The 252,567-nt window shown below is 39.9% G+C and overlaps 1 protein-coding gene across 2 annotated transcripts; it reads right to left on the bottom strand.

Moving 5' to 3' along the window:
* Nucleotides 1-114,470: 114,470 nt before the first annotated feature.
* Nucleotides 114,471-243,419, bottom strand: LOC133551663 (gamma-aminobutyric acid receptor subunit beta-2-like). Of its 2 annotated transcripts, XR_009806543.1 has the most exons (11): nt 243,104-243,419; nt 242,827-242,924; nt 242,499-242,566; nt 181,300-181,520; nt 149,699-149,781; nt 137,289-137,426; nt 133,321-133,473; nt 128,583-128,827; nt 126,094-126,234; nt 120,423-120,955; nt 114,471-116,126 (listed from the first exon to the last, which is right to left on the bottom strand). XR_009806543.1 is itself a non-coding variant. In XM_061898612.1 (10 exons), the coding sequence occupies exons 1-10, from the start codon at nt 243,175-243,177 to the stop codon at nt 120,608-120,610; spliced, it is 1,569 nt and encodes a 522-aa protein (XP_061754596.1). In that variant the 5' UTR covers nt 243,178-243,419; the 3' UTR covers nt 114,471-120,607. The 2 variants fall into 2 exon arrangements, 1 of the variants encoding a protein (XP_061754596.1); XM_061898612.1 differs by having other exon boundaries at nt 114,471-120,955.
* Nucleotides 243,420-252,567: the final 9,148 nt, after the last annotated feature.

The raw sequence follows: 252,567 nt of genomic DNA on the forward strand, positions 1-252,567 counted from the left end.
GAAAAAGCCTCTGTCATCGCAGACCATTTTGAGGGCCTCCACCAGGTGGGTGCCACACAGGCGTTGCGAAGAAAAAGCAATGGAGCACGGCCATGACATAACTAATAAGACCAGGATTGGGGCAGAATGAAGCCACAGTGCTGTCATGATGGAGCTACCAACGAAAGGTACGACAAGCAGTTAAGCAATCTTTGAAACAAAACAAAAGTAGGCATTACAAACTCCAGAAATCCATAACTCAGTTGTCTTACCGAAAGGGTTTGAGAAGATAGACGAGGAGGTCTGGTCTTGAAGACTGCTGAGAATTGGTCGCTGTCAAGTAAGAGGTCTGCCTTCCATTAATACCTCAACGTCACCTGAAAACGTACGTAGCATCTGCGCAGATAAGTACGTCGGTGCCCAACATTTTCCAGTCAGCAATTGTTAAGTGACCCTTCAGGTCCGACTGGAGGCACTTTGGCACCATCAATTAGTAAAACAAACCATGCTTAATGACCCAGATCGACGTGATCACCTCTTGTTCAAACACGCATCAGCTGTCCAGTCGTCTTTCCTCCCCTTTTGGTCAGCACAATACCACCAAATACGCCACTTAAGAGTACCAAAAGTGGTACACTTCTAAAAGTCATTCCCCGACAGGATGAACAACCATTTTTTTCCAACTGGACACTGCTTGCATGTCGTATGAAAACTTATTTTTGTAAAATAATCCGTACCAACCAGTGGCTGGCCTCTGTTAGACTAGCAACAAATGTAACAATTCTTCTGGTGTTAATATAGACTGTACTTGTGACTCTACTTGATGTTCCAGACGATAAATGAACTGCAGCGAGCATGATGTCACACTTGCTTCGCGCTGCTGCCACTGCCCTCTTAATATTTGCACAGGTTGATGATCGCTGGTGTATCCCAGATATTTTAAAGTATTGTACACATTGCAAACTTGCGGACAACTTTCGTGTTGTTTACATCACAACATCCAGTTTTGGCGGCGATGTTTTTGGTGATACATTTTTTTTTCGACGGTCCAATTTTCGGTGCATCATTAAGTCAATAGTGCACAAGTACTGTAATAGGCTATGTATTCATTCATACTGTAACGACCTGCCGGAATTATGTTTTATATTTGTGTGATTTTGATTTGATGTTTATTTTATCCATGTGCCTGAAAGCAGATTGGTGGAGAGTGAGGAATTGTTGTTGTATGTCAGGGGGAGCACAAAGACAACAGATGGTAAAATCTGTTGGAATTGGGCCGGTTTTAGCATAAAATTGGTAATAAAAGTTAAAATAGCGACTTTTGACTTCTTCTGGGGGATACAACACTTTACATTAGTTTTATTAGTTTTTACTTAAAAAATAAAACTTTTTAAAGGTTTGGCGGCCATAATTTTGACGTGGCAGTGCACTAGGTTCAGTTGCATTAAGGGGAAACCCTGTGAATATTTCGATAACTAAAATTAATTTTACTCGAGTCATATTAGGCGGAGGGACAGGTGTTAAACTCAAGGTCCAGGGGCAAGATCTGGCCAGCCACATCATTTTATTTGACTTGCGAAAGTCTGCAAATAATAGGCGTCAATAAAGTACTTTATCTTTGAATAATAAAGGCAATTGCTCTTTCCATTTTGACATAATAAAATACATCTTTTAAATTTAAAAACAATTTCATAATGTAACAATTATTGTATACCCCTATATTCTGAACATTGTTTTGTTAAATTAAAAAAAAAGACTTAATTATATACTTCACTTAAAATAAAAATAAAAATTGTATCCATTAAATTGTCCACTGTAAAAATGACAATGGATTTTACAGTAAAAACTGTTTGCTCAGTTGCTATGGTTTTCCAATAAAATACACCATAAGAACAACAACAGTAGATTTCACAGTCAAAAAAACAAACAGTATAACTGCTTTTCAATTTACAGTAAACATTTTTAAAAAGATGGTAAATAACTGGTAAAGTTTTGACAACTGAGCACACAGTTTTTACTAGAAAAAGTACAAATATTTTTTACATTATACACAACATTTTTTTTATTAAATTCAAATGCACTGGCAATTTTATAACTAGTTCATGAGGCAAATCCATATATACATTCATAAATTATTCACTGCAACTGCAATTTGGCCCCTTAATTAAAACAAGTTTGACACTTCTGCTCCAAAGTATCAGCCCTCTTACTTGTGTACATTTTTTGTCTTTCAAGATGATACAAATGATTGCATCAGTTCTACGTAAAGGAACTGTTTGCAAAATCTAGAGAGATGCATAGAGGGCGCTAACTTTCCAGTGTATTTTAACCAGAATAATCCACCCTCCTACCTCTTATAGCACGTATTGACACAACTACGTACAAACCCCGTTTCCATATGAGTTGGGGAATTGTGTTGGACGTAAATATAAACGGAATACAATGATTTGCAAATCCTTTTCAACCCATATTCAATTGAATATGCTAAAAAGACAAGATATTTGATGTTCAAACTCATAAACTTTTTTTTTTGCAAATAATAATTAACTTAGAATTTCATGGCTGCAACATGTGCAAAAGTAGTTGGGAAAGGTAATGTTCACCACTGTGTTACATCACCTTTTCTTTTAACAACACTCAATAAACCTTTAGGAACTAAGGAGACACATTTTTGAAGTTTTTCATGCGCAATTCTTTCCTATTCTAGTTTTATGTACACCTTAAGTTGTTAAACAGTCCGGGGTCTCCTTGTGGTATTTTAGGCTTCATAATGCGCCACACATTTTCAAAGGGAGACAGGTCTGGACTACAGGCAAGCCAGTCTAGTACCCTCACTCTTTTACTATGAAGCCACGCTGTTGTAACACGTGGCTTGGCATTGTCATGCTGAAATAAGTAAGGGCGTCCATGATAACGTTGCTTGGATGACAACATATGTTGTTCCAAAACCTGTATGTACTTTTCAGCAAAAATGGTGCCTTCATAGATGTGTAAGTTACCCATGCCTTGGGCACTAATACACCCCCATACCATCACATATGCTGTTTTTTCAACTTTTCACCTAGAACAGTCCTGATGGTTCTTTTCCTCTTTGGTCCAGAGGACACGACGTTCACTGTTTCCAAAAAACAATTTGAAATGTGGAGTCGTCAGACCACAGAACACATTTACACTTTGTATCAGTCCATCTTAGATGATCTCGGGCCCAGCAAAACCGGCGCCGTTTCTGGGTGTCGTTGATAATTGGCTTTCGCTTTGCATAGTAGAGTTTTAACTTGCACTTACAGATGTAGCGAAAAACTGTAGTTACTGACAGTGGTTTTCTGAAGTGTTCCTGAGCCCATGTGGTGATATCCTTTAGACACTGATGTCGCTTCTTGATGCAGGACCGCCTGAGGGAACGAAGGTCCGTTATATCATCGCTTACGTGCAGTGATTTCTCCAGATTCTCTGAAACTTTTGATGATATTACGGACCATACATGGTGAATTCATAAATTACTTGCAATAGCCCGTTGAGAAATGTTGTTCTTAAACTGTTTGACAATTTGCTCACGCATTTGTTCACAACGTGGTGACCGTTTCCCAATCCTTGTTTGTGAATGACTGAGCATTTCACAGAAGCTGCTTTTATACCCAATCATGGCACCCACCTGTTCCCAATTAGCCTGCACAACTGTGGGATGTTCCAAATAAGTGCTCAATGAGAATTCCTCAACTTTATCAGTATTTATTGCCACCTTTCTCAACTTCTTTGTCACGTGTTGCTGGCATCAAATTCTAAAGTTAATGATTATTTGCAAAAAAAAAGTGTTTCTCAGTTTGAACATCAAATATGTTGTCTTGGTAGCAGATTCAACTGAATATGGTTTGAAAATGATTTGCAAATCATTGTATTCCGTTTATATTTACATATAATACAATTTCCCAACTCATATGGAAACGGGGTTTGTACATACGTATCACGTGCATTAGCTTTGGGTGTTGGCAGCAGCCACCCCCACGACCTCGAGAAGGACAGGCGGTAGGAAATGGATGAATTGTTTTAGTCAATGATAGCAATTTTTAAAGTACCAATGATTGTCACACACACACTACGTGTGGTGAAATTAACCTCTGCATTTGACCCATCCCCTTGTTCACCACCTGGGAGGTGAGGGAAGCAGTGAGCAGCAGCGCCGGCCGCGCTCAGAAATCATTTTTGGGTGATTTAACCCCCTATTCCAACCCTTAATGCTGAGTGCCAAGCAGGGAGGTAATAGGTCCCATTTTAATAGTCTTTGGTATGACTCGGTCGGGGTTTGAACTCCCAACCTACCGATATCAGGGCGGACACTCTAACCACTAGGCCACTGAGCAGGCTGTCATTGAATGTATATTCCAGGGGTAGGGAACCTATGACTGCACCTGGCTCTCAGATAAATCTTAGCTGACATTGCTTAACACGATAAGTAATGAATAATTCCGCTGGTAATCACAGTGTCAAAAATAAAGTTCGAAATACAAAACATTTTCATGCATTTTAATCCATCCATCCGGTTTCTACCGCACCAGTTCAAGAAGTCGCATTAATGGTAAGAAGTATTTTATTTATTGTTGTTAAGCTTCAGAATAACAATGTTATTAAAAAGAACGTATTATCCTCTAAAAATGTTAGTCTTACTTAAAAATGCACGCAATTAGTTGTATTCAGTCTTAAAAAAATATATATGGCTCTCATGGAAATACCTTTTAAAATATTTGGCTTGTATGGCTCTCTCAGCCAAAAAGGTTCCCGACCCCTGGTATATTCGATCATAACAACAGCCTCAGTGCAATTTGTTTGTTGATCCTCTTGGACAGTTTTTGTACATACAGCAGGTAAGGGATTTACAGTATATGTGGCCCCATTTTTGGGTGGATTTAACTTCAGAGGAAGGTGGGGGGTTAATCATTTTTGCAATGCAGTCTGCTGAAAATGATGTAAAGCGCCACTCTACATAGCAACTGACGCTGTGGTCAAAGTTGGAATTGCCACAAAACAAACGGAAAGACATTCAGAACGCTGATGCCGTCTGGCAGCTAAAGTGGAGACTATTCTTCCAAAAAAAAACATCACACAATCACAAAACTAAAGATTATAATGCAGTACAGCATGATCAAATAATAAAATGTTGTAATACAAAAATAGCAACAACAAAGAACCAAGAAAAAAAAAAATCGAGTTTACATAATAATGTTCATATCAAAGATAAAAAGAGCAAAAATAAAACAAAGAACCAATGACCTAAAATATACACATATGGCCTATAATATACACATAAAAGATCTCCGTAAACACCAATACATGTTTCCACACCAGTAATGTTTTTTTCTTAAAAAACTTTAGTTATTCTGAAAAATATAAATAGTTTTAAAACAAATGTGCTCTGTTCTTCAGAGTTTGCACTCGCTCCCTGTTCATTTTAGAATTGATTTTAAAACATTGCTGTTTGTTTTTAAATCTTTACATGGACTGGCACCTCAATATATCTCGGACCTCATCCAAATTTACATTCCTGCGCGCGCTCGGAGGTCCGAGAGCCAGCTCCAGCTCGTGGTGCCCAAGACCAGACTTAAGACCAGGGGAGACAGGACCTTCTCTGTGGTCGGCCCTAAGCTCTGGAACACTCTGCCGCTCCATGTTCAAACTGCTTCCACAGTGGAGTGTTTTAAGTCTCGTCTTAAGACCCACTTTTATTCTTTGGCTTTTAACACTACGTGAGTTGTGTGGTCCTCTGTCCTCTGAGTTCTCTGTGTTTTTTATACACTTTGATTTCTATTTTACTGTTTTAATTGATTTTACCCTACCCACCGGCATAGCTCGGTTAGTAGACTGGCCGTGGCAGCAACTTGAGGGTTGCAGGTTCGATTCCCGCTTGTGCCATCCTAGTTACTGCCGTTGTGTCCTTGGGCAAGACACTTTACCCACCTGCTCCCAGTGCCACCCACACTGGTTTAAATGTAACTTAGATATTGGGTGTCACTATGTAAAGCGCTTTGAGTCACTTGAGAAAAGCGCTATATAAATATAATTCACTAATTCACAAAATAGTTTTTAATCATATTTGTTTTTATATTTTTTTTATTGGTTTTATATATTTTTTTGTTTTTATTCAGTCATCGGTGGAGCATAATATTTTTTTATTTTTTTATTATTTTTTTTTTAATATTGTTTTTAACATGGCTGTGCAGCACTTTGGAAACGTTATTGTTGTTTAAATGTGCTATATAAATAAAGTGGATTGGATTGGATTGTTGAACCACTAATGGTGGTGTTATTATTTTTTTGCTTTGAAAAGTGTCAATCAATCATCAATCAATGTTTACCTATATAGCCCTAAATCACTAGTGTCTCAAAGGGCTGCACAAACCACCACGACATCCTCGGTAGGCCCACATAAGGGCAAGGAAAACTCACACCCAGTGGGACATCGGTGACAATAATGACCCAGTGGGACGTCGGTGACAATAATGACTATGAGAACCTTAGAGAGGAGGAAAGCAATGGATGTCGAGCGGGTCTAACATGATACTGTGAAAGTTCAATCCACAATGGATCCAACACAGTCGCGAGAGTCCAGTCCAAAGCGGATCCAACACAGCAGCGAGAGTCCCGTTCACAGCGGAGCCAGCAGGAAACCATCCCAAGCGGAGGCGGATCAGCAGCGCAGAGATGTCCCCAGCCGATACACAGGCAAGCAGTACATGGCCACCGGATCGGACCGGACCCCCTCCACAAGGGAGAGTGGGACATAGAAGAAAATAAAAGAAACGGCAGATCAACTGGTCTAAAAAGGGAGTCTATTTAAAGGCTAGAGTATACAAATGAGTTTTAAGGTGAGACTTAAATGCTTCTACTGAGGTGGCATCTCGAACTGTTACCGGGAGGGCATTCCAGAGTACTGGAGCCCGAACGGAAAACGCTCTATAGCCCGCAGACTTTTTTTGGGCTTTGGGAATCACTAACAAGCCGGAGTCCTTTGAACGCAGATTTCTTGCCGGGACATATGGTACAATACAATCGGCAAGATATGATGGAGCTAGACCGTGTAGTATTTTATACGTAAGTAGTAAAACCTTAAAGTCACATCTTAAGTGCACAGGAAGCCAGTGCAGGTGAGCCAGTACAGGCGTAATGTGATCAAACTTTCTTGTTCTTGTCAAAAGTCTAGCAGCCGCATTTTGTACCAACTGTAATCTTTTAATGCTAGACATGGGGAGACTCGAAAATAATACGTTACAGTAGTCGAGGCGAGACGTAACAAACGCATGGATAATGATCTCAGCGTCTTTAGTGGACAGAATGGAGCGAATTTTAGCGATATTACGGAGATGAAAGAAGGCCGTTTTAGTAATGCTTTTAATGTGTGCCTCAAAGGAGAGAGTTGGGTCGAAGATAATACCCAGATTCTTTACCGTGTCGCCTTGTTTAATTGTTTGGTTGTCAAATGTTAGAGTTGAATTATTAAATAGAGTTTGGTGTCTAGCAGGACCGATAATCAGCATTTCCGTTTTTTTGGCGTTGAGTTGCAAAAAGTTAGCGGACATCCATTGTTTGATTTCATTAAGACACGCCTCCAGCTGACTACAATCCGGCGTGTTGGTCAGCTTTAGGGGCATGTAGAGTTGGGTGTCATCAGCATAACAGTGAAAGCTAACACCGTATTAGCGTATGATGTCACCTAGCGGCAACATGTAGATGCTGAAGAGTGCAGGGCCAAGGACCGAACCCTGGGGAACTCCACACGTTACCTTAACGTAGTCCGAGGTCACATTGTTATGGGAGACACACTGCATCCTATCAGTAAGATAAGAGTTAAACCAAGACAGGGCTAAGTCTGACATACCAATTCGTGTTTTGATACGTTCTAATAAAATATTATGATCGACGGTATCGAAAGCAGCGCTAAGATCGAGGAGCAGCAACATAGATGGCGCATCAGAATCCATCGTTAGCAATAGATCATTAGTCATTTTTGCGAGGGCTGTCTCCGTGGAGTGATTTGCCCTGAAACCGGATTGAAAGGTTTCACATAGATTGTTAGACGCTAAGTGTTCATTTAACTGCTCCGCAACAATTTTTTCAAGGATTTTTGAAATAAAGGGAAGGTGAGACACCGGTCGGTAGTTTACCATGAGGTCAGGATCGAGGTTAGGTCTCTTAAGAAGAGGATGAATAACCGCTTTTTTGAATGCTAGGGGAACAGTGCCCGAGGAGAGTGATAAGTTTATAATATTTAGCACTGATGGACCTAATAATACAAAGAGCTCCTTGATCAGTTTCCCAGGAAGTGGGTCAAGTAAACATGTTGTTTGTTTTATTCCATTTACACTTGTAACAATTCCTCTAATGTTATTTCCTCAAAACGAGAGAAACTATTTTGGAGGGCAGTATCCGCCGTATATACCATCGTATCAGTGTTAATAGAACCCCGTTGTAGCTGGGACGCATTGTCTTTAATCTCCTTTCTAATTACTTCAATTTTCTTACTAAAGAATTGCATAAAGTCATCAGCTGAGTGGGTTGAGCTACTGGAAGGGGTCCCTTGTTGGGTTAGCGATGCTACCGTACTAAACAAAAATTTAGGATCGTTTTTATTACGGTGGATGAGATTTGAGTAATATTTAGCTTTAGCTAAGGTAAGCATGCGTTTATAAGTTATTAAACCATCACTCCATGCTTGATGGTGCACCTCAAGTTTAGTCGTGCGCCATTTGCGTTCCAGCTTTCTACATAATAATTTCTGAGCTCTAGTTTCTTCTGTAAACCACGGGGTGCGCTTTTTTGGAGCCTTTTTTAACTTTAGCGGTGCTATGTTATCAATGGTTTCGCGCAGGGTGTCGTTAAAGTTGTTAGTGAGGTTATCAATAGAGCCCACATACTTTGGGAATGGTGCCATTACAGAGGGCAGTAGGTCAGCAAGAGTTGTCGTTGTGGCTGTATTAATGTTGCGGCTGCTATAGAAGTTATTATTATTATTAGTTTGATGAACATGCGTCTGAACCTCGAATTTTATAAGGTAATGATCGGACAATACTTTAGTATACGGGAGTATCGTAACTTTGGAGACGGTGATACCCCTGACAAGCACTAGGTCTATCTTATTACCGCTGCGATGCGTGGGTTCATTTATTATTTGTGTGAGACCACAGCTATCAATTACAGTCTGGAGCGCTACGCACGGTGGGTCCGATGGGGTATTCATATGGATATTAAAGTCCCCCATTATGATTATATTATCGGCGTGTGTCACTAGATCAGCAACGAACTCTGAGAATTCATTGATAAAGTCCGAATAGGGCCCTGGGGGGCGGTAGATAACAGCCAGGTGTAGAGGCAGCGGTGTGGCAGACTTCATAGTAAGCACCTCAAACGATTTATATTTATTATTTATGTTAGGACTAAGGTTAAAGTTTTCGTTGTATATTAATGCGACCCCCCCACCCCTTTTAAGCGGACGGGCAATATGCGCATGTGTAAAGTTAGGAGGACATGCCTCATTTAGCGCAAAAAAGTCGTTTGGTTTAAGCCAGGTTTCGCTGAGACCGATGACGTTAAGATTGTTGTCTCTGATAATATCATTAACTAATAACGTTTTGGGAGACAATGATCTTATGTTTAAAAAACCTATATTATAGGTAGTGGGCTGTTTTAGGGAGTTTGTGAGGTAGTTTCAAACAGTTCCTTTAAGAAGTGAACAAAAAATATATCATTTATCTATTTATTGATGACAATAAATAAAGGTCCAAGCTCAGGTATAAAAATCTAAATAACAACAAATTTATTTTGTGTAATCGTGTAACCCCAATTTTGTCATTAAAGTGGTACTTGTAACGTTTTGTTTTTGTTTAAAACAATATTACTACTGTACTACCACTCCCCCTAAACACACATAGTAGGTATTGTTACAACCTTGTTGTCTCAAGTCCATCAATTTTCAGAAAACATATTTCCGAACATACCATTAGGCTTTGTTCAATGGCATCATTGTGTTGCACACCCACCCCCTTGCTCTTTGAAATCCAAGCAAAAAGACAAAGATTTTCTGTTTCCAATGCTGCTCAATTAAACTCAGCACACAAACATAGCCTATGCTGGAAAAAATTTACAGTAGGCAGCTGGCATTGTATACTCAATATTAATAATATACCGGGCTGCAAATATAGGTGAGGATTGAATTAAAATGCATTACTTGTTGCTAAACGATTTGATATGGTCACACATTCTCACACTGTTGAATAATTAATTATGAGACTATATGAAGCTAGAAACTGCACCCAGCCTTTTATATTGAAGCTGCGGTTCTATGTGTATTGTGATTCTATTCATTGCCATTTGCCATTTGGATGTCACAATATTAGGACTTTTGGATGTAAATGGCATACCAATACAGATTAATGTGCCCCACAATTATGGCACACTTTACTATCCGAACAATCCAGCTCATTTGTTTTACATATATATTGTTTTCCCTATACGCACTTTACGCACTGTGCGTAATAAATTAATGACAGGATGCGTCATATGGATATTTACTGCAAATATATTCTCAGCACGGTCTTGCTCTGTCACTGATAATAATAAAAAATTCTCAAATAATACTGACCTCCATGGCGCATAACTTTAGTACTTTCCTTGTAAGTCTGCCGTACTGGGTTTGAATTCCGGTCTGAGTGGTGTCAGGAAGTTGCGCAAATTTTTGTTTTAATTTTGTAAAAATGGTTAAAATTCCTCTACTTTAACTGTTACATTCTGTGGATTTAGCAGGTCTTGCTTTCACACACTCCCTTGTCTACTTATATGTCTATATATGTAGAGGTATATGAATATATATATATATATATATATATATATATATATATATATATATATATATATATATATATATATATATATATATATATATATTAAGGCTGGGCATTGTATACGCAATGCCCAATAATGAATTCAAAAGTAGAGTGTAGTGCACCTTTATTGGAATATTCTCCCACATGAACAAAAGCGCCAAAACATTTGTTGTGCAAACACAATTTAAATCAGTCCTTGTTAAACAGTAGCAGTTAAATAGCATATTTTATGAAAGTCAACTCAAAAAATGTAAATACAAACATTTAAGCTTATTGCCACTGCCAGGGTATTTAAGTTATCCTGTTTGTTATGGAAAATGAATATAATCTACATACAAATCTCTGAGCCACAATCATAACATCTGAACAGGTATTTTCTGAGGTAACAGCAGAAACATTTTTTTTTTATCAGGGATCTTATGTTTAAAAAACCTATATTATAGGTAGTGGGCTGTTTTAGGGAATTTTTGATCAAATTATCCGTAGTAGCAATATTAATAATGTTGTGTTTATTCTGCGTAGTGCACTTAAAATAATTATGACCATATCTAGGAATAGATATGATGGGAATTTTCCGATTGTTTGCTTGGAGCTTTGATAAACTGAACGCATATACATGGTACTATATTGTGATGTTATGAGCCAGGGGGAAAAAAGAACTACCCTACCCAGCATGCAACAGGAGTGACGAGCATGCGCGGTAGCCCGGTATAGGTTGTGTCGCCATGACGGCATCTTGTATGTTGTGATATGCACGCTCTGAAAGCAAACGTTAAGAACTCAGCCAACAGTCCTCGTCTGCATTATTCATAAATAGACAGACAACACATATACTCCGCTGCTTCACAGGCCGCTGGATGTAGCCGGCAAAGTATTCCCATGCTAGCTAGCCCTTCTAGCAAGCACGCGTCATTCAGTCCAAAACGGCCCGATCTATCCACATCCACAATTGTCTGGCGGTCGTAAGTGATCCCGGAGTGACCACGCTGTAAGCCAGCCATGAAATTTGCAGAATTGTCCAGTATTTTTGCCAAATGTTCCATCTTACCATGAGCCCCTCGGCGCTAAAGCCCATCTGGGCGACGCTATCTTTTTAAGAAAAGGCGTGAACAAAATAAAAGCATGTAAACAACATACGCAAATGTGCGATAAAATAATTGTCGTCGTTAATAGATTGATGAGTTAACTCGTGATTAACGCATTAATTTGCCCACCCCTAATATACATATATACTGTATTTATACATACTGACCAAAAATATAATCACAGCACTTTTGTCTGTACTGCATTTTTCATAAGTTAAATTCAAATTTACTATATACACATAAGACCTATTCTAATGGTTTGTACAGTCCTTTGAGACATTTGTGATTTAGGGCTATATAAGTAAACATTGATTCATTGATTCCTCTCAAATACTGCTCACAAATCTGTCTAAATCTGTCTTAGTGAGCATTTATTCTTTGCCAAGGTAATGCATCTTACGTCACAGCTGTGGCTTATCAAGATGCCGATTATACGGCATGATTATTGCACAGTCGTGCTTTAAGTTGCCCACAATAAAAGGTGACTCTGAAATGTGTAGTTTTGCCTAGTTGCGGGTCTGGAGGGGTCAGAAAAGCAGTCAGTATGTGGTGCAACCACTATTTGCCTCACGCAGTGCAACACACCTCCTTTGCACAGAGTTGATCAGGTTGTTGATTTTGGCCTGTAGAATGTTGGTACACTCTTCTTCAATGGCAGTGTGAATTGATTGATTGATTGATTGATACTTGTATTAATAGATTGCACAGATCAGTACATATTCCGTACAATTGACCAGTAAATGGTAACACCCGAATAAGTTTTTCAACTTGTTTAAGTCGGGGTCCACGTTAATGAATTCATGGTGAAGTTGCTGGATATTGCCACGAACTGAACCACACTGTCGTATACGCCGATCCGCACTATCCCAAACATGCTCAATGGTAGACAATAAATATCAAATATCAGCAAAACTAAATGCATGCTTTTTTGTAGTAAAATGAAATACATCGATGCCTCATTAGTTATTTCTGGATTAGAAATTGAAAGGACACATGAGATAACGTTTTCTAGGTATTGACGAACATTTGACAGAGTGGCCTTTTATCGTGGGCAGCCTAAGGCACACCTGTGCGATAATCATAGTGTTTAATCAGTCTCTTGGTATGCCACACCTGTGAGGTGGGATGGATTATCTTGGCAAAGAAGAAATGCTCACAAACACAGATTTACACACATTTGGGAACAATATTTGAGAGGAATAGGTATTTTGTGTAAATAGTAAAAGTTTTACATCTTTGAATTCAACTCATGAAAAATGGGAACAAAAACAAAAGTGTTGCGCCTGTATTTTTGTTCTGTGTACATACATATATGCATGGATATATAGAAACATATATATGAATATGCATACATATATATGTACATACATACACACACACATATATATATATATATATATATATATACATATATATATATATATACATATATATATATATATATATATATATATATATATTAGGGCTATCAAAGCGATAACAACACATTAAATTTAAGTTTTTTAACGACGATAATTTTTTTTTATGTGCAATTTTGACCCTCGCCACACAAATTCGTCTTCTTCTGCGCGACCACTGATACTAGGACTAATACTACAGGCATGGCTGCTACCGCCCTCTCCAGCCCACATTGGGTGATTACAGTTCATTACATAATATTACCATCACTATGGTATATTATTTTATAATCTGTTATGATTGATATTCCGCAATTACAGAATGTTTAAAAGGCTGAATATCAAATTGTATTAATAAGTAGGTCGAGAAGGTAAAAATATTGTTATGCAGGGATATGAATGCCATAAACTTGTACAACATGTGAAGTACAGATTATCAGAAACATTAATTGAGGTAGAAAAATATCACCTAATATCTTTGACTATCAAAGCATGATCGTATAACGATCCACATTTTGTGTTATTAATGCGTGAAACTGTTATCCAAACATGGACGTGTAGCTCCTCTCCTCGAAATGCAAGTGCTTCTTAAGAAGGAATACATATTTAGAATTCCTAAAAAATCTGGCATTTAAAAAAATATTTAATTCCTTTTTGTGTTGAGCTGTTTCAAAAGGCATAATGTTTAAAAACACTTTATTAAAGCAAATTAATTGTCCAGCCATGGTGTTAAAAACCTAATGTGTAGAGTACATCTTCTTTAGTTGCCATGTTATGACAGACTTTCAAAGTTTCAGGCTTCAGACCAAAGCAATCATTCTTGCTAAAATTAAAAACAAGTGGACACAATTACAACAAGCAACCAAAGTCATTCTGCCGTCTTCAAAGCTTTTCCTTCTACAGTTGGAATATATTGTCCGTAAGTAAACATGGCTGCATGAAACTGGCTTATAAATCACATTTTATCCCAGCCAGTTTGTATAATGTGTCGCCTTGCTGCCAAACAAATGGGCTGGTACGCTGCCAAGCATTGTTAACCCGAGCTGGACCTTTTGGGGAAAACTGCATGCAATTACTGCACCTTCCCAGGTGAGCTGCAGCTTAACGTGATAATCATGTCGCTGTAAAATTTCTTTAAAAGGTATACATTGAAAACACGTCATCCAAACATATTTCTACAGGTGACAGGTCACTGTCAATAATATGACACTCCAGTGTCGACAAACCATCTGGTTGTTTTAGCAGTGGAATGGTGCTTTTGTACAGCTGCCAATGTAATAATTTACACAAAGTTGGTTGACGAAAATACCAACATCGTTTCAAGAGATGACAGAGGAAGACAAATGTCTGGTATACTTAATATGCAATCTTCTGCCTGGTAGAGACAGACATCATTATAGGAACCCATTACGTCAGGGCTAATTAACTGGCGGCTGGGGGTCAAATCTTGCAAGGGAATTGACACCAGACTTGTTCAGTTGTAAACTTTGCGGACAAACAGTTTGCATCAAATTTCTAAAAGCACTCAAGTTCTCTGGTTGAATAGAGCAACTTGGACCACTGTTAACATATTGGTAGATCCTTGCATTGACATGTTACACTTTGCAAAGAAACATAGAGCACTGGGGTCCAAACATGAGATTTACATACCTATAGTGTTTCACTATAGCTGGATCTGCTTATCACTCACCTTCTAAAACTTGTTGCTCATCCTCTGTATGTTCAGGCTCAAAAATATAAGGTTCTGTATAGGTCTGGGCGATGTATCGATATACGCGATATATCGCGGGTTTGTCTCTGTGTGATATAGAAAATGACTATATCGTGATTTGCGAGTATACGTTCTCACACAGTTGCTTTTAGCTGCGGGCATTAGAATACAGGCTCTCCCCACTCCTTCTTGTGTCTCCTTCTCACAGACAGTAAGCGCACCTTCTTACATTTGTACAAAGTTTGTACATACGTCACATAGTGTCACGTCATACGTCACATACGTATACGCCCCCGCGGAGCAGAGAGGTAGCAGCATGGGTAATGTTAGCTGTGATGCTAGCGGAGCCGTGCGAGTTGTAATACGAAAGAAGGAGCGAATCTGGTAACAAATGAAGGACGAATTAATCCCCAAGAAAAACAGCAGGGGGTCCATTGTCTGGAAGATGTCGAATAGAAAACTTTAATTTTTTTCAAGTGTGGGGCACAAGCGTTGCTACCAGAAGTAGCATTACTGCTAATATGTAGCATCATTTGAAAAGTCACCTGCTAATAACTGTTTAATAAATACAGTTTTGGTCAATTGACTTGGTTGTGATTTCCTTCTCTGCATGAAATTTTAAAATGAGCATATATTAATGCAGTATAAACAAGAATGTTTTAATGTAGACACATAGAATCATCATACTGCTGTGATTATATGTATCAAGTGTTCATTCGAGGCTAAGTCAAAATACTGAGATATATATCGTGTATTGCGATATGGCCTTAAAATATAGAGATATTAAAAAAAGGCCATATCACCCAGCCATGGTTCTGTATACCAAAGTAATCTTTGTTGTTGCTCATAAAATCTGCCAGACTACATAGCAGTTGTTGTTGAAGGCTCATGCAAATGTTGTGTTGCTTCTGTGAAATCCATGTGCTTAAAATGAGCAAAATGCGGAAATGTGTAATGTTATTATTAGGGCTATTAACATTAACGCAGTAACGCATGCGATGGATAAAAATAAATATTTGTGTTATGGAATATAAATGAAGATGAATAACTTCCAGTTTAAGGCTTAACCCGAAAGACGTGCACATTTGTTACACGGGCAGTGATTACGCGGACGGGCAGCGTATTCCGCTTCAAAACAGAACTTTAGATGAAACTAAAATAACTTGTTGGTATTGGAGCGACGGACGTTTTTATTTCTGGCGCAAATCAAGTTCTGTCTTGCCTGTAAATCAGTTTATGTTTGATCATGTTTATGTTTTGTTTTTGGACTCTTGTTTCCCGTTTTCCACTTCCTGATTTTGTTTGTCTCCATAGTTACGCATTAGTTTCCACCTGGTCTCCAAGTCACGCCCCTGCCCTCAGTCCCGCACCCGTTTCTCATCATCATAGTCACTATTTAAATCATTTGTTTTCTGTTCATCGGCCTGGGAACTTTGCTATTGCTTGTTGCATGCTTGCTTTTTCTTATGCTTGCTGCTCCAACCTTCATGCTATGCTTTTTGGTTTTGTCCACGCCAAGTAAGTTTTCGTTTGTATTTATGCCTCTGAGCAAGTTTTTGGTTTGTTGTGTATCTTTGATAGTATCTTTTGTTTATTTGTAGATAGTCATGCTATTGTGATGTTTTGTTTGAAGTTTTAGTATAGATTATTATCCGCCACCGATCACGCCCTTTGTTTTGCCTTTTTTTTGTATTTAGTGTATTAATACATTCATCATGTACCTGAATTCACACCTGGCTCGTTCCAAATTCCCTCTGCATCGAAGAACCAAAACCAATCCAAGTCAAAGTCCTGACAAGTTCAAACTACTATTTTAAGGCAAAACACGTACTCGAGGTTGTCCCGGGAACTCTGACTTTTGTGGTTTTGGACTAAATTGCAAGCTTGACAACATCTTGGAGGTGCTGCCTACTCTGCATAGTGAAGTATGATGAATTTGAGAAACCAGAAATGGACAAATAGAGTGAAAAGTTTAAATTTGTTGTCGCTCGCTCAAATACAAACAAACATTCTAATGTGGATTGTTTCTTTGGTTGCCAGCAACCAAGCAAGGTTGGTGCTTCTATATTTTCCTTGACAGTGCAGCGAATATGCAACAACTCCTAATGGACATACACATGTTGTTTGACTTTTTGTGGCCTGACTAGCTGTGTTTTTAGCATTTGCGGGAGCACAAAAGTACAGTCACATACAATACATGTCAGACCCACGTACTCGACCCCCATCCCACGCTTTCACCGCTGCACCCAATCATGGTGGATGCTCGCCCTCTCCCTTCCTGTTGCGAGTCTAGTGGTTTCTGTGTCAGCAAGTGTATATGCAGTGTTGGGCAGTAGCTCGTTACAAGTAGAGAAGCTTCGTAGCTTAAATACATTTCCCAGTACCTTGGCAGTCGCTTCGCCACTTTTAAATGAGTAGCAATTTCCGTAGCTCAGCTATTTTAAGACCAATGTAGCGGGTAACTTAGCTACAAAGCTATAAGCTACAAAAGAAGAGAGATGGAGAAGAGAAAGAGAAAAAGAAAGCAAGAAATGGACAAGTGCCACTCCAAAGGCAGGGGAAAAATATACGGGAAAAATACATGATGATTTGTGGGTTTACGTAGAAGAAAATCCATGTTTGATTGGTTGATTTACTACAATGAGTCACGATTGGTTAAGATTAGGGGAACACATTATGGACAGACCAATCAGAGGCAAGATAGTGCGGGTCATCGAACCAGGATGGGAAATCACAACAAACATGCACATCCCAAATGATGCTGACGGAGTCGAAGAAGAAAATCATGAATTTTCAAGAGGGCATTTAAAAACATTTTAAAAAACTAGTAGATGTCAGAGGGCTTATCTTCCTTCGAATGTTCTTTTAGCAATGTATTCGACGTTCAGCAAACTTGCAAATTGTCTACTTTGCTACTTTTTGACAAATGTATGCGTTTGAATAAAACAATGCCAAAAACATTAATTTTAGTTGTGTCATGATCCGCGGTCTGGATCATGTTTTTAGTTATGTTCTGTTAGTTTTGGACTCCTTTAGTTCCTGTTTGTGCACCTCCTGAGTTTAGTCACCACGATTTTCACCTGCCTCTGTTGTTTGGGACACACCTGTTGGTAAACAAGAGACACTATTTAAGCCTGCCTATGTTGTTCACTCATTCTGGGTTCTTTGTTTGCTCAATGCAACTGTTACGTTTTGATGTTCCTGGTTCTTGCTTCTGTGTTTCCTGTGCTAGGTTTTGCCTTAGCCTCCGGGTGCAATCGGCACTCATCTCCTACCTCATGCTGTTGTCCGGAGCTGTCCGTTCTGCATTCCTGGGAGAACAATCCTCGCATAAAGATGCGACCATGTTGTGACAAGTTGTTTATCTTATAAGCCCAAATCTAAACTGCTGTCGACCTGGAAGAGGTGGAACACATATTTAAGTTCATAGTTCATAGTTTTACTGCACATAACTATTATCAACTGTTGACAAACAACACACAATTCATTGTTTTTTATGTCAAGCTCTAGATAAATGTTGTTTTAATTACTGTAGGCAGATAAAATGAATAATATTATAGGGAGGGAGTTGTAGGGTGTCCCCTGCTAAATGACAGTGAATAGCAATAGACCCTTATTGGGGCCATTTGGTTCTATATGTACACTCTCAGTTACATTATCATTATTACCTATAAAATAATTTAAAATGTAGGAGTTGGGGAAGAATTTAATTTTGTTTGACTCTGTTACACAGTCAGGAAAATATGTTTCCTTTGAAAATGTTCAGTTTTATTGATTTGGTTCCTGCGTAGATGGATACATTGATTTTCAAATATCTACGTAGGTTGTCGGTTGAAATTCTCATCTGATGTGTTTTTATTCCAAATTATGATCACATTGACGACGACATTTGCGATTCATTAAAACGCTTTAAATCTGCAAGTTTAGTGGTACATGCCTCTGATTTTGTGCAAATTGGTGTGGGTTTGATTTCCTACCAGTGTTACAACACCCGGGCATTGTGGGGTTCTTCTCACAATTGAGCTATTTCACAGGTGCAGCAACGCCGATCATCAAAATCGTTTGGAATCTCTGTGTTGTTCACTTAGCCACTTGTCTCTAGACAGTGTTCAGAGGGATCAATCATAGCCAGTTCATAGGCCAATACAATAAAATTAAAAAAATAATAATATATGGGGATGGCGTGGCGCGGTTGGGAGAGTGGCTGTGCCAGCAACCTGAGGGATCCTGGTTCACCTTCTACCAACTTCGTCACGTCCGTTGTGTCCTTGACCAAAACACTTCACCCTTGCTCCTGATGGGTCGTAGTTAGGGCCTTGCATGGCAGCTCCTGCCATCAGTGTGTGAATGGGTGAATGTGGAAATTGTGCTTTGAGTACCTTGAAGGTAGAAAAGCGCTATACAAGTACAACCAATTAACCATTTATATGCCTGATGCTTCACTCTTACTACTATAGGTTCTTTTAAAAGCAGAAATTATCTGTTCCTCATTCAGAGTCTTGTACAGGGTAAATGACTCTGAATGTTTCTCTGTCAAGTAACAACTTTTGGTTGTTACGAGACATGAAACCCTCAAAAACTTGTGTTTTTGCTGTTGAGTCTTAAATTTTACAGCTTGGGAACATATCAGTACATGGTCAAACCCATAAAAATATAAAAGAAAAACAGTCCCTTACATTATATTTATTATACCTGTGGGGGGCATTAGTGTGGATTGTATCTTGAGGGCCATAAACAGACTATAAAACAAAGCTTTTTTTTTAGTGTTTCACCAACGATGGCGTCACACACACCTGATCAATACACAAAGACTGTGTTTTGTCAGGGTAAATACACACAAAAAAAGCAATTGGATTTGCGTTCTTTCATTTGTTCCCAGGTTCTGTACCAGTCAACCCTACTTAGAGGCCAGGACAGTTGATTGGTGCGCCACCTACGCAATTTTTGGGCGGCTTGCTTACCGACGTCAGGTTCAATTTTCCGCCTGGCTTTTGAGCATGGCTGACCTCAAAAGTCATGGAGGGGGGCATGCGGCGTGAGTAGTGGTGGCTTGTTGACTGGTAGTGCAGATTGCTACTAGTGGGTGAGCACACACACATATGGTTTGATAAGCACACAAAGCTCGCAAACAAGGCTGGCTTGCAAATATTTGCAATGCAACAAGGACACTGATTGTGGAATACCTAAAAAAAACACAACTGTTATTTGTTCGTCAGACCCACGAACGCTATTGAATCTTTTGTGTGTCTTCCCCCATGCAGTGCTGAATTAAACTTAAAAAAACGTGAAACTTTCCCACATTTCCGTTTTGCTCTTGCATATTTAAAGAATTGCAGGGACTGACTCTAGAAAGTAAGTATATTCCAAACAATTTTTTATGGAGTAAATCTTTTCTGTTTTAGCCTTGAATCTGGCTGCTGCTAATGAGGGGACACATCAGACCGGAGAGTGTTTGTAGGATAAAGTCTCCCTCCACGACTCTGTGGACATCATTAGACGGACTGACAGATGTGTGTGCGTGTGTGCGCGTGTTTGCGTGTGTGTATTAATCTCAGCGAGTCAGAACAAGCTGATTTTTAAAATTCTTGTTGCAGCATTTAAGGAAACCATACACTGAAATATTGAGTGACTTTGCTATCATGTACGTTGAAGATGTTGATGATGATGAGATCACATGGACAAAGATAAGACGTTCCGGAGAAAAGTTCTATGGTCACATGAAAAAAAAATTGAGCTGTTTGGCCACAATACCCACCGATATGTTTGGAGGAGAAAAGGTGAGGCCTTAAATCCCAGGAAACACCATACCTACCGTCAAGCATGGTGGTGGTAGTATTGTGCTCTCTGCCTGTTTTGCTGCCAATGGAACTGGTGCTTTACAGAGAGTAAATGGGACAGTAAAAAAGGAAGATTACTTCCAAATTCTTTAGGACAGTCACACCGCGGTGAGGGATGTCTTGTCTTGGTTTTTCTGTCTTGTGATTTACATGTTTTACTTTGAAAAGCAATCCCTCTTGTTTCAGATCACGGGCCCTTCCTCTTGTGTCACCAGTCTGACATCATCCCTGACCCTTGATTGTTTCCACCTGTTTCCCATTATCCCTATGTTCTATTTAAGCTCATGCCTCCCCTTGTTCTGTGTCAGATCGTCTCGTACTTACGTGTCTTTCTAGCGTCCATGGCCATGTCCATGTCGATACCCTTGTCTTGCTTAATTCCTGGTTTTCTTCTTTGGTTCGAGAAATCAATTGCTGTAATTTTGAGTTTACTTTTTCCTCGTTCGAGCGCCCTTTGTTATCCTAGACTTCGTCCAACCTAATTGGTGAGTTTTTGTGTTATTTTCTAAATTCCTTTTCTTCCTCTAAGATTAAGTGATTTTTTGTTTATCTGTATTTAGTTTATATATGTAGCCTTTTTTTTTTCTTTTCTTCCTGTTGGAGCGCTTTATGTTATTATTATAGTAGATACGACTTTATTGTAAGTTTGTTCTTTTGTTAGTTGTTTCCTCCTATTTTTTGGAGTGATTTTTGAATGACCTTTTTCCGGAATTATTTCCACAGATGTTTGGTAATTATTTTATGCAAAATACTTTTTGCTCTGGAGGTTAAAAGTCATTTCAAAATAAAAGCCTTGTTTGGAACGTCCTCTCCGCATCTGGGTCTAATCCTTATTCCAAGTCCTGACAAGGACAAGGTTGGGTCTTGGGCACAGTAGTGTATTCCAACAGGACAATGACCCCAAACACATGTCAAAAGTGGTAAAGGAATATCTAAATCAGGTTAGAATCAAGGTTTTAGAATGGCCTTCCCAAAGACCTTACTGAAACGTGTGGACAATGCTGAAGAAACAAGTCCATGCCAAAAAACCAAGAGTTTTAGCTGCCACAGGAGTGAAGAGCGTGCGCAGTAGCCCCGTTTAGGTTGTTGACTGTAGACATGCCGGAAGCTGGATGTTTTTAATGAGCACACTATGGAATAAACTTTAAGAACTCAGCCGACACGCCTCCTCTGCATCTTTTATGATTAGACAAGACAGCACATATATTTGCAAGGGTATTTTCAAGAAGGATATTTAGAGAGAAACTACATCTTGTGAGACGATGTCGGCCAACCTCGGAAGCTCAAATAGGTTCTACAAATTCATATATATATATATATATATATATATATATATATATATATATATATATATATACACCATATTTCCTTGAATAGCCGCCGGGGCGCTAATTAATTTAAAACCTCTTCTCACTCCTGCGCTTATTCAAAGCATGCGGTAAAAGTAAGCAGGCGTTAATCATTTTAAAACCTGCTTACTTTTACCGCATGCTTTGAATAAGCGCAGGGGTGAGAAGAGGTTTTAAATTAATTAGCGCACTGGCGGCTATTCAAGGAAAGACGGTATATAGATGTATATATATATATATATATATATATATATATATATATATATATATATATATATATATATATATATATATATGTATATATGTATATATATATATATACATACATATATATATATATATATATATATATATATATATATATATATATATATATACATATATATGTATATTTTTATTTATTTTTTTATTTTTTTTCATGTTTACTATGTTTTTTTTCCATTATAATTTTGACAGTACCACAAAATATATGTTTTAAATGCTTATGCGGGTTTATTGATTCTTAAATGTGCCAGAAAATAACCACTTTTGTACACTGTTGCAGTAAATCAATACTCAGTTGGGCGTAAATGTGTTCCTGTGTTGCATTTCTCCAGCAATGGTCATGTGGGGACATAAATTATGGTATTTTGAGAGGTATTCATTGAAAACAGACATCACTGAAGGCCTCGGTGGGAAACGAACAGCCTGCCAATGGTTAAACAGATATGCAGTCACAGGTGTCAGCTGTCGGGCGCAAGTCGTCGTACAGAAGTTTGTTTACATGGATGTGTTCTTGCAAGATGCAAAGTTAAATCATCAAATACAACCTTCCTAGTCACTGCCGTTGTGTCCTTGGGCAAGGCACTTTACCCACCTGCTCCCAGTACCACCCACATTGGTTCAAATTTAACTTAGATATTGGGTTTCACCATGTAAAAGCACTTTGAGTTACTAGAGAAAAGCACTATATAAATATAATTACGTCATTTCACTTCATTAGATACCAATTTTCTTGACCCAGCCACACACAAAGAAGTAAACCTCCATGCTTTTCCAAGTTTCATCCCTTTTGTTGTTTGGAATGACATCTGAAGCACCAGATGGTTCGCAATGTCTGGGGACTACACAGACGGATAATACTTGATATCACTTGACAAATCTATTTTGATAAGTATAGAATCTATTCCATTGCATAGTCAGAACTATTTTGCTCGTACATTCTTTTGCAGGTAGATCTAAGCCCCTTGCATACACAGAGAGTTTGCGTGCAGCTTGCCGCACGACAACCATCTGGCTTGGTAGACAACCACTGCTTTTCACTTCTGGGAAAAAGTCACGTTAACTAAATACAAGCAATACACTTAAAACAAATTTCAAACCAAATAATATTACAAAAATGTTCTCTTGAAAACCATGTTACACCATAAATGACAGCAGTGAAGTACTTTAAATAACTCATAATTGATTAAATAAATGTGGACTTTTGGTAAAATGTTTTAATTTAGGAATACTTAGAAAAAAGATATGTGCAGTTTAAAAAAGGATTTACACTTAATCCTGCATTATGAACATGTCGTTTATTTGTAATGGTATCATTTAATTCTTACCAAGCTACATCCATCCATCCATCTTCTTCCGCTTATCCGTGGTCGGGTCGCGGGGGTAACAGCCTAAGGAGGGAAACCCAGACTTCCCTCTCCCCAGCCACTTCGTCGAGCTATTCCCGAGGGATCCCGAGGCGTTCCCAGGCCAGCCGGGAGAAATAGTCCCCAACGTGTCCTGGGTCTTCCCCGTGGCTTCCTACCGGTTGGACGTGCCCTAAACACCTCCCTAGGGAGGCGTTCGGGTGGCATCCTGACCAGATGCCCGAACCACCTCATCTGGCTCCTCTCGATGTGAAGGAACAGCGGCTTTACTTTGAGTTCCTCCCGGATGGCAGAGCTTCTCACCCTATCTCTAAGGGAGAGCCCCGCCACACGGCGGAGGAAACTCATTTCGGCCGCTTGTACCCGTGATCTTATCCTTTCGGTCATGACCCAAAGCTCATGACCATAGGTGAGGATGGGAACGTAGATCGACCGGTAAATTGAGAGCTTTGCCTTCCGGCTCAGCTCCTTCTTCACCACAACGGATCGGTACAACGTCCGCATTACTGAAGACACAGCACCGATCCGCCTGTCGATCTCACGATCCACTCTTCCCCCACTCGTGAACATGACTCCTAGGTACTTGAAATCCTCCACTTGGAGCAGGGTCTCCTTCCCAACCCGGAGATGGCATTCCACCCTTTTCCGGGCGAGAACCATGGACTCGGACTTGGAGGTGCTGATTCTCATTCCGGTCGCTTCACACTCGGCTGTGAACCGATCCAGTGAGAGCTGAAGATCCCGGTCAGATGAAGCCATCAGGACCACATCATCTGCAAAAAGCAGAGACCTAATCCTGCGGTCACCAAATCGGAACCCCTCAACGCCTTGACTGCGCGTAGAAATTCTGTCCATAAAAGTTATGAACAGAATCGGTGACAAAGGACAGCCTTGGCAGAGTCCAGCCCTCACTGGAAAGGGGTCCGACTTATTGCCGCCAATGCGGACCAAGCTCTGGCACTGATCGTACAGGGAGCGGACCGCCACAATAAGACAGTCCGATACCCCATACTCTCTGAGCATTCCCCACAGGACTTCCCGAGGGACACGGTCGAATGCCTTCTCCAAGTCCACAAAGCACATGTAGACTGGTTGGGCAAACTCCCATGCACCCTCAAGAACCCTGCGGAGAGTATAGAGCTGGTCCACAGTTCCACGACCAGGACGAAAACAAAATTGTTCCTCCTGAATCCGAGGTTTGACTATCCGGCGTAGCCTCCTCTCCAGTACACCTGAATAAACCTTACCGGGAAGGCTGAGGAGTGTGATCCCACGATAGTTGGAACACACCCTCCGGTCCCCCTTCTTAAAGAGAGGAACCACCACCCCGGTCTGCCAATCCAGAGGTACCGCCCCCGATGTCCACACGATGCTGCAGAGTCTTGTCAACCAAGACAGCCCCACAGCATCCAGAGCCTTAAGGAACTCCGGGCGGACCTCATCTACCCATGGGGCCTTGCCACCGAGGAGCTTTTTAACTACCTCAGCGACCTCAGCCCCAGAAATAGGAGAGTCCACCACAGATTCCCCAGGCACTGCTTCCTTATAGGAAGACGTGTTGGTGGGATTGAGGAGGTCTTCGAAGTACTCCTTCCACCTATCCACAACATCTGCAGTCGAGGTCAGCAGAACACCATCAGCACCAGGCTACATAATAGTAACAATAATGAAAATGATATTAATCCTAAAAATTATAATTGTTACCTCTAAAAACAATACGAGAATATTAAGTATTAACATTTTATCATAGGCACCTTTCAAGTCAAAGAGAGCATGCAAGGTACACTAAAACACACACACCTATCTATCTATCTATCTATCTATCTATCTATCTGTCTGTCTGTCTGTCTGTCTGTCTGTCTGTCTGTCTGTCTGTCTGTCTGTCTGTCTGTCTGTCTGTCCGTCCGTCCGTCCGTCCGTCCGTCCGTCCGTCCGTCCGTCCGTCCGTCCATCCATCTATCTATCTATCTATCTATCTATCAGTGTACATATATACTGTATATATATATATATATATATATATATATATATATATATATATATTTATATATACATATATATGTACAAATGGACATACATACATTTATGAAACAGATTGATTGACATCGCTAAATTGACCCTAGTGTGTGAATATAAATGTCTTTCGTAAAAAATGGATGGATGGATATATAATATATATATATATATATATATATATATATATACACATATATATGGTGTATATATAAATATATATACTACATATGTTTTAATACATGGTATACAAAGATTTATATAAATTACACACTAGTAGGATTATTAAACCATGTAAACCATGTACTATTTTTTTTAATTATTATTTACATATATCACTTTTGAATCAATAATACAACATCCATATGCATGCTAAAATAACTCCAAAAGAAATAATCGCAGGACATACTGTGTATTGAAATTAAACTCAATTTCACATAAGAACAATTTCAAATAAATATTAAGTATATATTGACCGCCTGTCCAAAACCAGAATGTATGGTAAAGGAATATTAACACAAATAGAAACAAAAACAGAAATGGTTTTAACAATTAAGAGACTAGCAAATAATTTTACTTCTGGATATTAATTTATGCATTCCATTGACAATATTTAACACAAAAATACCATAATAAAAGGAATCAACATAAAAAAGGTCTCAAAACAATGTCAAACTGCAGCAAATACTGAAGGATATAACATAAGTTTGCTCAAGTTTTTCTATTGCTTGTGTTATTAATGTTTTCCCATAGGAGTAAAGTGTATTTGCCAGGTGAAATATAAAACTACAACAATAATCCTCGAGATTGTCTCCATCCATCATCTGTATTTAGTGCTTCTCTTCTGACAAGTTGGCCTCAGGGGAGTTTATGTCCCTCTATCTGTCGACCCCTTAATCCTCCCTTTTCCTTTGCTGTACACGGCAGCTCCAGGTTGGACTGTTTTGCAGTTATTGCAAATTGTTGTGTGGTGCACTTTCCTACAACTCGCCATTTTAACATTTTTCTCAACCTGTTTTCCTCAAATACAGCCCATGAATTAGACTTGGCCCGGAGGTCGGTTCAAAACTTGGGGACGGCTAACCTCCTAAAAATACACTGGAAGCACCAGAACACCTTTTTGCAATGCATCCTAAAAACACATTGCAGAATACTCCCATTATAAAGAGATGCGATTAATTAATTAGAGTTAAATTTAGTACATTATGGACCTAATCTAGTAAAGGTTTGTTTTTATTAAAACACATGCCAACTTGATAGTGCACATGATTGCATCTCTTAAAGGGTTTGTTTGCAACTTGCCTAGAGTAAATTGTTTCCAAGCAAAACATATAACAATAACACCATTGTGTTACAATTAGTGGTTCAACAGAACAGGTTTGTCTGTTTTACAATTAATACATTTGTGTAGTAAAAAAGGTTTACTGGTCCCCAAAAAAAAGATAGTTTTTTATTTCAATTTTCTATCAAGTTGTTGTAATGATAAAACATACCTTTGATGACAGCTAATGCCAACTATCCAAATCGCTATCATTAACTGACTACACTCAAAGCTAATATGCGTGCATGTGTAACAGTAAGTTGTGCATTGCGTTCTGGAAGCCGTAAGGCAGAGGTGACCAAAGTGCGGCCCGGGGGCCATTTGCGGCCCGCAGCTAATCGTTTATTGGCCTACCACACATTCTGCAAAAATTGCAAAATTGATAGTATTGCAAAAATTTAAAAAAACATTTAAAAAAAGTGGAATGAGGTGAAATCTAATGAGAAAAAGTGTCAATGTTGACACAAAGCTGCCATGCAGGCAGTTTTTTTTTTTCCTTTTGTCTTTATTTTCTTTTTTTTCCATCCATCCATCCATCCATTTTCTACCGCTTATTCCCTTTTGGGGTTGTGGGGGGCGCTGGCGCCTATCTTGGCTACAATCGCATTGCTCAAAAACAAAAAAGGACAAACAAATCTATGTTATAATGAATAATTACTTTAAAAATATCACTTTAAAATGTTTTATGTGGAAAAAATATTGCACATATAAAAACATCAAAGTTTTGACAAAAGAGCGTAAAACAAACAAAATAATAGTTCAACTTGAAAATCAACAGATATATTTTGGAAATTGATCTTGAAATTTAAGTGTTAAAAGTAAAAACAAACCTAATAAAAATGTATCACTTTATGAGTGGGGAACCTTTAAGATCTCAAATATATTTTGTAGGATTTTATTTAACTTTTCACTGTGATTACTCAAAAATATTAAATAATTAAAACCAATGGTGTCCTGCATATTGATCTTTGAGGACTTTAATTAACGGAACTCTCCTGAAGGAATCAATAAAGTACTATCTTTCTATCTATCCATCTATCTATCTATCTATCTATCTATCTATCTATCTATCTATCTATCTATCTATCTATCTATCTATCTATCTATCTATCTATCTATCTATCTATCCATATATCCATCTATCTATCTATCTATCTATCTATCTATCTATCTATCTATCTATCTATCTATCTATCTATCTATCTATCTAAATACTGCATATTTCAGTTTTACTATAAAAAAACAAAGTTTGTTTCACTTTATATCAACCTCAAGTTGATAGAGAGATTTACTGTAAGCATTAAATAAAAAATAATAATAACAATTTTACTTTTTTTTTTAACATTTTATTGACTGAGACCCTCAATGCTCCCCTAGGAGCCCTAAGGATAAAAAAATATATATATATCCATATATTTTGTTATGGTTTGAAAATGAAAAATATCAAAATGGGGCGGTATAGCTCGGTTGGTAGAGCGGCCGTGCCAGCAACTTGAGGGTTGCAGGTTCGATCCCTGCTTCAGCCATCCTAGTCACTGCCGTTGTGTCCTTGGGCAAGACACTTTACCCAACTACTCCCAGTGCCACCCACACTGGTTTTAATGTAAAAATTAGATATTGGGTTTCACTATGTAAAGCGCTTTGAGTCACTAGAGAAAAAGTGCTATATAAATATAATTCACTTCACTTCACAAAATGGCCCGTAAATGCTTAAATTTTTCCGTGTGCGGCCCTCTGTGGAAAAAGTTTGGACATCCCTGCTGTAAGGGATCGGGATATAACGTGGAAATTGCATTGGAAAGTTGGCGCTTTCTAGTCATCTATGTAAATGTTGCAAATAGCCCTTTTAAATGAGGAAAATAGACAGCGCAATCAATTCAGCGTGTCTGTTTACAGAATATATGCTGATTATTAGAATGCCCACAATGCTGTAAGGAGGAGATGCAAGTATAATCATTGAACCCTCACAGTATTATTTATCAAGACTTCAAATGTTCCGCTGCTTTGCATTTATATTTAGCACGTTTGAAATGTTCCTGCAAACTCGCACCGTTACGCAAAAATGGATGCAACAACAATGTAATGAGTTCAAATAAATATACCTCAAGTGGAGTGCTTTTCTCAACATTTCATAGGATTAATTAATTACAAGGAATGTAACGGTATCGTAGACATGCGAAAGTTAAAGTCTGGAACATTCCAAGCCAACAAGGGGATAGGTCAAATTCAGAGGACAGATTTCACCACACCTAGTGTGTGAGTGACAATCATTGGTACTTTAAATTTAAATTAAAAAAAGACTTGGTCAAGGCACACGGCGCCGAGGGAAAATATATTGGAAGCCAGTCAGGTTAAACATCAATTTGTGAGGTATTCACATTATTAAAAGTTAGATTGCGAGTTAACCTTTCTGAGAAGCTAAAATTTTCCAAACTGATATAAAAGCATGTCCACAGTTCTCGGAGTGTAAACGTTGAAAGACACTAATGCTTGTTTTACACTTGTTTCACATTGTCACTTTAAAGACATCAACTGTAAGTAGTTTTTTTAATATTTGCTTGGAACAGTGAATGTTCATGCACTACTTTTTGCATTTCAAAAATAATGTGTTTAGTAATATATTGTGGAGGTCTTCTTCTGTTGCCCCTCAGGGTTTGTCGGACCAGCGAGACCACAACACCTCAGGAAGTGGATTTTACAAGAGAGTTTTCTTTTTTTTTTTTGCCGTGGTCAAAGTCCTCCTTGCTTTACAGCAGAGTCTGGCTCCTTCTGTTCCGTTCTTTGTTGCTTTTCAGCTGAGTCTTGTCCCTTTCAATTCCACTGGCTCCTCTGTCCCTATCTCCCCTCCTCATGGTCTCCGGCGCTGCTAATAAAGGAACAGGTGATTAGATAACTCGTTCCAGCTGAGATATCCACTCACCTGTCAGCTGCTTCATGGCCCCTGCACACACCCCGCCCGCAGGGAACGCGTGGGGGGGGGTGACCTCAGGAAACATGCTTATTTTGCCGTACCAGAATATGATGAATCGTATGTTATATTTCACTGTAACCGCGGTGGGAGACGGTGTATTGTTTTCCTTTGTTAATAAGCTTTCAGTGTTATGCAGAGGTATAGTTCTTAGACAATTTATACAATATTTAAATTCACAGTGAAGAGTGGCGCGTAGCATAGCTGTCGTCGGTACAGTGTGCAGAACAAACGAGGGACTTTCGCATTTTTTGACCACTGGTGCCACTTGAATCCGTCTCTGTTCGTGTTGTTACACCCTCTGACAACACTCCGACGAGGCACGATATCTCCAAGGTATAGAAAACAGTCGAAAAAATGGAAAATAACAGAGCTTAATTGACTTGGTGTGTGTAATGTGTTTGAGAAAATGGCGGGTAGCTTCCCATTGTGACGTCACGGGTGAAAGGTCATCGCTCCGACAGGCGAACAATTGAAAGGCGTTTAAATGGCCAAATTCACCCTTTTAGAGTTCGGAAATCGGTTAAAAAACATATGGTCTTTTTTCTGCAACTTCAAGGTATATATTGACGCTTACATAGGTCTGGTGATAATATTCCCCTTTAAAACTGTGATACTATTGTACTGTGACATTGTGATATCGTTACATTCCCATTGATTAAACATCATAATTTGTTAATCACTCTTTTTATAATAGCTTGACAGCACTACTACGATGGAAAAAATGATTCGGTCCTAGATGATATTTGCAGTAATTCCTTCAAAATAGCAAAATGCTCATATAATGTATGGTACAATCAGGAAGTATTCACGCTTCACTTTTTGCACATTTTGGTATGTAGCAGTCTATTTCAAAAATGAAGTTAATCTATTTTTGTCCTCAAAATTCTACAGACAATACCTCATAAGAACAATGTGATTTTTTTTTCAAATAATTTTGCTGATTTATAAAACATAAACAATGACATTTGATTTGTATTGTAGGTTTATGTACCTTCTATTACCAATTCTGAAACCCAAATCAAAAAACAATATTAGGGCCGTTTTTTGATGTTTATTATAAATGGCAGATTTTAAAACAAACAAAAAAAAGGTTGATTTTCATTCAAATATTGCCATAAAATTGGATGTTGTGCTGTTTTCCTTTTATGTATTTTTATTGTTCCATATAAACACAAAAATCTAATATATGTTCATCCAAAATGCAAAAATGTGTGGTTATCTGTCTGATGACAAATTGAACCGGATGTAATATTTTAGCTTTTCCTTTGTGTTTAGCATGTTTTTAGTAGAACGGTAACACCTTTGTTCAGCAGGAGTCCGATCGTCGTTTTAAACAAGTCTCACTAAATAGTTGTCCCACTTTTGTTTCAGAAATGAAAATAGAATAAATGGCCCCAAATTAGATTTTTTGATTCGCATTTAAGAATTTGAAATATAATGAACGGAAGATACACAGATCATTGTACTTTATTTCTGTTAACTTTTTTGTCAAAAGAAAAAAACAATTAACAAATATTTAAAAAAAACACAAACAACTAAGTAAAACAAAATCCCATTTAATAATTATTTACAGCCTTTGCTCAATACATTGTTGATACACCTTTAGCAGCAATTACAGTCTCAAGTATTTTTATATACGATGCCACAAGCTTGGCACACCTACACTATATTGCCAAAAGTATTTGGTCACCCATCCAAATGATCAGAATCAGGTGTCCTAATTGCTTGGCGTGGCCACATGGATGACAGAGTCTGGTGTGCATGAATTTGACTGGCCTGCACAGAGTCCTGACCTGAATGGGATGAATTAGAACGGAGACTGAGAGGCAGGCCTTCTCGACCAACATCAGTGTGTGACCTTGCCAATGCGCTTTTGAAAGGTAGGTCAAACATTTCTATAAGCACACTCCGCAACCTTGTGGACAGCCTTCCCAGAAAAGTTGAAACTGTTATAGTTGCAAAAAGTGGACCGACATCATATTGAACCGAATGGGTTAGGAATGGGATGGCACTTCAAGTTCATATGTGAGTCAAGGCAGGTGGACGAATACTTTTGGCAATATAGTGTATCTTTGGGCAGTTTCTCCCATTCCTCTTTGCAGCACCTCTCAACCTCCATCAGGTTGGATGGGATGTCTGTAGAATTCTGAGGACAAATATTAATCATATCCATTTTGGAATAAGGCTGTAACATAAAAAAATGTGGAGAAAGTGAACCACTGTGAATACTTTCCCAATGCACTGACGGCAATTTTTTGCCTCGTATCTTCGCAGCAGGTCCTTAAACACAGCAGAACGCTCATGTCATTTAGAAGATAGTTACAAAGTCGTGAAATATACTGCACTGTGGTAAAAGGGTTGAGACTGATAGTGACTATTCTTCTTATTCAATGCCTCCAACGATGGTCTACACATCCAGATCAGTGGTCCGAATATATTTTATGTGGAGCCGGCTGACCTTTCTGGGATCCAATTCTTATGCAGAGGAGACACGCGGCTTGACCATCATGGCTAAAAAATGTGGGGGGTAACACATACATGTAGATATGCTTCTGCACACACTAAGAAAGCGAGGAAACAAACGGACCGCACGGTCAGACGTGATAGTGTGCGCATCTAGGGAAAATCTCCATAGACGATAATTTAGATAATACATTGGCTCTCTTGCGGGTGAAAAAGGGAAGAAACCCACTGAAATGGGCAATTTAATATCCCGCTCTATAACTCTGAACAGCAGTTTGCCTTATCTGCCTGGTCATGCAGGTAGCTGTGTTAGTGTGTGGACCGCATGTGTTCCCAGGGTGGTCGGTGATAAGGAAGAGAAGCTATAAAGTACGGAAACGTGACAGCGATACTAAAAGCGACGAGGCCGGTCCACTCGGCAAGACAAGGCGCCAGAAAAGATGAGAAATGCGTTTCATTTCTCTCAAACAGAAAGAGATAAAAACGAGTCCAGAGGGCTTACTTGTCAAAGGATATGCAAATATATTAACAAAAGGAAACACTTAAATATATTTTAATATCCCTGCCTTCACTGGTGGCTTGTATGACTTCATTTATTATTGGCCTGCTTAATGGGAATACATTATAATATGTTATCTTTTTGCCATACTTTGTATACTTGTCCAAAATCCGTGATGTTGGCTATCGAGAACATCCAAACCCTTTATTTGTTTACTCAAAAATATTGAAATTCAATGATTAGATGCATTTGCAAACTGCTAAGATAATTTACAGAGCAAACCGTAACCGAAACCAAAAAATAATTCCCAACAAGAGGAGAAGTATAACCTCAGAGGAAAATATAATTTCATTTGTATGCACGTTCAACACTTTAGCATAACTGTGTGCGGAATTAAATTATGGAATGGATTAAGCAAAGAAGAATATGACCCAGTTTTACTGTTTACACTGTACAAGTAAGAATTCTGAAAAACATCTTGAATCCTATTAAACAAAATATAATTTTATTCATCTCAGGATGTGAACCACCAATTATTTAACTATTGATATACTCTGGAATGCCCTCCCGGTAACAGTTCGAGATGCCACCTCAGTAGAAGCATTTAAGTCTGACCTTAAAACTCATTTGTATACTCTAGCCTTTAAATAGACTCCCTTTTTAGACCAGTTGATCTGCCGTTTATTTTCTTTTTCTATGTCCCACTCTCCCTTGTGGAGGGGGTCCGGTCCCATCCGGTGGCCATGGATGACGTACTGGCTGTCCAGAGTCGGGACCCAGGATGGACCGCTCGTCCAGAGTAGGGACCCAGGATGGACCGCTTGCCTGTGTATCGGCTTGGGGACATCCCTGAGCTGCTGATCCGCCTCCGCTTGGAATGGTTCCCTGCTGGCTCCGCTGTGAACGGGACTCTCGCTGCTGTGTTGGATCCGCTTTGGACTGGACTCTTGCGGATGTGTTGGATCCACTATGGATTGAACTTTCACAGTATCATGTTAGACCCGCTCGACATCCATTGCTTTCGTCCTCTCCAAGGTTCTCATAGTCATCATTGTCACCGATGTCCCACTGGGTCATCATTGTCACCAACGTCCCACTGAGTGTTAGTTTTCCTTGCCCTTATGTGGGCCTAGGATGTCGTAGTGGTTTGTGTTGTGGTTTGTGCAGCCCTTTGAGACACTAGTGATTTAGGGCTATATAAGTAAACATTGATTGATTGATATAGAACAGTGGTTCTTAACCTGGGTTCGATCGAACCCTAGGGGTTCGGTGAGTCGGCCTCAGGGGTTCGATGGAGGTCAAGATACACCTGACTCATCGTGTAAACAAAAACTTCTCCCTATCAGCGTATTACGGATATGGCAACAGCAGAAGTCACACAGATTTTCAGGTGTGTAATTTGTTGTGAGTTCATGCAATGTGTTGGTGTTGTTCGTTGAACAAGGTGATGTTCATGCATGGTTCATATTGTGCACCAGTAAAAAAAATATATAACTTTGTCTTGTATTTGAAAATGTATAATTTTTTTTTTCACTAAAGAAGGGTTCGGTACCTCCAACAAGGTTAAGAACCACTGATATATGAGAACTTTATTTATCTATGTATGTGATAATTATTTACTTACTCATGTGTTTATTTGTCTATTTACTTATTTATTTGTTCACTGTTGTGTTACAGATGGAAAACACACATATGTGGTAGAAATTGCTATGAAACAAAAAGGGGTAGGAAGCTTGCTTCCTCCTACTTCTTTTCGGTCACACTGTAATGAGAAACTGGATATATGTGGTGTATCATATTGTCATTGTATGCATGTTGGAAAAAAACTAAACACAATACCATTAACCATGAGGGGTGTCCGAATAAAAAAACATTTTTTTTTAATGAATCGTGATTCTTATTTGTAACGATTCTTAATCAATTAAAACGAATGAAAAAATGATTAAAAAAAAAAAAAAATTGATGTAAGTTTTTTTTTTTATCTGTCCTGTGTAGCCATTCAGGCAAATCATACTTTTGATGTAGCTGCCCATATCTGCTGTAAATATTTACTTTAGAAAAGAGAAGTGTGGGATACTTCTCTTGTTATCTTATTTGTATTTGACTTCATAAAATGTTTAGGTAGAAACAAAACCAGTTTCTTTCAAACAACATAGAATGTTATCCATCCATCCATCTTCTTCTGCTTATCCAAAGTCAGGTCGCGGGGGCAACAGCCTCAGCAGAGAGGCCCAGACTGCCCTCTCCCTAGCTTCTTTGTCCAGCTCTTCCCAAGACGAGCTGGGAGACGAAGTCTCTCCACCGTGTCCTAGGTCTTCCCCGTGGTCTCCTAAAGGTCGGACACTCCCAAAACACCTCTCGAGGGAGGCGTTCGAGGGGCATTCTGACTAGATGCCTGAACCACCTTACATGGCTCCTCTCGATGTGGCTCCTCTGAATGACAGAGCTTCTCACCCTATCTCTAAGGGAGAGCCCTGCCACCCAACGGAGGAAACTCATTTCGGCCACTTGTACCCGTGATCTTGTCATAACCCAAAGCTCATGACCATAGGTGAGGCTGGTGATGTAGATCGACCGGTAAATTGAAAACTTTGCCTTTCGGCTTAGCTCCTTCTTCACAACGACAGACCGATACAGGGTCTGCAACACTGCAAATGTTGCACCAATCTGCCTGTTGATCTCACTATCCGCTTTTACCTTACTCGTGAACAAGACCCCAAGGTAATTGAACCCCTCCACTTGGGGAAGGATCTCCAACCCCAACCCAGGGATGAAACTCCTCCCTTTTCTGGGCTAGAACCATGGACTTAAACTTGGAAGTGCTGATTTTCATCCCAGTCAATTAACATTCAGCTGCGAACCGATCCAGTGAGAGCTGAAGATCCTGGCCAGAATCCTTCAATTCTGCAGCCACCAAACCGGATCCTCTCAATGCCCTGACTGCGTCTAGAAATTCTGTCCATAAAAGTTGCAAACAGAATTGATAACAAATGGCGGCCTTGGCGGAGTCCAACCCTCACTAGAAACAGGTCCAACTTACTGCCGGCCAATACGGACCAAACTCTGACCCTGATCATACAAAGATCGGACTGCCACAATCATGTGGTCCAATACCCCATACTTTCTGAGCACTCTCCACAGGACTTAAGCGATTCAACAGATTACGCATGTATTGAAATGGATGGTTGGAGTATGGAGGCAGATAGCGAAACAAAATTGAAGAAGAAACTGAAGCTATTGAGCGAATAGCTATTGACGCTATTCGGCCATGTTTGCCTTAGCATCGCCGGTAAAATGTGCACACCAACGATCGGAAGTTTCGCATCTTGTGACACTGGATCAATTTAAATCCATCGATTGGTAAGTGTTTGTTTGAAATTAAATGTGGATGGAGGGAAACGCTGGATGTAAATATAGTTTCAAATGTACATACAGCTAGCCTAAATAGCATGTTAGCATCGATTAGCTGGCAGTCCTGCCGCGACCAAATATGTCTGATTAGCACATAAGTCAACAACATCAACAAAACCCATCTTTGTGATTTAGTTGACTTTATCGTTGGAAATGCATCTGCAGGTTATCCATACATCTCTGTACCATGTCTGCCTTAGCACCGCCGGTAAATGTGCAGACACTCCGGCACATTCAATGGGGGTCTGGCGGCAGATTTATTTAACTTTATCGTTGGAAATGCATCTGCTTTGAGTGTTGCAGGATATCCACACAATCTTGCCATCTCTGTAGTAGCATAGCTTTCGTCGGTAAAGTGTGCGGAACAAACGACTGACCATTTCATCGGCTTTCCCCACACCCTCGTATTTTGAACAACTTTCGTCCAATTTCTTGCCACTTTCGCATCCTTGGGACAGTGGTGCAACTTGAATCTCTCCCTGTTAGTGTTGTTACACCCTCCGACAACACACTGACGAGGCATGATGTCTCCAATGTTCCAGAAAATAGTCAAAAAAATGGAAAGTAACAGAGCTGAGAGCCGGTGTTTGTATTGTGTTTGAGAAAATGGCGGCTTTATTACCTAGGTGACGTCACGTTCTGACGTCATCACTCCGAGAGCGATAAATAGAAAGGCGTTTAATTCCCCAAAATTCACCCATTTAGAGTTCGGAAATCGGTTGAAAAAATATATGGTCTTTTTTCTGCGACATCAAGGTATATATTGACGCTTACATAGGTCTGGTGATAATGTTCCCCTTTAAGGAGCCCAAAGCACTTTGACAGTATTTCCACATTCACCCACTCACACACTGATGGCGGGAGCTGCCAAGGCGCTAGCCAGGACACATCAGGAGCAAGGGTGAAGTGTCTTGCCCAAGGACACAACGGACGTGACTAGGATGGTAGAAGGTGGGGATTGAACCAGTAACTCTCAGATTGCTGGGATGGCCACTCTCCCAACTTCACCATATTTTGAGGCGCTTTCCACTCCATCACTGGTCAGAATATTATAGCAGACTTCTCATCATTCTCGTCGCACAGTACAATAGTGCTTGTCAAAGCAAAAGATATTGTGTTCAAATCCTCGTCAAAGTTGATATGGCAAGGTATATACATTTATGTTTTAACTAATGTTAAAAAATTGTTTGCACACAACAATTATTAAATTATATAACAATTTATTTTCCATGAACTGATTTTTAGTACTAAACATGCATTACATAAATTCAAGTTTGATTTTAAATATATATGTATATATAAAAATGTTACCAAAAAAATGTTGGGCCTCCAAATTAAATTCTTATTAGGGCCCCTATTTAACCTGAAATTTCCCTGACTACAGAGGACAAGCAGGCAGGACTTTTCAGCCTTTGGTCAAAAGTCCCGCCCACTTGTCCTCTGCAGTGAGCATTTTGACGTTTCACAAGCGGGGTCATAAATTTATAACAGATGGTCATAAATCAAATTTTGACCAGAAGGGTATTGTAGCTGAGACAGGCGCCAGCGCCCCCCGCGACCCCGAAAGGGAATAAGCGGTAGAAAATGGATGGATGGATGGTATTATATTTTCATTTCCTCAACTCAGCAGTCAAAATACATTAAAACATTGAGAACTTGTTTAATTAGGTCCTGACATTGAAACAACATGCTTTTTGACGACGTTTAATCAATGTTGCATTCAGAGGTTGATTTGACCATTGAAGTTTGGTTATTTTACAAAACAATATTCTACAACGCAAATACAGCATTTGAACCACATGCTTTTTAAAAACATTTAATGTCCGGTTGTGACGTGGATTTGTCCATTGAAATTTGGTCATTTCCCAACCAACAACATGGATCCAACGTTGGACATTGACGTCTCAATTTACAAATACAACTATTTTGCAACTACTTTCAAAGTCTGTTTTTTAAGGACAAACATGTATAATCAACGTTGTAGCAATGCCATGTTCCTGCTGGGATAAATGCCAACAATATTGAAACAACATACTCTGGTTTTTGATTGATTGATTGAAACTTTTATTATTAGATTGCACAGTACAGTACATATTCCGTACAATTGACCATTAAATGGTAACAACCGAAGAAGTTTTTCAACTTGTTTAAGTCGGGGTCCACGTTAATCAATTCATGGTAAGATGTAACGTTTCTGGAAGATGTAGCGTTCTAATGCAAAGTGACTCGCTGTTCACATGTTTTCAAAGCTAATGTTCTGTGTTATTGTATTCATATACAGTATATATTTTTACTAATAACAGTAGTTAACTCATATTTACACTTTCGAGATCATTTTGAAAAAGTCAAAGACCTCCTTCTCCATCTTTCGAAATGTTGTCGCTGTCCGAGGGGCTATGGTACAATATAAAATAAAAGTAACACTGAAACTGGCTGCTCAGTACACTAAAGTTAAGGCAACATTATTTTATGTTTTTTTTAAGAATAATTGTTATTTTCTTTACCACACTTTTGTCATACTTTAAAATGCCTAAAATGTTTAAGTAACATCCATCCCGCCCTAACTTCGCTTTTTGTCATCCTTAAGTACAGTTTTATAGTTGTTCTTATCAATATGTGGTGAACTGAATTTTCGTTGTTTTTTCTGTGTTGGTTTGCACGTCATGTTGACTCTCGCTCTCGCCCACATTTTGGAGTGCAGCTGACGCTGGGCAATCTTGCACACCTGAAGTTGATTAAGGTGGCCTATTTAGTCTGGGTGCTGACGGCCTGTCAGTGCCGGAACTTTGTGTCCACTGCAAGTTTCAACTCGCATGTGTCTTTTCCTCCTTCACACTAGCAGTCTTTCTAGTCTGTCTTGTGCGCCTCTCAGGTTTGCCTATTATATCCTAGCCTTGTCTAGCGCCTCTAGTTAGCATTTTGTTTCCTTGTTTTACTTCGTTTTTGAAGTAAATTAACCTAGCTTCGTCTAGCGTCCTTATTTTTGTACTTTGTACCCCTGTTTGGTATTTTTCCCAGCCTGTATTGTTACTAGCTTTGTCTAGCGCTTTCTGTTCTATTTTTTGGTTGTTTGATATAGTTGTTCTTCATGGTGTGTTTATGTATTTCCACCATCGCCTTTTGTTTTGGCTATGTCCCACTTCCACCAAAATAAAGGAAGAACTTTACTATAACCAAAATACGTCTCTGCATCCTTGGGATCCACTCTCATATTTCGTAACACAATATTTAGTATATCATAAAACAATAACAGTATAACAGTATAGAGCATATTACAATTTTAAAAAAGAAATGCATAAGTATATAAAGTATGTATGTTATGTGAAAAGAAACAGCTGCGAAAGCACCACCAAAGTGTAAAAATTAGGTTGAAAAATGTCAAATGAAGTTTGATTGACTCACCATGATTATGTGAAGAGGAGTGATTAACTTATCGACACTTTAATGATAAAATTGGGTTTTAATGGTGTCTTTCAAGCAGTAATACTCACACCCAACTTTCTGTCTGCTTGTCAGACTTTGACTTGGCTTAAAGTTGTTTCTTCGACGCAGAGGGAATTTGGCACGAGCGAGATGTCAATGTGAGTACATCTTTTTATTTTAACACTATAACTAACAAAAGACAAACAAAAATTGCTCACAATGGAGGTACAAAACTTGGCTATGGAAACAAACACTTGCACTATGGCTTAAACTATGGATATAAACAAAATACTTAGCACAAAGGCAATTAACTATGAACTATAAACAAAAACTTACATGAATGGCTTAAATAGCAGCTATGATCATTAGTGACAATCAGGTGAGAGGCTGAGGACAGGGACGTGACTAGGAGACCAGGTGAAACTAATGGGTTGGCATGGAGACGAAAACAAACCAGGAAGTGCAAAGACAAAACTAAATGTCCAAAAAACTAAACATAACATGACCAAACATGACAAAAAACTAAACATAATCTACAGGCATGACACTGCAACTCACGAGTACATGTTTTGTTGATTTTGCATTTACCTATTAACAATTGTTAATTTCTCTTTATGACAATGGCTTGGATTTATATGGGGCATGTATAGACACTCAAAGCGCTTTACTGTGAGAACTGACAACCACATTCACACGTTGATGGTGGTGAGCTACATTTGTAGCCACAGCTGCCCTGCATGTTTGCCAATTTGCTTCTATGGTTTCTCCGATCACCACCAAACATTCATACACCAGTGTGTGCGGCACTGGGTAGTAAGGTGGGTAAAGTGTCTTGCTCAAGACACCTAGTAGCTGGATTCGTACCAGGCACCCTCAAGTTTCTGGATGGCCGCTCTACCATGAGAAACCACGCCACGCCATCCACAGGTAACAGTACTAACACGACATGTTTTATTGTTTTACGATCAACAACGCGTTTTTGTATACTTTTATAGCAAGAGTAAATATCTCACTGCTTTCACAGTTGCGTTTCAGTGTGGATGTTGTTGGCCATGACCCCAAAAGGCAGAGATGGCAGGCGAAATGCAGGTAAAAATGAGGATGGCGTGGCGTGTTTGGGAGAGTGGCCTGAAGGTTCCTGGTTCGATCCTCACTGTCTACCAACTTTGTCACATCCGTTTTGTCCTTGAGCAAGAAACTTCACCCTTGCTCCCGATGGGTGCTGGTTAGCACCTTGCATGGCAGCTTCTGCCATCATCAGTGTGTGAATGTGTGAGTGAATGGGTGAATGTGGAAATAGTGTCAAAGCGCTCTGAGTACCTTCAAGGTAGAAAAGTGCCATACAAGTCCAACCCCTAACCCATAACCCATAAAAATGTATTTGACAAAACAAAACATAGTGCAGCAGGGACGTGCACGGGAAGGTATTGGGAAAGCTATTCAGCAGGGAGGTACAAAGCAGAAATAAACATGATCCAGTCCAGAGGACAGGGCTGGCATAAGAAGCAGCCTTATTGGTAACCAGGGACAGGTGAGGGAGCCAGCACTCAGAGTAAAGAGATGATGACCAACAGGAAGTGGAAATAGAGTGCTGATTAGAAAATAAAATACAAGAAACTAATAACTAATGTGAGGTCATAACAATCATGATACTGGTCAACTTTTTTTTACATGTTTATAATTATTTTTACACTTTAATAATTATTAGACATTTAAAAAAAATAGATCACCCCTTGGAAATAATCACCTGTACTGTATTTTCAATGGTAAAGAATATGTCTAACAGGGCAGAAAAAGTTATAAAATAGATACAATTATGTATGCAGTATGTTCCTAGCATGTGGAAGAACAGGAGGAAGCAGCGTGCCGGCAAGAGAGTATTTAAGGTCCAAATCAATCAAAATCCAAAATAGAGTCCCTCAGGGAAGTGCGATTACATGCACTAGCAAAAAAACAGAAACCTGTAGACGTTAAGCAGAATGTAATGCTTGAAGCAAACCCTCGTCGGCAGCGAGGCAACCCTAAATAGGGGCATGATTACAATTGGGCACAGGTGCGAGTCCTAATAAACAAACTAAGGCTGTAATGTTCAATCAGCGCCCCTAGCAACAAAAGGTTTATTTCAGCCGAAACCGAAATAAACCTTAAACACAGAAAAAACACACACTAAGGCTTGAAATATTACGCAAGCTTGTCTTTGTTGGCCTGTGAGGAATGTGAACTAATGTGACGCCTCCCTCAGGCTCTGCCTCAGAGGGTAGATGACAAATATAGCTTCATAGTCCATTTTTGGGGAAACTAACTCAGTGCAGCTGATTAAAAAAAATCTAAACACGCATTAGGTCAGACCTTCAGTTTGCGACTAAGCACAGATCCTTTATTAAACATCTCCAAATTAGCGTACTATTCTGAAAAAAATCTCCAGCTAGTGATCACTGCTTTAAATTAAAAGTGTCCCTAATCTTTTTTTTTGGCGAAACTTTAATGCAGGGGACATATTCATCTTTAATTAGTTGCTTATTAAAGTAACAAAGACTTAATTTAGAGGGTTTGGGTTAAGGCACGGGTCCGCAACCTTCACCAACCAAAGAGCCATTTTGACCCGTTTCACAAAATAAAGAAAACAATGGGAGCCACAAAACTGTTTTGAAATTTAAAATAAAATAACACTGCATACAGACTTGTTTTTTTTGCTTTGTGCTATGTATAAACCAGGGGTCTCAGACACACGGCCCGCACCTTAATATGAAAATTGAATGTTACTGCGGCGCGCGAGTTTTATATGAATGCCGCTCTACAACATCACACTTGGCAACACTCCCAAATTTTTGCAGGAGTATTTTCGCGAATGTCTGCTGATTTTCACCCTGACAAAATTATTCCGGGCGTGCTATGAAGGCGGTGCCTTTAACGCCCTCTATAACATACTCTGGTATCGTGCCAAGTCCAGTTACATGTTGTATGTGGCTTACGTAGTCACATTTGAAGGTCTGCAACGCATACTTGTTCAACAGCCATGCAGGTCACACTGAGGGTGCCGGTTTAAACAACTTTAACAGTCTTACTAATATGCGCCACACTGTGAACACACACCAAACAAGAATGACAAACACATTTCTGGAGAACATCCGCACTGTAACAAAAAATAAACACAACAAAACAAATAACCAGAATACCATGCATCCCTAACTCTTCCGGGCTACATTAAACACCCGCTAGCACCAAATTCCCAACCCCTCCTTGCGTCGGTTGAGGTGGGTTAGGTTGGGAGGGGCGGGATTTGGTGCTAGCCGGGGTGTATAATGTAGCCCGGAAGAGTCAGGGATTCATGGGATTCTGGGTATTTGTTCTCTTGTGTGTATGTTGTGTTACAATGCGGATGATCTCCCAAAATGTGTTTGTCATTCTTGTTTGGTGTGGGTTCACAGTGTGGCGCATCTTAGTAAGAGTGTTAAAGTTGTTTATATCACAACTCTCAGTGTAACCTGTATGGCTGTTGACCAAGTATGCATTGCAGTCACTTTTGATACTCAATGGAGGCGGCCTATTATATGTGACCGGTTGGCACGCAGACAGCATGGCGTAAAAGTGGGTGTGACTACATGTTTTAGAGGACGTTAAAGGCATTGCCATCGCGGCACGCCCTCAATATTGTAGACCGGGTGAAAATCTGAGATTGTCGCCCCCGGGTGATTTCTGGGAGAGGCAATAAACTCCGGGAATCTTTCAGGGGAATCAGGTCGGTAATTTTGCAGTTGAGCCACTTTAGAGTGATCAAAGAGCCGCATGCGGCTCCGGAGCCGCGGGTTGCCGACCCCTGGGTTAGGGTTACTAATAAGCAATAATTCTGAGGTTATTGAGGGAAGACTCTTAGTCAATGGCTTACTGTTTGTATCATAAGGCCATGCAGAATAAGGCATTAATAAGTACTTAATAATGACTAATTAAGAGCCAATATGTTACTAATTTGCATGTTAATAAGTAACTAATTAATGGTCAAGTGTTACCTTTTTTTTTTTTTTTTTTTTACTAGGCCAGCACCTAAAGTGTATTAAATAAATAAAGTATATTCAAGGTAAGCCAGTAGGTGACACTGTTCTCTATAAAGATCTTTAACTTTCCCCTGTGACTTTCTCCTCTAAAATATTCCAAGCAGAAGGGACAGTGATGGGCAGTACCTCATCATTTTTTATTTTTTTCCCCCCAAGACACTAATTGTCTCTTAACATGATTGAGGTCTGATTAGAGAATTCAACTTCCAGACAAGGCCATTGAGATGACACCAAAATACCACCACTTGTGTGTGTGTGTGTGTGTGTGTGTGTGGTACCTTGATTTAATTTGGTCCTGATTTACTCAGGTGGTGCACTGTGTTGCCATGTTATTTGGACTCATGCATCAAGGATAATGAGAGTTGCACGCCGCTGCTATCTGCAGGGTAGGCGGACATGGTGGTGACTTTGAAAAGCCCTTCAGCATGTAGACCGACCCCCTAAACCAGTGTTTTTCAACCACTGTGCCGCGGCACACTAGTGTGCCCTGAGATACAGTGTGGTGTGCCGTGGGAGATTATCTAATTTCACCTAATTTGGTTAAAACATTTTTTGCAAACCAGCGATTATAATCCGCAAATAATGTGCCGTCTAGAGCTCGGCAGAGTAACCATGTAATACTCTTCCATATCAGTAGGTGGCAGCAGGTATCCATATGCTTTGTAGATGTCGGGAACATGGTTTGTCGTGATCACAATATGCAGACGACTGCGGGAGGCAGTGTGCAGGTAAAAAGGTATCTAAAGTGTAAACCAAAAATAAACAAAAGGCGAGTGCCGCTAAGAAAAGGCATTGAAGCTTAGGGATGTCTATGCAAAATCAAACTAAAACTGAATTTGTTGCAAAGTAAACAAAGCAGAATGCTGGACGACAGCAAAGACTTACAGCACGTGGAGCAGACGGCGTCCACAAAGTACATCCGTACATCACAATCAACAATGTCCCCACAGAAAGATAGCGTCCGCACAATTTAAATAGATTTGATTGCCAAAACAAAGCAAGTGCGGGGAATAGCATTCAAGGAAAACATGAATTTGCTACAGAAAAATACCACCAAAACAGAAAAAGCCACCGAAATGGGAGCGCGAGTCAAGAACTAAAACACGACACACAGAAAAATGGTCAAAAACCTCAAAATAGGTCACAGCGTGATGTGACAGGTCGTGACAGTACACTTACTTTGAGACAAGAGTCATAGCGAAGCATTGTTGGTTATGGTTTAAATTCATATCCACACTTTGCGAAAACAACTTTTTACTGTCGATATCGCCTGCTGAGTTTTATTTTTCAATTATTTCGGCTGGTTGTGTGCCTAAGGATTTTTTCAATGAACAAAATGTGCCTTGGCTCAGAAAAGGTTGAAAAACACTGCCCGACACAGCTGCTTGAACCATCAGGTGAGTAAAACACATTCACTGGGGGACACCTCCTTGATAGGGTTTATTGATACCTGCAATGCCAGCCACTGCCAATAGGAGGCGCCCTGTACATTTTACCCGTGTCAGCAGAAGAAGAAATATGTCCACTTCTGTCACTCAATGGCCAATTGTAGATCTACCTTTCGTCATTACAGGTAAATGTTACAAATACAACCGTATTTATTTTAAATGGTATTTAAACTAATCAAATGACATGTTAAGGAGTGTTGAATGGGACATTTTGGCTGCTTATTGGTGACAAACATGCTATATTTAGCTTGTTAGCTAAGTGTTTACATTCTCTAAGGTAGGCCTGGGCAATTATTTTACTCGGGGGGCCAGATTTAGATAAAAAACTGTGTCTGTCGGGCCGGTGTATCTATTTTTAAGAACACTAATACAAAACCCTCACAATAATGATTGAAAGCTAAAAAAATGATGACCTTAAAAAACGGAATGGAATTTGACATTGTTTTTTACTGAATGAGACACCCAGAATGTACTTGAAAATAAAGAATGTGGGATTTACAATATTATCTATAAATAATAAAACACTGAATATTGACAATATGTTTTACAATCAGCCGAAACACAACCAAAATGCAACAAACACAATAAAATATGAACGTGAAGGGTAAAAAAAACAACAACAAAAAACCTACAATCTCAGATATATCATAGTGACCAAAGTAACTAATTAGATGACCATATTAACTAATTAGATGACCATACTAACTAGTATATGATGCAGATTCCAAACTATGAGGGGCCATTAGGGACATTATTCAGAAATACCTCTTACATATACTACTGAAATGCTCTCACATAAACTGAAATGTTTTCTTGCACACACACTACTGAAACACTCTTATACACACTACTGAAAATCTCTTATACACACTACTGAAATGCTTTCAGATAAACAACTGAAATATTTTTCTCTCACACACACTACTGAAACACTCTTATACACACCACTGAAACACTCTTATACACACTACTGAAATGCTCTCACATACACTACTGAAATGCTCTTACATACACTACTGAAATGCTCTTACACAGACTACTGAAATGCTCTTACATACACTACTGCATTGTAGTCCATTGCTCTCACATAAACAACTAAAATGTTTTACTCTCACACACACACACACACACACACCACTTGCGTGTGAAAGACAACAATTTTTGTAGTATGTGTGCAAGTATTTCAGTTATATGTATGAGAGCATCTTACCAGTGTGTGTGAGAGCATCTTACTAGTGTGTATGAGCGACATTGCATTCCGGTTCCGGTCACCAATACTTTTCAGTTATTTTTTTTTTTAAAGCCAAGTTGTTTGTGAAAAAAATGTCTGCCTCACTGCCGACAAGTAGCTTAACCGAGGCAGGAGCTCTACTTCATAATTTTAGGGCTTCAGCGAAGAATATAAGAACACTTTAAATGCAACAAGGGTCGGGCTGCCGGTGTGGGTTGCACCTGCAGGACACAACACCTAAGCTGCCACACAGCGGTGCTTCCACCTCCCGACAGCCAAGCGGCCTGGAGCACTTGTTCCGTTGCGATAGTTCACGGTAGCATTATCAAGCGCAACCTTCTACCTCATGGACATCGAGGCAAGAGGAGGAAAAGGTGACTAGACATTATTTATTTCTAAATGATTGTTGAATCCCATGGAATGTAAGGCAACATGGCATTGTAGCCATTAAGCAGTTAGCCGTTAGCAGTTAGTGTTGAATAAATAATATTGGTGATTAACACGTGGTTTAATGTCATTTGACAAAGATGTAAACTGCAAGTAGGGTAGATATAATTATTTAATATGATTAAAATATACAGTAAAAATACTAATCCAGTGTTAATATATGAGTGGGCCCCGAGCCCCTCTGCAGTGGAAAAGTTGGGCCCTGATGTCACAAAGGTTAAGAACCCCTGCTCTATCGTAACCTGTAATATGACTTTTAAAAAGAAAGACTTTCAGATAATAAACATTGCATAAATACAACACATAATAATTTACTACAAATTACTAAAGTGTTTTTTTAAGTAATATAATCGATACTTTTTGGGACATTTTCTACTGGCGTTGGACTCTGTGACAGACTTCCCGCCATCACCGTGTGGGTTGCGGGGTCACTTGACACACGACGCATCATAGCAGGTTTGATTCAGCTTTATTGCTTCGTTAGGTCTGTCTTCGGGCCAGTCGGGCGCGACCATTTCTAGTGCGTCAACCCTGCCTTTGGTCACGCCACTTCTCAGTGCGTGCGTTGTGCCTGCTTGTCGCCGTTGCACGCCTTTCGGCGTCCGGTGCTTGCGTCCGCTGCGGGGGTGCGTCATCTCGCTCTCGGTGTCGTTTGTCGCGCTCTTGGTCTGCTGGTCGTGGTTTCCTCCTCCGTGCTGCCTCCTGCTCGTGCCCCCCTTCGCCTCTCTTACAGTCTAGCAGCAGATGGAAATATTGTGAGCAGGTGTGTGGTGTACGCACCTGACTTAAATTGCCGCTCTCGTGCCGCTCTGCGTGCGTCACGCCTCTCCTCGCCGCCGCATGCCCCGCCTCCTGGCCTCCATCCTGGCCAGGGCTGTCTCTCTCAGCCCGCTGTCGGCCCGTCGGCTGCGTCGCTTCACAGACTCATTCTGCTTCAGAATGATGCGGACTACCTGGAATTGTTTTGTCAAATTGGCAACATGTTCGGTCTTGTTTTTGATGATGGATTTTTTTACATCCATTTCTTCTTCTCCACACTGTCCTTCACACTCACTTTATTTCTTCCCCAAAAAAGGTATGTCCATCTAGCTATAATCTAATATTAGTGAGTAAGACCAGATGCTTCACGGTGGCAGAGGGGTTAGTGCGTCTGCCTCACAATACGAAGTTCCTGCAGTCCTGGGTTCAAATCCAGGCTCGGGATCTTTCTGTGTGGAGTTTGCATGTTCTCCCCGTGAATGCGTGGGTTCCCTCCGGGTACTCCGGCTTCCTCCCACTTTCAAAGACATGCACCTGGGGATAGGTTGATTGGCAACACTAAATTGCCCCTAGTGTGTGAATGTGAGTGTGAATGTTGTCTGTCTATCTGTGTTGGCCCTGCGATGAGGTGGCGACTTGTCCAGGGTGTACCCTGCCTTCCGCCCGATTGTAGCTGAGATAGGCGCCAGCGCCCCCCGCGACCCCGAAAGGGAATAAGCGGTAGAAATGGATGGATGGAAGACCAGATGCTTTGGGTGGATCTTATGGGGTTCACTGTGACATTTGCTATGCCAGCTAATGGCGGGGATGTTTGTTACTCAAATTTTTGCTTCCAACTGTAAGCGTAAAATATAGCCATAACATTTGTATGTTGGGGTACTCGTCAGTTAAGGTGCCAATGTACTTCCTTTTTAATTATGTACTTAACTTGTCATTGTTGCTAATCAATGTCATAATCAAACTCTACATGCGAGCTATAATCCATTGATTAGGATTTTCATTTTTTTGTTGCAATATAATCATAAATGTTTTCATTGAGTAATATTTTACCGCCTTTTTGCAGCATGATTCGATAATGTGAAAGAGGAAGACGAGGGAGTCACTGTCCTGAAGGTCTTTGTTGGAGCACTGATAAGAGAGTACTGTCACAATATTACATCCTAATGTTATCTTGAATTATTTTTTGAAAACATATAATACCTTCGATATATTTTACACATAGTAGACTATTGGTTATTGATCCTAAATGTTGTGAGGCGACCGTAAAAAATATTGATTATACATATTGCATACATTACAATAACCCTTGGTGAAACTGATGTGTGAATGTTCAGCACAATAGAAATAAACTGATGCATTAATTTTGTCAGCTGATACCACCAATCAGAACAAAAAAAATTAAAAGGGTTAGAATTATTGCCGGTGTTAAGTTCTCAGTTCTGCATATTATAGCAGAGGGAATGGTTAGAGAAGAAAGGACATCCGTACCTTTATTTTTTATTTTTTTATTATTAAGTATTTGGACCAGCACAATGATTGAATTGGATCTGTCTGTAAAGCCCTTGCTAATAAATACAATATAACAGGACTGTGTTTGAATGTAGCTTGTTTTTTCAATCGTAGTACGGTAGTTGGCTTTTTAACTAATGCTTTAACACACATCATACACTCAGGCCTGGCAGAGAATGTGTTCGATGGATAAATAGTACTTTATTGATTCCTTCAGGAGAGTTCCCTCAGGAAAAAATAAAATAAAATAAAATGTTGATACGTGTCGCAAACAAATCTACTTTGTAGCTATATTCAGCAAGTATTCAGACCCATGTAGATTGACTTTTTTTTTTTCTAAAAAGGACTAGTGACTCATTTAGTGACTTTCATGGATTATTGGACACTTTTGTTAATCATGCGCAGCCTCACAACTTTGTCCAATGCCCGCAACGTCCCCGCACATTATGGTCATCTGTGTAATTTTTGGTAATCAAATTTGTCTCTGAGCGGCGCTCAAACCTGCAAGTCAATTGTCTAATCAGAATTTATATTTGCTTCTTGTGCAGAAAACGCAGGAACAGCAACATGTGACAACATATCAAGTTTCAATTGCCTAAAAGGCACAATTGTCGTCCTCCTGCTCAGACTTATTTTCAGTTCCTTTCTATAGCGTTGAGTCTTCTGGGTAATGTGGTATATAAACATTTAACAACACACCACCGTCCTCACTTCCTTGTTTACATTTATTCAACCTTTATTTATCCATCCAAAAACGGAAATGCTTATTATCGGTCCTGCTAGACACCGAACTCTATTTAATAATACAACTCTAACATTTGACAACCAAACAATTAAACAAGGCGACACGGTAAAGAATCTGGGTATTATCTTCAACCCAACTCTCTCCTTTGAGGCACACATTAAAAGCGTTACTAAAACGGCCTTCTTTCATCTCCGTAACATCGCTAAAATTCGCTCCATTCTGTCCACTAAAGACGCTGAGATCATTATCCATGCGTTTGTTACGTCTCGCCTCGACTACTGTAACGTATTATTTTCGGGTCTCCCCATGTCTAGCATTAAAAGATTACAGTTGGTACAAAATGCGGCTGCTAGACTTTTGACAAGAACAAGAAAGTTTGATCACATTACGCTTGTACTGGCTCACCTGCACTGGCTACATGTGCACTTAAGATGTGACTTTAAGGTTTTACTACTTACGTATAAAATACTACACGGTCTAGCTCCATCCTATCTTGCCGATTGTATTGTACCATATGTCCCGGCAAGAAATCTGCGTTCAAAGGATTCCGGCTTATTAGTGATTCCCAAAGCCCAAAAAAAGTCTGCGGGCTATAGAGCATTTTCCGTTCGGGCTCCAGTACTCTGGAATACCCTCCCGGTAACAGTTCGCGATGCCACCTCAGTAGAAGCATTTAAGTCTCACCTTAAAACTCATTTGTGTACTCTAGCCTTTAAATAGACTCCATTTTTAGACCAGTTGATCTGCCGTTTCTTTTCTTTTTCTTCTATGTCCCACTCTCCCGTGTGGAGGGGGTCCGGTCCGATCCGGTGGCCATGTACTGCTTGCCTGTGTATCGGCTGGGGACATCTCTGCGCTGCTGGTCCGCCTACGCTTGGGATGGTTTCCTGCTGGCTCCGATGTGAACGGGACTCTCGCTGCTGTGTCTTGGATCCTCTTTGGACTGGACTCTCGCGACTGTGTTGTATCCATTGTGGATTGAACTTTCACAGTATCATGTTAGATCCGCTCGACATCCATTGCTTTCCTCCTCTCTAAGGTTCTCATAGTCATCATTGTCACCGACGTCCCACTGGGTCATTATTGTCACCAATGTCCCACTGGGTGTGAGTTTTCCTTGCCCTTATGTGGGCCTACCGAGGATGTCGTGGTGGTTTGTGCAGCCCTTTGAGACACTAGTGATTTAGGGCATTATAAGTAAACATTGATTGATTGATTGAAGGTAAGACAAGTAAGACCATATATTTATTTGTAATGCCGAATTAGCAAAGAGGTGGCATTTACATGTTAGAGATGTTGAAATGTGATGATAATCTCTCATCATCTCTCTTTGATTAACACTGTATTAGATCTCTCTCAACAGTTCACAGATACTCTTTATGTGCAGGGGTAAATGAGTTGGCACATAATTGAATTATTAAGAAGGATCAGTTTCAAGCATAAAATAAACTGCGAAAGAGTCTGCAACTTTTGGACACCTATCGTGGTAATTTCTGTAATTAGTACTATTATTAATTATAAATAATTAAACTAGTGCACTAATTTGACAATGAGGTCTGAGTGTGTGCTTGTACTGCCTTCTAACTGTAGTGTCTATGTTTTAGGTATAAAATCAATATTTTTTGTTGTCTAATTTTTGTTTAAATCCTGTGCTTTTTGAGATTAAGGTTACAATGAACACTTCAAATTCTTAAAATCACAAGTTATTAAAAAAAATAAGCTTAAAAACATCACAACTTTTTTGCAATTTTTTGCAAAAGTTTCCACAATCACATAATTAGCCTGTAAAACCCCAGATGGACGGTTTATTGCTCACTTTTTGTCTCCTACAGCAGTGGTTCTCAAATGGGGGTACGCGTACCCCTGGGGGTACTTGGAGGTATGCCAGGGGGGTACGTGAGATTTTTTTTTTTAATATTGTAAAAATAGCAACAATTCAAAAATCCTTTATAAATATATTTATTGAATAATACTTCAACAAAATATGAATGTAAGTCCATAAACTGTGACAAGAAATGCAACAATGCAATATTCAGTGTTGACAGCTAAATTTTTTTGTGGACATGTTCCATAAATAGAATAATAATAATAATAATATATTTTATTTGTAAAAAATCACTTTACATTGAGCAAACAACCTCAAAGTGCCACAGTGTAAAAAATTGTTATAATAATAATAAAAAGATACAAAATAAATAAAATATTAAACTAGAAACAGCCCAATAGCTAGAACCAGCATGTATGTCTATAAAAAGGCTTTTTTTTTTCAAAGGGTTTTTAAGCCTTTTTTAAAAGCATCCATGTCAAATATTGACGTTAAAGATTTCTTTTTTTGTGAAGAAATGTTTAGAATGAAGTTCATGAATCCAGATGGATCTCTATTACAATCCCCAAAGAGGGCACTTTAAGTTGATGATTTCTTCTATGTGTAGAAATATTTATCTATAATTGTTTATTTTTCAACAAGTTTTTAGTTATTCTTATATCTTTTTTTCCAACTAGTTCAAGAACGACCACTACAAATGAGCAAAATGTTGCACTGTTATACAATTTAATAAATAAGAAACTGATGACATAGTGCTGTATTTAACTTCTTTATCTTTTTTTCAACCAAAAATGCTTTGCTCTGATTAGGGGGTACTTGAATTAAAAAAATGTTCACAGGGGTACATCACTGAAAAAAGTTGAGAACCACTGTCCTACAGCATCCATTAAACTTACATACACATGTGCCATGGCCAGTTATGCAACTAGATGTCAACATGTCTTTCTGTCATTCCATTGTGTTAGCTAAAGTACAACTGTGGACAACGATTGGTGAAGGTTTAACAACGTAGGATAAAGCACAAAACTCTAGAAGTGTTCTCTTAGAAAGATACAAAACACACATTTAAATGCATCGATGGTTCCACTAATGGATCTCTGCAAGCTTACTATCCATCAGCATTGATTTAGAATACATGAACCTCAGATGAACCACTTTGTTGTGACTAAGAAAAGTTTGATGTTTTTTTTTTTTAGACATTTAAAGACCAATTGACAACAAAATGTAGAGACATTGTCAGAGAAGCTACTTAATAGCGCTATAAAAAGTTTATCTGGCAGAAGATAAGTGTGAAGAAAACATCTCACAGCCCAAAGCAGTGAATCCCTAACTGCGGTTCTTTCTGGACCTCAAATAGGTCAAGGGTATTTTTTTTTATTGAGTCATCACACATTTTTTCAGCAATAGGGTCTTATGTTTCATTTCTTTATGTACAATATATCGCCATATGTGTTGCATTTTAGTCAATACATTCAGGGATGAACTCTAAAGACATAAACCACTAAGTAAATAACCATGTACAGTAGGTACCACTGTAATGTTGCCCCATTCTTCTGAGATTCTTGCATGTGACTGAGGCATTAAGGAGTAAGACGACCCAGAACTAGCTGCAGTGTGTTCAAACAACCACCAGGTATCATCTCTTTCGGACTTTTTAGGTCTTATCGGGTCTGTAGTGCATTCTTTACCTGCGCTTAAGGTGAAAATTGAGGCAAAATTAAACTGGTAACATCTGTATATTTTCTTCAAAATACACTCAAAACAACATTTGACACAATCCACAAAGCAAAAAAAGATGTCAATGTGCTACATTACATTTATTTTTGATTACACAATGCAAACCAAAAGGTGGAAAATGTGATTCAAGATACCTCCAAACGCATTACAGTGGTACCTCAATTTTCGTACATCCCACTCTTAGCAGGATTATTTTTCAGACGAAAATGTCTGCTACACTTTGCCCCAGTATTTGAATACAATCTCAGTTATCGTATGGCCAAATACTGCATTTAGCTAGCTAGTATGTTTGCCTGTTTATCATGATGGTCACTTATCTATTTAATTTATCATTTATATCTGGAGGGTTTCAATGTGGCAGAGGGGTTAGTGTGTCTGCCTCACAATACGAAGTTCCTGCAGTCCTGGGTTCAAATCCAGGCTCAGGATCTTTCTGTGTGGAGTTTGCATGTTCTCCCCGTGAATGCGTGGGTTCCCTCCGGGTACTCCGGCTTCCTCCCACTTCCAAAGACATGCACCTGGGGATAGGTTGATTGGCAACACTAAATTGGCCCTAGTGTGTGAATGTGATTGTGAATGTTGTCTGTCTATCTGTGTTGGCCCTGCGATGAGGTGGCGACTTGTCCAGGGTGTACCCTGCCTTCCGCCCGATTGTAGCTGAGATAGGCGCCAGCGCCCTCCGCGACCCCGAAAGGGAATAAGCGGTAGAAAATGGAAGGATGGATTCACATCTGGATGTAAAACTATTCACTCTACAAATGTGGTTTGGATTTATATTTTTAGAAATCTGGAACAGACTATCTGGGTTTGTGTTATTTTTTTTGTAGGACAAATTGCTGTGACCGGACGTTTTGGAACGGATTACAAATGAAAACCAATGTTCCACCATATGTACATATCAATTCTTACGAGTAATAGAATAAGAGATGGGTATGGATTTCACTACTTTTATAGGTTCAGTCGGTGCTACCATGTACCGATTAATGCAAAACGGATGGTGTTTGGATACATTTGTTGCACGTGATGCCTCGTCTGGTTGCAGACTCAGCACTAGCTCAAGCATTTGGCAGGCAAACGTGGTACTCGAGGCCTCTGGGTAATTTTGCATTTTTTTCATGCATATAAAGCAAGTATGCCTGAAAGAAAGTGCCTAAAAGTCGAGATCCGCTTTCCCCAAAATGTTCTAGCCCCAATGCTAATTTTCATTGGTTATGCCATATTTATGCTAACAATTAGCATTAATTATCCAAATTTGGCAATCAACACTATTACTAATATGCAGGTTGGATTCAAGCAGTTGGTGTGTGTGCAGAGGCGGAGCCGACGAGCCGACAGCGTGCTCGGACAAGCGGTGGTCCGGCCCAAGATGGCGGCCAGGAGGTGGAGCAGAGAGGCGGGGCACGCCTGGAGCGACACTGCATCCATCAGAGTCAGGTGCGTTGTTCACACACCTGCTCTCAATCCCTACATCTTATTCTGCAGCATAAAATCAATCAATTAATCAATGTTTACTTATATAGCCCTAAATCACTAGTGTCTCAAAGGGCTGCACAAACCACAACACGAACCACTACAACATCCTCGGTAGGGCCACATAAGGGCAAGGAAAACTCACACCCAGTGGGACGTCGGTGACAATGATGACCATGAGAACCTTGGAGAGGAGGAAAGCAATGGATGTCGAGCGGGTCTAACATGATACTGTGAAAGTTCAATCCATAATGGATCCAACACAGTCGCAAGAGTCCAGTCCAAAGCGGATCCAACACAGCAGCGAGAGTCCCGTTCAAAGCGGAGCCAGCAGGAAAACATCCCAAGCAGAGGCGGATCAGCAGCGCAGAGATGTCCCCAGCCGATACACAGTCGAGCAGTACATGGCCACCGGATCGGACCGGACCCCCTCCACAAGGGAGAGTGGGACATAGGAGAAAAAGAAAAGAAACGGCAGATCAACTGATCTAAAAAGGGAGTCTATTTAAAGGCTAGAGTATACAAATGAGTTTTAAGGTGAGACGTAAATGCTTCTACTGAGGTGGCATCTCAAACTTTTACCGGGAGGGCATTCCAGAGTACTGAAACCCGAAATGAAAACTCTCTATAGCCCGCAGACTTTTTTTGGGCTTTGGGAATCACTAATAAGCCGGAGTCCTTTGAACTCAGATTTCTTGCCGGGACATATGGTACAATACAATCGGCAAGATAGGATGGAGCTAGACCGTGTAGTATTTTATACGTAAGTAGTAAAACCTTAAAGTCACATCTTAAGTGCACAGGAAGCCAGTGCAGGTGAGCCAGTACAGGCGTAATGTGATCAAACTTTCTTGTTCTTGTCAAAAGTCTAGCTGCCGCATTTTGTACCAACTGTAATCTTTTAATGCTAGACATGGGGAGACCCGAAAATAATACGTTACAGTAATCGAGGCGAGACGTAACAAACGCATGGATAATGATCTCAGCGTCTTTAGTGGACAGAATGGAGCGAATTTTAGCGATATTACGGAGATGAAAGAAGGCCGTTTTAGTAACGCTTTTATTGTGTGACTCAAAGGAGAGAGTTGGGTCAAAGATAACACCCATATTCTTTACCTGTCGCCTTGTTTAATTGTTTGGTTGTCAAATGTTAGAGTTGTATTATTAAATAGAGGTCGGTGTCTAGCAGGACCGATAATCAGCATTTCCGTTTTTTTGGCGTTGAGTTGCAAAAAGTTAGCGGACATCCATTGTTTAATTTCATTAAGACACGCCTCCAGCTGACTACAGTCCGGCGTGTTGGTCAGCTTTAGGGGCATGTAGAGTTGGGTGTCATCAGCATAACAGTCAAAGCTAACACTGTATTTACGTATGATGTCACCTAGCGGCAGCATTTAGATGCTGAAGAGTGCAGGGCCAAGGACCGAACCCTGGGGAACTCCACACGTTACCTTAACGTAGTCCGAGGTCACATTGTTATGGGAGACGCACTGCATCCTATCATTAAGATAAGAGTTAAACCAAGACAGGGCTAAGTCTGACATACCAATTCGTGTTTTGATACGTTCTAATAAAATATTATGATCGACGGTATCGAAAGCAGCGCTAAGATCGAGGAGCAGCAACATAGATGACGAATCAGAATCCATCGTTAGCAATAGATCATTAGTCATTTTTGCCAGGGCTGTCTCCGTGGAGTGATTTGCCCTGAAACCGGATTGAAAGGTTTCACATAGATTGTTAGACGCTAAGTGTTCATTTAACTGTTCTGCAACAATTTTTTCTAGGATTTTTGAAATAAAGGGAAGGTGAGACACCGGTCGGTAGTTTACCATGAGGTCAGGATCGAGGTTAGGTCTTTTAAGGTGATAAGTTTATAATATTTAGCATTGATGGACCTAATAATACAAAGAGCTCCTTGATCAGTTTCCCAGGAAGTGGGTCAAGTAAACATGTTGTTTGTTTTATTCCATTTACACGTTGTAACAATTCCTCTAATGTTATTTCCTCAAAACGAGAGAAACTATTTTGGAGGGCAGTATCCGCCGTATATACAATCGTGTCAGTGTTAATAGAACCCAGTTGTAGCTGGGACGCATTGTCTTTAATCTCCTTTCTAATGACTTCAATTTTCTCACTAAAGAATTGCATAAAGTCATCAGCTGAGTGGGTGGAGCTACTGGAAGGAGACTCTTGTTGGGTTAGCGATGCTACCGTACTAAACAAAAATTTAGGATCGTTTTTATTACGGTGTATGAGATTTGAGTAATATTTAGCTTTAGCTAAGGTAAGCATGTGTTTATAAGTTATTAAACTATCACTCCATGCTTGATGGTGCACCTCAAGTTTAGTCGTGCGCCATTTGCGTTCCAGCTTTCTACATAATCATTTCTGAGCTCTAGTTTCTTCTGTAAACCACAGGGTACGCTTTTTTGGAGCCTTTTTTAACTTTAGCGGTGCTATGTTATCAATGGTTTCGCGCAGGGCGTCGTTAAAGTTGTTAGTGAGGTTATCAATAGAGCCCACATACTTTGGGAATGGTGCAATTACAGAGGGCAGTAGGTCAGCAAGAGTTGTTGTTGTGGCCGTATTAATGTTGCGGCTGCTATAGCAGTTATTATTATTATTAGTTTGACGAACATGCGTCTGAACCTCGAATTTTATAAGGTAATGATCGGACAATACTTTAGTATACGGGAGTATCGTAACTTTGGAAACGGTGATACCCCTGACAAGCACTAGGTCTATCGTATTACCGCTGCGATGCGTGGGTTCATTTATTATTTGTGTGAGACCACAGCTATCAATTATAGTCTGGAGCGCTATGCACGGTGGGTCCGATGGGGTATTCGTATGGATATTAAAGTCCCCCATTATGATTATATTATCGGCGTGTGTCACTAGATCAGCAACGAACTCTGAGAATTCATTGATAAAGTCCAAATAGGGCCCTGGGGGGTGGTAGATAACAGCCGGGTGTAGAGGCAGCAGTGTGACAGACCTCATAGTAAGCACCTCAAACGATTTATATTTATTATCTATGTTGGGACTAAGGTTAAAGTTTTCGTTGTATATTAGTGCGACCCCCCACCCCTTTTAAGAGGACGGGCAATATGCGCATGTGTAAAGTTAGGAGGACATGCCTCATTTAGCGCAAAAAAGTCGTTTGGTTTAAGCCAGGTTTCGCTGAGACCGATGACGTTAAGATTGTTGTCTCTGATGATATCATTAACCAACAACGTTTTGGGAGACAATGATCTTATGTTTAAAAAACCTATATTATAGGTAGTGGGCTGTTTTAGGGAATTTTTGATCAAATTATCCGTAGTAGCAATATTAATAATGTTGTGTTTATTATTCCCAGTGCAGTGTTTGTTGCTTTGATAAACTGAACGCATCATAGTTTGCCACCTCAGTAGAACACATGTCAAACTCTGAAACAATCAAAGCAGAAAAAACTTGTTCTAATTTAACTGACTCCTTCCCCAGACCAGTAGTCTCGCATCTTCCATTTAAATCCGGCTTCAGGATGGAGGGAAGTGGTGTTCTGTGGGGATTAGCATTCTGCTTTGTTTTTAGCCCCGCTCGGCATCCGCGTTTCCGATCACACCGCTGGCCTCTGCTCCGTAGACGGCCCCCGCTGCTACTATACTCCCCTGCTTCACAGGCTGCTGGATGTAGCCGCCGAAGTATTCCCGTGCTAGTTAGCAGGTCTAGCAAGCACGCGTCTATTAGTCCAAAACGGCCCGATATGTCCACATCCAGAAGTGTCTGGCGGTCGTACGTGATCACGGAGTGACCACGATGTGAGCCAGCCATAAAGTTTGTCGAATTGTCCGGTATTTCTGCCAAATGTTCCATATTTAGCAATAGCTCCTCGATGTCGCAGCCCTTCCGGGCGCCGCCATCTGCCATCAATGGGAGAAGGAGTAACAATCGGGGCAGAAGTAGGAGAGGAACCACCCGAGAAGGAAGACCACGAACGCGACGAGAGAGACCCAGAGCGAGATGAGCCCCCGCGGAAGACGCAGCCACCGGCCACCGAAAGGTGCGCCGCGACAAGCAGGAAAAGAGGGCGCACTAGAAATTGGCGCGACCTACTGGCAAGAAAATGTGTTTATTGAAATAATAAACCAGAGTCAAACCCGCTACGATACATCCTGTATCGATTGTCACTGCAACCCACACAATGACAGCTGAAGACTTGTCACAGTGTGTAATAAGTATCATAATTACAGTATAAACACTTTGTAGGGCTCTGCAAAATACACGACTGGCTTATTCAGCTTAAAGGCAAAAGACTACTTCCTGACTATGGCAACACACATAAAGACACAGTGAACTGAATGCATACTTACAAATGAGACACAGAAGTGTAAAATAACATGATACCTCTATCTGGACAGGACAGTTATTATTATTAGTTCACTGTTAAATGTTACATAAAAAATAGAATAAAAATAGAAATTCTGAGCTACCGAAAATTGGTTCTTTATCGGTTCAAAAGAGAAAGGTCCCATCCTTAAATGGATTTGACAATGGAAAGATCCGCCCTTCATTATCTGTAACATCCTATGTGTTTCAACAAGTATCTTTTACGTCGTCAAGCTGAAAGGAAATAAATACATGGCAGTAAAAAAGTGAAGGTGCATTGTTGTATGTAAGTTTAAGGTAAGTGAAGCGTGCCCTAACTTGGCCTCTCCCTGAACTCCTTATTTCAACATCAATATTACCAGGCAGACGATTTCTCCGGGAATCCTCCACTGACTTGAGACAAAATAGCTTTGCAAGTGTCGTGTAACCTCCTGGGCTTGAGGCTGCTGGAAGAGTAATTACTGCAAAGAACCCTTCACGGCCCCCCATGCTGAACTTTATTCCTGAGGCTTTAAAAGGGGTCAAGTTGGATTTTTTTTTTCTGCTACTCAAGGGTCCCACCTGAAAATGACATCGATGCAGTCTAGTTTGGACAGAGGTTGTGCATTCCCATACACAACACAAATATACAATAATGAGAGCCATCGAACTTTGTGTGACAGTATCACTTTTGATTATGGTTTTACAAGTTTGCGATTGCAAGTGCTTTGCATAAAAACTATGGAAGTGTTGACTCGGGTTGAGTACCATAGTCAATTTTTGTAATTGTTTCGATTTCTCTTTGTAAGGTTCTAAAGAGATGAATCACAATTCGATTTGATTCGATCTGCAAGTATTGAAAATGTCTAAAATTTGTTCCAGAATACAATTGTTTTTGCGTTTGTATTTATTTTATTTCTTTTCACCGTAAACTTTAGTTTATTACTCCCGTACTCTTGTTTTGTTCTGTATATTGTGCAGTTTTGTGTATATTGTACAGGACAGCATATTGTTTTTATTGGATAGTAGTCTCTTTATTTTAATTGTCATTGTTTATCTTTGTTACTTATGTGATTTATTTTTATTCCATATCTGGGGCTTCGCGGTGGCAGAGGGGTTAATGCGTCTGCCTCACAATACGAAGGTCCTGCAATCCTGGGTTCAATCCCAGGCTCGGGATCTTTCTGTGTGGAGTTTGCATGTTCTCCCCGTGAATGCGTGGGTTCCCTCCAGGTACTCCGGCTTCCTCCCACTTCCAAAGATATGCACCTGGGGATAGGTTGATTGGCAACACTAAATTGGCCCCAGTGTGTGAATGTGAGTGTGAATGTTGTCTGTCTATCTATCATGGCCCTGCGATGAGGTGGCGACTTGTCCAGGGTGTACACCGCCTTCCGCCCGATTGTAGCTGAGATAGGCGCCAGCGCCCCCCGCGACCCCAAAAGGGAATAAGCGGTAGAAAATGGATGGATGGATGTTTTCACTACCCCACCTTAAATTGGAGTGATTAACCTCGTTATATGCAAATATAATGACAATAAAGTCCATTCTATTCTATTCTATTCTATTCTATTCTATTCTATTCTATTCTATAAACAACTTTGAACAGTTTAAACTTCCTCAAAAGAACATTATTGAAATAAGGAATTGCAAGTAAAAATGTACTTGTACTTTTTTGTTCATGTGCTAGATATTACCTGGAAATATGCAAGGTATTCTTCTGGGACTCTTATTTTGCTAGCACATTCAACCAATATGGTGCGAAACCGACCACTTTGCGATCAGAGCTCCGATCGGCTGCCTCGACAATAGAGGCATGGAACATGGTTCACTCGGACTCAATATCTAGCACCTCTCTATTAACATGTTCCAAGTTATCCCGGAGGTGGGAATTGAAACACTCTCTGATGGTAGACGCTGCCAGACGTTCCCAGCAGACCCCCACTATATGTTTGGGCCTGCCGGGTCTGTCCATCATCTTCCCCCATTAACGGACCCGACTCACCACCACATGAGTGTCCAAAACATGAGACTGCAAATCCGATGATACAACCACAAAGACAATCATCAAACTGCGGCCCAGGGTGTCCTGATGCCAAGAACACATATGGACAACCTTATGTTTGAACATGGTTTTTGTCATGGAAAATCTGTGACGAGGACAAAAGTCCAATACCAAAACACTAGATCAGAGTTTAGGACAGGGAGGCCTTTTTCTCCCAATCCCGCCTCTCCAGGTCTCACAGTTGTTGCCAACGTGAGTGTTAAAGTCTACCAGTAGAACAAGGAAACCACCAGAGGGAGAACTCTGTAGTACTAATGCCGGATCCCGGGAAGAAGAGGGTGGCAGAGCAGAAAAAAGAGATGGCAGATCAACTGGTTCAAAATCTAAAGGATTTTAAAACAGATGCTATTGTTGCTATATTGCTGTTGAAGGTGTTAATGAAAACCTATGCTTTCCCCAAACTGCTTTTGTAACTTTAATGTTATCCTTTTGTGCCGTCTAGGCAGCCAACTTTCCGTTGCAAACAGCACCTTTTAAAAACAAACAACTGCATATGGTTCGTGTTAGGGACTGCGGTTAAAACAGGACATCTCAAATGTTGCCTTGTTTTTTTTGTTAGAACTGCAATCAAGGAAAGTTTTGATTGTGTCTCTAAAAAATATACAAATACTATATAAGTAGCCAAGTATATAAAATGGGACTACTACATTGTGATTTATGCACATAAAAAGGACTGCATTTGACGCAGAGGAGCCAAGGACTGTGTATATTGTGCTTAAGGACAGCTGTACATACATTTTTAGCATACCAATAAGCTGTGCAGGTGCAGGTTCTAATATTGTAGCAAGCTATTGTTGCTGGTTATAAATCACATTAGCATACACATCTATTTGTTGTCAAAACGATTTGCGCTTTGCACTCATACTTGCAAGTATTTACTGACATCTCCCGCACACTGAAACATGTCAAAGTGAATGTTGAGGAAATTTCACCCTACTGCCTTGAGATAGAGTATGGCATATTTTGTGTTAAAATTGTGCTTCGAAAAGGAATTCAAAATAAGACACACAGGAATCCTTTTGTAATTTTGATATTTGCCGAAATACTTGAGCATGCTCTGCGATGCTGAAGGCTCGGAAAAAAAAACAACACCACTGCAGCACAGTATTTTGTTAGCATGTGTATCTCTCTGTGGTAAAGCCTTCTCCCTTTGGCATAGATCCATCTGATTACAACAAAAGGTAGATGCGTCTTAATTAATCACAGTTTTATGTTTTTAAGGGATTGATGCATTTCCCACGACATGTGCCTTAATTGCAACCTGAAAGACGTGTCTTATTGAAGTTTGTGTTGTTACTTCCAACTACACCCTCTCCCCTCCTCTATCTACCAACATATAGAAAGGGGTTACATGTTTTATTTAGATTTTACAGTTAGTTAATTAATCACACAAGTTTCGTCAACCGTATTGAATATTGACATGGTTTATATTCTGACAACCAATTCATTACATTTTGTAAAAGGCAAAAACAAAGATGTTTTTGACTACAAGAATTAAGTCAAAAAATCGGTCTAAGCCTGGGCCCCTGGAGAGGGGGTCCAGGCTGAGGCCAAGGGAAAAAAAAACATCTCAAAGCCATAGTACACACCCCTCTTACATGTGTGTAAGAGAGGAAACACAAAGGACATGAAAAACATTGAAGTACCGGAGCTGATGCAACCAGCCACTTTTACATACAGCTATGAACAAAAAGTAAAATAAAAATATACACTGTAAGCAGCAATGGAGGGGACCGACTTTTGGTGGTGTTTCCTGCCTTTACGCATTCAACATATCTTTACCTTCACGTTACCTACCTTCCCTGCATCCTGAGGTCACACTGGTGCTTCTTTCTGTCACTCATACATGATGGTGCTTCCTGCCATCACACAGACAACATATCTTTACCTGCACATGACCTACCTTCTCTGTATCCTGGAGTCAAACTGGTTTCTCCTTCTTTGACACAGTCAACATATCTTTACCCGCACAGTACCTACCTTCTCTGCATTGTGTGGTCACGCTGGTGCTTCCTGCTTTTAAGCGGCCATTTTGAGACAGCAGCAGCGCAGCTGCATCAGCGCAAGGGTTCTATAGTTACTAACACATATGTTAACTTCCTGGTTTCAATTTGTAACACAATTTACCTCAATTATTTCTAAATGGTGAGATTTAACTTATAACTAATACTGTGATCGATCCTTTACATAACTTATAAGTGAGACATTTTTCAAGAGGGCTGAACATTTCTTCCTCAATGTTACAGAAATGAGCTTCTATTGACAAATAGAAGTTTTCTATTTGTCAATGTACACATAGAGTGGAATTTTGGCAGAGATATATTTTCTGTCATTTTCATGTCTGTCCATTTGCGTCGTGTTGAAATTTGATTGAATCGCCGGACATAAAAAAAACTTGCCGCGTTCCTTTTAATGAGCCCATTCATAGCTGCCAGTGTTAGGAATGGAAGGAATGCAGGAATACCAGGAAAGAAGAACAAAAACTAGAATTCCCGGCAATAAATAAAAATTCTGACAAAAAGAGACACGCTGTTGGCGACAATGTGTGGATATTGTATCAGCTAGTATAATAATTTATTATTATTATTCTAATTGACCGATACCGATAAAAGAAGGCCGATGTTGATATACATCGAAATGCGAAATATTGGCACCAATAAGCCGTCGATAATTGGTCGATCCCTATTTCCTAATCCAGTGTAGCTGCCTCTGTCTGATAAGTGTTTTTCTTCCTATAGGAAATATGCAAATGCAGGTGAAGCAGCACTCTGCAGAGTAATTCCTATTAAGCAACGTTTAAATGCAGGGGCACACCAGCAGTGACTTTAAAATCCTTCAAACAGAATAAATAGTGTTGAAGTTTGACCAAAGACAAAACATAGGAAGATGTATAGTTTCACTGAACGGACTACAAATCTTGACGTTTTGTTCAAATCACTGCGGAACGTCTGGGCACTTAGGGTATTCGGTTTTAGTACCCATTAAATCTAGTCATCGAGAAATTAGGACTACAATGGCACCCTGAAGGTCGTCTTTTGTTTCATCCATCCTTGTGACAATACTGAATAACATGCTATCTTTTCTGCTCTAATGCAATCTTCATTATGACTGGTCAAAAAGGCATATGGAAATTATCAAACCATATAATTAAATGCCAGAAAATGTTAGCAAACTAATTGGATTTTATCATTTGTTCATGCTGTGATTTACTTGCATGTTTTATCTTGTCATGGCCTTATTAAAGCCAATAGGTATATTGTTCCTCTTCTTAATTTAACCCTGCAAATCTAATGGTGTGGAAAATGGATGAAAATAAAATATTTTGAAAAATATTTAGTCTAGGTTTGTGTCATTTTATGTGTGCACTTGATTGATTGTACAAGTTAAGTAAAAGCCATTTGAGCAGCATTTTACCATACAAAAGACAATAAAAGCTATACAGTGTTCTTAATGATTGTACACTTTTTTTAATACCAAAATTTTGGGGAAAAAAGGAGTCTCTCCGTGGACTTCAGCCAGCGTAAAAGTTCTGATTCTGCAAGCGTTTTGTTTCTCCTTGAACTAAAATCAAAAAACATTCACATTAGATTTTGGTCACCTCAATTTTTGTATGATTCAGTTTCAGAGAAAAATATTTGCTATAATAATGGTCCATTTTTTTGTATTATCAAATTGCTAAACTTTGCATTTAACAGAAAATACATAATTTTTCAATCAGAACCCAGTGTTTCCCATACAATAATGGGTTGTACTTGTATAGCGCTTTTCTACCTTCAAGGTACTCAAAGCGCTTTGACACTACTTCCACATTTACCCATTCACACACACATTCACACACTGATGGAGGGAGCTGCCATGCAAGGCGCCAACCAGCACCCATCAGGAGCAAGGGCGAAGTGTCTTGCTCAGGACACAACAGACGTGACGAAATTGGTACTAGGTGGGATTTGAACCAGGGACCCTCGGGTTGCGCATGGCCACTCTTCCACTGCGCCATGCCGTCCTTTCGATTGACATTCACAATGTCAAAAAAAGAATATTATTTTTTCTACCTGTAGCGACCCTATATATATATATATATATATATATATATATATATATATATATATTGTGGAGAGGCGGAGCCGACAGGCTGACAGAGCTGCAGGGCACGCTGGAGCCCGGCCCAAGATGGCGGCAAGGAGGCGGATAAGTCGAGTGGGCTGCGAGGCGGGGCGTGCCGGGAGCGACGCCGCAGGCGAGATCAGGTGTTTGGATCGTGCACCTGGACACTATCAATATATTTCCTCTCAATGCATAAAAAGATAGATAGATAGATAGTACTTTATTGATTCCTTCAGGTGAGTTCCTTCAGGAAAATTAAAATTAAAATTAAAATTAAAATTAAAAAGGGAGAAGGAGTAGAGATGGGGGCAGAAGGAGTTGGAGAGCACACAGCACTTGCAGCAGTGAATGAAGAGCGGAAGCAACGGAGAGCAAGACACAGACGGCGACGACGATGACCCGGCCGACTGAAGAGTGACACGGAGGAGTGAGCAGTGGGAGCGACTACAGCTCAAAAGACTTTCTTTATTTGAAAAAATAAACAAGAGTCAAGCATGCTCAAACATCTCCTTTCTTGATGGTCTTGGGAACCCGCACGACGGCGAGAGTCCATCACATTTGGCGCCCAACCCGGAAAGGCCATCGGAGGAGAGGGAGGACGATTTCCTCTGGGCTTTAGTCGGCGCGTTCACCGAGCTGGCGGCAGGCAGCCGGCAGCGGCTCGAGTTGCGGCTCCTGCAGGTGCTGGCGGACCAGGTCGGGGGAGGCGGCTAGTGCCCCCCCCAAAGAAGTAGCGGAGGAGATGAAGACGGCGGCGTACAAGGGGGACGCACCTGCTAATGGCACAAACGATGCTGACCACAGTGATGACAAAGATGATGCTGCAAAGGAAGAGGAGCACAAGAAGGGAGACGGCAGTGCAGATGAGCACCCCCCTGCTGAGAAGACAGATGCACAGCCGGTGAAGCGTGCAGCTGAAGAAGAACAAGAAGAAGTGGTGGAGGAAGAAGAAGTGGTGGAGGAAGAGGAAGAAGAAATAGTGGAGGAAGAAGAAGTTATGGAGGAAGAAGACAGAGACAAAGAAGAAGAACATAAAGACAAAGAAGATAAAGACAAAGAAGAAGAAGATAAAGACAAAGAAGAGAAGATTGGGGGCACAGGTGGCCGTGGCAGTCTTCATTTCCCGCCCATTCAAAAAGGGGATGGGGGGGTTGGCTTAGCCGGTCGGAGTTCCGGCTTGCGTCAGCCGATTGAGGTGTGTGGAGAGGCGGAGCCGACGGGTCGACAGAGCATGCTGGAGCCCGGCCCAAGATGGCGCAGAGGAGGCGGAGAAGTCGCTTGGGCGGCGAGGCGGGGCGTGCCGGGAGCGACGCCGCAGGCGAGATCAGGTGTGTGGAGCGCGCACCTAGACACAATCAATGTATCTCGTCTCAATGCATAAAAAGGGAGAAGGAGAAGAGATGGGGGCAGAAGTAGTTAGAGAGCATGCAGCGCTTGCAGCAGTGAATGAAGAGCGGAAGCAACGGAGAGCAAGACTCAGACGGCGACGACGATGACCCGGCTGACTGAAGAGCGACATGATGGAGTGAGCAGTGGGAGCGACTACAGCGCAAAATACTTTCTTTATTTGAAAAAATAAACAAGAGTCAAGCATGCTCAAACATCTCCTTTCTTGATGGTCTTGGGAACCCGCACGACGGCGAGAGTCCATCACATTTGGCGCCCAACCCGGAAAGGCCATCGGAGGAGAGGGAGGACGATTTCCTCTGGGCTTTAGTCGGCGCGTTCACTGAGCTGGCGGCAGGCAGCCGGCAGCGGCTCAAGGAGTCCCGCCAACAGTTGCGGGTCCTGCAGGTGCTGGCGGACCAGGTGGGGGGAAGCGGCTAGTGCACCCTCAAAGAAGTAGCGGAGGAGACGAAGACGTCGGCGTACAAGGGGGACGCACCTGCTAATGGCACAAACCGTGCTGACAACAGTGATGACAAAGATGATGCTGCGAAGGAAGAGGAGCAAAAGAAGGGAGACGGCAGTGCAGATGAGCCCCCCCTGCTGAGGAGACAGATGCACAGCCGGTGAAGCGTGCAGCTGAAGAACAAGAAGAATAAGTGGTGGAGGAAGAAGAAGTGGTGGAGGAAGAAGAAGAAGAAATGGTGGAGGAAGAAGAAGTTATGGAATAAGAAGACAAAGACAAAAAAGAAGAACATAAAGACAAAGAAGATAAAGACAAAGAAGAAGAAGATAAAGAAAAATAAGAGAAGATCGGGGACACAGGTGGCCGTGGCAGTCTTCATTTCCCGCCTCTTCAAAAAGGGGATGGGAGAGTTCGCTTAGCTGGTCGGAGTTCCGGCTTGCGTCTGGCGATGGAGGTGTGTGGAGAGGCGGAGCCGACGGGTCGACAGAGCGGCAGGGCACGCTGGAGCCCGGCCTAAGATGGCGCTGAGGAGGCGGAGAAGTCGTTTGGGCGGCGAGGCGGGGCGTGCCGGGAGCGACGCCGCAGGCAAGATCAGGTGTGTGAATCGCGCACCTGGACACAATCAATGTATCTCCGTCTCAATGCATAAAATGGGAGAAGGAGAAGAGATGGGGCTGCAAGTAGTTAGAGAGCATGCAGCACTTGCAGCAGTGAATGAAGAGCGGAAGCAGCGGAGAGCAAGACTCAGACGACGAAGACGCGGCCGACTGAAGAGCACACGGAGGAACGAGCAGTGGGAGCGATGACGGCGCAAAATACTTTCTTTATTTGAGAAAATAAACAAGAGTCAAGCCTGCTCAAGCATGTCCTTCCTAGATGGTCTTGGGAACCCGGACGACGGCGAGAGTCTGTCACATATATATATGAAAAAAAATACAAAATTGTTTTTGTTTTTTTGTTCTTTTATAAAGCTTTCGAGAAACAGCAAGATAACACTACACCTTCCAGGTGTTATGTGCTGCCATCTCCTTTCTATTAAGTTATTTGTTTTAAGATTTATAGAATTTGTTTAAAAATGTTAAACAATAGCGATGTTAATTTTCTTTAGCCTGTCAATGGGGCTGATTTTTTAATTAAGCCAGAGGCATAAGGGCCAAACCTTTATTCTGTACAGTTACATTCCTTTTTTTTCCTCCAGTTTATCACAACTACATTGTTGATTAAATATGATTCTTACATGTCTGTGCACTTCATGTGTAAGCTAATTTACTTGTTTTTTTGTGATTAGTCTTAGAGTATCTTCATTGCGTACTTTAGGCTATCAATAAACATACTGCTGAAAGATTAATAATCTCTAATATAAAGAACTGTTTACCTATCTGCCAGATTAAATTTCAACAATCAAGGCGTGCGGAAAAATATATGTAAATAAACCAGTAATGTACAAGGTGCCGCCTATGTTAAATTGTAGTAATAAAGTAAGCAGCAACTATAAAAAAAACACAGCAAAATGATATGACAACAACATAGTAACAGTACAAATATATGCTGATACTTATAACATAAATTAATCTTTGGATATATGCACGGTATTACATTTGTTTGTCAGGATTACCCCTGACAGCTTGGACTCGATCACTAATCAGAGGGCTTTATAAGCCAGCCTTACTGTTTAGTTGGAGCTGGGCTTTGCTCAAACAATTTAATACCTTGCTAATGACATTATGCTATGCTATGCTGCATGTGCACATCCTCACTGCACCTTCCTTTTGTTTTTTTGTGATTTTAAAATGTAATTCTTATGTGGGCGTCGTCTCCTGTTTCCGCGTTTTGTGGTCACGCCAACTCCGCCATTAGGAAAAATAATAGTTATAGCCATTTTGACAGCACCAATTGCCAGTCTGTAGGAAACACTGACCCACGTGTGTAGACCAACAGTTTTTTTTTTTTCGCTATATGAGCTGAGATTAAGGCTAAAAAAGTATTGGAATTAAACCATAATGTCATATATCATGTTTTTTCATTGTATGCCAACAAGTCAACAAGTAATTCATCTTTTTATCTGCACAAAAAAATAATAGAATTTGTGTTCAAGCACCAACATCTAAAATTACATTCTCGCAAGAAGTAGTTTTTAGCGTACATAAACAACAATGGATGGATATGACATATCCCATTAAAAAACATGGATCCCTTAACTAGCTCTCCACCTTACTCCTCAGACAGCTGCAACGACAGCTCCCTTTTTGCATTTTAAATGCCGGTGGAAACGTGTCACGCTTTAGGGATCTTCCGATGTCAAATGGCAGCTGTTGGCTGTGATTCAATTTTTTGACAATTGATGCAGGGGTTTAACTGTAAAGCTTCTGGTCTTGTTGAAAGCTTTCCTCCATTTCTGACTCCCATGGCATCCTAACGAACAAACACAACATAGTTTTCCAATTCGGGCTGAATAATGAGTCAAGGCGGGCTTCTTTTGTCTTGCTTATATTGTACATGAAAGTGTTTGACACAATTCTTTCTATATCTGTATTTTCCCATCCAGTTTTCATGAAGTCGAGGTTTCAGGGAACGAAAGAAAAACCTAGTACTGTTATAAATAATACTTTAACACTATGGGTTTCAGAAGTAAAGTGAGTGTTAGTGTGTCTTCAAGGTTTGCACTTTGGGGGGCTTTCTTTTGAGGTGGTGGGAGCTTGCAATTAGCCCGAGCGGGTCAGTAGGGGATATCAGGAGCCAAGTCATAGGAAAAAAATGGGCGTACAAAAACTGTAGTTAAGACTGTATATGATAACAGCCATAGGGCTACAGTACATAAAAACAACTTTAACTTCACTGTGTAGGAAGCGTGCTGGTAGTTGGGAGGCAGGGCCCCTCCCATATATAATGGTAGGGGAAACACCAGCTAAACCCAAATGTGATCCAGATAGTACTAATTAGTGTGTGCAAACTATACAATTGTGTGTACTATTAGTGGGCGTGTTGCGGGTGATCTATACAAAGTCTGCAGGTACAGTTGATAGCAAGTGCCAATGTGGTGCAGATGGCCCTGTTTAAATGAGGTTTTTGGGTGTATACCGGCAGTTATCATGGATACACTTATTCCCCCCTACATTTATGGCACTACAATGTCCAACCTGTGTTGTTTTCTCATTTTGTTGACATGCAGCACACAAATATAATACATCTAAGATGGACTTTTGCAAAGTGGAAAAGTGTTATTTGGTCTGACGAGTCCACATTTCAAATTGTTTTTGGAAATATTGGACATTGTGTCATCCGAAACAAAGGGGAAGTGAACCATCCAAATTGTTATTGACGCAATGTTCAAAAGCCAGCATCTGTGATGGTATGGGGGTGTATTAGTGCCCAAGGCATGGGTAACTTACACATCTGTGAAGGCACCATTAATGCTGAAAGGTCCATACAGGTTTTGGAGCAACATATGTTGTCATCCAAGCAACGTTATCATGGACGCCCCTGCTTATTTCAGCAAGACAAGTATTACAACAGCGTGGCTTTGTAAAAAAAGAGTGCAGGTACTTTCCTGGCCCGCCTGCAGTCCAGACCTGTCTCCCATCAAAAATGTGTGGCACATTATGAAGCAAAAAATACAACAGCAGAGACCCCGGACTGTTGAACGACTGTAGCTCTACATAAAACAAGAATGGGAAATAATTCCACTTTCAAAGCTTGAACAATTAGTTTCCTCAGTTCCCAAAAGTTTATTGAGTGTTTTTAAAAGAAAAGGTGATGTAACACAGTGGTGAACATGTCCTTTCCCAACTACTTTGGCACATGTTGCAGCCATGAAATTCTAAGTTAATTATTATTTTCAAAAAAAATAAGTTTATGAGTTTGAACATCAAATGTCTTGTATTTGTAGTGCATTCAATTGAATATGGGTTGAAAAGGATTTGCAAATCATTGTATTCCGTTTATATTTACATCTAACACAATTTCCCAACTCATATGGAAACGGGGTTTGTATATTAAGGAAAAGGATCCTTAATATGTGCAGCAATATACCTCATTTTTTACCACTCACATCAACTCTTTTTATATTTTTTTCTACAATTAACTATGCCAAAAAACTCATAACATATATACCCTTTTTTTTTTAATGGAAACAAACAACACGTCACACACAGTCCACAGTCAACAGGATTTTTCTCCACTACCGAATAAAGAAAGAAATAATACACACTCATATTAATACCACAGCGGCACACAAGATGTGCACACAGACACGCAGCAGAGTTTTTGGCCCATGCGCAAACTCACGAGACCAGGAAACACCGTAATAACTATCATTTCATTTTTATTTATCTCCTTCATTGATGTGCATCTTTGATGGATAGACAATTATACCTCAATTAAATTCACACAACAATGCCTGAGAAAGAGCAGCATGAAGAAAAATCTTATAGTTTCCTGCCCCCTTTGACATAATACATAGTCTTAAGTCATGGATATCATTTAAACCAACACATACAAATACAAATGTAATGAAACAATCAAAAAACACAACAGAAACACAACAAGTGCAAAACTTCATAAAGGATAAACCAAACAGAGGAAATAATAATAATAATATACATGTCAGGCTTTCCCCTGACAGTTTGTCTATGTGTTAGTTTTTTCCTCTGCATTTGTCTGTTTCCTATGTGTTTAGTATTTCCTGTCCTTAGTTCCTGTCTAGTGCTCTTATTTTGTCAGTTTCCTGTCTTGTTCCCTGAGTGTTGTGTTCCTCCTCAGCTGCGGCTGATTGGCACCTGGCCACACCTGTTGCCAATCAGTCCGCTCCTATGTGTACCTGCTTTGTCTTGTGTCAGTGGCTGGTTCATTGTATTGTCATTTGTATTGTCGTTACCACATGTCGCTCTTGTCGTGTCGTTTTGTTACAGCTACTACCTGTTTTGCTACATTTTGTCCTGGTCATCGTAGCGGTAAGCTGTTTCTGTTAGCATAAGCCATTTCCAGTTTTTCCTGTTTGCTACCCGCTAGCTTCCACGCTAGGTCCTTTTTTGTTCTTTGCTAGCTTCTATGCTAAAGACCCTTAGTTTGTTATTCTGCCCATGTGCGCGCTTTTTGTTTGTACCCTTTTGTTTTTGTTTTTGTCTTAGTATTTAATTAAATCATGTTTACTTACCAAATGCCTGCCTCCATTTCTGCATCTTGGGGTTCGACACCAAATAACTGTGACAATACACCTCACGGAATGATACAGAGCAAATACAAAACCAGACAAAAAAATAAGTGAAATAATAAATAAAAAGCAAAATGTAAACACTTATGGCTGTCCATATGATCTTATTGCTCTATGTTTATATTTTTTCAGTTGGAATATAATTCTACTATCATTTATCTCATTGTAAAGAGAATTCCACAATTTTACCCCCACCACTGATGTACACTTTTGTTTTAAAGTTGTCCTTGAATATTGCTGTTTGAAATGATCAATCAATCAATGTTTATTTATATCACCCTAAATCACCAGTGTCTCAAAGGGCTGCACAAACCACAACGACATCCTCTGTAGAGCCCACATAAGGGCAAGGAAAATTCACACCCAGTGAGACATCGGTGACAGTGCCAATGATGACTATGAGAAACCTTGGAGAGGACCGCATATGAGGGCAATTCCCCACCCCAACCTCACCAACCACGGGACCGAAAGCAATGGACGTCGAGCAGGTCTAACATGATACTGTGAAAGTTCAATCCATAGTGGATCCAACACAACCGTGAGAGTCCAGTCCAAAGTGGATCCAACACAGTAGCGAGAGTCCCGTCCATAGTGGAGCCAACTATAGAAAAACACAACAAAATGATATGATAACAACAAAGTAACAGTAAAAAGATATGCTGATACTTATAAATTAATCTTTGAATATATGCACGGTATTACATTTGTTTGTCAGGATTACCCCTGACAGCTTGGACTCGATCACTAATCAGAGGGCTTTATAAGCCAGCCTTACTGTTTAGTTGGAGCAGGGCTTTGCTCAAACAATTGAATTCCTTGCTAATGACATTATGCTATATGCTTTATGCATGTGCTCATCCTCACTGCACCTTCCTTGTGTTTTTTTGTGATTTTAAAATGTAATTCTTATGTGGCCGTCGTCTCCTGTTTCCGCATTCTGTGGTCACGCCAACTCCGCCATGAGGAAAAGTAACAGTTATAGCCATTTTGACCGCACCAATTGCCAGTCTGTAGGAAACACTGACCCACGTGTGTGGACCAACTGTTTCTTTTTGTTATATGAGCTGTAGTGAACCCCAATATCTAAGTTACATTTAAACTAGAGTGGGTGGCACTGGGAGCAGGTGGGTAAGTGTCTTGCCCAAGGACACAATGGCAGTGACTAGGATGGTATAAGCGGGGATCGAACCTGGAACCCTCAAGTTGCTGACACGGCCACTCGACCAACCGAGCTATACCACCCCTCAAGAATGTCTAATAAAATCTTACTTTGTTAATCTAAAACCTCCCCATGACTGTTTCCGTTGGTTCTTGCCCTAACTAACACATTTATTGGCTGCCAAGCTACTGGGAGTTGCACACAGTGACTTTAGAAAACACTTTTATCCTGATCTCCAAGATAGCCACACATGTTGAGTGGCACTGTTTTAAACATTGCTGCCTCCAACCAGCCTGTGCAGCATTAAAAAATACTGCATTGCTTCTGTTATGCATATACAGCAAATTTTCACATTTGTATTTGCCACATGGACTTATTTAGTCAATTTAATGTTATCTGACATAGCCTACAGCAAGTCTTGAAATTGAAGAAAAAAATAAATATACTGAATCCATATAAAAGAGACTTCTTACTGCATATTGTTATTAAAAGATGAATTGCTCTTCTGCTATCTTTATCATGTGCCCTGCAGCCTTAATCATTTCCTCTATAATCCATTTTATTGGCCTGCGGAGTCACACAAGGCTTTATCTAATCAAAACTGTAGCTTTTCTTTTTTCCAAAATACTGATCTATACAAAGGGTCGACGTTTAGACCACCAGCCATTAACTACTGTCCTCTATTGATACCGATAGGACAGTCTGATAATTGGCAAATGCAACATTGGGAAAGGAAAAAGTCATATACATAAATGTCCTACAGTGGTTGTCAAATGTGACAACAAAGCTAGTTGCAGTGCTAAAATGGACTACAACCCACAAGGTTGAATGTAATATATAATGTTGGTGTTGGACCAATAAGCAATATGGTTGGCAAATGAGCAACCAACGGTGGTTTTTGTACGTCACCCATATAAAATCAGATTGGAATCTTCGCTGAAATAATCCCGTTTAATACTCCATTTTTCCAATGGATAAGCATGTACGTTAGAGATGCGCGGTTTGCGGTCTCATCCGCGGAGTCCGTGGGTAAACTGCGGGTCGGGCGGCTGACATGACGAAAAAATAGATTTTAATTAGATTCGGGCGGGTGGCGGTTGAACCATCCGGAGACATTTGATATAGATGGTTCTGGGATCGGTATCCTTTGCCATTCAAAGAGCCATTTAAGACCCGTGTCATAAAGCGAAGAAGTCAATAAGAGACGCTATTATTCTCTTGAACGACTGCCGGCAGTCACCCAGATATTAAATATTAGTGCGTGCTATGTAGCCATTGGCTTTGTCGCCTTCTACAACATACACGATCTGCTTGACAGCCCAGCATCATGTTATGTGTGGCTTTCACGGCAACACGCACACGACTGCAAGGCATACTGGGTGACGCAGAGTACACTAATGGTTGTGATATAAACAATTTTAACACTCTTAGTAATATGCGCCACGCTTTGAGGCCACACCAATTAAGAACGACAAACACATTTTGGGAGAACATCCTCACAGTAACACAACATAAACGCAACACAACAAATACCCATTATCCTTTGTATTCATGACACAACCTGACTATTTTATACACCCCAAACCCCGCCACCTCCCCCGTGCGTCGGTAAGGGGGGCGGGGTTGGGGGCGCGGGGGTGTAAAATATATTCAGGATCGTCATGAATATACAAAGGATTATGGGTATTGGTTGTGTTGCGTTTATGTTGTGTTACTGTGAGGATGTTCTCCCGAAATGTGTTTGTCAATCTTGTATTGTGTGGCTTCATAGCGTGGCGCATATTAGTAAGTGTTAAAGTTGTTTATATCACAACCATCAGTATGCCTTTCTATCTCATACGTGTGATCGCGGAAGCTGCACACAACATGTTGCTGGACCAACAATCGGTTCGTACATGTTGTTGAAGGTGTCTAATGCAATGGCTTCACAGCATGCCCACATTCTTGTCATCAGGATGAATGCTATTGAATAGTCGCGAGAACGTTAGCGGTTCTAATTGACTACATTACTCTGTGAAAGAGTTTTAAATAGCTCTGTGAGTGGTAAAGGTGGCCAACCTCTGATGTAATTCAGCGGGCGGGTGGATGACGATTTTGATGACGCGGATGCGGATGATATAATTGCCTATCCGCGCATCTTTAATGTACGTAGATCAGTGTTCAGGTGCTTTTTGTATTGTGCAGTAAAAAAGGGCTATATGGTTGGCAATTATTAGTCGGTACTCTGGTCCAACTGTTTAGCACTCCATTTGTCCAATGAAAATGCATACATATACACTTTTGTATTGTGCACTAGAAAAGGGCCATATTCTTAGCATTTATTTGATACTTTGCTCTGGGACATTACTGGGCCGAGATATGATATTAGTTTTTAAAAGCTTTAGTTTCAATGTTTTTGCCTACACACCACCAATCTTTGAAACGAGGAGCATGGAATAATACAGCCAAATGTGTGTTTACGCCCCAAACAGCAATCAGGAGATTATTCTTGCGTTCTCGCTAAGTGATCATTACCATACTCTCCAGACGGACTTCAGCTCATTGTTATGTCGGGCGTGTCCTTTCTGAGGCCTGCTATCACCATATAAATAGGCAGTAAGCAATAATGGGGAGCCATCATAATGCAATGAGTGCCTGCGAGTGTGATGGCAGCCAGTACGGTGGGTACGGCTGTCACGGATCTGCCGCCTATGATGATGGAAGGGTACTCGCCATGTACTGTCATTGCATGTCGACCACTTAAATGGCCGATCATTATGTATGCTGATGGCCTACAGCAGTTGCCATAAAGGGACACTGAATGACTCACACTCAGCCACCTGGCTTATGGTCAGAACCAAAAATTGCATTAGTTTATTCGTGAGCTCTTGCTTTTAAAGCCACATTTCTATATTATTGTGGGACAGACCATTGGCCAGAACTTCCTGTAAATGATGTCTTGTTTTTTAAAGGGGAACTGCACTTTTTTAGGGGAATTTGCCCATTGTCCACAATCCCTATATGAGACAAGAGCACATGTCTTTACTTTCTTTGAGTGTTCTAAAAAGTAAACTTTCTCCTCATATAAAGCAGCTAACAATGCAGGTAATATAAATACAATATGTTCAGTTTACAAAGCCCCCTAAAACACATCCAAAAAAGTCCAGCACTGTTTTATATACATGCTGTAGATTTATATGTAATGTAGTAACAGGTACATACATGATAACATATTTACAGTATTTTATTATACAAGCATTACCAAAACGTCTTTCCTGGGTGCATATATCTCTAAATGTTACAAAAAAGAACATTAAACAGTGACTTACACTGTCTGCTCTCACTGGGATGCGACTGGTCGGATGGTTGTATCTTTTAGAACTCGTGCTCTTCTTGAGCTTTTAATTGTCACCCCTCAGATAAAAAAAAATGCTTTCTCACAATGATGCGGTCATCCTATGCTGCAGGCGTGTCAAACTCAAATACAGAGTGGGCCAAAATTCTAAACCGAACAAAGCCGCGGGCCAAAGTTGAACAACTTAACCTTTTAATAGGGACCCAAACAAGTTTTGCATTGAATATTGAACAAGCAAGGCTTATATAACTTTATAGTGACATGCAAAATTGAGGTTTGTTGGTAGCGGGGGTGTATATTGTAGCGTCCCGGAATAGTTAGTGCTGCAAGGGGTTCTGGGTATTTGTTCTGTTGTGTTACAGTGCGGATGTTCTTCCGAAATGTGTTTGTCATTCTTGTTTGGTGTGGGTTCACAGTGTGGTGCATATTTGTAACAGTGTTAAAGTTGTTTATAAGGCCACCCTCAGTGTGACCTGTATGGGTGTTGACCAAGTATGCATTGCATTCACTTGTGTGTGTGTGTGTGTAGAATCCGCATATATTACGTGACTGGGCCGGCACGCTAATTGTATGGCGGAAAAGCGGACATGACAACAGGTTGTAGAGGACGCTAAAAGCAGTACCTTTAAGGCACGCCGTCGATATTGTTGTCCGAGTGGAAATCGGGAGAAATTCAGAAGAATGGTTGCCCCTGTAGATTTTCGGGAGGGGGCACTGAAATTCGGGAGTCTCCTGGGAAAATCGTGAGGGTTGGCAAGTATTAGAATTAGCGGTGAATGCACCGCCGCTGTATAATACCGGCGGGCCAGCTCTAATATTAATTTAATATTGTCTCAAGGGCCAAAATAAATTACATGGCGGGCAAAATTTGGCCCGTGGGCCAGAGTTTGACACCCAAGCTATGCTGTTTCAATTTTTTGAGAGCCATAATTTATCAAGTTTGTAGTGTTTTTATTTACAAAGTTGACCACATTTGATGCTACAACCTCCTGATATACATGTGAGATGCATAATTTATGCTGCTCCTTCTCGTCAGGTTCAGGTGTGATGATTTGTAATTTTCTTCAGCTTTGTCGCTGCGTGGGCATGCTGCGCCCAGCACGAGCAGAGGCGTGTCCGGGCACGCAGCCAGAGGACAAACTGGGAAACTCAGCTGCTGGAGAAAAGCGGGTTTGAGTCCGCGCAGTGACACGAATAGATTAATTCAATTTAGGTCTATTGTTAGCTGCCTCGTACTCGCAGTTTTTTAATATTTTGAACGCACAGAGATGCAAAAATCCTGTGTCGTCTCACATAAGAATTGTAATCGATGGGAAAAATAAAATCACAAACGTGCAGTTCTTCTTTAAAATACAAACAAATTAACTGAATCAGCAGTGCCTTTGCTGGTTGCGGCCAAGTAGCACTCTTAAGTTTCTCAATTGCTTCAAAATCAATCAACAACCAATTTCTCACAATAAAGAGAATTCTTAATCCATATTCAATGGTGTCTATAATCTCCATAAAACACAAAGAGGTAATGTTTTTATTCGCATAGTATTTGTTAGCAGAGATATCATTTTTTTTTACGAATACATCACAAAGATGCACTGATATGAAACCCTAAAGTTTGACACCATAAGGGCTATTAACTTAAAATGTCTCACATGCAGTATCTCAATACACTCGACAAAACTCTTAGGGCCTGATCTTCTAAAGGTTTGCGTGTGTTAAAACACGTGCAAAATTGATAGCACATGCAAAGCTGATCTATTAATGTTGTGTGCATAGAATTATGTTTCTTAAGACGATTACACTGGATCTCTTAATACATATGCTTGTCAACATACGCATTGTCTTTAATCTCCTTTCAAAATAAATATATTAGACATATTGTAAATTCAGCAATATCATTTTGTAATTTTATAACTGCTGGAAGACTTAAGGGACTAATCAAAACGAATTACGCAGATGTATTTTTTTTATGTCTGCTGGCATTTTTTTAATAATGTTTGTTTTGTTGAATGTATAAAAACAACTTTAATAAGCAAAATACATTTTTATTCGTCTGGAACATGCCAATGGACACTTACAGTAAGTGCCAGCATTTTCCATGAACACACCTTCAACATGCTAAAAAAGTGGGTTCCGATGTGGATGTACAGCAGGACTGCTGTAGGGTTTCCATGGGGCAGTAAAAAAGCAATAAAAGTAATCTAATGGTTTTTTTTGAAAATGAACGCCTGAAATGGCATTAAAATGCATTAAATGTGATGCCCAGAGGCATTGAATACGAAATATAATCGTAGGAATTGGCTTATATTTACTACATCAATCCATCAAACGATTAATGAATATTAATTTAAATACGCGGCGGTCATTGACAAAATTTAAATTGTATATCTGTGAGTATATTTTTTCGTCTCTGGCTTTAAAATTCAATCAATCATCAATCAATGTTTGCTTATATAGCCCTAAATCACTAGTGTCTCAAAGGGCTGCACAAACCACAACACAAACCACTACGATATCTTCGGTAGGCCCACATAAGGGCAAGGAAAACTCACACCCAGTGGGACGTCGGTGACAATGATGACTATGAGAACCTTGGAGAGGAGGAAAGCAATGGGTCTAACATGATACTGTGAAAGTTCAATCCATAATGGATCCAACACAGTCGCGAGAGTCCAGTTCAAAGCGGATCCAACACAGCAGCAAGAGTCCCGTTCACAGCGGAGCCAGCAGGAAAACATCCCAAGCGGAGGCGGATCAGCAGCGCAGAGATGTCCCCAGCCGATACACAGGCGAGCAGTACATGGCCACCGGATCGGACCGGACCCCCTCCACAAGGGAGAGTGGGACATAGGAGAAAAAGAAAAGAAACGGCAGATCAACTGGTCTATTTAAAGGCTAGAGTATACAAATGAGTTTTAAGGTGAGACTTAAATGCTTCTACTGAGGTGGCGTCTCGAACTGTTGCCGGGAGGGCATTCCAGAGTACTGGAGCCCGAACAGAAAACGCTCTATAGCCCGCAGACTTTTTTTGGGCTTTGGGAATCACTAATAAGCCGGAGTCCTTTGAACGCAGATTTCTTGCCGGGACATATGGTACAATACAATCGGCAAGATAGGATGGAGCTAGACCGTGTAGTATTTCATACGTAAGTAGTAAAACCTTCAAGTCACATCTTAAGTGCACAGGAAGCCAGTGCAGGTGAGCCAGTACAGGCGTAATATGATCAAACTTTCTTGTTCTTGTCAAAAGTCTAGCAGCCGCATTTTGTACCAACTGTAATCTTTTAATGCTAGACATGGGGAGACCCGAAAATAATACGTTACAGTAATCGAGACGAGATGTAACAAACGCATGGATAATGATCTCGGCGTCTTTAGTGGACAAAATGGAGCGAATTTTAGCGATATTACGGAGATGAAAGAAGGCCGTTTTAGTAACGCTTTTAATGTGTGACTCAAAGGAGAGGGTTGGGTGGAAGATAATACCCAGATTCTTTACCGAGTCGCCTTGTTTAATTGTTTGGTTGGCAAATGTCAGAGTTGTATTATTAAATAAAGGCCGGTGTCTAGCAGGACTGATAATCAGCATTTCCGTTTTTTTGGCGTTGAGTTGCAAAAAGTTAGCGGACATCCAGTGTTTAATTTCATTAAGACGCGCCTCCAGCTGAATACAATCCGGCGTGTTGGTCAGCTTTAGGGGCATGTAGAGTTGGGTGTCATCAGCATAACAGTCAAAGCTAACACCGTATTTACGTATGATGTCACCTAGCGGCAGCATGTAGATGCTGAAGAGTGCAGGGCCAAGGACCGAACCCTGGGGAACTCCACACGTTACCTTAACGTAGTCCGAGGTCACATTGTTATGGGAGACGCACTGCACCCTGTCAGTAAGATAAGAGTTAAACCAAGACAGGGCTAAGTCTGACATACCAATTCGTGTTTTGATACGTTCTAATAAAATATTATGATCGACGGTATCGATAGCAGCGCTAAGATCGAGGAGCAGCAACATAGATGACGGATCAGAATCCATCGTTAGCAATAGATAATTAGTCATTTTTGCGAGGCCTGTCTCCGTGGAGTGATTTGCCCTGAAACCGGATTGAAAGGTTTCACATAGATTGTTAGACGCTAAGTGTTCATTTAACTGCTCCGCAACAATTTTTTCGAGGATTTTTGAAATAAAGGGAAGGTGAGACACCGGTCGGTAGTTTACAATGAAGTCAGGATCGAGGTTAGGTCTTTTAAGAAGAGGATGAATAACCGCTTTTTTGAATACTAGGGGAACAGTGTCCGAGGAAAGTGATAAGTTTATAATATTTAGCACTGATGGAGCTAATAATACAAAGAGCTCCTTGATAAGTTTCCCAGGAAGAGGGTCAAGTAAACATATTGTTTGTTTTATTCCATTTACACGTTGTAACAATTCCTCTAATGTTATTTCCTCAAAATGAGAGGAACTATTTTGGAGGGCAGTATCCGCCGTAAATACAGTCGTATCTGTGTTAATAAAACCCAGTTGTAGCTGGGACGCATTGTCTTTAATCTCCTTTCTAATGACTTCAATTTTCTTATTAAAGAATTGCATAAAGTCATCAGCTGAGTGGGTGGAGCTACTGGGAGGGGTCCCTTGTTGGGTTAGCGATGCTACCGTACTAAACAAAAATTTAGGATCGTTTTTATTACGGTGGATGAGATTTGAGTAATATTTAGCTTTAGCTAAGGTAAGCATGTGTTTATAAGTTATTATCAATCAATCAATCAATGTTTACTTATATAGCCCTAAATCACTAGTGTCTCAAAGGGCTGCATAGCCCTAAATCACTAGTGTCTCAAAGGGCTGCACAAACCACAACACAAACCACTACGACATCCTCGGTAGGCCCACATAAGGGCAAGGAAAACTCACACCCAGTGGGACGTCGGTGACAATGATGACTATGAGAACCTTGGAGAGGAGGAAAGCAATGGATGTCGAGCGGGTCTAACATGATACTGTGAAAGTTCAATCCATAATGGATCCAACACAGTCGCGAGAGTCCAGTCCAAAGCGGATCCAACACAGAAACGAGAGTCCCGTTCACAGCGGAGCCAGCAGGAAAACATCCCAAGTGGAGGCGGATCAGCAGCGCAGAGATGTCCCCAGCCGATACACAGGCAAGCAGTACATGGCCACCGGATCGGACCGGACTCCCTCCACAAAGGAGAGTGGGACATAGGAGAAAAAGAAAAGAAACGGCAGATCAACTGGTCTAAAAAGGGAGTCTATTTAAAGGCTAGAGTATACAAATAAGTTTTGAGGTGAGACTTAAATGCTTCTACTGAGGTGGCATCTCGAACTGTTACCGGGAGGGCATTCCAGAGTACTGGAGCCCGAAATGAAAACGCTCTATAGCCCGCAGACTTTTTTTGGGCTTTGGGAATCACTAATAAGCCGGAGTCCTTTGAACGCAGATTTCTTGCCGGGACATATGGTACAATACAATCGGCAAGATAGGATGGAGCTAGACCGTGTAGTATTGTATATGTAAGTAGTAAAACCTTAAAGTCACATCTTAAGTGCACAGGAAGCCAGTGCAGGTGAGCCAGTACAGGCGTAATGTGATCAAACTTTCTTGTTCTTGTCAAAAGTCTAGCAGCCGCATTTTGTACCAACTGTAATATTTTAATGCTAGACATGGGAAGACCCGAAAATAATATGTTACAGTAATCGAGACGAGACGTAACAAACGCATGGATAATGATCTCGGCGTCTTTAGTGGACAGAATGGAGCGAATTTTAGCGATATTACGGACATGAAATAAGGCCGTTTTAGTAACGCTTTTAATGTATGACTCAGAGGAGAGCGTCGGGTCGAAGATAACACCCAGATTCTTTACCGTGTCGCCTTGTTTAATTGTTTGGTTGTCAAATGTTAGAGTTGTATTATTAAACAGAGGTCGGTGTCTAGCAGGACCGATAATCAGCATTTCCATTTTTTGGGCGTTGAGTTGCAAAAAGTTGGCGGACATCCATTGTTTAATTTCATTAAGACGCGCCTCCAGCTGACTACAATCCGGCGTGTTGGTCAGCTTTAGGGGCATGTAGAGTTGGGTGTCATCAGCATAACAGTCAAAGCTAACACCGTATTTACGTATGATGTCACCTAGCGGCAGCATTTAGATGCTGAAGAGTGCAGGGCCAAGGACCGAACCCTGGGGAACTCCACACGTTACCTTGACGTAGTCCGAGGTCACATTGTTATGGGAGACGCACTGCATCCTATCAGTAAGATAAGAGTTAAACCAAGACAGGGCTAAGTCTGACATACCAATTCGTGTTTTGATACGTTCTAATAAAATATTATGATCGACGGTATCGAAAGCAGCGCTAAGATCGAGGAGCAGCAACATAGATGACGTATCAGAATCCATCGTTAGCAATAGATCATTAGTCATTTTTTCGAGGGCTGTCTCCGTAGAGTGATTTGCCCTGAAACCGGATTGAAAGGTTTCACATAGATTGTTAGACGCTAAATGTTCATTTAACTGCTCCGCAACAATTTTTTCGAGGATTTTTTAAATAAAGGGAAAGTGAGACACCGGTCGGTAGTTTACCATGAGGTCAGGATCGAGGTTAGGTCTTTTAAGAAGAGGATGAATAACCGCTTTTTTGAATGCTAGGGGAACAGTGCCCGAGGAAAGTGATATGTTTATAATATTTAGCACTGATGGACCTAATAATACAAAGAGCTCCTTGATAAATTTCCCAGGAAGAGGGTCAAGTAAACATGTTGTTTGTTTTATTCCATTTACACGTTGTAACAATTCCTCTAATGCTATTTCCTCAAAATGAGAGAAACTATTTTGGAGGGCAGTATCCGCCGTATATACAGTCGTATCTGTGTTAATAGAACCCAGTTGTAGCTGGGACGCATTGTCTTTAATCTCCTTTCTAATGAATTCAATTTTCTTATTAAAGAATTGCATAAAGTCATCAGCTGAGTGGGTGGAGCTACTGGAAGGGGTCCCTTGTTGGGTTAGCGATGCTACCGTACTAAACAGAAATTTAGGATCGTTTTTATTACGGTGGATGAGATTTGAGTAATATTTAGCTTTAGCTAAGGTAAGCATGCGTTAGCTTTCACTCAATGCTTGATGGTGCACCTCAAGTTTAGTCGTGCGCCATTTGCGTTCCAGCTTTCTACATAATAATTTCTGAGCTCTAGTTTCTTCTGTAAACCACGGGGTACGCTTTTTTGGAGCCTTTTTTAACTTTAGCGGTGCTATGTTATCAATGGTTTCGCGCAGGGCGTCTTTAAAGTTGTTAGTGTTAGGACTTCGCATGGCTGCAGTTGTGTGACCTCAAGTATGCAAGAATCCAGGAGAGCAGAAAGCAGGTAAGATGATTTTAATTTCATCAAAGTAAAAGATATAAACAGAAAGCAGTCTTGCATGGAGATGTTCCCAACATGGTTTTAACTTCGAGCACTGAAGAGTGCTCGAGTGAAACATAAATAGACCTATGTTGATTGACAGCAGCTGAGGACCGCTGCCAATCAACAGCAAGTGATAGAAAAATAGTGCTCAGCTGAGTGAACAGGAATTACAACAAAATAAGAGCACTGAACAGGAAATAAAGTACAAAACACGAAAAACCAACAGAAATTAAGTGACAGATTGTCACAGGACCTCCCCCTCAAGGAACAGATTCCAGATGTTCCAAGAAGAAATGGAAAAAAAAATCTAACATTTAAGGGAGGGTGGAGGGAGGACTTGGCGGAGGGTCGCCAAACCCAATGTCCCCGCAGCCAGCGAGGAAAGTCAAATGGCGGCGGCGCATTGAGCGCTGCTGGAACTGGAGCGGCGGGCGGCCACGGAACAGCCACATCTTTGGCCGAAAAAGAGATGAATGCATCCCGCGAGGAGGACGCCCAGGGCACGGCCACATCCGCGGCTGACGTGGAGGCGGGCGCGCTGAAGCAGGCCCGGAGACAGCAGACAAAGCGGCGGGGACTGCAGCCGAAACAGATACCTCTGCAGGAGGCGGCTGAGGAGCCGATGTTGGTGCCGGCGTTGAAGCGGCAGACGTCATCAACGGCGTGGAAGCGACAGACGTCATCGGCGGCGTGATTGTTGCAGATGTCATCGGCGGCGTGAAAGTGGCAGATGTCATCGGCGGCGTGAAAACGGCAGATGAAGACGAAGGGGGAGGAGTCCGGCGTGGTGCTGCCACTGGCGGCGTTGGATCTGTGCGCAATGCCGGCATTGGAACTCGGCGTGGAGCCGGCATTGGAGCGGTGGGTAATGCCGGCGTTGGAACTCTGCGTGGAGCCGGCGTTGGAGCTGTGCGAAAGCCCGCCAGGGACGTAGATGTCTCCGTGGAAGGAGACGCTGGCGGGGATGACAGCGGTGTGTTCCTGGCTGCACCGCAGTGTATAGTGGGCCCCCCTCCACTAGGTGGCTGCCGGACACCCTTCACACTTGCGGGAAGACGTGCCTGCTCGTCGGAGTCCCCCGGTGCGAAAACCAGGGACGGGCGGGAGGGGGCCAGGAGGAGGGACGAAGACACGTCCCGTGCCGAGTCCCAGCAGGAGGACAAAAGCGACCTCACTGTGGGCTCCACTGGAGCTCTCGGCGAACCAAAAAAGAGAGCGGGAGCTGGCAAAAAGAGCAGCCGGGGAGCAGCCGCTGGAAGCTGCGTAGGAGCAGGGAGAAGCAGCTCAGCAGACGACGGGAAGGATGGCGGCGGCGGACGTGCCGGTCGGAGAGCCGCAGTCGCCGCAGGAGCCGCGAGACGTGAAGGAGGAGGCGGGCGCGCCGGTTGGTGAGCCGTAGCCGGCAGCGTTGCTGAGAGGAAGGATGGCGGCGGAGGACGCGCCGGTCGGAGAGCCGTAGCCGGTAGCGTTGCCGCGGGGAGAGGGTCCGCGTCTGTAGGCTGGGACCGCACAAACCTGGCCTTCAAGTCCACCAGGAATTGTGCGGTCCAGAACGTCGGCTGAGGATTGCCGACAGGGACTCTCGCGAGGTCACAATTTTCTGGCTCAAAGTTACTGTTAGGACTTCGCATGGCTGCTGTTGTGTGACCTCAAGTATGCAAGAATCCAGGAGAGCAGAAAGCAGGTAAGATGATTTTAATTTCATCAAAGTAAAAGATATAAACAGAAAGCAGTCTTGCATGGAGATGTTCCCAACATGGTTTTAACTTCGAGCACTGAGGAGTGCTCGAGTGAAACATAAATAGACCTATGTTGATTGACAGCAGCTGAGGACCGCTGCCAATCAACAGCAAGTGAGAGAAAAACAGTGCTCAGCTGAGTGAACAGGAAGTACAACAAAATAAGAGCACTGAACAGGAAATAAAGTACAAAACACGAAAAACCAACAGAAATTAAGTGACAGATTGTCACAGTTAGTGAGGTTATCAATAGAGCCCACATACTTTGGGAATGGTGCCATTACCGAGGGCAGGAGGTCAGCAAGAGTTGTCGTTGTGGCCGTATTAATGTTGCGGCTGCTATAGCAGTTATTATTATTATTAGTTTGACGAACATGCGTCTGAACCTCGAATTTTATAAGGTAATGATCGGAAAATACTTTAGTATACGGGAGTATCGTAACTTTGGAAACGGTGATACCCCTGACAAGCACTAGGTCTATCGTATTACCGTTGCGATGCGTGTTTTCATTTATTATTTGTGTAAGACCACAGCTATCAATTATAGTCTGGAGCGCTACGCACGGTGGGTCCGATGGGGTATTCATATGGATATTAAAGTCCCCCATTATGATTATATTATCGGCGTGCGTCACCAGATCAGCAACGAACTCTGAGAATTCATTGATAAAGTCCGAATAGGGCCCTGGGGGGCGGTAGATAACAGCCAGGTGTAGAGGCAGCGGTGTGAGAGCCCTCATAGTAAGCACCTCAAACGATTTATATTTATTATTTATGTTGGGACTAAGGTTAAAGTTTTCGTTGTATATTAGTGCGACCCCCCCACTCCTTTTAAAGGGACGGGCAATATGCGCATGTGTAAAGTTAGGAGGACATACCTCATTTAACGCAAAAAAGTCGTTTGGTTTAAGCCAGGTTTCGCTGAGACCGATGACGTTAAGATTGTTGTCTCTGATGATATCATTAACTAACAACGTTTTGGGAGACAATGATCTTATGTTTAAAAACCCTATATTATAGGTAGTGGGCTGTTTTAGGGAATTTTTGATCAAATTATCCGTAGTAGCAATATTAATAACGTTGTGTTTATTATGCCCAGTGCATTTAGTATAATTACGACCATATCTAGGAATTGATACGACGGGAATTTTCCGATTGTTTGTTTGTTGCTTTGATAAACTGAACGCATCATAGTTTGCCACCTCAGTAGAACACATGTCCAACTCTGAAACAATCAAAGCAGAAAAAACTTGTTCTAATTTAACTGACTCCTTACCCAGACCAGTAGTCTCGCATCTTCCATTTAAATCCGGCTTCAGGCTGGAGGGAAGTGGTGTTCTGTGGGGATTAGCCTTGTGCTTTGTTGAATACAATTGAATTGAATACAAGAGGTCCGAAAGCAAGTAAAGGGCTGCGTCATCATAGCGGCCACTCCGCTGGATGGCAAAATAGACACACCTGAGCCAACCTGGCTTACATTCGTAACTGTCGTGTTAACAGATACACAAATACGAATGAATTCCCAGATGCAACAGTCTTGCAAGCCAATTCTAATTCACAAGATTGGTTCATGTAAATTTTTCAACTATTTAAGATTATAATTTGTAAGCTTTTAATAACCATATGCGGTTGAACAGGGGCATTTTTTTTAAGTGGCATTAAAAATGGCATGTAAAAACATTGAATTACACTAAACAAAAATATAAACACAACACTTGTATTTTTGCTCCCATTTTTCATGAGCTGAACTCAAAGATCTAAAACTCACACTATATACACAACATACGTATTCCTCTCAAATATTGTTTACAAATCTTTCTATATCTGTGTTAGTGAATATTATTTCTTTGCCAAGATAATACATCCCACCTCACAAGTGTGGTGTATCAAGATGCTGATTAAAGAGCATGATTATTGCACAGATGTGCCTTAGGCTGCCCGCGATAAAAGGCCACTTTAAAATGTGCAGTTTTATCACACAGCACAATGCCACAGATGTCGCAATTTTTGAAGGAGCTCGTGTTAATTTCTCTACCGGAAGCTGACTCCAAATGTGTTTCAGGGAATTTGCCAGTACACACAACCGGCCTCTTAACCGCAGACCATGTGTAACTACACCAGCTCAGGAACTCCACATCCAGCAGGTACACCTTCATGATCGTCTGAGAACAGCCACCCAGACAGCTGTTGCAATAATTGGTTTGCATAACCAAAGAATGTCTGCACAAACTTTGAGAAACCGTCTCAGGAAAGCTCATCTGCATGCTCGTGGTCCTCATCGGGGTTTCGACCTGACTGCAGTTTGTCATCATAACCGACATGAGTGGGCGAATGCTCACATTCGATGGCCTCTGACACATTGGAGAGGTGTTATTTTCATGGATGAATCCTGGTTTTCACTGTTCAGGGCAGATGGCAGTCAGAGTGTGTTGCGTCATGTGGGAGAGCGGTTTGCTGATGTCAATTTGTGAAGCATATGGTGGGGGTGGGGTTATGATATGGGCAGGTGTATGTTACAGACAAAGGAACCTGTAGAAAGCTAAAATGCCCTGAAAAAGTGGTACATGTCTGCTGCATGTTTCAGAAAATAGCAAAACTTCACAGGTAAGGAGCATGAAGATATAAATGTGCAGTAAATAAATGTCTCCATGGTAAAAGCTGCATAGTACACACAAATACCACATTTAAATAAGGCGATCCGCACCATTTTTATATTTGTTAGCAATTGTACACATAGTCTTGGTTGGTCACACTCAACATGCCCAGTAGAGATGCGTGGTTTTCGGTCTCATCCGCGGAGTCCGCGGATAAACCCCGGGTCGGGCGGTTGACATGACGAAAAAATACATTTTAAATAGATTCGGACGGGTGGCGGTTGAACCATTCGGAAATATTTAATATACATAGTTCAGGGATCGGCAACCTTCACCACTCAAAGAGCCATTTTGACCCGTGTCACAAAGTAAAGCAGACAATAGGAGCCGCAAACATTCTCGCAAATGTCTGCTGGCGATCACCTAGACAGCAATAATAAGGGCGTGCTATGAAGCCATTGCCTTTGACGCCTTCTACAACATGTAAAAACTGCTTACCAGTCCAGCAACATATTGTATGTGGCTTCCGCAGACACATGCACACGACTGCAAGGCATACTGGGTGATACAGAGTACACTGATGGTTGTGATATAAACAACTTTAACACTCTTACTAACATGCGCCACACTGTGAAGCCACACCAAACAAGAATGACACAGACATTTCGGGAGAACATCCTCACAGTAACAACATAAACGCAACACAACAAATAACCAGAATCCTTTGCATCCATGGCTCTTCCTGACTATATTATAAACCCCGCTAGCACCAACCCCCCCCTCCCCCCCTCCCCCCGTGCGTCGGTAAGTTGGGCGGAGTTGGGGGCGCGGGTGTGTAAAATATGAACCCTGCTAGCACCAAACCCCCCACCCCCCGTGCGTCGGTAAGTTGGGCGGGGTTGGGGGCGCGGGGGTGTAAAATATAGTCAGGATTAGTCATGTATGCTAAGGATTCTGGGTATTTGTTGTGTTGCGTTTATGTTGTGTTACTGTGAGGATGTTCTCCCGAAAGTGTTTGTCATTCTTGTTTGGTGTGGCTTCACAGTGTGGTGCATATTAGTAAAAGAGTTAAAGTTGTTTATATCACAACCATCAGTGTACTCTGTATCACCCAGTATCAATCAATCAATGAATGTTTACTTACATAGCCCTAAATCACTAGTGTCTCAAAGGGCTGCACAAACCACAACACAAACCACTACGACATCCTCGGTAGGCCCACATAAGGGCAAGGAAAACTCACACCCAGTGGGACGTCGGTGACAATGATGACCCAGTGGGCCGTCGGTGACAATGATGACTATGAGAACCTTGGAGAGGAGGAAAGCAATGGATGTCGAGCGGGTCTAACATGATACTGTGAAAGTTCAATCCATAATGGATCCAACACAGTCGCAAGAGTCCAGTCCCAAGCGGATCCAACACAGCAGCGAGAGTCCCGTTCACAGCGGAGCCAGCAGGAAAACATCCCAAGCGGAGGCGGATCAGCAGCGCAGAGAGGTCCCCAGCCGATACACAGGCAAGCAGTACATGGCCACCAGATCGGACCGGACCCCCTCCGCAAAGGAGAGTGGGACATAGGAGAAAAAGAAAAGAAACGGCAGATCAACTGGTCTAAAAAGGGAGTCTATTTAAAGGCTAGAGTATACAAATGAGTTTTAAGGTGAGACTTAAATGCTTCTACTGAGGTGGCATCTCGAACTTTTACCGGGAGGGCATTCCAGAGTACTGGAGCCCGAAATGAAAACGCTCTATAGCCCGCAGACTTTTTTTGGGCTTTGGGAATCACTAATAAGCCGGAGTCCTTTGAACGCAGATTTCTTGCCGGGACATATGGTACAATACAATCGGCAAGATAGGATGGAGCTAGACCGTGTAGTATTTTATACGTAAGTAGTAACACCTTAAAGTCAGTATAGGCGTAATGTGTTCAAACTTACTTGTTCTTGACAAAAGTCGAGCAGCCGCATTTTGTACCAACGGTAATCTTTTAATGCTAGACATGGGGAGACCCGAAAATAATACATTACAGTAGTCGAGGCGAGACGTAACAAACGCATGGATAATGATATCAGCGTCTTTAGTGGACAGAATGGAGCGAATTTTAGCGATATTACGGAGATGAAAGAAGGCCGTTTTAGTAACGCTTTTAATGTGTGACTCAAAGGAGAGAGTTGGGTCGAAGATAATACCCAGATTCTTTACCGAGTCGCCTTGTTTAATTGTTTGGTTATCAACTGTTAGAGTTGTATTATTAAATAGAGGTCGGTGTCTAGCAGGACCGATAATCAGCATTTCCGTTTTTTTGGCGTTGAGTTGCAAAAAGTTAGCGGACATCCATTGTTTAATTTCATTAAGACACGCCTCCAGCTGACTACAATCCGGCGTGTTGGTCAGCTTTAGGGGCATGTAGAGTTGGGTGTCATTTGCATAACAGTGAAAGCTAACACCGTATTTGCGTATGATGTCACCTAGCGGCAGCATGTAGATGCTGAAGAGTGCAGGGCCAAGGACCGAGGGGAACTCCACATGTTACCTTAACGTAGTCCGAGGTCACATTGTTATGGGAGACGCACTGCATCCTATCAGTAAGATAAGAGTTAAACCAAGACAGGGCTAAGTCTGACATACCAATTCGTGTTTTGATATGTTCTAATAAAATATTATGATCGACGGTATCGAAAGCAGCACTAAGATCGAGGAGCAGCAACATAGATGACAAATCAGAATCCATCGTTAGCAATAGATCATTAGTCATTTTTGCGAGGGCTGTCTCCGTGGAGTGATTTGCCCTTAAACCGGATTGAAAGGTTTCACACAGATTGTTAGACGCTAAGTGTTCATTTAACCTCTCCGCAAAATTTTTTTCGAGGATTTTTGAAATAAAGGGAAGATGAGACACCGGTCGGTAGTTTACCATGAGGTCAGGATCGAGGTTAGGTCTTTTAAGAAGAGGATGAATAACCGCTTTTTTGAATGCTAGGGGAACAGTGCCCGAGGAAAGTGATAAGTTTATAATATTTAGCACTGATGGACCTAATAATACAAAGAGCTCCTTGATCAGTTTCCCAGGAAGAGGGTCAAGTAAACATGTTGTTTGTTTTATTCCATTTACACGTTGTAACAATTCCTCTAATGCTATTTCCTCAAAACGAGAGAAACTATTTTGGAGGGCAGTATCCGCCGTATATACAATCGTGTCAGTGTTAATAGAACCCAGTTGTAGCTGGGACGCATTGTCTTTAATCTCCTTTCTAATGACTTCAATTTTCTTACTAAAGAATTGCATAAAGTCATCAGCTGTGTGGGTGGAGCTACTGGAAGGAGTCCCTTGTTGGGTTAGCGATGCTACCGTACTAAACAAAAATTTAGGATCGTTTTTATTACGGTGGATGAGATTTGAGTAATATTTAGCTTTAGCTAAGGTAAGATTGCGTTTATAAGTTATTAAACTATCACTCCATGCTTGATGGTGCACCTCAAGTTTAGTCGTGCGCCATTTGCGTTCCAGCTTTCTACATAATCATTTCTGAGCTCTAGTTTCAACGCCAAAAAAACGGAAATGCTTTATTATCGGTCCTGCTAGACACTGACCTGTATTTAATAATACAACTCTAACATTTGACCACCAAACAATTAAACAAGGCGACTCGGTAAAGAATCTGGGTATTATCTTCGACCCAACTATTGTACGTGTATCTGCAGAAGCTGCATACAACAAGGTTGCTGGACTGGCAAGCAGTTTGTACATGTTGTAGAAGGCGTCAAAGGCAATGGCTTCATGGCCCGCCCTTATTCTTGTTATCTAGATGAGCACCAGCAAATATTCACGAAAATGAAACGGGTCAAAATAGCTCTTTGAGTGGTAAATGTTGCCAAGCCTGATATATAACAACGGGCGGGTGGCGGGCGGTTGCAGTTTTGATAAAATGTTGTTTTGGGTGGATGGCGGGTGGATGACGAATTTAGTGATGCGGTTGCGGATGATATAACTGCCTATCCGCGTATCTCTAATGCCCAGTCATAGTACACTCAAACTTATATTTTGCTCAAGCTGTTTAGCCCTTGGTAATTGGATATTAGTTGATCAGGTCCATGTTGTAATTTAAGCGTAATCACAATGTAAATTTGTACACAATACTTGGGGATATATATGCAACATTTGAGCAAGACTGATTGAAAAATATGGCCCCTATGAAGACACACGGATTTGCAGAGGCATGGGTGTGAATTGGCATTCACTATACATGGTAAATCCTGACCAATAAAAAAACACTCCCTGTTTGTTGCAAATCCAGGAATATATTTTTTAGTAGCTGCGAGATTGTAAATGGGCAATGGTTTTGTCATGAGTTGAGCTCTTCAGAAAGTTTTGTGAAAATTTGTGTTTGTATAATCATACTAATTTAGAAGCTCCCTGATTGCTCTTGTTTGTATGCAGCATTATGTGCAATAAAAATAGCATAGTTTAGTCTTTTAGCACCCATCTACACGGCCCTGAAGTTTGAGGATTCAACTTTCCTGAAAAATGATGCTCAATGTGATTTTTTAATTTTTTAAACAAACCCCCCAAAATTATATATCACATCGAGCAACTATAAGAACATCACGGTCATAAATCAAATAGTTCTGCCGTGCATATCAAATAAGAGCAAACCTGAAGTGAATATTAAATAAATCTCGGATCACAGAAAAGGCCATAACTCTTAATCACTATCATTGTCTCGTGTGTAATGAAAGGATGTTAGTAGATGATGGATGGCATCTCATACTGCAGCGCAGACAATAGATTTTCTCGGGGAAAAAAAAGATAGTTATTAGAAAGTCTACATTGGATCCACCAATGTGTTTGATCAGCCAATTTTCACAACCAATGTGATAATATTATTATGTCCCGCAGCTTGAAAAAATGTGTAGTTGAGGCATGTCTGTCAGGTAACATATAATGTGTAATGTAACATATCACGTCGGTCTGGACCCATCAGGAGCTTGCGTAAAAGCAGGGAAACACAACTGTTTCATCACTCATGTCAAAACGCACAAAATATAATCCATCCATCCATCCATTTCCTACCGCTTATTCCCTTTCGGGGTCGCGGGGGGCGCCGGCGCCTATCTCAGCTACAATCGGGCGGAAGGCAGGGTACACCCTGGACAAGTCGCCACCTCATGTGAAAATTAATTAAACAAATTTGAATAAAGAAAAATGTACTTTGTTGTGATTGTTATTGCTTTCTTTTTATGGCAAGGCATTTTTGTAATTATATATTTTTCTAACCATAGGGCTGGTCTAAGTTTAAATATATTTTCATACAAAAGGAGGACCAGACTAGGCGCATTTAAAGGGTCGGTAACACTTTAGTATGAGGAACATATTCACCATTAATTAGTTGCTTATTAACATGCAAATTAGTAACATATTGGCTCCTAATTAGTTATTATTAAGTACTTATTAATGTCTTTTTCTGACTAGCCTTGTTATACAAAAACCCTCACCCTCTATCGTTTACTAGTGGCCTAGTGGTTAGAGTGTCCGCCCTGAGATCGGTAGGTTGGGAGTTCAAACCTCTCCCGGGTCATACCAAACACTATAAAACAATGGGACCCATTGCCTCCCTGTTTGGCCCTCAGCATCAAGGGTTGGAATTGGGGGTTAAATCACCATAAATAATTCCTGGGCGCGGCACCGCTGCTGCCCACTGCTCCCCTCACTTCCCAGGGAGTGATCAAGGGGATGGGTCAAATGCAGAGGACAAATTTCACCACACCTAGTGTGTGTGTGACAATCATTGGTACTTTAACTTTAACTTAACTTAACCTTAACCCTTTAATCCTAACTCTAAACCCAACCCTCACCAAATAACTCTAAATTAAGTCTTTGTTACTTACAATATATTTCCTGAGTGTCCAAATAGCTCTTATTCAAGGCCTACTGAAATTAGATTTTCTTATTTAAACGGGGATAGCAGGTCCATTCTATGTGTCATACTTGATCATTTCCCGATATTGCCATATTTTTGCTGAAAGGATTTAGTAGAGAACATCCACGATAAAGTTCGCAACTTTCGGTGTTAAGAGAAAAGCTCTGCCTCTACCGGAAGTCGCAGACGATGACGTCACAAGTGTGGGGGCTCCTCACATATTCACATTGTTTTTAATGGGAGCCTCCAACAAAAAGTGCTATTCTGACTGAGAAAACGACAATTTCCCCATTAATTTGAGCAAGGATGAAAGATTCGTGTTTGAGGATGTTGATCGTGACGGACTAGAAAAAAAACAAAACAAAAAAACATGATTGCAACGGGACGGATTCCGATGTTTTTAGACACATTTACTAGGATAATTCTGGGAAATCCCTTATCTTTCTATTGTGCTGCTAGTGTTTTAGTGAGTTAAATAGTATCTGGTAGTCGGAGGACTGTGTCCACGGGTGTCTTGACGACAATGTCTCAGGTGGAGTCGATGGCAGCTATGGGCGGCACAAGCTCAGCATTTCTCCGGTAAGAACTGACTTTTTAACCACAATTTTCTCACCGAAACCTGCTGGTTGACATGTTCGCTTGACCGCGCTCTGATCCATAGAAAAGTTTCACCTCCGGGAATTTTAAACAAGGAATCACCGTTTGTTTGTGTGGCTAAAGGCTAAAGCTTCCCAACTCTATCTTTCTACTTTGACTTCTCCAATATTGAACAAATTGCAAAAGATTCAGCAACACAGATCTCCAAAATACTGTGTAATTATGCGGTTAAAGCAGACGACTTTTAACTGTGTGTGTGCGCAGCGCTCATACTTCCTAAAAAACGTGTGATGTCTTGCGTACACGTCATTACACGACGTTTTCAAGACGAAACTCCTGGGAAATATAAAATTGCAATTTAGTAAACTAAACCGGCTGTATTAGCATGTGTTGCAATGTTAATATTTCATCTTTGATATATAAACTATCAGACTGCGTGGTGGGTAGTAGTGGGTTTCAGTAGGCCTTTAAAGTGTTACGAAAGGATCATATTAAGATTAGGGCTGGGAATCAAATACTAAAGACCTCAGGGTCTTTTGGTTCCTTTTCATAACCATTCCCATTATATCAATTCCTTGGAATTGCTTGTGATTTTATAAAACAATTCCCTTAAACATTTTTGCAGGTGACATGCAAAATGCCGGAGAAGCGCTACAAAGTCTGCCGACATATTACAAGAAATACAATATGCCGTTTGTGATAAAAGCAAGGTTGCTATTTCATCAAAAAGAGGACATACGAGCAATATGATGAAATGTTTCAAGAGACAGAATACAATAACTTTAAATAAATGTCGCGTTTTTTAACCACGCCTGGCGTATACAAAAGGTATTAATACCGCCTCTAATGATAACACTATTAGCTGTTGAATTAAAATTAATATCTCTTTTATTTAGATAAGCAAGAGAAGACATATTCTGACTGGTTTCAAAGCGGGCAGTAGCTTCAGTTCACGTCCACCGTTAGCTTTCACCGCGACAGGGAAAAGTACCACTCGGCCAGGAAAGACAGATGTCACAGAGCAATGACTAAGTTTGTGGTCAAAAGCTGGCACACGATTGCCACAGCGGTGCTCCTTTGGTATGTGTATGTTCAATTGCAGTCAGAGAAAAATTGCATGTTTTCCTCCAACCACATTTTCACTCACTCATTATATTATACAGGTAGAACTCATAAAATTAGAAAATTGTGTAAAAGTCCATTCATGTCAGCAATTTAACTTCAAATATGAAACTATCTGTGTTGGCCCTGCGATGAGGTGGCGACTTGTCCAGGGTGTACCCCGCCTTCCGCCCGATTGTAGCTGAGATAGGCGCCAGCGCCCCCCGCGACCCCAAAAGGGAATAAGCGGTAGAAAATGGATGGATGGATGGATGAAACTAATACATTATATTAACTCATTACAGTCAAAGTGAGATATGTCAAGCCTTTATTTGTTAAAATCTTCATGATCATGGCTTACAATTTTTGAAAACCCACATTTTCTGAGATTTACAATTGATTATTTCATAAGCAGTAAGAAATAAGCATCAACATTGCATCAAAAGAAGGTTTGAAATATGTTGTGTTGCGCATTATGATCCTTTGGCATACATTAGTTTCACTTTGTGAATCTAAACAAACCTTTGCACAATATTCAATTTTATTTAGATTCACCAGTATATTTTCTGGAGAGATGACAGATTCTTAATAGTTTCGAAAATGTTACTAAATGTCACATTTTTATGTAATTTCCATGTATGTTCAATTTTGTTGAATTCTAAAGAATAATATTTATCTGGTATACTTATTTAAATTTTTTTTGCTATGCTATGTGCCTCTTAAGACCTCACTATTGGCTTTCTAGGCTCATGTTACCTTTAACTGAACAAAATTGATGCTAATCCAGCTTTTGTTCTTTTTCTTTTCCGAAAAAGAACCGATAAAGAACCAAATCATTGAGCAGAATCAAAAGGGAACTCGAAACCGAAAAAATCTGCATCAATCCCGTCCCTAATTTTCATTTTTTCTTATACATTTAAAGGGGAACATTATGACCAGAACTATGTAAGCGTCAATATATACCTTGATGGTGCAGAAAAAAGACCATATATTTTTTTTACCGATTTCCGAACTCTAAATGGGTGAATTTTGGCGAATTAAACGCTTTTCTGTTTATCGCTGGTTTTGCGATGACATCAGAACGTGACGTCACCGAGGAAATACAGCCGCCATTTTCATTTTCAACACATTACAAACACCGGGTCTCAGCTCTGTTATTTTCCGTTTTTTCGACTATTTTTTGGAACTTTGGAGACATCATGCCTCGTTGGTGTGTTGTCGGAGGGTGTAACAACACTAACAGGGAGGGATTCAAGTTGCACCACCGGCCCGAAGATGCGAAAGTGTCTGCCGCCAGAGCCCCATTGAATGTGCCGGAGTGTCTGCATATTTTACTGGCGGTGCTAAGGCAGACATGGTACAGAGATGTATGGATAACCTGCAGATGCATTTGCAACACTAAATTCAACGAAATCACAAAGGTGAGTTTTGTTGATGTTGACTTATGTGCTAATCAGACATATTTGGTTGCGGCGTGACTGCCAGCTAATCGATGCTAACATGCTATGCTAATCGACGCTAACATGTTATTTACCAACGGTGCTAAAGCAGACATGGCACAGAGATGTATGGATAACCTGCAGATGCAATTGCAACTATAAAGTCAACAAATTCATAAAGGTGAGTTTTGTTGATGTTGACTGCCAGCTAATCGATGCTAACATGCTATGCTTATCGATGCTAAAATGCTATTTACCGGCGGTGCTAAAGCAGACACGGCACAGAGATGTATGGATAACCTGCAGATGCATTTGCAACTATATCACTTTTCCTTCCACCCACATTTAATGCGAAAAAAACACTTACCAATCAAAGGATTTAAGTTGCTCCAGTGTCACGAGATGCGAAAGTCCTGATCGTTTGGTCTGCACATTTTACCGGCGATGCTAACGCAGCTATTTGGCCATGCTACGGCTATGAATAGCGTCAATAGCTATTCGCTCCATAGCTTCAGTTTCTTCTTCAATACTTTCATACTCCAAACATCCGTTTCAATACATGCGTAATCTGTTGAATCGCTTAAACCGCTGAAATCCGAGTCTTAATCCGAGCTAATGTCGCTATATCTTGCTGTGGTATTCGCCGTTGTTTGTTTACATTGGCAGCACTGTATGACGTCACAGGGAAATGGATAGTCGCATCGCAAATAGCGAAAATCAAGCACTTTAAAGCTTTTTTTAGGGATATTCAGGGACCGGTAAAATTTTGAAAAAAACTTCAAAAAATACAACAAGCCACTGGGAACTGATTTTTATTGTTTTTAACCCTTTTGAAAATGTGAAAATGTTCCCCTTTAAAACACTTTTTGTGGTCTAGATAAAATGTAATGGAGCTTTTTTTGGTCAAAATGTTGCATAAATTATGTTTTACAGACCATCTTCAAGCTGCTTTCTAAACCGTCTCTTTAGCACATGCCGTTTTGTGGGCGGTCTTATTTACGTGGATCGACTTCAACAGCGTCTTCTCCCCGTCATATTTGTTGTACCGGTAGTTATCGCGCTTCCATAGCGAGTCTACTGACAGATATAAGTTAGAACTGTATACTACTTTGTATTAGAAATAGCAACAGCCGAGGATGTTAAAGATATAGATTTATTTTTGTGCTCACAACATTATGATCATACAACAAAAATCTAAATGAAACTCTTATTTTTATTGATTAGATATGTAAAAGAGAGTCTTGAAAGGGGGCCGATGAAACTTTCTGTGAAGAAAAGACGTAACTCGGGTTATGGGAGGTACTTTTGTTAGTAAATCTCCCCAAACCCAAACTGTTGTCAAGTATGCTAGAAAAACAATGCACACTTCCAGCTTTTAACAATAAAATTGCTGTGCATTACATTTAATCTGACGGCAACAGACTGATCAAATAGGAACCCAGGAAGAATAGTATACATACTTACAGTTTTTGCACCAGAAGAAATAATACCTTAATGCAATTTGCAGTCATGATATGATGCGATACACTTTCACTTAGGATTATTTTCTTCTTTTAAAATTGCAAAGTTGTTTATGGTGTACAATAAAAACAAAGTACAATTAAAATTGGCCATGATACCAGCCCTAATTAGGACATGGAATCAGAGCAATTCCATAAATCTACTTTGCTAAATTTGCTCAGTAGCTGAAATCCAATTCCTGCTAACTTTTATAATGAATCAAAGGTGATCGGTGATATTTCATTGCATCAGATTAAATCACGGGTTTATACATTTTGCTTGAGCATCTGTTATTTTTAAATTGTTTAAATAATCATCAAAATATTATTATATGTACTAATGTAAAAGAATAATAAACGACTTAACATGTACTGTTTTTATAGTTCAAACACTTGTATATGTGTGGATTGAGTTTTATAGAGGGCGTCACATTTTGTGAAAAAATGAACGATTGTGTGCGTTTGGTACTGCATTTGTTGATGATCCTCATTTTTCTCTGTCAGTATTGTTGCCTAGTGACAGCACAGCTATTTCAAACACACACACACACACACACACACATACACTGTTTTTTAGTACTTGTGTGACTTATTATTTCATTTTCAACAGATGGACAGTCCTGTCTGTTAGGTTATTTTTTTCCCTGCCTTGCCTTTCTCATCATGCATACTTTTTAAAATCATACATCATTTGTGCACAGCTCGGGCTCCCTGTTGGAGTCACCTGGCACAGTCGACCCACAATGTGGCCTTCACAGTACCCTTCTTCCTTCACACACGTGACATGCATGCTGCGATGTGATGAGCTCATCCTGCCACTGCAGAACACAGGTCATAGTTTTCTTTAAAACATGTTCGTATTCTGCACATTTGCAACCGTACTGGAGATCTCATGTAATGTATAAAAAAAAAAAGCAAGCAAGGTAGGAAAAAATACAACAGTAACTTGGTTTTAGTTAGCAGTACTCTGAAAAATGTCAGACGAAAACCGAATTTGTACCAAAGCAGTTACAATTACTCCCATAAAATGTAATGCTAATCTAATTTATTTGATTATTTGGTAGACATGCTCGTTAAAAAACCCCACAGTCACAAATTCTTTCTTGCGCACCCAAGTCTATGGAATCATACCCAGGCAAACAGGTCTATTTTAATTTTGTTGAATCATATGACCAATGGGTCGTACAAAAACAGAGGTGGATAATAAATACCGGTATATATATTTTTGTAATTTTCATAATGTCCAAAAAGGTATTTTTTTCAATAACATACAAAAAACACTTGCAGCTCAAGAAAATGTCTTCTAATTCCCATTCATTTAATTTTAAATAATAGAGGTGGTCATTTTTTGCTGTACATTTCTTTTAACTTTAAGTTAATTTGTTTTCATGGAATTCTCTTTAATAAAATGTTCTAATCTACTCTTAGTGTAAATGTTTTAACCATGCATGAATCAATCAATCAATCAATGTTTACTTATATAGCCCTAAATCACTAGTGTCTCAAAGGGCTGCACAAACCACTACGAAATCCTCGGTAGGCCCACATAAGGGCAAGGAAAACTCACACCCAGTGGGACATTGGTGACAATAATGACCCAGTGGGACGTCGGTGACAATGATGACTATGACAACCTTGGAGAGGAGGAAAGCAATGGATGTCGAGCGGGTCTAACATGATACTGTGAAAGTTCAACATGATACTGTGAAAGTTCAATCCATAATGGATCCAACACAGTCGCGAGAGTCCAGTCCAAAGCGGATCCAACACAGCAGCGAGAGTCCCGTTCACAGCGGAGCCAGCAGGAAACCATCCCAAGCGGAGGCGGATCAGCAGCGCAGAGATGTCCCCAGCCGATACACAGGCGAGCAGTACATGGCCACCGGATCGGACCGGACCCCCTCCACAAGGGAGAGTGGGACATAGAAGAAAAAGAAAAGAAACGGCAGATCAACTGGTCTAAAAAGGGAGTCTATTTAAAGGCTAGAGTATACAAATGAGTTTTAAGGTGAGACTTAAATGCTTCTACTGAGGTGGCATCTCGAACTGTTACCGGGAGGGCATTCCAGAGTACTGGAGCCCGAACGGAAAACGCTCTATAGCCCGCAGGCTTTTTTTGGGCTTTGGGAATCACTAATAAGCCGGAGTCCTTTGAACGCAGATTTCTTGCCGGGACATATGGTACAATACAATCGGCAAGATAGGATGGAGCTAGACCGTGTAGTATTTTATACGTAAGTAGTAAAACCTTAAAGTCACATCTTAAGTGCACAGGAAGCCAGTGCAGGTGAGCCAGTACAGGCGTAATGTGATCAAACTTTCTTGTTTTTGTCAAAAGTCTAGCAGCCGCATTTTGTACCAACTGTAATCTTTTAATGCTAGACATGGGGAGACCCGAAAATAATACGTTAAAGTAGTCGAGGCGAGACGTAACAAACGCATGGATAATGATCTCAGCGTCTTTAGTAGACAAAATGGAGCCAATTTTAGCGATATTACGGAGATGAAAGAAGGCCGTTTTAGTAACGCTTTTAATGTGTGCCTCAAAGGAGAGAGTTGGGTCGAAGATAATACCCAGATTCTTTACCGTGTCGCCTTGTTTAATTTGTTGGTTGTCAAATGTTAGAGTTGTATTATTAAATAGAGTTCGGTGTCTAGCAGGACCGATAATCAGCATTTCCGTTTTTTTGGCGTTGAGTTGCAAAAAGTTAGTGGACATCCATTGTTTAATTTCATTAAGACACGCCTCCAGCTGACTACAGTCCGGCGTGTTGGTCAGCTTTAGGGGCATGTAGAGTTGGGTGTCATCAGCATAACAGTGAAAGCTAACACCGTATTTGCGTAATTATGTCACCTAGCGGCAGCATGTAGATGCTGAAGAGTGCAGGGCCAAGGACCGAACCCTGGGGAACTCCACACGTTACGGTAATGTTAAGTAAGGTCGATAAGAACTCATTAAACGGGAACCGTCTCTTTTTTTTGGAACGTTGTCTATCATTCACAATCTTCATATAAGACATGAACACATATGTGTTTCGCTTTTTTTATGCATTCTTAATCGCAACTAAACGCTAGCAAGAGCCAGCTGACAATGCAAGTAATGGCAATTTGATTTATTCCTCCTAAAAAGCCAAATTTACATCCATCCATCCATCCATCCATCCATTTCCTACCGCTTATTCTCTTTTGGGGTGGCGGGGGGCGCTGGTGCCTATCTTAGCTACAATCGGGCGGAAGGCGCGTACACCCTGGACAAGTTGAAGTATTTATATGCTGTATGTAATGTATTAACAGGCACATTCATAGTAACATGTCATATTAACGGTGTTTTGGTCATTTTAAGCATTTTTGGATGCATTGATTTCCATCTGTTACTATCATGACAAGGGTCGTAACTAGGATTTGACAAATAGCGGGGTTAAAAAATTGGTTGTCCAAGAGGAACTTTGAAAGGCAAAAATCATGGGTATCACAGCACCATATCATTTATAATACTTTGAGCAACACAATGAATTTCCAGAAAAACTGATGGTTTAATTGAGCTATAACTATCACTCATCCAACACCTTTGATAATCAGCATGATTTTGTAACATCCATCTATCCATCCATCTTCTTCCGCTTATCCGAAGTCGGGTCGCGGGGGCAGCAGTCTAAGCAGAGAAGCCCAGACTTCCCTCTCCCCATCCACTTCGTCCAGCTCCTCCCGGGGGATCCCGAGGCGTTCCAAGGCCAGCCGGGAGACATAGTCTTCCCGACGTGTTCTGGGTCTTCTCCGTGGCCTCCTACTGGTCGGACTTGCCCGAAACACCTCCCTAGCGCGGTGTTCGGGTGGCCTCCTGACCAGATTCCCGAACCACCTCATCTGGCTCCTCTCGATGTGGAGGAGCAACGGCTTTAGTTTGAGCTCCTCCCAGATGACAGAGCTTCTCACCATATCTATAAGGTAGAGCACCGTCACCCGGCGGAGGAAGCTAATTGCGGCCGCTTGTACCCGTGATCTTATCTTTTCGGTCATGACCCAAAGCTCATGACCATAGGTGAGGATGGGAACGTATATAGATCGGGAAATTGAGAGCTTTTCCTTCCGGCTCAGCTCCTTCTTCACCACAATGAATCGATACGGCGTCCGCATTAATGAAGACGCCACACCGATCCGCCTGTCGATATCAGGATCCACTCTTTCCTCACTCGTGAACAAGACTCCTAGGTACTTGAACTCCTCCACTTGGGGCAAGATCTCCTCCCCAACCCGGGGATGGCACTCTGCAAAAAGCAGATACCGAATCCTGCAGCCCCCAAACCAGATCCCCTCAACTGCCCTAACGGTCCACTTTTTTTATTCATATCGTGAAGTTTACCATATTAAACAAGTTTAATATCATTAAAACGTAAAAAAAACCCAAAAACATACAAATGTTCAACCACGACTATGGTTCGAAGCCAAGATCTTCTGCTTTGCACTGCATGTACTAATGACGTCCGCCACGGAGCCACCGGAAGTAAAGGAAGACATTTTCTTCTAATATTCTAATAAGTGACAGAGCAGGAATACGTTTGGGGTAAAATATTATATGAAGAGCCTTGTGATTCGATAATTTACATTTTAACGTGCTTCTTCATGAAAAATGCATGAAGAAGCCCTAGCAGAGTGCGTGTTCTGCATTTAGGGCACGGCGGCACCTGACTGACCCAACTACAGCATTAAATCAACATTTTTTCACATCAATCTAATTCAGGTGAAAGCAATGCAGCGAATAATTTCGCCACACCTAGTGTGTGTGTGTGTGACAATCATTGGTACTTTATTTTTTAACAATAGTTATAACAGTATGATTTAATGTTAACCTTAGGTTGACAGCACATTTCAAATCGGGTAATGAAGTAACATTGCGTTGTTGGAATTGTAACGGCCTATGCATGACCAAAGATCCTATATTAAAAGATGATGATTTAGGCATGGTTATGCACAGGACACACGACGTCCTGAGACAAAGTACATTTACAGTCAGTCATATCATCATCCTGGAGGACATGACCTCCGTGTCCTCAATGGTAGTTACGGTCATGACAGACTTAATGAGGGCCAACAAAAAAGATGGAAAAATGATTATCCAGAACCTTATCTTTTTTAAGCCTGAATATTTGGAGGATGAGCTACAAGTTTTAGACACTGGGCGTCAAGAAGGTTATGATACCATTAAAGGCCTACTGAAACCCACTATTACCCACCACGCAGTTTGATAGTTTATATATCAATGATGAAATATTAACATTGCAACACATGCAAATACGGCCTTTTTAGTTTACTAAATTATAATTTTAAATGTCCCGGGAGATTCGTCTTGAAAACGTTGCGTAATGATGACGGGTACGCTAGTAGTCACATGTTTTTAGGAAGTATGAGCGCTACGCACACACACAGCTAAATGTCGTCTGCTTTAACGGCATAATTATACAGTTTTTTGGACATCTGTGTTGCTGAATCTTTTGCAATTTGTTCAATTAATATTGGAGAAGTCAAAGTAGAAAGATGGAATTGGAAAGCTTTAGCCTTTAGCCACACAAACACACGGTGATTCCCTGTTTAAAATTCCCAGAGCTGAAACTTTCCTATGGATCAGAGCGCGGTCAAGCAGACATGAATCCCAACCAAATGTCAACCAGCAGGTTTCGGTGAGAAAGTTGTGATTAAAAACTCAGTTTTTACCGGAGAAAAGATGAGCTTGTGCCGTCCATAGCTGCCGTCGACTCCCCTGAGACACTGCGCGTCAAGACACCCGTGGAGACACCCTTCCGACTATCAGGTACTATTTAACTCACTAAAACAATAGCAACACAAAAGAAAGATAAGGGATTTCATAGAATTATCCTAGTACATGTCCTAGTAAATCCGTCCCAATGCAATCCCGTTTTTTTTTTTTAACTCGTTTTTTATTTTTTATTTTAATTTTTTCTAGTCCATCGCTATCAATATCCTCAAACACAAATCTTTCATCCTCGCTCAAATTAATGGGGAAATTGTCGTTTTCTCGGTCCAATAGCACTTTTTGTTGGAGGCTCCCATTAAAATCAATGTGAATATGTGAGGAGCCCCCAAACTTGCGACGTCATTGTCTGTGACTTCCGGTAGAGGCAGGGCATTTCTTTTAACACCGACAGTTGCAAACTTTATCGTGGATGTTCTCTACTAAATCCTTTCAACAAAAATATGGCAATATCGGGAAATGATCAAGTATGACACATAGAATGGACCTGCTATCCCCGTTTGAATAAGAAAATCTCATTTCAGTAGGCCTTTAAAAACTTGGCATCATGCAGCAGTATTGCGTCCAAGGAATACAAACCACAAACATAATAAAAAAAGCATTTATACTTCAAAGTCTGCTCTCCTTGGGATGCCAGTTGATGGATGTTTATCTCTTTCAGAACATACTTGTCTTCTCCGTTTAGATGATTAATTTAACATAATCCTCTTTCCTTAGGTAATTACTGCTGAGAGCAAACATCTTACTTGCAATGTGTTGGGTTCTAAGTCCAATTTCAAAGTTGATCAACTTCTTAGCTAATTGCCACAACCTTCAACGATTCAAGTGAGAAGCATGATTTATAACCTTTCACAAACTTTTACCAACTCAGAGGGTTAAAGTAGTTCCTTGGTGTTAGCTCTTGTCATAACAATGTTCCTAATACTTGGTTAATATGCAGGCCACAGCATGTAAATGGAGTATTGTTGGCGATTTTTGAATTTTTTTTTTTGAGGTCTTTGTAGGCAGAATAGGTGATTGCCATTAGCTTCATTGTTAGCTATTTAGTTTGAGCCGTGTTTTACAATTTAAAATTCCGAAAGAAGAGAAACATATATCTTCTTGCATCACATGGAGATTGTGAGTATCTTTAAATATTGTGGTGAAATAGTTAATAATAAATAGTTTTAGATGGGATCTGAAATCATGGAAAACTACCATAAGTACATTAAGAATGGTAGCCAATGTATTGCTAATCAAGTCTTCTTTATAATTCATGGCTTTTTATGCACTCAGAACCATACTTGCCAACCTTGAGACCTCTGATTTCGGGAGGTGGGGGGTGTGGGGGTGTGGTTGGGGCAGGGCGTGGTTAAGAGGGGAGGAACTAGAATTCACCTAGTCAAGTATTTCATATTCAGTACATACCGTATATTTCATTTATTTACACATATACACACATAACACTCATCTACTCATTGTTGAGTTAAGGGTTGAATGATCCATCCTTGTTCTATTCTCTGTCACTATTTTTCTAACCATGCTGAACACCCTCTCTGATTATGCATTGCTGTGTGGCACGCACAAAAGTGCTTTCATCAAATGCACGAGAGTCTGGAATCTTTCATCTCTCCCTAGCATGGCCCAAAACCGGTCAATCTTTGCTTCCTGAGGAATATTTTCACTGCACTCTCTAAAAGCCGTATATGTTATTGTCACATATGCATGTACAGTAGATTGCAGTATTATCCTGTTTAAGAGTGTCACAACATTGCTGTTTACAGCAGAGAAACTGCTTTACGGTCGACGAAACCGTGACTGCTGTTGTTGTGTGTATTGTGCTGGGAGGACGTTAATGAAACTGGCTAACAATAAAACCACATAAGAAACCAAGAACTCGCCCTCGATCATTCTACAGTTATAACGTCATTGGGCAGACACGGTGTGTAATATTGTGGGAAAGCGGACGTGAAAGCAGGTTGTCCTCACCCAAGTCCGTATGGAGCTGGAGGAGGCGTGGCCTCCAGCTCCGCCTGAATTTCGGAGAAAATTTGTCCCGGGAGGTTTTCGGGAGAGGCGCTGAATTTCGGGAGTCTCCCGGAGAATTCGGGAGGGTTGGCAAGTATGCTCAGAACAGACTCCTTTATAAAAGACTAGCTATGAAAATTCCCTTTAATACTGTGGAGCTCCATGTACTCGATGAGCAATCACACATTGTTATAGCCTACAGCTGCTGGATTCCCCCCTTCATCATAGTAAGGCACTTGGCGCAGAGCAGGCGGATTTTAAAACTGGTGAAACTGTAATGGAAATGTGATGAAACAGAGACCACGGCAAGGCGAGAACAAAACAAGCGCAGTCAAAAGTATTTGCAAGAGAACAAGAGTGGCACACATGAAAAGATAATGAGGGGAACAAAACAAAAAAAAGACTTGTTAAGATTTTTTTTTGGGGGGGGCTCTTTGTTGCTGTGGTTGAGGGAAGAAAAATGTTAAAGAACATTTCCAGAAGAAACAGACCCGCACATGATTTAAAATGACAATTTGAAAACAATAAATTAAATGATAAAGAAGGCCATGATAGGAAAGAACAGAAAAGAACGAGATCCACATCAACACAGTAGGTCCATTAACAGAGATCAGTGGTTCTCAAACTTTTTTGAGTGATGTACCCCCTCTGAATATTTTTTTAATTCAAGTACCCCCTAATCAGAGCAAAGCATTTTTGGTTGAAAAAAAGAGATAAAGAAGTAAAATACAGCACTATGTCATCAGTTTCTGATTTATTAAATTGTATAAAAGTGCAAGATATTGCTCATTTGTAGTGGTCTTTCTTGAACTATTTGGAAAAAAAAGATATAAAAATAACTAAAATCTTGTTGAAAAATAAAATATGGGGATTGTAATAGAGATCCATCTGGATTCATGAACTTAATTCTAAACATTTCTTCACAAAAAAAGAAATCTTTAACATCAATGTTTATGGAACATTCCCACAAAATATCTCGCTGTCAACACTGAATATTTCATTGTTGCATTTATTTTCATAGTTTATGAACTTACATTCATATTTTGTTGAAGTATTATTCAATAAATATTAGGGCCGCGAATCTTTGGGTGTCCCACGATTCGATTCAATATCAATTCAATATCAAATCTTGGGGTCACGATTCGATAACATATCGATTTTTTTGATTCAGCAGGATCTACCCCAGTCTGCTGACACACGAGCAGAGTAGTATATTTTTTTAAAAAAGCTTTTATAATCATAAAGGACAATGTTTTATCAACTGATTGCAATAATGTAAATTTGTTTTAACTATTAAACGAACCAAAAATATGAGTTATTTTATCTTTGGGAAAACATTGGACACAGTGTGTTGTCAAGCTTATGAGATGCGTTGCAAGTGTAAGCCACTGTGACACTATTGTTCTTTTTTTAAATATTTTATAAATGTCTAATGATAATGTAAATGAGGGATTTTTAATCACTGCTATGCTGAAATTATAACTAATATTGATACTGTTGTTGATAATATTCATTTTTGTTTCACTATCAATCAATCAATCAATGTTTACTTATATAGCCCTAAATCACTAATGTCTCAAAGGGCTGCTTAAACCACAACACAAACCACTACGACTTCCTCGGTAGGCCCACATAAGGGCAAGGAAAACTCACAGCCAGTGGGACGTCGGTGACAATGATGACTATGAGAACCTTGGAGAGGACGAAAGCAATGGATGTCGAGCGGGTCTAACATGATACTGTGAAAGTTCAATCCATAATGGATCCAACACAGTCGTGAGAGTCCAGTTCAAAGCGGATCCAACACAGCAGCGAGAGTCCCGTTCACAGCGGAGCCAGCAGGAAAACATCTCAATACTTTTGGTTTGTTCTGTGTCGTGTTTGTGTCTCCTCTCAATTGCTCTGTTTATTGCAGTTCTGAGTGTAGCTGGGTCAAGTTTGGTTTTGGAATTGGATTGCATTGTTATGGTATTGCTGTGTAGTGGTTTGATGGATTGATTAAAAAAAATAAAACGATTTTAAAAAAAAAGAGAATCGTATTCGATTCGATTCGTATTCGATTCGATTCGTGTTCGAATCGCTTTTTTTCCACACCCCTAAAAAATATATTTATAAAGGATTTTTGAATTGTTGCTATTTTCAAAAGATCTCATGTACCCCTTGGCATACCTTTAAATACCCCCAGGGGTACGCATACCCCCATTTGAGAACCACTGACGTAGATCACGGTTTGCCCTTTTCCGCCAAAAATCCAGGAACTTTATTTTCCCGGAACCACTAGTTTCTGGAAATAAAGGTTCCTGTAGAAGTGTGTGGTTTGTGTTTTCACCACATTTCACAGTTCAGGGTAGTTTATACAGTATGTAGGTGTGGTTTAGTATATTTCTACACTGATAGCATTTAAATAAACAGACAACTTTAGGTCATTTCTTTTACATTTACTTACTCCTTTACTAAACAATATGATTTAAAAACAAATGGACCGAACTGTTCATAAAAAGGCAGGCTTTTTGTCCTCAGTGTCCAAGAGTCAAAGAGTCGTCCTCTCAGTAAATGATGAATTAATGGTGGTCATTGGAGTTCATACGGTCCATTTCAACTTGAGTTGAGGCTAATAACTGCATACACGGAGTGTCACTGACTATTTTTTACAACATGTAACAAAGTGAAAGGTGAACACTTGCTGTGATTTACCTTTGTTCTACTCGTGTTCTGCCTCCCTTACTTCAAATATACTCAACAAAGTCTCAGAGAAGTAGACAACTGAGGTCGTTCAAATATGGCTTCATACTCCTGTGTAAATACGTTTAAAATAGTCCGTCCACTTTTCGTCGCTTTGCGTATTGAAATTGAGTTTGTAAAAAAAAAAAGATAAACATCATTAAACTGCATTTTGTTTAAAGGCCTACTGAAATGAGATTTTCTTATTTAAACGGGAATAGCAGGTCCATTCTATGTGTCACACTTGATCATTTTGATAATTCTGGGACATCCCTTATCTTTCTATTGTGTTGCTAGTGTTTTAGTGAGTTTAATATTACTTGATAGTCGGAGGGGTTTGTCCACGGGTGTCTTGACGCCATGTCTCACGGGAGTCGACGGCAGCTGTACGGACAACACAAGCTCAACTTGTATCCGGTAAGAACTGACTTTTAACCACAATTTTCTCACCGAAACCTGCTGGTTGACATTCTGTTGGGATCCATGTCTGCTTGACCGCGCTTTGATCCATAGGAAAGTTTCAGCTGCGGGAATTTTAAACAAGGAATCACTGTGTGTTTGTGTGGTTAAAGCTTCCCAACTCCATCTTTCTACTGTGACTTCTCCAATATTAATTGAACAAATTGCAAAAGATTCAGCCTGCGTACACGTCATCATTACACGACGTTTCCAAGACAAAACTCCCGGGAAATTTAAAATTGTAATTTAGTAAACTAAAAAAGCCTTATTGGCATGTGTTGCAATGTTAATATTTCATCATTGATGTATAAACTATCAGACAGCGTGGTGGGTAGTAGCGGGTTTCAGTAGGCCTTTAAAGACTGTAACATAGTATAGACACTACTAGAAAGTTCCACTTATCAGCGTTCTTCAGCACAAAGTTGCCCCACAAAAGTTCCTGCAAGTCGAAAGTTCCTTTTGTTATTTTTTCTCTCTGTTGTCAAGTATGTTGTAATAGAAATACACACTATATAAGAAAGAAACAAGTTGTCCTCACATACTCCGTAATGGTGGTTGTGTGTTCCTAAAATAAGTTTCAGGAATGCCCCCATTATTGAAGCTGGAGCAGTCCAGGCGTCATGGGCCGTGCTCGCCTGCAAAGTAAGCCAAGCCCGCCCTAGGCTGGAAGGTGTTTTTTTTATTTATTTATTTATTTTACATCCAAGCAGGAAAAAAAATAGGACAATATTAAATGAAAACAAGGGCGAAAAAGGTTGACATAAACTAAATGGTAAATGGGTTATACTAGTAAAGCGCTTTTCTACCTTTAAGGTACTCAAAGCGCTTTGACGCTATTTCCACATTCACCCATTCACACACTCATTCACACACTGATGGCGGGAGCTGCCATGCAAGACCCTAATCATGACCCAACAGGAGCAAGGGTGAAATGTCTTGCTCAAAGACACAACGGATGTGACTAGGTTGGCAGAAGCTGAGGGTCGAACCAGGAACCCTCAAGCTGCTGGCACAGCCGCTTTACCAACTAATATTCATATTCCAATCATGTTTTTTTTTGTCTTGTCAATGGGTGGGACAAGTTCGGAATATATCCAATCACAGCTCTATAATGGCGTACATTGAAAGAGGGGTGGGAGTTACTTATGAAGGACGGCCAATCAAATGCTTTTCCTCTTCAGATTAGGAATTTAGTAGTTCCCGCCAAGAACAAAACCAAAATTTGTAGCTTTTACATTGTTCCACATTGTAATATGTGTAAATCTGGGATAAAGTGAAAAGGACTCATTTATATGTTACTCCTATGATGCCATCAGCAGGCAAGTTATCGATCGGGACATCACAATTGTAAGTTAAATCAGTCAAACATCCTTCAGCCCTTAATTACAAATGCCTCAAAGGGTTGCACAAACCACAGTGACATCCGGGCAAAAATAAAACTCAACCCATAGGGCAGTGGTTCTCAACCTTTTTTCATTGATGTACCCCCTGTGAACATTTTTTTAATTCAAGTACCCCATAATCAGAGAAAAACATGTTTGGTTGAAACAAAGAGATAAAGCAGTAAAATACAGCACTATGTCATCAGTTTCGGATTGATTAAATTGTATAACAGTGCAAAATATTGCTCATTTGTAGTGGCGTTTCTTAAACTATTTTGGAAAAAAGATATACAAATAACTAAAAACTTGTTGAAAAATAAACAAGTGATTCAAATTTAAATAAAGATTTCTACACATAGAAGTAATCATCAACATAAAGTGCCCTCTTAGGGAATTTTAATAGAGATCCATATGGATTCATGAACTTCATTCTAAGCATTTCTTCACAAAAAAAGAAAATCTTTAACATCAATATTTATGAAAAAATTTAGCTGTCAACACTGAATATTTCATTGCTGCAGTTCTTTTCACAGTTTATGAACTTACATTCATATTTTGTTGAAGTATTATTCAATACATATATTTATATATGATTTTTGCATTGTTGCTATTTTTAGAATATTTTTTTAAATCTCACGTACCCCTTGGCATACCTTCAAGTACCCCCAGGGGTACGCGTACCCCCATTTGAGAACCACTGCCGTAGGGAACAATGAGAAACCTTGGAGGTGACTGCAGATGTGGGGTGCATGCAGGTGATCAGACTTACAACAAACTAACCATACATTACTCAAAATCACCAGTCAATCAAAGTTCATTTCATGTAGCCCTAAATCATGATTACCTCAAAGGGCTGCACAAGCCACAGCTACATCATCGGCTCAGATCCCACATTAGGGCAAGAAATTACTACTGTAGCTCTGGAGTTTTTCAGAAATAGTGAAAGACTCGGAAAATACATGAGAAAATGAAATCAGTGAAGTAAAGACACGTTCATCCTCACAGTACTGTGGTTGCTGCTATTTCGAAAAAATGTGACCGCCTTATTCCATTTGACAATCATATTACTCAGAAGATTTGGAGCTTAGTGAGAAAAAGAACCCGGAAAAAGAGATGACCTCAACTGTGTGGTGCTTATTACAATGCCATGAAGAACTATCCTTTAAGAGCATTAACCAAGTTCTAGGGGCTCAGAACTGCGGTTGTGAAATATGAAGGTTTCTTTGTTCTCATGCAACTGAGCATCGCATCTCTCATGAGAACAGATGGTCTTCTTTGTTGAAAAATAAACAAGTGATTCAAATTTAAATAAAGATTTCTGCACATAGAAGTAATCATCAACATAAAGTGCCCTCTTAGGGAATTTTAATAGAGATCCATCTGGATTCATGAACTTCATTCTAAGCATTTCTTCACAAAAAAAGAAAATCTTTAACATCAATATTTATGAAAAAATCTAGCTGTCAATACTGACAGCTAGATTCACAAGTTAAAGTATACAATCTATAAACGTATATTGCATTTGTTTTAGACATATTTGGTCGTGAGTTGGTATCATATTCTTTGTCGACGTCTTTCTGGGAGTGTTGCTGACGGAACCAGTGGCATTCCTCATGGATCCGCTCTAAGCCCAGTCCAGTTGTTATTAATAATTTTTCAGCAGAGTGAACATTAATAAACCAAATGTTTTACAGACAATATATTAGTCAGATTATCTGTAACAGAAAGATAGGAACACAGAAAAAAAAAGACCATATCAATTTAAAACATACAAAAAAAAAACAATACAATTTGTGAAAGTGATGACTCGACTGGAAATCCTCAAGCCATAGTTTAGGATGCTTTGTAATAGTTTAGAAAGTTTAACATTCTCAAACATTTATTGGGAGGCTTTTCCAAAAAACTTCTTCCTTGGACTGACAGAACTGTCCAAAGGTTGTGTTTCTGTTGGGGGTGTAAAGGTCTTCTCTGGGGGAGGCTCTGGTGCCAAAACCTGTATAAGTCCTCATCAATGTATGTGTTAGGTGGGTTCGGGGCTATTCCATAAACAACTTAAAAATGAATACAATAGTCGAAAAGAAAAATGGTATATGTTGCTTCAAATATGTTTCAAATCCATTTTAAAAAAGCATTTCTATACGTTTTAATATTCCAGTTAGTGACCAGGCAAAAAGTATGACATCTGTATCATCTTTTATGTAGATGATATTCGTCATTTTGCAATAAGTCAGACTAGAATTGTATTAAGTTTGTTAAGGTTTTATTTGGCATTGATTTTACCCAATTTGTAGAGAAACTGTAGATTTAATCTTGTCTACAGTATAGTTGAAAGCTATATTGCTTTGTCGCTTTACTTTACATTAACGTACATCTTTTTGTTAAAAAAAAATACATTTTTCAATTGAACATGAAAACATGTGGTCAATATCAAATCAACTGAATCTTTTGAGTGGAAGAGCATCAACAATTAGTGGGTTTACCTTCTGTATATTGAGTATTTTCAGATATGAAAAACATACTGGATATGAATAAAATATTTATATGAAATGCAGTTTGCAGTAATTAAAATCTGCAGATGGAACTGTATACAATATTTATTGATGATGTTATCATTTCCATGTTTTTTTTTTTTTTTCATAGTAGAGACAGACATTGGCTTTTACAGGGAATATCTTGGAGGTGGAGCTGGGACAGTTCTGAGTTCCTGGGAATGTTTCTGTGAGGGTCACATACAAAGATTTGTTCGAGGTGGATGGTGTTGAGAAAGTAAGAAGGATTGACGCCGCTTGGATTAAAAGTAGTCCAGGGCAGCACGAGTCTAAGGCTTCTTCTGTGAGTGTGTGCAAAAGTACACTGTCACCAAGATGAGTCATTTAGGCTTTTAGGATGTCAGTCTGTCTTTCCTTCCTAGAGACCATTCCAAAACATTTCCTCAAACCTTAAGAGCCATTTTTAAATCCATTGACAACCACAAAGAAACTTCTTTTTTTTTTCCTTTTTTTTTTACAAGGGTTTCTGAAAGGCTTTCAAGAGCATACATGTTAATCCGCTTTCAGAGCCCCTTAAGTACAATATACAGTAGTCACTTTGTATAGTATAAATATGTGAAATTTAAATTTACAAGGTTTTGCCAAAGAGCAGTCTTTGCATTTTTTTTTACACAAGTATAAAAATATATGAAACAAAAATGCTGTGAAGTACAAAGACATATTAAAGTGTTGAACTTGAAGTCGACCTCACTTACATGCCAGTTGCCAGTGTACTCTGAGAAGGAAATACATACAAATGAGAAGATGAATATGCACAGTGCACTTTCACTAAAACATACTCCTTGTGATCCTACATTCACTAATAACTACTACCAAAAATTACAAAGCAGTATTAGGGCAGCACTGAAAAGTTTCAAAATGAGGAAAACATAACAACTGTAAACTTAAGGTATTTAATTCTATTTTTTTCTAAAGAAAAAAAGCAATAATATTAGAGAAAAAAATGATCAGCACTCGGAATATCACATAATGTTTTCTCGAAAAAAAAAAACATTTATTCTTGTGTACTCTAGTAATTTTAAAGTAAGTTAAAGTTAAAGTTAAAGTACCACTGATAGTCACACACACACACTAGGTGTGGTGAAATGACTCTTTGCATTTAAACCAATCCCCTTGGAGGTGAGGGGAGCAGTGAGCAGCAGCGGTGGCCGTGCTCGGGAATTATTTTGGCGATTTAATCCCCAATTCCAACCCTTGATGCTGAGTGCCAAGCAGGGAGGCCATGTGTCCCATTTTTATAGTCTTTGGTATGACTATAAAACTCAGGACCTACCAATCTCAGGGCGGACACTAACCACAAGGCCACTGAGTAAGCAAGTACTGTCATAATATAATTATGGTTTCCTTTTCAGTGTGGCCCTGCTACTCCTTCGTAAATAATAATGATTAAAATTGAACATATTTAAAATGGCCAATGTTTTTTGTTTAGACTGAAACAATATTGTTATTTCTTAGTGTACTGTATGTAGTAAAACAATTGTAAACAATGTTAACGGATATAAAACACAAATGTTCCACAGAAACATCTTAAACAAGTTCTCTGTCCTTGAAGTTTTTCTTGTGTAATTGTTATATTTTCAGTAGTGTGTATCGCCGTGACCTGAGATGATTTAAATCCGGGGCTACTGGTTGTGAGTGAAAACAAGGTACAGTTTTGTTTCTCCTAATTCCTGGTGCAACAAATTCTGCAAAACAAACCAAAAAAAAAAACATGTTAGTTGCAAAATAATATATTCTACATTCCTGATTACATGTTTGGCAAAACCAACCAAATTAGTTTGGGACAAAAAGTGATCAAATGAGACTGTAAAATATATACTATGTACATTGTTTCCCACATCAGCCTATGCATTGTTCTTATGATGAAATAGAAATTACACTGGGATTCCCATATTGTTCAGTTCTGTAGAAAGCTCACAATCATTAATTTATTTACAACAATTACATATTCCAATTGATTGGTGAGGTTATAGCTGATATTTACATACTTAGCTAGAATTGACTTTAGGAACATTATCTCAAATGGGCGTTAAAATCATCTTTACCTATATAAAACATAATTTTCTTGGTTACAACTTAATATGATATATTTTTACTTACTTATACAATAAACTCATTTATCAAAGATAAAATGTTTTAGTTTTGAACACTAAACAAAAAACAGCAAAACGTGTGTGCAACTGTCAGTGGCTTCCATAGCACAAGGTCCTGACCCTGATGATTGCATGTAAACATCAGGTCCGAGGCTGCCAGGTTTACACTGAATTTTCTTGAGTTGAAATTGTATCATAGAAACAAGTGAGTCATTAAAATTATTTTACTAATTAGTCATTTATGAACAGAGTATCATGGCTATGTTTTTGTAGAAACCTGAAATATTAAGTGATCAATAGGGTTGTGCATTATAGACTATATATGATTCAAATTATATACAGTTGGTGGGCAATAGAGCTTTTAATATTATCGTGATAAAACACGTTGATGGCACATTCTATCTGTGTCCCGCAAATTTGACGGCAACAAGCAAACGACCGCATCCTCAACGCGAAGTAGCGTCTTTGCTAAGGAGCTGGCGGATATTGTCGCTCCACAGTGAAAAGCCACATCCTCAAGGCAATGTAGCGGCCAACTAATTATCACCTCCATGGTAGCAAATAATGTATATTTCTTACACTCCATAGTGTATAGTGTCGGGGGATACAATAAGTATATTATCTGCTAATGGTCAATACTACAGTGATTAGATCAAGATTTTACGATCTCAATATAGTTTTTTTCATATATGTTATTGTTTAGAAACTCAGGAAAGTTTTAATTACAAAAAACAACAGATTTAAATCAGAGCCAATATAAGTTTTTGCTTATGTTAAGTTATTTAGAAGTACTGTATTTTTCGGACTATAAGTCACTTTTTTTTTTCATAGTTCGGCCGCAGGTAAGACTTAAACCAAAGCGCGACTTAGGTGTGAAATTATTAACATATTACCGTAAAACATCAAATAATAATATTTAGCTCATTCAGGTAAGGGAGTAGACGTATAAGGTTTTTATCGGATTTAGCAAATAGGAGTGACAGATTGTTTGGTAAACGTATAGCATGTTCTATATGTTATAGTTATTTGAATGACTCTTACCATAATATGTTACGTTAACATACCAGGCACCTTCTCAGTTGGTTATTTATGCGTCAGATAACGTACACTTCTGCGATGAGATGGTGACTTGTCCAGGGTGTACCCCGCCTTCCGCCCGATTGTAGTTGAGATAGGCGCCAGCGCCCCCCGCGACCCCAAAGGAAATAAGCGGCAGAAAATGGATGGATAACGTACACATATGCAGCCTGTTGTTCACTATTCTTTATTTATTTTAAATTGCCTTTCAAATGTCTATTCTTGGTGTTGGGTTTTATCAGATACTTTTCCCCAAAAAATGTGACTTATACTCCAGTGCGACTTATATATGTTTTTTTCCTTCTTTATTATGCATTTTCGGCAGGTGCGATTTATACTCCAAAGCGATTTGTAATCCAAAAAATATGGTAAGTATTGGGTTTATTTTGCTCAAAATATTGTACTTAATGGAAGTGAATAAGGATATTTAATTTGTATTGTTACACTTCCATCCTCTGTCTTTTTCTATTTGATTATGATTGTGTTTAAATTCATAGGTGTGAACATTGGTATGGCCAATAATGCCCCTGTAACTGTTTGGTGTTGGGTCGTATCCAAAATTGTCGTATTGTCGTACCCACACAATAGAATAATGAGATATTGTTACATTTTAACAGAACAGTGAATAGAACCATAATACTACTCCCACAAATGTTACCGCATACATCACCTGCCAAATTAATATGCTTTATAACTTGTTTTGAAATAGTTCAATTAATATTTTTAGCGCATAAAGCTGCAAATCATATCGTAATATAGAATTTAGGCCACATCGCCCAACCCTATTAGTCACTGACACAAAATCAATGTTAAAACATAGTTTGTGTTTTAGGTAAACCCGGGAAATGTATTTGTTAGTTTTTCTGACTCTATGAAAAACCAACACACATAAACATACAAAATTCCCCTGAAAACACAAAGTTGAGTGATGTGTCCGTTACAGGACATAAACAGCTAGATTTTCTAAAATCTGATAGTGACTTTAGCCATTAAGACCGTACACCATTGCCATGTCTAAGGGTCAAAGTCTACATTCTGGATTGAAATGTCAGTTTTGGAAAGTATTTGGATTTTACTTTTACATTTCAAATTCTACATCCAAAAACTATTTTTTTTTTGTACTAAAGCCCCACTGAGGTATTTAATTTGCAAAAAAAAATGGAAGTAAATAGAAAAAAAATCATTGTCAAAAATGTTTAATAGCCTTTTTGGTTTTAATTGTATATTATTTCAAATACAATTTTTACATTTTTAATTTTTCACGTTCTACTGAAGTTCCAGTAATTAGAACCTTACAGTATAAGCACCGGGAGTTGTACCAATGGTGCAGCCTCTATGGCTTTTAGCATTTTGTGTGCAAAACATTTATACAAAATTTCCCTTTGTAAATGCGAAAAGACACTGAAATGTATATTTTTAAATCATAATATTTTCAACTTACTGTTCTTATAATGACCTGATTGAATCACAGCCAAGTCAGCAAGAAGAATAAGTCATTTTAGGAATGGATATAATGAGTTAAGGTTTGTGCTTTTATGTATGTGTGCAAAGCTACTTTCTTTACTTATTAGCACAGTTAGCATGCTGTTGTTTGTCCTTACAGAAATATTACTAGATGATATTTCTTTGGCCCAGTTTACTCTGCAAGTGTCGCAGATTGGATATTTTTTGCCAATCTAAACGCTCCGATTTGTTTCAAATCTGAAACCGATTGTAATCGGATCTTTTCAAATCTGACTGTAGTCTAAACAGCAGTACGACCAGAGTTTGACTTTTACGTCATCATTGGGAAAGCTACCTCATTCCTGTGTGCTAAAAAAAGACGTTGCCCTTCAGCAAAAGTGGATACATCATCACAACATCCGGTTTCGCTGAGCAAAGTATTTTCTCTGTAGCCAAATTTTCGGTGCATCATGAGTCAAGCATGCGGAAATCATCGGCTATATGTAATATATATATATATATATATATATATATATATATATATATATATATATATATATATATATATATAATTTGATTCCAAATAAATAACAAATGTTGGACTTAAATTGACGTGTACGCAGTAGCGTATTTGCATGTTACGTACATTACATAAGTTGTTTACTCAGTGGAGTTGAAAAATAAAGCTAACGTAGATCCACGCTGATGTCAGTGTCTCCTATACTTAACAGCCATAACTGAAACTTGGAACCCTCCCAAATATATTACACTATATATTCATACATTTTATACCTTTAATTAATTTTCACGTTAAAAAATAATTATAAAAATTTAAAGTGTGGTGACTTTTATTTTGCAAAGTAGTAGTATTAGCAACTTCCTTGTTCATTTACGGAATCTGGTTTACCTCTATTGTTTTTTACTTTATCGAACTGCGCATGAATGTGATGTCGGGGCCACATCGGGGCCTGTACACGTTTATACTGGAGTCTGATAAAGATCACATTTTACTAGCAGTGTAACCATTAAGCTGATGAAAAAAAATCACATTTGGGCTACTTCGGCCTACAGTGTAAACATAGTCAAATACCACTAAATCCATAAACTTCCAGTGCTTATTCATATATGTGTTATTATTGTATTATCCGAATGATGAATAAAAGAGTGTCCGAAAAATAGTATTTACAATATGTTCGAATAAATTATTAACAAAACAATTTCATTAGTATTCATCTCAAATGACCTGATACATTTAAACGTGTATATAGTTTGGCAATAACATACTGTACTGTAAATATAATTAATTAAAAAAAAGTATGAAAAACCAATATGTGTAAATTCTAAAAAAAAATATTTTAAAACAGGCACCTTTTGTTTTATCTTCCCTCTATAAGCTTTTCATGTGTAAGTCAGCAAAATGTGGCATTCCAAGACATGATGTATCCGGTCCTGGATGTAGTGTCCGTCTAGTTTTACAAGACACAAATATAACTACTTAAATTAAATACATAGAAGACATTTTGAAGTTATTTTTCTGTCTGCAGTCCTCCTTTTTAGTTGACATAGTAAAGCCAGTAAACGATGTTGAAGAAGGAAAAGACCGTTGGGAAGATCATCCTCGACCATTTGTCTATGGAGTTGACATCAGTCAAGTCTGGTATGTTGATCTTTAGCTGCGAGGTGCGCCTCCTTAGTCGAGTCTTCTTCTGAGTCATGTGGCGCTCCAATGTGTTTCGGCCAAAGTTGTGGCGGGCCAGCCCTGCTTTGCGGTACTGCAGGGTGGAGCTGTCGTATGTTAGCATGGTGTTCCGGGGGTCGTTCAGACCCAGGGCCAGCTCTGTAATCCCCATGTCGTTCTTGATGTCGAGGGTGCTCAGCAAGATGTTTTCATGTTGGTCCATCTGTTTAAGGGAAACATCAAGATTGCTTCTGGTCAATCAGTATAATACAACAGTCTGTTCTTACAGTGAGACGAATAAGCATTATCTGCCCAATTTTGAGGGATTAACAAAATATCTGTCAGGTCTGAAACTTTGCTAAGCGATCACCACAAAATATTGCGGCTTTGGAGCACGGATGTTTTAATCAGGGTTTAATGCTCACGATTCCGATCATCCATGTGTAAGATTGGCCGATATCAATTTTAAAATGTTTTCATATACACTACAGCAGGGGTCACCAACGCGGTGCCCGCGAGCACCCGGTCGCCCGTAAGGACCAGACAAGTCGCCCGCTGGCCTGTTCTAAAATAGCTCAAATAGCAGCAATTACCAGTGAGCTGCCTCTATTTTTTTAATTTTATTTATTTGCTGGTCTCGATTTGCTCGAAATTTTTAATTCTAAGAGAGACAAAACTCAAATAGAATTTGAAAATCCAAGAAATTTTTTTAAAGACTTGGTCTTCACTTGTTTGAATAAATTCATTTATTTTTTTATTTTGCTTCTTATAACTTTCAGAAAGACAATTTTAGAGGAAAAATACAATTTTAAAAAGGAATTTAGGATTTATAAACACATATACCCTTTTACCTTTTAAATTCCTTCCTCTTCTTTCCTGACAATTTTTTTTTTATTGTAAAGAATAATAAATACATTTTAATTTAATCATTCATTTTAACTTCTGTGTTTTCGACGAAGAATATTTGTGAAATATTTCTTCAAACTTATTATGATTAAAATTCAAAAAAATAATTCTGCCAAATCTATAAAAACTTTAGAATCAAATTTAAATCTTATTTCAAAGTCTTTTGAATTTCTTTTAAAATTTTTGTTCCAGAAAATCTAGAAGAAATAATGATTTGTCTTTGTTAGAAATATAGCTTGGTCCAATTCGTTATATATTCTAACAAAGTGCAGATTGGATTTTAACCTATTTAAAACATGTCATCAAAATTCAAAAATTCATCTTAATCAGGAAAAATTACCAATGATGTTCCATAAATTATTTTTTAAATTTTTTTCAAAAAGATTTAATTAGCTAGTTTTTGTCTTATTTTTTTTTCGGTTGAATTTTGAATTTTAAAGAGTCGAAATTGAAGATAAACTATATTTCAAAATTTAATTTTACATTTTTTCCTGTTTTCTCCTTTTTTAAACCGTTCAATTAAGTGTTTTTTTTATCATTTATTCTCTACAAAAAACCTTCTGTAAAAGGAAAAAAAATGTACGACGGAATGACAGTCAGAAATACCAATGTATATATATATATATATATATATATATATATATATATATATATATATATATATATATACACATACAGATTTATTTATTAAAGGTAAATTGAGCAAATTGGCTATTCCTGGCAGTTTTTTGAAATGTGTATTAAACTGGTAGCCTTTCGCATTAATCATTACCCAAGAAGTAGCTCTTGGTTTCAAAATGGTTGGTTACCCCTGCACTACAGTATATTGCCAAAAGTATTTGGCCACCCATCCAAATAATCATAATCAGGTGTCGTAATCACTTGGCCCGGCCACAGGTGTATAAAATCAAGCACTTAGGCACAGATACTGTTTCTACAAACATTTGTGAAAGAATGGGTCACTCTCACGAACTCAGTGATTCCCAGCGTGGAACTGTCATAGGAGGCCACCTGTGCAGCAACAAGTCCAGTCGCGTGATTTCCTCGCTCATAAATATTCCAAAGTCAACTGTTGGCTTTATTATGACAAAATGGAACAATTTGGGAACAACAGCAACTCGGTCACCAAGTGGTAGACCACGTAAACTGACAGAGAGGGGTCAGCGGATGCTGAAGCGCATAGTGCAAAGAGTTCGCCGACTTTCTGCACAGTCAGTTGCTACAGAGCTACAAACTTATGTGACCTTCCAATTAGCCCACATACAGTACACAGAGAGCTTCATGGAATTGATTTCCATGGCCGAGCAGCTGCAGCTAAGCCATACATCACCAAGTTCAATGCAAAACGTCGGATGCAGTGGTGTAAAGCATGTCGCCACTGGACTGTAGACCAGAGAAAACGCACACGTTCTATGGAGTGATGAATCCCGCTTTTCTATGTGGCAATCTGATGGATGAGTCTTGGTTTGGAAGTTGTCAGGAAAACGGTACATTTCGGACTGCATTGTGCCGAGTGTGAAATATGGTGGAGGAGGAATTATGGTGTGGAGTTGTTTTGCAGGAGTTAGGCTTGGCCCGTTAGTTCCAGTGAACGTAACTTTGAATGCTCCAGGACACAAAAACAGTTCAGACAATTCCATGTTCCCAACCTTGTGGGAACAGTTTGCCGTGGGCTCCTTCCTCTTTCAACATGACTGTGGACCAGTGCACAAAGCAAGGTCCATAAAGGCATGGATGACAGAGTCTGGCGTAGATGAACTTGACTGGTCTGCACAGAGTCCTGACCTGAACCCGATAGAACAGTTTTGGGATGAATTCGAAAGGAGACAACAGAGCCAGACATTCTCATCCAACATCAGTGTGTGACCTCACCAATGCGCTTTTGGAAGAATTTTCAAAAGTTCCTATTAAAACACTCCGCAACCTTGTGGACAGCCTTCACAGAAGAGTTGAAGCTGTAATAGCTACAAAAGGTGGACCGACATCATATTGAACCCTATGGGTTAGGAATGGAATGATACTTCAAGTTCATATGTGAGTCAAGGTGTCAGGCTTTCCACTGACAGTTTGTTTGTGTTTTAGTTTTTCCTCTGTGTGCTTAGTATTTCCTGTCCTTAGTTCCTGTCAGCACTCTTATTTTGGTTCAGCTTCCTGTTTGTCTCCCTGAGTGCTTTGTTTCCCCTCAGCTGCGACTGGCGTCAATCAGCCCGGCCCTATTTTACCTGCTTTGTTCGTCCAGTCAGGGCTGGATTATTGTTTTGTCGATGTAACTTCTTGTCGCTGTTGTCATTGCTACCTGTCGTGTCGTGTCGTGTCGTATCTTGTCGGGTCAATGCAGCGTTGCGGTAAGCTATGTTTAGTTAGATGCTTTTAGCTTACTGTTTTTTGTTACCTGCTTCCAGTTTGTTTTCTTATTATAAGTATGACTTAAATATTCTGCTAGATACCTGCTAGCTTCTACGCTAGGCCTTTTTGTTTGTTATCCGCCCACGTGCGCGCTTTTTGTTTGTACCCTTTTTTTGGGTTTCGTTCTAGTATTTTATATTAAATCATGTTTTCTCACTCCATGTCTGCCTCCATTTATGCATCTTGGGGTTCGTCACAAACAAACTCTGACACAAGGCAGGTGGCCAAATACTTTTGGCGATGTAGTGTATATCTAGTGAGTGCTAGTGACAATTTAAAAAAATCAAAACAGTTATTAAACAAGTTTCTTATTTGTCTTTTATTACATACAATATTTTGATCGAACAAAGTCAATAGTATGCAATAAATAAAGAAAAGTAAAAACTACTATCTATTACTCATTTAGATAATTTAGTGTTTGCCCTTTGTCCTTCTGTCAACATTAACAAAAAAAAAAAAAAAAAAAGGTTTTGAGAAAATAAACATCAACCGTATCCTTTTAGTATCGATCATAAACTGGTACGACCAGTGGTATCGACACCATCCATTTATTTACAGTGCTGACACACCCACAGTGGTTATTATATTATCCTCTCTCTAGACCAGTGGTTCTTAACCTGTGTTCGATCGAACCCTAGAGGTTCGGTGAGTCGACCTCAGGGGTTCGGCGGAGATCAAAACACACTCGACTCTTCGTGTAAATACAAACTTCTCCCTGTTGGCATATTACAGATACGGCAACAGCTAACTGATTTGCAGGTGTGTAATTTGTTGTGAGTTTATGCACTGTCTTGGTTTTGTTGTTTGAACAAGGTGATGTTCATGCAGGGTTCATTTTGTGCACCAGTAAAAAAAAACATGGTAACACTTTAGTATGGGGAACATATTCCCCATTTATAAGTTGCTTATTAACATGCAAATTAGTAACATATTGTGCTCTTAACTAGTCATTAAGTACTAATTAATGCCTTAATCGGCATGGCCTTATTATAACCCTAACCCTCTAACCCTGACCCTAACCAAATAACTCTAAATTAAGTCTTTATTACTTAGAATATGTTCCCCTAGAGTCCAAATAACTCAAAATTAAGTCTTTGTTACTTACAATATGTTCCCCTGTACTAAAGTGTTACCAAAAACATACAACTTTGTCTTGAATTTAAAGATAAATAAACATTTTATTTTTCAGTAAAGAAGTGTTCGGTGAATGCGCTTATGAAACTGGTGAGGTTCGATACCTCCAACAAGGTTAAGAACCCCTGCTCTAGACTCTTATCAATCTATTTGTTAAATTCCTGTTAATAACTGCTTACTTTCTGCGGTAACGGGGTTCCATCTACACTTTTTAAAGTTAACTAAGCACTTATATCTTGGACTTCTTCATAGCGAGCTTAGTGGTTAGCTTTGTTATTAGCATGCCTGCTTCTGATTGCACTCGGTGTGTAAAATGTTTTTGCCTTGTCCTCCAGTGATAGTTAAACTGAAGATACTAAGAAATGTAGTTTATTTCCTCTAATGGAAGTGTTTCATTTTAACTTAGGGGGGGCGGGTCCACACTGTGTATGGAAACAGATATTTAGCTGCCAGCCACTTGTGAGCTAAAGGCCTAAAAATAAAATATGTCAGCCAATAGGCAATAGCAATCATGTACTTATTCTTGAAAAATCTTCCAATACATCAATCGGCACATCCGTAATTATCCGAACTCAAATCAAATTCAAAGTACCTTTATTTATTGTATTACTTTCTCTCTTTGTTAAATAAAGCTACCAACCAATTAAGCACTGTCTATGTCTTTGTAAGTAGGCAAAATTCTCCCTGCGATTACATAACCGTTTGATGAACATAAATGCTCAATTGTTCATATGTAAATATGAAATTTAAAATGCATATTAGCTTAGTGTGACTTGGGCAAAAACTGCTTTGCAGGTGTATACTATCTGTCTTACATAAAGAGCTAAGTTGTTTTTACACTGATATTTACGATATCAAGCGGCCCATAAAATAAAACAGTCGGTCCAGCTGAGCTACTGCATCGTTTTCTATTACCGTATTCTTCTGGTCCCCAAGTCCAATGGCGGCGTCGTCCATAAAAATGGGCTCCCACATTGAGTCATGACCATCGAGTTCCCTTTGTTTCATCCTCGTGTACAAGGTGTCATCTCGGCCGACGACATTGCCCACCAGCCACTGCAAGTGCAAACGATCACTCTGGTTACCTAACGAGTACTGGGATGATTTAGCTTGTGTAGGTGGCAACAACATGCAGTTTATGCAACAGTTATTACTTAAATTCACAGGTAACGACACCGGCTACAGTATACAAATCACTTCTAAGAAGATTATTTTCTTTGATTTGACAGTACTAATAGACCATTTTAACTACCGTGCACATGTGACGGTGGCTTTTTGGGGTTCAGATTATGCAAAAGCTAATGCAATGCCAATGTTAAACTCCAGAAATTGGGAAAGTCTAAAAGTCCATGTGTATTTCAAAACGTTGACTGGGATCTACCCAGGATGGGGTAGTCTGATGTCACACACAAATGGTGGTGACCATGAAGACACAAACTATCAGTAGTTTTCTCAAATTCTAAAAAAAAAAAAATGAAATTAAAGCAAAAATAACGAAGCAAATACAAACCCCGTTTCCATATGAGTTGGAAAATTGTGTTAGATGTAAATATAAACGGAATACAATGATTTGTAAATCATTTTCAACCCATATTCAGTTGAATAGATTAGATTAGATTAGATTAGATAGTACTTTATTTATATGCTACAAAGACAACATATTTGACGTTCAAACTGATAAACATTTTTTTTTTTTTTTGCAAATAATCATTAACTTTAGAATTTGATGCCAGCAACACGTGACAACAAAGTTTGGAAGGGTGGAAAAAAATAATGATAAAGTTAAGGAATGCTCATCAAACACTTATTTGGAACATCCCACAGGTGTGCAGGCTAATTGGGAACAGGTGGGTGCCATGATTGGGTATAAAAACAGTTTCCCAAAAAATGTTCAGTCTTTCACAAGAAAGGATGGGGCGAGGTACACCCCTTTGTCCACAACTGCATGAGCAAATAGTCAACAGTTTAAGAACAACCTTTCTCAAAGTGAAATTGCAAGAAATTTTGGGATTTAAACATCTACGGTCCATAATATCATCAAAACGTTCAGAGAATCTGGAGAAATCACTCCAGGTAAGCGAAATGGCCGGAAACCAACACTGAATGACCGAGACCTTCGATCCCTCAGACGGCACTGTGTAAAAAACAGACATCAATCTCTAAAGGATATCACAACATGGGGTCAGGAACACTTAAAAATAAACACTGTCACTAAATACAGTTCCTCGCTACATCTGTAAGTGCAAGTTAAAGCTCTACTATGCAAAGCGAAAGCCATTTATCAAGAACATTCAGAAACGCCGCTGGCTTCTCTGGGCTCAAGATCATCTAAGACAGACTGATGCAAAGTGGAAAAGTGTTCTGTGATCTGCCGAGTCAACATTTCAAATTGTTTTTGGAAATATTTGACATTGTGTCATCCGGACCAAAGGGGAAGCGAACCATCCAGACTGTGATCGACGCAAAGTTCGAAAGCCAGCATCTGTAATGGTATGGGGGTGCTTTAGTGTCCAAGGCATGGGTAACTTACACATCTGTGAAGGCACCATTAATGCTGAAAAGTACATACAGGTTTTGGAATGACATATGCTGCCATCTAAGCGCCGTCTTTTTCATGGACACCCCTGTTTATTTCAGCAAAACAATGCCGAGCCACATGCAGCACGTGTTACAACAGTGTGGCTTCGTAAAAAAAGAGTTTGGGTACTTTTCCTGGCCCGCCTGCAGTGGAGCATTATGAAGCGTAAAATACAACAGTGGAGACCCGGGATTGTTTTACGACTGAAGCCCTACATAAAACAAGAATGGGAAAGAATTCCACTTTCAAAGCTTCAACAATTAGTTTTCTCAGTTCCCAAACGTGTATTGAGTGTTGTTAAAAGAAAAGTTGATGTAACACAGTGAACATGCCCTTTCCCAACTACTTTGGCACGTGTTGTAGCCATGAAATTCTAAGTTAATTATTATTTGCAAAAAAATAAAAATAAAGTTTATGAGTTTGGACATCAAATATCTTGTCTTTGTAGTGCATACAATTGAATATGGGTTGAAAAGGATTTGCAAATCATTGTATTCCGTTTATATTTACGTCCAACACATTTTTCCAACTCATATGGAAACGGGGCTTGTACTATGTGGATTGGTATGCTAAGGCTTAGCATACCAATCCACACAGTGGAAACATTAAAAACATAGTTTAGTAGCTGAGCTCTGTTTTTTTATTTACTTCCAACTTTTGTTTGCCTGAGAGGCGTTTACTGCATATGGTGTAGATGTGAGCCAATGTAAATCCAATCTTTTGTAATTTCGTGATTTCTCACATGTTTTCATTGATATTACAATGATTATTTTGGGTTACATTTGTTTTTTTTTGGTTGATTTTGGAATGTCACTGCCCATCTTACTTTGTTTGGATCCATCCTCATCTTTTCATTGTTGGCTGTAGCCGTTTTCTCCGCAGCCCTCTTCTGGCGCTGAGGACCCTTTCCGAAGAAGATGTAGTTGACCAGCGCGTACTCCAGGAGGGCCAGAAACACAAAGACGAAGCATCCCATGAGGTACATGTCAATAGCTTTGACATATGGAATTTTGGGGAGGGTTTCTCTCAGGTGGGTGTTGATGGTAGTCATGGTCAGCACCGTGGTAATACCTGAAAAAAAAAAATGATCACAATAAAAAAAACAGACGATTTGCAATGATTGAAAAATAAATGTTGTGGTTTATTCCAACAATACTTTATGGTTGCCTATTTATCTTGTCAGACTTACCTAAACAACTTTAGACCTTGCTTTGGGGGATTTGATAATAATATGCTTTGTTTAATTCAAATGTCAAACTTGGTCTTGTTCATTAGCAGAGAATTATAACTGAGAAACGTTTTAGTTGCTTTCAAAGGTTTTAAGATGTTTTTTTAGTTAGATTGATCTTGCATTTAAAGTATCTTCCAGGCTTATGAATGGATTTGAGATTCCCCATAGTTGTATAGGCCGTATGTTACAATGTTGTCCCATGACCGTCAGTTAACAATCACCAAATTATTAGACATCTGCCACAGAGCTTCCAGATGACCATCACCAAAAAAAAGAACAATCTGCAAACAAACATGTTAATGCCGAAAATCATTGTCAGAATAAAGCTCCCTGAATCTCATACAGCTTGAGGGGTGACTAAACGTTTTGCCAACTCTGCTGACCCGTTTCCATTATGAGGCATTACCTTTTTCTTTTCATTAAATCCCCTAAATGCCCCTGACCACCGCCCAAGCCCCAAATCACTAAATGCAGCTCAGTCTTCAATCAGCGAAATTGCCTTGTCGACTAGAGCGAGGAATGGATGGATGGATGGATGGTTGGATGAAGCTGACTAGGGCAGTGTCAGGTCAAAAGAAGCTAGGGAGCACTCAAACAGGTAGAGTAAGCTAGGAACCACTTAAGAAGTGTTTTGGTTTACATAATCGAGTCTGACGGTAGAAATCCTAGTAAAGTTAAGAAAAAATAGACATGCTATCCATTTTAAAACTGTATTTTTTGGGTATTTATTAAAAACGTGGGATCTTTTTAAAGTCTAGATCAATGGTTCTTAACCCTGGTTCGATCGAACCCTAGGGGTTCGGTGAGTCAGCCTCAGGGGTTCGACGGAGCCTCTGCCGCGGGGATCAAGACACACCCAACTCATCGTAAAAATTAAAACTTTTCCCTATCGGCATATTATGGATACCCCCGAACAATGTTCCCTCTAATTTCCATCTGATTTACAGGGGTGTAATTTGTTGTGAGTTCATGCACTGTGTTGGTTTTGTTCTTTGGACAAGGTGATACTCATGCACGGTTCATTTTTGTGCACCAGTAAAAAAACATATAATCTTTCACTAAAGAAGGGTTCGGTGAATGCGCATATGAAACTTGTGGGGTTCGGTACCCCCCACAAGGTTAAGAACCACTGGTCTAGATTAAGGGTCCTCAATCACATTTTCCAAAAGACATAATTTCTTTGGGCTGTCACTGAAAAAAAAGATATATAATTGTAATAATGCACATGTGAATAAAATATTATTTTAGTGAAAATTATCATAATGACACATTAGCATGTTATTTACCTGAAATGATTTGAACACAGGTATCCTTGTTCAGAGAGCAAGCGTCATTACTCATTACCCAGCTGGGTTGCATATGATGTAACATCCCCTTTTCTTCTTTGCGGCTTAATGCACACAATGGTCAATCAGCTTGAGCGTACCATTAAAACAAGTGAGTGTGGGTGTAGAGTTTGAGGAAAACATTCCATATTACTTTTCTATTCTTGAGTGTTACAATCATTCGAATAGAGAGATAGGAAATTGCTTTCATAGAGTACCGAAATAAGTGGTTCATTAATTAAATGAAGTCAGGGAAAAAACTAAAGAGCGCCGAAGGAAATGGCTCTTAAAAATGATCCCTTTCATCATCTTGTGGAACACAATAAGACCGTGCTCGTGTCTGCAGCAATCACTTTGTACAATGTTTTTTTGAACATTAGATTTGTTTGAGAAACCTTTTAGTCTCTACTATATTAGTCATGTTTAAAAGAAGAACTAAATGTAAATAAAGGACAATAGATCACATCAGTTTATGTTCTTTTTTTTGTGGTTACTATGCCTTAATATAACTATGTAGACCAAGTTGTGCAAATAAACTAATGTCATGTTAAGTCTTACTGATAAATTCTGATTGTTGGTACAATACATCATATTTTTGCTGCCAATTTTCATAATATAAACTAAAAAGCTAAGTTGTTGTTGTGCAGTAAACCAAAGTGCTTCATTTGACATGATGACCATGTAATAGCGTATTTGATGCTATTTGTTAGCATCAAGAAAATATCATTAATAGTATTAATAAACTAAATGAATAAACCTCTCGTAGGCTCAACAGCATACTGAATCTTAATACCGCTAGCCAACATTGCTGAACAACAGAGAAATATACAGCTAAATATTGAGAGAAAATATGAAATTCACGCTATAAAAACAACTGTAGACATGAATTGTAAATGGGAATGATATTTGTAGCAGGAAATCAACTGCAAACAAACATATAATTTTCTCATTAGCGTCACCATCACAGCAGGACAACATTCGTTATGTCAATCAAAAACAATACTTACCAATGCACAAATAAATCCAACATCGTCTTTTGCGGATTAATGCTTATATTTGTCGACCCTTCCAGATGTAAAGACATGATCTGCCACCAACTTTTTCTTCTTTAAATCCTTGTAAGTGTCCAAGGAATTGAGGTCAAGGCGAGCAGTAACGTCTTGGGGACGATGAAGGGTTCAAATCTTTCAACAATTATTTTTGTAAAGAGTGTATACATCCACTCCATCCCATTTGAAATATTTGCACTGATGCAGGTAAATAAACCGTAGCCTTATTGGACTCTAGAGCATCACCTGAAACCCGGAAGTGCCTCAAGGTCACCTAGTGGATTCCTGGTTCAAATGCAATAAGCTCTCACTTAATGTAAATAAAACAAATGTTATTCTATTTCGTTCTAATAAAAACCGGACAAATACTGAGCACTGCCATATCAACATCAATGGGCAGGAAATACAGAGAGTATACTCCACAAAATTCCTGGGGGTCATCACTGACGAATACCTCAATTTCAAATGTCACATTAGCCATCTGTTTAACAAATTGTCCAAATATGTTGGCCTGTTCTTTCACCTTCGGCATTATCTTCCTCTTTATGCTCTACTTACCTTGTACAAAACTCTCTTTGAACCACATCTAAACTACTGTAATATCATCTGGTGTAACACCTTCCCTACCTACCTTCACAAATTAAAATCCATGCAAAAGAAAATTATACGGGCCCTGTCATGGTCCAAGTTTATTGCCCTCACTTGTCATCTATTTCATAAATATCATCTCTTAAGACTGACAGAGTTCAATATTCATCAAAATTCTTGTTTAACCTATCAAGTCATTTACAGGCTGAATCTTAGGCTCTGTAGCTTGGTTCCTATCTACCATCCCCAGCATGCCCACAACACTCGTAACTTTGATCTGATATTAGGCAAACATCGTTTACTGGCTTGTATCGCTCACAGTGTTGTATGCAGGGGACCAAAGATTTGGAACAAGCTTAATGAGAGCCTCAAAATGATGTATCCATTCTCCAACTTTAAAAAGAAACTAAAAAATTACCTATTAACCACATATCTTTAATGCCTCATGTGGGGTAGACTACTGTTGGGTTTTGCATGGTTGAATGTATGTATGTATATGTATGCTTGCTTTAGTACTATTAACTTGTGTTTATCATATAGCGTTGTTGTTGTTTTGTTTTTGTTTTTTGTTTTTGTGCTTGCTACCATATTTGATCTTTCCATGTATATATTGTCCTTTGGACCCCCTGTCAAAAGCTTCTTCTAGCTTATTTGGGGGACCCTTTCACGTGCCAACATCTTCAAATGATGATATTCACCACTTTTATAAATGTTATACTAATAGCAACCCAGGTATGTGCCACTCTTAATTTGTTTCCTTTATTATTTACCTATCTTTGGTAAAAAAATTTATACTTTCATTTTTTTGATATCAGGTTGAGCCAACATTGTCATGAAATTGCATATGTTATGGTCATGGGTGACAGTCAATAAATAATTAATCAAAAGATAAATTTAAATAAACTCAATTACTTTGCCGGCATCAATAACTTGCCAAATGGTTTGTTTTTATCATCTCTCGCTTCCAAAAAGGGTGCAAGAAAGTTCACTCTGTGCGTCGCTTACAACCTGACGGCAATTAGTCATTAGCAGAATTGAATGAACAGAGTGAACCCTTTCTGTCAGTCATCCACAATCTTTGCCCATCAACACAATACAAAAAAAAAAAAGAGTATGCCAAATTTGTTGGAGAATGATGGCAAAAAACGACACCAAAATAAACTATGATGAACGCAATAGATCTAAAACAAACCATTCGACATAAATTTTCCAATCGGGGAAGATATTTATAGATATATCAGTACAATTTAGAAACATTACTGTTTGACAAACATTGTTACAGGCATTGTCGAGCAAAATCTTGCTAAATTTCAGCTGAATGAGCATTAAAATATCGTTTTATTGTGTGGTTCCAGCATAGGACTTACTTACCTAGAGCCACTCTGGCGGCAGATGCATCATAGTTGATCCAAAAGGAGACCCAGGACAGAATGGTGATGAGGATTGAAGGCATGTATGTTTGCAGGATAAAGTACCCGATGTTTCTCTTCAGCTTAAAACTCAAAGACAGGCGTGGGTACGATCCTGCAAGGAAGGAAGAATCAGTGCTTCATCATCTAATCTATCTTAAAGTAGGCGGTTCAGTTTTTGGAGTTGTCGTGTTCAAGTGTTTCAGATGCGCTCGTCTTAGATTGTTAAAGTGGGAATCAGTGACAGTCATGATGCAGCAAATATAAAGTTTCAGATGGAAAACAACAGCATGCTTTTTAAGAAATTGGATAAATTTTGGTCACCAGTGTCTTTGTCTGAAATACACTATATTGCCAAAAGTATTTGGCCACCAGCCTTGACTCAGTATGAACTTTAAGTACCATCCCGTTCCTAACCCACATGGTTCAATATGATGTCGGTCCTCCATTTGCAGCTATTACAGCTTCAACTCTTCTGGGAAGGCTGTACAAAAGGTTGTGGAGTGTGTTTATAGGAATTTTCGACCATTCTTTCAAAAGCGCATTGGTGAGGTCACACACTGATGTTGGTCGAGAAGGCCTGGCTCTCAGTCTCCATTCTAATTTATCCCAAAACTGTTCTATTGGGTTTAGGTCAGGACTCTGTGCAGGCCAGTCAAGTTCATCCACACCAGACTCTCTCATCCATATCTTTATGGACCTTGCTTTGTGCACTGGTGCTTAGTCATGTTGGAAGAGGAAGGGGCTCGCTCCAAACTGTTCCCACAAGGTTGGGAGCATGGAATTGTCCAAAATGTTTTGGTATCCTGGAGCATTCAAAGTTCCTTTTATTGGAACTAAGAGGCCAAGCCCAACTTCTAAAAAACAACCCCACACATAATTCCTCCTCCACAAAATTTCCCACTCAGCACAATGCAGTCCAAAATGTACCATTCTCAATGCGCTCTCCAAACCAAGACTTGTCCTTCAGATTGCCAGATGGAAAAAAGTGATTGATTACTCCAGAGAACGTGTCCCCATTACTCTAGAGCAGGGGTCACCAACCTTTTTTAAACCAAGAGCTACTTCTTGGGTACTGATTAATGCGAAGGGCTACCAGTTTGATACACACTTAAATAAATTGCCAGGAATAGCCAATTTGCTCAATTTACTTTTAATAAATAAATATATATATATATATATATATATAAAAAGGTATTTCTGTCTGTTATTTCGTTGTACATTTTTTTTCTTTTTACGGAAAGTTTTTGTAGAGAATAAATGATGAAAAAAACACTTAATTGAACGCTTCAAAAGAGGAGAAAACGGGAAAAAAACTGAAAATTATATTTTAAAACATAGTTTAGCTTAGATTTCGACCCTTTAAAATTCAAAATTCAACCGATAAAAAGAAGAGAAAAACTAGCTAATTCGAATCTTTTAAAAAAAAAAATTAAAAATAATGTATGGAACATCATTAGTAATTTTTCCTGATTAAGATTGATTTTAGAATTTTGATGACATGTTTTAAATAGGTAAAAATCCAATCTGCACTTTATTAGAACATTTAACAAATTGGACCAAGCTATATTTCTAACAAAGACAAATCATTATTTCTTCTAGATTTTCCAGAACAATTTAAAAATAAATCCAAAAGACTTTGATAAAAGATTTAAATTTGATTCCAAAGATTTTCTAGATTTGCCAGAATATTTTTTGGGAATTTTAATTATAATAAGTTTGAAGAAATATTTCACAAATATTCTTCGTCAAAAAAACAGAAGCAATAATGAAGAATTAAATTAAAATTTATTTATCATTCTTTTCAATTAAAAAAAAAAATCTTGAAAATTGATTTAAATTGTCAGGAAAGAAGAGGAAGGAATTTAAAAGGTAAAAAGTGTTTAAAAATCCTACACTCCTTTTTAAGGTTGCATTTTTTCTCTAAAATTTTCTTTCTGAAAGTTCTAAGAAGCAAAGTAAAAAAATAAATGAATTTATTTAAACAAGTGAGGTAGAAAATGGATGGATGGATGGAAGTGAAGACAAAGGCTTTGAAATATTTTCTTAGATTTTCAAATTCAATTTGAGTTTTGTCTCTCTTAGAATTAAAAATGTCGAGCAAAGCGAGACCAGCTTGCTAGTAAATAAAAAAAAAAAAAAAAATTGAGGCAGCTTATTGGTAAGTGCTGCTATTTGAGCTATTTTTAGAACAAGCCATCGGGCTACTCATCTGGTCCTTACGGGCTACCTGGTACCCCGGGCACCGCGTTGGTGACCCCTGCTCTAGAGTCCAGTGGAGACGTGCATTACACCACTGCATCCGATGCTTTGCATTGGTCTTGGTGACGTATTTCTTAGATAGCTGCCAGGCCATAGAAACCCATTCCATGAAGCTCTCTGCGTACTTTACATGGGCTAATTGGAAGGTCACATGAAGTTTAGAGCTCTGTAGCAACTGACGCTGCAGAAAGTCTTTGCACTAAGCGATTCAACATTTGTTGACCCCTCTCTGCCAGTTTACGGGGCCTACCACATGGTGGCTGAGTTGGTGTTGTTCCCAAACTCTTCCATTTTCTCATAATAAACCCGACAGTTAACTTTGGAATATTTAGGAGCGAGGACGTTTCAGGACTGGATTTGTTGCACAGGTGGCATCTACTAAAAATTACACGCTGGAAATCACTGAGCTCCTGAGAGCGGCCCATTCTTTCACAAATGTTTGTAGAAACAGTTTCCATGGCTACGAGCTGAATTGTATACACCTGTGGCCGGGCCAAGTGATGAGGACCCCTTATTGTGATCATTTGGATGGGTGGCCAAATACTTTTGGCAGAATAGTGTATAACTACTAGTACATGGAAAAATGTTGCACAAAAGGCCTGACAATTAAACTGAATTGCAATTTACTTAAAAGTCAGGCAGAGACAGCAACGAGCTGAAGGGACAAGACTACATTAAACACCACAGAGAGTATGTGAGACCATGGCATGGCTCCCCTATTTAATATTGTTAAGTTAAGCATGAGTCACCGTAGGTTTAAGTTCATACGGTAAGAAAACACTGCAAATTAGAAATTACACAACAAAGCCACACAACTATATGTTATTCATGAGATGAAATGACATTGGCTCTCCTTGGATTTAAACTTGACACTTTGGATTGGATATATGCCCAAGAACACACAGGATGCTGATGTTTGCAGCTTCGAGCCATCTCAGGGTGACTCCTTCCTCTCTGCCTTTGACAGCGTATTAAAAAGGGAATCCCCCCCGCCTCACCTTAAATTCCAGTAATGGAACCAACACAAACATTTATATAAATTGAGTTATGTTGCCTTGTAACCCTTTTACATAGGACAGGTAACTTTTGACTGTGCTAGTATTATTATTCTCATTCATTGCTCAGGCTACCTGGGAAAAAAGGCAGAACAGCTGTCCTGTTTACACATTGCATGCTTGCACAACCGACTCATGAATATGAAAAGTGTGTAAGACATGAATATTTCAGTGTATCAGACAACACTCTTTTTGTTTATTGCTTTTAAATAAGTCATGGTGTTTTACGTCTCAGAGGGTAGTCCTTGATATAAACCCTGTATGAATGTTTTCGTCCTGACATGGTATAGTACAAACAATTAGTGGATTTTTTATTTATTTTCTCAGATCCATACATGCAACCACTAAAGGGAATTTCCCTGCTTGCACAATAAGGATGTTCAGAAGTAGTAAAAAGTTGCATTACAATCATTATTTATAGCGCTATTACTTTTTAATCATGCAACAAACTGCATTAGTTCTGGCGGTTCTGCATCAGTAGTGTCTCTCAAATCAAAAATGCATCCGTACAATCCACCTAAAATCTTTCTCGATCACTAAATCTACTATTTTACCAATCAGTTATTACAGTGTTCCTATTTTCATTATTGCTAATGCTGTTCAGACTCATCACCTGTGGAAAAGACAACGTTCTTGGAGATGAGCTTGTGATCCACAATGGAGAACTGTGGCAGTTCAATCCTGTCCACCCCCGTCACAGCGTTGTTGCCGCCCCGCCAGTAGAACTCGATGTCGTCTGTCGTATAACCATCTGAGACAGGGTACAAAGGTCAGGAATTACTCTAAATACATTTTTAGACCATTTTTGTCTCTGAAATCAGTGTTTATTATGCCTTTCATCCCACAATTCTGTCCTCACAATTTTTGAAATTTTTGACATATTTTTACATTGTCTCCTGTTTGAGAGAGTTCACTCAAATATCAACACTGTCTATTCATTGGAACATCTGGAGGTTTCAAGTTTCAAGTTCAAGTTTATTCACAATACCATATAACAATTTCAATAGCAGTGAACATCATCAACCAAAGATGTTGGTACGTGAAAAGGTCCCCCAAATAAGCGAGAAGAAGCTTTTGACAGGGGGTCCAGAGGATAGTATATATACATAGAATGATGAAATATGAAACATGGTAGCAAGCACAACAACAACAACAAAAAAACAAAACAAAACAAAAACACAACGCTATATGATAAACACACGATAATAGTACTAAAGCAAGCATACACATACATACATACATTCATTCAACCATGCAAAACCCAACAGTAGTCTACCCCACATGAGGCATTAAAGATAGGTGGTTAATAGATAAGTTGTCAGTTTCTTTTTGAAGTTGGAGAATGGATACAGCATCTCGAGGCTCTCATTAAGCTGGTTCCAAATCTTTGGTCCCCTGCATACAACATTTCGAGCGGTACAAGCCAGTAAACGATGTTTGCCTAATATCAGATCTAAGTTACGAGTGTTGTGGGCATGCTGGGGATGGTAGATAGGAACCAAGGTACAGAGCCTAAGATTCAGCCTGTAAATGACTTGATAGGTTAAACAAGCATTTTGATAAATATTGATCTCTGTCAGTCTTAAGAGATGATATTTATGACATAGATCTTGAGTGGGGGCATTAAACTTGGACCATGACAGGGCCCGTATGATTTTTTTTTGCATGGATTGTAATTTGTGAAGGTAGGTAGGGAAGGTGTTACACCAGATGATATTACAGTAGTTTAGATGTGGTTCAAAGAGAGTTTTGTACAAGGTAAGTAGAGCATAAAGCGGAAGATAATGCCGAAGGTGAAAGAACAGGCCAACATAATTGTATAACTTGTTTAACAGATGGCTAATGTGCCATTTGAAATTGAGGTATACGTCAATGATGACCCCCAGGAATTTTGTGGAGTACACTCTCTGTATTTCCTGCCCATTGATGTTGATATGGCAGTGCTCAGTATTTGTCCGTTTTTTATTAGAATGAAATAGAATACAATTTGTTTTATTTACATTAAGTGAGAGCTCATTGCATTCGAACCAGGAATCCACTTTCACAAGCTCTGAATTGTCAGTTACTTGTAGATTGTGTAGGCTCCTGTGTGAGGTAAACACATTTGTATCATCAGCAAAAATTATTTTATGAAAAGTTTCGGTCATTTAGGCATTTCCCGTAATGAGACATTTCAATTAAATATGAACATTGTCCCTATATTGAGACATTTTTTAGACGGTTTGGTTACTTCCCTTATCTGGAGCATTGCAGCATATTCTGGCATTGCCTCCTTATTGAGCCATTCCAATTACCGTAATTACCAGGCTGAGCAGCACGCCTAAAAATAAGCCACACCCACCTAATTTTTGGACGAATTTAATTTGTACATATATTAGCTGTTTATTAGCCTCAGGTATACACATTGAAAAATGAAATAATTACACAGGCACTTGTGTTCATTCATATTTGTAACAAATCAGTGCCTAACAGTGTATGCAGTAGCCTACCAGTCGTCGTCTTTGTCACGCAGCGGTATGGCCTTTCGGGGTGTGGGGATGGCGCGGGTGATTGTCGTTCTGTTCTGGCCTGATTTTCCTTCTTTAAAGGGGAACATTATCACCAGACCTATGTAAGCGTCAATATTTACCTTGATGGTGCAGAAAAAAGACCATATATTTTTTTAACCGATTTCCGAACTCTAAATGGGTGAATTTTGGCGAATTAAACGCCTTTCTGTTTATCGCTCTGGGGCGATGATGTCAGAACGTGACATCACCGAGGTAATACAGCCACCATTTTCATTTTCAACACATTGCAAACACCGGGTCTCAGCTCGGTTATTTTCCGTTTTTTCGACTATTTTTTGGAACCTTGGAGACATCATGCCTCGTCGGTGTGTTGTCGGAGGGTGTAACAACACTAACAGGGAGGGATTCAAGTTGCACCACTGGCCCGAAGATGCGAAAGTGTCTGCCGCCAGACCCCCATTAAATGTGCCGGAGTGTCTCCACATTTTACGGGCAATGACAGACATGGCACAGAGATGTATGGATAACCTGCAGATTTATTTGCAACGATAAAGTCAACGAAAACACAAAGGTGAGTTTTGTTGATGTTGTTGACTTATGTGCTAATCAGACATATTTGGTTGCGGCATGACTGCCAGCTAATCGATGCTAACAAGCTACGCTAATCGATGCTAACATGCTATTTGCCGGCGTTGCTAAAGCAGACATGGCACCGAGATGTATGGATAACCTGCAGATGCATTTGCAACTATATTACGTTTCCTTCTACCCACATTTAATGCGAAAAAAACACTTACCCATCGAAGGATTTAAGTTGTTCCAGTGTCACAAGATAAGAAAGTCCTGATCGTTTGGTCCGCACATTTTACCGGCGATGCTAACGCAGCTATTCGGCTATGCTATGGCTATGAATAGCGTCAAAAGCTATTCGCTAAATAGTTTCAGTTTCTTCTTCAATATTTTCATACTACAACCATCCGTTTCAATACATTCGTAATCTGTTGAATCGCTTAAGCCGCTGAAATCCGAGTCTGAATCCGAGCTAATGTCGCTATATCCTGCTGTGCTATTCGCCATTGTTTCTTTGTATTGGCAGCACTGTATGACGTCACAGGAAAATGAACAGTGTCTTTGCAGAGAGCGAAAAAAAGGCACTTTAAAGCTTTTTTTAGGGATATTCCGGGACCGGTAAAATTTAAAAAAAAAACTTCAAAAAATACAAAAAGCCACTGGGAACCGTTTTTTATTGTTTTCAACCCTTTTGAAATTGTGATAATGTTTCCCTTTAAAGGCCTGGTCAATCGACTTTGGGGCTGCGTTGTAAGCATTCTGTCGTGATTTACCCATGATGGAGAGTTCATAATGCACTAAATCAGCGGTCCCCAACCACCGGGCCGCAGAAGAATTTTTTATTAAATCAACATAAAAAACACAATATACACTTACAAATAGTGCACCAACCACAAAAAACTCCCTTTTTCATGACAAAAACGTCCCTTTTCCATGACAAAGAAGAAAAAAAAAAGAAAAAAAAAAAAGGACCCCTCCCCCCGGGCCGCAGGACAAATTATTACGCGTTGACCGGTCCGCGGATACAAAAAGGTTGGGGACCACTGCACTAAATGACTGAATGATTGTCTGAGTATGTTTGGTTTACTATTTCATTGGTCGACCTTAACCGGTTCTGCAATTTCATTGGTCTGATGTGACAAGGCTGAACAAAAGGTTATGGATTAAAGTCCCGAAAGCATGATAAGTATGAACATTGTTCCTTTAACGAGACATTTGCGAGTTAATTATGATATTTCCCCAATTTAAAATGTTCATGTTCCCCTTCTTAAACCTTTGCCGAAAATGTCTTTGATCAGGGTATTTCACATTTACTTTTGTAGGACTTTTTGCACAAATTTTGACAATTGAAATTACTTTAGGTAATTTCCGGACATTAACAACATTTTGAACCCTGCGCTTAATACAGTTCTGCTGCCAATTCATGAATTGTTCCCCGGTTCAAAAGCTTCACATGCTACCTTTTCACATCAGACGAATGAAATTGCACAGGGGGTCAAGGTGGACCAATTAAATTGTTGACATTAAATCAAACGCTCTTACACAATCATTCAATCAGCCATTTAGCGCGTTATGCACCTATTCTCGTCATGGAGAAGAAACGACAAAATGAACCCGACACAGCTCTATAGCCGAATACGATCGACCGGGCCATTGAGAAAGGAAAAGCTGACGAAAGGAATGGAAATCCACCATCAGTGGTATAGCTCGGTTGGTAGAGTGGCCGTGCCAGCAACTTGAGGGTTGCAGGTTTGATCCCCGCTTCCGCCATCCCGGACACTGCCGTTATGTCCTTGGGCAAGACACTTTACCCACCTGCTCCCGGTGCCACCCACACTGGTTTAAATGTAACTTAGATATTGGGTTTTCACTATGTAAAAACTATGTACGGAGGGCCTGTAGGCGCAAACTGGCAGCCACGCTTCCGTCAGTCTACCCCAGGGCAGCTGTGGCTACAAATGTAGCTTACCACCACCAGGTGTGAATGAATGATGGGTTCCAACATCTCTGTGAACGCTTTGAGTACCTAACAATAGAAAAGCGCGATATAAATCTAATCCATTATTATTATTATTATTATTATTAATAATTCACTTCACTTCACCATGAATGTAGTGTAGTTGTTTTAGCACGCAGCAGGAGAAGGAGGCCGTGTTACAGGCATTGTCTTTTGTTAAATATGTAAATAAACTCAAACGCCTGTGTAAATATGTTTTTGTCTCAATGTGCACAGCTCATGGAGTTGTGCGGCTAATATATTTACAAAATAAAATGTGTCCAAATATTGGATGGGTGCTGTTTATATGTAGGTGCGCTCTATACCCCATTAATTACGGTGCAGGATTTGCCCCAAATTAATACTTTGAAAGATAATTTAAATGACTAACTGTTTTTGTTGACTATGATTTCAAAAATCCACCTGTGACCTACTCCCGAACAAAGCATGGACTAATGCCTTGATGCTTCTACTTAAATTAATTATGGAAAAGCCCAATAAATAATGAAGTAATGTTAAACATACAACATTACTTATGTATAGTAGCAGAGGAAACCCCTTTACTGTATGTATGCGTGTATGTATGCAATGTATGGACTAAATCTATGAGTCAGCCTATTATGCTTTGTCCCACGTGAGACTAAATTATTAACACAGCAAGACAAAAATGACTAAATAACTGAACACGGCATCCATTTTCATCACAAGTAGACTCTCTGAAAGGGGCACAAGTACATTAATATTCATCCGAACCAAAGTTATTCCCACTTTTGCTCTTATTTTGGCCAAATCAGTGGAGACATGGGCAGCAAAGTGGCCAGCTGGCCCAAGTAATAAATCATTGAGTAACATGCTACTCTAGTTACATCTGAGGACAAATGTTGCTTAAAAAAAAGCAATAAAAAATTCTCATTAAACCGTGGAAGCTGGTCCTATGCATGCGGAGGGTGGTTTATTATTGAAGCCCTGCAGAAATTACATGCAATTCAGTTAAAACCATGTAGAAAGTGTGCGCATATACAGTACACTCACTCAGCAATGCAGTTTAAAACAACCACACTACAATGAATCCTTCTTTCACAAGGATTATACTGTAAGGTTCTGCACAATGTCAAATGCCATGCACTTCCTCATGATGAACAAATGAATATACACGAGTTTCGTGCATCATAAAACCCATACGATAAGTGCTATTTTTATACCATTTAACCTTATTCTATGTTTGCGTGTGTTACTATTCTGAATGGTGGTGATAAGGAGCTTTAGAAGCTAGAAAAAGGACAATATGAATATGTTCAGTACGGACCTGGTGATTTGTCTCACAGTCTATCTTTTCTACCTCACCGCCGTTCCATCCATGCCGCCTGCTCACCTTAATTAAATTTTGACTGACCTATTTAGTTGGAGTGAATTATTAAACCTGACTCCTCATTGGGTGCTTTGAACACCCTCACAAGCTTACCGACACAACGTCTCCTGTTCCTCTTAATGAGAGCCTTACTTGCTGCCTGCTGCATTGGAGTGTACACTCCTTAATGCCCAGCACTGTTCCGTTTAATCTCGTCCTCAGCAGCTACCTGCATGACTCTCTGATTGTATGTGATCAACCTAAAGCTAATCAATCTTATTTGTGTACCCTTAATTTACATGAGAACTCATCACGAATCACTTTCCATGCAAAGCAGGTCTGGAATGACAAATGAGTTCTTACTTTGGTGACGAAGGCAAGGAAAAAACGCCCAAGGTCAAAGGCTCAGCAAGTCCACATGTATTTGTTATTCATACATTTCTATTAGGCAGCACGGCGTGAAAGGGGTTAGTGCATGTGCCTTACAATACAAAGGTACTGGGTTCGATCGTGTTCGGGTCTTTCTGTGTGGAGTTTGCATGTTCTCCCCGTGACTGCGTGGGTTCCCTCCGGGTACTCCGGCTTCCTCTCACCTCCAAAGACATGCTCCTGGGGATAGGTTGATTGGTAACACTAAATGGGTCCTAGTGTGTGAATGTGATTGTGAATGTTGTCTATCTGTGTTGGCCCTGTGATGCAGTGGAGACTTGTCCAGGGTGTACCCCCTTTTCCGCCCGAATGCAGTTGAGATAGGCTTCAGCACCACTCGTGACCCCCAAAGGGACGAGCGGTAGAAAATTGATGGATAGATAGAAATTTCTACAATTAAATACATTTTCGTAAACACAGGCAATTGTTGTGATAAAGTCAATTATTACTCTGATTTCATAAAAAGGGGTGTCCCAATACAACTTTTTCACTTTTGATACAATACTGATATTGGAGCCAATATTTACAGTATCTGATACCATATCAGCAAGAATCATGCGTAATTTAATTATTTTGTAGAGTGGAAAGTTAGAAGTCTATGTTCAAGTAAAATTACTTAGAGGACATTGATACGTATGAAAACTAGTAACATTTTTATTATTAACTATTTAGAATGGACTTATGCTGTCTTTAAGTTGATTCAATTAATTAAGCTCACAACACAGTAAATTGGATGATGCAAAAACGTCTGCTACTGCTTTAGCGTTGGAGGCTTTGCATCTAATTGTTCATATTAATTGTTCAATTATGGATGATGATGGTGATGATGATGGATTAGATTTATATCGCGCTTTTCTATTGTTATATACTCAAAGCGCTCACAGAGAAGTTGGAACCCATCATTCATTCACACCTGGTGGTGGTAAGCTACATCTGTAGTCACAGCTGCCCTGGGGTAGACTGACGGAAGCGTGGCAGCCAGTTTGCGCCTACGGCCCCTCCGACCACCACCAATCATTCATTCATCATTCATTCACCAGTGTGAGCGGCACCGGGGGCAAAGGGTGAAGTGTCCTGCCCAAAGACACTAGGTGGGAAGCGAACCTGCAACCCTCAGGTTTCTGGCATGGCTGCTCTACCCACTACGCCATGCCGTCTTCATATGTATGTCAAGCTTGTGTGCTAGTGTGTGCTTCGCTGTTGTTTAGCTGCTAGCTCACCTATATCTAACCATGTTTATCTTTTGTTAGTGACTCCATTCAAAAATAAGAAAAAAATAAAAACTTTGTTAGCTTATTGAAGGACATTTAACTGTTAACTGGCTTTGATAAGTAAACACAGTTTATGTCCCAGATTTTAAATGCAAGCCGATTTAATCCCGTCTTTTTGCTGTTATCAGTCGGATATCTGGTATCGATATCATCAGTCCGATATCTGATATCAATATTGTCATCCCTACTTTTTATGTGTTTTCTTCTCATGTGTCCTGGCTCAAAATTCCCATCAAGTGAATGCTGACGGTGAGACAAAATTCTGTAAAACCCATAATTATTGGAAACGAAAACAAGTAGCTCCTGGCAGTCCAAAAACGTTAACAATGGTTTTTCAAAATCTGGAAGCACCAGCATGCCAATATTAAAGGAAAACGTTCACAATTCCATCTGTGGAAATAGCAGTACAATAGCAAGGCTTTTTTAAACGGGGACTTTGGCTAGTCTCCCTGTCTGCATCTGACTTCAGGCGTTTTATCAGCCCTATAAAATGATGTCTTTGTTGATTTGTTTTAATGGTCAAAGGAGGACATTGCAGTGCGATAAAATTCTGGCTGGCAACTTAAATGTTATACAGATTGTCGCAAAGGTACCTTCAGTTTTCAAAACTTACAAGGGACACTTGTAGGTGTGATTTTGGTTTTATTGTACAGTGGAACGAACGACTATTTGAAAGACAAAATCGTGAGGATAGGTTGATTGGCAACACTAAATGGGCTCTAGTTTGTGAATCTGAGTGTGAATGTTGTCTGTCGATCTGTGTTGGCCCTGTGATGAGGTGGCGACTTGACCTGAGTGCAGCTGAGACAGGCTGAAAATGGATGGATGGATGGATGGAAATGAGATACAAAATTTAGACTTAGACTTCCTTTATTGTCATTAAAATTTGAACTTTACAGTACAGATAAGAATGACATTTTGTTGCATTAGCTCGTTGTAGTGCAGGATAAACCTACTCAGTGGCCTAGTGGTTAGAGTGTCCGCCCTGAGATCGGTAGGTCGTGAGTTCAAACCCCGGCCGAGTTATACCAAAGACTATAAAAATGGGACCCATTACCTCCCTGCTTGGCACTCAGCTTTAAGGGTTGGAATTGGGGGTTGAATCACCAAAAATGATTCCCTAGGCGCAGCACTGCTGCTGCCCACTGCTCCCCTCACCTCCCAGGGGGTGATCAAGGGTGATGGGTCAAATGCAGAGAATAATTTCGCCACATCTAGTATGTGTGTGACAATCATTGGTACTTTAACTTTAACTTTTAACTTTAAAAGAGCAAAACGGTGCACAGTGTTTGCATTTACAAAATAAGGTGCAGATACAAATAAATAAATTATTCTAAAGATTAATATATTGCACTTTTGCACATGCATCCACGTTTACGGATGTCTGTTTTATTGTCTTTATGCGGGGAATTGAGGGCATTATTTCGATGCGTTCAAGAGTCTTATGGCCTCAGAGAAGAAACTGATTTTCTGAGCCCTGGTCAGGCGGCTGCTTTTTGCAATCTCCCGGATAGGTGGAAGAGGAGTCCTGATGATGATGATCAAATGGTTTGAGTTGAGCGCACCGTCATAGAACCAATGAGGCTCGTAAGCAGATGCATATTTCCCCCCAAAACACTTGGTAAATTTGGTATTTCGCCTGTACAGTTTCCACTGTAGCTTACTGTAACCAAGTCAGCAGAACATGTAATACAGTGAATGCCCACAGGGGGCATTTGCTTTATTCAAACACGTGTGTTAATATTGTTCTTTACAACTTGAAAACATTGTTCTGGAAGTTCAATGTCATTTCAATAGGAGAGGGAATTTGATGTGTAAATTGGCTCTCAAATAGTCCTTCATGCCTGGCTGCAGCGGTAGACGACCTGAGACATTCATTTACCGGAACTGAAAGCACCCGTTTAAAATGAAACAAACAGTTTGCATTTTTGTTCAGCGCAGATGAATGCAGGCTCGGTCATATTCAAAGCAGCAAAATAAAGCACCTTAACCATTAACTGCCTTCTTTCCAACTCCCCTGAGAGCTGAGATGGCTCAACTCGAGGATTCAATCTTGATTCCGCGCAGTTCAAAGTGACTTTAATGTTAATCCAGGCCTCCAATTAAAAAGTGCCCCCTGTATTTCTGCAGCGTGCAGAAAGGCTGCATGCCCAGGCGAGCTCGAAACATCTAAAGATAAGAAAATAACGAAATAAATAAGCCATAGATAGCAGTAGCAAGAGAGTAGAAGTGGCTTCCTCCATATGATGTGGGTCGTTGGTGCAGAAAATATAACTATCACATGGTAGGGAAACGTTAATGCAATGTTACTTTCATTTTGATGGCAGAGCAGAAATACTGCGGATGTGATTCTCCACTTGCGAGTCACCTTTGCCTGTCTGCGTACTTTAAACTTTACCGCACTGAAGAGCCCTCTGCAATCGCACATGTGCTAAATCTAATCAGAAAGACAAAATGTAGTTTCCAGCGTTAAACGGATGAGTGACCCTACACTTTTCATGATTTATTAAAAAGGTACGCAGCTGCTGTACTCGCCAAGTCAATGTGACATCTTTTAACAGCTTCCTGTTGTAGTCGGGACACCCGAATAACAGCGTACAGTACAATGATGTTTTTTAACATAGTGACCGAAAACAAATGGGGTTAAAACATGCTTCAATTATAGATGCAATGGCATTCCCTTGTCCTGATGTAAAGTCATAGATTACACACACATCATTGACAAACTGAACAAATAAATGCAACAATAGCAACATGTTCTGGCAAAACAAGGGTATTTCCTTTGTTTGGGTTGAAATAAGCTATAAAAATAAATGTTATAAAAATGAGTAGCTCTCGGATATTTTTTGTCATGATCCGTTGCCTGATATTTCCTTAGTTGTTTGGATTAGTTTCAGCACCCTTGTTTGTTTTCTTTGTTGCCATGGGTGCTGATTTGTGTCACCTGCCTCTGATTAATGGTCGGGACGCTCACCTGCTCCCGGACATTAATCACGGATTTATTTATTCCTGCCTCGCACCACAGTCGGTCTGGCTGTCTTATTCGCAACACGCGACAATCTCGTTGGTGTTATTTTTTTATCTGAGTTTAAAGAATTACTACTTTCTTGTTCAATTTTTAACTACCGTATTTTTCGGATTATAAGTCACTCCGGAGTATAAATCGCACCTGCCGAAAATGCATAATAAAGAAGGGAAAAAAACATATATAAGTTGCACTGGAGTATAAGTCGCGTTTTTTGGGGAAAATCTATTTGATAAAACCCAACACCAAGAATAGACAAGGCAATTCTGTGAATAGTGAACAACAGGCTGAATAAGTGTACTGTATATGACGCATAAATAACCAACTGAGAAGGTGCCTGGTATGTTAACGTAACATATTATGGTAAGAGTCATTCAAATAACTATAACATATAGAACTTGCTATACGTTTACCAAACAATCTGTCACTCCTAATCACTAAATCCCATGAAATCTTATATGTCTAGTCTCTTACGTGAATGAGCTAAATAATACTATTTGATATTTTACGGTAATGTGTTAATCATTTCACACATAAGTTGCTCCTGAGTATAAGTCGCACAGCTGTCCAAACTATGAAAAAAACTGCGACTTATTGTCCGAAAATTACGGTAGTCTTTTTGCTAAGCTTTGCTGTAGTTTCTCGTGCCATACAAACGTGTTCCTTTTTTTCGTATTCTTGTTCTGCTTATTTTGAATAAATCGTCCTTCTTACCTGCACGCTGCTTTCGGACGTCCTTCTGCATCTTAGGGAAACGAATACCGCAAAATCATGCGACCCCCGACTTGACCATACTTATTTTGTAAAAGTAGTTCTTGGAAGAAAAAAGATGGGATAATTTTTTGCAAAAGGTATTCAGAAATGTCAAATAATACCAGAAAAAGTTACATTAGTTGCTATTCGTTTTTTTTAACATGATAATCCTGTGGGTCTGTATACTCCTTAAATACATTAACACAGTTGCTAGGTTGGCGACACTGATCTCTCCTGCTTCGTCCTCTTATTCTCTGGCAGACCACATGCTGATGAGGTGTGATTAAAAGCAGAGTTACATTGCCATTTACAGTGCAGAGTTGTAACGACAAGCTACATTCATGTGTTTATGAGCAAGGGTGAACAAGTATCACCATTAATTTGTGGGAAACACTGGTCCACTATAATTCTAAAAAAAAATGTCCTATTTGTTGAAATGTACAGTAAATTCCAAACTATGAGCCGCTACTTCTTTACGACGCTACGTTTAGTGCTTTCAACCAAAAGTACAAGGGCCGTTCTGTCTTCTACGCATCTATAGCATTTCTAATCGTATACATTTTTGTTCCTAAATCTAATCAACGTTTGTAAACTTTTCCTGATTACCAAACCGTCCAAAGTGTGATGTCAGTGTTTTCATGTATATTTTTATGCGCTATTGTAATGTAATGCTAACACGTTTACGAGTGTCTGTGTTAGTACTATTAGCTTACAATGGCATTCTGTTTATATGCTTGCAGTTTTGTAAATTCACCAAAACATCACTGTGGACTTATTGAGCCTGTTAAGCTGATTTGGAGAGTTACCTTCCCCAGCTAGTGGCTCCATGACGATGATTTTGGTTTTGTTTGATCAGCAGTTTTACTGCTGTGTTATAAGCACCATTTGGAAACAATTAAAGTATGTACAAAATCTTTCTGTATAAATAACTCATTTCACAACGTATATGCGGCTTATAGTTCGGTGCTGCTAATGTATGGAAATATGTTTTTCTTCCGAAGGCTTATCTCCCGGTCCGCTCTATGGTCCGAAAAATACGGTAAATACACCGGAAACAATGATTTTAGAGGGCAACCTTCAATTACAAAATTATGAATCTGAAAAAGGAAAGGATTACTTACAACTTTCAATCTCTAGTGTGCAGTTCTGCTCATCCAGTGGGTACCTTCTGAGGTCCATCATGCAAGCTGCAGTGGTCGTGATTCTGAGAAATCATAAAAACAAACAAAACCAGTAAACATATAAACAACTAAATACCTAACTCCTTTATTTCGCACTTCATGCAGCTGTGTAATCACTCCCCATACAGCAATAGATAATATTTGTCTATTACCTGACCGCTTCTATGTTAGCTATTTCTCTTTGTTTATAATGTATATTTTATGCAGGATCTACTCTCTATTTTATGCTGCCTTTTTTTTTTTTTTTGCTGCAGCTGTTACATATACTGTAATATTGTACATGGTAATTTGGATTTGTTATATATTGTATATATTATATAAAAATTATTATATAATATATCTGTATATATTATATACTGTATATATAATATGTAATTAAAACATATATGTTATATTTTATATTTCTACTATGGTACACTTTTAACCAATGTATACTTTATTGTTTACATTGGTTTTTGCCCTCTTTTTGTGCCCTTTGTGTTCATTAAGCTTTCCATCCTTATCCTTTTCATCCTTTGTAACTGAGCTATTGTGTGGAACAATTTCCCTTGTGGATCAATAAAGTTTGTCTGAGTCTAATAAGTTGGATTTTGAGCAAAACAGATTTGTTCCCCCTGTTTTACCGTTTTAACTGTATTTTAAAGCACAGTCAGATGCAATGTAAAATACACTAAATTCAAATATTTTCGGTGGTCCCTTGGCGACTGAATGATTAGTAGTAGACAGATGTCAAATCTCCCTGTTATTTTGATGACAAGAGAAAAAAAATTGTTGTAGGGCCAACTGAAACCTGCTTTAAACTGCAAGTCTTAGGGACTTAGGCTTATCACTCTGTGGATAAGAGAAAAAGGATCAATAAATCTAAAGAGATAGCTCTCTTCATTTCAAGGTAGATGGCCTCTTAGAGATTGATACAGATTGACGATCAGCTTCAGGGAAAGAGGACCGTGAGACATAAGGGTGAATCCTGCAGCTCAACTGTCTTGACTCCCTAAGATAGGATCTGCTTGATTGATGAAGTCATGAACCAACATTGTAATAGTACTCCACCCATATCATACTATGTGTATGACTGTTGCTGTGGTCGCCATCACGCCGCCGCGGAATAAAGACCCCCCTATAGGTGGACGAAGTCATGATGACGACAAGAGCCAACCATGAGTCAGTCGATAAGCTTGTGTTGTCCGCCGGGGAACATAAGGATGCAGCTGTGAGTAATAGCCTTCCATTCTTTCCCTGGCTCGGCTCTTGTGTGCAAACTTGACTCCCACTGCGTTGCATGGTGGGTAATCGTGTAGGCACACCTGACAACACAGATAAATGTTTGCCAGTGGAGAAGCTCATTCGGAGTCCAAGTGCAGAGATAATCACCTTGTGAGTTTCTCTGCCTACAGCCGGACTCCTTCTTCCAGGATTTTGAATTATCATTTAATCTTGAAATTATGTGAAATACAGCACTTCAGTACTCTACTGTTGGCTTCCTACAAAGACAAGATATTTGATGTTCAAACTCATAAACTTTATTTATTTTTTTTGTAAATAAGAATTAACTTAGAATGTAATGGCTGCAACACGTGCCAAAGTAGTTGGGAAAGGGCATGTTCACCACTGTGTTACATCACCTTTTCTTTTAACACAATCAATAAACGTTTGGGAACTCAGGGAAGTAATTGTTGAAGCTTTGAAAGTGGAATTCTTTCCCATTCTTGTTTTCTGTAGAGTTTCAGTCGTTTGACAGTCCGGGGTCTCCGCTGTCGTATTTTACGCTTCATAATGCGCCACACATTTTCGATGGGAGACAGGTCTGGGTTGCAGGCGGGCCAGGGAAGTACCCGCACTCTTTTTTTACGAAGCCACGCTGTTGTAACACGTGCTGAATGTGGCGTGGCATTGTCTTGCTGAAAAAAGCAGGGGCGTCCATGAAAAAGACGGCGCTTAGATGGCAGCATATGTTGTTCCAAAATCTGTATATACCTTTCAGCATTAATGGGGCCTTCACATATGTGTAAGTTACCCATGCCTTGGGCACTAATGCACCCCCATAACATCACAGATGCTGGCTTATGAACTTTGCGTCGATAACAGTCGCTTTCCCTTTGGCCCGGATGACACGATGTCAAATATTTACAAAAACTATTTGAAATGTGGACTCGTCAGACCAAAGAACACTTTTCGACTTTGCATTAGTTCATCTTAGATGATCTCGGGCCCAGAGAAGCCGGCGGCGTTTCTGGATGTTGTAGATAAATTGCTTTGGCTTTGCATAGTAGAGCTTTAACTTGCACTTATAGATGTAGCGACCAACTGTATTTTGCAATTTCACTTTGAGAAACGTTGTTCTTAAACTGTTTGACTATTTGTTCACGCAGTTGTGGACAAAGCGGTGTACCTCGCCCCATCCTTTCTTGTGAAAGACTGAGCATTTTTTGGGAAGCTGTTTTTATACCCAATAATGGCACCCACCTGTTCCCAATTAGCCTGCACACATGTGGGATGTTCCAAATAAATGTTTGACGAGCGTTCCTCAACTTTATCAGTCTTTATTGCCACCTTTCCCAACTTCTTTATCACGTGTTGCTGGCATCAAATTCTAAAGTTAATGAGCATTTGCAAAAAAAAAAAAGGTTTTTCAGTTAGAACATCAAATATTTTGTCTTTGTAGCATATTCAACTGAATATGGGTTGAAAAGGATTTGCAATTAATTTTATTCTGTTTATATTTACATCCAACACAATTTCCCAACTCGTATGGAAACAGGGTTTGTAACAAAAATAAACACAACACCCAACAAAATGTTATGATTATTGCAGAACATAAAACATTTACGAAACACGCCTAGCTTAATTGTAATGTTGATGCTCATATTTCCGGAGGTTGGTGAATGCACCTTGCTCCCGTAAATATTATTGGTGCATAATGAGGACGTGCTGAGTTGTGGTTGTGGCTACATTTGGTGGCCACAGACATACAGAATAGACTAAACACTTCACTGATTGGTTAGATCATACGTGAAGCTGCCCGCCATCTGGTAATAGTCATTGGTCAGGACTTTAGCAGCAATATCGTATTACTGTATGCCGTATAACTTAGGCAAATTAGTATCATTTTAAAATGTTTTTGACATGAATCATATAATGTAACGTTATGGATTTTATTTTATTTCGAACATGCATACAGTAACAAAATGGTACCTCACATATTTACTCACTTAACGGCTCTAAAGAAAGACCGTCACCATTTATCCATTTCTCTCAGGGTCGTGGAGGAGGCCGAAGCCTAGCCCAGCTGCACGGGGGGTGTCGGGGGGTTTAATTAAATTAACTTTAATTTCCTCTCCATGACTGCTACTGTGTGTGTTCCACACCCATCCATCCGTTTTTGTACATTAATAACAATAACAGACATGAGTGATCCCCAAAGCATGATGTTTCCACCCCCATGCTTCACAGTAGGTAAGGTGTTCTTGGGATGCAACTCAGTATTCTTCTTCCTCTAAACACGACAAGTTGACTTCATACCAAAATATTCTATTTTGGTTTCATCTGACACATGACATTCTCCCAATCCTCTGCTGTATCATCCATGTATCCATTTTGGTATAAATTCAACTTGTCGTGTTTGGAGGAAGAAGAATACTGAGTTGCATCCCAAGAACACCAAACCTACTGTGAAGCATGGGGGTGGAAACATCATGCTTTGAGGGCAGTTTTCTGCTAAGGGGACAGGACAATTAATATGTGCTCAGTGTCTTCCTTACCATTATTGCTATGTTGTCTATTACCATTGTTGGTATTTTGTCTATTACCATTGTTGGTATATTCATACTTCCTTCATTGTTGATCCAAATTATTGTTACAGTGTAAAAATTATTGCTACCTGTGGTAATGCCACTATGATACAACATTTGTATTACAGTTTGTATAATCCTTAAACAAAGTAACAGTGAAACTCAATGAAATAATCACTGAATGGAGAATCCTAACAATTAAAAAAAGACGTGTTCTTGTCTCTCATATTGATTGTGAATGATAGTCAAAATTCCAGTTCCCATTTAAGCTGATACTACTCATTAACACTTAAATTAATATAACAAAAAAAACAGACATCAAAATCTGTCTTTGTTTGGACTTTTAAGTATTTTGGATCATTTGTATTGCCTTATCTTACGAAACTGGTGGTCAGCAAATGTAACTGTTCAGAAGTGATTGCAATACAATCAGTGAGGCTGAATGTTTGTTATTCTTTGACAGCACACAAGATGCTCATATTTGCCATCCTAAAACTGCAAACCATACCGGAACCCATCAGGGATGTAATACATTGTTGTCTTAAAGGGGAACTGTACTTTTTTTTTTTTTTGGAACTTTGCCCATAGTTCACAATTATTATGAAAGATATGAAGATGAATGTATTTTTTTAATGCATCCTATTTTGTTAATAAATCAAAGTCCTCTTACCAATGGGATGTCCTATATTCCACTCATAAAAACCACCAAATAACCATCCAAAAACAGCCAACATTACATTTTGGGACTTGAATATTAACCACGTTTTTGTGATATTGTTATTATAAGCGCTAACGCAGACAAACTATTTTAACGGCGCCGTGTTCCCAAATGTGTGTGCCTATGTTGACATCATCGAGTAGTGAACTGCTTCATTCATAAATCATTAATCATACCTCTCATCTGGATGGTACAAAGATAAGGACACAATCCGAAAAGTTGGTAAACTTTGACGGACAATTTTATACCTGGGAATGGCAAGAGCGACACTAAAAGATGCTTGGTTCCACCCCCTTTTTTTGCGAGAAATCTGAGTCATTCTTCATCTAAACGGGAATATAACACAATTCTATCAGTTGGCGTTCTAATGACAGCAGGCATTGTACAGTAAGTGACGTTTTATTATGTTTGTTGCCACTGATGAAGTCTGCAGTGAGTAATGATTTAAGGGCCTTTTTAAGCAGAATAGAGCCACTCCTATTGCTCCATTGTAAGCTGACTTTTTATTGCATTTATTTACCAGTTAGAATGCACAAAAAAAAAGAAGATATATATGTAATGGTCTTACTTAAGCATTGTGACTGATAGGCAATATTTTTAAAAAAAGTGCAGTTCCCTTTAAATTGACAAAACTGCTAAAAATAACCCCTAACATGTTTGTGTTTCTAATACAGAACCAGAGTTCTAAACCATAATCGTGTTAACTATATTAAATGGGCTGTAAAATGCTTAATTTAACATGTTGTTGTTTTTTTGCACAGTATGGTTACATTCTATTAGCTTTTAGTGGCTTTCTTGCTAAATTAACGGCTCAGATCATGGGTTTAGGCCAATAAGATGATACACAACAAAGTAATAAGGCACGGGCCAAACAACTAGACTATGTAATCCCTCCATGAATACTACACATCAATGCATGCTAAAGATGTATTATTGATTAAGTCGAGGAACACTTTCATACTGTCATTTATTCATCGTAAGCCCCGCTGTACATTTGAGCCCTGTGCAGGAAATTTGAGTGTAAATGAATGTCTTTTCATCTCCATTGGATCGCTCATAAATTGTTCAAAAGCAAGAGAGATGAAAGATGAAATTAGATGGAACAACTTGATCCTTCCTGTAAAGCTACTTGCAAGAAATAATTTTGAAGTATACTCATATTTCCGCAATGTTTCCCAAAGATAGAGAGTAATCAAATTTAGATTTACGCAAGTTTTTGCAGAACAAACCTGTTCTTGATAATTAACATTACTCTGCTTTTTAAAGTCAATTTCTATTTACTGTCCAATTAAATGTTTTGGCAATTATCTAAATAACGGTGCAGTGTAAGTGCAAGTCACAGATATTAGATATGAAAGCTTTTGTCCTGTTTTCCTTTAAACCACAATAATGAATCTCTGATATGAAATTGCAGTTCAATGGCAAACACAGGAAGTAAGCGTGTGGATATTCATCATGTGTTTATTCTATGCTGGCGCTCGATTCCACTCTTCTTATCTGCTTCAATGGACTTGGCACATCCAATTACATTTCCATTGAAGAGTCTCATAATGAAAAATCACATCCAAACAATGCTTAATACTATTTATGTATGGTACACAACCTCATCAAAGTATGATCATTGTGTGTTTGTGTGTGTGTGTGAGGTATTAAAAAGTGATATTGATGTATAATTATTAACTGTAGGGATGGCACAATACTATTATTCCATTATTCAATACCTATAAATGTCAATGATTCTCGATGGTAAAATAAATAAACAAGTTGTGTTCAAAGTTTTGTCAAACGGCTAAAGACTGTCTCTAAGCTGTGTGTTCTTAGCACTAATGTGCTTGATAAAAGTCAGGTTGCACACCTTTGAAGGTTTTCTACAAACTATGATACTGCACAATCCCTAGGCTTGTGGTGGCGGATCTCTGCTCTCACTTGCATGGTGAATACTTTCATGACCACTCGTGTTGAATTACGGAGTAAATGCATGATGTACAAACCCCGTTTCCATATGAGTTGGGAAATTGTGTTGGATGTAAATATAAACGGAATACAATGATTTGCAAATCCTTTTCAACCCATATTCAGTTGAATGCACAACAAAGAAAAGATAATTGATGTTCAAACTCATATACTTTATTTACTTTTTTTGCAAATAATAATTGACTTAGAATTTCATGGCTGCAACACTTGCCAAAGTAGTTGGGAAAGGGCATGTTCACCACTGTGTTACATCACCTTTTCTTTTAACAACACTCAATAAATGTTTGGGAACTGAGGAAACTAATTGTTAAAGCTTTGAAAGTGGAATTATTTCCCATTCTTGTTTTATGTAGAGTTTCAATCGTCAACGGTCCAGGGTCTCCGCAGTCGTATTTTACGTTTCATAATGCGCCACACATTTTCGATGGGCCAGGAGAGTACCTGCACTCTTTTTTCACGAAGCCACGCTGTTGTAACACGTGCTGAATGTGGCTTGGCATTGTCTTGCTGAAATAAGCAGGGGCGTCCATGAAAAATACAGCGCTTAGATGGCAGCATATGTTGTTCCAAAACCTGTATGTACCATCCATCCATCCATTTTCTACCGCTTATTCCCTTTTGGGGTCGCGGGGGGCGCTGGCGCCTATCTCAGCTACAATCGGGCGGAAGGCGGGGTACACCCTGGACAAGTCACCACCTCATCGCAGGGCCAACACAGATAGACAGACAACATTCACACTCACATTCACACACTAGGGCCAATTTAGTGTTGCCAATCAACCTTTCCCCAGGTGCATGTCTTTGGAAGTGGGAGGAAGCCGGAGTACCCACGGCGAGTAATGACTGCTCGCCGACTGCTCTTGTTGCAAAAAAGCTAAGTATCGTTCTATCTGTGTGATTTTAACTGTTTTGCAGCTTTATTCACAACTTATCGAACATATTTAATAGTTCCATTTAACTTGCAAATCACCCGATCTCTGTCTCACCACTCCGCCCTCAGCTAGCTAGCTGCTAAGCTAACGAGGCTAGCGGAGAAAGGCAGCGCCGGTCTGAAGGAAGCTACTCCCCCGCCACCGTGACCATCACTTCCCGAAGACAGCTGGCACCCCACTCGGCGACGGAAAGTTTCTGTGAGTATGGCTTCCTGCGCTTCGTGCACTTTACTCATGGATAGGTTGGCTTTGCTAGAGAGCCGTGTCCGCCAGTTAGAGCAGTGTAATTTCGTAACTTTAGATGTTGCGGACACATCTGCTAGCGTTAGCTGTAGCGAGCTAACTAGCCCAGCTTGTAGCAGCCCTAATCGGCCTACAAGCTACGGTGTACCGGTTGAGACGCATAATAGATTTAGCCCTTTAGCTAGTCCTACACCCCAGTCTACCGGGCACCACACTTTAGTCATAGGGGACTCCATCACCCGAAACATAAAGCTTAGCAAACCAGCCACAATTAAGTGTATTCCCGGGGGCAGAGCACCTGACATTGAAGCTAATCTTAGGGAGCTAACTCGCAACAGGTCTAATAAACACGTACGGCAGGCTAACCGCACCACTAGTTAGGCGAATATAGTAATACACGTTGGCTCCAATGACGTTAGGATGAGACAATCAGAGATTACAAAGAGAAACATAGCCAGGGCTTGTAATCTCGCCAGAAAGATGTCCAGGCATCGAGTAATTGTCTCTGGCCCCCTGCCTGGGAGAGGCAATGATGAGAGATATAGCAGATTAGTCTCTCTTAACAGGTGGCTGGATAGCTTCTGCAGACAACAGGGATTTACGTTTATTGATAATTGGCCCTCTTTCTGGGGCAAACCTGGCTTGCTGAGGAGAGACGGCCTTCACCCTAACCAGGAAGGCGCTATCCTCTTGTCTCGGAACATAGACTTCGCATTGAGCCACATTTGACTAACTGCACTAGAGCAAGCCCGGTCACAGGCAATTACAGAGCCTGCTAGCCTGGGTATGGAGTCAGTTAAGTTAGAACTAGCCAGCGCCAGGCTGGATGATCCCTGTACACATAGCAATTTTCGTAGAATAATACACAACTCACAAAATGTTTTTTCTACCTTGTCTATGACTACGTCAGAGTTAGACATGCGCTCTACTGAGGTGGCAAATTATGATGCGTTCAGTTTATCGCAGCGCCAAGTAGACAATCTGAAAATTCCCGTCATATCAATTCCTAGATATGGTCGTAATTATTTTAAGTACACTGCGCATAATAAACGTAACATTATTAATATTGCTACGACGGATAATTTCATCAACAACTCCTTAAAACAGCCCACTACCTATAATATGGGCTTTCTAAACATCAGATCTTTGTCTCCCAAAACGTTATTAGTCAATGAGGTCATTAGAGACAACAACCTTAACGTCATCGGTCTTAGCGAAACCTGGCTTAAACCAGACGAGTTTTTTGCGATAAATGAGGCATCCCCTCCTAACTATACGAATGCGCATATTGCCCGTCACCTCAAAAGGGGAGGGGGTGTCGCACTAATATACAACGAAAACTTTAACTTTAGTCCTAACTTAAATAATAAATATAAATCGTTTGAGGTGCTTTCTATGAAGTCTGCCACACCTCTGCCTCTGTGCCTGGCCGTTATCTACCGCCCCCCAGGGCCCTATTCGGACTTTATTAGTGAATTCTCAGAGTTTGTTGCTGATCTAGTGACGCACGCCGATAATATAATTATAATGGGGGACTTTAATATCCATATGAATACCCCATTGGACCCACCGTGCGTGGCGCTCCAGACTATAATTGATAGCTGTGGTCTTACACAAATAATAAATGAACCGACGCATCGCAGCGGCAATACGATAGACCTAGTGCTTGTCAGAGGTATCACCGTCTCCAAAGTTATGATACTCCCGTATACTAAAGTAATGTCCGATCATTACCTTATAAAATTCGAAGTTCAGACTCATGTTCGGCAAGCTAATAAGAATAATAACTGCTATAGCAGCCGCAACATTAATGCTGCCACAACGACGACTCTTGCTGACCTACTGCCCTCGGTAATGGCACCATTCCCAAAGTATGTGGGCTCTATTGATAACCTCACTAACAACTTTAACAACGCCCTGCGCGAAACCATTGATAGTATAGCACCTCTGAAGTTAAAAAAGGCTCCAAATAGGCGTACGCCATGGTTTACTGAAGAAACTAGAGCTCAGAAATTATTATGTAGAAAGCTGGAACGCAAATGGCGCACGACTAAACTTGAGGTGCACCATCAAGCATGGAGTGATGGTTTAATAACTTATAAACGCATGCTTACCTTAGCTAAAACTAATTATTACTCAAATCTCATCCGCATTAATAAAAACGATCCAAAATTTTTGTTTAGTACTGTAGCATCGCTAACCCAACAAGGGACTCCTTCCAGTAGCTCCACCCATTCGGCAGATGACTTTATGAAGTTCTTTAATAAGAAAATTGAACTTATTAGAAAGGAGATTAAAGACAATGCGTCCCAGCTACAACGGGGTTATAGTAACACAGATACGATTGTATATACGGCGGATACTGCAAATATCCAAAATAGTTTCTCTCGTTTTGATGAAATAACATTAGAAGGATTGTTACAACGTGTAAATGGAATAAAACAAACAACATGTTTACTTGACCCACTTCCTGGGAAACTTATCAAGGAGCTTTTTGTATTATTAGGTCCATCAGTGCTAAATATTATAAACTTATCACTTTCCTCGGGCACTGTTCCCGTTGCATTCAAAAAAGCGGTTATTCATCCTCTCCTTAAAAGACCTAACCTCGATCCTGACCTCATGGTAAACTACCGACCGGTGTCTCACCTTCCCTTTATTTCGAAAATCCTCGAAAAAATTGTTGCGGAGCAGCTAAATGAGCACTTAGCGTTTAACAATCTATGTGAAACCTTTCAATCCGGTTTCAGGGCAAATCACTCGACTGAGACAGCCCTCGCAAAATTGACTAATGATCTATTGCTAACGATGGACTCTGATGCGTCATCTATGTTGCTGCTCCTCGATCTTAGCGCTGCTTTCGATACCGTCGATCATAATATTTTATTAGAGCGTATCAAAATACGAATTGGTATGTCAGACTCAGCCCTGTCATGGTTTAACTCTTATCTTACTGATAGGATGCAGTGCGTCTCCTATAACAGTGTGACCTCGGACTATGTTAAGGTAACGTGTGGAGTTCCCCAGGGTTCGGTCCTTGGCCCTGTACTCTTCAGCATCTACATGCTGCCGCTAGGTGACGTCATACGCAAATACGGTATTAGCTTTCACTGTTATGCTGATGACACCCAACTTTACATGCCCCTAAAGCTGACCAACATGCCGGACTGTAGTCAGTTGGAAGCGTGTCTTAATGAAATTAAACAATGGATGTCCGCTAACTTTTTGCAACTTAATGCCAAAAAAACGGAAATGCTGATTATCGGTCCTGCTAGACACCGACCTCTATTTAATAATACATTTGACAACCAAATAATAAAACAAGGTGACTCTGTAAAAAATCTGGGTATTATCTTCGACCCAACTCTCTCCTTTGAGTCACACATTAAAAGCGTTACTAAAACGGCCTTCTTTCATCTCCGTAATATCGCTAAAATTCGCTCCATTTTATCCACTAAAGACGCCGAGATCATTATCCATGCGTTTGTTACGTCTCGTCTCGATTACTGTAACGTATTATTTTCGGGTCTCCCAATGTCTAGCATTAAAAGATTACAGTTGGTACAAAATGCGGCTGCTAGACTTTTGACAAGAACAAGAAAGTTTGATCATATTACGCCTGTACTGGCTCACCTGCACTGGCTTCCTGTGCACTTAAGATGTGACTTTAAGGTTTTATTACTTACGTATAAAATACTACACGGTCTAGCTCCAGCCTATCTTGCCGATTGTATTGTACCGTATGTCCCGGCAAGAAATCTGCGTTCAAAAGACTCCGGCTTATTAGTGATTCCTAGAGCTCAAAAAAAGTCTGCGGGCTATAGAGCGTTTTCCGTTCGGGCTCCAGTACTCTGGAATGCCCTCCCGGTAACAGTTCGAGATGCTACCTCAGTAGAAGCATTTAAGTCTCATCTTAAAACTCATTTGTATACTCTAGCCTTTAAATAGACCTCCTTTTTAGACCAGTTGATCTGCCGCTTCTTTTCTTTCTCCTATGTCCCCCCCTCCCTTGTGGAGGGGGTCCGGTCCGATGACCATGGATGAAGTACTGACTGTCCAGAGTCGAGACCCAGGATGGACCGCTCGTCGGGACCCAGGATGGACCGCTCGCCTGTATCGGTTGGGGACATCTCTACGCTGCTGATCCGCTTCAGATGGTTTCCTGTGGACGGGACTCTCGCTGCTGTCTTGGAGCCACTATGGATTGAACTTTCACAGTATCATGTTGGACCCGCTCGACATCCATTGCTTTCGGTCCCCTAGAGGGGGGGGGTTGCCCACATCTGAGGTCCTCTCCAAGGTTTCTCATAGTCAGCATTGTCGCTGGCGTCCCACTGAATGTGAATTCTCCCTGCCCACTGGGTGTGAGTTTTCCTTGCCCTTTTGTGGGTTCTTCCGAGGATGTTGTAGTCGTAATGATTTGTGCAGTCCTTTGAGACATTTGTGATTTGGGGCTATATAAATAAACATTGATTGATTGATTGAACCCACGCATTCACGGGGAGAACATGCAAACTCCACACAGAAAGATCCCGAGCCTGGATTTGAACCCTTTCATCATTAATGGTACCTTCACAGATGTGTAAGTTACCCATGCCTTGGGCACTAAAGCACCCCCATACCATTGCAGATGCTGGCTTTTGAACTTTGCGTCGATAATAGTCTGGATGGTTCGCTTCCCCACAAGATGTCGAATATTTCCAAAAACAATTTGAAATGTGGACTCGTCAGACCACAGAACACTTTTCCACTTTGCATCAGTCCATCTTAGATGATCTCAGGCCCAGAGAAGCGGGCGGCGTTTCTGGATGTTGTTGATAAATGGCTTTTGCTTTGGATAGTAGAGCTTTAACTTGCACTTACAGATGTAGCGACAAACTGTATTTCCTGACAGTGGTTTTCTGAAGTGTTCCTGAGACCCTGTGGTAAAATCCTTTAGAGATTGATGTCGGTTTTTGATACAGTGTCGTCTGAGGGATCGAAGGTCACGGTCATTCAATGTTGGTTTCTAGCCATGCCGCTTACGTGGAGTGATTTCTCCAGATTCTCTGAACCTTTTGATGTTTGATGATATTATGGACGTAGATGTTGAAATCCCTAAATTTCTTGCAATTGCACTTTGAAAAACGTTGTTCTTAAACTGTTGACTATTTGCTCACGCAGTTGTGGACAAAAGAGTGTACCTCGCCCCATCCTTTGTTGTGAAAGAGTGAGTATTTTTGGGAAGCTGTTTTTATACCCAATCATGGCACCCACCTGTTCCCAATTAGCCTGGGATGTTCCAAATAAGTGCTTGATGAGCATTGGTCAACTTTATCAGTATTTATTGCCACCTTTCCCAACTTCTTTGTCACATGTTGCTGGCATCAAATTGTAAAGTTAATGATTATTTGCAACAAAAAAAAATGTTTATCAGTTTGAACGTCAAATATTTTGTCTTTGTAGTGCATTCAATTGAATATGGGTTGAAAATGATTTGCAAATCATTTTATTCCGTTTATATTTACATCTAACACAATTTCCCAACTCTTATGGAAACGGGGTTTGTTATATATAACTATTTTTCACTTTTAATACATGCCTCCACTTGCTAAATATAGTGACACAGTTGCTAAAGTGCATCACGGATCATTTTTATGTCTTATTCTCTGGCAAAATGAGGGCAAACCAGAAGCACCAAATCCGCATTTGCGTACATACACTATATTGCCAAATGTATTTCGCCACCTGCCTTTACTCACAAATGAACTTGAAGTGCCCATGGAATTGTCCAAAATGTTTTGTTATCCTGGAGCCATCAAAGTTCCTTTCACTGGAACTAAGGGACCAAACCCAACTACTGAAAAACAACTTCACATCACACCAAATTTCACACTCGGCACAATGCAGTCCGAAATGTAGCGTTCTCCTGGCAACCTCCAAACCCAGACTCGTGCATCAGATTGCCAGATGGAAAAGCGTGATTCATCACTCCAGGGAAGGCGTCTCCACTGGTGTAGAGTCCAGTGGCGACGCGCTTTACCCCACTGCATCCAACGCTTTGCATTGGACTTGGTGATGTATGCCTTAGATGCAGCTGCCCGGCCATGGAAACCCATTCCATGAAACTCTGCGAACTGAACAGTAATTGGAATGTCACATGAGGTTTGGAACTCTGTTTCAACTGACTGTGCAGAAAGTCTTTGCACTGTGCGCTTCAGCATCCGCTGACCCCTCTGTCAGTTTACGTGGCCTACCACATGGTGGCTGACTTGCTGTTGTTCCCAAACGCTTCACTTTTCTTATAATAAAGTTGACTTTGGAATATTTAGGAGCGAGGACATTTCACGACTGGATTTGCTGCACAGGTGGCATCCTATGACAGTTCCACGCTGGAAATAACTGAGAACGGCCCATTTTATCACAAATGTTTGTAGAAACAGTCTCCATGCCTAAGTGCTTATTTTATACACCGGGCCAAGTGATTAGGACACCTGATTCCCATCATTTGGATGGGTGGCCAAATACCAGAGGTGGGTAAAGTAGCCAGAAATTGTACTCAAGTAAGAGTACTGTTACTTTAGAGATTTATTACTCAAGTAAAAGTAAGGAGTAGTCACCCAAATATTTACTTGAGTAAAAGTAAAAAGTATGTTGTGAAAAAACTACTCAAATACTGAGTAACTGATGAGTAACCTGATTACGGCAACAAATGCACAAAAACATAAAAATAGCAATGAGCAAATTCAGAGCCAGGAATATCTCTTAAGCAACTAAAACAATAATATATATTAAATAATAGTACATTAAAATAAAATTAAAAAATGGCACATTGAGCCACTATAACTTAACAGCACCATAACCTCAGTAGGCATTAATTGATTTGATTGATTGATTGAGTGATTGAAACTTGTATTAGTAGATTGTACAGTACAGTACATATTCCGTACAATTGACCACTAAATGGTAACACCCCAATAAGTTTTTCATTGTTTATCAATTACTTAATAAATGACCAAGTCGAGGGGATCTACCTCATATATACATATATATACACACACATATCATGTATACACACACATATCATATATATATATATATATATATATATAAATACATACATTTATATATACAGTATATAATGTATATTTATTTATTTTGCCATTTTTGTTGACATGTTAAAGGTGTTTTAATGAATATACATACATTTTTAACACATAAATTCCTATCTTTCATGAAGACAAGAATATAAATTGGTGTATTACCTGATTCTGATGACATGCATTGATTGGAATCAGACAGTATTGATGATAACGTCCACGTTTTCAAATGGAAGGAAAAAAAAGTTATTTTCTGTCCAACCCCACATGAAAGTCGTTGGTTTTTGGCATCTTATTTGTCCAGCTTCCATATTCGTTTTCATACACTTTACAATAAATACATTGGCGGCAAGCTCCGTAGCTTGCTAGCTTGTTTGCGCTGGCTTTCGGAGACTCTTATTTTGTTAGCGCAGGTGCGATGGTGCGGCGGTTTTATTGTGAAGACAGGAACTGTGCGATCAGTCTTTAGGCTTTTGACGGGAAGTACGGTTGACATAAAAAGTGTCTTTTTTTCTTTACACTTTTGGTTGATTGATTGAAACTTTTACTAGTAGATTGCACAGTACAGTACATATTCCGTACAATTGACAACTAAATGGTAACACCCCAATAAGTTTTTCAACTTGTTTAAGTCGGGTCATGTGACCGCCTGGCTCTGTTTGATTGGTCCAACGTCACCAGTGACTGCATGTGATTGGTGAAAAGCAGGCATGCGTAGATCCTACTTTGAATCTCTGTCATAAACCAAAACAAAGATTAACAGATCGATAAAAAAAAAAAAGTAGCGAGTAGCGAGCTGAATGTAGATAAATGGAACGGAGTAAAAGTAGCGTTTCTTCTCTATAAATATACTCAAGTAAAAGTAAAAGTATGTTGCATAAAAACTACTCGTAGAAGTACAATTTATCCCAAAAGTTACTCAAGTAAATGTAACGGAGTAAATGTAGCGCGTTACTACCCACCTCTGCCAAATACTTTTGGCAATATAGTGCATATGGCAATTTATTTTTAAGAAGAGGACTGAAGCAGCTCGCCAAATAAACAGTGCTTTATAGTATTCACAATAAATGACACTGAAAAAAACAAGATTGATGGGCTTTTTTGTATTAATATCAACTGCCAAAGACATGCACCTGGGGATAGGTTGATTGGCAACACTAAATTGGCCCTAGTGTGTGAATATGAGTGTGAATGTTGTCTGTCTATCTGTGTTGGCCCTGCGATGAGGTGACGACTTGTCCAGGGTGTACCCCGCCTTCCGCCCGATTGTAGCTGAGATAGGCGCCAGCGACCCCAAAAGGGAATAAGCGGTAGAAAATGGATGGATGGATGGTATCGAAGTATCAATATTTTTGACAACCCTAACATTATATATGAATTGACAGCTCTACATTGTTGTTTTTAGGTTTGTCTTAAAGATGAACTGACATTTGCCTATCTTTCACAATCATAATAAGAGACAAGAACACACAGGTCTTTTTGAATTCCAAGCTCCTCCCCACTGTTTTCTGGGCGTTCAGCTGCAGGTTGTTGAGGCTGCACCATGACACCAGATGGTCCACCTCTCCTGTAGGCCGACTCGTCGCCATTCGAGATGAGCCGGATGAAGGTCGTGTTGTCCGCAAATTTGAGCAGCTTTACGGACTGGTGACTGGAGGTGCAGCAGTTTGTATACAGGGAGAAGAGCCAGGGGAAAAGTATACAGCCCTGAGGAGTACCTGTGTTCGTGGTTAGCATGTCCGAGACAATCTTTCCCAGCCGCATGTGCTGTATTTGGTCCGTCAGGAAGTCATTGATCCAATTGCAGAGGGAGTCGGGCACGCAGAGCTGGTAGTAGGGGATTTTTTTTTTTTTAAAGATGGTTAAAAAAACGCTTGGAAGATGCGGCTAATGGCCGGAAGTCACCATTGTAGCCTTCAAAACGCTCTAAAACAGCTTCAAAACCCTCCATCAACGTTTTATATACAAACTGCAAGTCTATATATAATGGAGTAAAAGACATGTTCATGACTTTATGCAATATTTACAATATTTACCGTATTTTGGTCATTTTAATCTGATGTAATTTGGTAACAAACAAAGAAGACGATTATTTTTGGACAATGAGGGTTCACAACCTTATCTCTTTGAATCCGAATTTATGGACGATGAACTACTGCTTCTCAAAGCCAGCACGAAGGAAGAGTGAGACGTTGGACTAGACGGAAGTCGAGACAGTGAGGTGAAAAGGAAACAAAGCTGCAAAATGTGGAACTTGAAGCCAATATATTTATACAGAAATGGCGCCTTACCCATAATTAACCGGAAATAACGTCCCTGGCCAGCTGAATCAAACAGACAACTGTCCATCGAGTGAGTCACACTTTATATTGATCATGATACACGCTGCATGTTACGCGTGTATCAATACAGACAGCGTGCGTTATCGAGCTAGCTCTGTACAAATAAAACATGAAATGTTGACTAATACTTTATAGGTACTGTAATATGATTGTTCATGTTTTTCAGTCAGTACAAATTGGAATTGCATTACAAACTCAAACGTGTTTCGTGTTGGCGTAGAAGTTAGCTTATCTCTGGCTGTAGTGAGCTTCTATGGCTAATACCGTAGCATGCTGATGTGATAGTGCGCTAGAAAAATAGATCCTCAGTGTTATCTCTTACAATAGCTACGTCGTTACAGTTTGGTTATTATACAAATATCGGAACATAAATTAAGTATTGTTGATGTTTTTTAATCCATCTTCAAAGTGATTTATGGGTAGAATTTAATGCTCAGAATAGTTTTATTGCCATTGTTTGAGAACGGGTTTACAAACTAGGAATTTTACTTGGCGCAATCATGCAACATAATACACATATAACACAGAATACGTAATAAAATGAGCTGTAATTGAGCTATCAGATCTCGTTATTGTTCATGTGCCTGATGGCTGAGGGGAAAAAAACTGTTTAGGTGGCGGGAGGTGTGGGTCTGGATGAACCGTAGTCTCCTGTCTGAGGGGAGAGGGGAGGATAGTTTGTTTCCAGGGTGAGAAGAGTCAGCAATGATCCAACCCACATGCCTCCTGGTCCTGGAGAACAGGTCCTGGAGGGATGGGAGTTTGCAGCCAATAACCTTCTCAGCAACACGTATGATGCGCTGCAGTCAATGCTTGTCCCGGACTACGGTGCCGGGGAACCACACGGTGATGGAGGAAGTGAGGATGGACTCGATGATGGCTGAGTAGAACTACACCAGCTTCTCGGTTGACACCTTCAGTTTCTTCAGCTGCCGCAGGAATTACATCCTCTGCTCGGCCTCCTTGATGAGGGAGTTGGTGTTTGACTCCCACTTGAGATCCTGGGTAACGGTGGTGCCCAAGAAACGGATGGAGTCCACAATGGAGACGGGGGTGGGAGAGTCAAACAGGGTGAGGGAGGGGTTGTGGGGCTTTGACTTTCCTGAATTCCAAGATCATCTCCACTGTTTTCTGGGCGTTCAGCTCCAGGTTGTTGAGGCTGCACCATGACGCCAGCCGGTCCACCTCTCCTGTAGGCGGACTCGTTGGCATTCGAGATGAGCCCGACAAAGGTAGTGTTGTCCGCAAATATGAGCAGCTTTACGAACTGGTGACTGGAGGTGTAGCAGTTTCTATACAGGGAGAAGAGCCAGGGGGAAAGTACACAGCTCTGAGGAGTACCCGTGTTCGTGGTTAGACTGTCTGAGACAATCTTTCCCAGCCGCATGTGCTGTCTTCGGTCTGTCAGAGGGAGTTGGGCACGCAGAGCTGGTATTAGAGCTGGTCTCTTAGCAGTCCATGGAGGATGGTGTTGAAGGCAGAGCTGAAGTCCATAAATAGGATCCTGGCGTAGGTTAATTGGGAGTCCAGATGCTCCAGGATGAAGTGGAGGGCCAGGTTCACTGCATCATCCACAGACATGTTGGCTCTGTAGGCAAACTGCAGTGGCTCCAGGAGGGGGGCAGTGATGTCCTTTAGGTGGGGCAAGACCAAGTGCTCAAAAGACTTAATGACCACAGACGTCAGCGCCACTGGCCTGTAGTCTTTAAGTCCTGTGATCCGTGCTTTCTTGGGGACAGGGACGATGTTGGAGGTCTTGAAGCAGGACGGCCCGCGGCACAGCTCCAGGGAGGTGTTAAAAATGTCAGTGAAGACAGGAGCCAGCTGATCCGCGCAGTGTCTCAAGGTGGAGGGGGAGACACCTCTACCTATTAGCTACATTGTTAGCCACCAAGAACAAGCTGATTTTTATGTGGGAAAAAAACTTTTTTGTCTTCTTGTCTCTTATATTGATTGTGAATGATAGGCAAAATACAAAAAAAAGTGCAGTTCCCCTTTAAGACTTTCAGTATATATACAAATCTGATTAACAATTTGATTAAAGTCAATAAATAAATACATCCACATTCTAAGTATTGATTGGTGTATTAACCTAAATTGAATAGGCAGTATACATTTATACAAAATAAAATACTGTGTGGAATAATGTTTTTTAAGAACAAATTGTCTTCCAAACTATGATGCTCAGTTTTACAGAATAGGTTCAAGGTTTTCAACATGCCTTTTGTAAATAGTAGATGCAATACTAATTTGTTAAAGCAGTGAAAAATTGTTATATTTATCTGTGATATCTTTACTTTGATAAAAAACAAAACAATAGAAGTTGGCACCAGTTACCAAACGAATGTCTTGTTTTTTTTTTTCAGAGCTTTGTTATGCATTTGTCCAAAAAATAAGCTAATACAGTCTAAATAGTGTTTTGTATTGTTGTTATCTCATTATTTTACATACTGTAAATGTTGTCCATCTATCGGTGTTTAATTGGTTCTATGATGCAGTACCTCAAAAAACTTTTATCGTGAAAGAGAGTCGGCCATTGAAATTTAATGAAATCAATTTGCTCCCTCAAAAAAGCCACAATTTTGCACAATCCCTTTTAAAAAGAAAAACAAACTTTTACAAAGGAAATATTGTATGACAACAGGTAACTAATATATATATATATATATATATATATATATATATATATATATATATAAATATATATATATAAATATATATATATATATATATATATATACATATATATATATATATATATATATATATATATATATATATGTAAGGACATAAGGATATAACAGTTTTATTTCATTTTAATTGTCACTAAAATTATTATCATTATCATCCGCTTTGAACTGAACTCTCGCGGCTGTGTTGGAGCCACTATGGATTGAACTTTCACAGTATCATGTTAGACAAGCTCGACATCCATTGCTTTCGGTCCCCTAGAGGGTGGGGGGGGGGGGGGGGGGGGGGTTTGCCCACATCTGAGGTGCTTTCCAAGGTTTCTCATAGACAGTATTGTCACTGGCGTCCAACTGGATGTGAATTCTCCCTGCCCACTGGGTGTGAGTTTTCCTTGCCCTTTTGTGGGTTCTTCCGAGGATGTTGTAGTCGTAATGATTTGTGCAGTCCTTTGAGACATTTGTGATTTGAGGCTATATAAATAAACATTGATTGATTGATGATTGATTGCTATATTGTTGGATGCGTACAAAAATTACATAAGCACTCACATAAATTTTTTGAGCAAGTTTTTTTTTTTTTAATAAATAAAATAGACACATTGCTAGAAAACCCATTATTTTGTATGTTTTATGTTTCGTATACTTTACTGACAAGAGTTTTAGTCTTGGTATTGTATCTCCTTTGAATGGTGAAGCTTTTGTTGTTTTTGGTATTGGTTTGCACTTTAGGATCTATTTGAATGAAAAGTGCGTAACAGTATTGATTATTTCTGGTCACAATTGTGGCATCCTACTTTGTTCAGTGGTCCTGGAAGGCAAAGTAAAAACACCTCTCTCTTCTACTCATCTCTCTTGTATTCCTCTTGAGTATAGCTGGGTTGCAATCACGTGACTTAGAGGCACATCCGGACACTTCCGAGTTTCAGGTGATGGTCCAGGCTACTGTTTATTTACTTCAGTCAGTGTAGATTTGGAGGTATTTTGAAAGGTTTAGAGGCAAATGTAAAAGCGATCATGAAAAAAAATATCTAAAATGGGATAGAGTTGATTTTCGCACTTAAGAATTAAAAAAATGTTTTCTTTAAGATTTTTACTGTTTATCATCAGCTTGCTAAGACCTCACTTTGTTTGACTATCACGGTATTTAGAGAATAAACTATTGGAGGCGCATCATGTCTTTACATCTAGAGGGGTCCACAAATTAAACAATAATCTGTAAAACACAAAGTGGGGCTAAGTACCGTATTTGATTGACATGACGAATTCCACACTGCTGTGATTATGACGCTAATGAGAAAAAAGATAAGTTTCAATTACAATTCTTGTCTGCAATTGTTTTTATGGTTTGAAGTTCATATGTTGTCTCATTATTTAGCTATAGATGTCCCTGTTTTCCAGCAATGTTCGCTAGCGATATCAAAATTGCTGTTCAGGCTACGACAAAATGTATTCATCTTTTCTTGATGCTAACGAATAGCACCGACGATGCTATAATTGGGTCATCAGTGTCGAATAAAAGCACTTGGCTTTCCTTCACAACAACAACAACAGCTAAGCTTTTAATTTAATTTTAATTTATAATATGAAAATATATTATACATTTTAATTTATATTATGATTATGGTGAAAGAAAATAAGTTCGAATGGACCAACAATCAAAATATTTCTTAGTAAGACTTAACACGACGTTAGTTTATCTTCACAAACAAGTCTTTGTAGTTATATTTAGGCATATCAACCACAATTGGATTTCTTAATGGAGTAAAACAGTATCCTCTTGTTTTAATGTTAGCGTATAAGTTTGTGAGCTGGCGCCAGTTAGTCCGTGAGTTGATCAAAACCCAGTTATCAATCATGTTCTTCGGATGATTTGAATTTAAAACGGTAATAGTACAGTGACCTCTGCGAGTTTTACTACAGTTACCATTTGTATGTTAATCGTTACACCATCAATATATAGTGTTTGTATACTGTATGACTTAAACAACTCTCCCGTCCAAAGGCAAAACCCAGTAACTCAATTTTGGTCAAAACTGAACTGATGATAATTTTGGAGTTCCTAGGTGATATGCTTTACATTAGTGTATGCGATATTGTAATTTGTTCCGTAAGTAAGCTGTTACGCGCATGGCAGGACCTAGCAACTACCACATAACCGCGTAGATACAACAGAAAAACCTAATATCTCAAGGGACCAATCGGAGCTTCTTTGTCAGTTGCTTTATTGTCTTTAATGAGACATTTGCACGAATGGGGGCCGATGATCAACCTGATTATGTGATATTATGGCACGAAGGGATATTTGGAAGATTGGCCCAGGACGTTGCAAGCACCTTCATTAAATGTGTTGTTCTTGATTCTTCCCCTTGCATACTCTTTTGGGCAAATAACTGTGGAGGTCAAAATAAAAACTGGATGCTGTACACGGCTCTTGCCCAATGTCCAAACGCAGAATGGGGCCCACCCGAGATTGTGATAAAATATCTGGAGAAAGGGTGCCCTCGGTAATGGCACCGTTCCCAAAGTATGTGGGCTCTATTGATAACCTCACTAACAACTTTAACAACGCCCTGCGCGAAACCATTGATAGTATAGCACCGCTGAAGTTAAAAAAGGCTCCAAAAAGGCGTACGCCATGGTTTACTGAAGAAACTAGAGCTCAGAAATTATTATGTAGAAAGCTGGAACGCAAATGGCGCATGACTAAACTTGAGGTGCACCATCAAGCATGGAGTGATAGTTTAATAACTTATAAACGCATGCTTACCTTAGCTAAAACTAATTATTACTCAAATCTCATCCGCATTAATAAAAACGATCCAAAATTTTTGTTTAGTACAGTAGCATCGCTAACCCAACAAGGGACTCCTTCCAGTAGCTCCACCCATTCGGCAGATGACTTTATGAAGTTCTTTAATAAGAAAATTGATCTTATTAGAAAGGAGATCAAAGACAATGCGTCCCAGCTACAACGGGGTTATAGTAACACAGATATGATTGTATATACGGCGGATACTGCAAATATCCAAAATAGTTTCTCTCGTTTTGATGAAATAACATTAGAAGGATTGTTACAACGTGTAAATGGAATAAAACAAACAACATGTTTACTTGACCCACTTCCTGGGAAACTTATCAAGGAGCTTTTTGTATTATTAGGTCCATCAGTGCTAAATATTATAAACGTATCACTTTCCTCGGGCACTGTTCCCGTTGCATTCAAAAAAGCGGTTATTCATCCTCTCCTTAAAAGACCTAACCTCGATCCTGACCTCATGGTAAACTACCGACCGGTGTCTCACCTTCCCTTTATTTCGAAAATCCTCGAAAAAATTGTTGCAGAGCAGCTAAATGAGCACTTAGCGTTTAACAATCTATGTGAAACCTTTCAATCCGGTTTCAGGGCAAATCACTCGACTGAGACAGCCCTCGCAAAACTGACTAATGATCTATTGCTAACGATGGACTCTGATGCGTCATCTATGTTGCTGCTCCTCGATCTTAGCGCTGCTTTCGATACCGTCGATCATAATATTTTATTAGAGCGTATCAAAATACGAATTGGTATGTCGGACTCAGCCCTGTCATGGTTTAACTCTTATCTTACTGATAGGATGCAGTGCGTCTCCTATAACAGTGTGACCTCGGACTATGTTAAGGTAACGTGTGGAGTTCCCCAGGGTTCGGTCCTTGGCCCTGTACTCTTCAGCATTTACATGCTGCCGCTAGGTGACGTCATACGCAAATACGGTATTAGCTTTCACTGTTATGCTGATGACACCCAACTTTACATGCCCCTAAAGCTGACCAACACGCCGGACTGTAGTCAGTTGGAAGCGTGTCTTAATGAAATTAAACAATGGATGTCCGCTAACTTTTTGCAACTTAATGCCAAAAAAACGGAAATGCTGATTATCGGTCCTGCTAGACACCGACCTCTATTTAATAATACAACTTTAACATTTGACAACCAAATAATAAAACAAGGTGACTCTGTAAAAAATCTGGGTATTATCTTCGACCCAACTCTCTCCTTTGAGTCACACATTAAAAGCGTTACTAAAACAGCCTTCTTTCATCTCCGTAATATCGCTAAAATTCGCTCCATTTTGTCCACTAAAGACGCCGAAATCATTATCCATGCGTTTGTTACGTCTCGTCTCGATTACTGTAACGTATTATTTTCGGGTCTCCCCATGTCTAGCATTAAAAGATTACAGTTGGTACAAAATGCGGCTGCTAGACTTTTGACAAGAACAAGAAAATTTGATCATATTACGCCTGTACTGGCTCACCTGCACTGGCTTCCTGTGCACTTAAGATGTGACTTTAAGGTTTTACTACTTACGTATAAAATACTACACGGTCTAGCTCCAGCCTATCTTGCCGATTGTATTGTACCGTATGTCCCGGCAAGAAATCTGCGTTCAAAAGACTCCGGCTTATTAGTGATTCCTAGAGCTCAAAAAAGTCTGCGGGCTATAGAGCGTTTTCCGTTCGGGCTCCAGTACTCTGGAATGCCCTCCCGGTAACAATTCGAGATGCTACCTCAGTAGAAGCATTTAAGTCTCATCTTAAAACTCATCTGTATACTCTAGCCTTTAAATAGACCTCCTTTTTAGACCAGTTGATCTGCCGCTTCTTTTCTTTCTCCTATGTCCCCCCCTCCCTTGTGGAGGGGGTCCGGTCCGATGACCATGGATGAAGTACTGACTGTCCAGAATCGAGACCCAGGATGGACCGCTCGTCGGGACCCAGGATGGACCGCTCGCCTGTATCGGTTGGGGACATCTCTACGCTGCTGATCCGCTTGAGATGGTTTCCTGTGGACGGGACTCTCACTGCTGTCTTGGAGCCACTATGGATTGAACTTTCACAGTATCAAGTTAGACCCGCTCGACATCCATTGCTTTCGGTCCCCTAGAGGGGGGGGGTTGCCCACATCTGAGGTCCTCTCCAAGGTTTCTCATAGTCAGCATTGTCACTGGCGTCCCACTGAATGTGAATTCTCCCTGCCCACTGGGTGTGAGTTTTCCTTGCCCTTTTATGGGTTCTTCCGAGGATGTTGTAGTCGTAATGATTTGTGCAGTCCTTTGAGACATTTGTGATTTGGGGCTATATAAATAAACATTGATTGATTGACATAATAAAGTTATTATCCGGTGAGAAATGGCAAATCTGTTCCGTCTTAATGGTACTCAAAGTCATTTATAATATTGCCTCTCATTTACATAATCATAAATAAACTGATGTTTGAAGAAGTACCATGCAAAGTCCTGGCAAGCTTACACATGGCCTCTATTAATATTTTACACTTATTAAATTTTTTAGTTCCATAACCATTGTCCAATTATTATTAACTGTATTTAATAGCAGAGAAATAAGTGTGTATTAGGAGGCTAGTCCAGTGCACGTGTTGTCTTGTAACAGCAACTTACTGATCTCCTGACCCAGTTCTGGCCATCCTACTCACATGATATTGAGTGTCAAGGGTGATGGATTTCTTCTCCCCAATTTCCTCCTAATCCACCCCTTCATCCAAAGTAATATTTTGGGCCGACTTTTGTCACATCTTGGGCTCATTGCAGGCAAGCAAATCCCAGCGATTCCGGGTATTTCATTTGCATATTGGGATTTGGTAGCGTCGAGGCCGATACAGTAGGTCACGCGCTTTAACTCGAATGACACGACATGACACAGGGATGATGCGTCCTGTTTGAGGTCTATTTCAGTATAATCTAACCCCTCGCAATCCGCCGCCAATGCAGAGAGTAGATTGGTTTAGTTGACACTCTTTCTTGTTGAACATATCACCTCAATATTTGTAATCAACTTATACACATCACCTGTGTTTCTTTGAGCTTCAAAATATTGTTCAGTTTCCTCAACATGACTAGCTCTTATTTGTACTCAGTCCAGTAATCTTAATACTTATCATTTTGCCCCATTTAGTGGCATAAATGACCAGTCCGAAAGTTTTCCAGCCATGCATTTTCTACCGCTTGTCCCTTTTGGGGTTGCGCTGGAGCCTATCTCAGCTGCATTCGGGCGGAAGGTGGTGCACACCCTGGACAAGTCTCCACCCTATCGCAGGGCAAACACAGATAAACAGACAACATTCACACTCACATTCACACACCAGGGCCAATTTAGTGTTGCCAATCAACCTATCCCCAGGTGCATGTCTTTGGAGGTGGGAGGAAGCCGGAGTACCCAAAGGGAACCCACGCAGTCACGGGGTAAACATGCAAACTCCACACAGAAAGATCCTGAGCCCGGGATTTAACTCAGGACTACTCGTATCCACTACATCGTATTCACTTTAAAATAATTCTCCTCACTTTCAAAGCCATCCATGACCTCTCTCCGTCTTATCTCTCTGACCTGCTCCATGTTGCCACGCACTCACGTTCCCTAATATCTTCTTCATCCATCCATCTCACTGTCCCCTTATTTAAACTGTCCACCATGGATGCACGAGCTTTCAGCCGCACTTTGGAACTCTCTACCACCAGACCTTCGTAACTTAGACTCAATATCCCTCTTCAAATTAAGACTCAAAACACACCTATTCCTGATTGCTTTTCCATTGTAATCATCTTATATTATCTATATATGTTGTTGTTGTTGTCGTTTTTATCCAACTTGATTTTATTGTTTTGATTTTGTACGGTGTCCTTGAAAACCCAGAGAGGCGCCTTATAAGTAAAATGTATTATTATTATTAATACTCAGGACCTTCGTATTGTGAGGCACATGCACTAACCCCTTTTCCACCATGCGTGATGCCCCAGTTATAATGTTTTGAGTTTGTGTCTGGACTGTGACATGGATTAATTTTGCTTCTTCTACACAAAGGATGATTCGCACGGGCGAGACGTGAATGTAAGTATTTTTTTTAATTTATACACTGTAATACAAAACAGGCAAAACAAAGGCCGCGCTCGGTGGCGGATAATAATCTATACTAAAAACTTTAAACAAAAACAGCACAAAGACAGGACTATCTACAAACAAACAGAAGATACTATAAAAGGCACAAGGCAAACCAAAACTAGCACTGAGGCATATATACAAAGAAGTCTTACGTGGCGTGGTCAAACAATAAACAGCGTGGCAAAGCATGAGGGTCCGGCAAGGAAAGGTAGGTAAGTGATCATGAGGGTTCAACACAGTCCAGTAGGTAAAGTAGCCAGGCCGAGGAAAGGAAAACAAATGACTTAAATACTGCTGTGGTAATTAGAAACAGGTGTGAGAGGCTGAGGATCGAGGCGTGACTAAGGGGACCAGGTGGAAACTAATGGGTTGGCATGGAAACAAACAAAACCAGGAAGTGCAAAACGTGAAGCAAGAGTCCAAAAACAAAACAAAACATGACCAAACATAAACCTGATTTACAGGCATGACAGCTTGCAATTTGGGAAAAAAATACTTCAGGGATTTTGCATTCAGATGTATGGCTATCTTTTATTGTTTGAGATGTGCCAATCAATTGACCAATTGTCTTGAAAAAATATGGGATTGCCATTGCCAATTAATGCCTTTTAGTGCCAATCACAAACGCCGATCCCCTCTGGATGATGCTGGATTGCTTGTTAGTCTCCAGGTGCTAGCAGCTGATTGTGTGTCTCCCCATTTTCCAAACGGTGCTTGTAACACACCAGTAAAACGGCTGATCAAACAAAACAGAAGTCATCGTCATGGACCCACTAGACGTGAAAGCTTGCTGTCCAATCAGCTAAACAGACTCCGCGCTGGCGTTTTGGGGTATTTACTGAGGAATTTGTGAAACAGAAACAAGACAAGACATGTTAGCACACTAGCTAATGCTAATGACATTATGATTGCACGTACAAACAAGTTTGCATAAAAACACTCTAGCAGACATTTCACATGGGAAGTTTTTTTATTAAGTATAAACAGTTTTAGTTATACTGTAAAACTTACTAACGTTGCTTTGAGTGATGAAAGAAGAATCCATACGAATACCAATGCAATGGACAGCGAGAAAACTGAGCGCCACTTCTACTTGCTGTGGTTAAAAGCACCAAATGGAAGGACACTGCAGCACCTGCAGTGAGCAAATTTGTCCAAAAGGTGGTGCCATAGCACACACAGTAAAACACCCTCTCAGTGTTTTTGCTTTTTTTTTTTTTTTGTATTTATGAATATATTTTTACTATGGCTATCAGTGAAGAAAAATACATAAATTAGCCACTCTGTTTCATCAGCCACAGGGTTCAAAATGGTGAAAAAAGGTAGTGGCTTATAGTCTGGAATTTAAAGTTTGGAATTTACTTTTGTTTATTTATTGTGTACAATTTACTTTCCATCCATCCATTTTCTACCGCTTATTCCCTTTCGGGGTCGCGGGGGGCACTGGCGCCTATCTCAGCTACAATCGGGCGGAAGGCAGGGTACACCCTGGACAAGTCGCCTCCTCATCGCAGGGCCAACACAGATAGACAGACAACATTCACACAATTCACTTTATTTTGATCAAAACATTTTATTTAATAAAAGCTAATACAAAAATTGTTGAAATATTGTGTTTTTATTGTTAAAGTTTCAATAGCACTCACCATAAATACGATCAAAAAAATAAAGTTAAAAAGTGATTGGTTTTGGTTTATTTTTATGTTTTGGGATTTTTTTGTGTCCCGTCCAGCCACTTAGGCAAATCATATTGTTGATGTAGATGCTCATATTTGCTGTACATATATACTTTACAAAACAGAAGTGTGGGATACCTCTCTTGTTGCCTTATTTGGATTTGACTTTATTAAATGGATTTATATTCATGTTTGGTGCAGCCGGACCAAAATAAGAGGGGATGGATTGAATTTAAAAAAAGGAAGACAGAAGGGGAAATTGGAATGGAAATTTATAGACATTGGTATTGGGAGATCTCACTCATTAATGATCGGTGTTTGAATCGGAATTGGCAGCATAAAAATCCCAAATCGGAAAATCCCTACAAGTGCTTGTTCCTTTGAAGTAGATCTGTGGTAACTGTAGGTTAGGGGCAGCATTGGCAGTGCCCCACCTGTTCTCTACATGTTCTGTCTTTGGGTGTTTGACACTTGATACTGAGAAGTGATTAGAACAATCACTCTAAAGATGCAGTACTTCTAATTTGTGTGAATACTCGAACATGAATTTGCCTGATGTTTTAATCCTCAAAATATGCTTAGGCGAGTGGAGTGAAGTGGACAATGCTTGAGCGCAGCAGGGAGTGCTCACACTGGCAAACAAACGACACGTTTGGTGTCAAATTGGCCCCGAAGTGGTTGGTGCACATAAATACAGACATACAGTAGCATTACCATTGGAGGGCTTATGGCTGCTTGGGAGTTTTCATGCACTGAAACTTCAACTCTTCATCTTTCTTTCGCAAGTTTTTTCCGAATTTTGCGTACAAATACACACTGATTGATTTGACGAATGCAGACACTATAGGTGTTAAAAAAATGAAAAGTCCTACCAATAAATGTGGCTGGCCGGTGGGCGAGTAATGGAGACAAACAGCAGACGTATGTGTCTAATCCTCTCTTCGACATTCTCTAATTCCTCAGTCTCCCGCAACAGCGCCAATGTGTTACCATAATAGCCATAAAGATGTTACAGTTTTCAATAACAGTTTTATGGCGTTTTGACTGTCAGAGGGCTATTTTAGAAAAATGAACTGATGAGACATCAGCGCGGTGCGCAAAGTGCACCGTCATCATGGCGACTGTAGAGGATTGGAAGTCAGTCAATTGGTTATTTTTTTTTCTTTTGTAATATTTAATTCATTTGTCATTAAAAAGCTATGACTTAGTGTCTTTCTGTCAGTTTTTATGCCTGAATTTATGTATCTTTATTTCATTTTCTATATTGTTTCTTTACTTGTTTGCATTTTTGTACATGTTTTTCTTTCTTTTTACTCTTCTTTCCTCAATGCATTAGCAATTTATTTATTATTATAAATGTGTTACATTTAAACACATGACGTGAAAAAACTATCAGTCATTTCCGGGCCATAGAGAAGAGTTCAGATTGAAATAGCTCTGCTTCTTCCTATTCCTTCTCGATCATTTTGAATTGAGCAAATGTAACCATTTAGAATGCAGAAGTAAAGTGATTTGTATTTATATAGCGCTTTTCTCAAGCGACTCAAAGCGCTTTATATAGTGAAACCCATTATTTCAGTCAAATTTAAACCAGTGACACAGTGGTTGCACAATAATAATTTTTTTAAGCTGTTACAGTAAACTTATTTATTACGTGTCCACAAAAAAAAGATCCACATTTGACTTACGATTCCTATTAATCACAATTTTGAATTGTGATTATTTTTTTTAAATGATAAAAAAAGAACAAAAAAAAATGATCATTATTATATTGTTTTTTAAGTTTTTAGGCCATCTCTTTGCAACCAAAATTAGCTTTTTTAACCTGTTTTGAAAAAGTTGTATTTTATTTAAGCCATATAATTGATATTTTCTACAATAATTATACCAAATAAAGAATTTATCCGGAATTGAATCATCTCCAAAGAAATTAGAAACGGATCAAATCGTTAAGTGCCGAAAGATTCACACTCCTATAATCATTATCAAGTATTTCTTTAGATTTAGATTTAACTGTCGTTTGTTCGTGTATTTTCTTTGGGACAGCTTCTTTTGCAGCGCTGGCTTTTTCATAGGATTTTACAACACTGTTGTTGCGATGTCTGCTGGCCTTTTAGGCCGTGGACAAGGTTTGATGTGTAGAAGCGCAATGTTTTATTCCCTTCTCGCAGACATTTTTCATATCATTTGATGCAAATAGCACGCCACATTTCGTCTTCTAAAACAGTGTAGAAGCCCCTCACTATCGACGTCGTGTTTGTTTACAGTAAGCTCAGGGGAAGTTTACGACTGGCCATTTACAACAGTGGTTCTTAACCTGGGTTCGACTCATCGTGTAAATAAAAACTTCTCCTTATTGGCGTATTATGGATATCCCAAAACAATGTTCTCTCTGATTTGCAGGTGTGTAATTAGTTGTGAGTTCATGCACTGTGTTGGTTTTGTTCTTTGAACAAGGTGATGTTCAGGCACGGTTCATTTTTTGCACAAGTTAAAAAACATACAACTTTGTCTTGAATTTGAAACATGATATGAAACTGGTGGGGTTGGGTACCTCCAACAAGGTTAAGAACCACTGACTTATAAGAAAGGGAGCACTTGATCTGCTCACCCTCACCCATCTACAGCACACCACAGCAAATCTTGCCCCATTGGAGTGTTTTTTATTTTATTTTTTGTTTTGATTCATCACAGGTATTTTGTTTTATGTTATTGGATGTATCAATAAATGTAATGTAAAAATAACAGACTAATTAATTGCCTTGATGTCAGTAAGAAATTGATAAGAGTGGAAATAAGCTGTCTAACTAAAGTTTTTTTTAATTAAATTCATATCAGCTCAGGCTTGACATTTTTTTTAGTTTTTCAGGCTTTTCCAGCCATTTTTAGTTCTCGTATAAATCATGCATAGACTTAACCAAAGCGTAAAGCACCAAACAAGCATTTGTCGGTTATGTGTCCTTGATGAAGGGCCATGGTCAGATCACTTCATCAGTCTTCTATTGTTGGTATTATTATTAGCTTTGAGGCAGGATTACACTTTCCGTAAATAACCTCTTCTAGCTCTAATGAGTTAATTACTGGGCTGAGAGAAAGTGTCGAGTCAATGTTCTGAAAAATAAAACTGACAAACGTTGTGGTGTGGGCATGAACAAAAGCTCACCTCAAACCGTAGAGCACGGTGCCATCCGGGTGCAGTCGGATCATCCTGTTTTTCACAGTGACACCGTGGACGAACGACTTCTTGTCATTGAGGAAGTAGGTGTCAGGCACCCAGAGCTGGTCAGCCACGCGGTTATCTAACGTCAGGTTGAGGGGGATCTCCGAATAGGACAAGCGCTTATCTCGCCAGGCCTGCTGGAAGTACATCGTCAGTGTGTAGTCCTGTTAGAATGGGAGTGACAAAGCAGGGAGTGGGAGAAAAACAAAAGGGTAGAAAGTCAAAGGAAAGTACGAGAGATGGATGAATAGGGGATGTATATATATATATATATATATATATATATATATAGAACTTTTTTTTTTTTTTTAAAAAGAGGGTTACTCTTAAAAGCGAGCGTTTACACTGCTGCTCTGTGATACTTTTACATGGCCAGCTCTCATTTTCGAACCACACAGCGCTTCAATATTAGATGAAGCCCACTTTAAATGCAAGTGGAACAGCACAAGTACAAAGCAGAGGAGCTGTCAGTACAAAGCTGAGGGATATGCCTTCTCTTTTCAGAGCGATGTGAAGAAGACACTATGAAATCTGCTTCAACATATTGTACTGTATATATAATAGAGAGTTATATTGTACAACAGATATTTTTACGTCATTCTACGATACACAGTGGGTTCTGGGCACCCCCCAACCTCAACAAACCCCTCCAGGAAACACAGTTATAAAATAAATAAAAAATCCTGATTTCACTCACCAGAACAGCAACAATGCAAATTAATCATCCAGTTTAAAAAATAATTGTGTTCGATAATACATCTGCTTCGAGTGTAACAGAGGCCAGTCATTTTCAAAAATAGTGCTAGCAATCTGGGTGATTGCCTGCGTTTTTAGCCCAGTAATCAGCACACTCGTCTTTCACACCGGCAACCTTGGTTCGCGCCCCATTCTGAGCAGTCGGGAAAAAAATCAAGCGTACACAATCGCCACACAAAGCAGAGCTGCCTGTGATTGACAGCTATCAACAACAATCATTGCATTCCGCAGTCAAAATCGGGGGGCCCCCCTAGGTTCAGCCCAGGTACGATCGTGCAGTCAAGCAGCCCCGACGATATATGTGGTTATATCACACAGCACTGCTGTATGTCATGCAGCAGAACCTCCGAACTGGAGCAATATGCTTTCCAGACACCAATAATTGTACACAAGTCCATAACCCAAATTAAGGAGAGCGCCACCTGACCTTCCCTTGTATGTCTTAGAGGGTGTTTTCTTTGGCTTCATTTTAAAAACCAAATAAAATCCAAAGTCAAACAGTTTGCATTCTAGTTATGATTACAACTGATGCAGTGGACACAAATCAAACACCTACTCCAGGATGCAATGACTTGTTTTTTCAAATAACAATCTTAAGTGTAATAAGAAGTAGAAGCTAGTGAATGTCATTGTCTCAAAATTACTTCTTTTTTTTAAACTATAGGCTAGAGCAGTGGTTCTCAAATGGGGGTACTTGAATGTATGCCAAGGGGTACGTGACATTTTTTTCAACTATTCTAAAAATAGCAACAATTCAAAAATCCTTTATAAATATATTTATTGAATAATACTTCAACAAGTTATGAATTTAAGTTCATAAACTATGAAAAAAAATACAACAATGCAATATTCAGTGTTGACAGCTAGATTTTTTGTTGACATGTTCCATAAATATTGATGTTAAAGATTTCTTTTTTTGGGAAGAAATGTTTAGAATTAAGTTCATGAATCCAGATTAATCTCTATTACAATTCCCAAAGAGGGCACTTTAAATTGATGATTTCTTCTACACTTGTTTAATTTTCAACAAGTTTTTAGTTATTTGTATATCTTTTTTACCAAATAGTTCAAGAAAGACCATTACAAATGAGCAATATTTTGCACTGTTATACAATGTTATAAATCAGAAACTGATGACATAGTGCTGTATTTTACTTCTGTATCTCTTTTTTTTCAACCAAAAATCCTTTGCTCTGATTAGGGGGTACTTGAATTAAAAAAAATGTTCACAGGGGGTACATCACTGAAAAAAGGATGAGAACCACTGGGCTAGAGCCTATCCGAGCTGCCCTCGGGCAGAAGGCGGCGTACACCTTGGACAAGTCACCACCTGATCAGAGGGACAACAACACAGATAGGCAGACAACATTCACACATGGACCAACACAGATAATTTACAATCACATTCACACACAAGGCCCAATTCAGTGTTGCCAATTGCTTATCCATTAGAAACTTTTACAAAAATGTTTATATAAAGTTAAAGTTAAAGTCCCAACGATAATCACACACTCACGAGGTGTGGTGAAATTATTCTCTGCATTTGACTCATCCACCATGTTAACCCCCTGGGAGGTGAGGGTAGCAGGGAGCAGCAGCGGTGGCCACGCTGGGAAATCATTTTGGTGATATAACCCCTAATTCCAACCCTTGATGCTGAGTGCCAAGCAGGTAGGGAATGGGTCCCATTTTTATAGTCTTTGGTATGACTCAGCCGGGGGTTTTCAGACTGAAAGTGTGCTGGCAAGTGTGAGAGTGGTGAGGACGGCAGAAAAGATCATCCGCACTCTTCTTCCTCCTATCCAGGAAATCCCAAAAAAACGCTGCCTGACCAGGTATCAGAAAATCTGTAGAGACTCCTCCCACCCCCACCAAGGACTGCTTTCACTGCTGGACTCTAGAAAAAGGTTCCGCAGCCTCCGTTGCAGAACCTCCAGGTTCTGTAACAGCTTTTTCCCTCACGCCATGAGACTCTTGAACGCATCACAATAATCCCATTAATTCTCCCAAAAAATAGATTAACTCGCTGGAATATAAAGACAACATAACATACATCCATAAACGTGGATGCATATGCAAAAGTGCAATATATTTATTTGTACAGTAAACTATTTTTTTATATCTGCACAGTATTGCTCTTTTTTATGCACTACAATGAGCTAATGCACTATGGACTGGACTCTCACTATTATGTTAGATCCACTATGGACTGGACTTTCACAATATTATGTTAGACCCACTCGACGTCCATTGCTTTTGGTCTCCCCTGGAGGGGGGAGGGGGGGTTGCCCACATGTGCGGTCCTCTCCAAGGTTTCTCACAGTCATTCACATCGACGTCCCACTGGGGTGAGTTTTTCCTTGCCCTCATGTGGGCTCTGTACCGCGGATGTCGTTGTGGCTTGTGCAGCCCTTTGAGGCACTTGTGTTTATGGCTATATAAATAAACATTGATTGATTGATAGATTGATTGAATGCAACCAAATTTGTGTTCTTATCTGTACTGTAAAGTTCAAATTTGGACGACAATAAAAGGAAGTCTAAATCTAAGTCTAAGGTTTAAAATTTTAGCCTTCCAATCTCAGGGCGAACCCTCTAACCAAAAAGCCACTGAGCAGGTTTGTTTATGTCTAACAAATATGAATAAATTGATAAAAAAATGTTAAACGGGTAGCGTTCAGGGCTCTAAGTCACGGCTGTCTGGTACATAACGAAACACTGACAAAATGTCCAGTCTTAAAGGCCTACTGAAATGAGATTTTCTTATTTAAACTAGGATAGCAGGTCCATTCTATGTGTCATACTTGATCATTTCTCAATATTGCCATATTTTTGCTGAAAGGATTTAGTAGAAAACATCCACGATAAAGTTCGCAACTTTTGCTCGCTAATAGAAAAGCCCTGCCTTTACCGTAAGTCGCAGACGATGACGTCACCCGTTGAGGGCTCCTCACATATTCACATTGATTTTAATGGGAGCCTCCAACAAAAAGAGCTATTCGGACCGAGGAAACGACAATTTCCCCATTAATTTGAGCGAAGATGAAAGATTTTTGTTTGAGGATATTGATAGCGACGGGCTAGAAAAAAAAAAAAAACGCGATTGGATTGGGACAGATTCCGATGTTTTTAGACACATTTACTAGGAGAATTATTGGAAATCCCTCATATTGTGTTGCTAGTGTTTTAGGGAGTTTAACAATACCTGATAGTCAGAGGGGTTTGTCCACGAGTGTCTTGAGGCCAGTGACTGATGGAAGTCGACGGCAGCTGTATGGACGGCACAAACTCAGCTGATCTCAGGTAAGTGGCGACTTTTACCACAATTTTCTCACCGAAAACTGCTGGTTGACATTTGGTCTGGATCCATGTTCGCTTGACCGCTCTGATCCTTAGGAAAGCTTCACCTCCGGGAATTTTAAACAAGGAATCACCGTGTGTTTGTGTGGCTAAAGGCTAAAGCTTCCCAACTCCATCTTTCTACTTTGACTTCTCCATTATTAATTGAACAAATTGCAAAAGATTCAGCAACACAAATGTCCAAAATACTGTTTAATTATGCGGTTAAAGCAGACAACTTTTAGCTGTGTGTGTGCGCAGCGCTAATATTTCCTTACAGTCCGTGACGTCACGCGTACACGTCATCATTCCGCGACGTTTTCAACAAGAAACTCCCAGGAAATTTTAAATTGTAATTTAGTAAACTAAACCGGCCGTATTGGCATGTGTTGCAATGTTAATATTTCATCATTGGTGTATAAACTATCAGACTGCGTGGTCGGTAGTAGTGGGTTTCAGTAGGCCTTTAACTAGTAATTCACACCCTTTTCTTCCTCAACACACTGAGAGGTTGAGGAAAAGTGAAATAATTAAAAAAAAAAAAAAAACAGAAGATGAATGTTCCTTGTATTACATGTTCTTACATTTGCAGACCCACTCATGTATCTTGGAGGATACATCAAGCTATACACTGTACATGTCTTCTAGGTAGAGACAGACATGACAAATCCATGTATCTGCCATGTAAGTGCTACATGTTGTCTGTTAGCTTCATGTGGTAAGCTGTCGTGTTCTGAGACGTGAGACATCCCTCTGCAATACATAAAACGTAGCCAGGCGCTTTAAAATAGTCACAAATAGTCAAAATGCATCATATTTGTAAGAGCTTCAAGGAATGAAATGTGTTCCCTAAAGTTGCATGACCTCAGTCGTTACAACATTGATTTGGGATTAAGGCATGATGAATGGATTTTTAAGAATGTTCCAAGCAGAAAGCAGATACAAGTGCTGAGTGGAGCACCAAAGTAACATTTGTACGCACGTACAACACTTAAGACCTTCAGTATATCAGTATGTGGAATTAAATTATGGAATGGATTAAGCATAGAAATCCAACAATGCACTAATATGATCCACTTCAAGGAACTTTTCAAACTTAAAGTGTTTACAAAGTACAAAGAAGAAGAACCATGATAAACATTCTAAAATTTAGCTCATCTTCCATTCATTTTCAAAATAATCTTACTCATCTCACCATATGAAATATAACTTTCTTTAGCAATTATTATGTATTTATGAATTTATTTTTATTGTGATCATACTGTGAATAAATTGAGAACAGAAAGTGGACACAAGTTTTCGCTATGTAAAGGAAAAGGGGTAAGATTAAATAAGCTCTGCTTCTTCCTACTACTTTTCGAACATGTTGAATAGAGAAACTGGAATTTGTGATGTATCATGTTGTATGCTCAACTCAACTCAACTCAACAAAAGTAAACGTTGTTTTAAAGCAGTATTACTCAAATGGGGGTACGCGTACCCCTGGGGGTACTTGAAGGTATACCAAGGGGTATGTGTTACTGTTTTTAAATATTCTAAAAATAGCAAAAATTCAAAAATTCTTCATAAATATATGTACTGAATAGTACTTCAACCAAATATGAATGTAAGTTCATAAACTGTGAGAACAATGCAATATTTAGTGTTGACAGCCTGATTTTTTGTGGACTGTTCCATAATTATTGATGTTAAAAATGTATTTTTCGTGAAGAAATGTTTAGAATTAAGTTGATGAATCCAGATGGATCTCTATTAAAATTCCCTAAGAGGGCACTTTAAGTTGATGATTACTTCGAGGTGTAGAAATCTTTATTTATAATTGAATCACTTCTTTATTTTTCAACATGTTTTTAGTTATTTGTACATCTTTTTTTTCAAATAGTTCAAGAAAGACCACTACAAATGAGCAATATTTTGCACTGTTATATCAATCAATCAATCAATCAATCAACGTTTACTTATATAACCCTAAATCACTAGTGTCTCAAAGGGCTGCACAAACCACAACACAAACCACTACGACATCCTTGGTAGGCCCACATAAGGGTAAGGAAAACTCACACCCAGTGGGACGTCGGTGACAATGATGACTATGAGAACCTTGGAGAGGAGGAAAGCAATGGATGTCGAGCGGGTCTAACATGATACTGTGAAAGTTCAATCCATAATGGATCCAACACAGTCGCAAGAGTCCAGTCCAAAGCGGATCCAACACAGCAGCAAGAGTCCCATTCACAGCGGAGCTAGCAGGAAAACATCCCAAGCGGAGGCGGATCAGAAGCGCAGAGATGTCCCCAGCCGATACACAGGCGAGCAGTACATGGCCACCGGATCGGACCGGACCCCCTCCACAAGGGAGAGTGGGACATAGGAGAAAAAGAAAAGAAACGGCAGATCAACTGGTCTAAAAAGGGAGTCTATTTAAAGGCTAGAGTATACAAATGAGTTTTAAGGTGAGACTTAAATGCTTCTACTGAGGTGGCATCTCGAACTTTTACCGGGAGGGCATTCCAGAGTACTGGAGCCCGAAATGAAAACGCTCTATAGCCCGCAGACTTTTTTGGGGCTTTGGGAATCACTGATAAGCCGGAGTCCTTTGAACGCAGATTTCTTGCTGGGACATATGGTACAATACAATCGGCAAGATAGGATGGAGCTAGACCGTGTGGTATTTTATACGCAAGTAGTAAAACCTTAAAGTCACATCTTAAGTGCACAGGAAGCCAGTGCAGGTGAGCCAGTACAGGCGTAATGTGATCAAACTTTCTTGTTCTTGTCAAAAGTCTAGCTGCCGCATTTTGAACCAACTGTAATCTTTTAATGCTAGACATGGGGAGACCCGAAAATAATACGTTACAGTAATCGAGGCGAGACGTAACAAACGCATGGATAATGATCTCAGCGTCTTTAGTGGACAGAATGGAGCGAATTTTAGCGATATTACGGAGATGAAAGAAGGCCGTTTTAGTAACGCTTTTAATGTGTGACTCAAAGGAGAGAGTTGGGTCAAAGATAACACCCAGATTCTTTACCGAGTCGCCTTGTTTAATTGTTTGGTTGTCAAATGTTAGAGTTGTATCATTAAATAGAGGTCGGTGTCTAGCAGGACCGATAATCAGCATTTCCGTTTTTTTGGCGTTGAGTTGCAAAAAGTTAGCGGACATCCATTGTTTAATTTCATTAAGACACGCCTCAGGCTGACTACAATCTGGCGTGTTGGTCAGCTTTAGGGGCATGTAGAGTTGGGTGTCATCAGCAAAACAGTGAAAGCTAACACAGTATTTGCGTATGATGTCACCTAGCGGCAGCATGTAGATGCTGAAGAGTGCAGGGCCAAGGACCGAACCCTGGGGAACACCACACGTATCAGAAACTGATGACATAGTGCTGTATTTTACTTCTTTATCTCTTTTTATTCAACCAAAAATGCTTTGCTCTGATTAGGGGGTACTTGAATTAAAAAAAATGTTCACAAGGGGTACATCACTGAAAAAAGGTCGAGAACCACTGTTTTAAAGAACAACTTTGTTGGGTTTGCAAAATGCAGTGTTGGGTCCTTTTGTCAGAAGAAAATGAGCTTGGCTTTTTCCAACTGCTACTCCTTTTCCTACTCCTTAATGTTCGATTGTGCAAGTGTAAATGTGACATGTAACATGTTAACCATGTTCAAAACAAATAAAACATTACCGAAATGTTGTAATGTCGATGCTCAAATTCCCTAAGCTGACACAATCAGCATGTCAATACACTCGCAATCCTCTCATCTTTTCTACCTTGGGAGTAAATTGTTCCTCGCTTGCCTGTCACTGGACTGCTTTCATGTCTCTTTTGATTGTTGAGTTGAACTGTGAGAGATGATATATTTTCTGTATATTTCCGACTCGCGTGAACAGATACAAAGTTGAAACTTTTTAATATTTCATAAACAAACAGAGGAACTCCTTTTTTATCTCCTGTGAAATTCTTTCATGACGAATCTAGGACACCATCAGCCCACACAATCATTCAGGAGAAACTTTCGATATACACCGCAACAAGTCTTACATAAACTTGCTTTTTCAAGGAACTTTTTTTTTTGTTTTTTTTGTTTTGTCATGACTGACATACCCACATCCTGGCAAAGGGACTTGAACATGCATTTTTGAACATGCCTGGAATGTGATATTCCGCAGCACCTTTGGGACTTGGATGTTGCCTGGAGGAATTTGGATAGCAGTAAAAAAAAAAAATTCCACTCATCCAATTTGACTTAATTGCCACATTATATTATGAAATCAATCCTTTGCCTCAGAATTCTTACTTTTGGCACAGTCATGAAAAAACAAATTTTCTGTTTGCATGTTGTCACATCTGATATGACTTGGGAGAAACTAGGTCTCCTCTCGTTCTCTCCTTTTTGGCTCCCACTTGCACCAACTTATCGACCGCACGTGATGCTTTCGCAACACTTCCTTTTCCAGTCGACAGTTATATAACAACTCGCACTGGTACACTGGACTGCAGCACGTGTGGGCGAAGGCAAGGCATTAGACAATCTTGAATCTTGAAATCTGCCATCCAAAACAGAGCATATAACTCTTTAAAATGGATAACATACACTACTGATTATTGTACATGTGAGTCTCCTTAACAGATTTCTATACTGTACTGTTGTTATATGTAGTTTTCCTACCACATTTCTGAGTCTCATTTGCAAGTATTATAGCAGAGTTTGCATGGTGGTAGTGGGTTGGTATAGCTCGAGTGTCCATGCAGCCACTTGAGGGTTCAAGGTTCGAACCCCACTTTTGCCATCGTGTCCTTGGGCAAGACACTTTTCTTCACATCTGTGAAGGCACCATTAATGCTGAGAGGTCCATACAGGTTTTGGAGCAACGTATGTTGTCATCCAAGCAACGTTATCATGGACGAACCCCTGCTTATTTCAGCAAGACAAGTGTTATAACAGCGTGGCTTCGTAAAACAAGAGTTCGGGTACTTTCTTGGCCCGCCTGCAGTCTAGACCTGTCTCCCATCGAAAATGTGTGACAACGGAGACCCCGGACTGTTGAACGACTGAAGCTCTATAATAATAATAATAATAACTTATATTTATATCGCGCTTTTCTAAACACTCAAAGCGCTCACAGAGAAGTGGTACTCAACATTCATTCACACCTAGTGGTGGTAAGCTACATCTGTAGCCACAGCTGCCCTGGGGTACACTGACGGAAGTGTGGGTGCCAGTTTGCGCCTACGGCCCCTCCGACCACCATTCATCATTCATTCACAAGTGTGAGCGGCACCGGGGGCAAAGGGTGAAGTGTCCTGCCCAAGGACACAACGGCAGCGATGTTTTGGATGTCAATAGGTGGGAAGCGATTCCGCAACCCTCAGGTTTCTGGCCGACCGCTCTACCCACTACGCCATGCCGCCCGTATATAAAACAAGAATGAGAAAGAATTCCACTTTTAAAGCTTCAACAATTAGTTTCCTCAGTTCCCAAACGTTTATTGAGTATTGTTAAAAGAAAAGGTGATGTAACACAGTGGTGAACATGTCCTTTCCCAACTACTTTGGCACATGTTGCAGCCATGAAATTCTAAGTTAATTATTATTTGCAAAAAAAAAATAAAGTTTTTGAGTTTGAACATCAACTATCTTGTCTTTGTAGTGCATTCAATTGAATATGGGTTGAAAAGGATTTGTATTCTGTTTATATTTACATCTAACACAATTTCCCAACTTTTATGAAAACAAAAACACATTCCTATCGAGTAACTCCCCTGCGGAATACGGACCTCTGCCCAGGTCGAACAATAACTGCTTAACTAGTTTGATTGAAAAATATATACATGTTGGCCCTGCGATGAGGTGGCGACTTGTCAGGGTGTACCCCGCCTTCCGCCCGATTGTGGCTGAGATAGGCACCAGCGCCCCCCGTGACACCAACAGGGAATAAGCGGTAGAAAATGGATGGATGGATATTATATGCCAGACTGTAGTATTTACTCCAGCCCTGAAGGTGGCAGTAATGCGTATTACATCTTCAACACTTTTGTCGCGGCCTTTTTGGCAGCATCTACTTCTAGCTCTCTGCCTTCGACTACCTCGGCCTATCCACCTGTTTTCTGCAAAATTTTACATATATTAAAATATTGAGTGTGCGTAATTATGCTATTTAGGTATGCAACATCATAACATAGTTCCTAATTGCCTACTATTGTCATCATAGAATCAGAATAGTTTTTATTGCCATTGTTTGAGAACGGGTTCACAAACTAGCAATTTTTCTTGGTGCAATCGTGTAACATAGAAGACATATAAGACAGAATAGGTAATAAGATGAGCTGTAAGTGCATACTTGCCAACCCTCCCGGATTTTCCAGGAGACTCCCGAAATTCAGCGCCTCTCCCGAAAACCTCCCGGGACAAATTTTCTCCTGAAAATCTCCCGAAATTCAAGCGGAGCTGGAGGCCACGCCCCCCAACATTGAGTCAGACCTGACTCAATGTTGTGACTCTCTTAAACAGGACAATAATGCTATCTATTGTATAAACAATAGAATATAAATATATCCTTGCCCTTATGTGGGCCTACCGAGGATGTCGTAGTGGTTTGTGTTGTGGTTTGTGCAGCCCTTTGAGACACTAGTGATTTAGGGCTATATAAGTAAACATTGATTGATTGATTGATTGATTGATTGATTTATTGATTGATTGATTGATTGATTGATTGATTGATTCTACATTTAAGTGCAGTCAAGGAACATGCATTAGGGAGTTTGTTGTTCTGAAGCCCACAGTAAAGAGACGTAACTTCATCAGGTCGCCTGGTTATAGACTCCAAACCAATATATTACACCGTGGAGGGGCAAAACGAAGAAACATACTTGCAAGTTCCAGAACGATTGGAATCAAGAATTTCAGTTTATCCAGGAGAGTTCGAAGGGGAAGGGGTATGTGGCCTGTAAATTTTGTAGAACAGACTTCTCCATTGAACACGGCGGCCGAACGGATATACTCAGCCATGAACGGTCAGCGAAGCACAAAGTGTTCGGAGCGCAGCATCGTTCAGAACCCAGTATTATGGCCCACCTCGCAAAATGGAGACCCGATGGTGTATCTTATGCTGAGACAAATATGGCTATGCTGATAGCTGGAACCAACATCCCGTTCTCATTTGCGGATGTCTACAACAAATCCGTGAAGGATGTTCCCGGATTCGGAGATCGCTCGCCAATACGCAAATGGCAAAACAAACGTTACTCAAATAGTGAAAGGTAAGTGTTGTTGTTGGGTTTTTTTTTAGTAACAAGCAAGCACAGTACAGTTAGTAGAACAACTGTGTTTTTATTATTGTGTATTTGGTAGGTGCCGTCGGAAATTCAACCATTTATTTTATTTATATATATAATAAAATAAATATATATAGCTAGAATTCACTGAAAGTAAAGTATTTCATATATATATATATATATATATATATATATATATATATATATATATATATATATATATATATATATATATGAAATACTTGAGTTGGTGAATTATACGCCGACGCCTCTTGACCACGCCACCCGCCCCAACCACGCCCCCCACCTCACGAAATCGGAGGGCTCAAGGTTGGCAAGTATGTGTAAGTGAGCTATCAGATCTTGTTCTTGTTCATGTGTCTGATGACCGAGGGGAAAAAACTGTTCAGGTGGCGGGAGGTGTGGGTCTGGATGGACCGTAGTCTCCTGCCTGAGGGGAGAGGGGAGAATAGTTTGTGTCCAGGGTGAGAAGAGTCAGCTGTGATCCGACCCACACGCCTCCTGGTCCTGGAGGAGAACAGGTCCTGAAGGGGTGGGAGCTTGCAGCCAATCACCTTCTCAGCAGCACGTATGATGCGCTGCAGTCGATGCTTGTCCTGGACTGTGGCGCTGGGGAACCACACGGTGATGGAGGAGGTGAGGATGGACTCGATGATGGCTGAATAAAACTGCACCAGCGTCTTGGTCGGCACCTTAAGTTTCCTCAGCTGCCGCAGGAAGTACATCCTTTGCTGGGCTTTCTTGATGAGGGAGCTGACGGTCGGCTCCCACTTGAGGTCTTGTGTGATGGTGGTGCCTTGCTTTCCATAACTCGTGAAGACAATAGACCCCGGACGCCAGAATTTGCAAACCATGTTTTTGTGAAGACTTCCTGGCATATGCACAATACAGCCTCCCACATTGCGTCCACTTTTTTTTCCTTTTTCTTAAATTAGTATTCATCTTCGATTGACAACCGACAATCTTTGTTGAGTAGAGTGGGTGTTGCTGCATAAAAGTGGGGCACACTTTTAAATATTTCCATTGTCATTTCCCAGAGGCTTTTTCTTGCAGCCTTTGAGGACGCTTGATTTGTAGGAAGGGCTCAGCGGAGGTGACACCGCGGCTTCCCCCGAAAAACTTTCCTAAAAGCCGACTGTCGTGTGCCTCGTCTCTCTGTGGGAGGAGGCTCTAAATTACCGTAGCGACTGTAGACGCTGTGTGCGCACGCATGGAAGTGGAAGGGAGGCTGTCATAATAACAGTCGTAATGAGCATCACTGTAGAAACTATCTGAGCTGAGACGCGGCAAAAGAGCGATGCAGGGAAGGACGGTAATTTATGAACATGTCATGGCAAAGCAATAAAAAGCTATGTTTAAATTGTCTACAACAGTGATTCTCAAACTCTGGTACCCGGGATCCATCTAGTGGTTGGCCGTAGAATTACTTGATTAAAGTAAAGTGTTTCATCCTCCTATATTGAAACACAGTGTTACTGGTCAAACTGTGTGCAATGTCCCAGTGGCCAAAATCATTCAATATACTTGTTAAATAAAACCCCTGCCTTTTTTTTATTGAATACTTAGGCCTACTACTCTACTTTATATTTAATGTTGGTAGTTATGGTGGTCCTTGGAGAGCCATGTGTTTTCTGAGGTGGTAATTGGTGAAAAGGGTTTGGTAAAAACTGGTCTACACTATAAATTTGTACAAAATATGAAAATCCATAACCAATCAGCACGTTCCATAGCACTGTTTCATTTGTTCACTTAAGAAATTATTACACTTTATATAACTTTAAATCAGGGTGTGTTGTTTCTTAATGAGTGTCGCGTTCCAACCAGTTCTTCTTTCGGTCAACGCCCCCACCAGGTTTTTTTATTACACATAAGCTGGTTTTAAATCAATCAGAGACAGAGGTTGCTCATTTTGATATTTTTAATCCAAAGCGCTTCGGGAGATCAATCTAGATACAACAGTTCAATGCACGGCCCAAATTGATCTAACCTAAAATGGCAGTTTCTCCCCCCTCCCTCACTCTCACCTCCCCTCTTCCTGTCCTCCCTACCTCGGACAGTTGAGATAACAGATTGTTATGGCTTCATTCCTACATTCCAAATTCAAGGTCTATGTAAAAGGCTCACACTTTAGCTGTTTTAAAATCTAGCCCGGTTGGTGGTGTGGCCGTGCCAGCTACTTGAGGGTTGCAGGTTCGATTCCCGCTTCCACCATCCTAGTCACTGCCGTTGTGTCCTTGGGCAAGACACTTTACCCACCTGCTCCCAGTGCCACCCACACTGGTTTAAATGTAACTTAGATATTGGGTTTCACTATGTAAAGCGCTTTGAGTCACTTGAGAAAAGCGCTATATAAATCTAATTAACCTCACCACTAGGAAATAAAAAGACAACCAAATCCAATTGTGTTAAAAATAAGGTTCAAAATATAAAACATTCTCATGCATTTTAAATAATCCATCCGTCTCTACCGCACCTGTTCAATAAGTCACATTATTGGTAAGAAGAATTGTATTTATTATCGGTTAGCTTCAGAATACCAATGTTATTAAAAATAATAAGAGACTTGTTGTACTCTAAAAATGTTGGTCTTACTAAAAAATGCATGCATTTAGTTGTACTCAGTGTTAAAAAATATTATATGGCTCTCACGTAAATACATTTTAAAATATTTGCTTTTCATGGCTCTCTCAGCCAAAAAGATTCTCGACCCTTGGTTTATAGTTACATCCCTATTAGCTCTCAAATAGAAAACAAGTATAACAATTGACTGCGTAGCTATATACCAGGCTCATTTTTTTTTGTACACAGCAACATTCACCAGCTTTGTATGGGCACTGTGACACTCACCCCTGATGTAAAATTGTCAATGCAACTAATAATAAAATACATCATCCATCCATTCTTTACCGCTTGTCCAGTTTTGGGTGGCGGGGGATCGCTGGAGCCTATCTCAGCTGCATTAGGGTGGAAGGCGGGGTACATCCTGGACAAGTCGCCACCTCATAACAGGGCCAACACAGATGGACAGACAACATTCACACTCACATTCACACACTAGGGCCAATTTAGTGTTGCCAATCAACCTATCCCCAGGTGCATGTCTTTGGCGGTGGGAGGAAGTCGGAGTACCCGGACAAGGACAAGTCAGGACCTTCGTATTGTGAGGCATATGCACTAACCCCTGTGCCACCATTATGTAAAATTATGTAAAAAGTGGTTGCGCAAGTGATACAAGTTTTAATTTTTTGGAGAATAAATGTGGTATATTACAAAAATAACCATGTCATTTTATTTTTACAATATTTTTTCTTGCCCTGATGTGGGATCTAAGCCAAGGATGTTGTTGTGGCTTGTACAGCCCTTTGAGACATTTGTGATTTAGGGCTACATGAATAAACATTGATTGATTTTAAAAGAAAATATTGTGAGAATAAATGTGTAATTATTTAGAAAAAAAGTGTAATATTTTGTATGTACTATAGAAAAAAAAATCTGGGACAATATAATAAACTGTGTGACAATTGCTAGGCATGGTGGTTAAGGTGCGTTTTCCAAGATGCAGTTGAGGCTCGGACACAGCGTAAAGGTAAGAAACAATGTTTTATTTAACTAAAAAAACAGGCTGTCAGGCTTGCCCCTGACAGTTTGTCTATGTTTTAGTTTTTTCCTCTGCATTTGTCTGTTTCCTGTGTTTAGTATTTCCTGTATTTTAGTTCCTGTCAAGTGCTCTTAATTTGTCAGCTTCCTGTCTTGTTCCCTGAGTGCTGTGTTCCTCCTCAGTGTCTTTAGTATTTCCTGTCCTTAGTTCCTGTCTAGTGCTCTTATTTTGTCAGCTTCCTGTCTGGTTCCCTGAGTGCTGTGTTCCCCTTCAGCTGCGGCTGATTGGCATCTGGCCACACCTGTTACCAATCAGCCGGCTCTTATTTGCACCTCCTTTGTCTTGTGTCAGTTGCTGGATCATTGTATTGTCGTTGCCTCATGTCGCTCCTGTTGTTGCTATCGTGTCGTTTTATTGCAGCGTAGCGGTAAGCTACATTCGTTTGTTTGTAACTTACTGTATTTTGTTCCCTGCTTCTGTTTTATTTTCACACTACAAGTAACGACTTCAGTTTTCCTGTTTGCTACCCGCTAGCTTCCACGCTAGGCCCTTTTTAGTTTCTTGCTAGCTTCTATGCTAAAGACCCTTAGTTTGTTGTCCGCCTCGTGCGCGCTTTGTGTTAGTACCCTTTGGTTTGATTTTGTCTTAGTATCTTTATTAAATCATGTTTTCTCACTCCATGCCTGCCTCCATCTCTGCATCTTGGGGTTCGTCAACAAATAACCCTGACACAGGCTAAGAACAAAAACACTGGTGCTAGGTAAAAAAGACAAACCAAAAGCGCTAGCATGGAGGTTAGAGAACTAAACACAGGAATAGCATGGAAGCTAACAAGTACAAAACAGGATTACCAAAGTTGGGAGATAGCGTCGTCACTGTTGTGGGAAACAAGGCTAGGATCAGCAAACAAGTCACAGAAAATGCAGGCTTAAATAAGGACGGTAATCAACAAGCAGGTGAGAGTCCGGAAACAAGGAACAGGTGAAACAAATATGCAACTATGGCGACAGAAACAAATCAGGAAGTGCGCAAACAAACTAAAAAATCTAAACAACAAACGATCCGTGCAGCAGATCGCAACAAACTGTCTTGTAAAATATCACACAAAGTAATGGAGTAGTTTTGAGAAAATTGTCATCGTGATGCAACAGATAGTAAAATAATATATGTACTAATTGACTGAATACTGAGTATACAAGGGCCCCGTTTTCAGGCCCCTTTTTTCAAACACAGCATCATTCACCTTTATTCACTGCTTTATTGGGGCACTGTGACACACATTTGTCACTCCACCTAATATACTAATATGTATGTTGGCATGGTCAAATCTGACATGGGACCGTTATTCTGACCAAAAATGATCATTTTTTTCTCAAATATTTTACTATTGACTTATGTATGAACTTCTATCTGGACAGTTTCTATCCAAGCCATGAAAATGAGAAAACAAATCCCGGCTGCCCACTTTAACCTCAGTTAACCTTCTGCTCCTCTAAGTGGCGTCCGTCCACTAACCCTTCACACATGATCTCCAACCTCATGGCTGTTTTTGGTTTGGAAATAATTAATATTCAAGTTATTCACAGGACATGTGACTTATTCCAAGCCCCCCAGCACCCGCTCTAAGCCGTACATTGTTGCTTTTGGTCTCATTTTCGGATGACTTTCACTGCCCAGGGAAAAACACAATAAGTCTTTACAAAGTGCCTGACAAAGTACTTTGTTTAGACAGGAGGATTTACACAAGACGTCAATGTGGTTTTTGTTCAAACTTTTTTCAAGCCGTTGTTATTGTGTCTTTTTATTTTCACAAACGACTTCCTTCAGGCTTGTGATTGGCTAGAATTGTGTGAAGGTTGGTGACTGTGGTTATTGCGCAATCTGTTGTTGTGTTGGCACATGACAGCAACCACGTTTTTTGAGGAACAACACAAATATGTATCACAAACATTAAACATGTCCCCATTCCTAGGTGGATCTTGCGTAAGAGGATATGGGGGAAGAGGGGTTGATGAGTTTGCAATGCAGTCTGCTAAATATGATGGAAAGCGCAACTCTACATAGCAACTGGTACTGTGCTCAAAGTTGGAATTGGCATAAAACTTATTTTGAGATATTTAACACCCCAAAGGACGGCGTGGCGCCGTTGGGAGAGTGGTCATGCCAGCCAATTGACGGGTCCTGGTTCCATCCCCACCTTCTACCAACCGAGTCACGTCCGTTGTGTTCTCGAGCAGGACACTTCACCCTTGCTCCTGATGGGTCGTGGCTTAGCAGCTCCCGTCATCAGTGTGTGAATGGGTGTGTGAATGGGTGAATGTGGGAATTGTTATGATCCGCTGCCCGGATCATATCATGTTCAGGTTTTGAGTCTTGTTTGTATTATGTTCTGCTAATGTTTGCCTTAGTTCCTGGTTGCACTTCCTTGTTTGTTCTGTCACCATAGTAACATATTATTTTCACCTGCTGCGGTTTCCAGACGCACACCTGTTTTTGTTAATCACTGCCTTAATTTAGGCCTGCCTTCTTTGTTCACCCATCCTTGCTTCCTAGTTTGTGTTTCACAACAGTGACGACTCTGATTCTGATCCCGTATTCCTGTTCGCAACCACCTAGCTTCCACGCTAAGTCTTGTTTTTTTTCTAGCTCTCATGCTAGTTCTGTTCGTCTTGCCTTTTGTGACTTGTGCAAGTTTTTCTGTTTCATAGCCTGTTTTATTTGTTAAATATTTCTTACCTTCATGCTGTGTTTGAACCCAACTGCATCAAGAGAGAAGGAACCCGCATCACGATGCCTCGCAATCGTCACAGAAATAGTGTCAAAGCACTTTGAGTACTTTGAAGCTAGAAAAGCGCTATACAAGTATAACCCATAAAGTGGATCATTTCATGTGTCAGGTAAAACGTAACAAATGGGGCCATATGAATCCCTGTCCTATTGTATATTACTGTTGTTTTTTTTAAATCAGATTAATTACGCTATTGAATTGTATTTAATTACAGTAAATGACTTGCTTTTATAACTTAAATTACCTTTACAAAATACCCTAATATTTTGACACAAATTCAATTTCATTGTCAGAAAGTCATCCACAAACATTTTTTTATACGCGTACTTTACTCTAAAAGTTGATGAATAAATCGTCTAAAGGTGTTGCGTTCCTATTTATTTATTATAATATATTATATTATTTATTTATTCCTGCTTGTTGTTTGCCATCACTTGTCCCTTTACCTGTCGCTGATTGGCAACCGGGACAGAATTTTCCCTGCTTGCCAATCAGTATGCTTTTAATTGCCAGCCCTGTCCTCCAGATGGGGCTGGATGGATGCGCTAATACCTCTATGCTGCATAGCTTTCCCTCTGCTTCCTGAGACTGTTTTGTCTATTTGTGGACTCCCCTACTACAGTGTTTTTCAACCTTTTCCAAGCCAAGGCACATTTTTCTTTTAAAAAATGCAGAGGCACACAACTAGCTGAAATCATTGAAAAAAGAAACTCAGCAACCGATATTGACAAATTAAAACGTAATTTTCATAATTTTTGGACATGACTTTAAACCATAACCAACCACGCATCACTATAGCTCTTGTCTTAAAGTAGCTGTACTCTCACGAATTGTTACATCACGTCGTGACTTATTTTGAGGTTTTTGGTGTTTTCCTGTGTGCAGTGTTTTAGTTCTTGTCTTGCGCTCCTATTTTGGTGGCTTTTCCTGTTTTGTTGGTATTTTCCTGTAGCAGTTTCATGTCTTCCCAGAACGCTTTTCCCCGCAATCAAGATTATTTAGGTTGTGCGTATGTATGCTATCAATCTTTGTGGGGACATTGTTGATTGTCATGTCGTGTACGGATGTACTTTGTTGACGCCGTCTGCTCCACACGCTGTAAATCTTTGCTGTCGTCCAGCATTCTGTTTTTGCTTACTTTGCAGCCAGTTTAGTTTTAGTTTTGTTCTCCATAGCCACCCCGAAGCCTCAATGCCTTTTCTTAGCGGCACTCGCCTCTTGTTTATTTTTGGTTTAAGCGTTAGATACCTTTTTACCTGCACGCTGCCTCCAGCTGTCGTCTGCATATTGGGATCACGACAAACCATGTTCCCGACATCTACAAAGCAATTAGCTACCTGCCGCCACCTACTGATATGGAAGAATAGACAGCACCAACACTCAACTACGGCACACTATTTGCATATTATAATTATTCTGCTTTTTGCAGATGATGTGGTCCTGATGGCATCATCTGGCCGGGATCTTCAGCTGTCACTGGATCGGTTTGCAGCCGAGTGTGAAGCGACCGGAATGAGAATCAGCACCTCCAAGTCCGAGTCCATGGTTCTTGCCTGGAAAAGGGTGGAGTGCCATCTCCGGGTTGGGGAGGAGACCCTCCTCCAAGTGGGGCAGTTCAAGTACCTAGGAGTCTTGTTCACAAGCGGGGGAAGAGTTGATCGTGAGATCGACAGGCGGATCGGTGCGGCATCTTCAGTAATGCGGATGTTGTACCGATCCGTTGTGGTGAAGAAAGAGCTGAGCTGGAAGGAAAAGCTCTCAATTTACCAGTCGATGTACGTTCCCATCCTCACCTATGGTCATGAGCTTTGGGTCATGACCGAAAGGATAAGATCACGGGTACAAGCGGCCGAAATGAGTTTCCTCCGCCAGGTGGCGGGGCTCTCCCTTAGAGATAGGCCGAGAAGCTCTGCCATCCGGGAGGAACTCAAAGTAAAGCCACTGCTCCTCCACATGGAGAGGAGCCAGATGAGGTGGTTAAGGCATCTGGTCAGAATGCCACCAGAACGCCTCCCTAGGGAGGTGTTTAGGGCACGTCCAACTGGTAGGAGGTAACGGGGAAGACCCAGGACAAGTTGGTAAGACTATGTCTCCGGGCTGGCCTGGGAACGCCTTGGGATCCCCCGAGAAGAGCTAGACGAAGTGGCTGGGGAGAGGGAAGTCTGGGCTTCCCTGCTTAGGCTGCTGACCCCGCGACCCGACCTCGGATAAGCGGAAGAAGTTGGATGGATGAATAACTGGTGCGCAAAAATTGTTTTTTACCCAATTAGGTGAAATTACATAATTTTCCACGGCACACCAGACTGTATCACACAGTAGTTGAAAAACACTGCCCTACTGCACAATTTTTTGTTATTAAGTACATTTTACCTGCACTTATCCTTCCATCTCTGCAATTTAGGCTCATAAACAAACACCACTGTGACACGAAACATAACAATACAGGGAATGTTGCCGTCATAGTCTTATTTATCAATGATGGAGCAGGAAAGGGATGGCGATATGTTTGTCGAAGCTCCCTGTCCTTCATTAATTCAAATTTTATATTTTATTTTACATTCATACATGCCGAGAAATCAGGTAAAGAGCGGGAAAATAAGCAAGTGTTCTACAACGTCCCTCATCTCTTTACGGCTCATTTCTTACATAAGAACCATTTCTTTTCACCACTTTGGCTCCAATGTCACAGGATCCTTGTGAAAATGGAGCTATGACAAGTTTTTTCACTCAACATGTGAGATTCAATTTACCATTGGAGGTGACCTAGACTCTCGCAGGTTGATTGGAACATGCTTGTGCAAAGATACGTTTTGCTAGAAGACACACATTTCTGGTCAAATCAAGATGAAAGGAAGGCGAAAAAGACAAACAAAACGAGCAGAATTTGCTTTGATGTGAGTAGCGGTGATGTTGGAGCTCTGCAGGGAAAAAAAGGACCACTTAGTTTACACATTTCTTTCTTCTTTGCTTAAAGCCTGATTTCCATTTGAGAGCTGCAGAATGGAGCGGGAGGCTTGTTATGGAGGTTTTCAAGGGGGTAAATGAAAGGCGTCCAAAAGCTCAGCAGAGCGGCGATGCAAATTGCTGTTATTCTCTCAGCTCGCCACTTCCGTCCGGTATCTGATTTCGGCACCAGCGGTGACCTCAGTCTGATGTTTACGCTTGCCGCTTTTGCCCCTCTTATCATCTCTCCCATCGCTCTGTGTCCCTTTTTTAGTCACCCCCATTTCACTTTTCCGTCCATCTCCATCAAAGTGGCATTTATTTGCAGACAATACATATGCACTAATGTGTGACTCCAATCACGTCCTCTCCATTCTGTTGCACTAGAAACAGGCTGCAGATGGCAGCATAACAGCAGCTCTTCAAAGGCCTACTGAAACCCACTCCTACCCACCACACAGTCTGATAGTTTGTATATCAATGATGAAATATTAAGATTGCAACACATGCCAATACGGCCTTTTTAGTTTACTAAATTGCAATTTTAAATTTCCCGGGACTTTTTTCTTGAAAACGTTGCTTAATGATGACGTATACGCTTGACGTCACGGGCTGTTAGGAAATATGCTAAAAGTCGTCTGCTTTAACGGCATAATTACACAGTATTTTGGAGATCTGTGTTGCTGAATCCTATATAATTTATTCAATTAATATTGGAAAAGTCAAAGTAGAAAGATGGAGTTGGGAAGCTTTAGCCTCTAGCCACACAAACACACGGTGATTCCTTGTTTAAAATTCACAGAGGTAAAACTTTACTATGGATCAGAGCGAACATGGATCCCAACCGAATGTCAACCAGCAGGTTTCGGTGAGAAAATTGTGGTAAAAAGTCGCTTCTTACCAGATATCAACTGAGCTTGTGCCGCCCATAAAGCTGCCGTCGACTTCCCTGAGACACTAGCTACGTCAAGACACCTGGCCGTGGACACACACCTCTGACTATCAGGTACTGTTAAACTCACTAAAACACTAGCAACACAATAGAAAGATAAGGGATTTCCCAGAATTATCTTAGTAAATGTGTCTAAAACATCGGAATCTGTCCCAATGCAATCGCGTTTTTTTTTTGTTTTGTTTTTTCTAGTCCATCGCTATCAATATCCTCAAACATGAATCTTTCATCCTCGCTCAAAGTAATGGGGAAATTGTCGTTTTCTCTGTCCAAATAGCTGTTTTCGTTGGAGGCTCCCATTAAAATCAATGTGAATATGCGAGGAGCCATCAACATGTGACGTCATCGTCTGCAAATTCCATTGGAGGCCAGGCTTTTATCTTAGAACCGAAAGTTGCAAACTTCATCATGGATGTTCTCTACTAAATCCTTTCAGCAAAAAGATGTCAATATTGTGAAATTATCAAGTATGACACATAGAATGGATCTGCTATCCCCGTTTAAATAAGAAAATCTCATTTCAGTAGGCCTTTAAATAAGACTGACTTACACAGACAGGATGGTGACTTCTGTCAGCACACCTATAATTTTTTTCATTGGTCGCGTCTATCTCGAGCAAATGCACACTATATTGCCAAAAGTATTTGGTCACCCATCCAAATGATGAGAATCAGGTGTCCTAATCACTTGGCCCGGTGTGTAAAATCCAGCACTTAGGCACGGAGACTGTTTCTACAAACATTTGTGAAAGAATGGGCCACTCTCAGTGATTTTCAGCGTGATACTGTCATAGGATGCCACCTGTGCAACAAATCCAGTCGTGAAATTTCATCGCTCCTAAATATTCCAAAATCGGCTTTATTATAAGAAAAGTGAAGAGTTTGGGAACAGCAGCCAGTCAGCCACCAAGTGGTAGGCCACGTAAACTGACAGAGAGGGGTCAGCGGATGCTGAAGCGTATAGTGCAAACACTTTCTGCACAGTCAGTTGCAACAGAGTTCCAAACTTCATGTGACCTTCCAAATAGCCCACGTACAGTGTGCAGAGAGCTTCATGGAATGGGTTTCCATGGCCGAGCAGCTGTTTCTAAGCCATACATCACCAAGTCTAATGCAAAGCTTGGGATGCAGTGGTGTAAAGCACGTCGCCACTGGACTCTAGAGCAGTGGAGATTCCTTCTCTGGAGTGATGATTCACGCTTTTCCATTTTGGACTGCATTGTGCTGAGTGTGAAATTTGGTGGAGGTGGAATTATGGCGTGTTTTTTTTTTTCCAAGAGTTGGGCTTGGCCCCTTAGTTCCAGTGAGAGGAACTTTGAATTCTCCAGGATACCAAAACATGTTGGACAATTCCATGTGATGTCACTTTAAGTTCATAAATGAGTAAAGGCAGGTGGCCAAATACTTTTGGCAATATAGTGTATCTCTCACCGCACACACACACAGGCTTTCTCTACTTTTTTTTGTTGTCCTTGCATGCATTCAAACAACAGGGAGGACACTGTCAGGCCAGTAAACAGGTTCTGGACCCCTCCCTTACATGTTACGTATATTCCTGACTTTGCCGTTGTTGATTGTGTTGGAACATTTTCTACAGCGTTAATGTGTCTTGTTTGTGATTGGCAAAAGTGTTGTATGTAGGGATGTGCAAATGTGCCAAAATCGCCCGATTTTTCAGGAAAAAGTACTTAATTGCCATTGACGATGAATGCCTTTTAATGCTGAGCACAAACACTGATCCGCTCTGGCTGACACTGTATTTTTCGTTTTTGTCTTCCGGTCAAGAAACGGCTCGGAGGTAAGTCTCCATACACAGTGAAGAGCTGCTCCATAAAGCGGAATTTTAAATATGTGCGGCACATTAATTTAAAAACGCAATGTTTGCTTTTTTTCCCTTCAAAACTGATTATTACTCACTGCAGACTTCATGAGAGCCCACAAACATAATACAACATCACTTACTGTACAACGTCTGCTGTCATTAGGATACCAACAGCTGGGATGTTCATGTATTCCCATTTCGGTGAAGAAAGTTTCATCCTTACAAGGAAACGTGGAGGCGTCTTTATGTGTTGTTTTGGCCATTCCCTTGTCCTACATGGCTGTCAAAGTGTACCAACTTGTCGGAATACCCACTCAGACTTCTTCTGTCCAGGTGAGATGCATGATTTATGATATAGAATAAACTTATAGGACCAAATAAGCGAGGAAACAGCAGAACACTTGATGATGTAAACATAGGGACACACATTAGTGATCACGGCGTTACTATACTTAATTTGTGTCCGTTAGCGCTTATAGTAACAATATCGCTGATACTTGGTTAATATTCAAGTCATACAAAGTAAATAGAGTATTGTTGGCGGTTTTTAAATAATTATTTGTTGAATTTTATGGGTGAAATAGTGGAGCTCCAGTTAAGCAGACTTTTGTCATTTAATATTTAGAATGCATTAAAAAGAAAATCCATCCGTCGTCATGTCTTTCATAATGATAAGCAAAATTCCCAAAAGAGTGCAGTTCCCCTTTCAACTAATAATCATCACTTTTACTTAAGCAAATAAACTGCATTTGTCGGTATCTTAAGTATAATTATCAAAAACATTATTAATAGAATGTAACTTTGAGGAAGTGTAGATGGAACCACCAGAAAGTAAGCCACTATTATGAAATTAACAAGGACATTAATCAGGGTTAGAGAGAGGATAATATACAGTGACAACAAGTTGGTGTGTCAGCATTGTCACAGTCAGTTCTCGTAAGAGGAGGGAGATTTGATCCATTAATTGGTGGTATCGATACAAAGAGTAATATCAATATACTGTATGACCTCAACAAAACCCGTGCAGATGAGTAATCAATCAATCAATCAATGTTTACTTATATAGCCCTAAATCACTAGTGTCCCAAAGGGCTGCACAAACCACAACACGAACCACTACGACATCCTCGGTAGGCCCACATAAGGGCAAGGAAAACTCACACCCAGTGGGACGTCGGTGACAATGATGACCCAGTGGGACGTCGGTGACAATGATGACTATGAGAACCTTGGAGAGGAGGAAAGCAATGGACGTCGAGCGCGTCTAACATGATACTGTGAAAGTTCAATCCATCATGGATCCAACACAGTCGCGAGAGTCCAGTTCAAAGCGGATCCAACACAGCAGCGAGAGTCCCGTTCACAGCGGAGCCGGCAGGAAACCATCCCAAGCGGAGGCGGATCAGCAGCGCAGAGATGTCCCCAGCCGATACACAGGCAAGCAGTGCATGGCCACCGGATCGGACCGAATCAGGAGGCATGCATTGCCCTGCAGGACTGCTTTGAGTCTACAGACTGGGAAGTACTCTGTAAGCCCCACGGGACAGATATCGACAGCATCACAGACTGCATCACAGATTACATCAATTTCTGTGAGGACTCCATCATCCCTACAAAAACTGTCCATTGCTACCCAAATAACAAGCCCTGGATCACCAGCCAGCTAAAGATGCTGATGAATAAAAAGAAGCTAGCCTTCAGATGCGGTGACCGGGACGAGTTGAGGAGGATACAGTGGCAGCTTAAAGTCCAGCTGCAAGAAGGGAAAGATGCCTACAGGAGGAAGCGGGAGGCTAAACTCCAGCAAAACAACATTCATGATGTGTGGAAAGGCATGAACGCCATCACAGGCTTTAACAACACAGCCAAACTGCTGGATGGGGGTGCAGACAGAGCCAATGAGCTGAATTTGTTCTTCAACAGATTTAGCAATGCACCCATTACTGGCCCACCCCCCACTACTCCTGTCTTCACACCTCCCCTGAACATCTCTACACAAACTCCTTCTCTGATACCTGCCACTGCTGTTCCCCCCTCCCCCAATGAGAAAGCCAGCCCGGTGTGCCTGACACCAGGACACGTGAGACGACAGCTGGAGAGAGTCAATCCAGCCAAGTCAGCAGGCCCTGACCGAGTCAAGCCCTGGGTACTGAAGACTTGTGCTGCTCAGCTGACTGTGATCCTCCATTTCATCTTAAACCTGAGTCCGAAGCTAGAACGGATACCAGTGCCATGGAAAACATCCTGCATAGTGCCGATGCCCAAGAAGCCCATCCCATCGGGCTTGAACGACTTCAGACCTGTTGCCCTGACGTCCCAGGTCATGAAGGTCCTCGAAAGACTTCTACTGGAACGGCTGAGACCCCTGGTGGCTCCTTCCCTGGATCCTCTACAGTTTGCATATCAGCCCCATGTAGGAGTGGATGATGCTGTTATCTACCTGCTGCATCGTGCTCACTCTCACCTGGATGGTGGGAAGGGCACTGTGAGGATCATGTTCTTTGATTTTTACAGTGCCTTTAACACCATTCAGCCAATTCTGATGAGTGACAAGTTGCTCAGGATGGGTGTCAGTTCATCCATTGTCTCCTGGATCACTGATTACTTGTCTGACAGGCCCCAGTTTGTGCGACTGGGGAGCTCCCGGTCAGATACTGTGGTCAGTGGTGTAGGTGCTCCTGTCCTGTCCTGTCTCCTTTCCTGTTCACCCTGTACACCTCAGACTTCCAGTACAGTTCCAGGTTCTGCCACCTGGAGAAATATTCTGACGACTCTGCTGTGGTCGGGTGTGTCAGAGAGGGACAGGAATTGGAGTATAGGACACTGATTGCTGACTTTGTGGAGTGGTCTCAGGCAAACCATCTGGTCCTTAACGTGGACAAGACCAAGGAGCTGGTCATCGACTTCAGTAAGAGTATGACCCCGGTGGAGCCCATCAAGATCCAGGGCCGGGAGGTGGCAGTGGTGGGGGAATATAAGTACCTGGGAGTTCATTTGAACAGCAGACTGGACTGGAAAGACAACTGCAATGCTATTTACAAGAAGGGAATGAGCAGACTCTTTTTCCTGAGGAAGCTTAAGTCCTTTAATGTGTGCAGCAAGCTGTTGGAGATCTTCTATCAGTCTGTTGTGGCCAGTGCCCTTCACTTCGCTGTGGTTTGTTGGGGGAGCAGCACCAGCAAAAGGGACTCAAACCGGATTGATGAACTGATCCGGAAAGCCGGCCAAACTATTGGCTCGCAGTTGGCGGGGTTTGTATCAGTGAGGGACAAGAGGACACTGGACAAACTGCTGGCCATCATGGACAATCCTTCCCACCCACTCCACAAGACAATTGAGGGACAGCAGAGCTCTTACTCCAACAGGCTCCTTCAGCTTCCTTCCCGCACTGTGCGATTCAAGAACTCCTTCATTCCACACTCCATCCAGCTGTATAATCACTCCCCATACAGCAAAAGATAATATCCGCCTATTACCTGACACCTTCTATGTCAGCTACTTCTCTTTGTTGTTAATGTCTATATTCTATTTTCTGCTGGATTTATCCTCTTTTTATGCTGGGGCTGCCAAATATACTGTGATAGCATTTGGTATATATTGTATATATGTTATAGACATATTATATCTGTATGGATTATATACTGTTCACATGATAAGTATATATTGTATATATTCGCAGATATGTTATATTTTACATTGCTATACCTAGTCTATTTATATCTGCATTGTCCTTTCCATCCTTACACTTTCCATCATTGTAACTAAGCTACTGTGTTGAACAATTTCCCTTGTGGATCATTAAAGTGTGTCTAAGTCTAAGTCTAAGTCTAAGATCGATACAAGAATGATTAGATTAATATTCCTATTAAGTCAAAATGGCGACATGTCCAGGGTGTACTCTGCCTTCCACTTGAGTGCAGGTGGGATAGGCCCCATTCCCCAGTGATCCTGAGAGGGAAAAGCAGTAGGAAATAGATGGATGGATTTTTTTATGTTGTTTTTGTTAATGTTTACAAATTCACTCAATTTCTTGAACACTAGAGGGCTCTGAGGACTTTAAGTAAGTTGCAGACAGCAGTTTTTGATTTTGGTCAATCTTTGTGTACTTTTGACTTTGTTTTAATTTTTCATTAATTCATTTTCATCTTTCTGTATTTAACCAGGTAAAAACTCATTGAGGGCCAAGAGTTGCGGCAAAAGATGTTTCATAAATACATAGAACGACAAAAAAAAACTGTAGCAGTCACACACTAGAGTTAAAAGTACAAATTAGTTACAACACAAACATACAAAATAAGCAATAGGAGAAATAAAATGCATCAATCCATTCACGTTCAACTGCTTCTCCCTATTGGGGTGTGGGGGTGCTGGAGCCTATCCCAACTGCACTCGGGCAGAAAGTGCGGTACACCCTGGACAAGAAGCCACCTCATTACAGGGCCAACACATACAGCATTCACACTCACTTTCAATAAAAACTATTTCAAGACAAGTACAGTGCCCAATAAAAACACGTTCTCAATCTTTTAAAATGACCGGAAATTCCCCCAAAGTGTTAAGGTAACCTGAAATCCGGTATTAGTGTAGTACCGCGGTACTAATGAATCATATTCGGTACTTTACCGCTTCTGAAAAGTACCGGTCCGCTAGAACGAGGAATAGCTAAACATGCTTCACCACACATCGTATTGATTGATTGATTGAAACTTTTATTAGTAGATTGCATGGTTCAGTACATATTCCGTACAATTGACCACTAAATGGTAACACTCGAATAAGTTTTTCAACTTGTTTAAGTCGGGGTCCACTTAAATCAATTAATGGTAGTTCACCAGTGTCAAAATGTAAACTAACACCATTGGTGGATCTACACCTAACATCCACTCTGATGATACCAAGTACAGGGGCGTGTCTTGTAGATACTACTATGGTTACGTCGATATTTTTTGGCATCACAACATCTTCTTTGTTTTTTATTTTTATTATGTTTAAACTCAGAGAATGTATCCCTGGACACAAGAGGAATTTGAATATAACAAATGTATCATCTATATAATGTATATATATATATAATTTATATATATATATATATATATATATATATATATATATATATATATATATATATATATATATATATATATATATCCACACACAAAACTTTATGTTTTTTTTGCAAATAATAATTAACTTAGGATTTTATGGCTGCACACGTGCCAAAGTAGTTGGGAAAGGGCAAGTTCACCACTGAGTTACATCACCTTTTCTTTTAACAACACTCAATAAACATTTGGGAACTGAGGACACATTTTTGAAGCTTTTCAGGTGGAATTCTTTCCCATTCTTGTTTTATGTACAGCTTAAGTTGTTCAACAGTCCCGGGTCTCCGTTGTGGTATTTTAGGCTTCATAATGCGCCACACATTTTCAATGGGAGACAGGTCTGGACTACAGGCAAGCCAGTCTAGTACCCGCACTCTTTTACTATGAAGCCACGCTGTTGTAACAAGTGACTTGGCATTGTCTTGCTGAAATAAGCAAGGGCGTCCATGATAACGTTGCTTGGATGGAAATATATGTTGTTCCAAAACCTGTATGTACCTTTCAGCATTAATGGTGCCTTCACAGATGTGTAAGATACCCATGCCTTGGGCAATAATACACTCCCATACCATCACAGATGCTGGCTTTTCAACTTTGCACCTAGAACAGTCCTGATGTTTCTTTTCCTCTTTGGTCCGGAGGACATGACGTTCACCGTTTCCAAAAACAATTTGAAATGTGGACTCGTCAGACCACAGAACACTTTTCCACTTTGCATCAGTCCATCTCAGCTGAGTTCGGGCCCAGCGAAGGCGGCGGCCTTTCTGGGTGTCGTTGATAAATGGCTTTGGCTTTGCGTAGTAGTTTTAACTTGCACTTACAGATGTAGCGACAAACTGAAATTACTGACAGTGGTTTTCTGAAGCGTTTCTGAGCCAATGTGGTGATATCCTTTACACACTGATGTCGCTTTTTGATGCAGTACCGCCTGACAGAACGAAGGTCTGTTATATCATTGCATACGTGCAGTGATTTCTCCAGATTCTCTGAACCTTTTGATGGTATTAAGGACCATAGATGGTGAAATTCCTAAATTCCTTGCAATAGCCCGTTAAGAAATGTTGTTCTTAAACTGTTTGACTATTTGCTCACGCATTTGTTCACAAAGTGGAGACCGTTTCCCAATCCTTGTTTCTGAATGACTGAGCATTTCACTGAAGCTGCTTTTAAAGACAATTATGGCACCCAACTGTTCCCAATTAGCCCGCACACCTGTGGGATGTTCCAAATAAGTCTTTGATGAGAATTCCTCAATTTTATCAGTAGTTATCCCCACCTTTCCCAACTTCTTTGTCTTGTGTCGCTGGCATCAAATTCTAAAGTTAATGATTATTTGCAAAAAAAAAATGTTTATCAGTTTGAACATCAAATATGTTGTCTTTGTAGCATATTCAACTGAATATGGGTTGAAAATTATTTGCAAATTATTGTATTCCGTTTATATTTACATCTAACACAATTTCCCAACTCATATGGAAACGGGGTTTGTATATATTTATGCACACACATATATATATATATAAATTTATATATATATATGTATATATATATATATATATATATATATATATATATATATATATATATATATATATATATATATATATATATATATATATAATCTATCAAGAAAATCTGCAGACTAACACAGACAGTTTGCTGTTGCATACAAAGTGCAAAGTGGTGGACAAGGTTCTGAAGGTCCTCAAACACTTGTATGTAATAAAAGAGAATAAGAAAGCAGTTTAAGTATTCTGTTGATATTGTTAATATATCAATAACACTCACTATAAGTACATTTTAAACAATCGAAGTAAGTTATTGCTATTGGAATCAGCTGATCTCACTCATGGATGATTGGTATCAGAAGGGGCAGTTTAAAACCCTGATCGGAAAAAAAAGCAAATATTTGAGGAACAAATCTCAAAGGACATGGGCAAGTGTGAGTAATGTTATTTGTATAAAGTGTACATTTTCTGTATTATATTTCATACCGACAACATATTTTACTCCTGAGATTGCATACTACAGCATTAAATCGGTTTTGCCAGTCACTCTGAACAGGGGTCATCTGTCAGTGACTCTCTTTCAAAAGTGCCACCAGGTTGTTGTCAGGCAATCGCCATTAGTTACCCTTAAAAGAGTCAGGTCTCCCTTTAACCAAAGCATCTCATCACATCAGCCTCAACAGATCTTCTCTACTATATGCTTTCTGTCTTCCCCCCTTGAACCTGCGGGAGAAGGAAATGTAATCCCACCACCAATCATCCACATATCCAAAGCTACACTCCATCATCTACCTTCTTTCTTAGAAAAAAAGCCCTCCGACAACAAGTGACTTTCAATTTCCTGTCCCGCACTGTCCTTTTGCCGGCAGCGACGGGCTATGAGGAGCTTGGCAGAGGGCACAGCTTCTCCAAAAGAGGCCTAATAATAAACATGGCAGCCCCTGCAGAGCTGAGTGACATATATACCCCTGTCTCCCCGCCGCTGAATATGGAGGCCTTAATATTCAAGAGATGTAGGTGGAACAGCTTGTGCACCGCATGCAGTCAGTTTGCAACACACGTGCACACTTTCTAGTGGGAGGTTTTAAACAAATATATCAGCATAACCAAGGTGGTTTGGTTAGGCATTGATATATTTAACATGATTTCATTTCTGGTGCAATTTTGACAATTTTCTTTTCTCGTTGCAATGTTATATATTGTAAATCATAATCCACTAAAATTCTCGTCCATTGCGACATCGCACTTTAAAGTTTGCCATATATTTTTTCAAGGCATATTCTACATATTTTATATTTATCATTACTATGTTAGTAATGGCCACTCGATGAGACCAAACCAATCAGAACGTGCTGTTCAGTATCGAGGCCACTGATTAGTATTGGATTAAACGAGTGGAAAGGTAATTATGTGGTGGTTATTTAAGGTCTAGAAGGCTCTCATGTTGTTAACATAATATACAGAAGGTTATAAAGAGGTGTTGCATGCTCTAGCTATGCAATTATTACATTTGTCATTAATTAATTGCCACTTCACAGAAATGTACTTACTACAGTCAGGCCCAAAACCAATTAATAGCAATAAACAATGGTTTAGTGCACTTCTCTTTTTGTTCACGTCACCCTTGGCACTTGATGTATTTCATAATGCCGCATCTTTTATAAAAGATCATAAATAAATGTTACCTGTATAAATTGGCCATAAAATGCATACACATGTCATGACATAAAAAAGCTAAATAAAAACAATAATGATAAAAATACAAATAACTACATAGGCCTATTACAAAACGTTAGGATAATACAGACCCCGTTTCCATATGAGTTGGGAAATTGTGTTAGATGTAAATATAAATGGAATACAATGATTTGCAAGTCCTGTTCAACCCATATTCAATTGGATATGCTACAAAGACAAGATATTTGATGTTCAAACTCATAAACGTTATTTTTTTGCAAATAAAAATTAACTTAGAATTTCATGGCTGCAACACGTGCCAAAGTAGTTGGGAAAGGGCATGTTCACCAATGTGTTACATCACCTTTTCTTTTAACAACACTGAATAAACGTTTGGGAATTGAGGAAACAAATTGTTGAAAGTGGAATTCTTTCCCATTCTTGTTTTATGTAGAGCTTCAGTCGTTACACAGTCCGGGGTCTCCGCAGTCGTATTTTACGCTTCATAATGCGGCACGCATTTTCGATGGGAGACAGGTCTGGACTGGAGGCGGGCCAGGAAAGTACTCGCACCTTTTTTTTACGAAGCCACGCTGTTGTAAAACGTGCTGGATGTGGCTTGGCATTGTCTTGCTGAAATAAGCAGGGGCGTCCATGAAAAATATGGCGCTTGGATGGCAGCATATGTTGTTTCAAAACCTGTGTGTACCTTTCAGCATTAATGGTGCCTTCACATATGTGTAAGTTACCCATGCCTTGGGCACTAATGAACCCCCATACCATCACAGATGCTGGCTTTTGAACTTTGCATTGATAACAGTCTGGATGGTTCGCTTCCCCTTTGATCCGGATGACACAATGTTGAATATTTCCAAAAACAATTTGAAATGTGGACTCCTCAGACCACAGAACACTTTTCCACTTAGCATCAGTCCATGATGATAGGGCCCAAAGAAGCCGGCAGCGTTTCTGGATGTTGTCGGTAAATGGCTTTCGCTTTGCATAGTAGAGCTTTAAATTGCACTTCCAGATGTAGCGACAAACTATTTAGTGACAGTGGTTTTCTGAAGTGTTCCTGAGCCCATGTGGTGATATCCTTTAGAGATTGATGCCGGTTTTTGATACAGTGTCGTCTGAGGGATCGAAGGGATCAATGTTGGTTTCCGGCCATGCCGCTTACAAGGAGTGATTTCTCCAGATCCTCTGAACCTTTTAATGATATTATGGACCGTAGATGTTGAAATCCCTAAATTTCTTGCAATTGCACTTTGAGAAACGTTGTTTCGTTGAGAAACAAACGAGTGTACCTCACCCCATCCTTTCTTGTGAAAGACTGAGCATTTTTTGCGAAGCTGTTTTTATACCCAATAGTGGCACCCACCTCTTCCCAATTAGCCTGCAGACCTGTAGGATCTTCCAAATATGTGTTTGATGAGCTTTTCTCAACTTTAGCAGTATTTATTGGCACCTTTCCCAACTTCTTTGTCACGTGTTGCTGGCATCAAATTCTAAAGTTAATAATTATTTGCAAAAAAAAAAAAGTGTATCAGTTTGAACATCAAATATGTTGTCTTTGTAGCATGTTCAACTGAATATCGGTTGAAAATGATTTGTAAATCATTGCATTCCGTTTATATTTACATCTAACACAATTTCCCAACTCATATGGAAACAGGGTTTGTACACCAGACAGCAACTAGACTAATTAAATTCTTACTGCATACTCCTTGCAAATGGAGAGGAGGGAAATCAAGCATTTTGTGAGTGTGTCAAGCTTAAATAAATTGGATTCATCACAAGGGCATAACCTTAACCACTCAAACACAATGTAATGTCCTCTCCTTGGGTATGTGTTTACTTGTTCTTGGCTCCCTTTTCATCACAACACTTTCCCTCTTCTTTATACTATCTCCATTTCCCTATGTGACTCTTTTATCATTTACTTTGGCTTGGACATCACTTTCCGTTGCCAAAGGTGAATCAAATATAGAGGAACCATTGTGTTTTTCTCTTCCCCTGAAGCAGGGATGCTTGGTTTAGCTGGTTGGCAGCTGTGCAGCTTAACGGACGACATACAATTTATTAGAGTCAATTGGGGCATCTGCAAGCCCTTTTTGTGTCCCAAGAGAGGAATAGTGGAGTTAGAGGCCATTCAGAGAGAAGGGAGACAGGCGAGGACAAGGCAGATTATTAGTGAGGGATTATAAATGCTCTTAAATCCCGATGGAAGATGCATGAGAAGTTGACAAACGATCTGTACTAGAATGACTCAACTGGTATGCAATCAACGGAATGAAGTGAGGTGTGGATTTTTGGGCATATGTGTGTTACTAAAGCTTTAGTAACACAGTATGCACAGTATGCTCTGTACTGTGGCCTCTAGGAGTAACACCTGCTGTACATTCGGTCAATTGATGTCCGGGGCATGTCAATTAACTGCAACCGGTGGGGACTCTAAAGATCTTGGGAAAGGGGAGTTACCCCTTAATCACCCATCGCTCCCAGGTTCGCTCTGACCCGGAGAGATAGTGCCTGTCAAGGTAGTTATGGGTAAATGGTGAAATGCATTTTGGCAGCAGGGATGCACCTCAAGATCCCTTTTATGGACAACAATGGACCTTAATGTTGGTGCTGTGTCCCGACATACCTCCAGTCATCTTGATTTTGTCTTGCCACTGCTCCCAGATAGGGAGGGACAAGAGAGTGAGGCTGACACGTGCGCAACTCTACCTCACTTCTACCCCTTCTCCAATCCTCAGCAGTGACGGACAAACACTTTTTACTAACAGATCCAGCATTTTAAAGAGGCGGGATGAACATTTTGAGGGATAGATTGATTGGCGACACTAAATTGGTCCTAGTGTGAGTGTGAGTGTGAATGTTGTCTGTCTATCTGTGTTGGCCCTGCGACGAGGTGGCGACTTGTCCAGGGTGTACCCAGCTTTCTATGCTCCACCCCGGGTCCCCAGAGTCCGTACCCATTGGTGGATCGCTCGCCTGTGCATCGTTTGGGGTTCATCTCTGCGCTGCTGACCCGTCTCCTGCTGTCTCCACTCCGGACTGGACTCTCGCTATTATATTAGATCCACTATCGACTGAACTTTCACAATATTATGCTACACCCACTCGATGTCCGATGCATCCGGTCTCCCCTTGAGGGCGGGGGTCACCAACATTTGCGGTCTTCTCCAAGGTTTGTCATTGTCATTTACATTGACATCCCACTGGGTTGTGAGTTTTTCTGTGCCCTTATGTGGGATCTGAACCGAGGATGTCGTTGTGGCTTGTGCAGCCGTTTGAGACACTTGTGGTTTAGGGCTATATAAATAAACATTGATTGAAATAAACATTGAGAACGTCAAGCGGTAGAAAATGGATGTATGGATGAATTGATTAAGAATCGGATTGAGTAAGAATCGCGATTCGGGTGTGAATCAATGTTTTCATGCACCCCTAATGTTCACTTTTTGGTTACCCAGCTGAAATACTGAACCCTGCTGTGTTGCAAATGTTAAGGACCCTCAGAGAAAATGAGAAGAAACAGTGGAAGGACCATTCACCACAAGTCATTAATGCATATAACTGCACGAAACATGAGGCTACTGGCTTACCCCCCCTATGGTTGTATGGCAGACACCCCCATCTCCTTGTTGACCTTCTCTTTGCACTCATAAATGATGAAAAAGTCGATAGTCAATGATGATATGTTGAGGAATGGGCTAGAAACATGAGTGAGGCATACCCGATTGCTATCTTAAACAGTCAACAATGAAGTGCGAAGGGAGAGGAAGATTATGATTAGAGATGCAGCAGAGTGACTCTTCACATTTTACAAACCCCTTTCAATATGAGATGGGAAATTGTGTTAGATGTCAATATAAACGGAATACAAATATTTGCAAATTATTTTCAACCCATATTCAGTTGGATATGCTACAAAGACAACATATTTGATGTTCAAACTGATAAACGTTTTTTTTTTTGCAAATAATCTCTGACTTCAGAATTTGATGCCAGCAATACGTGAAAAAGACGTTGGGAAAGGTGGCAATAAATACTGATAAAGTTGAGGAATGCTCATCAAACACTTATTTGGAACATCCCACAGGTGTGCAGGCTAATTGGGAACAGGTGGATGCCATGATTGGGTATAAAAGCAGCTTCCATGAAATGGTAAGTCATTCACAAACAAGGATGGGGCGAGGGTCACCACTTTGTAAGCAAATTGTCGAACAGTTTTAGAACAACATTTCTCAACAAGCTATTGCAAGGAATTTAGGGATTTTACCATCTGCGGTCCGTAAAATCATCAAAAGGTTCAGAGAATCTGGAGAAATCACTGCACGTAAGCGATGATATTACGGACCTTTGATCCCTCAGGCGATACCGCATCAAAAACCGACATCGGTGTGTAAAGAATATCACCACATGGGCTCAAGAACACTTCATAAAACCACTGTCAGTAACTACAGTTGGTTGCTACATCTGTAAGTGCAAGTTAAAACTTTACTATGCAAAGCGAAAGCCGTTGATCAACAACACAGAGGAACGCCGCCGGCTTCTCTGGGCCCGAGATCATCTAAAATGGACTGATGCAAAGTGGAAAAGTGTTCTGTGGTCTGACGAGTCCACATTTCAAATTATATTTGGAAACTGTGGACCTGGTGTCCTCCGGAACAAAGAGGAAATTAACCATCCGGATTGTTATAGGCGCAAAGTTCAAAAGCCAGCATCTGAGATGGTATGGGGGTGCATTAGTGCCCAAGGCATGGGTAACTTACACATCTGTGAAGGTATCATTAATGCTGAATGGTCCATACTGGTTTTGGAGTAACATATGTTGTCATCCAAGCAAAGTTATCATGGACGCCCCTGCTTATTTCAGCCAAACAATGCCAAGCCATGTGTTACAACAGCGTGGCTTCGTAGTAAAAGAGTGTGGGTACCTTCCTGGCCCGCCTGCAGTCCAGACCTGTCTCCCGTTGAAAATGTGTTGCGGATTATGAAGCGTAAAATACGACAACAAGACCCTGGACTGTTGAACAACTTAAGCTGTACATCAAGCAAGAATGGTAAAGAATTCCACTTTCAAAGCTTCAACAATTAGTTTCCTCAGTTCTCAAACATTTATTGAGTGTTGTTAAAAGAAAAGGTGATGTAACACACTGGTGAATATGCCCTTTCCCAACTACTTTGGCACGTGTTGCAGCCATGAAATTCTAAGTTAATTATTATTTATTTAAAAAAAAAATTGTTTATGAGTTTGAACATCAAATATCTTGTATTTGTAGTGCATTCAACTGAATATGGGTTGAAAATGATTTGCAAATCCATTGTATTCCGTTCATATTTACATCTAACACAATTTCCCAACTCATATGGAAACGGGATTTGTAAAACACTCACAGTATTACACATCTGTTGGAAACAAATCTTTTGATATTTAAATGTTGTCAATTTTGAGTTGATAAAAAAATAATTGTCCCAATGGGGAAGTGGGCATTACGTTTATAGTTTGTACAAGATAGGTTTATGGGTATGTTATGTGTCAGGAGCCACTTGTGTTTGTTGGGGGAGTATGTGATGCCTTCACAAAGCAAAGAAAACAATCTGAAAATAATCTATATATTCTTAAGTTTTTATGCCATGATTTTACCAGTCCAGCCCACTTGAGAATAGATTTTCCTCCATGCGGCATTTGAGCTAAAATGAGTTCGACACCCTTTCTGTAAGGCTCTCTCATTTACCTTCATGGTTTTTCCTCATGAAAGTTGCCTGTTCTTCCGTGTGTCCATACAGATTAACAAAATGGTCAGCATTCCTATTCTAAAGCGAAGGGTGGTTAGTTTGGAGATAGCGTTTAAGCTTACTTAGGACCATAGCTTTTTACCAAACACCAAGAACAACAGAGTCGGTTTGATTGCATTCCTGGTGAATGTAAATCTAAATGAAAGTATTGCCCATTGACTTTCCTTGAACCAACCGTCTTTGCTTTGACCTCCCCTCAAACGTGGGCTTTCATCTGGGTCCAAATTTTGTCGAGTGTCGAGTTCGGCGTTAGCGTCTTTCCTTATAAAAACCTTCTCCATCACTGCCACTGTATAGTCTCGCTAGCCACAATGCCACAGTCACCGCCACCTGACGCATGAATCACTAATTGTCTTCTGTCAAATTAGGTCTACAAAGCATATGCTGCCACCTTTTGATATGAAAGAGGTTACTCTGCCGATCACGAAACAGCACGGCCACTCGATAACGGCACATTAAAGCAAATGTTAATTGATTAGTTTTCAAATGATATTTTTACACCAATTAGGTCAAATTGGATAATTTTCAACGGCACACTAGCGGCCCAGTGGTTGAAAAACACTGCTTGAGATAATACTGTTACCTAGGGTTCCAATGGTTAATTGATTAAATTGATTCATCCGATCAGGAAAAAAGATGTGATTTTTATTCTATTGCTGTGATAAATCCTTTAATGAGAGTATGTAATAATTCATCAAATCAAAATCGCATGAAAAACCACTAATTTAAAAAAAATGTACATGGTTCTAACCCTGCAATAAAGCGCACATGAGAGCAGATGATCGTGATCTGTGTGACAATGAACAGCAGGGTTTTGTTTTTTGTTTTTTCAATCAATGCATGTTGAATGTGCAATTTCAATGTTGACGATGTGCATCCATTAGGGGGAAAATGAAGGTTATGGTAAGCCGAACAATTATTCTCCATTTGAACTATTTCCTTTGAAATTATGCACTGAGGCCGTAACGTGTGTTCTTTCCGATAACAAACTAAACGGAAGAGAATCAATAGCAGCAGCCCGACTGTCAACATAAATAAATTAGACTATATAAAATGTTCTTATGACCTTCTGACAATAAAACTGCCTTTGTTAAAAGTTAAAGTTAATGTACACTGATAGTCACACACACACTCTAGATGTGGTGAAATTACTCTCTGCGTTCGGCCCATCCCCTTTTTCCACCTCCTGGGAGGTGAGGGGAGCAGTGAGCAGCAGCGGTCGCCGCGCTCAGAAATAATTTTGGTGATTTAACCCCCAATTCCAACCCTTGATGCTGAGTGCCAAGCGGGAAGGTAATGGGTCCCATTTTTATAGTATTTGGTATGACTCAGCTGGGGTTTGAATTCACGACCTTCCGATCTCAGGGCGGGCACTCTAACCACAAGGCCACTGAGCAGGTTGTGTCAGAATATTGAGATATTTTTCAAAGTTCATTTAAATTATGTAAGGTAGTAATTCACTGCAATTATTCAAAATTGAAAAGTGATTAAATTGAAGTCCGTGTACCTCCCATTCATTCCATTTTGAATTCTCCAATACAAATCCAAAAAACTAATTTTGGGCCATTTTGTTTATTTTTATTTCTGAATCAAAAGTTGGACAACTATTTAATGATACTATTTTTAAAACGACAAAAGGACTCCTGCTGAACAAAGGTGTTAGTGTTATGCTAAAAACATGCTAAACTTCAATTTGTCATCACATAGATGTGGCCTTGTGGTTAGAGTGTCCGCCCTGAGATCGGTAGGTCGTGAGTTCAAACCCCAGCCAAGTCATACCAAAGACTATACAAATGGGACCCATTACCTCCCTGCTTGGCACTCACCATCAAGGGTTGGAATTGGGGGTTAAATCACCAAAATGATTCACGGGCGCGGCCACCACTGCTGCTCAGTGCTCTCCTAACCTCCCAGGGGGTAGAACAAGAGGATGGGTCAAATGCAGTGGTGTGTGTGTGCGTGTGTGTGTGTGTGTGTGTGTGTGTGTGTGTGTGTGTGTGTGTGTGTGTGTGTGTGTGTGTGTGTGTGTGTGTGACAATACTTTAAAAACAACAAACAAGATAAACACGCATTTTTGCATTTTAAATGAACATGAATTGGATTTTTGTGTTTGTCTGGAAAAATACAAATCCTTAAAAGGAAAAAAGCACAGAATCCAATTTTTGGGGCAATATTTGAATGAAAAGCAATTATTTTTGGTTTGTTTTCGCCATATATCGTAAAAATCAACAGTCCCTAACTTAGTTTTTTGATTTGCGTTTCAGAATTGGAAAGAGAATGAACGGAAGGTACGCGGACCAATTGACTTTGTCGTTTGACAGCACTTGATTTTTTATGTATATAATTATTAGACATCGCAACAGAATGGTTCCGATTTTTTTTAGTCACACGTTTGCTCGACCAGTCCTTCCTAGGCATGATTCACGGAGCATCATCACTTGCACCCACAGGCTCATGGTTGTGTTTTAATGGAAAACTGTATTTTGATATCCACATGCATTCCAAGTTTGCAATTGAATCACTGATCTGTATTAAATATCTAATCAAATGTTCCTTCTCTTTCACATAGTAAATTCTTCGCACTAGTGAGCATGAGGACAAAAAACAAATAGAGCAGTGGGCCGGCGGACTCAAACAGACGGCCGGCCGATTAACCCGCTTTGATTTGTAACTCTCGTCTAATCTGCCTCGCAGCCCAAAGCCCGACCTTCGTGTCACCATGGAAGGCGAGAGGAACACGTGGAGACAACCGCCAGTGGACACGGCAAAGAAGAGGACAACTGCAATGTGGTATCCATGCCAAAAGCTGCAGGCCGTTGTTGAACGGCTTAAACGTGCATCATTCACTGTCACGGCGGGGAAGTGACTCAGATACCTCACTGGTGTGTTTGTTTAACCTGGCGGGACTTCTTCATGTGTTTCTTCAAATAGTGACCTACACTCTTAATAATGTCCCTATTAATCCCTTGGTTATCAAATACTTCATGTTAATCGCCAGGATGTTGTAGTTAACCAAAACAGCAGCACCTATTGAACCAAGGAAAAAGTATGACAGGTTGCCACTAAAAACTTTCTTTGTGTATTTCTTCCTCTAAATACAGAAGCCTTACTATTGAAAGAGTCATGCAGTTGAATAAAAACAAGACAAGTTGTTAAAATATTTCACATTAAACACTTTCAGTTGTGCCTAAGCTGCATTCAAGTTTGCTTTACCACCAGTCATCACAATGGATTAGTGAAAGTCTTTAAAGGGGAACATTATCACCAGACCTATGTAAGCGTCAATATATACCTTGATGTTGCAGAAAAAAGACCATATATTTTTTCTACCGATTTCCGAACTCTAAATGGGTAAATTTTGGCGAATTAAACGCCTTTCAATTTATCACTCTCAGAGCGATGATGTCAGAACGTGATGTCACCTTGGTAATAAAGCCACCATCTTCTCAAACACATTACAAACACCGGCTCTCAGCTCTGTTATTTTCCGTTTTTTTGACTATTTTCTGGAACTTTGGAGACATCATGCCTCGTCGGTGTGTTGTCAGAGGGTGTAACAACACTAACAGGGAGGGATTCAAGTTGCACCACTGGCCCAAAGATGCAAAAGGGGCAAGAAATTGGACAAAATGTGTTCAAAATACGAGGGTGTGGGTAAAGCCGACGAAATGGTTAGTCGTTTGTTCCGCACACTTTTCCGACGAAAGCTTTGCTACTACAGAGATGGCAAGATTGTGTGGATATCCTGCGACACTCAAAGCAGATGCATTTCCAACAATAAAGTCAAAGAAATCTTCCGCCAGACCTCCGTTGAATGTGCCGGAGTGTCTGCACATTTTATCGGCGATGAAGGAATCAATAAAGTACTATCTATCTATCTATCTATCTATCTATCTATCTATCTATGCTAAGGCACACATGACACAGAGATGTATGGATAACCTTCTCAACTGTCTGTGCGACGTCAAGGCTTGGTTAGCCCAGACTTTTTTAATAATGAATGAGGGAAAAACGGAAATTTTAGTTTTTGGTCCGGCCCTCACTGACTTGGGACCACTGCAAAATTATGTGCGTCCCAAAGTCACCAGCCTTGGCGTCACTATAGACAGCGATTTTAAACTAGACAAACAAGTCAATGGCGTTTTAAAATCGTGTTTTTATCACCTTTGTCTTTTAGTAAAGGTTAAACCATTTTTATCTTTTAACCTTTTTGAACAAGTCGTGCATGCTTTTATTTCAAGTTGCCTGGACTACTGCAATGCACTTTATGCTGGCATTAGCCAAAAAGCTCTCTCCCGGTTGCAGTTAGTCCAGAACGCGGCAGCACGACTTTTAACAGGGGCCAGGAAACGCCAGCATATAACCCCAATTCTTCAGAGTTTGCACTGGCTCACTGTTCATTTTAGAATTGATTTTAAAACATTGCTGTTTGTTTTTAAATCTTTACATGGACTGGCACCTCAATATATCTCGGACCTCATCCAAATTTACATTCCTGCGCGCGCTCTGAGGTCCGAGAGCCAGTTCCAGCTCGTGGTGCCCAAGACAAGACTTAAAACCAGGGGAGACAGGGCCTTCTCTGTGGTCGGCCCTAAGCTCTGGAACACTCTGCCCCTCCATGTTCAAACTGCTTCCACAGTGGAGTGTTTTAAGTCTCGTCTTTATTCTTTGGCTTTTAACACTACGTGAGTTGTGTGGTCCTCTGTCCTCTGTTGTCCTCTGTGTTTTTTATACACTTTGATTTCTATTTTACAGCTTTAATTGATTTTACCCTCTAAAATAGTTTTCAATCATATTTGTTTTTATATTGTTTTTGTTTTGTTTTGTTTTGTTTTTTATATTGGTTTTATATTTATTTATTTGTTGTTTTTATTCAGTCATTGGTGGAGCATAATATTGTTTTTTTAATATTGTTTTTAACATGGCTGTGCAGCACTTTCGAAACATTATTGTTGTTTAAATGTGCTATATAAATAAAGTAGATTGGATTGATTGGATAACCTACAGATGCATTTCCAACGATAAAGTCAACAAAATCACAAAGGTGAGTTTTGTTGATGTTATTGACTTATGTGCTAATCAGACATATTTGGTCGCGGCATTACTGCCAGCTAATCGATGTTAACATACTATTTAGGCTAGCTGTTTTAACATTTGAAACTATATTTTCATCCAGTGTTTCCCTCCACCCACATTTAATGCCAAACAAACACTTACCAATTGACGGATTTAAGATGATCCAGTGTCACAAGATGCGAAACTTCCGATCGTCGGTCTGCACATTTTACCGGTGATGCTAAGGCAGACATGGCTGAATAGTTTCAATAGTTATTCGCTCAATAGCTTCAGTTTCTTCTTCAATTTCATTTTCGCTATCTGCCTCCATACTCCAAGCATCCGTTTCAATACATGCGTAATCTGTTGAATCGCTTAAACCACTGAAATCCGAGTCTAAATTCGAGCTAATGTCGCTATATCTTGCTGTGCTATCCGTATTGGCATCACTAGATGACGTCACAGGAAAATGGACGGTGGCTTCACAGATAGCGAAAATTTAGGCGCTCTAAAGTTTTTTATTAGGGATACACAGGGATGGGTAAAATTTGGAAAAAAAACTTCGAAAAATAAAATAAGCCACTGGGAACTGATTTTTATTGGTTTTAACCCTTCTGAAATTGTGATAATGTTCCTCTTTAATGAAATAATTATAATGCATCTTAGGCATAGACTTTTTTTTTTTTGGATAACTTATCCATCGATTGCATGTAAAAATGATACAGCACCTGTCTGTATAGTACAGCATACTGTATTTATTTGCACAACATTTAAATAAAGATGCCCATGTGGGTGAACAAGACATGGGTTATTTATAGCCTTATGTAAATGCCATCCAGCTGTAACCCAGAGGATATTTCCTACCATCGTCACCACACGTCACTTCCAGGCATTAATACATTGAAAAACAATTGAAAGGTCATGAATAAAGGGCCGAAGAAAAATATAATCGCTAGTCTACTTGATACAATCTTAATGTTGATTTTGCTACAATCAATTAATTGTATTTTAAATTTAAAAAAATAATAATGATTTGAATAAATAAAAATATGTATCCATCCATCTTCTTCCGCTTATCCGAGCGGAAGAAGATGGATGTATGGATGTATGGATGGATATATATTGGATATATTGGATATTGATATATATTGATATAATGGATGGATCAAAATATATATTGATTGTTAAAGTTAAAAGTTAAAGTCCCAACGATTGTCACACACACACTAGGTGTGGTGAAAAGGTCCTATGCACTTGACCCATTCCCATGTTCACCTCCTGGAAGGTGAGGGGAGCAGTGAACAGCAGCGTGCGCCACGCTCGGGAATCATGTGGTGATTTAACGAATCAATTTTAACCTTTGAAGCTGAGTGCCAAGCAAGGAGGCAATGGGTCCATTTTTTATAGTCTTTGGTATGACTCGGCCGGGGTTTGAACTCACGACCTTCCAGTCTCAGGGCGGACACTCTAACCACAAGGTCACTGAGCTGCTGATTGGGGCCACTATCCTCATTTAGGTTTGGATGTTTGTTTGCATTAAATTAAATTGATATTTCCCAAGGACGTTTTTTTTTTTGTAGTTCTCTATATTACGATGTGTTGATTAAATTGAACTGTTATAGAGGAAAAGTTGGTGCTAACAATAGAAATGGAAGTTACTTGTATTGCGATATTATCGTAATATTTTGAAAAAAAAAGCAAATATCACAATACAGCGATTATGTGATCATGCACAATAAGCCTACAATAAATACACTAAATAACGTATTACTTAATTGTAATTTAACATAAAAGTACTACAATACCAGTGGTACTTCTGTCTTATCTGATAGTTATGCAATCTGATGCAGGTGAGTCGATACTGCACAATGGACATAGCAATGCAATATTTGGCTTTAACAATAAATACGATACAACCATTAGGCGATCTTGCATTATAAGATTACAAAACAAAAATTGCATATACGCCGCAGTCTTTTGTTTATTGAGTATGGCTGCGAAAAATAAAAAAGCAAAGGAAAAGTTGCAAGTGTCAGCATTTAGACAAAGAAGTTTAATACCACTACGGAATTCTTGAAATAATTCATCATAAATTATGAAAGTAGTGTCCGTCCCGAGTTAACCCAATTTGCAGGGGGAGGTCACAGGAATTGGGCACGGCCAGTGTGTTATGAAGATTGCAATAAAGTTCAAATGAGCAACTTCAACGGCTCTAATCATCCACTCTTGAAGGTTAAGTTTGCAACGGACTCGAGTGAAAACTCTCCCCTCCGATGTTAAATGTTTATTTATCCATTGAACTTGTCGCTTAAATTTATTTGGCATTGGTTTCTGTGTGTAAAATTATGATCAATATCATAAAATACACGATATTGCCAAAAGTATTTGGCCACCCAACCCATCCAAATAATGAGAATCAGGTGTACTAATCACCACAGGTGTATAAAACCAAGCACTTAGGCATAGAGACTGTTTCTACAAACATTTGTGGATGAATGGGCTACTCTCAGGGGCTCAGATATTTCCAGGGTGAAACTGTCATAGGATGCTGTTGTGAAATGTCCTCGCTTCTGAATATTCCGGGTTTGGAAGTTGCCAGGAGAACGGTACATTTCAGACTGCATTGTACCGAAAGTGAAATTGGGTGGAAGAGGGATTATGGTGTGGGGGGTTTTTTCAGCAGTTGGGCTTGGTTTCCTTAATTCCAGTTTCAAGGCTCCAGGATACCAAACACATTTTGGAAAATTCCATGCTTCCAACCTTGTGGGAACAGTTTGGAGTGGGCCCCTTCCTCTTCCAACATGACTGTACTCTAGTGCACAAAGCAAAATCCATATAGATATCGATGAGAGGGTCTAGTGTGGATAATCTTGACTGGCCTGCACAGAGTCCTGACCTGAACCCGATAGAACACCTTTGGTATGAATTACAACAGAGACCGAGAGCCAGGGCTTCTCGACCAAAATCAGTGTGTGACCTCACTACTGCTCTTTCAGAAGAATGGTCAAAAATTCCGATAAACACACTCCGCAACCTTTTGGACAGCCTTCCCAGAAGTGTTGAAGCTGCAATAGCTTCAGTAGGTGTACCGGCATCATATTGAAACCTATGGGTTAGGAATGGGATGGCACTTCAAGTTCATATGTGAGTCAAGGCAGGTGGCCAAATACTTTTGGCAATTTAGTGTATATTTTGGTTTATGCGGATTTAAATGATTTCTTATGATTAAACAAAAATGTTTTGCATGATTCAGTTTTGTCCACCTTTTTTTTTTAAACAAAAATGCATATTACTGTAAAAAAAAAAATCTTACAACTTCACCTCCCACATAAATGTTCTTGCAATACCAGAGCGTGTTTTTTTTTTTTTTTGGTTGTTGATTAAGAAACAACAACTAAATTGTGTCAGTATCTGGAAAATCACTGGTCACAGAGCCACAAGGAGGCCAAAGTGTTGTCAAGTCAGCGTGATGTGCCTGTGACAGAATAGGGCAGTCAAGCTTGTGTGGTGACAGACAGTCTGTGAAGGTGTCAGTCACCCAGGAACCTCCTGCAATGTTTTCACCTGCGGAAAACAACTTCTCCATTGACGTAAGCGGATCACTAGATAAAAGTCCTCCTAAGCTTTATAGTCTCCCAAAATGTCAAGGCTCAGTTCCTTCTGCCTGGCTGGTGACATGCAGCTTGTTTTACATACCAGGGAAGTGTTTGTTACGCCGGGTATAAAAAGCTATGCATCATCATGTCTGCGTTCTCTCTATCGCACCTTGTTGACGGAAGGCAGTACAGCTCAGGCTGTGAGTCAAGTTGCAGCGCTTTGCATGACTTAGGTTGCATGGCGTGAACACAAAATGACTGAAAAGGCTGTAATATGCATGCCAGACCAGTGGTTGGCGATACGCTCAAATTTGTCATTTAAAACAACAAGTTTTTTTTTTTGTAGTTTTTTTTACAAATATACCTAGACTTGATACAAATATTAAGGTATCTTAGTTCAAATAGTACAGACCTTAAAAAAGTTAAAAAAAAAATTAGAATAATCATGTATACATTATCACACAAACTTTAGTATGCTTAAAATCTGTTGCTATAGTTATTAGCTATTGTGCTCAAGTTAGACTGAGGCAGTGGTTTTCAACCTTTTTTCAGTGATGTACCCTCTGTGAACATTTTTTTAATTCAAGTACCCCCTAATCAGAGCACAGAATTTTTGGTTGAAAAAAAGAGAAAGAAGTAAAATACAGCACTAAGTCATCAGTTTCCTATTTATTAAATTGTATAACAGAGCAAAATATTGCTCATTTGTAGTGGTCTTTCTTGAACTATTTGGGAAAAAAAGATGTAAAAATGACTAAAAACTGGATGAAAATAAACAAGCGATTCTATTATAAATAAAGATTTATACACATAGAAGTAATCATCATCTTAAAGTTGGGGATTGTAATAGAGATCCATCTGGATTCATGAACTTAATTCTAAACCTTTCTTCACAAAAAAAGAAATATTTAACATCAATATTTATGGAATATGTCCAGAAAAAATCTAGCTGTCAACACTGAATATTGCAGTTGTATTTTTTTTCACAGTTTATTAACTTAAATTCATATTTTGTTGAAATATTATTCAATAAATATATTTATAAAGGATTCTTGAATTGTTGCTATTTTTTAGAATATTTTTTTAAAAATCGCACGTACTCCTTGGCATACCTTCAAGTACCCCCATTTGAGAACCACTGGTGTGAGGGGTGGCCTCAGCCGCAGATGTTATTGTTGTTTTAGCCCACTAACAGCCAAGGACTTCAAGCACCTCAATGAAGATATGACGACATCACGCAGACGAAGCAGAGACAAGGCGAAATCACAAGGCCGCTAACAGCCGAGGACTTCAAGGACCTCAACGAAGATGTGACGACAGCACGCAGACGAAGCAGAGACAAGGCGAAATCACAAGCCCCCCAGCACATTCCGTCACATTTTGTGCGTACTGGACCTGCTTTGGATAATATATGTGACCACTCCTTTTAGAGGCGGTCTCAGTGATGTTGTCTATGGAACTCCTGAATAAATAGTGGGACGCGGGAGCCGAACCTTAGAGCGTAGGGCGAGACTGTTACTAAGTGTGCAGCTCCGTGCGTTCTAATCACGAGCTAAATTCAACTCTGTCTGTGCATGGTTCCTTGCTTCTTGTTTGATTAATAGATGCCATCAGTTTTTGAGCCTGACAAAAGTATTTTTACATGTTGATAAAAAAAAAATTTTAAAACAATAATAAACAAAACAAAGCATAGTGCTTTAGAGTGTTTTAGACTTAGACTTAGACTTCCTTTTTATTGTCATTGAAATTTGAACTTTACAGTACAGATAGGAACAACATTTTTTGGATTAGCTCATGGTAGTGCAGGATAAAAGAGCAATAAGGTGCAGATATACAGTAAATAAATAGATTACTATACAGATAAAAATATTGCACTTTTGCATATGCATCCACGTTTATGGATATATGTTATATTGTCTATTCCAGCGAGTTAATCCATTTTTGCGGGGAATTTAGGGGATTATTATAATGCATTCAAGAGTCTTATGGCCTGAAGGAAGAAGCTGTTACAGAACCTGTAGGTTCTGCTACGGAGGCTGCGGAACCTCTTTCTAGAGTCCAGCAGTGAAAACAGTCCTCTGTGGGGGTGGGAGGAGTGTCTGCAGATTTTCTTAGCCCTGGTCAGGCAGCGGCTTTTTGCGATCTCCTGGGTAGGAGGTAAAAGAGTCCTGATGATCTTTTCCCCCGTCCTCACCATGCTCTGCAGAGACTTCCAGTCTGAGGCTCTGCAGGCTCAAGTCCAGACAGAGATGCTGTTGGTCAGCAGGCTCTCTGTAGTGCCTCTGTAGAATGTGGAGAGAATAGGGGGAGGGAGCTGTGGTCTTTTCATCCGAAGCAAAAAGTGCATGCGCTGCTGAGCTCTTTTTACAAGAGCTCTGGTGTGTAGGGACCAAGTTATATCGTCAGTTATCTGCACCCCCAGGAACTTGGTGCTGCTCACCATCTCCAGTGGTGTGCCGTTGATGAATAATTTTACGATAAGAATTGTCCCTTGGCTAATTGTTAGCCAAGAGACAGCTCTTTAAGTTGCAAAAGAAAGTTGGTGTAGCAAATGTCGCAGTGAACCCTGTAAGATCCGCGCAAAACGTCTGGTCTTACTCGCTAGCATCTCGATATGAGTTTGAGTTTGAGTTTGAGTTTGAGTTTATTTGGAACATGCAAGCATACAATTTGTTTTAGTCTGTTTTCGTCAAACCATTTTCTTAATTTGTTCATTTCTTCTGTTATTATTTGTATTATCTTCTGTGTGTTCTCTCCTGAACAAAACGCTGTTGTATCATCCACAAATACTACAAACTTTAAATCTCTTGTAACTTTACAAATGTCATTTATATAGAGATTAAATAATGTAGGTCCTAGTATTGATCCCTGAGGTACAGCACAGGATATATTTAGCATTGTAGAATTGTGTTCGCCTAGCTTCACGTATTGTTTCCTGTTCGTTAGATAACTTCTTATCCAGTTTAAGACTAACCCTCTGATGCCATATCGTTCTAGTTTTTTGTTTAAAATATTGTGATTAATTGTGTCAAATGCTTTAGTTAGATCCATAAACACTGCTGCCGCACATTTTTGCATTGGTAATTTATTCTGTAATTTCAATTAAAGCTATTTAAGTTGAAACATTAGCTCTGTATCCATATTAGTTCTCTATGAGTATTCTATTTTAATTTATGAAACTCTAATCTGTTATTGAACAGTTTTTCAATGATTTTAGAAAATTGTGGAAGTAAAGAAACAGGTCTATAATTTGTAAATAGATATTTGTCTCCAGTCTTATAAGTTGGAGCAACGTTAACTATTTTCATTTTGTTTGGAAATGTACCTGTTTGAAATGATAGGTTAGATATTGACATTACTTTGGGTTTCTAACCATGGGAAAGAAGAACGTGAGTGTGGAGAACAGTGCTGATAAGAGGAAGTGAAAGATACTCATTGAATTAAGGAAAGAAATCATCAGAAACATGACAGCGTGTAGCAGACTTGGCAAAGCAGTTCAAGCGTGCCACTGCTGGGCTGCACCATACTGGAGCATAATGTTAACATAATGTTGAAAGAGCAGACATTTATCTATGAAAATATAGAAAATCTGCTGTTGTTTGACGCAGAATCAACTAGATGGAAGTCCTAGCTACAAGATTTTCACATTACTTCATAAAACGTCGAGAAGTACATGCTATTGTATTGTTGTTATACAATATTGCTTATCTAAAAGTTAGCTTTTCTTTTTAAAAGGCATGTTAAATGTTTTTTGGGAGCATGGGGGGGACAAGCGCCAATTGATGTCAATACATTTTAATAGAAGAAGTTGATTTGAGATGCAAGTGTTTTAAGTTAAGAGCTCCATCACAGAACCAATTAAGCTTGTAAGTTGAGGTACTACTGTACACTTGTGAGAACATACTTTTAATTATTTGCTTTCTCATATATCACATCTCAGAGAGGACCTGTTAAAAAAAAACATGGCTGAAGTGGAGAATTGATTTGAAGGAAAAACATATAATTAAATACCCTTTTGGCGATAAGTCCCGGAAGGGTGAAACAAAAATTACTCTGATTAAGACTATTGTTTATAAAGTTTGTGATGTCGGGAAGATTTCGAATAAAGACCCTCATGGAACTAATATGTCTAACCTGTCACTTGATTGGTTGAATTATTGATGCAATAGTCTGTATAGCCAATTCAAACCAATACAATTGATCAAATATTGACCATAGGGAGGTTTTAAACTTCAGTAGAATCCCATTGTTGTATTGATTTCAATGACACTAAATTACATTTGAGTCTGTTCTTCAACTATTACGGTACCGATTTAAGTCCTCAATGAACCAAGAACGTGTTTGTCACTGCTCTGTCCGTTACGTAAGCCAAACATTGACTTTGCTGCAGGCCCTGAGTGGAGCCGACAGAGGAGGCGGTGGTGAGGCTTTGTGGGACACAGGGAGATGGTACATGTCCTCAATACACATCGTCAGCTTCACGTACATGATGATGCATATGCTCAATGGCTTAATACAGACTGGCGTTGCGACAATCACTGCTACAGTAATGACTTCCACAATTTTGGAGTGCAGTGGAATGTGGAGATCATTGGTAGTTGGACAAGGCATATTTGAATTGGGTGGGACAGATTTCTTGTAAACTGTTCATTTTAAATTTCAAACCTATTCACACCTTTTTAGTCACTGTAAAACCATTTGTGTGTGATAAATGGACCCTGGGACACTACACTTTGTTTTTATACTGACACTAAAGAAATACAGTATTTGTAGTTTTAAAAAAAAATATGAGTAGATGGTCATAAAGTGGGGATTTTTTTTTTATGTGCAACTTAACGCTGTTTTTCATTGTTTCTGTTTTTAGTCCATAATTGTTTTTTTTATAGATTATTTTATAAATTAATTAGTGTATTGCTTTCAAATATGCCTAATATAGTTTACTCATTTTTGTTTTACTATTTTAGGTAAATAATCATATTTTATAGTATTAATGCATGTATTTCTATTTTTTTTTTCATGTATTCATTTGTTTTCATGTTGATACTGCATTATATTTTAAATGAATGTAAGATTTTTGTCATGAATTCTTGTTTTTTGTTGTTCATAGATTTATTTTGTAAAGTGATCATGTTTTTGAACTATTTCATTTTTATTGATATTTATTTATAACTATCTTTTTTCATTATTTAAGTTATGATCATACGAGTGGGTTCATTATTTTGAGTATATGTGGGTGCAACTATAGATTATACATATTATAATAATTTACTGAATAAAGTTATACATTCAGTAAATTATTATAATATGTATAATCTTTTTGAGTATATGTGGATGCAGTTATAGATTATACATATTATAATAATTTACTGAATAAAGTTATATATGGGCTTCTCCGTGGCAGAGGGGTTAGTGCGTATGCCTCAAAATACGAAGGTCCTGCAGTCCTGGGTTCAATCCCAGGCTCGGGATCTTTCTGTGTGGAGTTTGCATGTTCTCCCCGTGAATGCGTGGGTTCCCTCCGGGTACTCCAGCTTCCTCCCACCTCCAAAGACATGCACCTGGGGATAGGTTGATTGGCAACACTAAATTGGCCCTAGTGTGTGAATGTGAGTGTGAATGTTGTCTGTCTATCTGTGTTGGCCCTGCGATGAGGTAGCAACTTGTCCAGGGTGTACGCCGCCTTCTGCCTGATTGTAGCTGAGATAGGCGCCAGCGCCCCCCGCGATCCCAAAAGGGAAAAAGCGGTAGAAAATGGATGGATGGAAAGTTATATATTAGGTTATTTTGTATTGTATTGTTCCTATAATCATATAAGCACATTATAAAATCAAAGTGATGTTGCAGGACATTATCATTATTTTTTCGTCCTGCATTTCCCCCCTTAAACATGTGTTTTTCCTGCTTCTCTTGGCCACACAAAATGTTTTTGGTTTTTTTTTCCTTTTTTTTACTATTGTTTTTTGTTTTTTTGTTTGTGTTTTAGAAATAATAATTTTGTATTGGAGAATTGAAGATGCTATTTTTTTGTGTTATTTTGTAGATCAAGAGGGTTTTTTGTTTTGTTTTTGTTGTGTCCGAAATAAAATAAAATACAATTATTTTAATGAGGTTGACGAATATATTTAATTATTGCCTGCATTTTTCTCCTTAAACATGTTTTTTTTTCCCCTGCTCCTTCCTGGACACACACAATTTTTCTATTTATTTTTTATTTTTAGAAATGATAATTTTGTATTGGAGAATTGTAGATGCTATTTTTTTGTATTTATTTTGTAGATCAAGATTTGTTGTTTTTTGTTGTTGTTGTTCTTGTGTCCGAAATAAAATACAATAAAATTATTTCAATGAGGTTGAAGAATATACCAGATTATTTCCTCAATTTTTTGTATTATAAGGCGATGATTTTATCAAACTATAACTTCTAATAATTACAACGCGCTCAGAAACAACAACATGTATCCCATCCAGCATTGAATGTCACAATGCTACTTCCTGTCAGAAAAATGAAGTCTGTGAGGCTGACTTAATATTATTTTAAAGCTCTCAGGTGCAGATGAGATATTACACGGCGGGTAAGTGGCTCCACAATTTCCCCTCCCTTTTATTATCATATGGCAAGCAATAATCTCCTCAGGCCTTTCCCAGCCAAGATTTATAATAATATCTCCGTGTGAAAGATTGTGTGGGTCCTGTGTGTATCCCACCAGGGCTCTTCTTTGCTCAACTTAACAATCAGACACTAAAATAGTCGTGAAAGATGAGACATTTGCATGGCTTTTCACAGCAAAAAATATGAATATTCTTTTTTCTGCCCACAGAGTTGCCAGGCCACCTGCCCAGGGTTGAATGTCTAACATGAAATTGGCAATCGGAGTGTGTCTCTCTTTGTATGTGCACCACTGAGTCATGCACAGTGGACTCGGAGCAGAACGAGGTGCATGACCTTCCCCACAACACTGGCACCACTCTTGGCTTGTCTGCATGGTAACTCAACTCTCTCAACCAACTCTACCATCTCTCTCTCTCTCCCATACAACAGAAGTGTTTACATGTGACCCCTAGGCCTTACACACACCCTCTGAGCCTCTGACACCAACCACTGACCTCATCGTTCCACGTGTGGACGACGAGAAACATTTCAAGAGTTTTTTTTTTCTCCACACTCTTTCGGCGGATTTATCAGTGCTGTACTTTGAGGCGAGGAAGGTGGGTATTGTGGTAAGGCCTTGAGACCACAATAGAGGACCAATAATATCAAACTGCAGGATAACACTAAATGTCTAAGAAATCTTGACTCATTCACACTAGATTGTGTTTTTATTTTGTATGTTTGTTGGTAGAAAATATTCAAACCTGGACATTTCACATCTGAACTAATGGAAATAATGTAGAAAAGTAGTTATATTTATTTTACTTAATTTGTTTTATTATATTCTCTATTGTGTATTGCATATTTGATAAATGTGTGACTTACATTAAGCATTTTCAAGCATAACAAATGCTAAATTAACAAGACATATCACTGCTACAGTCGTATTTTGCCACTAGATGAACTATGGCTCTTAAAGTACAAAACCCAAAACCAGTGAAGTTTGCACATATATTGTAAATAAAAACAGAATACAATGATTTGCAATTACTTTTCAACTTATATTCAATTGAATGGAATGCAAAGACAAGATATTTAATGTTCGAACTGAGAAACTTATTTTTTGGGGGGAAATAATCACTAACTCCGAATTTAATGGCAGCAACACATTGCAAAAAAGTTGGCACAAGAGTATTTTTACCACTGTGTTACATGGCCTTTCCTTTTAACAACACTCAGTAAATGTTTGGGAACTGAGGAGACCAATTTTTGAAGCTTTTCAGGTGGAACTGTTTCCCATTCTTGCTTGATGTACAGTTTATTTTGTTAAACAGTCTGCGTTGTTGTATTGGACGCTTTATGTCTTCAATGGGAGAAAGGTCTGGACTACAGGCAGGCTAGTCTAGTACCCGCACTCTTTTACTACGAAGCCACGCTGTTGTAACACATGCAACATGTGGATTGGCATTGTCTTGCTGAAATAAGCAGGGGCGTCCATGAAAAAATATGTTTCTTGGATGGCAACATATGTTGCTCCAAAACCTGTTTGTACCTTTCAGCATTAATGGTGCCTTCACAGATGTGTAAGTTACCCATGCCTTGGGCACTAATACACCCCCATTCTATCACAGATGCTTGCTTTTGAACGTTGCACAATTATTTTCCTCTTTGGTCCAGAGGAAACCACGTCCACAGTTTCCAAAACCATTTGAAATGTGGACTCGTCAGGAAACAGAACACTTTTCCCCTTTGCATCAGTCCATCTTAGATGAGCTCAGTTTCTGGGTGTTGTTGACAAATGGCTTTGACTTTGCATAGTAGAGTTTTAATGAACTGTAGTTACTGAGAGTGGTTTTCTGAAATGTTCCTGAGCCCATTCGGTGATATCCTTTACACAATGATGTCGCTTTTTGATGCAGTACCGCCTGAGGGATCGAAGGTCATGGGCATTGCCGCTTACGTGCAGGGATTTCTCCAGATTCTCTGAAACTTTTGATGATAATATGGACCGTAGATGGTGAAATCTCTAAATTCCTTGCAATGGCTGGTTGAGAAATGTTGTTAAACTGTTCAACAAATTGTTAAAAAAAACATTGTTTTGGTTTTAAGAAATACCTACGCCTACTACGCTATTGTCTTCTAATATCGGTCATTATGTTAGTACTTGGAGGCCCATGTGTTTTCTGAGGTGGTACTTTGTGAAAAAATATTTTCCACAACTCTTATTTTTTTGTGTGATAGAGTGATTGGAGCACATACTTGTTGGTCACAAAAAAACATTCATGAATTTTGTTCTTTTATGAATTTAATATGGGTCTACAGAAAATGTTACCAAATCTCCTGGGTCAAAAGTATACATACAGCAATGTTAATATTTGGTTACATGTCCCTTGGCAAGTTTCACTGCAATAAGGCGCTTTAGGTAGCCATCCACAAGCTTCTGCTTGAATTTTTGACCATTCCTCTTGACACAATTGGTGCAGTTCCGCTAAATGTGTTGGTTTTCTGACATGGACTTGTTTCTTCAGCATTGTCCAGATGTTTAAGTCCGGACTTCAGGAAGGCCATTCTAAAACCTTAATTACAGCCTGATTTAGCAATTCCTTTACCACTTTTGACGTGTGTTTGGGGTCATTGTCCTGTTGGAACACCCAACTGTGCCTAAGACCAAACCTCCGGGCTGATGATATATATATATATATATATATATATATATATATATATATATATATATATATATATATATATATATATATATATATATATATATATATATATACATATATATATATATATATATATATATATACGAATACATTTATTTTTATTGAGAATTATCATTATTAGCGATTTTCACGCAGAAACCTGATTAAAAATATTTCATATCTACATTACAGTAGTATTGGCCACTGGGTGAGACCAAACCAATCAGAGCGCACTGTTCGGTATGGTAGCCACTGATTGGCTAAACTTTACTATATTGGATTAAAGGAGTGTAAAAGTGACTAAAGCGTGTTATTTCGAGTCTTGAGGGCTCTCATTATCTTGAAAAACGTACGTAGAAGGTCGTTAACAGGTTTTCTATGCTCTAGCTATGAACATATGTTGTTAATAATTAATGATTCCTACTTTGCAGGAATGTGTTTGTTGCGGGCATGTCTGAAACCAATTAACAGCAATAATGAGGGATTTATTTTTTTCCTCCCCCAAACCAGAACATGTTCGCCTTGAACTAAAGCCCAGCAGAATATATATATTATTATTTTGATGACATGCATTAAAATACCTGCAGCTATTATGCAATACGTAATGTCCTTTCAATGCTTGATTTTTTTGGTGGTATATTGCTTCAAGTAAGCCTATAAACATGTTGCTTTTTTATGGGGCTAACTTCTTTTTACACTTACTCGGGAGTATGACATGCACAAGACGGTGACAGTTCAAACGGATTATGTACATTTTTATGTGGAAAGATATTTTAAAAGTTGACTCTGTATCTTCAACATGTACAATAGAGTCCACTAATTAGCATGACAAGGTATATTAGTGTATACTTTGTAAAAATGGAGGACACCTTACCTAACCACTGCTCCTTATAGGAGGATATTTGGTGGACCTACAGCACGGGTGTGCATTCTAAAAATACAGTTGAAAAAAAAAAAATGAAGAAATGTAACAACAATAAGTTGCAATGTTGACTCGAATAACACAAAGCTGTCACGCAGGCATTTTTTAAAAAAAAAGCTGCCATTCCTGTAAAAATAATAATGAATCAAAATCAATGTTGTTGTAAATTATTTACCTATTCAAGGCTCCAGTTAATTCACATGAAATATCCCACTTGAAAAATATTGTATGGGGAAAATATTGCATATTTTGCATGTTTATCATACAAAAAACAAAGTTTTTTTGTTTTGTTTCTGACAAAAAGGGCATTAAAAAAATACAAAAATAAAACGTATAATTGACATATAAATCTAAAGTTGATTTAGAGACTTTTGACCGATTGATTGAAACGTTTATTAGTAGATTGCACAGTACAGTACATATTCCGTACAATTGACCACTAAATGGTAACACCCGCATAAGTTTTTCAACTTGTTTAAGTCGGGGTCCACGTAAATAAATTCAAGGTACAAATATATACCATCAGCATAATACAGTCTTCACACAGGTTAATCATCAGAGTATATACATTGAATTATTTACATTATTTACAATAATAATAAGGAGGGTTTGGTTGATATCAGCACTTCAGTCATCAACAATTGCATCATCAGAGAAATGGACATTGAAACAGTGTAGATCTGACTTAGTAGGATATGTACTAAAAAAAAATGCATGACTTATTTGCAACATGAGTGGGTCCTTTTTGTCTCCCAAGAATTTCAGCTGGATTTGTATTTTTTATTGTTGTTTAACCCTTAGACGCACACGTGAGGTCAAAAATTACCCCGACGCAGTTCATAAGGAATTGTCTATGAACCTTAAAATCAAAGCAACTCTGACCGTCTCACTTATACATCTGACATCAGCGGTCTCACCACCCAGGCGATCACCACCCATAATTGATCACGTGTGGAAGAGTAGTGTTGTGAGATACAAAAACTGCAATTTTTGAAAATGAATGCAAAATAAATACAAATGCATATGGCCTCATGTCACAAACATGTTTTATGAGGAACACCTATAATATGAATGTATGAGAACAACAACCTGGTTAATTGCAAAAACGCATTGATTTTTATTGGGGTCATTTTTGACCGACTGTAGGTCTTGGTAGGTTGTGCATCCAAGAGTTAAAAAAACACCATTGCTCAAAAAAAAAAAAAAATAACGCATTCAAATCAATGTTGTTATGACTTTTTGATCTAAGGCTCCAATTACTTCACATCAAATATTTCACTTCGAACATTTTTATTATGGGTTGGGGGAATATTGCCCATTTAGTGTTTTTGCCATTAAAAAAAACAGGGCTTTCTATGACAGAAAGGCCATAAAACATAAAGAACACTTGAGAGCGACAGACAGACCTATTGTTGAAGAGATTTAGGCTTTGAAAAATAATATGAGTAAAAAAAATATTTGACTCTTTTTATTTATTTATTTTTTTATGACAGAGACCCTTCCGGGTGCCCGGCAGCATGCTTGAGTGGACCCCTTAAGGTTTTTTATACAGTACAGGCCAAAAGTTTGGACACACCTTCTCCTTCAATGCGTTTTCTTTATTTTCATGACTATTTACATTGTAGATTGTCACTGAAGGCATCAAATCTGTGAATGAAGACATAGCCTTTAAATAGACCCCCTTTTTAGACCAGTTGATCTGCCGTTTATTTTCTTTTTCTCCTCTGTCCACCTCTCCCTTATGGAGGGGGGGAACACAGGATGAAGTACTGGCTGTCCAGAGTCGGGACCCAGGATGGACCGCTCATCCAGACTCGGGACCCAGGATGGACCACTTGCCTGTGTATCGGTTGGGGATATCTCTGCGCTGCTGATCCGCCTCCGCTTTGGATGGTTTTCTGCTGGCTCCACTATGGACAGGACTCTCGCTGCTGTGTTGGATCCACTTTGGACTGGACTCCCACCGTTATGTTAGATCCACTATGGATTGGACTTTCACAATATCATGTTAGACCCGCTCGACATCCATTGCTTTCGATCCCCTGGGGGGGGGTTCTCATAGTCATCATTGTCACTGTTACCGACGTCCCATTGGGTGTGAGTTTTTCCTTGCCCTTATGTGATCTCGTTGTGGTCTGTGCAGCCCTTTGAGACACTTGTGATTTAGGGCTATATAAATAAACATTGATTAATTGATGTGGAATTATGTACTTAACAAAAAAGGTGAAATAACTGAAAACATGTTTTGTATTCTAGTTTCTTCAAAATAGCCACCTTTTGCTCAGATTACTTTTTCACACACTCTTGGCATTCTCTTGATGAACTTGAAGAGGTAGTGACCGGAAACAATTTTCACTTCACAGGTGTGCTTGAAATTCATCGAGAGAATGCCAAGAGTGTGCAAAGCAGTAATCAGAGTGAAGGGTGGCTATTTTGAAGAAACTAGAAAATAAAACATGTTTTTAGTTATTTGTCACTTTTCACGTGTGTTCATTCATAGTTTTGATGCCTTCAGTGACAATCTACAATGTAAATAGTCATGAAAATAGAGATAACGCATTGAATCAGAACCAAACTTTTGGTCTGTATGTATATATACATAAATATATATGTATATATATATATATATATATATATATATATATATATATATATATATATATATATATATACATATATATATATATATATATATATATATATATATATATATTAGGAGTGTGGGAAAAAATCTATCAGAATCTGTTCATTTTTTTTTAAATAATTTTTTATTTATTTTTTATTTTATTTATTTATTTATTTATTTATTTATTTTTTTTTTTTATCAATCCAACAAACCAATACACAGAAATACCTTAACAATGCAATCCAATTCCAAAACCAAACCTGACCCCGGAAACACTCAGAACTGCAATAAACAGAGCAACTGAGAGAAGACACAAACACGACACAGACAAACCAAAAGTAGTGAAAGAAAAATGAATATTATCAACAACAGTATCAATATTAGTTATAATTTCAGCATAGCAGCGATTAAAAATCCCTCATTGACATTATCATTAGACATTTATAAAAATAAAAAAAGGCCAATAGTGTCACAGTGGCTTACACTTACATCGCATCTCATAAGTTTGACAACACTCTGTGTCCAATGTTTTCACAAAGATAAAATAAGTCATTTGTTTGGTTCCTTTATTAGTTAAAACAAATTTACATTATTGCAATTAGTTGATAAAACATTGTCCTTTACAATTATAAAAGCTTTTTACAAAAATATACTACTCTGCTTGCATGTCAGCAGACTGGGGTGGATCCTGCTGAAATCCTATGTATTGAATGAATAGAGAATCGTTTTGAATCGGAAAAATATAATTTTTTAATCGAGAGAAGATAAAAAAGAGATATATATTCGAATCCCGATCCCGAGAATTGATATTGAATTGAATCGTGGGACACCCATAGATTCGCAGCCCTAATATAAACATATACATATATTTATATTTTTAAATCTATTAATTTTTTTCAAAATATGTATATATATATATATATATAGATATATATATATATATATATACATGTGTGTGTGTGTATATATATATATATATATTTATTTTTTCTTCTATGTATATATATATATATATATATATATATATGTATAAACAGTTTGGACACCCTTTACCTAGAGTACAATAAATTCCGTTGCCTATGGGCTCATTATAGCATGTGTGCATGAGTACACTTGCAGTGTACAATTAAATGAATTTCACACTATATTGCACCCAAATTTAAACTTCATCACAGTTCCCTCGTGCAATGATGTGGTCAGTGAAGTCAAACTTTTTAACAGAAATTGCTTGCAAGTGGATAATTAGGCCTCCTATCCCGCACTGGTGTTTAATTCCAGTTTGATGTACTTTTCGCAGCCCTATTTAGACGTTTAGAATTAACCTATAAATGTCATGTATGTGCAGGTCGGCAGGTGGTAAAAAGACATAGCGTCATCTGTTGTCCTCCCCCTTCCTCCATCACATCTCCGTTCATGCAAACACGAGTCCGCACGTGCACGAACACATCAGCGACAACATGAACAATAAAAAAAAAGCCTTTGGGTTTTTTGGGGGTTTTTTCTTGCTGCTGCCAAAAATATTCTCCATGACATGGAAAAAAAAAACATGACTCACGTTTTCAGCATTCACAATAAAAACTACAGTAAGCGTCAACCAGAGAAAAGGCACACGTGGGTACAATTTTGATATCTGTCTTTTTGCTTGAGGAGAAAAAAAACTACAGCATCATGAGTGACCTTTCTGTGAAGACTTGGCTGCAGTTCCCTCGACTCAACACTAGAAGGTGCACTTGTATGGAGCAAAATCTCCCACATTGGCTTTCCCCTTGCCTCACTAATTCCAGGAAAATAATGCAAACATTATATTAGCAACTACATTTTGCACTATGAAGTATGTTAATAACTTCAATGACTATGATAACAATCCATTGCACACATCATTGCAAACATGCATGCTTTTAAACTGAGCGACCAATGCAAAAAGTAGGGGTTCCCCCCTCTGTGTTGTTTTTTTGTTTTTTTTGGGAGGACATCCCTTCTTTCCCCCACCCACCCTTCCATCTCCCCGTCCTGGCAGCACAAACGCGGGGATAATTAGCTCAGACTGACAGATAACTTACCATATTGACTTCTGACACCATGTCTATGCTGGCGATGTCTATGTTCATCCCCACTCCCACCGGTGGACCTGGGAGGGGTGCAAATCAAATAAAAAAAATAAAAAAATAATAAAAATAAAAAACTAGCAGATGCAGTAATTTGATCACCATTCCAATGTGCCGTATTTGGTGCGAAACAAAATTTATTTTAATTCAATGTGCATTCATTTTTTGACTTGTGCACAGTGGAAATCTGCAACATTGCAATGCATGCACATACACCCAGCATGCGTTGGGCAACAAAAGTGATTAGAAAGGGGATAAACAAGCAGGGGATGCATGTATTTACCTCCAAAATCTGGCCTCAATCGTATATCATAACCCTTCAACAGTCTATCCACCGTCTCTTTAACCAAAGGCATATTGCTCGGATCATTCACACCGACACTGTGGAGGAGCACACACACACACACACACACACACACACACACACACACACACACACACACACACACACACAGTTAAAGAGATTAAGGTGACAAAAAAAACATGTTTACCCTGGACCACAAAGTGTCATCTCCTGGCTGGTCCAGGGGAAGGAAAAGAAGGAGTGGGAGCAACCTTACCTTTGTGCGCACACCACGGCTACTACGAGAGGGAGCACCTCGGCACAAAAACACCATCTTCTTCTTCTTAACATGTTCTTCTTCTTATGGCGTCGGTTGCCAAGAACCTCTCTTTTTTTGATTCAAAACAAAAAAAAAAAAAAAAAAAAGAGAGCGAAGACAAGACGAGCCACAACTTATTCTTGCCAGTGCGGTAATTCCAATGCCGGGCGCATGCGCAGTCTGCCACTAAACGTGAAGACTGGTGAGGATGAGGATGGGGAGGATGATGATGGCGGTGATGATGATGATGGTGGTGGTGATGATGATGCGCGTGTCAGAGTGGGGTAGTGTGTACACAAGAAGCCGCGGGTGGAGTTTTTAAAGAGTGCGTGTGCGTGTGTGTGTTTGGTGGGGGGGGGATCAAGAGTCACTCATGGGTATCTCCCTTGGAGTGTGATGGACTGTGAAGAGATGGATGTCGGTTCGATTCCCAAAGTAAGGAAAAAGGGCACTTTTGCATGTTGAACATAAGTACTTCCAATATCCGAGGATATGTAAAAAAAAAAAAAAAATTGCATACGCCGGACACATGATTTGGTACACAGCTCCAAAATAATCTGCATTTTTTCAATTTTATTTTTAAATGGCCACTTTGACTTAATTTCGTGATCGCGTTGTTTGTTTGTCTTTTCCTTTTCTTTTTTTTCTTTTTTTTTGCCCATCCAAAATATTAAACACCTCCTCCCAATAAATCAATAGTGTCCGCTAGAGATGCGCGGTTTGCGGTCTCATCCGCGGAGTCGGGCGGGTGACATGACGAAAAAATAGATTTTAATTAGATTCGGGCGGGTGGCGGTTGAACCATTTGGAAATATATGATATACATAGTTCAGGGATCGGTATCCCTTACCATTCAAAGAGCCATTTAGAACCCATGTCACAAAGTGAAGAAGACAATAGGAGACGCAAACATTCTCTAGAATGACTAGTTAATAAGTATTAGGGCGTGCTATGAAGCCATTGGCAGCAAACCCCGCCACCTCCCCCCCGTGCGTCGGTAAGGTGGGCGGGGTTGGGGACGCGGGGGTGTAAAACATATTCAGGAATTCTCACGGATGCAAAGGATTCTGGGTATTTGCTGTGTTGCGTTTATGTTGTGTTACTGTGAGGATGTTCTCCCGAAATGTGTTTTTCATTCTTGTTTGGTGTGGCTTCACAGCGTGGCGCATATTAGTAAGAGTGTTAAATTTGTTTATATCACAACTATCAGTGTACTCTGTGTCACCCAGTATGCCCTTCAATCTTGTACGTGTGTTGGAGGAAGCGGCATACAACATGTTGCCGGACTAACAATCGGGTTGTACATGTTGTAGAAGGTATCAAAGGCATTGGCTCCACAGCACACTCTTATTCTTGTCATCAGGATGAACTCCATTGGATATTCGCAAGAATATTAGCGGCTTCCATTGTCTTCTTTACTCTGTGAAACAGGTTTAAATAGCTCTTTGAGTGGTAAAGGTGGCCGACCTCTGATGTATTTCAACGGGTGGGTGGGGGGCGGTTGCGGTTCTGATAAAATGCGGGTTCGGGTGGACGACGACTTTGGTGATGCGGTTGCAGATTATATAATTGCCCATCCGCGCATTTATAGTGTCCGCACTGTTCCGGATCATATCCCTAGTCTTTGTTTGAGTCCTTTTTGTGTTTTCTTATTATGTTTGGACTCTTCCGTTCCCTGAATTGTGTGCATTTCCTTGTTTTGTGTTCATGACCATGGCGACGTAATTTGTTCCACCTGCACTGGCTTCTGGCGCGCACCTTTTTATGATTTTTACTTTAGTGTTTAAGCCTGCATTCTTCCTCCGTCCATTCTTGGCTGATGGTTTACTACACGCAACAGCCACGTATGGTTTTCTCTGCTTTGTAAATTCTGTGCTAAGTTACGCCTTAGCTTCTTGTGCGCTCGGCACGTCAATGTTTGGACTTTGGACTCTATGCTAAGTTTTAGCTTAGTTTACCGTGCGTTCGGCACGCCGTTTCTTTTGCCTGTTTTGCACCAGTGTTCTTTTATTTTTGTATATTAAATCACGTCTTACCTGCTATCCTGCCTGTCTGGTCCTCGTGCATCTGGGGGTGACAACACGCGCATCCAATATGCGTTTCAAATGTGACACGCACAAGTCAAGCTCAATTTAGTATAGACACTATTAAGGTTGTCTACTAAATAGAAAGGGCTGTACAGGACAAAAGGGCAAAATAAATGTATTTATTTATAGGCAAACATAGTTTTGTATTTTTTTTTTTCTGTTTCTTTTGTTAATATCAGAGTCCATTCCGCAAAAAAGGTCATCCCTAGAAGCACGCAGTTTATGGAGAGGGACCACCAGTTAAAATATACATCAAATGCAGTACAACACAATACATTTCAAAATCTACCCACCGAATACCCATCTACAATTTAATTTATAAATAATAAAGGAATCTTTAAATCCACCAAATCAGTTTCAATATCCAATAATACAAATTTGATTAAAATGTTGCATCTTGAAGATCTGCGATAATCTCATCATACATACAGAGTTCAAGATTAAAATTGTACGACAAATGTGAATTTCTCAAAATAAATGATACTAAAAATTACCAACTGGGTAGTTACACAGACATAATACTGATTGAAAAATAAGATATTAGATAAAAAAGTTGCTATCCTAAAAAATAAATATTCGATTCAAACAATAACATTTTATAATATCAATGTAACTTTACAAGTATTATTGCATGACATCAAGTATTAGACACAAATAAAGCAAGGTCCCCGCAGGCACAAGACATTGATACAACGTTGATTATACACACATGTCCTTTAGAACTGACTTTGAAACATCATTGCGAAGTATTTGTATTCGTAAAATGAGACGTCGATATCTAGGAAATGACCCAAACTTCAACGGTCAATTCAACATCACATCCTGCCATTGAATATATGACCAAAACCCAATGGTCAAATCAAAAGTCAGTTAGAGTGTGATGGACTGTGAAGAGATGGATGTCGGTTCGATTCCCAAAGAAAGGAGAAGAGGCACTTTTGCAAGGTAACCATAAGTAGTTCCAATATCCGAGGATAAGTAAAAAGAAAATGCAGCATGATATGTTCATTTGCGTACACTTGACATTTGATTAGCTACACAGCTCCAAAAATAATCTGCATCATAATCTGCTTTATCATAGTTTAATTTTTATTTCTTTTAACAGCCACTTAACCTTAATTTCGTGAGTGCGTTGTTTGTGTTTGCTTTTCTTTTTTTTCCCCATCCAAAATATTAAACACCTCCACCCAATACATCAATAGTGTCACACTTGGACTTGGACTTGGGTTGATTCTTCAATGCGGAGGATATTTAGGACAAGCCAGGCGTGAACGTGAGTACATATTCATTGATATTCTCACAAAAAGGCAAACAAAGGACGCGCACAGTGGCGGAGAAAGAATACTTGGCTAAAAAACAAATGACTAGAACAAAGGCTGTAAACTAAAACGTGAAACAAAAACACTTGCCCTGGCGTCCCAGGTGGTGGGACGTCACCGGGCGACGGGCAGGGCGCTGAGGAGGAAGTCCGGGTGGCTTGCGAGTGTTGGCGGAAGGGATCTTCTGCATCCGTCATCTTAGCCAGGAGTTGCCCCCATGCAACCATAGCGTTGGGAGGGAGATCCTCTTCAGACAGCTCCTCTCGTCCTTGCACTCCCATGGCTGGGCGTCTGCTCTGAGCTTCAAGAGGATCTCCTGCTTGTCCTAGTGGGAAAGGAATACCTCGTCCAAATTTACCGCGAAGAAACCTTTCTGCTGGCACTTACTGTCACACATGGACTTGGACTTGGATTGATTCTTTGATGCGGAGGATATTTAGGATGAGCCAGGCGTGAACGTGAGTACATATTTATTGATATCATAACAGAACTACACAAAAGGGCAAACAAAAGGCGCGCACAGTGGCGGAGAACAAATACTTGGCTACAAAAACAAATGAATAGAACAAAGGCTGTAAACTAAAAACGTGAAACAAAAACACTTGCACTGTGGCATGAATAACAAACCAAAAACTTGCACTGAGGCATAAATACAAAACTTACGTGGCATGGTCAAAAACGAACAGCAAGGCATGAAGGTAGGTACATGGAAATGTGGGTAAGGTAGGTAGGTAGGTAGGTAGGTAGGTAGGTAGGTAGGTAGGTAAAGTTGCCAGGACGAAGACAGAAACAGAATGGCTTAAATAATGACTGTGATAATGATAGCAGGTGTGAAAATTGAGGACCGGGCGTGACTTGAGGGCAAGGTGAAAATCAATGAGTTGGCATGGAGACGAAAACATGATTATGATCAAGAGTCATGGGAGGGCGGGAGGGGGTCAAGGCGGTGGGTCGCCAGACCACTTGTCCCCGTATCCACCAGGGAAAAGTCAGGTGGCGGCGACGCGTAGAGGCCCGCTGTACCTGATGAGGTGGGCGACCCGGGAAGCGCCATATCCGTGGCCGACGAGAAAGTCGACGCCCTTCGTGTGGCAGATGACCACGTAAGGGCCCCATCCGTGGCCGACGAGGGGGTCGGCGTCCTTGGCGTGGCGGACGACCATGTAGTAGCCACACCTGTGGCCGACAAGGAGGCGGACGCGTCGTCATCGTGGCAGGCGGCAAAGCTTGGCGTGGTGCTGCTACTGGCGGTGCTGAAGTTTGGGGGTTTGCATACACTGAAACTTGGCGTTGAGCATGCACTGGTACCTGTAGTGGTGCAGGCACTGGGACCCGATGTGGTGCAGGCACTGGGGCCCGGCGTGGTGCAGGCACTGGGGCCCGGCGTGTTGCAGGCACTGGAGCTTGGCCTGGTGAAGCTATTGGCTGCACTGGAGCTTGGCGTGGTGCAGGCACTGGGACCCAACATGGTGCAGGCACTGGGGCCCGGCGTGGTGCAGGCACTGGTGCTTGGCGTGGTCCAGGCACTGGGGCCCGACGTGGTGCAGGCACTGGGGACCAACGTGGTGCAGGCACTGGGTCCCGGCGTGGTGCAGGCACTGGAGCTTGGCGTGGTGCAGGCACTGGTACCTGTTGTGGTGCAGGCACTGGTACCTCATGTGGTGCAGGCACTGGGGCCCGACGTGGTGTAGGCACTGGTACCTCTTGTGGTGCAGGCGCTGGGGCCCGGCGTGGTGCAGGCACTGGAGATTGGTGTGGTGCAGGCACTGGTACCTGTTGTGGTGCAGGCACTGGTACCTCTTGTGTTGCAGGCGGAGGGGCCCGGCGTGGTGCAGGCACTGGAGCCTGGCGTGGACTTGGTGCTAGCTGTGGACTTGGTGCTGGACTTGAACTTTGACTTGGTGCTGGACTTGGACTTGGACTTGGCGCTAGCCGTGGACTTGGACTTGGTGCTAGCCGTGGACTTGCACTTGGTGCTAGCCGTGGACTTGGTTCTAGCCATGGACTTGGTGCTAGCCGTGGACATGGTGCTAATTTTGGACTTGGTGCTAGCCTTGGACTTGGTGCTAGCCTTGGAGCAGCTAGCCGTGATGCAGGTGGCAGTGGCCTAGCTGGAGGCTGTGGCTTGGCAGGCTGAAGAACTGGTGATGGCGCCTGTGCTAGAGGCGGTTGCTTGGCATGGCGCTGAGCGACCCCACCTGAACCGCTCCCAGCCCAAGCCCCCCCCTCAAGGGGAAGGTACCAGACGCGCTCACCGCGATCCGGAACAGTCTCTTGGGGCGGGTGGAGGGAGGAGAGGAGGGCAGAATCCTCCCCTTGAAACTGTCCAAATAGTCTTTTTACTTCGGTCTTGGTTTGAGTGGGTGGAGAAAAAAAAAATCTTGTGACGTGGGCAGGGAGGAGAAGCCGCACGGAAAGAACCTGGCAGTCAACGCTGGGGGAAAAGTCCTGCACTTCTTCTGCGTATGCTCATGCGCTGCGCCGGGCCACCGCTGGAGCCCTTGCGTCCCAGGTGGTGTGACGTCACCGCGCGACGGGCAAGGCGCTAAGGAGGAAGTCCGGGTGGCTTGCGAGTGGTGGCGGAAGCGATCTTCTGCATCTGTCATCTTAGCCAAAAGTTGCCCCCATGCCACCATAGCGTTGGGAGGGAGATCCTCTTCAGACAGCTCCGCTTCGTCCTCGCACTCCCATGGCTGGGCGTCTGCTCTGAGCTTCAAGAGGATCTCCTGCTTGTCGTAGTGGAAAAGGAATACCTCGTCCAAATTTACCGCGAAGAAACCTTTCTGCTGGCAATTTTCTGTCACACATGGACTTGGACTTGGATTGATTCTTCGCTGCGGAGGATATTTAGGACGAGCAAGGCGTGAACGTGAGTACATATTTATTGACAAAACTAGACAAAAAGGCAAATAAAGGGCGCGCACAGTGGCGGAGAACAAATATTTGACTACAAAAACAAATGAATAGAACAAAGGCTGTAAACTAAAAACGTGAAACAAAAGCACTTGCGCTGTGGCATGAATAACAAACCAAAAACTTGCACTGAGGCATAAATACAAAACTTACGTGGCGTGGTCAAAAACGAACAGCAAGGAATGAAGGTAGGTACATGGAAATGTGGGTAAGGTATGTAGGTAGGTATAGTTGCCAGGACAAGACAGAAACAGAATGGCTTAAATAATGACTGTGAAAATGATTAGCAGGTGTGAGAACTGAGGACCAGGGCGTGACTTGAGGGCAGGGTGAAAATCAATGAGTTGGCATGGAGACAAAAACAAACCAGGAAGCGCAAAAACAGAACATGACCAAACATGACAAAAACAAAACATAATCCATAGGCGTGACAAATAGTGTCCGCACAAGTCAAGCTCAACTAAGTATAGAAAATATTAAGGTTGTTTACTAAATAGAAGGGCTTTACAGGTCAACGGGGCGAACCCCCCGCCCCTCTCCAAAAAAAACAAAAAAACAAACAGGTAAGATAAATGGTACCACTAATCACCAACAAAAGTATATGGATTGGGTAGTTACACAAATATAATACTGATTGAAAAAGAAAATATTAAATAAAAAAGTTGCTATCCTTAGAAATATATAACCGATTCCTAAAATAGCATTTTCGTATGTCAATGTAACTTTACAAGTAATATTGCCATAAATCAAGTATTAGACACAAATAAAGCAAAGTCCCAGCAAGCACAAGACATTGATACAACGTTGATTATACATGCATGTTCTTTAGAACTGACCTTTACACAATATTGCAAAATAAAAGTATTTTCAAAATGAGGCAATGTTGATGTTTGGGAATTGACCAAAACTCAATGGTCAAATCAATGTCAGTTAGAGTGTGATGGACTGTGAAGAGATGGATGTCGGTTCGATTCCCTAAGAAAGGAGAAGGGGCCATTACGTAAGTTGAACAGAAGTAGTTACAATATCCGAAGATATGTAACATTTGATTAGGTACACAGCTCCAAAATAATCTGCATCATAATCTGCTTTATAATATTTTAATTTTTTGATGGCCACTTTACTATAATTATGTGATTGTGTTTTCTTTTCTTTTTCTTTTTTTTCAATTCAAAATATTAAACACCCCCCACCCAATATATCAATAGTGTCCGCACAAGTTAAGCTCAACTAAGTATGGACAATATTAAGGTTGTTTACTAAATAGAAGCAGCTTTTTGATATAAAGAGCCCCCCACCCAAAAATAAACAAACAAAAGATCTGGCAAAATAGATGTATTTATTTATTTATTTAAAGACGGACAGTTTTTTATTTCATTATTGTTTCTTTTGTTAATATCAGAGTACATTCTGCAAAAAAATGTCATCCCCAGAACCACACAGTTTATGGACATGGACCCACAGTTAAAATATACATCATCATATAAGATAGAAAATACAGTACAACACAAAACATTTCAAAATCTACCCACCAAATACCCATCTACAGTTTCACTTATAAATAAAAATGGAATCTTTAAATCCACCAAATCAGTCTCAATATCCGATTATTCAAATTTGATTAAAAGGTTGCATCTTGAAGATCTGTGATAATCTCATCATACATACAGAGGTCAAGACCACCATTATAAGACAAATGTGAATTCCTTAAGGTAAATGATGATACTAATCACCAACAAAAGTTTACTGATTGGGTAGTTACACAAATTTTATAATCATTGAAAAATAAAATGGTTAATAAAAATGTTGCTATCTTTAAAAATAAATCACATTGTTACAACGTTGATTATACATACATGTCCTTTAGAACTGACTTTGAAACAATGCTGCAAAATAATTGTATTTGTAAAATTGGGACCCCGCTGTTAGGACTTCGCATGGCTGCAGTTGTGTGACCTCAAGTATGCAAGAATCCAGGAGAGCAGAAAGCAGGTAAGATGATTTTAATTTCATCAAAGTAACAGATATAAATAGAAAGCAGTCTTGCATGGAGATGTTCCCAACATGGTTTTAACTTCGAGCACTGAGGAGTGCTCGAGTGAAACATAAATAGACCTATGTTGATTGACAGCAGCTGCGGACCTCTGCCAATCAACGGCGAGTGAGAGAAAAACAGTGCTCAGCGGATTAAACAGGAAGTACAACAAAATAAGAGCACTGAACAGGAAATAAAGTACAAAACACGAAAAACTAACAGAAATGAAGTGACAGATTGTCACACCCGCGACCCCAAAAGGGAATAAGCAGTAGGATATGGATGGATGGATGGGAAATTACCAAATTTCAAAGGTCAACTCAACGTCTCAACCTGACATTGAATAGACGTCAAAAACTATGTTGTTTCAACATTGTACAAACTGTATTTGTGTTGTATAATATTGTTTGGAAAATGACCAAAACTCAATGGTCAAATCAACGTCAGAAGCCAACACTGATTAAACCACGGGTGTCAAACGTACAGCCCCCGGGCCGAATCAGGCCCGTAAACAGGTTTTATCCGGCCCTCGGGATGAGTTTGCTAAGTATAAAAATTGTCACGCTTATGGTTCATGTTTTGTTTTGGTCATGCTATGTTTACTTTTTTGGACATTTAGTTCTGTTTTGCATTTCCTTGTTTGTCTTGTTACCACGCCAACTGATTTAGTTTTCATCTGTCATGGCTGATCATGTGTTTTGTATGGCTATACTACCCTGAGCATCCCCAATCTCATCTGTTCTCAAAGCTAAGCAGTGTCTGACCTGGTTAGTACTTGGATGTGAGACTGCCTAGGAATACCAGGTGCTTCTGACCTTTGAACTCTAAGTTCCTTTTTTTTTCTCACTCCCTGTTTTGTTACCATGACGACCAATCAGTTCAGCTGTCTTGTCTCACACCTGTTTTCACTTATGTTCATTATTTAAGCCACAGTTACCAGGTAGTCAGTCTGGCAACATCACCTCGATTATCTGCTTCATGCCTTGCTATGCTGTTCATTTTGTCTACGTAAGTTTTTGTCATTCATGCCATAGCACAAGCGGTTTGTTTATAGTTTATAGCCTTTGT

The sequence above is a fragment of the Nerophis ophidion genome, linkage group LG04, assembly GCF_033978795.1.
Source record: "Nerophis ophidion isolate RoL-2023_Sa linkage group LG04, RoL_Noph_v1.0, whole genome shotgun sequence".
NCBI classification, from domain to species: domain Eukaryota; kingdom Metazoa; phylum Chordata; class Actinopteri; order Syngnathiformes; family Syngnathidae; genus Nerophis; species Nerophis ophidion.

What these genes read in the sequence shown, in the direction of transcription:
- LOC133551663 (XM_061898612.1), bottom strand. Translation starts at nt 243,177, where the DNA reads ATGTTAAGAAGAAGAAGATGGTGTTTTTGTGCCGAGGTGCTCCCTCTC. An exon ending in ATTGAGGCCAGATTTTGGAG is followed by an intron (nt 242,567 to 242,826) that starts GTAAATACATGC and finishes CACCCCTCCCAG; the next exon opens with GTCCACCGGTGGGAGTGGGG. An exon ending in CACACTAGAGATTGAAAGTT is followed by an intron (nt 137,427 to 149,698) that starts GTAAGTAATCCT and finishes ACCCTGTCTCAG; the next exon opens with ATGGTTATACGACAGACGAC.